The 251,934-nt window shown below is 42.1% G+C and overlaps 1 protein-coding gene across 1 annotated transcript; it reads left to right on the plus strand.

The window, feature by feature from the left end:
- Positions 1 to 56,483: 56,483 nt before the first annotated feature.
- CDH20 (cadherin 20) lies at positions 56,484 to 178,720 on the plus strand. Its single transcript, XM_075744856.1, has 12 exons — positions 56,484 to 56,860; positions 139,528 to 139,894; positions 146,581 to 146,875; positions 148,566 to 148,685; positions 152,253 to 152,420; positions 154,282 to 154,469; positions 159,149 to 159,402; positions 164,309 to 164,445; positions 166,997 to 167,118; positions 168,979 to 169,096; positions 175,491 to 175,742; positions 177,232 to 178,720. Exons 2-12 carry the CDS (start codon positions 139,652 to 139,654, stop codon positions 177,729 to 177,731), a joined length of 2,397 nt encoding a protein of 798 aa, XP_075600971.1. The 5' UTR covers positions 56,484 to 56,860; positions 139,528 to 139,651; the 3' UTR covers positions 177,732 to 178,720.
- The last annotated feature ends 73,214 nt before the right edge of the window (positions 178,721 to 251,934 follow it).

Genomic DNA, 251,934 nt, shown 5'->3' on the forward strand with positions numbered 1-251,934 from the left:
CGCCAGGACTAGATCAGGTCAGCTGCTGCTTTGTCTAGCTAACCCTTGCAAACCTCCAGGGGCAGGGACGTGGCAGCCTCTCCTGCTACATTGTTCCTCTCCTGCACTACTCTCCTAGCAAAGAAGGGTTTGGTTTTTTTCTTAAATTGTCCTAATCCAACCATCCCAGCCACAATCTGTGACTGCCATCACTTGTTATACCATCTGCTGACAACAAGAAGTTTGAATCAGATATCTTTGCACCTTCTTTTCAAGTACACGTAGGCTCCTGCCATATTGCTTCTTACCCTCTTCTTCACCAGACTTTGTACAAGCTCCCTCCACCTCTCCTTGTAGGGCACATGCCCATGGCCCCTGCCCATCATGGTAGCTCTCTGCAGGACCCTCTCCAGTTTCTCCATATCCCTTTCAAACTAGGAGGCTCAGGACTTGGTGCAGCACGCCAGGGCAACCTCACTAATGCTGAGCAGAGAGGGATGAGAGCTTTCCTCAGCCTGCTGGCCACTCTCCTCCAAAAGCAGCCCAGTGCCTGGTTTTCAGTGACAGTACTTCATTGGCTCATCCTCCACTTGACGTCCACTGTAACCCCCAAGTCGTCATCTTTGCCCCACCTCTCTGCTACTAATTTGTTGGCTCTTTCTTGAGTCATTAGTTCTATTTGCACATGCTACTCATCCCTGCTGCTTCAGGGTCCCTGTCAATTTGAAATGAGAGCTCTGTGTAATCTCCAGGAGACTGTCTCACACTACATGTTTGCACAGCACTCAGTACAGTGGGGTCCCATAAGCTTGCTTATATTTATCCTTATAAAATGGAAAAAAATTACTTTCTATTGCTATTTTAATATATACATTAAATAAATTATAAGTCATCTCCTTATTTTAGGACACCAACAATAAGAACCATACTGTGAAGGATGAGCATGATAAAAGTGCAAGGAATATAACAGATTCCTGTCCTGTTTTGAGTAGACTTAAATCTGTATAAATGTCCAAAGATTCAGTAATGGTGGAGCCTGCTTCATTGACCTGGAAGACGACTAATCACAGTCTAAGTTGACATTAGTAAAATACTGCCCAGGGATTTTTCTGAGCACTGGAAAGCAGTGATTGGTACTCTTGAATTGTTAGGACACTGGTTTTGCCCCATATCCAGTCCTCCCAAACAACTCCCAGCCAAGTTTGGGGAGCTGGAACTGACCAGAAGCTACTCCTAGCAGGTAATTTGTGATCACAACATCTTAGAGACTAAAAGAATTTAGTAGCATAAATTTGTGACATGTCATGTAGCTTAGGTACATTCAGTGCCTAGGCACAATCTTGGGCACATTTAATTTACTAGTAGACACAGCCATACATGCCTGCCCTGTGCGATTATGTGAAACTCAAGTTCTGTATTCATACAAAAGTAATTGAGAAATAAATAATTTTTCTTCTATGACTATGTTCCCATGTTACTTGGAATGAAGCACCAATCAATAAAGTTATGTCAAACAAAATAAAACCCTGTTAAGACATAGCAGAAATCATATCACTTGCCATAATAGGCTTTATTCCCATCTCCGTAATAGCAAAAAAGGAGTCCTGTGATTTAGAAATAAGGGAAATTTGCTGCTCTTTGCAAAACATATTTTTATGTCAGCTCATCTCTTCCATCAGCCTTTCCTCCTAAAACAAAACAAACAAAACCAAAACCAAACAAAAAAACAAAAAAAAAAAAAAGGAAGAAAAACAGCTATTCATGGCCTTGGAGCTCCGGACATCTCTCCATCTCACTCCCTGGTTCCCTGCATCCTGCTCCCTCCTTCAGCACACGTAGTGCATACCTCTGCTGTCCAGGGCAGAGAGGTTCCAAGTTCTCCCTTCTCTTTCCTTCTCTGCACTGACCATGGCTCCCTCACTGCTTCTGCAACAGCACAGATTCAGTGGCTGCGAAGAAGGTTGCTCCATCATCTCCGAAGTCTGATCATCCAAATTAGGAAGGGACCAACTGTGCATCAAGTGTCACTGTAGCGGTGCTGGGGTTGCACAGCTCAGCTCCTGCTGCTGCAGTGACAACAACGAGCTTTTTAGGTTTCATTATAGTTTTCCATGAGCATATACAGCCAGCTCCCAATCTAATTCACCTCACTGGATTTTCACCTCTCTTTCCTTCTTCTACTTTTTTTTCCCCTCCTTTCTTTCTTTCAAAGCATTTTTACAAAAATACATCATAATGTGGATGACATGTTGACATTTTTTAAGGGTTTATGGCTCAGACAAAACATCCACAGTCGATATTTCTTCACTTGACATGGCCATAAGAAATAGCTCATCTCCTGAAAGGCACCGTATTAGCATCCACATGCAGATGGGGGGATGTGTGCTGGTGTGGACGCGGGGAATTGAGCACATAGAGCAGGAGAAGGGAAGTGAAAAAACCGCAGTAGGACACCATCACAGAGGCAGGTATGCAAACAGAGGAAAACACCACCCTGAACATAGTCTAGTGACAGAAGTAAAAAAAAATAATAATAATAATCTACAGAATTTGTTTTGGCTGTGGTGTGACCTGAGAGGAGCTCAGAAGCATGAACTGTCTCCTACTGGTGAACAGGGCTGTCAGCAGTTTTTGTAAATCAAAGAGATTGAATCGCAGTTACCCAATTCTTCCATATGCTTAAGCCAAATTAATACATTCAGTGGAAATTCAGTTAATCTCCGCACTGAACAGCTACAGTTCCCTCTGCTCTATTCCATTTCCTCGCTATAATGAGTCAGTGTAACCCCTGACTAAAATGTAGCGCAGGAGATGTAGTCAAGCCAGAGAGACCAACACATCCAAGAGAATAGGACTCTGTGATTTAGAATTACAATTTGCGCAAACCTCTGTGACAACTCAGAGGAGCGGAGTTAAGTTGCCACTCCATGCAAAAGCCGAGTTCCTTGACATATTTAAATGAAAGAAAACTTGCAGAGTTCCTCACTTCTGCTTTTAGTCTCTGTTTTCTCTTTTCATTGCAATTCAGGATGGAAACGGTATCCAAGCATTAGAATGGCCTGCGGGAAGGGCTCATATTCCAGCCTCCCTAATGCCTGGTGTTATCCTGCACGGCGCTAGAGCAACTGCAGCTTGGGCAATGAGTAGCCCAGAGTGCTAATAACCAAGTCCTTTCCCACTTAACTGAATGTCTAAAAGTGATAATTCCGTGGTTCCAGTTGAATACTTTATGTTACTTTATATTTGCTCTCAAAGAGGCTTTAAAAGAAGATTAACGATGTATCCTGCATATGCATTATCTTTAGCAAAGGCACGTGGCATGTGTTAGCAGAACCGTCCAGGACTGTTGTCACATTCCAACTTGCTTCAGCAGGTGTTGTCCCAGCTGTGTGTCACCAGACAGGTTGTCGAGCCAAGAATTTACTTCAAGACCTTATTATTTTTCTTTTCATTTGTGGTCTATCAGTTTTTGAAAGAGCAGTATTTGCTTCTTCCATCAAAGTTGTCCCTTTTTTTTTTTAGTTTCGGGAAGTTTCTTTATTGGATTTTGATGAGATCAAACTTTCTTCAGAGCCCTTAAATTGGTTGTCAAGGTAGTGTCTTATTCAGTAATATGCAAATGCACAAGTTCAGTCTAGCTTTCAGTGCGTGTGTGTATAAAATTTCTTTTTTCAAGCACCTCTCTAATAATCTAGAAACACTGGCCAGCATAGTTTATCAGAAAAATTGATTAAGTAACCCATCGAGTGCACTTCAAGTATTAAAAACTAAGTCGCACTCAATCAAACCCTCTTAGAGGAAGTTACTTCACTCATTTGAGTGCAAAGAAAACCAATCCCATCCATGTCAAGGAATAAAATGTTTACTATTGTGTTTCAAAATCAGAATAAAAGTGATTTTTTTTTTTTTTTTTCAATAGAGCCCTGTAAACAGTGTCGTAGCTTACCAGTTCACAGTACAGGACCCAGAATGATGTTGATAAACTTCATGGGTTTTCAACAGACCCTCAGAAATTGCCATGTGAAGTTCACTAGGTGAATTACTAAAATTGTATGACTGTCAACACTTTTGAGCTGAAAATGCAGCATATTTAGATGCAGTGCAATATTTTTAAATGTATATTATGTATCAAAACAGTAGTAAAATGGAAACAGGAGGAAAAAACCACTAGTGATAACATCCCGTAGGATACACTTTTACATTTTGATCTGAGAGGTATCAACTTTGGCTTTTTGAAAACACTGTAATATATTTATGAAGGTTCTGTTTGATAGCAGCAGCTAATCTGCATCAGGGCATAGATGCGGCTGACAGTGTCACGGTTTGCATGAAGTCATGGTGATGAGTCAACATAAAGTTTGGTGGTGTTTTGTCCTCTGGGAATTATCTCTGGAGGTTCCTAAGAAAGATACCGATGGGAAAGCCTTAAGTATAAAAAGGAAATATCGAAAAGATGGTGTAAGTGGTGTGATGTAGTAGACGAGAGATAAAGTGCAGTGTTGCATCCAGCATTGTTAGCAGTTACAGGAACTGAAGGCACAAATTAATTAGGTATTGAGTTCTTCCAATTTCCGTTAAGAAAAACAATTGATTTTTGCTCTGTTCCTTACTGACAGTAACTTTGTAGAGAAGATAACAAAGGGCTACCGCATTTGCCTTCTTTCTGCTCCTGCTCTCGCAAGCTGGTTTAGCCAAATAAATCTGGGATATATTTGCCTACCATCATAGCCAAGGCTGTTCTGATTGAACGCCGTGGGGTGCCGTGGGGTGAGAACCTCGCGCCCCAAGTCTGGGCAAGTAGAGAAGGGAAGAGGCAGACGCCGTAGCACAGCTGAGCGTCAGCGACAGAGCTTGCCGGAGGGGAAAATTAAGCACTGGTCTGGGAACACGCTATAATTTTAAGAGCCTGTTCTACCGAGTCTAACTTACTACCTCTAGCATAGATCTGCACACAGCAAGCACAACACTCTTTCTGTACTTTTTCTAGGATGGATGTGCAGTTTCGAAATTAAGATGTTAAAATCTTGCATTGTGTCTTCAGTGACTAGGGGAAGCGTGCTTTTGCACTGAACTAGCTGTCCCACATAAAATCCTACAAAGGACAATGCAAAAGAGTGGAGATACAAGTTCGTATTTCATCACTGCTATCTACACTCTGAGCAGGAAAACATTAAGTGTTAGGCTGCAGCTTCAAGAATGATAGGGGGAATTCTTAACATTATAACCCTGGTAAAAGGTGGGAGAAATTACACAAAAAGGAGGTGAAAAGATGTAGAGGAATTCATATAGTAGGTGTTATTCTTGAGATTAAATTAAATCTGAACTTTCTGATATTTTCAAAAGCAAAGTTGACTGTAAATTTCTAAAAACATGCACATATGAGGTTTGTAAAGATTTTGTTTTCACCCCTCAAAATCTGCCATTCCACTCTTATACAGCATATATAGTTGCATCATTTTTTGTTTATTTATCCTGAGATCTAAATTCTCCTAGGGAAACTATCTTAGCATCACATAAAATGTGTCTCATTCTGAGCTCTGCTTCATGCCAATTAAGAGTTCACATGCACTTAGTTCACCATGAAACACAAAGAAACCCTCATAAAATAATAAGATATTAGAATCTAGCTCAAGGTGAGCCCCTCATCTCTCCTTGCATAAAAGCCACCAACTCTTGCAGTATGTTCCAGCAAAACTCATATGAAAAATTATTCTCAAGTCCAGTTCGTTAGCTAGATAATTAAGAGACTGAAAACACAGTTTCTATAGATCTGAGGACACCAGGGACAGCTCAGTTCCCAATATTTTTCTCAACCGGTTTGGATATGTGGGCTTTAATGACTGAATCAATGTGTTGCAGGAAGGACATCAAGATTTTAAAATATTGCTGTATCATACTTAATTTGCAATGCTTTTCCTTTTCTGTCAGCACAGTTAAGATTACATCGTGTGGTGATTTAGTCAAGAACAAAATGTTTTCAGGCCTTTCCCAATGGGTTTTTTTTATGTAAGGAATAATAAACATTCACTCATAATTTTTTATATATAAATGCAGCTACTTCATATTGCGTAGAAAGATCTGTAATGGGCTTTGGTACTCGCATTTCTTCTGTTTTTACAAAAGAAAACATATCTATAATTAAGCTTATGCCATAAAGGATTTTCTTATTGAATTTTCCTTTTGACATGATTGATTTCTGTATTGACTCTAGGAAATGGAAACCAGTAAGTAGAATCTGACATAAAAGAAATATTTGGGCTTTACAGTAATGTCATTTACTACAATAAGAGCTAAAATAGAATACAAATTGCCATCAGCTGCTTCTGTATATGCAAATGCATTTTTTTCCTCAGGGTCATAGTTGCATCCTGTTTGAGGAGGGCAAATAATCACAGCCAGTGATTCACCTGTGACTGCAACGGGGGTGGATGGGAGGGAATTTGTACATAATTAGGATACCTGGCACAGAATTTTGGCGTGGAAAACATTAGCGTATAATGTGTCAGAAAACCTACAGCCTCCCTCTGCTCTTTCACATGGAATAAGCATGAGAATAACCTGCAGGTGAATGGATTTCTGTGCCAACCTGAAACAAGCATTGGCTCTGCTCCTGTCGCTATTATTCACTGCTCCAGATGACCAGTGATACTGATGTTGTTGTTCATCTGTGTTGAGCAGCAGTACTACTGTGTGTCAGATGCGCTGTAGGTCATAAAATTGCAAAGTGATGGTGGTGATGTTCCAAGTGAATCTTTACCTACTGTATAATTTCATAAAACAATAAACACAAATCTCCTGCATTCATCCTGTAGCATAGTTAATTTGCAGAGCATCAGGTGAAAAATCACTGCAAGTTGCTCACCTAATAATAATAACGGTCAGCCAGAATGGCTAATAAATCAGGCTTAGACGCTCTAAGACATTCTATCTAGATTATTTATTTTTTCATTACAGGGCTTGATTTTGCAATTTATTATTCCTTTTATTATTTACATTCTACGGATACCCATGTTTTGCTCTGTTACGGCCCAAACTCAGCAGAAGACGCACACTCCTGCCCCACACCGGCTGTCACGACCCAGTTCACGCTTTGTTCAGTGGTAAATCCTGCGCAGGGATCCATCTCTGGGCATCTTCCCCCAGCCTGTTCCCGCAAGTGCCTGGCACAGGGACCACACGCAGGTGTGGAGGTCTGGAGGAGCAGGTCCAAACGCCGGGCAGCGTCTGGGGCCAGCGAGGCTGCCGCTGGTGGGACAGGAGTTTGACTCCAAAGGGCATTTCTCTAATAGACATCTCTTGGCGGAGTGGTGGTGGCTGGGTTCGAATAGGCATTTTTCAGCTGAGACAAATACGGCAAAACGTGGAGCGAAATGCCAGTCATTTCTGTATCTCTGAATTCATAATGTGAGGAATAAAACGTTAACATGTAACATTTGACTGTTGGAAAAGATGAAAAGAGGCTATTTTCAAATTCCCCAAATGACATGAGTTCTGCAATTAGAAGTAAAGGAACTTCAAAGTCTCCCAAAAATGCTACAATAAGTGTCGTAATGCCTCCAGGGGAGAAAAGCAATAAAGCTGTCATGAGACACGGATCTTTCTTTGCCTTCCATTTTGTTTCTGGGCTGAGCAGTCGTCCGTACAGCAAATAAGTGCATACGCAGTTATGGCTTGCCTGAGTCTTGGATGTCGCAGAGACCTTCCCTTTCTCTTCCTCTGCCTACCGCTATTGGAAATAAAATCGGCAGAGCTGCTTTAACTAACAGCCTGAGGTTTAGAAAGAAAGCTGGGACAGACTGTGGAGGGCATAATCTACGAAATGTCTTTGGAGATTCACTCCCCCAACCCTGATCTGACAGTACTCAAAATCACTGATTTTTCCAAACGTGCTTAAGCTCATGTATTTTTCTGGGCTTTCTGTGAAGATGGAGTGAATGGAAATAATTGAGTTGCAAGGAAAGGCTTTCGTTTTGGTGCACCAAGAGGCTTGTAATAAGAACATTAGCACACTTATTAAAATGTCTTGTTTGTTCATGCCCCGAGTTTCAGACAGGGGTATTGCATTTTCATTTTTTTAAAAAAGAAATCTAAATAAAAAGCTAATAGCCAATTTCTGAGCACGGCTGACCAGATGGAAATTTGCTAACATTAATATATTCTCATTAGAGAAATTTTATCATGCTCCGGTCAACAGAGAAGACATTTGGCCACAGATAACAGTCAGTTTAAAAGCAGGACCAGCTCCAGCGCCTGAGGTGGCTGTTTCCCAGTGCACTGCCAGCAGTTTCTGCCGAGAAACCTGCCTTCGCCAACCCTGGGCGAACCACCAGAGCCAAGAGGCAGCATATGAGCTGCCGCGTTGTACCTGCTTTCCTGTTGGTGTTGGGGATGTGACCAGCGGTCCCCCGGCTGTCATTTATGCACCCCGAGGTTGTTGTGGTCGTCACTGGACCCATCTGGAGCCTTCCCCAGACCTGTTTCCAGGGAAAGGGAAGACTGAAGGACTCTTCTCACGGTTTCCTTCTCATCCTCCCACCGCACCGCTGTGTGCAATGGGGTCCTGCCGTACGATGCCACCCATGTGCAGATCTACCCATGAACAACAGATTTCAGTGTTCTCGTTTGGAGCTTGCAGCCCAACTGCTTTTTACAGCCTTTCTCTTTGTATATTAATTGTGTGACTGGAATGTCTCCACAGCCACCGCATGAGAAAAAACAAGTTAAGACTCAGTGCCAGCCTGGGTTGTAGCTAAGCGGAGGGACCTACTGCTTATTGATGGGTTTCCACAAGGACTTGACGTGTAATGCTGAGCTCCAAGGGACCACGCCACTGCGACCCAGATGATACATTGCAGCCTTGCAACACGCGGGAGCTAGTAATGGGGTACACCCTCCCCGTGAAGGAAACACCTGCAAAGATCCAAACCCTGAAGTCATAGCAGCTTTTCCACAGTTAGCAGAGATTATGTAAACCCTGAGCCAAAGCCCCTAACATCTATTTTACTTTGAACAGAAGGCTAAAATTTGAATGCTGAAACGTTCCAGATTCAGCAACCATAAATACAGGGATGACAGGAACAATAAAATTAATAGCAGGACCTCATACAAGTGCTGCTACCTTGTAAAATAACAACAACAACAACAAATCTTCTCCATATCCACACACATTTCTAATTAAACCATCCAGAAAAGAAAGAAGAAAGGCAGTCTGGGTTGGTTGCCCGAGCCATAGAAAGATATTTTGGCACTTTGAACCTCCTCCTTCTAGCTAGGCTGCTGCCGGGGGGCATTGAGATGCTTTCCTTGGCAGAGGGAGGAGGGCAGCCGCCCTCAGTGCTTGGGGTATGCGTGCCCCATTTGGGGTCCCCCTTCCCCAACTGTCCCATAGAGCGATCCATGCAGCAATCCCATTACCCACCTCTGCCGTGGCCTGGCTCGAGGGGAAGGGCCCCGCCATCTCTAGGGCGTTACTTAAATATCTGTTCAAAGAGGAGTTTGCAAGTAGTTTCTGCATAGGCTAGAAACTCTGACAGTTTTGTGTACAAGTAATTACACAATAGCTTTATGGTTTGCATGGCCTCTAAGCACTTCCATAATTAAAATAAATATGTAGATATTTTTACTGTAAATGTTGAAAATCTGCAAAGTCAAAATATATCAACAGTGAACCTAATGTACTGCATAAATTTGGAAATATATCCCTTCATGTCAAAGTATAAATAAAAGCATCTATGCAAAGTGCAAAGACTATGGGAAATTCTGAGTAATGACATTCAGATATAGCAGAACAGCAGTTTAAATTATATTATTTACAGGAAGTTTTTCCCCTAGCATCAAGAAAAGAAATGTAAACCCATCAAGGAAACTATAAATATTTTGGGTTTGCATCTAGTAAATCATGACAGAACTGAAATATTATAACAGTTTCTCACATCAGATGATTTACTTTGTTGGGGACAAAATAATATTTCCTGAGTTTTTTAATACTAGGCAGCTGTTTTGGAAAGTCACTGAGAGAGCAAAGGTTATGTTATCTTTCACTTGTTTTACAGTTTGATGAGGAATTGATTCAAAATGGCCCTCCTTCTGTCTAGTGGCTATATTCAGTATTGGAGTATAAAAACAAAAAAGAAAGAAGGAAAACTTAGAGAAGTTCTGCAAACTGCAGGGTGAAGAATTTCCCCAACATAATCACAGATATCTGCAGAAAACCCTTTCAGATGTTTATTAGCCTTTTGTACGGGGATTGCAATGCTTCTGTGCTCTGTGCATTTCTGTGTAACACTTCATTTGTTATGTCTTAAGTGCCTCAGCTGCCATTATTCAGCAGGCTTCATTTACCTCAGCGGAGCAAAGCCAGTTTACATCAAACAAGGATCTGGCACACAATTCTCTGAGTAGTTTAAGAAATGCATAGCCCTTTTCTGTGGGGTTAGAAGAAGCAGAAAACTTCCCTACGGATGTAACGTCATGTACTTTTGTTGGCAAACCACTGCATAAGTATTTAAGTAACTGTTGGCATAAAACACTAATTAAAAGAAAACACAACAACAACAACAAATAACCAAACAGATATGCAGGCACAGATAAACACACAGATTCAAAAAAACTGAAATATAAAATATCTAAAACCTGGACCTACAGAAACATGGGTGAAACACCCCTTCTCCAAACTGACAGATAAGAGTGACTTTATCCTATGATACTAAGAGTATGATGGACACTGGGCTGTAAACAGAAAATGTTCCAGGTGTAGGGAATCTGTGCCCTTCCCTCTCCCAACTTTTGCTATCAGGGAACTAGCCTCTATCATTTCATAGTTTTATGGTAGCTCTTTTTCTTCTTTCTATTGCTGGGTTCTAAAAGCTAGCAAGGAAAAAAAAATGCTGATGTTGGTGATGGTAACTTTTTAAAAAAAAAGGAAGCATATTAACATTTCAAACGCATTAAACGAAGGGAAAACAAAGCCACAAAGATCTCTGGGTAAATCTGCAGCTGGCGTTAAGCAGCAGAGTGTCACTGAGGTGCGTGACGTCTTCTTCTAGTTCAAAGAGAAATTAATTCAGTGAGGCTCTGCAGTTTTATGTCATGTAGGTCAGACTGGATGAACACTGTGGTACCCTGTGGTTTTATATATAGACTGTAGAAAGTGGCCAAGCTTGTGTCCTTTCTTTAAGTAGCATCATGTATTCCCACCACTGAAAGAGAATCCTGGGCTAAAGGGACCATTGATCTGACCCAGTAAGATATTCCTTATGTTTTTATGATCTTATCCATAAATCTCCACTGGCTGATAGTAGCAGAAGTTCCAGCCTATGCTTATGTTATGAAATATTTATCAGTCTGTCTACCTAGACTGTATCCTTCCTCTTGTATTCCACTTCTTCCTTTGCCTATATTTATTTGTTCTGTTCTTCAGTTAAATTATAAGTTCCCCAAGGAAGGGCATATCTTCCACGTGGTTCCTGCAGTGTGACTAACATACTTTTGAGCCATACAAAAAAGAGAGTAATAAAGATATTGTATTCTCCAGAGCCATCTATTTTATTTCCCATATTGCAGAATTCCTTAAATCTGAGTCAAGGAAACTGCTGGTAAAATGCACGTGTCAGAAGAAGTAACCACAGACAGCATAACCCTCACGATTGTGCTAAGGGATGGTTTGGCAGATTGATGCCTGTAGTTCCAACAGGACAGGGCCTCCAAATTTGCTTTCCTCTCTAGGAGGCAAATTCAGAAGGTGCCGGCCTCTAGTTGATGGAAAACACGACAGTCAACAGGTTTTGTCTATATTAAAGTCAATATGGCTTTCAAGCTATCCAAGCCTACTTGGCAGACAGTCTATGTGCAATAGCCAGCTGGAGAAAACTCCAGACTAGACCACTGACAGAAAACACTCAAAACACTGCAAGTGAATCTCTGTCAATGGAATTACCAGTACTCATATGTCATTAACAGAGGCTAAAGATGTGTAAAATAGAGAAGGAATGGAGCAGTTAATTAACAAAGGTGAAGTTATATTTAGTGACCCATGTAAGCCCTAGATTTTATGGACTAGAAAAAAAATTGACAATCATTATTTAAATAATTGGAACACTCTTATAAAGCTTTTCCTGCAAATATCTCAAAACCTGTCTTGCTTATGGGGGCAGCGCTCTGTCAGCGGCGTGCTGCCGTTTTGACCTGCAGCCAGCGTTGCCTCCGAGAACCACCCCAGCAGGGCACTGTGCAACCACAGAGCAACAAGGGGCAGCAGCTCGCGTGTGCGGGAGATACAAGTGTGCCAGGCAATGAGGGGCCCGAAAACTGGGCTGTAAAAATGGAGCTGGTGGAGGGAGCACTGGCTGTTGGGTGAGCAGGGGACAACATTTCACTGCTGTTCCTATTCCAGTCTTGCTATATCTGGGACATAACACATCCATAAGCACAGTCGTTCCCTGCATCTGTGTCATCCAGGCAATACAATAGCCACAATTTGCCAGCTTTTTGCTCAGACGTGACTTGCAAACTCTAACAATTATCTCAAATTAGGGTTTTGGGTTGGGATTGGTTAAGCGTGTTGAGTTACAGAAGCTGAATAGTTCCTACAGGCAAACCCCAGGGGGGTAGCGTGAGATGTTACCCTCCTGTTTCCCACCCTCATCCCACGACACCTCACAAGCCTGGCAGAGGACTCAGCAGACGGCTTCACGTCACAGTCTAGCGTAACAGCTCAGAAGAGCAAGGGTTTGTTAATGAAGTTTGGGCTGAGAAAGCAGTTAGTGAAGGGGTGCAGCTGGCACACCAGTCCACATCCGATGCAGCAGGAGGGCAGGAGCCTCTGGCAGAGAGTCTGGGTAATAACCCTATGAACCACCCCAGCTCAGTCTGCCGGAGCTCATATGTCAGAGTCCCACACACCGTTTGCTTTCTGCGGTGCCTAATATTTGCTGAACCAAGTCAACTATTTGCAGTAGAGTTCTGCGAGCCAGAATTTCCCCTGAGGTTTTAAGAACTGATAATGCAATATTAGATAGGATAACATTAAATTAGGGAAATACAATCTCATGCTTCAGGGCATGTGCCAACTTAAAGCCAAAACAGGAAGTGAGCTGAGCTGTGAGCGTTTTAAGCCATAAATATTGCACACCTTCTCCTGAACCACCTACTACTGGGTGTTGTCTGAGACAGGAGGCTGGATCAGAGAGACCAAGTCTGGTCTGATAGCTACTTTTCTCATCATTTTTAGACTAGTCTTATGATGTTAGACTAGATCTTTTTGCTGTTTCTTGACTTTTTATAGGTTATGTAGAATCGTGTAAACAATTGCACTATACTCTGACAAAAGTGCAACGTAAGAAATAATCATGTAAGCAGTTTCAAGAAAGAGCCATGTGGTGATGTGCTGACAAACAACTGTCTATTTCAGTGCTCCCACAGTAAATACAGCATTTGGCACTTACAGCTATTACAATGCTGATCTGTGTCCCTATGTAATTAGAATATGCCCAAAAAGGTGCTGTACAAAATCATTCTGATCTTCATTTATCATGAATTCCCAAATAGCTTTGTGCATGAAAGTAGCATGAGGAAAGATAAACAAAGGACTTCCAAATAAGTACAAATTTCGATCTTTTTATGTCCAGCTTTCTAGTTATTTTGAAGGGCCTTACCGTACAATACAGCACTGGATTTCTCCTACAGTTTCTGCTGTAATAATGTACATGAGCTGTGTACATCTACATATGTATATCATTCAGGCAATATTCCTTGAAAGTAATGTGTTTTTTGCCCCTTGGTAATAAGAAAGAGCTCTACAATTCAAAACCAGCCAAAAGGCTATTTAGCACACATTATCTGTCTTGATTTCTATGGAACACTCATTTCAGACAAAATTAGAGGAATCCATTTCTTTTTCCCTGGAGTAGCTTCTAAAATTATAGGATTTTTTTCACAATCTGTATTTTCTCCCTCCACCTCTACTTCTGTTCATCTGTTGAGGTGAACGGATAAGTAAAAATTAAAATGGGTCTGGGCTGTACTGGTTTTCTGCAACCATGACAGTAAAGTACTAGTCACCTCAGCAAGCGTCCAAAAACTGTGACATTATCCATGTACTGTAGAAACATATCTCTTCAAAAACCTATAAGAACCTACATCATATTTTAACAGACACCTAAGAGCTGAAAGAAATACCCAGCTCTACTCCAAGTCGGTTCAGGAGTCCTGTAACTATGTTAATAAGACACTGGACCTAAATTTGGTCGCTAGGGTTGAACTCAACACCACATTTAGATAGATACGTGACTTCCAGATGGAAATAGCTCACTTCCACCATGCCTGGAGCAAACACACAGTTGATCTGCACCTGTGTAAATCTACCCTCTGTCTGAACACTGATGAAATGAATGCTCTAAGATTACTTGTGATGACAGGAGTACAGGTTTTAATTTTGCCTTGCAAGTACAACCAGTCACTGATTTGGAAAGAAAGAAAAAAAAAAGTTAATAAGGTCATAATTCCCAACCAGCCCGTGCAGGAAATTGTTGCCCACTTAGAGCTTCTCTGTGCACCAACAGCCAATCTGGCATTTGCCCCATAAGGAGGTGGAGATCTTCCCTGGCAGAAACTGCAGTGGGTGCAAAAGGGCAGCTGGAAGTGTCACCAGTGGAGGAAGGGAAGGAACTGCCGATAGTCAAGCTGTAACAAAGGAGGGAGGTTCTACACCAGCATCAACACAGGTGCTTTAGGAAGGTCCTGCCATCTCCCTTCTTCTTACACCTTTCGCTTCTGTTGTGCTAAACATCTAATAACTGTTTATGTGGTCATTCTCTGAAGGACAGAGTAATATGTACAGGGACTGAGAGAAGGAACACCAAGCCTTTAATAAAAAGCTGTAGTGAACCAGTTACCAGGTCCTAAATTCAAGTTAAGTTTGTACTGGGTACTGGAAATAAAAAAGTAGTCAAGTGTTAGCCAACTAAGGAAAAAAGAGAAGGGAAAAAAAAACCAAACCAGACAACACCAAAATAAGTTCCCCAGACTCCATTTTTCTCATATAAGAGGAAATAAGCCTATCCAAAAGAGAGTTAGCCTGATTTCTGCTGAATTTCATAACTTTAATAAGCAATCTTCCTTTAAAATCAATATAAAACCAATAGAGTGATATGAGGAGTTTAGTATTACAGTATAATATAATAGCTGAAATACTACCATCCTTGACACCAAAGGTCACGTTTATGAAAGATTTTACTCCCACTATCCTTTTACCTGATCCACATTTCTCAATTCTGCTTTGAGACACTTGGCAAAAATGTATTACAAGGAATGCCTAACATCTAGGTTCAGATTAGATTATTTTTGTCTCCAACTAAAAAGTGTTACCTAATAAAATCTGTTCTCACACCCCTCAAGAACTGTGTTCCATTATTCATTTGGAAAAGAAAAAATATTGAATGACTTCAAGTCCACATGAAGTAGAAATCTGCTTTGTCCAGTGGCAGAATGACTGTCTCCTGAAGACTGAATTCAGTGAAGCAGTTTTTCTATGCTGAGGGAATGTTTCCTTTCCTGAATTTCTACAAAAGTTCAAAAAGTGACAACATCCATAACTAAAAAGTCCAATAAAATTTTTAAATTAATGAAAAATCATTTGGTTTAATGTTGTGAAATGTTTAGGTTGGTTTTCACCTTTTTGAAGTACTTTCTATGTTTGGCTGCACTTTTAAAATTTCAAATTGAGGATATTTTGAGCTAAAAAGTAGAATGCATCATTAAAACAATGTTGAAACAGATATTACATTAAATGGCCAATTCACTCATTCACTTATTTGCTTTGGCTCTGAAAAATTGGAAATGAGTAGACAAACTTTCATTGAAAAGCCCCTGTATTAAAAGGCTCTAGATGAGGTAATTAATGTATAAATTAGTTTGAAGTTCCAATTCAGATACTGATTGACCTGTTCATAGTTGTTGAAGAAGTCTGAAATGCAAAACTGAAGTTTCATGTACCTGGCTACATAAAAATCCTAATGCTGGGACATCACCCCAGTATTGAAAGAAAAATTACAACACATCATAGAAATTTTCTAATTCCTCTGTCTTATGTGTCCCACTATTAATTGGTCATTTTGATCCAACTACAAAAAAATAAAGTTAAAAAATTGTAGACATTTACTTCGTTCATTTCACTAAAACCCATTGAAACGTCTGTCTTCACATTACTATTATTTCATCTTCTTCCATTGTTCCCATAACCAAGTGGACTCTAAAATCTCTTCAAATACTATCTCATGCTTCTTTAGACATCAGTCCTTTGGCCAGTGGGTCTATTCATTTGGCAGAAATACTTTATAAATACTTTATAAATCCTTTGCAAGATAAAGTCCTCGGCCTATAAAAGAGCAGTGGCTACCTAGTATAAGTAGTGTCCTGGGTTAGTGTAAGTAGTGTCCTAGGTTGTACAGTACTCAGTAAAATGAAGTTGTCCTTTTGGAAGCATCTGAGACTTCAACATATCAATTCATAAAATAAAAAGAACACTAAGAAAGTGATCTCAAAGAGCACAGAGTAAAATCCAGTATTTTAGAAAAGTAGGATTAGTTTCTTTAGTGAAGCTAACTTCTTTTCCTGTGTGAGTCTCATTCAAATACTCAAGATGGAGCTTACCTAATTTCAGCCTGGGTTTGTTTCTATCAAAGTTCATACTCCTTCTGATGGACAGTCCAGGAATACTTGAGAACAGTGTTTATTTTCATATGCATATTTTTAGCAGTCTTCAGGATGTATGATCATATTCTTGTAGTAATCCTTTCCCCATTTAACCACACAACATTTCCCTTGTTTCTTTTGCTCCTTCCACATCTTTAAATTAGATTTTAGGGCCTGGCTCACAAAAAGCATTTTGGTAGCTGATTCCCATCAGAGTAATATTTAACCTGTTGATTTCAGTTGAGGAATCTGGCCTTTATTGCTACAGATAGGGAAGATAATTAATTACATGCATCAGCATTTTCTACGGTTTGGACTGGCTACTGTTCAACACAGAAAGCTTTTTTGTTGTTGTTCTCCCACATACTAGGGCATTTATGAACACTTTGAAACATGTTATTCCTTGTACTTCCGACAGCCAACAATTTGAAGTGTATGTATGTGTGTAATTAATAGTGTCAGAAACAGGGACAGACATATGGTTAATTTTTTTCTTCCGATGGAAATCAAAGCTTTAATATTTCATTTCAGAAAGAAGATGCCAGACCAAAGGAATGCCCTCTGCTTCTTGCCTTGATAGTCAGGAGACATGAATAATATTATTGATGTGCAAACACAAAGAGCTGGAGGCTTATAACTCTGTTTCTATGTGATTAAAAACCTGCAGGAGGTACTTTGTGCCAATAGGCACAGTATGTTGATGATATAAGGGAGCAGAAATGACAACTGACCTTTCCTGGAGTCATAAATGAGCCCGCAACAACTTTGGGGCTCAATTTCCCTGCCAGTGCTTCTTTCTTCTTCCCACCCCACAGGATTCCATCCTTTTGAATTCTTAGCTTCATATTACCGTGCCATAGTCAAAGAGTACATTTTAGTCACTAAAATTTTTAGCTTCCCATGAGAAACCTTACCTTGTCTTTCTACCAACAATCCTTCTGATGATGTTCTTCCTCTACTCCTGTCTTTCCTTTCCCTCAGATATCAGTGAGCATGCTCAGTCCTACCATCCCTCCCCCTGCTCCCAGTCTTCGTAAACTTCCAAAGAGTCAAGAAGTGACAAACTTAGAAGCCTTGGATATTTGCATTTCACTTGAGTGATTTTTTCCTTCACTTCTCAGCACAGCCACCAAAGTAACCCTGCTGGCACCTAGCAAAGCACCACGTGTGAATCACTGAGGTGGCTCCTGAGCTGGCAGCAGCACCCTGTTGTAGCCTGAGAGCATCCCAGATACCACTGAGTCTTCAGTCACACGTAATCACTAAAAGTTGCCGCCACAAGGCCAGAATGAGAGAAACCCAAAATGAATTATTTGGCTGCAATGTACAATGTATGAATATACCTGTCCACTTTCTGAGCTTAAGGAAAGTAGGCTAGCACTCATGTTCTCTGCAGAAAACAGTCAGCAACTAATAATTTGATTAGATAGAGGTGCTGTGATAAAGATGTGATGATAGGATACAAAACCACAGTCTCTTTATTTTTCCCTTTGACACAGTTTTTATTTGTCCTTGCTCCTTTTACTCTTCACAAATTGCACAAAATGGTAATAGTCATGCTCATTGGTAAAGTATTTCCAGGATTAACGGTGCTGAGTATTGCCCTCATTTATTAAGAGGATAGGCCAGGATATGTCAGCTATGATACAGCACATTAATTGTGCCACAGACACCTTTAAATTCCCCTGGCTTTGGTCTGCATTATGCTCCTAACCTTAGAAATGTAGTGCAATGACTTTGGAGTCATCCAGTCTCTAGTTCACATAATTCCATTGCTCAATGCATAAACAACTGTATCAAATCAGAAATCCTGGTATAGTTGCCCTACTGGAGTAATTTAACCTTTCTCTTAAACAAATATATTAAAACGTCAGTAAAACTACCGTCATCCCTATGCCCTCAAGCATCTCTCTTTTTTTCCTCTTTTGATTTTCTTGCTGTGGTAAGGTTGACATCAAAAACCTTCCACTTATGAAGTGCTCCATAGGTCATCTTGATAAAGCTGCTGGGTCACTGTTTTGGTCGTTTCACTTGTTCCAAGAAGCGAAAGCCTCATAAATCTTTGGTGACATAATCACCGTCTTGTAGCATGTGATGGCCACGGGTTGGACTCCACTTAATTGCCTTTGCGCTTCACCACTGGTAATTGTGGTGGAAGATAATGGATTTATTTTTAAAAATAAAGTAAAAATTCCCAAATTAAAACTTTTAAATTCTGTTCCTGCTAGACTGCAAAGGCAGCAGCATTCCCTGAGATGAATAGCAGAAGACAGTGTAACAAATTAATACAAATGAAGTCATTCCTGAGTGACTCCATCTGCTTTGGAAATGAGGCTCGGACTTTCCAAAATGTGGCCATGATCCAGATAATTAGGCCTGACTCCAAATGAAGCCACACAGGTAACTTATAGCTTCATTAACTCTCCTCGGGAAGGCAGGCATCCAAAAACTAACCTTAATAGAGCAGCATATGATCCATTGACAATCTGTTTGATATTAAAAAATTAACTTTGCTTTTACTATGTTACATGAGTATTAGGCCAATAACATATGCAGAGCAAAATGTTAGGGATTGGATGTGTTCTTGCATCTTGCGTTACATGCCAGTCACTATATCCAGAGAACTGGGATCATAATTTTTTGTTTACAAAGTTTAATCAAAATACATTAATAATCTACAAAACCTAAGCAAGGCACATAAGGTTTCTGCAAGTGTCTTTCCTCTGTAATCAACAGGAGGATTATTAGGTAATAACAAATGTTATTCATCTTCATAATGGCTAAATGACAGCCTGCTTAAAAATAACAAATGACTACTCTTCATCGACTATTACAGGGTGAATACGACCTTCACGTACTTTAAGCAAACAAGTCCTCTTTTCAAAGACTTCCCTAGTTCTTTAATTGATAATGATGAGATGCTTTATCTTTGCTGAGGAAAAAAAAGCTCTAGTTACACCATTTATTTTAGGCTTGGAGTCATTTGATATAGCCCTCTCTGTCAGAAAAGATGCTCAGATATAATACCAATTTTTTCATCAACAATAAATTAATGTATAATTAAAGTGGTTAGTGAGGTGCATAATGAACTCCTGTGAGATGTTTCCCCTTAATGTTTGTCAGTCTTCTGATTTTTTCTGTTGGCATAGTGCTGCTTTAATGCAATGGAACTGGAGAAAAAACTGGAGAGAAGTTCTCTCGTACATCTGTCCATCCCCAGACAAGAACAGTGATGCCTCAGCCATCCCTGGCAGAAATCTCTCTTACTGTTTCTTGAAAACCTCCAGCGTTGACAATTCCTCCCACAGGAAAATCAGTTCAAATCCCTGCTGCTAGAAATATTTTTATAACATTGAACTTGAACCTCCCTTGTTGCTGTTTAAGCCCAAGCGGAGTAGACCCTGGACTTTCCAGACTGAAGCTCTTCTATATATTTGATCTTACCTTCTAACCAGGTTTCTTTGAGCCTGAAAAGAGTAAAGCATGTGCAACAGCTTACATACATCAGTAGTCAGACTGATGAGGCAGCCTAAACAAGTGCTGCTTAATACAGTAAAACCAGCCATTCTTCCTAGCAGAATTTTAATTCAAAGACTTTCTTTGGTGTTTGGGTAGTTTTGTCAATTTAGGCTGCTCCAATCCTTGCAAATGATGGTTTACAGAAGTTCTGGCCTTTTACAAATATTGACAGCCAGAAAGGTATCTGTGCCTCTTGCTAAAGTAGTGCACAGTAGTTAGACCTTCTAGTAAGGTAAACTGGGGCACCCTTTTGTGAACACTGTCTATACATAAAGCAAAATGCTTGCTTCTGCAGTTTGAAAGATGTTGCTGCGTTTGCCAAGTCACAGCCATATTTGACTCATTTGCCATACAATTTACACCCACAGGATTTGAGATAAGGTGGAATTAACAGCTTTCTCCTACCTCTTGTTTCTCTCCCAGTACGATGGGTGTTGCAAACAAAATGTCATTTGCCAGATATACTCAAAGCAGAGAAAAAGTGATACTAACATTGATGGAGATCATTTTACTGATCTTAGACAATCAATTGGAGTGAAGAGTGCTGTGCATTAGAAGGAACCTTTTAATCATGCTCCATAAAAAGTAATCCAATATTGAAACAAGTGCAATATTGGCTTTGCTTAGTCTTATATTAAATATAGCAGAGCCTAATGCTCTGTGTTGAAATTTTTGTTTTTCATTTTAAGGGAAAACAGTGATCCTGATAATTCCAACTCAGTCTGGTTTGCTCTAGTATCTGGCTTTTCCTGCAAATCAGTGTGTAATTATTTATCTCTGACTTTTCTTTATACAGGCACATAATGCAGGCATTGATTTTTATTTTTTTTAACATGCTTATTGAATTATCTCCATAAATCAGCTATTAATTGAATAAATACTGTCACAAACAAAAGTAAATTGTATCTTTTTCACTTTCTCAGGCTACAAATATGCCAAAATGCAAACCTGTGTTAGAGATGTGCGCACATACACTCATACACACAGGCATAGAATTTTTTCTTATAAATATATAAATTATAAATTTATTCTGATCATCTTCCCTTTTGACAGATATGACAAAAAAGATCTCAAGACCATTCATTAGATGTTATTAGTAACTTTCTGATTATCCAGTTCAAGCTAACTAGGCATGGCAAAGGCAGACAGATGGTTTGATGTTCTCAGACAACACATGGTCAAAAGTTAACTAATATTTGCTGTAAAAGGAACATACCAGTTGTGCCTTCAGCCTTAAAGAGATGATTTATTAAAGTTATCAGCATCGCCTCCTATAATAACAGAACTTGCCTGTTTGTGCCAAATTTGAGAAAGTCAGGAGACAGAAAGAACAAGGTGAAAGGGAGTATTATCTGAAAAGGTTTTCCTTCTGGGTTTTTTTTCTTCCGACTCGCCCTCCTTCTCAGGAATATTTGCCATCAAACTACTTGTGTTTTCTATATTTCTTGCTTGAGTCATGATTTTATGCCTATCTGTCTTCTTGTGAAATTACTGAATTATCAATGTGTTTTTAATGTGTAAGCTTTCTGCCTTTCTTGTTAGAATGGTGAATTACAGAGTGGCAGGTAATATTGAGCAGGAGTCTGTTTTACTAACCTTTCTCCAAGGCAGAATTTCAGTCATTTGTTAAATACACTGATAACAGTATAAAATTAATGCTGATCACCTCTCCACATATTATTTATTGCATGCAAGATGACTACAGGACAACGACTGCAGCAATGTTAGTAACAACAGGGTCACAAGCTGAGGACTATCACACCAGACTTCATTTACTGGTTTGTGCAGAGGGTACCATATTTTGAAGAGCTGTAGTAGAGCCAGGGCTTTGCATTCCTGGTGACCAGCCAGGGTCTGGCGTGTGTCCCCTTGTATTTGCTTCTTCTAAGCCCACCAAAACCAGGCTCTGTCTCAGGTAAGACATTATTCAGTGAAAGTTACTGGCAGAGTAACCTGATATAGTGTTGATTAGCAACAGGAAACTATTATTAAGGTTAGAAAAGGTAAATAAAAGACCGTAATGCCATGGATGGCCAAAATGTGGGGAGTTCCTAGTCTGTGTATGTGGGCATGGGCGAGGCATTTTCCCTGGGGCTCTTTGCAGCAGGACGCAGAGAGGTATGGGATGCCTGCGAGACCTTGCCATGGCTGCAGGCTGAGCAGTGATGCACCTGATGCTCCGGGGCAGGGAAGTGAAGGAGCAAGACAGCTTCGGGAAGTGAGGGAGTCTCGGCTTCACCCGCCAGCTCTCCAGGGAGGAGATGTGCAGCGCTGAGAGAGGAGTGAGTGGTGCACATTAATGCCGAAACACAGCGGGTGGGAGTCAGGAAGAATGAACAGCCTCTGTTTCTCCGCGACTCAGGTTTACTCCAATTAATTTCTGCTTTGCACAGGGCTGGTGACAGTCGCACTTGAGCTCTCAACAGACAAATAATTCTGCTCACTGATATTCCCCTTCAGTTTCCTGACCCAACATTTTTTTTCTGGTGTTCTGCAGCCAGCTAGGGAGGGACCAGTTTTCTCTCCAGAAAGGGCTGCATTTTTGGTAAAGGATGCAGTGCGTGTTGTAATTGGAAATCAATGATGCACTAGGAAATGAGGAAATGGCACTACATAAATCAATCAGCTATCGATATTATGCTTGTTGCTTAATAGCATAATTTTAAAAGAAAGTTGTCTGCAGACATTTACCTTTAGTGTCTAGGTAATTGTTTAAAACAGAAGGTTGTACGAGGGCTTGAGCTTTTCCAAGTTCAGCTGACTACTCTTCAGCATTTTTTGTAAGGCTTATAGAGGTAGGCAAGGAAGTATTTGTTCCTTTATTTTAGGAGCCAGGATTCATCCAATGTTTTGTATTAGAGAACAGTGTCTTTCCATATTGTAAGGAAGAAGGATTCAAGTGATTTCTGTGGCTAGATGGCAAATTATATTTGGACCTGGTGAGAAAGAAAACATAGGTACAAATACAACAAAGTCACAAAAATTTGAGTGAAGTCTGATGAGTACCTCAATACGAAAAGCCATATGTATACTATGATAATGCAAATACCATCATGAATTGCAGTTCTTAACAGAAGTACTTAAATGAGCATAGAAAGCTGATGAAAAGATTCCTAGTGTCATTGCATCAAATCTGGTTGATTACAGGTATTCTTGATTCAGTCCTTTGGGAGCATTTCTGAAATGAGCCCTACAGAAACATGTCTGTGTATAGCTTATCTTCAGTCAATATTTACAAAAGCCATAGATTTTATCCCTAGAGATACCTGGCATTTTAAAAAAAGGAAGAATGCACAAGTCCTTACCAATACCACTGCACATGATACAAATCACAAGAGTAAAGATTTTGTTTATTAGCAGCCTTCCTAGAGCTAATCAGCCCAAGAGAACTATATTACATAGAACACATTTAAAGACAGATCTACTGAAAAATATTTTTAAATGAGCAAAAAAGTGTTACCATATATTTCCAATATACCTTCTTTATTAATGTACACCCTGAAGCAGATTTTTAAATGGACCTTAATTATGCAGGCACAGTAAGTTGTGGGAGCAAATGTCTGATTTAAAAGTCTGATTTGTCAACACAGTTCTTGTTTGCATCCAAAAATCAGATAGATATCTAATATCCTTATTTATGCCTACCATTTAAAGGCCATTTGGAAAATGAGACCCATCTGCAAGTTTTCTCTACGTTTACATATGCCTTACAGTCTTTCCTATGTCTTTCCATAGACCTGGGGCTAGTCCAAGAAGGTAAAATCTAATGATCTATGATAGAATCAGCCTCAAGAGGTAAGATAAAAGGTAGAGATTATTGTTATATTTGCCCATGCTGACTGGCAGTACAAAATGCCCCACAGATCTTTTAAAAGCTTCCAGACAGGTTGATTTGGGTTTTTGGGTTTTTTGGGGGGTTTTTGGGGGGTGGGGTGGGTTTTTTTGTTGTTGGGGTTTTTTGGGGTTTGTTTGGTTTTTTTTTTAAAGTCATTTGATCTGTCCATTACCTGTGAATTGTCTATGGAGGGGTTATTCACATTGCAGATAGTCTATGCTCCAAGTTCTATGATCCCTAGCTGTCTCTACCCAGCAAGCTAGGTCTGGAAGCAGTATTAGGCAGACTAAGAGGACTAACCTGCACAAGTCATTGCTAGCCTGAAGATCTTTATCCTCCATGGCAGCAACATCACTATCCTTTCTTGTTTCTCTTGTTACTTCCCTGTATACCGCTGAAACCTCACTTACTTACACTAGAATTGTCTGGGTTTTGCTTTATCCAAGTTAACACACTACCATTTTCCCTCCTACATTAGCCTGGATAGTAAAGACTTACCTCAGATGCCTTCAGATACCACAGAAAAAATACCAGATGCTGGACATTATTTGGGCAAACCAAAGAATGTTTCCTCCAGGGCAAAGATGAAACACTGCACTGTAACATCTGTATGAAACAACTTGCATTTTTATTCTGGAAAATAAACCCCATGATACAGAAAAAACAGTTACCCTTGTTTACTTTGATCTCGCAGCAGAACAGTAACTTCGTAAGTCCATGCTCAAGACCAAGTAGTACACAAAAGCAACATCATCTCCTCAATTCGCTTTGCGCTTCTCTTCCAAGGAAACAGTACCATCAATGTCCTTCTCCCCTCCTTCCCCCACCATTGCAAACAGTATTTTCTGCTTTTTGACCAGACTGTGGTCTGGTCTCTCATGTCGTCCTCCATCAAGTCTGGGATCTCTGCCCAACACATGAGAAATGTATCACTAGAAATACTGTACTGGTTCTGGCCGTACCCAGCTTGTTCAGCTAAGTGCAGAGAAGAGTAACTATGGAAGAGCTCTCAGATCTTTCTTAGGGGCACTAGGAAGAATTGTGAGGACAAATCTCTCTGTATGTACATCGTATATCTGGACCGTCCCTCACCTTTCAAAATGGGGCTTGGGCAAATGGCTTCATCTGTTTTTTTCCCTCCTAATTGTATCTTAAAAACAGCCTTGATGAACATAGAGCTATGCATGATTTAGAACTAGACCTATTTAACCTACCTGTAAAATGTCATTTTTTTCTGCAGAGTGGCCCAGAAGACCGTAATTAGGATGTTCTAGTCAGATACATAGTGGAAGTTGTCCTCAGCTCAAGTGGGGCAATGACCTTTGATTCCTGGAGGTGAAGGTCAGTTTGTCCTGATGGCTGTGTAGACCTTTCTATCCAGGAATGTAAAGACTCCTGGTAGGATAGGACAGGTGGCCAAAGATGTGAGGAGGAAGCCCGTGACTACGTCAAATTGCAGGGAAGCCAACGAGACAGCAAGCAGAGGCAAAGGTTTGTGCATACGGAGCTAATGCATGTAACACTTTGCTCATCCCTGCTAATGTGGATCTGCACAGAGTTCCACAATGGACCCAAGAGGCAGTTAGCATTGTTTTCTGGTATCTTTTACAAGTTACATAGTAAGGAGAAAAACTTTGGGCAATATCTGATCTATTACCTTGTCATGTGTCACAAAGTTTTGCCTCCTGTCTAGACAGTGGTCTTATTACACAAGCTCAAGCCAAAACTTAACTAACTCATTTGCATAAGAAAAAGTCATCCCAGGGAACCCTTCATGAGATTTCGGAACATATCACTTGGTGCTGTTGTATTTCTCATTAAAAAATTAAGAAGTTGGGCATTCAGGTACTTTTAAAAATTACTTTTAAATACAACATTGTGAAAGTCAGTAATGGGCTGGGAAAAAAGGCAGAGCTAATTAAATTAAATTGCAGCACTTTTTTTTCTTAAAGTACTTGTTTAATATTAAATGAGTTATTTAAAAATAACTACGGACAACAAATGGATAAAAAAAGATAGCTCAGGTGGACTGAAAGTTAAAAGTGAAACTTAAATATTCATAGAGATTTTCCTCTCGGTGCTAGAGCTGGTCAGAAACTTTTTACTGCAACATTTCCTGTCAGAAAATGGTATTTTATCAGAACAAAACAATCTCTGCGGGAATATGTCAATTATGACAAAATGGAGGGAGGGCCAGTAAATGATTCCTTTTAGTGGTATCAAAACATTCTGTTTTGAAGTGTTTCTGAACATTATCAGCATGGTGTTTCTTTTAATTATAATAATTTTATAGTCTGGTTTAAAAGTGAAGATTGGAATAAAATATTCAAGCACTATAAAATGGGTCTTTCCAGCCATTCTAAAGACATTTTTAAAATTTTATTTTATTTCACTTGCTTTGTCTTCAAAATTACATTTTGGAAAATTATATTATAATTTAGGACAAAAATGTCTCCGCTCAGAATTCTTAGAGGAGTGAAGTTTCAAATTTCATGGGGCTTTACTTAACATCTGTTCATATCTTTTCCCCCGTTATTTATTTTAGGTAGGTTCACACTTGTCTCAGGAGATGACATAGAGGACACCAAAGATGTTGTGTATTTTTTTTTTCTTTGAAAAGTTCATTTTTCAAACCGAAACTTCTTCATTTAAGAGATTTCCTCACCTTCTTTTGTCACTGATCCTCCATTCCTGTACCATCCCCACCCCACCTGCCTCTTGTAATCTAAATCAGAGCACAAAAGTAATTTGGGGGTTTAATGAGAACACAAAAGTTTTTTGTTTGTTTGGGTTTTTTAATCTATTTCTTTAAAGTAGTGGGGTTTAATGCAGACCATTTTGATGAATATGCCTGCAAAGTAACTGTAAAAAAGGTATTGGTGCAAGCTGCCAGTCCCTGCAGGACAGGCAGAGACCAGCAGTGGTTGGTAGGTGGGAGCAAAAGCAATGAGGAAGGAGAAGAGAAACAGACAACTCTTCTGCCAGCCTCAGAAAACTACTACAGAAAACATGTTGTAGACTTCTGCAAAGGTTCAGATCTATCCACAAGGATGAGCCATGGAGTTTCCTGGTCTTTACTTCTTTTGACCAACTTGTTTAAAGCGAGATAATCCCATTTGGTACACACAGGCATGTGAAATGGAGTAATTTCATCTGCTGTAGTGATTTATCTTTGCACTTAATGTAATAGTGAAGTTGCTTAAACTCTGAATACTCATGACTTTAGACTAAGCTTCCAAGTATTTACAAGATGTCTGTATACACTATTTACACATTAAATACACCTCTATACTACACATGACATCAATATCATGGTTAAAAATAGTCACGTTGTCTCATTTTTCAGATGATTGAATAGACACCTAAGTGGGCTGGGATTTGGTATGAGGACTCTCATCTCTGAGGTCAAGGGATCAAATGTATTCCAAATCAATACTAACTGAAAGTTATTACCTTTGGGTGGCCTGTGTAAAATGAATGGTGTTTCTAGCCTAATTTCTAGTTGACAGATGTCTGTGCCATAAAAAAAACTCCCATCATTACATTTGGCATTCTTCACATAAGCCTCAACATAGAAGCCAAAGACAGACTGGGCACAGAGGTGGAATTAATCTCTTATGAAAGGACTATAGTTGGTCCTTCCAAAACAGAGATAAAACAGATTATTCAGGCAGTTAGAGGAATGCTGAAGTGTTAGTGCCTGCAGTTTGCTCCTTCCCATGAATAAAGAGAGGGCAGAATTTTCATATGTTTTTGATCCAGCATCTTTTCACAAGCCCCAAATTCACTTTTGTGGGGGAAAAGATATAAGCGGCTTATTTGTGCTACCAAGTTAAGATTGTATCAGCGTCTCCCTTATAAAAACCCACCAAGCCGTAAAAATTTAATATAGGCTAGAAGTTGTCAGAGATGTTTTCAGCTCTGAAGTATATTTTAAACCACATTAAATAATATGTTAGGCCACTTATAAGTTAACTTACAGTTAAATAACAATAATAAAAAAGTCCTTTCATCTAAGTGTGGAATATAAAGAGGAAATCAACTGTCAAATATTATATGGTTTAAAAAATATTCCCATGTCTGTGCATCAAATGAGGAAGCTTTGACAAGTCTTTCTGATTAAGTCTGAGGATACTTGAGAGTTTCTTCCTGCTTGAACTGTTGGGAACATGCTATCAGCAGGTCCTGGAGACATACCACAGAGATCTTTAAAAAATGTGAGTGATAACATTTTGAAATGACTGCAGAACTTTACTGCCACGAAGGAAAAATATGTAGATTTGGCTTACTCCCAATGGAAAGATGAGCTGCATAGTTTTGTGCAGCTTGAAGGTGTTAAATTTGCCTAGTGGGAAGACCAGTTAAAAGAGAATTACAGCAGTTTAAGCATGAAAAATAAGAGTACGTTGCACATCAGCACTCTCAGTTCTCAAGCAGATATTGTGAACCTTAATTCTTGCCACATTTCTCAACTGAAAAAGAAAGATAACTGATGATTTTAAGAAAAACAGCAACAACAAAATGTCTTCTTATTCGTGCATAATAAAAGTACAATATTTTTCTATATGTGGGTTCCCCCTTCATCCTTCAAGATATCATGAGCCTGAAAAAGGGTAGATCTTGGCACCAAAAAGCTTATGAGATAAATGCTTTTAAATTGGATGTAAAGGGCTGGATCCTAGGGCCATCAGGGCTAACTCTGAGCTCCGGACCCTGTGATGCTTCTCATTTTCTGTGGCACTTTGCTGCTGTGCCTTGATGCCAGAAGAATGCGACCTGATGTGAACCACGCCGGGAAGGAAACTCAGGTATGCAGAGAGCTGCTGTCTTCTCTAAACTGGTCCCAGCATAGGCAATGGGAAAGCAGGAACCCAGAGCTTGATGTGGACAGCATCTTGCCCGCAATTTCAATGTTACCCAGATGAAATGGACATCAGGCACAGCACAGTTTTGAGCCAGGTGCCCCAGGAAAAAAAAAAAATCTCACCAAAAGCATTAAATAGTCCGAAATCTCCTCAATTGTCTCGATTAAAAATTCTTGTGTTTCATGTGTGTTTAAAGAGAAAAAAAAGCCTTTACGAGGCACTTCATGGAGAAATGACACATTTATAGGAAATGTACTGGATTAGCCAGTATATTTTTTCCATCCCTAAATTGTACGGAGCTAAACTTTAGATAAAAATAACAAACTCAGAATATGGGGTGTTGATAGGAGAGTTAGTACGGAAATACCAGTATTCCACTCACAGTTTCCAGAGATCATACAGTCTTAAATAATTCCCAAAATAAAAGATTTAAGTGAATGTCTGTAGTGGATGAAATAATCCTTAGATGAGCTATCTAAGTAGTCAGGCAAAAGAAGAAGGGTACTTCATCTTGATTTGGTTCCTAGCTCAAGCACTACTTGTAGAGGCCTCTTTTGTGGTGATTGTGCAGGGAAATGCACCGTTTTGTTGGTGCCCGGTGCGTGAGAGCTGGGGGTCCAGCCGACTGCTTGAAGAAGGGCTGGTGTGGCAGAGAGAAATGATGTCTCTTAGCTCCCAAAGCAAACAAAAGGTTTGCAGAGATGAACAGCTTTTTTTCTATCACATAATTAAGCCATATGTATGTATTTACATCTGTATTTGAATTACATGTATGTAATATATATTTAGTGCATAGGGGGAACCATCTGGAGATCTCCATACCAGGTGTGGGTGCCCAGGTGCGGCCCCTGTGTGGAGCGGCCGGGGCTGCCCGGTGCCAGACACAGCCGGTTCCAGCCGGCTCCAAGGGCCCCACCGCAGGGCACAGCTGAGCCCCTCAGCCACGGGCGGGCGCCTCGGGGAAAGCCTGGGTAAGAAAGGGCAAAGCGCTGCCCGGCAGCCAGGGCTGAGGGAAACGGGGTGACAAAGAGCCCTGCGAGCCCTGAGGGGAGAGCGGGAGGAGGGCAGGAGGGGCTCCAGGCGCCCCAGCTGAGGTGCCCCTGCGGCCCCGGGAGTGACCCCAGTGGGGCAGGTGGACGTGCCCAAAAGGAAGCTGCAGCCCATGGAGAGCCCACGCTGGATCAAGCCTACCCCAAAGAACTGCAGCCCATGGGACGGCCCCAGGCTGGATCAGGGGAACAGTGTGAGGAGGAAGGAGCGGCAGAGAGGAGCTGATAAGGGCTGACCGCAGCCCCCCATTCCCCGTCTTCCTGCGCCGCTTGGGCAGGGAGGAGGTAGAGGAGTCAGAAGTGAAGGAGTGACATTCAGCCTGGGAAAAGAGGGAGGGTGTTTTTGGTTTTGCCTTTGTTTCTCAACCCAACTTTATTTTAATTGGCAACAAATTACATTTTCCCAGGTTGAGTCTGTTTTACCCATGACGGTAATTGGTGAGGGAATTTCCTATCTTTACCTCGCCCAGGAACTTTTCCATCTTATTTTCTCCCTGTTGGGGAGGGGGAGTGAACAAGCAGCCGGGCGGGTGTCTGGCAGCCAGCCAAGGTCAATGCACCATGATCTCACAGCAGCAAATGAATTCAGGGCCCCAGTGTGTACAGTGTTGACTGTAGTATTTAACCATAGAAGGGAAAGCTGTTTATTGTCTCAAATTACCTATGAGAATTTGATTATGGTACAACATTCAGCATTTATGACCCAGAGAGGCATCAGTTGCAGAACATCTGCTAAAAAGGGAGCTCTTCTGAAACCTGTCGAATAACATGGGAGAAAATAGGAAGGCTCTTTCCCAACATTGTCACAGAAGCACTGCTCTGAGGAGGCAGTTTTCACAACCTAGAGTGAGATATGTCAGCTGAAGACTTGCTCTTGTCCCTGTGTGAGTGTCCACAAGATGACAGCTACAACAATGCAGTGCTTTTTGCCTGGCAGGCTGCAGAGTCCAGTGTACATCCGTTGGGCAAGAAGAATATGCTTCTCTGACAAGGTGGAGACTCTACCAGGAAGTATTTGTTACATTTGTTATTTTATTTTTAGAAAATACAAGGATTTACCAGCATCCACATTCTGGTTTTGCAGTGTCCTGATGTGCACACAACTAGTGGGATGTATCTCTCTCCTCTCCAGATGTTCTTCAATACTGTGAAGGTGCGAAGAGGTTCTATATGACAGATTCCTGCTCTCTTAAGACATCAGGGGTGAAAGCAGAATTACACTGTGATTGAGTCTTAGTCCTCTCTGCTACAGGGAATGCATAGCTCTTTGAGTTTATCTCCACTCAAGGGAATTTTTTGTTTATTTTTTTCCCCCTCCAAAAAACTAGGTCTGATATGTTGCTTAGTCTAACTGTAGGGTGGCAATATGCTTGCTAAGATAACAGACCCTGTTTACCTTCTGCTCACTGTGATTTATAACTTTTTTCATTAGGAAAGATTTGACTGCTCCTGAGAAACTAAAAAAAACCACCTCTTATCCCTCAACTCAAAGTAATATAATTGCCTAATGAAGGGGTTTTTTTTTATAAAGAGTTGATGTAGCAAGGTGTTTAACTGTGTCAGTCAGGGTTAACTTTTTTCCAGTTACACGTGCTCAATTGACGATATATGCTACCAAAAAAACCCCACTCCAAAATCTGGATTGCTCACAGGCCCAGCTCCATCTCACTTCTTTGAGAAACCTCCAGGAGGAACCCTGTCTCCTGCAGCTAATGATGCGCGGTGGCGGGGCGGGTCTCTCTGTTCCAGAGAACAGCTTCCATCCTCCTCTCCTTCCCCATTAGGTATAAGAAATGAGAAGAAGCACAGTTCCTGCTGGTGGTGTTTCAGCTAAGCAGGATGAATCCAGTAAGCTTGAGTCAGGAACTCATAAACTCTTACTGATGTAATGCGCAACCTAAATAGCAAAGGCTGGAGCCAGTCATCCTGAAGCAGCCTGAGTACTAAGCGAGCTCTGAGAGCTCCATGGCTCCAGAAGTAAAAAGCAATCAAAATATATATTGTGCTGAGTGGTAGAAGCAAAAATGAGAGTCTTGAGATTGCCTGGAATTGTAGAAAACAAGGAGAAGAAAGTGAGATGGCTTTTGACTCTATCTACAAACAGCATCCACAAGTGCATTACGAATGGAGACATTCAGAAGGTAACTGGTTTTGACATAGGCTAGTCCATAGGCGTAACATTTTGTTCTGCCGAAAACAAGAATGCCTGGCTGTTAGGAACAGATGCCAGAGTCTCTGGGGAATTACATACATGCAAAGTGACAGTTAAGGCAAAATAACCTCTCGACTGATGTGAGTCAGGGGCCTCAGGGCCACCACTACATTGCACAAAGGACCTGTACCTACCCATGTCAGTAAATGCTGGCTGTGAATTGCCACAGTATCACCAGAGGTAGTGGTTATCTGCATTTGCCTGAAATTGTCAACTCAGACAGGAGTGTCACCTTCTCAGAGTCTCAGAGAGGAGAGAGGCTGGGGCTGCCTGAGGTCAGCCAGCAACCTCTGAGGGGTCCTCAGCCAGGTGGTGAGCCTGGCAGGCTGACACAAAAGGGACTTCCAGGACACAGATGTCAGAGACATACTGTGAGGTTTACTGCCTCCCTAGGCAAGCAACATTGAGGTTGGAGGGGAAGTCTGTGAGCTTGAGCAACAGTGCAGCACGCTGTCTGAGCCCCTGGCGTAGGTGTTAGTCTGCAATTGTGTAGAGCTGGGTGTTAAAAGTATTATAGGTGGGCATTTTAAAGGTAAGGCCTTTCGTTGTAAAGGCGGGGGGGCGGAAAGCTGGGGTGTGTGCTCAGCTCCCAAGACGGAGCTTGTGCAGAGTACTGAGGATCTGATGAAGTTATGCAGAGCTGTTTGGTTCCAGCCACGGACCCAGGAGTTAGCTCTCTCAGGAGCCTTAAACCCTGAATGTCTAATGAACATCAGGCCCTGCTGGCAGGTGCCAGGACAGAGCGTCCCTTCCACCTCTGCAGAGCAGGGAGCAAGCGTGCTAGGCAGCACTCAGATGTTGGGGGCCCTGATGAGTGCAGGGATGGAGAGGAGAAAGGAAGAGGAGCATATAAATACATACATAAGGAGATTCCAGACTGTTGTTTGGGGACTAAAATGAAAAAAATGTGCAAATATACCCGACCAAATTTTAAAGATACTGAACGTGAATCGGGAACCAAAGGGAGATGAGTTACCTCAACTAAGAAGAAACCAAGGGATCTGCAAATAGCAAAGACCAAGCAAGAGGACTGTAAAGCAGATGCTGTATAACAAGACATATAATTTTAGACACTGTCACTTATTTTCTTCAAACTTGCCCTTAAGTCACTGGATGTTGCAGAAAAAGAGAAGGCTGTTATGGGTTCTCAAAGGTAACTACCAGCAGTTTTGCCTATTTGATTCTGGTTTAGTTTAGTTTAGTTAAAATAACTCACCAGCTGATTTTATAAATAAGGTAGCAACCCTGAGGTTCAGTGATGAAAAGGTCAAGATTAAGACCACCATGTCTGTGAAGTGAGTTAATAATGGGGAAGAGATGTTACAAAGGTGCAAAATCAGTGAAACAGAAGATTGAGAATATGACATTTTCAATGAGTAGAAAATCATCGTAACACTGTGAGATTCAGAAGGAGTAATTGAAAGTTTTGCCATTTAGATTAAAAAGTAAGGGTTTGAGCTGCCAGCAACACTGGCAGCATGGCAGTCTGTTAGAAAACTCTCCTTTTCAGTATATCCAGGTAACTGCAATTACTACAGCTGCATTCCTTTTAACATAAAGTACTGGTCAGATATTGTTCTCAGCAAAGCTGATATACATCTGAAGTAACTATATTGACAGGCAAGAGCTAATCTGGAGTTAGGCCCAGCACAGCTGATAGCAGCGTGTCGCACTTGGTTGTGTTTTCCCCTCCTGGTGGGAATGGCAGGAGCATCTGCAATGGGCAGCCTTCTGGCTGTGCAACGTCCCAAATGTGGATGTTGAGACAATCAGTTCTAGATTGCCTTTTGCTCAGCTGCAGCTTTAGATATAAGAACAAGGTGCTAAATGTCATTAGCACTGCTGGAAGGAAGAATGCTCTGATTCTGGTGTTGTGGGAGTTATTATGCAGGTTTTCTCTCTCATCCTCTTCAAGGCTACGTTCAGCCTCACAATAGCTCACTTCTGAAATATGATAGTGTCCAGCAGTGGTTTCTGTGATGCAGCCAGTAACTGATTTTTATAGCTTGCTCTTTCTTTCTACCATTGGAGCATGAGGAAACCTGTATTCAGCTGTTTTATTTTCTGTCTGTTTGGCTATGTCTTTATATTACGTGGGTCAAAGAAGTCTGCCCCTCCAGAAAGGACCTGGGGTGCAGTTTGGTGTGTGTACATCAAGCTTACATGATGTGTTTGACACAGCTTAGATGATGCAGGAATTTATTGCTTGGTTTAGGATCTGAAGGCTTTTGAAGTCAGTATAAAGAGCCCCACGGTCTCTGAATCAAGACCTTACATTGTCCTTTACACTCGTGCCACAACAGAGTCCTTCGGGATAACTGGACATAAGAATCCAGAAGGGAAGGGTTTTTGTGGACATCTCAATACAAATTTGAATAAACCAATCCAAGCCAGAGGTAAACATTTGAGTAATAATGTGTTGTCTGATGAAAACAGGTGGAAAGGATGTAAGTCATACAACAAATACTTTCTGCCTGACTCTAGATAGGTTTTCTGGGATTCATCGATGTGTCATAGCTCAGTGAAAATATCTGCTGAGTGAAAAACCTCAGCCAAAATGGAAGCACACAAGATTTTCTTTTTTTTTTTTTTAAAAAAAAAAAAAAGGCATAAACCCAAAACTGACTGCATTAAGAAGTGTCAGGAGAATAAACCTGAAAATATTTTACCGATATTGTAGATATTGGTAGCACACTTTCATCCTCAGTATTGTCCTGGATCTGGTGGTCTCCACCTCAGAAATGATGTGACCAAGTATGTCAGTTCATGTTGCTCTCACGTGATACGTTTTATTACACCTATTACAGTTTGTTTGTGGCAGAGACTCCAGAAGCCTCAGTTACCCTCTGCTGATGAGATTTTATGCCAGTCAACAGCAAGGGTCTAGCAACAGAAATAGATGGAAATGGGAATTTCTCCTTGATTTTTACAATGTCTGTCCCATGCACTAAGCTTTAAATATCATCTTTACTGAGAATATTGTTTGAACGGCTGTTTGTGCTCCAGGGAATGACTAAAAGCATTTTTATTTTGTCTTCTTTTTGTGCTAGATTTTTAAAAAGTTTTATTTCCTGCAGTCTATCAGCCAAATTCCAAATGTTTCACAAGCTGGAATATTACAGGCAGCTCTCACCTATTCAGAAGTGTATGTTAGTATATCTCATTTAGACAGAGGGTCACAGTCTGCCCTTACTTACAGCCTATGAAGCTGACGTGATCAGTGTCAAGTCCCAATTTATCTTCCTCATTAATACCTTGGCCTTGACCAGATCTGCCCTCTCTGAGATAAGCTGTGAGGTGCAGGTGTGCTCTGCCTTGCACCACATGGGCCCCATCTCCCCACCGTCCACACTATCTGACCACATCCACTTTCCTTCCAGAAGGTGCACATCTGGATGCCAGAACTGAGTGTATACACAGCCACTTGAGACCTATACTAAAATTCATATGGAACCCTGTTTTCAGCACTAAAATTAATCAACTAAGGCCTCATAGTATGGATTTCTTTTGATTCCTTATGTAGAAAAACAATTGGTCTCTAAGGTGTTTCAAATAAGTGTTTCACTTCAGATAAGGAATGAGTTTAAGCAAATTTCTCAGTTGTCACCCTTACTCTGCTCTGTTTTGTATTTGTATTGAAGACATGCTAACTTCTGGATGAAAACAAATCTAAAGATACATTCTGGCTGCACAGTGATATGCTCCAAACACTAACAGGCATTCAGTTCACAGGATCAGACTAGACCTAGACCAAAGTAAGCCCTTCCAAAATGTACACAGTGTTCATATCAGGTCATCCGTATCAGCTGTTTCACTCTACAGATCTTTTCCTATCATGCAGCACTATTTGCTAATGTAGACCTAACCTAAGAGGATATTAATGCAAAAGTATTCCAGGTCACATTAAACTGTGTCAGACAAGTGGCATGTATTTGGCAATTGAAGGGTGTAATAATGTAGTATGATAAATGCTCCAGAGTTATGTAAATTCCAGCATTTAATTTTCTGGTACTTTATTTCATAACAATCCAGATGTGGACAGTATCAACACAGTTGTAGCAATGTTTGTGAATACTACTAATAATATGAAAACCTTGCATCTTGAAACACAGTAAACACTCTGATTTAGATCTCCTGTTTCATATTTTTATATAACCTTTAAAGGAGTCTCCCCAAAAAATATTAACATGAAGCACTTTCCAGAGGGCTTTATCCTGCACTCAGAACTGTGCAACGAGACATCTCTGTGTCATCCCATATGAGCCCATGGCCTCCATGAGAGTAGAGGTGCCCATCACCTACTGCTTGCTGCAGGAGTATAGATAGGGGCTTCACTCCTCAGAAACAGGCAGCTAAATCTCAACAACTTTGATAAGAATCAACTGTAACATCTTCTGGTGTCCTCAGCTCAGTTCTCCCATGTTTTCAGTCCTCTCAGTACCCAAAGTCATGGGGAATTTCCATGAGAGGAAACACAATGTTCTTCCACAGGTCCCTGAGAACACTCTACCAGTGAAGTGCCTCAGTCCTTCATACACCCATATTATCTACTAAACCACATTCTGACCCAACAGACCTTGGTGTTCGCTACACACTGTGCTAAGAATGGAAGTTCTTGTGTTCTTCTGTAACTGGTCAAAATATAGAGAAGCCTTCCTTTCAGTTGGCTTTTGAGTCTGTAATGTTTGGGATGAAATAAATTAAAACCATAATAAGCAGGAAAGTGGGGGAGAGGCAACAGTAACCTCATACTGTGGAAGTGATAGTGTTCATGACAAGATAACCAGAAGAGGCAGGGGGGGGAAACACAGTAAAACCATGGAGATGGGCACTGCATCTTAAGTCAAACATGTTAATCCATGAGGAACTGTTAGACCCATAAGACCTTCAAAACTGAAAGTGGCCTTAATAGGTGACTTGGTCCTAGCCCTGTGATCCTCAGTATGTCAGGTATAAATGTGATGTGGAGGACAGCAACCTCTCTGCTCCTATGTCTTGTTGAGCAGGTGAAAGAACATGAGGAGGGCCAGTTCCTCAGCTTATTTACCCAGAACTTGAAATGAGAAGAAAATTCAGAAATGAAGGAATTCTTTGCTTACTCCTATTCAGAGATTAGAGAACTCAGTAGAAAAGTGTCTCCTTTATATCAGCTTCATAGAATGGTTTGGGTTGGAAGGGACCTTAAAGATCACCTAGTTCCAACCCCCCTGCCATGCGCAGGGACACCCTCCACTAGACCAGGATGCTCAAAGCCTCATCCAACCTGGCCTTGAACACTTTCAGGGAGGGGGCAGCCACAACCTCTCTGGGCAACCTGTTCCAGTGCCTCACCACCCTTATCATAAAAATTTTCTTCCTTATATCTAATCTAAATCTACCCTCTTTCAGTTTAAAACCATTACCCCTTGTCCTATCACTACATGCCCTTGTAACCAGTCCCTCTCCAGTTTTCCTGTAGGCCCCTTCAGGTACTGGAAGGTTGCTATAAGGTCTCCTCAGAACCTTCTCTTCTGCAGGCTGAACAACCCCAACTCTCTCAGCCTGTCTTCATAGGAGAGGTGCTCCAGCCCTCTGATCAGCTTCGTGGCGTTCCTCTGGACTTGCTCCAACAGCTCCATGTCCTTCTTATCTCAGCCCCAAAGCTGAACACAGTACTCCAGGGTGGGTCTCCCAAGAGTGGAATAGAGGGGCAGAATCACCTTGGCTAAGGTTGGCTTTCTGGGCTGCAAGCGTACTCTGCTGGCTCATGTTGAGCTTCTCATCAACCAACACCCCCAAGTCCTTCTCCTCGGGGCTGCTTTCAATCCATTCTCCGCCCAGCCTGTAGTTGTGCTTGGGATTGCCCTGACCCACGTGCAGGACCTTGCACTTGGCCTTGTTGAACTTCATGCAGTTCGCAAGGGCCCACCTCTCCAGCCTGTCAAGGTCCCTCTGGAAGGCATCACTTCCCTCCAGTGTGTCGACCACACCACACAGCTTGGTGTCATCAGCAAACTTGCTGAGGATGCACTTGATCCCACTGTCCATGTCACCAACAAAGATGTTACACAGTGCCAGTCTTAATACTGACCCCTGAGGAACACCACTTGTCACTGATCTCCACTTGGACATCAAGCCATTAACTGCAACTCTTCGAGTGCAACCATCCAAACAATTCCTAATCCACCAAGTGGTCCATCCATCAAATCCATGTCTCTCCAATTTAGAGACAAGGAAGTCATGCAGAACAGTGTCAAATGCTTTGCACAAGTCCAGGTAGATGATGTCAGTTGTTCTTCCCTTATCCACCGATGCTGTAACCCCATCATAGAAGGCCACCAAATTTGTCAGGCATGATTTGCCCTTAGTCTGTCACCAATCACCTCCTTATTTTCCATGTGCCTAAGCATAATCTCCAGGAGGATCTCCTCCATGATCTTGCCAGGCACAGAGGTGAGACTGACCGGCCTGTAGTTCCCTGGGTCTTCCTTTCTTCCATTTTTAAAAATGGGGGTTATGCTTCCCCTTTTCCAGTCAGTGGGAACTCTACCGGACTGCCACAGCTTCTCAAATAGGATGGATAGTGGCTTAGCAACTTCCTCTGCCAGTTTCCTCAGGACCTGTGGATGCATCTCATCAGGTCCTATGGATTTGTGCATCTTCAGGTTCCTTAGATGGTCTCAAACCTGTTCTTCTGCTACAGTGGGTGGTTCTTCATTCTCCCAGTCCCTGCCTTTGCCTTCTGTGACCTGGGCAGTGTGGCTTCACTTGCTGGTGAAGACTGAGGCAAAAAAGTTGTTGAGTACCTCAGCCTTCTCCATATGCCAGGTAACCGGCTCTCCTGTTACCTTCTGGAGAGGGCCCACATTTTTCCTCGTTCTCCTTTTATCACTGACGTACCCATAGAAGCTTTTCTTGTTGCCCTTGACGTCCCTGGCCAGATTTAATTCTACCAGGGCTTTAGCTTTCCTAACCTTCTCCCTAGCTTGGACAGTTTTTTCTCTGTATTCCTCCCGGGCTACCTGCCCTTGCTTCCAGCCTCTGTAGGCTTCCTTTTTGTGTTTGAGTTTGTCCAGGAGCTCTTTGTTAATCAATGCAGGCCTCTGGGTGTTTTTGCCTGACTTCCTTTTTCTTGGGATGCATCTCTCCGGAGCTTGGAGGAGGTCATCCCTGAATACTAACCATCTATCTTGGGCTCCTCTTCCTTCCAGGGCTTTGTCCCATGGTACTCTACCAAGTAGATCCCTGAAGAGGCCAAAGTCTTCTCTCCTGAAGTCCAGGCTAATGACCTTGCTGTGCACCCTCCTCACTGCCCTAAGGATCTTGAGCCCCACCATTTTATGGTCACTGCAGACAACGCTGCCCTTGAGCTTCACATTCTTCATCAGCATCTCCTTGTTGGTGAGAGCAAGGTCCTTCTGAACTTACTTCTGAGTTTCCACTGGTGATATTGTGGCAGCCACCATATCTACAAACAGAAGCAGAATTGTCTGGGGAATCAAGCTACACTGAGAACAAGAGAAAGACTGTTATTCTCCAATGTTCCTGGCAGGGTGGCCGTTTCCCATGGAAAGACTGAACAGCTGGTAGCACTGTTCAGTGTAAGATGATCACGGACAATTCTTTGGTCAAGAGTGACTGAAATTGTCCTCCTAGTGAGACACATTGCAAACTGCAGAGGATAAGAGCAGACCTTAGTGTATTTTTATGATGGTCCTCCTGCCTCTTCTTGTAACAAAACAGAAATCATCAGAGATGTGTTAACTACAGGAGCCTCAAAGCAAAACTAGATAGTATTTCCCAGTGGAGTAGGGTGCCACCAAACCATGAATAAAGTTTACTGCATGGGAATTGGGATATAATAAATTACCCTTGCCTTTTGCATGTTCATACCAGCACACGAAAAAAAAAGGTAATGGACTATAGGTAAAGTTACTGTATGAGTGAGATTCACTGGTCATTAAGGAAGGTATAATAATACCCAATCTTTCTGCCTTTTGTGTGTCCCTAGTTCCTTATGGTTTCCTCACTCCTGTGAGCCCATTTGTTATTTGTGAATAGGTAAATATTCCCTGGTAAGAGCACTTGGGAAACATTGAGTGATGCCTGTTAGATTTAAGAAGGAGAAAAGGAGAGGAAAAAAAAAAAAAGAAAAAAAAAAAAGAAAAAACCCCACCCCAATACCAAATAAAATTATTTTGATAAGCTTTTGAAAACTGCATTTTTATTAGCTGTGCAAAAGGGAAAAGGGTATTTTGCAATGCCTACTGAGGATCAGATCCAACAAACTGGCATCTATCTGCAAACTGATCTCCACAGAAGAATGCTACAGTATGCTGCTTACTCTTTCAAATGAGAGAGCAACACATCCTAGAAGCTCTAATTTGCAAAAATTTCTGAAGTGCAGAAGGAAAAAAGCTGATGTATATACTGGTGTGATTTATTTTTGTTTGTCATGAGCAAGGGAACGAAGCTTTTCCAATTCCTAAGTCAAAGAAGCTTCATTAGAGTGTGTGTGTAGCAAATCAGATTAAGAAGAAATTCCGTGTTGCAGCTATGAAAAAAGCTGGATATTTCAGTTAAATTTTTATGGAAGGCAAGATCATAAATGGTACAAGCCATTTGGCCCAGCTGGCTGCTTAGTAAGGCAGGGAAGAAGGCAGGCATTCAGGTAGGACTGAAGACAGGCAGGAAGGTAGGCAGGACAGAAGGTAGGCAGAAAGAAAGGAAGGGAGGAAGGAAGAAAGGAAGGAGGGCAGAAAACCAAAATCTTACATTCACTTTGCTGTGTCAAGTCAATTGTTTAAATTTGCTTCGCATTCGTATGTCTTCACATACTATATTTACCTGTCTAGCTGGATTTCATTTGCTGGTTTCAGTACCCTTAATAAACTTTATTATTGCAACGAAAACAACTGCCAATGTCATAGACTCCTGATGGCTATGAATTGACATCTCAGCTCAGTGAAATGCTGTTCAGGAAATCAGTTAAACCTGTAGTTAGGTTATGTTAAGTCCTGAGTAATGTGAGGCATGAAAGAACATGAGGAGTGAATGAGCACTCCTACTCCTACAGAGTGGTTCTTGTGCATTTGAATGGAAACATGGTTTTGATGTCTGTACCAGATCTGTTTGCAACTGCAGGAGTGTAAGTGCATGAAGGACATTTTTATCTAGTACATTCAGTCTGACACCTTTTGTCAAAACAGAACTCAAACACTCATGTGTCAGCCAAAACAGGTGTTTGGCTGCTAATAGAGCTGAAGCAAAAGTTTAAACATTGTGTAGGATGAAAGATGAGCTTGAGGAAAGTCTAGAGAATACCTTTAAGTGTATAAATACTCCAGGCCCCTGTAAGCTTCTCAATGTTGCCCAAGTCAAGGAAAAATACAAAGACAAAGCCAAGCCTCTGGCAACCTCCATCGCCACATCTTCCTATCTGCTTACCTCCAGCAGGGCTAAACCTAGGCAAATAGAGAAGGCCAATATGCGGAAGAGAGTAGGCATGTCCACTACTAGCCAGTGTGCTGTCAGGTCTCAGTTGGAGCTCAGGCAAAAATGTACAGTGCAATTTGCTGAATTTTCTTTTTTGCTTCTGAGGACTGCTTGTCCATAGTCCCCTTCCTTTCCCTTCTCCATCAGCAATGCCTATCCAGCAGGCTGGCAGGCAAATGTGGTGCCAGGAAAGAAACACTCAATTTCCTGGCAGCTGTCTAGCAGCCAGCTCGTCAGAAATGGCTTTATTTTAGACAAGTTTCAGGTAACAGATCTGGCAGAAAACAAGTGAAAGCTAAATAATTTATTCTGATTTGGCAAAATGTAAAGTATTTCTTGGATGAATTTAAGATAAAATAAAAATCTGTGGTCTACTCATTTCATGTAACAGCCCCAACACTCAGAATAAATGATAACATATCAGCTAGTGCATCCATTTGACAGTCTGCAGTCCTTAATCTTCAGCCCTTCTGGTTCTCTGATTGCCCCTTCTCTGATTCTTAATACCTCCTCCTGAGTCCTAGTACCAGGAATTATCTGCAGTGATTCTGTTTCAATTACAGCCAATTGTCCATAATCTGAGTTTCTGATATGCTTCATATAAAATTATTGTCAGACTGGTACGTTAAGTCTGTGTTTGTGTACCTTTCCTTTAAAAAAACAGAAAGAAGACTTTTATTTGCAAATTCACAAATTATCCAAGTTTGTTCATGATCGTGAAGGCAAATCAAAAGAAAAAAAACCAGCATAATGTATACGACCAGTCTGTGAAGGACACTGCTGAATCTGTCAAAATGGGATAAAACTTTGGGGTGCTATCTGAATCGTCAGCTAAGCTTGGATGATCAGCTAGTACCAATGATTACTAAATGAAACACCTCCCTCCATACCCAGCTTCAGAGTTCAAGGTAATGCTGATCCTTTCTGCTGTGTGTGTCTCTGGTTCCTGTGATCTAGATCAAGTATTTATCAGCTCTTGACTGGGTTAACAAAATTCCCTGTACCTAAAACAATGCATCAGCTCCAGCAGCTGCAAAAGTCATCTTTCTGCTGTCTCCAAGGCTTGATCACTGTCTGGAAATATTCCAGAATCTGTTTGCTAAGTAAAGTTATTCTATTATAGTGACCATGGCAAGGATTGTACAACATGAAATGGGACCTTCCTTATTGTAGATTAATTTACAGGAGTTGTATTGAAAGACTCCTGGTTATCAAAACAGCAGGCCTAAACCCTAAAACCAATAGTGAGTATCTACAGGCTTGAGTAAAGATACATGGATCTGAGAAGATATTTGACTGTCCCAAATTTGACTCATCAGCATACCACAGCATCCAGCTGTGTCTCCCTTTCTCCTGTTACAAAGCTTATTAGGACATGAATGAGCTCACATCCCTTCCCATGCTATCAAAGGGAAACTGTTGAATCCACACAGCCTTGGCTTGGAAATACCATCAACTGGAAAACTGTTTTCTAGAGACTTCAGAACAAGACTTCTAGACATGTGATTGGGCTACAGCATAAAAAGATAGTGACTCCCTGCTAGATACTTCTGACCTGCAGCAGACATCCAAATCCCACCTGCATTAGCCAGACGTGCGCCCTGCTTCCTGCAGAAGGCTGTTGCGTTTGTAGCAGGGAAGGCAGGGAGCACAACATGCACAGTGCCTCAGCCATCACAGGTCACACTTGTGCATTATTAGCAGAAGTCAAAGAGGAAAGCAGATTTGTATTAACATGCCAGAGTGTGACATGGTACAGCTGAGATACGGGCATATTTTTGCTGGCCCCTGCAGTCTGCTGTCCGAGGCAGCTGCCTGCACTCTCTTGGGTGGCAATAGCCCTGACACACAAGGAGTGCAGAAAAAAGGCGCAGGATAAGAAACTATTCCAGTTATGGAATATAAGCCTGGTTGAGGTTTTTCTGTGGAGGAGGCAAGATTAGGAACAAATCCTAACAATTGGGAATTTATAAATAGTATTATTTCTTAGAAATATATATGTTATAGGATAAAAGGAATTACATTTTGCATTGCAGTCTTTGTATACATGTGTTGGGTTTGTGTGGCAAGGTTTTGGTAGCGGGGAGGCTACAGGGGTGGCTTCTGTGAGAAGCTGCTAGAAGCTTCCCCCATGTCTGACAGAGCCAATGCCAGCCGGCTCCAAGAGAGACCCAACGCTGGCCAAGGCCAAGCCAATCAGCACCTCTGTGATAACGTATTTAAGAAGGAAAAAACAGCTAGAGAGAGCTTTTGCAGCCAGAGAAAGGAGTGAGAAGATGTAAGAAACTCTGCAGACACCCAGGTCAGTGCAGAAGGAGGGGCAGGAGGTGCTTCAGGCGCCAGAGCAGAGATCCCCCTGCAGCCCCTGGAGAAGACCATGGTGAAGCAGGCTGTCCCCTGCAGCCCATGGAGGAAGGATGAGGGGGTGTAGAGATTCCACCTGCAGCCCACGAAGGACCCCACGCCAGAGCAGGTGGAGGCACCTGAAGGAGGCTGTGGCCCGTGGGAAGCCCACGCTGGAGCAAGCTCCTGGCAGGACCTGTGGACCCGTGGGGGATCCACGCTGGAGCAGTTTGGTCCTGAAGGTCTGCACCCCGTGGGAGAGGCCCACACTGGAGCAGTTTGTGAAGGGCTGTAGCCCGTGGGAAGGACTCACGTTGGAGAAGTTCGTGAAGGACTGCCTCCCGTGAGAGGGACTCCATGCTGGAGCAGGGGAACGATGAGAGGAGTCCTCCCCCTGAGGATGAAGAAGTGGCAGAAACACCACATGATCAACTGACTGTAACCCCCATTCCCCGTCCCCCTGTGCCGCTGAGAGGGGAAGGAGGTTGAAGCCGGGAGTGAAGTTGAGCCCAGGAAGATGGGAGGGGTGGGGGGAGGTGTTTTAAGATTTGAATTTATTTCTCATTCCTCTGCTCTGTTTTGCTTAGTAATAAATTAGATGAAATTCCTAAGTTCAGTCTGTTTTGCTCATGACGATAATTAGTGAGTGATCTCTCCCTGTCCTTATCTCAACCCATAAGTTTTTTGTTGTACATTTTCTCCCCTGTCTAATGAAGGAGGGGAGTGATAGAGCGGCTCTGGTGGGCACGTGGCCCTCAGCCAGGGTCAACCCACCACAATACATATGTCTACTGTCTCTACTGCCTACTTTTCCTGGTTTTCTTCTATACCACGGCTCTTATTGATAGCATGTAACCTTGCCATTTTGGTAGCGTGTTCAAGACAACCTTACTTCTGCAGGTGTAATATGGAGCCACTCTAGGTATGTCTAAGAAGTCTAGTGAATCTGGGCAATTGCAGAGCTGTTGCACATGTGAAGATCAATTCTGCACTGCTGGAGCAATGCAGTTCCCCCCTCAGCCCCCCACCGTGCTACTGTTTCTAGAGCTACACATACTGACAGGGAAATATGAACATAAACGCCGTGAAAGCAAAAATGAAGAGGCTGTGGGACTTGTGCTGTCTGAACAAATATAAGAGCCCCCAAGTTTCAAATGAAATGGAGTGACACAGTCTTGTAAAAAATTACCATCAGGGAGAGAGAGAAATATATTAGATTGCTTGTAGGTCATTGTTAATTAAAAAAGCATCTGATTATCATTAACATAAATTGTCACTGAAGGAAATGGGCCCTTCATTGCAGGAGACAAACTGGCTGAGTTAGCTTAAATTGTCTGGAGTACATGTACCATGTGGTGGAACCAGTGAAGAAATTGAAAGCAAATTATAAATTTGCATGTAGGTAACTAATTCAGAAAACCGTTATGCTGATGTTGAACTTCAGGTTTTTGTTAAATTGCAGTAGAACCAGTATAGGTAAGAGTTGAGCTAAAGCTATATGAGCAGCAAATTTACTATAGCTGAAAACAACATCCCTACATTTCCAAAAACTAACAAATGAAAAAGAGCAATGTAAAAATTCAGAAACTCTTGATATTTAAAGGTATACCTCAAGCAAATAAAGTCCTAGCACCTAGATTAACTTGTATCTCTCCACTTGCCAGACAGTTCTGTGCCAAACACTATAATACTTTGATTTAGTAATTCTTTCCTACAGATAATTCCACCTAGTTAGAATTTGTCTTGGAGGTATTTGGTCATCATCTTGCTCCAGAATTCATTCTGCTTTGCTCTTGAATTGCCAGTGGCTATACCAAGAGGAGCCCTGTGACTGACATAGCCTCCAAAGCACTCAGAAAAATATATCATCTGTTTGAAACTCCACACTTTGGAGAACTTCAGAAATGAAAATGTCTTTTGTTTTGTTTCCCTGGAAGAAAGAAACTTGAAAAATCATCTGAGAGAAGGAAAAATACTATATCAAGGAAGAAAACTGTAAGCACTACTCAAATCTCTCATTTAGTTCCTGTGAAACTCTCAGTGTTTACAGTACTGTACAATTGGAGCAGATCTGTCTTGATATGAACCTTTTGCATAACTTGGAATTTCCTCTTACTATGTCTACAGGGAATTTAGCGGTTGGAGGTTTTGGGTTACTTTAGTAAGTTACCTTATTAAGTAATGCTATCGAGTACTGTGAATTTTATTATAGTCTCTTCCTTTTATCTGGCGTACATGTTGCTACATAACTTAGCAGCAAGTAGACTGGTGACATTTGCCATCAGAGTACATAGCATTACAGCGTAGCACTGCAAAAATTGTAGTTTACAAGTATGTGTCTCAGGCAATGTAATTCAGCAATTCCACAAAGTCAGTTTGTGTGACCAGAAAACAAAAAGAGCTACCATGACATATACACGCACAAATGTAGGAGACAAGCGCTAAGATAATATATGTTATATGTAATATCATCCACAGGTAGTAAACTTGTGGAAATCAACATCATTCTGTTGACTTTGTTGGAGCTAAAATCATTTACATGAACCATGCATTTGTCCCATCTCACCTAAATGTATTTCTCAGGGTACCATATCCCTTTTCTAAAGCAGTGTATTTGGAGAGCAGTTCCTGTGGAAAGTGCTGTATCATTAAACATTAATTAAACCATTTACATTATGATAAATTAATAGCTGGTAGAGTTTAGTAAAGAGTGATGTCTCTTCTACAGATATTTTTAAAATAGATGTCTTCTTTCATTTAGAAGTCATTGGGCATTTCTTAATCTTTTATCTTTTCATTTTCTTTCTTAATAGTCTTTCATTTTCAAACACACACAAATCTTACCTTCAAATGCGCAGTGCTGTTTTGGACTGGGGACTATTTCAGCATTTCTGAAACCATTTGAAAATGTCCAGACCTGTCTCTTCTTTATTGTTGCTAAAAATGTCTGCTGAATTTGAAAGTAGGTTGCGCGCTCTGGAAACTCTTTTTTATGATTTTTCAGCTAGACTCTGACTATGACAACCAGTAAGGTGCTTCCTGAAAATGTTCTTTTTGCTCCTCTTTTAGATTTATCTCTAGCAGGCACCCTTCCTCCACAGAAGGTGACTTGGGTCTTCTCTCTTCCCTCCAGCTCTTGGACCCAAAGGTGCTATCAAGGGTGAAACCCTCTGTGCCATGACAGTTTATCACAGTTTGTTTACCTTAAAACTCTAAAGTTGGAGTCTATGGTAGGGAGGTGGTCAGACCTGGAAGGTGAAGAGCTGAAGTGTATGTCACTTCCAGCAAACAGACTCCAGCGGGAATTTTGGCCTAAGGACACACTGTCTTTGACAGAATGGGCTCTGGTCTGGGTACAGTCCTAAGTAACACTAAAGAAAACACCCAGGATGCAGGTTTGTTGACTAACAGGTACTGGTTTGAACCCTTTGGACATTGAGTGCAGGCTTCTCATATTAAAATTATTGCTTTGCAAAAAAAACCAAACAACCACAAACAAAAAACCCACCAGATTCTGAGTGGTTAATACTCATGTATCTGACCATTGTGACTTGTCTATAAAGGAACTTGCTCTTCAAACAATTCTCTATACCCACCTAAAAAACCCAAACCATTCCAAGATATGCTAAAATTATAAAAGTAGTCCCTATCAGGATTTAAAGGAGGACATTTTTTATTTTTCATTCCCCAATGCCTTGATCCCTGAGTTAAGGAAGAAAACGTATTTTGTTTGTGTTGCAGATATTACATGATACTAGAATATGAATGTATAAAAAAGGCTCAATTGTGTACAGATTCTTTGGGGAAAATGTTTGTTGACATCAACAAGATTTTTTGCTTGAGTAAGGTCCACAGGATTTGGTCTGATAGGTGTCTTGAGGTTTTCTGCCTGAATTGTGCTGTGATGACACCTACAGTGACAGCAGTAGCAGATCGGACTTTTTCTTTTTTTTTTAAAGCCTGTAAACCCAGCTCACACATGGGCATACTGGAAAGCCCACTTCTTACGCTGGGCAGGTACATTTACATATGCAAAACAAAGTTTCAGTTGCCTTTAAGCATGTAAATTAGCCTCTTATGCGTCTGCTTGTGAACACATGCCTCAGAATTAGCCAACGTGCCCTGAACACAGATTTTTACTATATTCCAGAGAAAGTAATGTCTTCAAAGGAAAATAAAGAAGAGACTTTTTGTTGACTTTGCTCTTATTCTATCTATTCTAGGAAAACTGAGGACATATTTCATTTATGAAAAGCTACTTCAACCAGCTTAGCAATCAAGTTAGAGGCACCTCAACAGTAACATACTGCCTTTGTCATTTTTCATACATTTCTATATTTTATGTACTGCACTGATATGGAGCTTTTCTTGGAGAGTTTTCTTTTGAATCACTAAATAGTTGAACAGACTGTCACTAGAAAATGCTTTGGAACTTTTACGAGCATACTTTTATTGTAAATATTCATTTACAGTGGAGCTATTTCAGTACCAGAGCTTAAGAAACAGTGCCACGAAGATTCTTAGCTACAATAATCTATAATTTGTGGGGTTTATTTAGTAAAGTGCTCAGTCACAGATGGCAAATTTTAGTCAGAATTAATAAACATATAAGTATGTTGATTTGCAGTATTATTTTAATTTGTTTGCCTCTTCTGAGTATCCATAAAATCTTTGAAAACCTTAAGCTTTATCACTGTCTTTTAGAAAAAACATAATTATGGTATAAAATTAGTTTTCTCTCGCTCTGTCTGTTGGGATCTCAGTGCATTTCCAGCTAATATGCAAATAACTGTTTTCCCACTTAACTTGTCCCCCTCCTTGAAGACAGGAATAGCATGCCAGAAGACCAGAAAAGGTACTGTGGTTAAATACATTGTCCCAGACCTGCATGCACGGCTCTGGTCCGTCTTTGGGCTCTATGTATGCCAACTAAGACTGTGGTCTGGCATGGCACGTTTCAAACTCTTGCCTAAATTTTGCTTTAGGTGGGACACACAGTTCTGTTCCTGGGGGTTCCCCGACTCTGCAGCAGTGCTTACTGCAACGGGACTCAACAGCTCTGCCTCTCTCTGCGCCATACCCACCTCTGAGCTAGCGGGGCTGAATGAGCCCCTCCATTTCCCCGTTCAGAGGGGTGAGCTTGAGGCCCAAGGCAGTAACTGGGGCCTTTGGCTTTCTTCACTGTGAGCTTCCCCTTTTCATTAGGCTTGAGGTGGTGACTGAAATTTATTAGCCTAAACCGGGCTGGGACTGATGAGATTTACAGTGATATATAGAAGAAACGCCACGTTGGAGAAAAGAGATGAAAAATTGAAATGATAAAGTTGTATTGGTAGCTTGTTGAGGTAATTGAAATGCCTTGTTATGTTGTACTGTGATGGGTTCAAATAAAATATAGGTGCAATTTGTCTAGATCATGCCTGTAGCATGCTACAAAATAGATTCCTCTCTTCTAGTGTTAAGGACATGTTCAATTTTTGCCTGTCAGTGGGAATTGTGAAGGGGTAAGATGAGACTAAAACTTCTCCTTATTGATGTAGTTGACGGTTCGGCATTGTTCACACTGCACTGCTTCCAGCAGGTCAGTAAGCATTCTTCAAACCACCCAGGGGGATTTCTGCAGAGAAGTCCAACGCATCCATTTTTGTCCCCAGCCATCTCCCATGCTCTGTTCCCTGCTCAGAGAAGATTGACCAGCTCTGGTGCAGAGCTTCGCCCTCAGAGCCACCGCTGAGGCTCCAGGGGCACCGAGGGATGGCTGCACTCTTCACCCAAGTGGTTCCCCACTGTGAGACAGTTTGTCCTTGGCTGGACATGACTTGCAGGTGACTCTGTTCTGAAGCTCCCTAAGCTGTTTGGCTCAGGCCCTCAGCAGAACCAAAGTCCAGAAGCAACACATCTGAAAAACAGGGAAGGAGCACAGTCAATGAGATCCCTCTAAACTGCAATGAAATGACTTACGCGTTATGATGTAGATTTCAAGAGGAAAAAGATGCTATGTTGCTCAAAAAATGATGTGGATTTATGAAGCTCAAGCCAAGCACACATTAAAAATCCTAAATCTTACCTGAGTCAGGACAAGAGACTGAGGACCCTGTCTGGCTTATCTTTCATTTATTCCCTTTTTAGTCGTAAACTCCACTTAGAAAACATGGACTCAAAGCTGTTCCCTGCAACAGCAGTGATCTCAAGGAAGAGGCAAATATAAGGCTAGTAGATCACCTGCTAACTCTTTTTGTTACCTGTGGAAGTAAGACACAGGAGTGACAGGGTATACCTACTGCCAGTCCAAGGGATGTAACTGCTTTCTAGCAAACTACTTCTAGCACAGCTTAATACCCCGTGGCTGAAAATTGCTTTCCATAAACTTCCTCAACACTTATAGGCTGCAATTTGATTACTCCAGGTGGTCAGGAGATTTTGTCTAAGTGTATTCCCAATACAGTAGTGAAAACATGTCAGACACTATTAATAATGCAGAGGAGTAACCAGGTTCCCAGATAGGTATTTTATAATTACATAAGTAGCAGCATTGTAACAGTCACAGTGATCTAAGGCTGTAACAGAAGCTAAGTTTGTGAGGAGAAATAACATCTTTTATGGAGCCAGCTTGAGTACCCAAGGAAAAAAACAGACCAGTTTTCGCTCTGGGAAGGGCTTGTGTGCCTGATCCATCTTTCCATTCTAATCAGTTGGTCTAATAAAAAATATTACCTGTGTCTACAAACCTTGCCTTGCAAATATATGTGACTTGAATCAATAAATAGATCTTCTTTGCACAATAGATAATCATATGATAATTCACTGCCAGAGAGTTTATGTCAGTAGTGACATGTAGACTGCACACAAGATCTTTTTAAATATAACCATATTACATGTATTTTGAAAAATACTTTGTGTTTGAAAAAAAAAGTAATTTTATTTCTATGAATGGAACCTGTAATGTGCTTGTGCAATGGAATTCATCTTTCTCTGTCACTGTAGTATCTTTCTCTCTTTCTCCATAATGCCTTTCATTCTTTGCTTTGTGCTAAGGATATGTATTGACTTTGCAGAATCACTGTAGCAAGCTGTAAATGATGTATTCAAAGAAAAATCACTGCCCAGTTCCCATAGAGAGAATATGAACAGTGCTGGGCAATCAGAGTTATGCTTCATTTTGTATTGTGACATTCAGTGCAATCAGGAAAAGCAACCCAAGCACAGACGTCACTGACTTAAATTCTGACAATAGAAGCCTGTTCCTTTTAATATTCATATAGAGTGATCTGAGGTGTTTTTCCTTCTTTACCTTATTCCTTTCCCATTAGTCCCTATCACCATGCATGGGGAGAAGACAATCCTTCATTACCCACAGTTCTCTCACTGCAGACAAGGGTGCAGCTAGCACCCTGACAATTGCTTGTATACCAGCCAGCATACTACCTGTGGTTTGTCCATAGTACACACATCATATCCTGTGGTAGATACACCACAGCAAACGATTCACTCCTTTTGCCTAACTGGTGCAGTTAGAGATATTGAGAAGCATTTTACTAAATGCCTGGAAGAGCAGAAGAGCTGCTCATCAGCATTCCATAAGAAATGTCGTCAGAGAAAAATTGTTAAAAGTAAATAAAATTGCAGTAATACACTTGCGTGTATTTTGCATTTGGAAATTCCAAAACGGAATTCCATAAGAGGAAGCAATCTGAAATGGTGGGGTCAGGGAGGGGCCAGGACAAGGCCAAGGTGCCATGGGTATTCCTCGGCAGCTGCCTCTGAGACTTTCAGCCATGCAAGGCTCACGGTGCCCTCTGCCTGGGGTGAAATTTTCAGAGGTGGGTAGGACTCTCTGAACTTTTTTGCTGCTCTCTTGAAACTAAATCAGGTTTCAAACTAAACTAATAAAGTCCAGAGCTTTAATGTTGACTCCTGTTGGGATTCCCTGGCATTGCTGTGGAGTTTCAAAACCTCAATGTGAAAGAAAAGCTAATGCATCTGTCAGCAAGAGAAAAGGCAGTGTTTTCCTCAGTGGCTCCAGACAAATGAGGGTAGCAAATTACTCTCCTGAAGATACTGATGGAGACGGCCATGGTGATGGTCTTTTTGCAAAAGGCAGAAATAGAAGTCCATTTTCTATTCAGTGCTTTCCCTAAGGACAGATGTTGAGAAAGAAGATGCTGAATCCTACATCCCTTCAAAGAGACAATAGATAAAGAAAAGATTAAAATGATAAACTGAGAATTAGGTTTAATAAGAGGTGTAAGAGACAAACAAAGGCTTTATTTTAAAGAGCAGTAGATAGTCCAAAACAAGTCTGTGCTGCCAAATGGCCAGTAGCTTTGAATATGTGTTTGAATAAGGTTTTCTTTAACTCAGGTAGAAGAAAAGGCAACTAAGAGGAAAGCCTTTTTGGATTGGTCTTCCCCTACCCTACATAAGCAACGTAGAAGATAAGAGACTGAGTAATGCAAAACAAGGAAAGAAGCAGAGCAAAGACACACAGTTCTTTGGAGAGAAGACCTTTAAAAAGAAGACCTTTGGAGGAGGAGACCTTGAAAAAGTTTGCCTGACATTGGTAAGCTCAGGTAGCCCCCCTGAAAAGGCTGAAAACTCAGACTCTAGTACTGAGCTAGGCCTGGGGACTCATCACTGGTTACTTGGAAGAAAGGGAGAGCGGAGACAAAAAGAAAGGCGCGTGACTGAGAAGATAGTGTCTTGGAGCCTGTGGAAGGACGGGTTCCAAGGTACATCCATATACGGGTGGTCGTGCTGCTGCTGTGCTGTTGTCATATTAAGTTTTCCACCAGATTTCATGTGCACGCAGACTTTGTAAACAGACTGCGCAGCTATCAGGAGTTTCACCATTGTGGCATGTGCCATCTTGGGTTTTCTTGGATACAAGTAGGACTGGTATTCTTGCCTGTGGACATGACAACTTGAAAGCTATTCCTATTACTGGTTTAGTAACATTTTACAGAGGTGGATGTGATTTTATGACCATACATAGTCCTTTCACCATTCTTGTTGTTATATATGCATTGTCTTTATATGTCACTTTTTCAGTAATGTGCAGTTTTGTTTTATTGCTTTGGAAACTTCTTGCTTTTGGGTGATGGCCTCATTTTATCATTTGGGATATGGAATTCTTTTTAGTTAATATTCACCTTTTCCCTTTCTCAAAAAGAGACTCTGTAGAACCTTTAAAAATTGTTGTATTTTGAAAAGCCATGATTTATTGCACAATAAAAACCAATGCAGTTTAGGTCATGATTTACGGCAAAAGCAAATCAATGGTTTAAGGAGCACCCAGTATTTGAAAAAGCCATGAAGGTGCTACAAAATCTACATGGTATCAATTCCTCCAACAAATACCTGGTTCTAGTATTTGTAAAGAATGAGTGTTTTGTTTTAGCCACCTGTAAAGTGATACCACGACACAGCCCACATCTGCAAAATCCAGAAACTTGTTGTTGTTGTTGGAAGAATCATGAACAGAGCTGGATAAAATGAGGCAGAGGTATTAGACAGAAACATAAAAGCTGCTGTATGACATGAAATGACAACACAAAAGTGGAAAATAGTTGTTTTTCAGCTTCCTCCTCTCTTTTCTTTCACCTTTGTCATTTAGGTAATGTATAACTCATTCCTCATTTCAGTCCTGCAAGACAGAAAACTATATGAACACATAAGCAATATCCATATATAATGCTGCTTCTCCCAAGTTTTCCTTGTAGGAGAACAGCGTAAATAGCTTGCAGCATACAAAATTCTCTTGTTCAAACCGTGATAGCAAAATGTTTATTTCATCTCTCAGAAAGCCTCTAAATTTTAAAACTACTCAGCATGCTGCATCCTTTAGTATTTTTTACTCTGTTTTGCATGGTTTTAGCATTATGTATAATATGGTGGCAGGGAGAACACCAGGTATTGGAGAGAAAAGATTCAGTCCTTTCATGTAAGGGCATTTAATCACAACTGTGCTTAATAAAATGCTCTATATTCAAGAATTGATTTTTATGGTTCATGTCAGGTTTGTGAGTTAGGGTCAGTTTCTTTAATTTAAAATTGTAATTTTATTTTTTGTTTTTGAGGAAGGAGGTGAGATGATAGATTTTCACCCACCTGTTCTGTACATAATGTGTGTGTTCTGCATGCGAATGTTTGAAACCTTCTCTCACTTTTTCCTGAAAAAGCCTGGTGGTTGAAACCATGTAATGTTGAGGCAGGTGAGTTGATGGACACATTCTTTGCAATGTACTCTCAACCCTGATTTCAGAGGCACACGACAGCACTCTTCAGATTGCATGATTCAGCCCTGCACTAGGGGAGGACCATGAAACACTTAGTGAAAATGTAAGTTCCTCCTATTTTACTGTACATCACGTAACAGCTCTTACAAAAGATGTCACAGGCACATTACTGAACCGTGCCCCTGTGAAGGAAGACAACACATGATGCAGAAATTAGAGTGTGCAGCCACATCTGCTTTAGTAAACACAATGTTTGGATAACCCACTTGGCTGTATATGTGAAACAGAGGAGCTCGTGTATTAAATGTGTGGATATTTTCCAGTGCTCACTCTGTATATCGTAGAATTCTCTTGGGTTTTCTGTGTCATATATGAGTGCTGCATTATGTACTATATATTAATCCTAAAATATAACCTTAAAAAAATAGACAGTATCTGCATTTTATTTTCATGGTGCTGTGGTATATGCAATAATCAAAGAGCATCCACTGCAGCCACCATTCCATTAAAGCTGTCATATGTATTTTATTCCAATTTTTTTCCCCTACTGGAGTCCAACTTGGGGGAAAAAAACAAACGCACAGACTACACTCAAACTGAGTTGCCCACTTTTCAAGTGACATTTGTTTAGCCTTTTAAATTATAATCCCACATATTCTGAGTATACTGTATTGAAGCAGAGAAATGGAGATGTGTGTATATGCCACAAGAAGTAAGTTTTGTGATTAAAATCCTAGTCTGGAAAAAATTACACATTGACTCAATAACCAGGTCAATTCTAGCAAGAGATCATTGCTCTTGTAATCAGAATCCCAGTAGTAATGGCGTACTGGTAACTTCCCAGGATGTTATTACAAGTATTCTGTCCTAATATTGGGGAAAAGTACTGAGGGGCATATTTTGCCTTCTCATTATCAGAAGTGCACAGAGTCTCTGACGCTGACCAGCGATGCTGAGAAGAGCCATTTCTGCCTCCTTGCACTGTTAGGCTAAAAATGTACAATTAGCCCGAGGAGCCCAAAGATGAACATGCAATAGAGGAAACTGGGAGAACAACATATTCCTTCCCAACACATCAGAGTATTCATTTATCATAGCTGTAATCCATCATTTGTTTTGGGCACTTTGCCAGCATACAAACTTCCAACAACTTCTCTCCAGAGATTTGACTGCCCTTTTTCTTTTGTAATGCTGGAATGACTATGTTATGATCAATATGAAAAATGCGGGGCCAGAAAACTAGCCAGTGTGACCTTAGTTCTGCAAATAATCATTAGTGCAAATCTGGAGAGAAAGAAAAAAAAAAAAAAAAAAAAACAAACCAAAACAAATCTTGACTGTATAATCCGAATCTTCATCTCAAGATCTAATTGTTAAGGGACTGGCAGCATCCCAAGGAATTGATAATGAGATTTAGAGTCTCCTACTGCCAGTGACTGGCTTGGCCACAGACTGCCGGGGCACTGCTCTGCTCCGAGCTTAGTGGAGCTGCTTGAGATTTACCAATTTAACTGAGACGGGGAACGGGCTCTGCGCTGGCAGAGAAAAGAAGTTATTACTACAGGGAGCTATTACAGAGGTAATAACCTTCTCGTACCCAAGTGGACAAGTTTCCCTATCTCTTTCACACGTACGTCATCAAAGTTGGTACAAGTTTGCTACCTTCCCACACTGTGCAGAAAGATGAAGGCTTGCACAGGGACGGTGTAAGAAATATCTGCCCTCCTAGTTAACTTCAGGTCGAGATGGAGGCAAATTGGTAGGCAGGGAGGATGCCTTGTCCTGCTGCTGCCTTTGCTGCTGTCGTTCTGTGGGTAGGGAGTATTTCAGCAAGTCTGGCAGCTTTTATGAACACTAAAATGATCTTTAAAAGTGGATGTAAAACCCCTTTATTATTTGGTTGTTTTTCCAAAGTCTTACACAAACCCTCCAAGCAACTGTACTGTTTACCCTCATAAAAGTAGCTCTGACATTAGTCTCGGGATGTTTATTGACTAAAATTGAGCCTTCTAAAGAAATCCAGCTTTTGTCTCCGTACCCTCTTTGTTAAATAAAGCAATGCTTCGTCTCCCCAGCGTTACTTTTGGTCTACCTCAGCAGCCCATTTTCTCACAGCCCGTGTGGTGCGTTTTGGAATCCTCCCCAGATGTAAAAAGCCTTGCAGAGGGGAGACACGGGGCTGCTTCTCCCGCTGCCGGGGAGCTGCGTGGGGCCCGGGGGCAGCAGCTGGGGGGGTTTCCCCGGGAAGGGAGGCGGGGGGGGGGGGGGGAAGGCGGGGGAGGGCGCAGCTCCCCGGCACCAATCGCCTCCCGCAGGTCCCCGCGGTAGCGTTAGACCCGCCGCGATATTCACGGGCAGCGGAGCCAGGGGCAGCGGCGGCCACTTCCAGCGGGGACAGCTCCGGGGAGCGGGGCGGCCGCGGGGGTCCCTCCTCCTCCTCCGCCGCCCACCGCGCAGCCCCCGTGTCCCCCGTCCCCCCCCCCCCAGCCTCCCTCCGCAGCCAGAGCCAGGAGCGAGCGGCAGCGCTACGCGGAGGCGCCCGGCGCGGCCCCTGCGGAAGGAGCGAGCGGCGGGGGGCGCGGTGAGGTGAGCGGCGCACCCGGCGGAGGAGGGAAGTCCCATCGCCAGGAAGGCAGCCGGGAGCTCCTCCACGCTGCAAGGTAACCCGTCCTATCCTTCGGGGACTTTTTCGTCTCCTTTTTCCATCTCTCTCCCCCCCCTCCCCGTTTTTATTTTCTCGTCTTTTTATTTTTCTTTTATTTTTTTTTATTTTTCCCCGTTCCTTTTTTCTTTCTAATTTTTCTTTTTTCTTTCTTCTCCTTTTCTTTTTTCTTCTTTTATTTTCCTTTCTTTTTTCCTTTCTTTTTTCAATTTTTTTCCTATATTCTTCTTTCCCCGGCCCGCTAGCTGCTCAGCCGCAATCAGAGGGGAGAGGAGGAGGCGGTGGCGGACGGAGCGAACCCAACACTGGGTCGCTCTGGAGTTTGCTTGGGACGATCTTCTCCCCCCGCCTCGCAGGTGCACTGCCGCGGCGGGCACGGCAGGGCAGGACGGAGGGGTGTCCCGGCTCGCTGTCGGGACCCGGCAGCAATTCGGAGAGACGGAGCGGGGGCAAGAAGGACCCGCCCGGGGGGCACGGAGCGGCTCCCTCCAACTTTCCCGGGGCGGCGACGGCCGGGAGCCGCCGCGGGGGGCTTTCTGCAGGAAGCGGAAAACCTATAGAGACAAAAAAGCGGGGGGGGAAGGGGGGGTGATGCACAGCAGGAGCTGGAAACTAACCCCCCCCCTCCCGCTCCCGCGCCTCTCGACTCGCCGGGGCTCCCGAGGAAGAAGACCCCCCACCCCCCGGGAGGTCCGGGAGCTCCGGGGCTCGGCGGGCGCCGCGGGAGCGGCGCGGAGGGTGTGCGGGGGCGGGGGGGGACACACACACACACACACAAATGGTAAAAGATACGGAAGGAAGAGACCCAGTGGCTGGGACATAAATCAGGCAGAATATATGGGGAGTTGATGAGAATAGGTCTTTTCACCCTTAAAAAAAAAATAGCCACTTTGGAAGAGAAAAAGGAGGCTGATTATTGGCATCCAGCTCTGAAACCCAGGCAGCTGATGCTGAGGGGAGCCAAAGGGAGCAGTTCTTCTTGGTTTAAAAACAGCAAGACAGTCTCTGCCAAAGATTGCTGTAAACACTGAATAAAGATTTCATTGTGGCTTGGTGTGACTGGAATAATTAGGCAGTTAATTGTTCATTCTGATCTTAAAGTGCAGTAATCAGTAGTGCACAGTAGGAAAATACGGGGGAAAGGGAGGAAAAATAGCAATAGGAAAAATGATAGGAAAATGTATCACTTTTTCCTCTTCCGCAGGTTTGTTTTTTGGTTTGGGGTTGGGTTTTTTTGTGGGTTTTTTTTTTTTGTGAGACTGGGAGCACGTGGATCCGCGTCTATTTAGATCGAAAACACCTTTGTAAAGCTGGGGTGTAATTGTGCTTTTGCTGCCACTGTGTCAACATCATCTCGGGCTGGACAAAATCAAATTATGAGACTTAAAGAAATCCTATTTTATGGAAATGATATCTGAAGATGCCTGGAGAATGAACATCTTAACTAGATTGACTAATACCAATTAATGCATTTTACTTATGTGTGCACTTTATTGCCAACTCAGCAGGGATGAAAGCTAATGGTGCCAGCTTTTGTGCTGCTCTAAGACATTTTTCAAGCAGGCACGCAAGGTTTTAATGGTAAACTGTTTTGAGTTTTTAACACTGTGATTGTGTCCCTGTTCAACTCAAATTCCTTGCAGCGGTGACTCTTTCATGGTAATCTAATGAAATGATCTCTTGTTACACTGTGTTAGCTATTCCTTGTGACACAGCAGGAAAATACAACCTGTATGTATTTGTACTGGAGGTGGTTATAAGTTGTCGAGCAAGATGCAGTTACAAGCAATAGAATATGACTTGCTGATACTAACTGGAAGATGGCACCATAGGCAAAAAATGTTTTTCTTTCCTATATAGCATGTTTTTTCCATATATATATATGTATGTTCATGATAAAGAAGCATAATAGTGGATTAATTATCAGAAATGATGGAAGGATGTTATGTTTAAAACAAAGAAAAATTACAAAGCAGTCCATAGTCATTTGAGCAAAGTAAAAGAATTGCTCAAAGTCTAGTTGTAAAGGAAACAGACTCATCCTTCATGTAACTTCCTTGACTTTAGAGCAGTTATATGAAAGATTCATTTGGCTTGGAGATATCCATGTAGCCTGCCCATCGATCATAAATAAATAAATAAATAAATAAATGGTGGAATTGGGCAAGGTTGAAAAAGAAATTCAATTAAGTAAAATTTTCTGTCACTGCACATGCAGAAAGCTAAGAGCTACCCATTACAGGGAAAACTAAAAAAAAAAAAAAAAAAAAAAGGAGCTTTCATTCAATTCTGAAAAGTAAATCAATTTGTTATATTTTGTTGAAGCTGTGTTTGTTGAAGGTTTTGACCTGCACTTTGTGAGATTTATGTGGAAAGACAAGTGGAGAAAACATGAGGCATATTGTCTATCTAACAGTATAAAACACTGCAGTCTCCGCTCAGGTCACAGAGTTTAGAAGAGCAAGGACAGAATGGTGACTCCAGAGTCTCGTTCAAAGTGATGGTAAAAAAACCTCATAACTGGGTATGTAAGGCCAATGTTAAGATCCACTTTACAAGCATTTTTATTAAGCTGTTGAATGTGCTCTGTCCTACCACAGTGATACTCAGTATTCCTGATTTAATTGCAAGCTGTACTGAAAGGATGTCTTCAAGGCATTTTACTTACTAGTACAGCGTAGAGGGGGATGTTGCTAACTTTATTTGCACCTGTTTAGTCCGAGAAAACTAAAGATGTTCTACTCTTCTTACAGAAATCCAAAAAGTGTAGTGATCAAGTGATCGCGTAAGAGAGACTGCTCAAGTTTCTGCTTGCAATGTTCTGACAGAGAATGTTTCTAAAAATCTGCAGAGTGTACCCCTTACACAAATACCACGATAAACTCTAGAATAATTTGAAGACCAGTAACAAGATTTTGAGAGAAGTTTAAAGTGTTTTTTCCTCCATTTTTAAATACAAAATTTACCAAGTGGCTCCTCATTTCTATAATAAAATGCATCAAAAGCACACTTTGGTCATCACAGTAAGTTTGGGAAGAGGTCTTCCTTGCATTGTTATAACATGTTTAGCAAAATATACAGAGGATTATACAATTTTATTTAAGGAAAACATTTGACATCAAATTGTAGTTAAATCCTGAATACTATCTTACACCTAAAAGTTGTTTGAAATGCACAGTACATCTTCATAATAAAATTGCATTGTCACAGACATAATTGTTATTCATAACAAGTAGTCTCACAAACAGATTCCATCCTTGTAAGTATTGAGTCTCAGTCAGGCCAATTATGACTAAATTACTGCATGTTCTCTGCTGTATCAACTAATTAAAGGGTAATTAATAAAATTATAATTTCATTCCATGGCAATGTCTACATCTGGTTGTCATAGCAGAGATTGTTTGACATATGGTTAAATGGTCAGATACTACATCGTATGAATGCAACATTTGCACAGAACACCTGGCAAGCCAGAGGAATTTTAACCCTTAAGACATGAATTTCAAGAATCTGTGTCAATGTGCTAATAGACTGGTTTGCTCATTCTCTCCACCTAGTCTTTTCACACGTTTAAGAAAATTTAGTTCTCCAAGTTAATGTAAGTAACTCTCTTGGGGTGTGGGAAGAAGACTTGGGATATTAGGTTGTAAGTGAAAGATAAGATAGTATTGACTTGTCATTATGGGAAATAAAATAGGTGGGTCTAAATTAATTTCTGAGAGGAGTCTCTCCATTGGTTCTCGTACTACTGGGAGCTTCCCCTTTAAGGAAAATCAGGCTGGAATTAGCATGGAGCAAAATTATCTTTTTTTCCTAGATACAGTTGTGTGCCAGGATTAAGGCTGAGGTTGTGGTCCCAACAGCATGGAAAAATCTGCATTGCAGCCTTCCCACACTGTACCTGTCCTATGTAGATAAAACAAAACTTAGCTCCTCAAGGGCAGTAACCATAAAATTCACACATGCTAAAGAAATGAAACAGTCTTTTATCAAGTCAACAGATGATATGAATAAACAATTCTACTATAGATACCTGATGTACAGCATAATGTATGTACATACTCTGAAATATTAGTGGCTGAAATTTTCAGGGCAGCTCATACATATGATTTTATACATAGCTTAAGGGAATGTATCGTAAGCCCCAACATTGCTTTGAAAAATTTCAACCACTGCTGTTTCAAAGTATGCGAAAGACTGTATTCCTGTCCTTTAAAAGCATAAACTGTAAGTAGTGATACTGTAACATGGGTTAAATGACAGTTTCTTATCTGTACTGGGTCAAGCTGAGTCCCTCATAAAACTAAGAACAAGAAATGAAGTAACAGGCATAACGTTTTCCTTCTCTTTAGGGGGAAAAAAGAAAGGCATAAAAAGGAGAAAATAGCTAGTGCTTTTTCACAAATAGAGCAAAGTAAAAAGGATGCAGTAAACTGCAGGAAGACATGAAAGTCTGTCTTTTCCCATGCAAACGATCCTCAATGAACAGTTCCCCCAGTGAACAGTCAGGGTCCCTCATCACCTCGCGTGTGGTCAGGTGCAGAGCGTGGCCAGTGATGGTAATAAAGCGCTGTTTGTCTGTCTCTCTGAGAGCCTGAGTCCTGCTTCTTGAGAATTTCCAAGCGCACGGATCCATCTCATTTTCATTCTACTCATGTAACTCATTAACACCTGGAAAATCTTTTATAGCATTTAACTGCATCAGATGCACTGTCCGGCACATGTTTTCTTAATAGGGCTTTCACTGTGGTATTGTCAAAGAGCCCTTATGTCACAGCTGGGAACATGAATCTGTCATGTCAGTACTGTACCTTGTTTTAGGCAGTAATAGTGTATGAGTGTGTTTTATGGAGGAGCCGAACATGCCCATATACTGCGTTAGCAGGGAAGAATGTGAAGCTTGTTCTCCTAAATAAAGATTCAGGCTGGTGGTAGTAGAGTACTTTGTACCATTTAAACACTGCTGCCTCTAAGGCATTGCACTTAAGGGAAGGGAAGTTTGAGGCAAGCAAGACGCATCTTAGTGCTTTAGTGGTGTAACGCTGCTAGTTAATGATATGTCATCATTTACATTTCATTGGGAAAAAATTGCCAGAGGTTTCTAATTCAGCAGAAACAACTTAACTAGAAGTTGATATGAAAGTCCTTACCCTGGGAATATTTGTTTTTGAAACAAGTTTGATTTAAATATATTTGGCAATATAAGAAGAAGGGGAAGAGAAGTAAATGTTTCCTAATTCTATATGCTTTTTGTGCCCATTAGTTCACTGTAAAACCTAGTTTTAATAGATTACTTTGTAGCTCTGTAATCAGAATGTCTTGGGTAATTAAAAAAAGAATAGTACTGTGAAAACAGACTGCAACTCATGTATAAGACCTACTTTTTTTCCCCAGGAATTTTTAACAGTTACATTTCATCTGAAAGTTAAACACTTAACATTCACCAGCGACAACACGCCAAGCATGTTATGATGATATTCCAAAAGATAGAGCCCACCTTTGAAAAGTGTTTGCAGATTTGAGAAACCGTAGCTGTTGTGAAGGAGTTGACTCAGGTCCTCATGTAGGGAATGAACGGATGAAAGGAGCATTTCATGCAGTCACAGGAGGTTCCAATTTTTAAACTACTTGTTTCGGTTTGAAAAGCATACATATAGTTCATATGCCAAGAAGTAAGTTAAAGGGATTTCAGACACTCAGGGTAAAGGTATGCTGTCATGGCTGAGCATGCACAGTTTGATACCCCAAACCGTAACCAGCCCAAGCTTGAGCCGGAATCAGTGAAACACCGAGGTGTTTGGGTTACAGGACCGCCTTCTGAATTTCTCTCTTGATTTTCTCCTTTTTACCGTTTGTATTTGGGGCTCCTGGTTTTCCTAATGGTGGCAGCATTGAGGTGTTCTGGTGGGCCCATGCTCTTACCTCATGCCCGTGTCCTCACCAAAGAGGGCAGGAATAGGGCTAGTTAGGGCGTCTGTGCCGCCCCTGGGGAGCACACATGGATTTGTTTCTGAGTTGGGCCTTTCTGTAAATCATTTCTCTTTTTTCAGAAGGACTGAAGCCCTTCGTGCTTCTGAGTTTCTGTGTAGGTACCCAGTGGAGCAAGCCCAGTACGCGCTCACTGGCTGTGTAAGGTTTGCCCTGCTGAACTATGCAGCACCTGACAACGTAGCCCAAGAGGTGCTAACAGTTTTCAAGCTGAGAGCACACTGGGGCTGAATTGTTCTACGTGATTGCTTTTAGCCTACTACAGAAGCAAATAAAAGGTAAAAAAAATGAGTCTATGTAATTAACCTTTCTACACACCTAGGTATTGTGGCACACAGTTAAGAGCCCTTGCAATATGTAACTTAGCTACAGCGAACCAAGTTAAGGATTGAATGAAGGGCTTAACTATAAATTTCCTTGCTTGTATGAGTTTAATTTAGAATTGCAATCATGATGTAACATAAATTAAAATAGCAGTAGTAAATCACTACTTGGCAAATGTCTTAAGAATAATATAGGTACCTCATTAGGTTATTATAGAGAAAGTGCCTTCTGTGTGCTTAGCTGAAATTAGTCCATTTTTTAATTTTAAGATACTTTTGAAGATGAGGGAAGTACTTTAACAGGTTCTGCTGACTATCAGTGAGAATTAGGAGACTGACTTTTGGAAAGCAGAGCTTCCTAAATGTTTTAGAAGTATTTCCCTGAAAAAAAAATAAATTCCATTTTGCTCCAAGTGTCCTCCAATCCACGCATAATCTGGAGGACATTAACCATTCAAGTACATATTAGGTATAATATATTAAGGCTTCACAGCAAAGATACATTTTTAAGGAACAGAATAAAGAAATAAGAAATCAGCATGCCTCATAAAGGTCGTGTGACAGGCAGACAAATACCTCTTCAGAAAGGGGAGTTTGGGAAGAGTGTGTATCAGTGGTGCATGTCTGTTTTAGGTGAACACTCAGTTTCTTTCAGTGTCAGAGAAGGGCTACATACATCAACCACTACCGTAACTCTTGAGAGGACCCATGGCACCTGCCTGTTTGGTTCATACTTCCCATATGGATTTGCTGTACTCTTGTGTCTCCTTCAGAAAGTGATATGGAGATGAGCAGGCACCATGCAAACAATTAGAGGTGCCTGCTCTCCATGAGCATCACTCTCTAAGGCAAGTGGGAGTGAGCACAGGCTGGAAAATTTTTTCTGATGGCAAGCCTAAACATCTTCTTTCCTGGGCACCCCATGGACACTCAGGGGAGATCCTGTCAAATGACTAGTGCACATCCTTGATAATGACAAGGGGAAGAGCTACCAGGCCTGTTGGAAAGGCAGCAGTGAACTATTGACATTATCAGACTAGCTCCTGCGGCCCACAGCCCGGCACACCTCACATCCCCTCAACCCTCCTCGAGAGGAAGGGCCACGAGGAACAGCATTGCCGTGGTAGAGCAAGCTCCATGCTAAGCACTTGTAAGCGGAGGAGGCGCATGGTGCTGTAAGGAAGAACTGAAATCAGCCTTCAAGCTGATGACAAGAGAGGATCTGTCAAACCAGCCTTCAAGAAGGCAGAGAGCATGTTGAGAGAAAACGATGATAATAGCAACAAAACCTTGCAGAGACTGAATAGAGGAAGAAGCTGCAGGAGGGCAAGAAAACAGAGGATTTGTATAGCGAGGCAGAGAGAAAGAAATTACAAATGTCTTCATAAAATAACAGAGACACAAAAGGACAGATCTGATCAGTGGCAGGTATAGAATTTGACTCTGGCTTGGAGAGGGACTAATACAAAAAGAAGACAAATAACTGTTTCACAGGCTTGTGCATGAGCATGGCAGAAAGCAGAGCAGTTTGTGGTAACAGAGAGAGATTGGAATAACAGCATCTGGATCCCGCAAGAGGTCTCCAGGGTGAGTACAGGATATTGGAGGACTTCTGTAAGAAAATCAGGTTCCTGGATTTGCATGTGGAGTTTCAGGTTATAAGTCATCCATATGCCAAGAGAAAGGCATCTGTCAGCAATGTGTCATAGATATTAGGGTTATATACATAATGCAATGTGTCATAGATATTAGGGTTATATACATAATGGAACCATTATATAGAAATGCTGGACTGAATCATGGCTAAACCTTGCTTGTGTAGTCTGGACTTGGGAAAGGGTAATCCTCGTTAGGGTGAGTTCAGGGGCATTGCTAAGGGCATGGTGGAACCCTGCTGTGTTAAATACACTGTGGTTGAGGATCCAGTTTTAGGTGGGCTAGTTGTACTGACTCTGTGCATAGTACATCTCAACATGAAGTCAAGGACTAAGGAACTGGATGTTCGATTCAAATGTGTAGAAGAGATAATGGGGAGGGGAAGAAAAAGAAAAAGAGCAGCTCAACGCTGAGCTGTCAGTCTTTGCCTGTCTGTTTTCCTTGCCTGTTGGCCCCAGGTAGCTCTTCAAGTGTGCTCTTGCTTGCTGTCATGCTGCTCTAGGGCAATGCAAGGAGCTCCCATTAAGAGTCATTTGTGTTATGATGACTGTTGAGTACCTGACTATTAGTGAGGCACTGAATGAACCAAGCTAACAGAAGTGATGCCCAGTAAAGCTATTAATTGTTCCATATTAACTATTTGCTATCTCCATCCCATTCATTTGTTTCGCACCTTTGGGAGAAGGCCCTCCATTGCATTACCTCTGTAATCCCTTCCTGGGTTGTATAGGTGTTTATGCAGAATAAACATATATAATGATGTGCGGTAGGTAGGTGTTTACTTTTTAATACAAATTCCCAGCTTTGAAAAATGCATTTTGATTAAAATCTGTGGCCACTTTAATCCTGTTGCCAATCCACCCTTTGATTAGGAGGTCCGGGTTTGGTTGAAACATCAATAATTGTAATACCAAAAATAACTTATAGGGTGCTCTATTTGTTTTCTTCTTCATGTGTCAATTCAATAAAACATTAGTAAAATGGTTGTAGATAACCATTTGAAATATTTTTTGTGCAATTTGTTCTCTTTCTTTTCTAAGATATGAGTGCTTCAGTGTTAATATCTTTGCAGTGGGCAAAAAGTGAATGTCCCAGGAGTGCATGTCTAAGAATTTTGAAGCTACTGTAGGATGTGGACACTTAAATTCCCATTATTTTTAATGATCGTTGAGCATCCAAATTCCCCACGTAGTTACAGTCACCTACCAAATTGTCCTCAAAGAGTTGGTGGACCAAAACTGGTTTTATTCTGAGATAAATTACCTTGTTTTCTCCAGGAACTTATCAAGTTATTTATTGAAGAAACAATTACCAAATGTCATAACGTATTTGACTTACTAGCTGTAAATATCCAATCTATCAGCCATTATGTGCATTTAAAAGTGTTTTTAAGTCCATTGGTTTTTCTTTAGCCTCTTTAGGAACTCTCAAGAGGGGACTGAACCACTTCTGATTTAAAATATCATCCTATGCTTGTTGGATGATTGTTTTATTGGAAGACCCTCTGCATTGCAGGGCTCCAGGAGAGTTAGAAGAAAGTCTCTTTTCTCATATGTTAATGATTGGTGTCATCTCTGGCTAAAGAGATATCTTTGGTTCTGTATGCTCACAGGCTATTCAGACACATGTCTGAAATCATTGCTTTGATGAACTTCTTTCTATGATAATTTACTCATCAGGGTACCATTTCACAATGTCAGTCTGTTACTTCAAGAACATTTACATGACGTAGTGAAGCAGAATACAAATTAGAGCAATATTTTATACAGAGATTTTTCTTTTCTGATTTCTTTACAGCATAGATAGAGACCACTCAAAGAGCATCCCCCGCTGCATAACTCCACTGTCGATAGTAACTTCAGTGGCAATCATACGGTTCTCCTTTAATGCTAGCAATCTCCATAAGGGTAAGAAACACAGGGTAATGTAACGCTGCATAATCTGAATGTTCAGCATTAGAAGAATCATCAATGAAAAAAAGGTAGAAAGTATTGAGAACAGAGATAATATCAGCAAACTGCAAAGGAGGATACGTTTGAAAGTTCTGGCCATATTGACCGATAAACAATTTATGGAAAGAACGCAAACAAACCGTTAGAATATTTTAAGACCGTAGCTTCTGACAAGTATACTTTATTTATGACTTTGCAGTACAATCTTCTCCAGTAATGTTTACAGGAAGTAAAAAAGAGGGAAAGGGGGAAGAGGCAGCAATCCCAGGGTTTTATCCTCTTGTACTCTGCCATGTGTGGGTTATTGTCAACATCAATAACATAACCTCAATATTCCTGTCTCAAAAACCCCAGAACCTAGAAAAATCACAGATGTGACCTGCTAAATGTTTAAGGAAAAGGAGAGGAAAGAAAGGTGCTGCTTTATCTGAAACTTGTATGATACTGGTGTCGATAAATGAGCCGCCGGCAGAGCCAAGGGAGGCCGGGTGAAAAAGGAGGCAGGGATGGGGTGGGAGAAGGGTCCAGCCTTAGCACAGCTTCTGCCACTGTTAGCACCCTACTGGCAAAGCCAAAGGTTCACTCTCTGATGGGATTGTACATCCAGATAAGGGCAATGTTTGAGTTTGGCTCCAAATCTCCTGATACAACAGGGGTTTTGTTGCTTTTGTGCACACAGTTGATCTGCGTGCTTGAGGAAACACATGGGGTTTAGGTTTCTGAGACCAAAGCACCAGGCAAAGGTAAAACTTCTATTAGAAGTTCTAATTTGTGTTTTAGAGGTGCCTGCAGATGCTAGGTATGATGCAGACCCCTGGGCTGTACAAACACATAGGATGTAGTGCTGCATCGAAGTGCTTGCAATCCAAATACCAGGGCTGGGAGATAACAGTTTTGTTTTGCCAAAGCCTTGATTTCAAAATCATCATGTTTTAGAAGGAAACCAAAACCTTTAGAAAATGCTCAGACAAAAGAGCTGTCAGAGCATTCACATTTAGGAATGAATAGGTCAAGATTTTGATTTGTGTCTCTCGGAGAGTCACAAGAAAGAGCTCTGATCTGAGAAAATTTTCCCTGGAAAATGTTGAAGTTCATATGTTTCTGGTAAAAAAAACAAAAACAAAAAAACCTGCTTTTTTTTTACTTGAAGGAGAATGTATCTAGAAAATCGAAATGTTGCTGAATGTGTTCTGACCAGCAGCCTGAAAACACAAGGCAGAGTGAAGGTAGGACAAGCCCAGAACAGCGTGAGCCTTCAGGGAGCAAAGTGGGGAGGAGGCCAAACACTGGAGTCAGGTCCCTGCTTCCCAGTCCTGTACCACCAAGTTCCCATCCCAAGTCACCAGACATCTTCCTCTTTTCAACCTTAGGCCAGAGTTTCTGAGCCACGGGTTGTAAGCCCTGGGGTCAGGAGGACAGCAGTGCAAGAGCTGGACAGAAATAAACACTTCAGGAGGGCCTTAACGATATCTTTCTGCTTTAAAAGATACTCTGACAGTTTTAGTTAACTGGACAAGTGTGCCTCTAACAAACCTATCGAGCTTGATAAATGGTTCTCTATTAATATCCTAATTTTGCTGGATCTGATGAGCAGCCTTCAGAGTTCAGAGGCAGAAAAAGACTGCTTGAAAGATGGCTCTTACAAGAAACTAATTGCATGCAGGGTTTTCAGAAATATTAGGTCAGTTCCTGTTCAAAAGTTGGGTGTCTGTTCTTCTTTAGTGGCAACAAAATTAATTTTTCTGGGCTTGGGGAAAAAAAGAAGTACTTTGATTTTTAACAGTTAATGTACTGTCAAATCTTACCTCAAATAACATTTTTAAGTTTTAAAACATTCCACAAAGGAAGAGGTATCATTTCAAGGATGAAGGCTGGTGTAAAATAATTCCAAGAAAATTGATTGTGTTATAGGCACTATGTTTATATGACTTTTGTAAAATACTGCTTTTTTAATGTTAATATTTCAGCAGTAGAAAAGAAATATTGCAGTTGAGTTCTCTTCTGGACACATACATAAAAATACCATTTACACCAGTACAGCAATGAAAACAATGTGATTTAAGTGGGGGCAGATCTTTCCCCATAGGCCATATTCTAGTTTTAATTACACCCTATCTATCTTAAAGATCCAGGATTTACTATCTCAGGACAGACTGGTGTCTGGGAAAATGACCCGTGTCGGTATTTCAAAGAAAGATCTAAAAAATCTTTACAACATGGCATGTCTCTATGTTACTCTGCTCTTTAATGCAGTAGTGCAAGCTCACTGGTTTCCCTGGGGTTATGCTGGTGAAATTAGAACGAGGTTTCATTCACAGAGTTTCTGAGTTTAGTTCATAGTAAGCAACTGATTTTTGATTGATTGATGGTCTCTGGTGGTTTGGTTTTGGGGTTTTTTTAATTAGTTTTTTGTTATAGTTGTGTTACCGTGATGACCCCCCTTTTGGTTTGGTCATTTTGTCCATGGTAGACCTTGTACAGATTCCTATTAAGAGTTTAATAGGAAAAGTGCTTATGTGTGTTCAAGTGTGCTTCTTGATTCCCAGGTGTAAAATAATTTTTAAAACCATCATTATTCTGAAAAGAATGATGAAAAAGGTTGCTTATAAACAGTACTTTTAAAACTTGCGCTTGTGAAGAAAGATTAATCTAAAATGCTTTTCAAAGTCCTTCTTTATCTACACGTCACACTGAGACTCTAGCTTGGTACTAGTGTTCTTACCTGGTATTCTGCCTTGATAGTCCCACTCAAAGGATTCAAAAGGCAAGCTGTAATAAAACAACTAGGTTTGATCACAAAAGTGTCAAATTAAGTATTTTCCTGTTGGAAAAGGGAGTTCATTAAATTTGAAGATATTCATAGGGAAAATAGACCTTTTGGCAAAATGTTCCACAGAGAAAAATCTGGCTGACACATATTTTGTATTTGGGATGAGATTTTTGCAGTGGTGTGAAGTATCTTGAGAACAGCAGCACTGCGAGACTGTCATGCCTGGTGGGGCTCTAAGCCTGACTGTGGAGAAGGATCCATGGGGTACATAAGAGACAAGTGGGCCAAGAATATCAGCTCTCAACTGGGGCCATTTAGGTGGAACCAAGGAGCAATGTTGCCACATCCCTCCTGCCCCCCAACAAAAACATTTTATTTCAGAAACTTCAAAATGGCTCATTTCATAACATAAAGTCAACATTTTTGTCTTTTTAAACGGATTTTTAAAAACTTTATAAGGAGATAAATTGCATTATTTTGGCTTTTTAGCTTGACTTGGGAAAAATGCCAAATACTATAACCTCTTGCAATATGGAAATTTTGTTTTTCAATCTGATATAAAAATTGTATGGTCATAGTAAATATTCTATCTTAAATCTCTTGTAAAAGGAAAAATAAAAGTTACTGCTACATTTCTCTTCAAATGATCCTTAGCTAATCTAGACTTTATAGTTGGAGTGAGGTTACAGCCATCACTCTGCGTGTGTGTGTGCGCAAGACTGGAGAAATCCTGGTCATCTGAACCTATGCTCTGAAGTTTCCTTCGTGCAGAAGAATAGCTTCAATATTAAAGCCCTCCAATATCAGCATCCTATAAAAAATGAACTCTGGAAAATTCATCAATTAAAAATATAATGGAAGAGAGAATGAGTAACCTCCAAGAGAACCTCCTTTGTGAATGCACAAAGTTTTGAGGGTTTAGGAATCAACCCTTCCCAGTGAGATGAGCCCTTCCAGTGGGATGAAGAGCAGGAAATTGCAAACATTTCTTGGCTTCAGAAAAGCAAAAGTGACAGTCTCTTATGCAGGGTGAGAGGTCCTGCCCTGTACTTTTTATCCACTAAAGACTCATCGGACTAATGTGTTACTGCTGTTTTTTTCTGTGGGTGATATAAATTAGATCCTTACACTGCAGTTCTGCCATATATCCATCTTCTTTTCAGAGCCTTCTGTTTCCCTGTCTTACTTGATAAGGACCCAGAATTGGGCTTGCTGTTACGCATGCTTTTAGCCTGAGCTCGTCCGTAGTATTGACCTGTAGAAGTACTGTTTTGTGCAACCTGTACAAAGACAAAGACACAAGGCTAGAAAAGTGGCATCTGTCTTCCTTTGTGTACTTCTTTCCTGATCTATACTGAAGGCATGCAATATGCTTTAAATGTTTCCTGAGCATCCTTGCATCTCTAATAGCACATTTGCCCACTTACATGGTTGAAAACTTAAATTGATATCCTCTTTTCTATGCTTCTCTAGTGACTGTTTGGAGATAACCTCTAGATGACATGACATTAATCAGAAAAGAAAAGGAAAAAAGCCAGTAATCGATAGAGTAGGTTTTACTGTGTATTGTCCCAGTGCGTAATGCACCAAAGCAACAGGCTCTTTAGAAATGTTGTGGTAGGTAGACACGTGCTCAAAGCTGGACTTGAACCACTTTCACACGTGAAGGAGATGAGACTCTAGTGCATGATCATCTCCAGCTCCCTGTGGCAGTCTGTGAAGTTTGCACCTTTCTAGCAGCCAGCGGGAAGCTGCGCCTTCTGGGAAGCCAGGCGGAGACCTTGGCACTAGCTCCCTCAGAAACTGATGACCATTGCAAATGCCACCACCTTCTCCTTCACAAGCAAGGCGCTTCTGTTTTTTTTTCTCCCTAACATATGGCAGCATGTAGGTTTAAAACAACAAAAACAAAGCCCTGCCAAAACAAAACACTACACTGCGTACCCAGTTCTCCCTTGGGAGTAGGATGAGAGGGAGAATGAACCACATATGACAGATGTTGGTTGTTTAATGCTCTACAGGAAAGCACTCGGATGCTACCGTGACGTATGACCCCATGGGGAGCAGAGCAAAACAACTTCCGTGTGCCCCCTTCTCAGCAGCGTGAGAAACGGGGCTGATGTATGTGTGGAAAGCAGTCTACCTAAAAAGATGACCAGGAACAAATGCCAACACTAAGCAGCCTTAGTGTTTCCACTAGGTAAAATCCTTGTGCTGGGTTTCCTTCTGGGCTTGGGTTCCACTCCTGCGTGCGTGTGCGTGAACATCACCCAGTCCAACCCAGGCAAAAGTTCAAAGATCTTGAATTCCTCTTCATTGCTTTTTTTAGGGGTTGCCTCTGATCTTTGCTTTTCATCCCTGGATTTATTTGGAAGCATTTCTCCCGCATTTCTTCATGTGGTGGGTTGCATGCAGATTAGTTTTTCCGGTATTCAGTGACCATCCACATTGCTTCGTACGTAGTTTACATCTTCACAGGCCGTAATGAAACCGAGACTTGAAGGAATAACTGGATAAGCAGGCCTCTCTCCAGCTGTCATGTCTAGTTGTGGCAGCAAACTGGTGTTTCATTGTAAAAGATGTTAATTTCAATCCGAGCTGTGGCTGTGTTGAGAGGAGCATAAAAGGAATTCTTGATTATCTATATCAGTACCGTTGTCCCCAGGGACAGCCTCTGAATCTTCAGATCACATATGGCAAGAGTGCTGTGATAAAATATGCATCAATAAAACTTTGCAATTTATGATAATAAAGGAGTGGAAAGTTTTATACACTGTGATAATTATTCCTGACTAGTATTTTTTCCTTCCTTTCGTTCTTCTGTATGCCTTATTTTTAAGCCTTTTCTGCGTGCTGTAGTAACAATAGCATCATTGAAACTGCAGGTTCACAAACTGGGGGGCTCACCTTGTTTCTAGGTCCCCTGACCTTCTGTAGGCATCAGTCAGCTTGTGAAGCAGCAGAACTTTGCCCTCTTTGAGAAGGCTCTGCAATACTATAACTCCGCTCTTCTTCCTCTTCTGTGCATGCAGACACATTACATCCAGCCTGAATTTCGTAGTAGCTTCCAAAAAGGATCAAATTATATTCCTCTGATCTTTCTTTGCATATCTCATTACTATAATCGATGAGAGATGCATATTTTTGCATGAAGTAAAATCCCATATTGCATGTCACCTGCATTGTTTAAAATATATTTCATTTCAATAGAGGTTTTATTCTTTTGAAGTGGGAAAAATAATGATATGTTTACGGTCCTGGGAAGTAAACAGTGGACTATTAAATACAACCAATATATTATCTGTGACCTTATTTTTTTCCTCAGCTCATTATATCTTTGGTGGCCATAGTATGAGAGACCCTGTCTTCTGCTTCAGCACACTTGATAGCAATTAATCATATAGCTTGAAACGTATGGCCTGACAATACAAACTGCTTGCGTGCTTGGGTTCTGGCTGACTTCAAAGGGACTTCCACATGTCGTGTTTACAGGCAGCTCTCCTTTACTGAACACCCTCACTGACATGTTTGCACAGTGTCTAGCGCAGTGGGATCTCGGGCTTTACTGGGACATCTAAGCCCTGCTGTAACACAAATAGTCATTAGTACCGTCTGTCTCATGTTTTCCTTTTTTTTGTTGGGTTTTTTTTTTGTTTTGTTTTGTTTTGTTTTTTGTTTTGTTTTCTCAGTATTTTACTTCAGTTGGCCTAACAGAAATAAACCAGCCGCTTTTATCCTTTTCCAGGCTTATTTCTCCACAATTAAGCATTAGCTGGGAAACTACTTACAGGAAACAGTTTAGCCATCTCAAGCTATCTGAAGAACGTTTTCCTTATGCTCACTTGACTAAATTGTGTGCTCCTGTGCAATGGGAGCGAAGTACTTGAAGCGCATGCTTGTTTCCTATCGACTTCAATAGTACTTAATCACCTGCCTGAGGTTCAGCATGTGCTGAAGGGCTTTGCATGTTTGGGGTCCAAGGCCCCCCTTCAAGAAATCCATACCTATTCAGTCCCGTGCATTCAGCCTTTCCCCAGGTTCCTGTAGGTGCTTGAATTTCATCAAAGGCAATGAGATTTAGATCATTTGCGTAAGTGCATAAGTGGACTTAGATATCTTTAAAAGTTCTACCGAATGTGGGCCTACCTGACTGAAAAGGACCCAAACGTTTAGCAAAAAGAACACATCGATTTATAATAGGAAGGCTATTTGCAAGTACATTCCTCTTTTGTACAGCTGCAGTTGAAAAGACAAAATGTAATGCTATTAGTTCCACTTTAAGGAGTGATGAGAGATTTAGGTTACAAAAATAATAATTTCTAATTATACAGATGTAAGAAGGAGTGGATGATAAGGCCAGCAGTGGAAAAAAAGGATCTTGTGTGGGTTTTTTTCTACTTCTGCATTTGTGTGAATTAATAGGAAATTACAGACTATTAGAAAGTTGATTGAATTTTGTTTCTTAACTTCGCTGTTTTTCATTAGGGTGATCCTAAAAGCAGGTGGCTTTCAATTAGTTTTGTTGACAGTGCTGGCTAATGTTGTAATGATCCTTGGGAGAGGGAAAGAAAAGAGATTTATTGCAGTAGGGATAAGCTAGGCCAGGCAAAGAGACAGAGTACATAACCACTAATTAACTCATGTAGTCATTAAAAAAAAAAAAAAAGAAGACGAAGAGGAGGAAGGAAAAACAACATGCAACCTGAAAGAGGATTGTAAAGCATTTCTGCACTGCAGATCAGACCCTTGAGCTTTCGTTACACTGTGCATATCATATTAGATGGTATATATGAGCCAACTGCATATAAATCACATTCTCCCAATCTTGCAAGTCCTTGTCACAGAGCATATTTAATTTAACATTGTAATATTTATTTTCTAAAGTAGTAAGTAGGCCAAAACATACCCAGTAGAATGAGCATTCTGCCACAGCACAGCGCCTGACCTACGCTCCAGTAGAAAATTAACCCTAATTCATCTTCATGGTGACCCTATGCCAAATAGCTATTTCAGATGCTCCATTCCTGCCCTTCGCTGACTTTGTAAAGTGGAGCTGTAGCAATTTTCCCTAATTCAGTTTGGATTTTTAATTACATCTATTCCATTCATTTGTTTCCACTTAAAACCATCGTGTTGCGCTTGGGTGACTTGTAAGCAAGCTTTGCTTGGTCTTAGTATCCTTTAGGGACACGCTTAAGGCAGAATGCGCGTATGTCTGTTGAAACCATGTCAAATGGGAACTGCTATCTCAGATTCAAACTAGAAGGCTTTGTTTTCTGACACAAAGGGTCAAAGTCTGCCTAGTTATTTCCATGTGTCCCTTCCCTCCCCTTCCCTCACTCCCATCAGGATTATTTTAAATTCACATTATGGATAAGCATTTCTGTGCGTACACACAATTCACTGGAAAACAGAGGCCCTTTATTATTCAAAGCTCTTCTGGAAGTGATTTGTTTCAGGCGTTCCTCTCACAACCGTTTGCACATCTCTAAGACCAGCAAGATTTCAGTCAATCTGCTAACAAAGTCTGTTTTCAGACACCATGTAGAGAAACCTGAGAAGCTTCAAGTGTTTTGTCTGATTTTTTTTTCACTCTTGATAAGAATTAGTAGCAATTGATTAAGAACATGTGTGCTTATTTTGCCTATTATTTAGCGATTAATACTTTTTTTTGCATTGCATCACAATACAGCTGGTTCTTCTGCTCCTCCCAAGATTAACAGAGACTGTGTCTGATTTCTGTAATGTTTTCTACATTTGTAGAACTGGGAATATTTGGACTGCAACAAGGATGCAAAGTGAGAAGGCTGCAGAAAGGACGCTGAGATAAGGCAATCTGAGTCGTCTGACTGAACTCCTGCCAGGCACAAATGAAAATGTTTTGTGACAAAGTCTATCAAATTGCATTTATCTTGTGAATGCAAATTATTCTTAAGAAGTTACGGTATGGGAGGAAAAGGTGAAATTTATTTAAATTAAAATTATTTTTAAAAAAAAAAACCCTGGATTTATCAAAGTCAGGTGACTTCAGGTTTTGACATTACAGGCACGAAAGTAAAGCTTTAGCTGTCATTTTCTAGCTCTAGTACAGCTCTGCTTATGAAGAAAAATTGGACCATATGGGAGCATATGGAAAAACCAGAAGGTTAATATTTGCAGGAAAGTACCTCCTACAGGTGGCATTATAATTAACCTTGTGGGTCCTGAGCACACACGTCAGTCAAGCGTGCACGCGTGCTACGTCCCAGCGTGGGACAGGAGCACGGTTCCCCTGCCAGGACCACCGGGAGCTGCCCGGCCGCCCCAGGGGCTCGGGGCTGGTCCCAGGCAGGGGGGGGAGGCTGCTCTGGTGCCCCTGGGCCACCCTTCCCCGCCACAGAGCCACCGCCGACAGCGTTCCCCCGTGTCCCCCACGCACCCGGTGGCCAAGGTGGAGGGTGGCTGCTCAGGGCAGGGCGTGGGGCCCCCCAGGGCCGAGGCCGTGCTGTCAGGTATCTCCGCTGTCCTGCAAACCCTGTTGAAATAGCGGTTGGGAAGCTGCTTTCTCGCACCCTGCGACTTCCCGCTCCTCCGTGCCCTGGCACAATCCCAGTGCCCGGGGTCTCGCCAGCTGGGAGAGGAGGGGGAAGCTGTGCCGCAGTCTGCTCGGTCTCGCTTCTCCTTGTTGCTATTATTACAGGACTGGTAGGACCCAGCTTGTTATGAGGTTTTTGCACCCTCCTTCCCACATTTGGGGCCACAACCCTGTGGCCACTTCTCCAGCCCCATGGGCAGCTGAAACCACACTGACTTGTGCCCCAGACAGGCAAACAAAAATGAGGAGTAGCCATATACACGGAGGGTCATGCCTCTGGGACATTGGCATATCTGTTGGGGGAATAAATGGTGCAAATGCACGTGGGGCCCTGAGCTGAAGAGGGAAGATAGGGAAAAGCGAGGTCAAGACTGGGCAAACAGCTGGACCTGTGTTTTTCCATGCAGCAATTTGTGCCAAACTAAGAATTACTGGGGAGGGTGCGGAAATATGAGTAACAGAGTAAATACATCTTAAATAACAAGAACCAGCACAATCAAAATGTACTCACCTTTGAAAAGACTTGAAGTTTTTGCATAGCTATTATAAATGCAATTTGCAGAAACAGTGCAGTGTTTTAAAATAAATGAACCTCACAGAGTCACAAGCTATGATTTACCTTTAAGCATCCTCACGCAGTGTGGTTTATTAAATTTCAACCTGGGTTCTCAACTGTTCAGTTAATGTAGATAACTAATTTGATTATCATTCAATCAGGCTGTTTTGTGACTGACTGAAACATCCCCTATTGTTGCTACAAATATTTCAGTTAGCTTGTATGAAGAAATCATTAAATTCCTTTTTTTTTTTTTTGCTTGCTTGTTTGTTTTATTTTATTTTTGTCCTCACTATCTTTCTTTCTGGCAGTGAGTTGTTCTAAAGTACATACTGTGGGATTACTAATGCCTGCCCTAATGCTTTAATACTCTTTTTTGAGCACACAGTCTGTATTCGTTCCATGCTATGCATGCATCTTCTAGTCACATTAGGTGATCTTTTTTTCTTTCCTTTTTATTCATGCAGAAGATAAAGGAGGAGGAGAAGTGTAGACATCCTATGTATTACATTGTAGTTCTTAATGACTATACATGTATTATTACTTTAAAAAAAAAAGTAGTACTAATTGTAAAAAGCTGTCTGGCTACAGTATAAAGGATAAAAAGTGTTATGCATTAGTACATTAGATTCTATTAGACTTCTTGGTTGCAAAATTATATACTAAGTACATTAGTTTAGAATTAAAGCAGAATGTAAGTACCTAAATATAGTAGGAGACTTTCTCATCCTATTTACTTCTTGTGACAAAATAAGTGGTTTGTTTTTACTCGCATCCATTAGATGTACTCTGCTGTAAAACTTCTACTGAGTCCTTGAGATGGAGGTAATTTTATGTGGTGGTATCTCACCAAGCACTGTAGGCAGTCTGCACACCGTGCATTGCAGACGACACCTAGTCCAGCCTCTTACTGGAAGGTGCTTACTGCACCTCTGGCTAGCAAAGGGACCTTTGTAAGAAGAGGTAGTAACCGTTGTTGGGCCAAATGATAAACTTGGGCAAGCTTTTGGACCCATAATTTTGATTCAGCTATATCAGCCTATCTAATGAAGGATATTAATTCTGCTCACAAGACTTGTTGCATGACACCAGTACTATTCTCTCTTACTATACACTGCACTCTTCTGACGAGTTCCTGCAACAACACTGAAATCCCTCTTTGGGGAGCGGTACAGACATGTCAGGGCTAGGAAGGCAGAGCACCAAAAAATTAAAATAGGGCTTTTTAAAGTGATGTGGTCCTTTTTCCCTTCCAAGACAAATTGCACACTTTGAATCTAGGGTGTTCGAAATAATTTTTTTCCCGGATAGAAATTCCACCTTGAACTTGTAATAATAGCGTAGCATGGATTGTTGATTTCACTTATGAAAAAGGTCTCTAAAATTGTGTTCAGTCTTGCTTCAAGCCTGCACAAGTATTTCTTCCCAATTTATGGAGTGCATTGCAGCGCATGCTAGTAAAACCAATTATTTCATGAAAGTGACTGGTAGACTGCAAGGAAAAGAAAGTCCTTTCTCATCTGGCTAAATGAGATCATTAGATCCCCTAACTTGTTCATTGTACCAGCACAGGTAACCTATTGCAGTTCAGACCAATGGGCAATGTTTCCTGCAGAAGGAGAACAGTGGGAGCCTGTAGCAATTGTGTTTCTTCTCAGCGCCCTTTGCCTCTCCCCAGCTCCAGACTGGGAATGTCTTGGAAAGGTTACAGGGAAAGACTGTGATAGTGGAAGTGCAGAGATGTCTCTTCTGACAGCAGACTTCAGTCATTGCTGGTGCCGGTCTTCACACATGAAATATTTGCTTATAAAGGTCAAATTGAAAATTATCAAAAGTATCTTAAACATCAGGTCTGAATCCAACTCCGCTGAGTTTAATGAGAATTTTAGCACTGAATTCCATTGAAATATTAGGCTCACTAATACTATAGGAAAGAGTAGACAATATCAGTAGACTCTGGAGGAAAATGAGCTACCCTACATCCTACACTATTATTCTTTATTATTAAGGGCCATCTCCCAAGGAGTGCTGGGTACTGGGATGATACACTCCACAGAAACGTGTAGGAAGACTCAACCCCTGTAGCAGAGAGCTTCACACTCTAGAGGACCAGGTCTAGGTCCCTGTGGAAAGCTAGGAGGGGTTTGGGTTTTTTCATTATATTTGACCTGGCCAACAAATAGTCACAGATCCTCTTGTCAGGTTCTGTATGTCATGGGGTGGACAAGTTGCATTCTTTTTTCCAAAAGCTCTGTATCCCACATATAGAGTAGACAAAATGTATTTTTTCTCTACTTTTTTTTACACTATTGACAGTAAATTTTATTTAAAGCACCATTAAAGTATTGTGCATTATATTATTTTGTTTTTAATAAAGATATAGGAAATATTCTCAATTAGTACTATGGATCAATTTAAAATAACACTGCTTTTGAATTGCTGCAGAGGGCACAATCTTATTCTTGTATTTTCACGTAGTTTTCCGTTGCAGTCCTGTATTACTGTTGTTATTAAATTCAGATAGCATTCAGGCTGTTGTGGGTGCTGGAGGAACAAATGAAAAAAGCAAGGTTGATGTTCCTGTGACTAGAGAACCTGAGTAGATGCTGTGTTCAGACAAGCTATACTGGAAAGAGAAGAGTTAAGGCAGCAATAGGTCATGGTAGCAGTATTGTAATATTGGTAATGTAGTTCTTGATAACATAATGGCTTTTCTCTTGAAGGTAGGCACCTGAGAATTAATAGATTACAGTTATTTGCCCATTAGCCTCAGTGTTATTAGGTGCCAATGAGCAATTGGAATTGAGCCTTCAGGAGTTATCTGACTGTAAACTAGAAGATACCATAGGACGGCATTTCTTGTACACACCACGGAGACAGCTTTGGGGGACCAGAGAATGTCCTGGCAGAGAACTAGGAGCAATGCAGATGAAAAAAATGGGAAGTTATATAGGAAAGCAGAACAGTTTAGGATCTTTAAAGCAAAAGATGACGCTTCATCCCAGCATACCTTGAGTGTTGGTACTTTAGCCTAGTGAAACATGGTATTAACTGAGACCAAAATGTTTGATTTGGGAGCTGAACCAAACCCCCTACATTACAGGCAGATTTTCAAGAAAAATAGATGTGGCTACTTGTCCTGATAGCTAAAATCAGCCTTTATACACTCTGCTTATTACTACAGAATTAATGGGCATGCACATATCTTGCTAGGCTACTTTGAACTATATTGAAAGACAGATGTTTTATTAATCTAATTCTGGTTAGACTACTTTGAACAAGGTTGTAAAGGAAATACTAAAATATTTTTGCTGAGATTATAATAATTTACCTAAGTAACATTAGGAAAGCAATAGATAATGGTGAGAAATTACCACGGAATATTTTAGGCAGTAGAGATCAGGCTTACAAGAGTACTGAATAAAGTCACTAGGGACTGCAAAGGTAAAGTAAATTCCTGAGGTCTATCCCATAGTGAGATGTGAGAGCTCATCAGGGATTTGTTTCACATAACTTCTAAGTAAGTGAGAAGTAAGCAGAGAAACAGTTGTTATGAGATTTAACAAGTTGCTCCAGGAGCAGTGCAATTAAAAAAGCCCAGAGTCCTATAGATTTGGTTTGTGTACCCATAGGTGCCTGTCCCTCCTCTGGAGTAGCCTTATGGCCCCTGTTCTGGCTCCCATAGTCTGAGCCACCCTGACAACATCTCAAGTTTGCCTCCCGGTATCCCATCAGTGTCTGCACAAAACTCCAGACTCTTTCAAGGCCCCAGGGATCTGCTCCGTGACAAGGTCCAAGCCAACAATGTGCTAGATGGCCAGCCACATGCACAGGCTGCCCAGCATGGGCCAAGCCCAAAACCACAATTAACTGGGTAGAACTTGCTATAGGTTTTCTCTCCGTGGGACATTCATTTGGGTCTTTCTTCTCTCTGTTGCAATTTTGTATAATATTTGTAGGGCCCTAATGATTTCTGGTGCTGTTAGCTCAGAATTAAACCAGCTGAAACTGGCTGAAATAACTGAAAAAATAAGCCAACAGGTTTCAAACTAATTACGGACAGCCTGGATGGACAGGCATAGATGGAGAGCCCTGTCTTAAGGAGCGGGCTGTGAGCGTGTGAGCTCCCAGGGCCCCAACTTTGGAAAGGCCCTGGAGACCCATCAGTCAGTGCTGGGATTGTGCTTGATAACAGAGATGATCCTGTATTATGCAGTCCTGTAGAGATGATCCAATCCCAGATCTCAGATGGGAAAACCTTTTGAGGGGACAGGTATTTTCTCTATTTTTGTGGCAACAAGATGCTCAGTACGCCAGGCTGCTGCACATCCAGAAACTGACTGCTGTTTGCTTGCAGATAAGTCGGACATGGGCTGTAAATCTGATGTACTGGACGGCATCTGCAGGGAGGCTATACCTCTCATGGGCAGCGTGCCTGCCCAGATCCTGCTCCACATGCACGGGAAAGTCATTTTCCTCACGTAACACACATTTATCCAGAACCACTGAGGCCCCTGGTCCGCACTGTCCTTCAACATTTGTACGGTGACTCTGCCACAGACAGAGGGATGGCAAAATTGTATCATTTCTTTAAGAGACCATGCCTGAAATGGTGCAGTCACTGAGAGGGATTATATTCCCAGAAGGACAAGAGAGCAGAGAGACATTGGCAAGGCAGGAAACCCCCTGCCTAAACTGCAGATTGATTTTCCTCTTTTTTGTTGTAAAATGGAGTGAATTCTGGACTGACCAGTTTAAAAATTAAGGTGATGCAACTGTCTCGTATGCAGTAAAACTGAGACATAAGCCTGACCCTGTTTTTCAGTAGCACCCCATCCTCTGCCACTGTCTATTCGGTTAAGGACATGCTTAAGAAAAGATGCACGTTTCTGCCTTGGTGAATTTAATGGTGCTGAAGTCCATCCCACTGCAGGACAGCAGTTAAGTACCTGCTTAACTTTCAGAAAGTCCCTAAGTACCTGCTGTAATCCGCTCCTGAAGCAGATGATCATCTCAAGTACAAAGACATCTGCCTAGAAATGAACGTCATTGAACTGTTCATTTCATTTACCTCATTTAGGAGGTTTAATTTTATGCACTTAACATGGTAATACACTATTATTTTAAAATTTATTAATAGGTATTAGATAACAATATAACTAACGCTTACCTGCAATTAAAATCTGTGTTGATTAGGGTTGCACTATACATTGGTGCTGTTGGAAAAGCTTTTGTAATGAAATGTGTGCATTGCCAAAATTGAGCAATCCTATAGTCTGTTATCCGTCTTCCAAAAACTGGCAAAATAGTAAATAGGAAAGTAAAACCTCTCTAATGGGCTCATTCAATTATGAAATAATGTGGAGGAAGTGCAGGAGGAAGAGAAGAAATTCTTTCTAACCCTTGCGGTAATTAGTTGTTTGGCCCGGAGATGAAACCCAAAGTCCCTGACTTGGATTTAATCCTTGTTTAAATAGCAATTGCTCTTGTGTCCTAGAAAGGATGCAACCCACATAATGCCTGTAATCCAAAACCAACAGAAAATTTTTCAGATTTCTCACCTTAGCCTGTCCCTTTTAGTGACCATTGCTTTCCTTCTTTTTAGTAACTTGCCTTACCCCTCAAATGAACAGCCAAGTTCTGTCTCCAGAAAACATAGGGCTGAGTCATTAACTTCTTGGAGTCAATGACTGAATGTGCCCTTGCTTCAGTGGGACGAGGCTCACAATGAGCTGGCGAACAAAGCTTTTCCATTTATGCACTCAAGTCAAAGAATAGGTTATTCAGCTGGTCTAATTACCTGTCCAAACAGGACAAACCAAGCAGAAAAAGAAGACCATGGGTCAGATTTGGATCTGTGTTACACTGCTGAAAGCTTCAGGGTAATCAGTAATGATACTTCATATTTAAATCTGGCTCTATGTCCACTTAGCACATTAGTCCCAGTCTCAGAATCTGTAATCAGCAACCTGCAATTAACTCGCTGTGTTCATACCCTTCTGATTAATCATAACACTCCATATTATTACTAATGCAAACAGTTACCATAAAATATTTCTTCATTAGTTCTGGCTGGTCGACTTTCTGTTTTTTCTCTTTCCTATTTGAAAAAATAATTAGCCAGGAATAATACAATTAAGAATGTTTTAAATCAGTTCTATTAACTTGCTTTGTCTAATCAGTCGTGTGTTCCTCAATCTCCTTTAAGTTTTATCAGAGGAGTTTCTTCTGCACCAGTGCTTCTTCAAGGACTGTCGTGTGAGCTGACTGTCCTCCCCTGGTGACTGTGCGACGTACGTATCAGTGGGGGCAGTGCCATGTAAGGCCTTGACCTTTAATTGGGATGAGTGAGTTAGCTGGACAGTGCTTGCATTTGAATTGCAGCCAACACTATTAGGCAACCCCAACCTGAGCTACATCCTCCCCCTTGTAATGCTTCCATCTGGCATCATCAGGCAATACCGCTTTGCAAAATGCCACGGTATTACAAACCCAGTGTGCAATGGGCAGGAGCAGCCAGTTGGAAAGACAAAGGATTGTCCTTCTCCTTCCCCTTCCTTATGGATGGGCTGCCAGGGCAGAGAGATGGATTTCGCTGGAGACGGGTGCAGTTCTGGTACTGCAATGGGCACTAAGCACTGAGCTAAGGCTTTTCTAGAACAGTACTGTAAATTCACGCTAAGATGATAGCATGAAATCATCGTATTGCAGCATCTATATTTGCAGAGTGCAGACTCCATCCAGCAGACTTAAATTTGGTTAGTTTGATTGAATTGCTTCCCTTCCCTTCCCTTCCCTTCCCTTCCCTTCCCTTCCCTTCCCTTCCCTTCCCTTCCCTTCCCTTCCCTTCCCTTCTCCTTTTACCTTTTCCTCTCCCCTCCCCTTATCTTATATTTTCCTTTTTTTCCACTATAAGACAAAACCAAGTCTTCAGTACCTCTATATGGGTAGCTAAATTATTTTAGTACTAGAAAACAGAAAGCCTTTTACCTAATGGCCAGGGGTTCAAATGCAGACTACACAAAGGTCAGAAAAAGTGGTAGCCCTTGTGTGATGTGTTTTGTCATCAGTCTTTTCATTAGTGAAGAGTTAACTAGTGAAATCTACTGGCCAGACTACCTTCTCAGTCACTGTGAGGATGAAGGGTGCCGGCAGAACCACGTAGATGAGCACAACCATCTTCTCTGGAGTCATGGAAAACATCAGTCTCTAGGACAGAACCCAAGACCCACCTGGCCAAGTCTGGCTCCTCATCAGTCCAGAAGGAAAAGGTCAAAAGGAAAGGCATGGTTTGTTCTGTGTGACTGGGAGTGTGCTGTACAAGAGGACAAAAGCAGGAATGAGATTTGCTTGATGCCTCCTTAAGCCACCATTTGGGAAGATTCGCTCTGGAGAACATTCAGTAATTCTTCAGACCAATTCTGGGGCAGTAGGCATGGACTAGGAAGTATTGTCTTCATATGCAGGCAAAGTCATTTTGTTGTTGCTCTTCTGGGCTCCTAGGATTTAAATAAGACATTGCCTTTGGGTATTACTTGAATATGAACAAAACCAGCATTTGATTTCCAGGAATTGAAGCTCTATTACTGCTCAAGCAGCCTCCTGTCTCTTGCCTCCACAATTTCTAAGTAGGGCAAAATCCTAGCTCCATTAATGTCTGGAAAAACCTAGGGAAGAGTTGTGTTTTGAGCCTATACAATACTTTGAAAGCTTAGGGGCAAGTTTTGTTCTCATTAAACTGAGCTGAAGCCAGGTTGCTTTACATTCATGGTTGTTACTGGTTTATTTCCTTGTACTTTGGTTCCTTCAGTCCTCTCATTAGTTAAGTCAGACCTCTCTTCCTGGGAAAATGGGGAGCTAAAAGGTCAGCCCTGGCTTTCTTAAATCTCCCCAAAACAACATATCAGTTTGGTAGAAGGCATCAGAGGAGGGAGATTTAAGAATCAATTGTGTGACTGAAATGAAATGGGTTAAGGCTTTATTTCGGGGGGGAAAAAAAAAAAAAGCCCAAAAGTATAATCTTTCCTCATCACAGCAGTGGATAGAGACATTATTAATGCCAATGACATATTAGGATGAGAAGTTTGTAACTGGAGGATTGCTGCAGCCAAGCTAAAAACGTAGTTACTTAAGCAATTGCCAGTGGAGAGAGAACCAGACGTAAGCAGTAACATTTTCAGCTGAGGCAAATTAGCCTTTGTGGTACCTGAACATGATAACACCTGCTCTACCTCGGTGCTGCTGGGGTCTGGTGCAGAGAGGCAGAGACAGATGCCACAGAGGTAGATCCTTGATTAGGAATAACACGGGAGATGGCCAAAACCTCTGGGTATAGTGAGACAACCAGCATTAATGCTTTTCTCTCAGAACACCTTTACTTTTTTAATTCCAGAAAGAGTTCTTAACACTGAAGTGTCCTGCTGGGCCTCATGGTAAACTTTATTGCAGAAGACCACTTAAGCTGAACAGAAATTAGCCTGCTTCCATGGTCATTTGGCTCTTCTGTGTTTTACTGTTTCCTGCCTTAATTTTTTTCTTCAGTAGCTTTAAGCTTATTCGTTTCTGGATTTAGGCTTGATCTTTTCTATCTCCTTCTTCTTGGCTCGGACTTTTTTCTTTTGTCTTTCCTTCAGGCCTGACTAGTTTGTTCTTTTAACGTTTTCTTTAACACTTCGCTCCCAAAGGCAGGTTTTCCAGATGCTGGGGTGCAGTGCAGGTTGGGGATGGTGATTTCACAGTGTTTGCCACTGTCTGCTTCCCATCCCCAAGTCCTCCATCACTGCTGCTCCCCATTCCTCACCTCCCCAGGCTGTGCTTAGTGTCCTACCATTTTCTTTTGCCATCCTATAGCAGCTGGTCCCAGCTTCCCTGGTGGAAGGGCTTGTAGGCAATGCCATCCTGCTGCCTGCCACAGTGGAGGAGACTGGCTTTGCTCCAGGAAGTCTTGGAACTGCAGAAAGCTCCCTGAGAGCAGCCTCTCCATCCCAGCCATGCTCATTTATCAGCAGTGGCAAAGCTTCCTTGTTTGGGGCAGGGGAGAGGGGGAAAGGGATTATGAAGCCCATTAACTCCAATGCCTATGAAAAATAACTTCTGCACCTTTAATTCTTCACTTTATTTTGGTCTTTTCCGTAGCAATGTTCATGGTGTGTTTTTCTTCTCCCCACTCCTGCAGAAACAGTCCCCTCTCCCATTTTTGTCTCTGTGGGATCTGCTCTTACTTGCTGTTGCAGCTTTTTCATTTTGACTTTCAGCCCAGTTTCTCCACAGAAGACATCTGTAAAAGGAGATACTACTTTTTTACTATTACTTTAACTTTCTTTGACCTGCTTGGTTTTTCTCTTGTTCCCTCTCTGATTTAGAGCTTTTCTTTTTGCAACCATTCTCTTAGCACGTTTTCACTCTTTTCTTATCTTTTACACTTGCAGCAGCCAGGAAGGAGCCTGCAGCTTAGGATGAGGTGCAACTCCTCTTCTTCCAGACATTACATTTTGGTAGTTTGGAGACCACCTCAGCCATGCTGCGTACGGAAGATAGGAGCTTGGAGAAACAGTGCAGCTTTGCTAGTTGTGAGGGCTCTGTTAATAATAGCCTGAACATGACACAGAAAAGCAGCAGATTTTCGAGCAAGACCCTCCACTGCTATGCACTTCTGTACAGTACATGATATCAGAAATAAAGCCAGGTTTGAGTACTTTCTCTTTACAGTAGCTCTGTAGTAATTTAAACAGCTGCCCAAAGACCGGAAAGACAGGCGAGAACCCTTTTAGTACCTCTCTGAGAGGGTCTCCTGGCTACAGCTCTTCTCCTTACCCTCTGCACTTTCACAGATTTCTCCCCTGAACCTCCAGGCATCTCCAATGGCCCATCTTTGTCAGTCCCTGTGAATGTGCTACCACTGCCTTTGGTATTTGCCACATCCTTCCCTAAATTCTCCAGTCAGGTGAGCATAGATGGTCTCATTAATTTCCATGCTGCAGTGAGCACGAGAAGGGAAAATCTTCTATTCTTAATGCAAAAAGAGTTAGCTTCTTAATTGCACTCCTGATTCAGGGGAAAAGGCTGCCTACTCCTGCTTTTTTTCTACCCTTCCCCCTTTCTCTTTTCCCCCTTTTAGGAGTGCCCTTTATTATAAGAGTGACTTGTATCAGCAATGTAATTTCCCCAGCAAACTCACCCTGCTAATTTCAAGAGTCTGTTGGTGCTGTTTTATTCTTGTCATGTCAGATGCAGTAATCCAGTTTGCATTCACGATTAGATTAGGAAAGACGTGAAATACCTGCATTTGCAAAATTAGTGTGGATATTTACCAGTTGGCAGCTTGTTCTCTTACTTCCTCCCCACCTCACTGCTGGAAGCCCTTAATCCACTACTCAGATGTATAAGTTGATGCCTTGCTGTGAATCAAGAAAATGTCTTTCTGCATTGTTAATTTCTGTGGCATGATCTCACCTCATGTTGTCTTCATAGACACGTGCCATAGCATAGCCTGATGAGATGTAACCTGTAGTCTAATAGGCAGCGGGGAGTCAGTACGCTGACGATGCCTCCCAGCAGCCTGTCTTCAGAGAGCCTTGCAAAAGGGAAAAAAAAAAAAGACAGATTGGCTCACCTAGCTCCTATGGAAAGGCGCACAAAACCAACACTACCTCCGGTGAGATGTGTGTCATTAAGAGGCTGATGCTCTCTATGGAAAATAATTGTCAGAGACCACTTTTGCTTTAGGATCTGCAGGACAGTGAACAGATAGAAAGCACAGGGCAACATCTGAGCCTGCAGCCCACCCAAGGCAATGAGTGTTAACTGGGTGCTGGAGACAATCAATGATTTGAAGGCTCAGAAGCTCCCTAAAGCCAGCCTCAAACTCCATCTGGATTTAAATTGACTCTTTTCCTTTTTTTACATAAACAGGGTTCCCTGAACCTTGTTAACTGTGTGTCATCCCTCTGCGGAAACCTTAAAGATAAAAATTCTTCTGAGTGTGCAAATTGTCTGTTTTCATTATTAAACTGCAGATACCTTTTTACTTTCCAGCACTTCTGTATGAACATTCACAATAGAAATAAGCATGCTAAGCCATGAAACTCCACTTTATACTGGAAGCTAATTCCTGCAGTTTAATTTCTTGCTCCCATTTCACCCTCACGTGATCTCTCCTTCCTCCAGCCCCCAAAACTCTCCTAACTCAAATTCTGATCTCTTTCAGCATGTTCCTCCCTGGCTAGACAAGAATCCAAAAGCAAGAGCAAGAAATAAAGGCATGTCTCACATCCAGACGTCAGTTTTGCTTGCAGTCAGCAAGGGATAAATAGATGGGCCACGCAGCATTAGCCAAGGGCTGTTGAGGTGTTTGTTCTTCAGCACCAGCCAGGGACATGTATTTCTAAGGCAGTAAGTCCCTTGTGAGAAAACACTTCTAGTAACTCTTTTATGTTTAATCTGCTGGGATGCTAGTCTCAGCGCCGTGACGTATTATGACAATATCATCCCAGAGTTACAAACCTGTGTGCTGTTCTGCCAAGGAAATGTTTTTTCCAAATATGCTGAAAGCTGCCAACTAGCTGTTTGTGCAGCTTAGTAAATTCTAGGTAATTTTCTTCTTAGAAAAGTGGAAAGAGAGTAGGGAAAAACAATAAAGAAAAATAATGTGCAATTCCCCAGAAATTACCCAGAATCATCCCTTAGGAAGAGCATCAGGGGATGCTTTTTCCTCTCCTGCCTGCAAAGTTGTTCACATGCCACTGCTGCCCCGTGGTGTTTTCACCCTTCGCCCCAACCTCCGCAGCCTCCCTCTCTGCTCACTTTCTCCCTTCATCCTTCATAGAATCGTTTTGGTTGGAAAAGACCTTTAAGATCATCTAGTCCAACCATTAACCTAGCACTACCAAGTCCACCACTAAACCATGTCCCTAAGCACATATCTAGGCATATTTTAAATACTTCCATGGAGGGTTACTGGGCAGCCTGTTCCAGCACTTGACAACCCTTTTGGTGAAGAAATTTTTCCTAATTTCCAATCTAAACCTCCTCTGGCACAACTTGAAGCCATTTCCTCTTGTGCTGTCGCTTATTACTTGGGAGAAGAGACCAACTCCCACCTGGCTACAGCCTCCTCTCAGGGAGTTGTACAGAGTGATAAGGTCTCCCCTCAGCCTCCTTTTCTCCAGGTTAAACAACCCCAGTTCCCTCAGCCACCCCTCATAGGATCTGTGCTCTAGACCTTTCGCCAACTTCGTTGCCCTTCTCTGGACACGCTCCAGCACCTCAGTGTCCATCTTGTAGTGAGGGGCCCAAAACTGAACACAGCACTTGAGGTGTGGCCTCACCAGTGCTGAGTACAGGGGGACCATCACTTCCCTAGTCCTGCTGGCCACACTATTTCTGATACAAGCCAGGACGCTGTTGGCCGCCTTGGCCACCTGGGCACACTGCTGGCTCATATTCAGCTGGCTGTTGACCAACACCCCCAGCTCCTTTTCCGCCAGGCAGCTTTCCAGCCACTCTTCCCCAAGCCTGTAGCCTTGCATGGGCTTGTTGTGAGCCAGGTGCAGGACCCACCACTCAGCCTTGTTGAACCTCATACACTTGGCCTCGGCCCATCGATCCAGCCTGTCCAGATCCCTCTGTAGAGCCTTCCTACCCTCAAGCAGATCAACACTCCTGCACAACTTGGTGTCATCTGCAAACTTACTGAGGGTGCACTCGATCCCCTTGTTCAGATCATTGATAATGGTATTAAAGAGAACTGGCCCCAAAACTGAGCCCTGGGGAACACCACTTGTGACCGGCCACCAGCTGGACCTAACTCCATTCACCACAACTCTTTAGCCTGGCCATTCAGTCAGTTTTTTACCCAGCAAAGCATATGCCCACCTAAGCCATAAGCAGCCAGTTTCTCCAGTAGAATGCTGATGGCCTATGCCCAAGATGGCCTCCAACCATCACATCACCCACAAGTCCTTCTCTTTCACGAGCAACAGGTCCAGCGGGGCGCCTTCCCTAGCTGGCTCACTCACCAGCTGTGTCAGGAACTTATATTCTACACACTCCAGGAACCTCCTAGACTATTTTCTCTCTGCTGTATTGTATTTTCAGCAGACATATGGCAAGTTGAAGTCCCCCACAAGAGCAAGGGCTAGCAATTGTGAGACTTCTCCCAGCTGCTTGTAGAATATTTTGTCTGCACCTTCATCCTGGTTAGATGGTCTATAACAGTGTCCCACCGTGATATCTGCCTTGTTGACCTTCCCTCTGATTCTTACCCACAAACACTCAACCCTATCATCACCATCGTCAAGCTCTAGACAATCAGTCTAGAGTCATATAGAGCTCTCACCAAATGCAGACTGCGCTTTCCCAAGGAGTGGCCTGCTCCTCTCTGATTGCCAGAAGCTGCCTCTCCTATGTCTTGCCCCTGCTTCCACCCCCAGACTAGCTGCCTGCAGAGATGTGCTTCCAGCCTGCCGGTGGCTGGACAGGCACAGAAGCAGGCAGGCAGCCTGCAGCACCATTTCAGGGGGCGGCATCAGGAAAGGAGAGCAGCCTTTCCTGGGGACAGGCTTTTCCCAGCCAAGGATTCATCCGGCCAGATCAGGGCAGTTGGTTGGTATTTCCCAGGGCAAAAGCCTCGGTGCCTCGAGCAGCCAGGAGTTTAGACACTAAAATGTCAGCAGCTGTGTCGCCTCCCTGGCGCACACCACACAGAGGAGAAAAAAGCTGTTTTCCTTCCTGTGGTGGCCTTGCCAGGGGACAAGAGCTGGGTGGGAGCCTGTGTAAGGTGCGTAGACAAGGGCTGCAGTGCTCAGGCCCCCGTGAGTAACCTCTGTCTCAAAGGGTGTGGGATTAGCCCCAGTTTGGGTGGGGCAGGGTGCTGATGGGGTGAGCCAGGGCACTTGGGGCTGTCCCTTGCTCGCAAGGAGCGAAGCAGCCTGTCTGTGGCTGCCGTTGGTACGGGTGGTGTGTATGTCATCTCCCGAATACTTCTCCCCCACTGGGAGACACCGCTTGCCTCCGAGTTTCCAGAAGTGCTCTGGGTTCCCCCCGGGGGGGCATCATCCTCATGCAAGGTGCCACCCCACTACTGCCAGGTTACCTGGAACAGAAAGATTTGGAGATGGAGGAGTCTGGCCGAGACGTGGCTGAGCAGAGAGGGTGAGGGAGTCATGAAAAAGCAAAAACAAAAATAAAAGCCTCTCTCAATTTTCATATAACTGTGTTGACATACGAAAGCTTAGTGACAGTTTATTTAAAGCGACTCTGTTACCTATTAAATTGCAAAAGACTCAGTCCTTTCGTATTCACGAAGAATAATTCATGAATTACATAACGGTTAACTTTAAAAACGCAGCAATATGCTGAATGCTGATTACTGAGCTGTGTAAAAAAAGGGGGAAAAAAAAATCAGAGCAGTATTTTATTCTGTTATTTTCATTCCAAGTTGATTTCATTACTTTGGTGAGCACAGTGCTAACAAACAGCTGTAACCCTATACTGCTCTCAGGAGCTGCATTTCTCCTGCTCCAAAGCCCCCTTCTCTCCCTGCCGTTTGCCCACAACACCACAAAAGAGCACGCTTGGTTGCCAAGAAAGGCTTGCAAGAGCTAAGGATAAGAAAAGAGCAAGGTGGGAGGGGGACTGCCAGGCACAAAGTCAAGAGTTAAAGTGTGCGTTTGTAACGTATCGGTGGTGCGCTGGATTATTCATGCTCCTGCTCCACAACTTGAAATTGAGGGTGGTGAAAACAAGATGTTCAAAACTCATCTAGATGATTTCTCAGGGGGTACTGTATAAATGCGATAACCATCACCAGTGAGAATAAAGCAAACAGCAGGAAAAAAAAGTAAGCAGCCTGGTCTTTGGTGAATTCACTCCGAGTCTTGCGTGTCAGAAACCATTGTACTTATCATCTGAAATGCGACTCCCAGCCTTATCCCAGCTCTCTATCAGCCCTTGGACTGCAGTGAGCAAACTTCTTCTGAAGGATTGTCGGTTTGTAGCCAGCGCAGGCAACGCGTCTCTGTCAGGAACAGTAATGCATGTCGACAAGTGCACATTAATTTTAGATTATTCATCCTGACAAGGCTGTTGATTTGGAGGTTTGCTGCAACTGTTGGTTTAAACAGGCACAGAAGGAAGCTGGAGGCATGAACAAAACCCAAAAGGGGACTTCTGGGAGGGGAGCTAATATCCTGATGAAAAGTCTTCCTAAATTTGTCTAGAGCTCAGCTTTGAGCTTGGAAAGCTGAAGTGAAATAGAGATGTATTTCAAGGTCTAGCAGCACAGGAGAGGTAACCATGGCAATTTAACCTACTCAGGCTGAGATAGGAAGAAGCAGGATCGAGTTCCTTCAGTCCTTTTATACAGAAAATGCTTCATATACAATAAAGGATGAAGGAAAGGTTGTCAGTGAATGAATAAAGGAAATTAAATAAAATCCATGTGGCGGGAGGCTGTCCTGTTCTCCAGAGCTGCTGGGGAGCTATCCTACTCAGCCAGTCCTCACAGCTAGGACTGACAAAAGTGCAGCATTAGATTTTACCCCCAATAAAGTTAATGATAAAAATCCCCCTGATTGGAAAGAAAGGATTTTGCTTTACATCACCAAGAGCTCTATGAGGGACTTCTCTCACAGAAGCATATGGAGAGGTACAGCTCACCGGCATGTGGTTCAGAAGGGCCTTCATCTCAGAAGGAAACAATAGAGTGCACTGGAGGAGTTTTCTTCAGCTTGTGCAAAGCATCCACATCTGCCGTCTGCTGTGCAAAACAGGTGTAACTGTCTCGCTGCCCACTGGACTCCGCATACTCCTGTGCACCCAGGGCCATGGAGCACTTCAACGAGCTGCTATCATGTCAAGTGATGCAAATGCATTCAGAAGACTTTCAGAACAACTTCATGGATCAACCATTTTCATGGATCACAGGTCATTTTAAAAAAAATACTAACAAGCAGTTGATAAAATTATTGAGCTCCTATTCACACTCCTAAATATTTATCTCTCTGAGTTGTTACCCTGAAATCAATAAAACTTAGTGAGTAAACTCTGGTCAGCGTGTTCAAGGGACATGCAACATGTCACAGAGTAAAATTGTCTGCCATCCTCATGGGCAAGAGGAGAATCTATATAAGAAAAGGAGGAGTGGGAGATACCGTGCATTCAGGTTCTATTATTATTTTTTAAAAGATGCAGGCAAATATCAAAAATACAGGTGGGTGTGATAGCATCAGTGTGCCTTGCTCTTACAGTGGTGAGGAATTTCACAGTTGTGGAGCAGGAGGCTGATTCTGTTCCTCCTACCATCGAGCATCACTGTTTGCTTTTCCCGGAAGACTACATTTTTAATGTGCATTGCACAACTACAGGCAAACCTTCTTTCACATTGTCTTTTGATAACCACAGCTTAAGGGTCTTCAAAGTCACATAGTCAGACAATAGTTCTTGTCCTGCATAAACTTTCTATCATTAAAATAAAATTCTGGTAAAAAATAAAACTTTTTTGAGGTTTCAACACAGAGAGTACAAAGAACTAAAACTGCCATCCTCTTTGAAACTTCAACAGCAAGCAGACTCCATTCCAGAGGTCTAAGTATTTGATGTTCTCCTTAAGGAACAATTTAGCCCATGGACTGTTAGTATTTGCAATAGTGGTTATTTTGGTGAATATGGACCGGACCTTTCCAGATGTTCAAGGCTTTGGACCCAGGTTTCATTCATTCCTACAAAAGGGCCACCTTCTTGTACTGGGGGTGGCAGGGAGGGATGTTGAGGTGGTGCACGGGCTTTACTACCGAGGTTAGTAAGTGTCAGCGCTGTGAAGTCTAGCAAAAATACCAACCAGGTCTCAAGAGACTGATCCTTCTGTAATTTTGGTTGTGAGTACCAAAACTCGCAACAGTGACGGTTTAGCGCTATTGGCTAATGATTACGGGGTGTTTTTCCCAGAGACTGTGTCACTGCCTATTTAGTGTACTCCTCACCTGGAGCACCCATGCTATTTAAGCTCTGCTCTCCTCTGCAGCAGGAACAGTGCTGGGTAGTGAGGTGGAGAAAGGGACAATTTCACAGTTAAAATGGGTAAAAAATAGTGATCTCCCTCTGTGTGTGGAATTAACATTAGACACAGAAAGTAAACCAGTTGATGAACGTTGATGTAGAGCCAGCTTGTTGGAAGGGTCGTGAAGGAAGGCTTAGGCTTCAGGTGCTTTTACGTTTGTGGTGGGTTGACCCTGGCTGGGGGTCAGGTGTCCACCAGAGCTGCTCTGTCACTCCCCTCCTTCACTAGACAGGGGAGAAAAAGTATAACGAAAAGCTTGTGAGTCGAGATAAGGACAGGGAGAGATCACTCATTATTGTCACAAGCAAAACAGACTGAACTTAGAGAGGAATTTCATCTAATTTATTACTAAGCAAAACAGAGTAGAGGAATGAGAAATAAATTCGAATCTTAAAACACCTCCCCCCACCCCTCCCATCTTCCTGGGCTCAACTTCACTCCCAGATTCAACCTCCTTCCCCTCTCAGCGGCACAGGGGGATGGGGAATGGGGGTTACGGTCAGTTCATCACGCGGTGTTTCTGCCACTTCTTCATCCTCAGGGGGAGGACTCCTCTCATCGTTCCCCTGCTCCAGCATGGAGTCCCTCTCATGGGAGGCAGTCCTTCACGAACTTCTCCAACGTGAGTCTCTCCCACAGGGTGCAGACCTTCAGGAGCAAACTGCTCCAGCGTGGGTCCCCCATGGGGTCACAAGTCCTGCCAGCAATCCTGCTCTGGCGTGGGCTCCTCTCTCCATGGGTCCACAGGTCCTGCCAGGAGCTTGCTCCAGCCTGGGCTTCCCACAGGCCACAGCCTCCTTCAGGTGCTTCCACCTGCTCCGGCGTGGGGTCCTCCACGGGCTGCAGGTGGAATCTCTACACCCCCTCATCCTTCCTCCATGGGCTGCAGGGGGACAGCCTGCTTCACCATGGTCTTCTCCAGGGGCTGCAGGGGGATCTCTGCTCTGGCACCTGGAGCACCTCCTGCCCCTCCTTCTGCACTGACCTGGGTGTCTGCAGAGTTTCTTACTTCTTCTCACTCCTCTCTCCGGCTGCAAAAGCTCTCTCTAACTGTTTTTTTTTCCTTCTTAAATATGTTGTATCACAGAGGCACTAATGGGCTCAGCCTTGGCCAGCGGTGGGTCTGTCTTGGAGCCGGCTGGCATTGGCTCTGTCAAACACCAGGGAAGGTTCTGGCAGCTTCTCACAGAAGCCACCCCTGTAGCCCCTCCTTCTACCAAAACCTTGCCACACAAACCCAACACAAGGCTGGTGTTGGGAAACACCAGTGGCTCACAGTCACAGGCAGCTGAATGCTCTGCGAGGGCAAGGAGTGTCTCCAGCCATGTGGACTTTCAGAACAAGACACAGAGCAAGGTGGGTGCAGCTTTCCCAGCAGAGGATGAGCAGCTCAAGTGAGTAATTGGCTAAAGAGCATGAAATCTGGCAATACTCAGTCATCTGAATTCAGGTGAAAAATCTAGGCTGAGTTACTGAACCTGCTGCTGCTCCCAGCAGCAGCACTAAGCTGAGAAGCCGTTAACGCGCTTTCCCTCATGCCAGGCTTACCAGCCACTTGCAGCTGGATGGGTCCAAGGCAGAGGCCCCTAATCTAGCCTGACTTCTTAACCTTAGGAAATTGCTTATGGCGGCATGTGATTTTTAAAATTTTTTTATTTTTTATTATTTTTTAATCCCTGAGCACATTTGCCCCGCTGCCTGAACTTTATTTTCCTTTTACATGCAGAACTCTGTACCCTGCTGTTGCTTCCCTTTCCTTCCCATCCTGTCTGCCCTGGCGTGCATCCTGCACCTGCGGGCATAGGGAAGGGGTGACCAAGACCGTGCTACGCCCTGCAGTTTATTCTCTACTTGGAAAGGGGGGGAAGGGGCAGGCAATTCCCCATCAGACTGCAGCAGACTGTGGAGAGGGTCATGTGGCGTGTCTGAATATATATGCAAAAACCTTGTTTTGAGTCCCAATCAATTACAGCTAACTCATTTTGAAAGATTATGGCTTGTGAGTGCAGTGGCATTGCAGGGAAGGAAAGGGGCAGAAAGGTACCAGAGAGTATGTGTGGGGTGGAAGGGTGAGGTTTGTGGGCCCTTCCTTCACTGCCAAGGAAAGCTAAAGGGAAAAAAACAGACTAGAGCTGCGAGTGGAAGAGGATTTTGTAGGATGGCCCTTGAAATGAGATAAACACTGAGTAAAATCTGAGTAAGAAACTCTTCACTCACCCGTCTCCATTCTGTGCTTTCTAATGCCTTACTAACTCTTTTACATACCGATGCTTACAGGATTTTTCTTTTTCCTTTAGCCATAGCTGTTTCACTAAGATTAAATAACAAACTCCAGGATTTTCTAATATTTTAGTGTGTTGTAATTTTAGTGGTCATCCTTAATCTTTTTTCCCTAGCACAGCTCTTTCTCTCATCAGCTTAATATTTAAACTGGATTCATTTTTAATGCCTTAATATGCAAACACATTTAGGTCAAAATTGATTCAATATTTAAACTTGTTCAGTTTCAAACACATTTTATGCTTCAGCTGCTTCAACTTGTAGATTATTTCAAACGTGGAATTGATTCCAAAATTAAGCAGGTTTAAATGTTCAGTCAATTTATTTTAAACTATGTGTGTGTTTTAGAGACTTGTATTGAGAAATGATAATTTTTTTTTTACTGGTGCTTTTGCAGTTCACAGTGTGTCAGCAGTTTGAAAGTAAGTCTCTGTGCATATATATGGCTATTCATAGCTTGCCTAAAGTTTAACCAAGTTTAACATGACTTAGAAAATGGCAAATGGTTACCCCATGCTGAATATGGTATATAGACCAGCTACCTTCAGAAACATATTTTTTTCTGTCTTCAAAGATGTTTGTTGAAAATTAGGATGGAAACCTATCTGTTTGCCTGTTTATATTTAAATACATAAAATAATGCCCTCATTTCCAAAACATGCCATTTCCAAATGTAACTGTGCATCTAGGTTGTATTTGTGGAACAGCTTGGACAGACAGAAATGGCACATGGCGGTGTGTTAGCTAAAAGGGAAGGGGGTCTGCAGTCACCACTGGTGTCCAGTGAGAGGATCCCCTCAATCTCAGTCAATTCTCTCTTCCGTGTGAGAACTTGCATACTCTGAACCCTGAAAAAGGGTACTGGGTATTTCAGGAAGCAGCGTCTTTGCTCTGTAGCTTAGCACTGTTACTCCACTGTGTAGAATAGACAATTATTATTTGGAGTGGAGTTTATAAGCAGGTTTCCAGACTCTCAGGTGAGTATCCTAACCACAGAGCTATAAAGTCCCTCTCTTTTCTCTTTTGTACTCACGGTTGCTTAATTATTTATGCAAAGTGGCATAAAATAAACATGAGAGATTAAAGGCGATGCATAACCAAACATTTTACGACCCTCTGGCTTTGGAAGTCCAATCTTTCCTTCTTTCAAAGCTGAGATTTGAAGCCTGTTTTCCCACTTCTTCAAGTACACATAGAATGCTCCAAAGTGTATTATTAGAGCTTTAATTTTTATTGATTGCTTCTTTTTTTTTTTTTTTCCCCAAAAAGCTCAACCAGCACTGAAATCTCTCTTCAGTGAAAGTGAAGAGAAAGGGAAGAGGAAGAGTGAAGTGGGATGTTTTGATTGATTTTTGTCCATTTCAGTGGTGAAGAGCAGAAAAATAAATGTGGCTTGACATAGTTCTCTTTTTGTTTTGGTTTGACTGTTGAGAAAAACCCTCTTAGGAAGACTTAATGTTTTGTAGCTGTTTTTTTATATAAAAATAGAAGAACAAAATCTCTAGTTTTTCAGCTGGCATGACTGTCTTGTAAGAGAGAAAAAGTAATGAATGGTTGCAATTTGATGCACAGGTGATGCGTTTTTATAGTAGATGGGGAAAGACTTTTTTTTTTGGGTTGTCTAGTTTGTATAAATGACTAGAGGTGCTCTGCTTCTGCTGTTATTGATCTGGTATTTTTAATGAGTATTAAAAGAAAAAAGGTTATGTTATTGTCAGATGACTGCTTGCAATGTTGTTGATACTTTTTAGTAAGACCTCTCCTTGCAGCAGTTCTTTCCTGTCCTTCAGAGAGTGCTAATTTTGCACATACTGTTTATACATTGCAATCCAAAGGAAAAAAAAAAAAAAAACTCAGGTGAATTACTTCTCTGGTTGGTTATAATGTGTGAAAGTAGAAATTAGTTAGAGTTTTGGCTATTTTTCAAGACTCCTATAATTTAAAAATAGTTTTGTTCTTCAAAATGAAATGTTGTGTAACTGTTAACGATGTAGATGAGCTTTTTTTTTTTTTGTTCAAATTAAAATTTCTAAGTTGTTAACATCTGAATGTTGGCTAGAGCACACATATTAGCTGCTTTTATTTCAGGACCATTGAATACACACTGGAGGATTAGCACCACAATGCCTTCACATTAAGAACTGATAGGTTAGATATACCTGCCAACATCATCTGTAAAAACAAGAAGTAGGTTTCATATTTGCATAACTTTCTAGATTTGCATAAACTCAGATTTACAATATCGGACACATTTTATTTAAAGCTATACTTTAACAAAACCATAGGTAGATCCCACAGGTTTATGAAGAGTTTAGGGGGTTTCAGAAGACTCCACACACAGACACACACACACACACATACACACACACTCTCCTACTGAATGAGTAAGCTATTATGCCATATGCACATATTTCTTTCTATCAGTTTGTAATTTATGACATTGCTGAGTATTTTTTTCATGTGAGAGACAGCAGCAGTAAGCCAATGAAAACATTCAGGTGCTCAGCAGTAGCAGAATCTGGGAGGAGAGTGAGAAATGCAGCCAGTCAGGATCTGGGCAGATGATAAAAGCAACCTGAGGCTACATCTATCCTAGTTAATTAAACATGCCCAGGGCTGCTCTCTGGCACTAAGGCCAGTATGCACGAAACAGCCCATGAGACTGGAGACTATTCTGACAATCTTGAAAGACAGACAACCACCTTCCACTGCCCAGGCATCATTATTTATTTTGCTAAGGTAAAGATAGCCTCACAGTTCACATCCAGAGCTAACTTTCTCAGGGCATACCCAAAACTCCAACGGTAGCACATGGTGCTATGCAGACTTACCTGCCTGTTTCCAGAAACAATATAAAGGCTCTTAGATTAAAAGCTGCCATTCCCCTGCAGCTCCCTTCCCAGTGGATGCCACAGTGCAGCCCTTGGTTGCAGCTGGACTGCGCCCAGAGTCCCTGCACTGCACCATCCTGCATCCCAGCTCTCCTGGGCATCACCTCAGCTCATCCAGGGTGCAGCATGGCCTTATTATTGAGTTTCAGTTCCCTGTGTTGGAGGCTGATGGGGAGCCAGCTCTACAGTATCAAAGGCGGCTTCCCAGGTGGAGCCAGGAAAAGGAGGAGCAGAGCATGGTCCAGGAATGAGTGGGTGGGCTGGACTTCTAAACATGGAACCTCTGTCCATCTGGCAGAACAGGCAGCCATTGGAAGCTCTGCCTGGGACCTAGTGAGGAGGAGCAGCCTTAGTGTCATGCGCAAAGTCTGCTCTGCTGGAGAGAAGGATGGCAATACTCAGTCTACCGGTGGGAAAACATAATTAAGATGCAATCTGAAGGGAGATGGGGAAAGTTATCTGGGTGTGAGCACTGTGAAAAATTAGGAAATGGGAAATTTGGTAACAAATCAGTGTCTGATTCTATGTAAAATGCCCTCTGTGCCTCCTGGGACACAGCCTGGCATGAAGGAAAAAAATAACTGAATTCTGTGTTGGTTTCAGGGGGTTAACGGGTCTAGAGGCTCAATGGTGTTAACATGACCTTGTCACTGCAGAACATTAGACAATTAAATACATTCATGGTTTTGACAGAGAAATCTCAGTCTGCTTAATACCATGGTAAACAACTAGCTTAAAAATCTATCATCCTTTATTAAAGATGCAGAATAAGAAAAGAAAAAGATTAATGCATCTGACATATAAACAGCAAAGTAACTTCTTTTTTAGCAATATACCACATTTCCTTAGACTGTAGCTGTAGGGAGACCATTTGGCAACCATTTGGCTGATATTAGAGGTGATAGTAATTGTTCTTGTTAAAGAAAAGACAAAATGTCATCAGAGCTGGGTTGGAGCCATTTTGTCACATCTTGGTTTCCTGGAGACAAGAAAAAAAAAGGACAAAATGTGCACCAAAGAAGGAGCAAAGAGCATCAAGGACAGAAGAAAATTGGCTTTGGTCTCTGAGACTGGTTCTTACTTGCAAGAGTGCTTCTAGAGAATGGCAGGCACCGCACACACTCTTCTCGGGCCTTTCAAGAGCTGGTGTCTTTGCACTGGCTTTGGGCTGACTTGTTGGTAGCTCCCTTTTTGACAGCACGCTGTAGCAACAGCAGCCGCCATCTTAGCCAAGCACATCAGATTAATACAAAAAGACACAGGCACATCAAAAAGCACCCAAATGTACGTAAGAACATCCAAAAGAAAAAAAAATATGGAAAAAGGACAAATAGGGATGGAAAAGAGCATAAAAAGTAGAGAGACAACTAGGAATTCATTCATTACACAATAGATCTTAACCAGAAGTTGTCCTGAGGCAAAAGAGCTGTTGATATCCTCTAGAACCCTCTGATGCTTCCTTGGTTCAATCTCATAATTTACCAGGATCAGGGAAAGCAAGGTCCTACAGTGTTAGAGTGCATCCTGTGATCAGAAGAGGTGTCCCCATCACACACTCTACTATCTGCTTACTTATATTATACTAATTATACGTCCTTCCAACCAGCTTTCCAAATAGAGCCCTCCCAAAGGAAATGGTAGGTGGAGCAGCATGTCCACTCTTTATTTTGTTAGCGTATTTCCCAGCACACTGTTTTTATACCATTGATTTGTGTCTTATTTTCTTGTGCCTGTTGCTGACTTCAGCAGAGTTCCTGGGCTTATCAGTCAGACACTTCACTGTTCTCCATGACTTTTGCTGACCCTTATGGTCAATGTTGTGCAACAGGCTGAATTGGATTCATGTGACTTTAGAAAAGGTAGTTTCTTACTCACAGCCTCTCAATTACTGTATAAAAGACCATAAAGTGAAGAAAAACAGCCCTACCAGATCTGCATATTCACAAGTTGCAATCCAACATGCACACAGTCATAATGGGTCTATAGAGGTTTAGAAGGAGCAGTCAGTGACACGTGAATCTGTTCTAAACTGTAGTTTGATACATGAATTTCAAATAAATAAAATGTATACTTTTATCCTTCCAGTACTCAAAGGTTGGGAGTTCTGAGTGCATGCACTCTCTTCATGGGTGTCGTGGTTTAACCCCAGCTGGCAACTAGGCACCGTGCAGCCGCTCACCCACCCCTCTCCTTGCCAAGGGGATGGGGAGGAGAATGGAAAAAACCTTGTGGGTTGATTAATAGGATAACAAAGGAAGAGAATAAGTAGAATTTTTTATCTCTAACACAAGTGATGCACAAATCCAATTACTTACCACATGCAGAATAAAAAACCAACACCAAACCAAAACTGATACCCAGTCTGTTTCCAGCACTATACCAGCTACTAGAAAGAAAATTAACTCTGTCTCATCCGAAACCAGGACAATGGGTTATTTGCATTGTTGTAATATCCAAAAGGCAGATCAGCTGCAACGCTATGTCCCTATTACTCAAAGAAAGCTACCGTGACCCAGAACATCTCAAAGAATTAGATTGAGATGAGCACGGGAAATGTTAAAAGCCATCTGTCCTAACTTGCAATATAAATTTATGAAATGCACGATGCATTAGGTGATATGGGCTGCTATTTCATTAACTACACATTTCGAAAAGAGATTTTTCTTTGTCTTTTAAATAGCTCTGGTAAGAATAAAGAATATCATTACATCAAAGGAAATATTCATATAACCCAAAAGATCTGACATAAGCCCTCAAATGCCAGGCAACCCGTAGATGATATTAGAATTCTGTATCTACCTCTAGCCATAATGCAAATCAGTAAAAAGTTCCAACAAAATGTCATCTTTTATGCTATAATTCTATGACAAAAGGACCTGAAGGCAGACAAAGTGAGTATGCCCAGCTGATCACTTTTCACAACGGTAACGTTGTCATTGAAATATTTTTTAAATGCCATGATTTGTTACCTCATAAGGCAGGGTTTGATACCTCTCGAAGACATAACCATGCATTAAGAAAGCTTGAGATTCACTTTCCCTCTGAAGAGGCCTTGGGATGTTCTGCCCTGTGGGAACCTTCCTCACTTCCCAAACATTATGGAACCCTCCTGCTACTATTACTTTTGCTGATGGGGGCAGTTTTGTACTTCTTATATTGCCAGTCAGCTCCTCTAGCAAGGGTATGGAAGCGGCATTGAGTTTGGGATGCAGTCATGTCTTCTCAGCCTCTGTCTGGCTGTGTTAGGAGTCAGGACTGTACAAATGCCAGCAATTTGCTTTGGAGAAGAAGTGCAGCATTGAAGCAAATGTGCAAATTATCACCATGCACCATGTACTGGTTGAAAAATCTGCATAGTTCTTAAAAAGATAGACCAAGGACAAGAAATACAAGGCTCCTATTCATATATAGCAGACAAGCAGAGAAGAGCATGCAGTACTTTGGATGCTGTTCCTTATTTCTTTATGTTTATTTAGATTAACTTTTAATTCTGTGAGAGAAAAGAATAATCTTCAATTCAGTTTTTTGCTATTCATTTAAAATGGAAGAACACATACCACGTGTAATAGAAATTCTAATAAGCTAATTAAAAGTTATCAGGATTATCTCTAACTATCAGATTTTATGGGCTTGAGAGTCAAGTAATGAAGAAGGATCAATATAGACAAAGCACTGTTTCCTAAGTTCAGAACAAACTCTCAGAATTGTCTATAATTCCTCCACTGTAGCCATATATTTTGAAAGGTGTGGAAATTCAGCCATGCAAAAAATGTTCTAAAACCAAACATGAACATAAAATTCTCCAAATTCACACACACAAAAAAAAAAAAACAAACAAACCACACCCCACCCATGCATTTGCTTTCCTTGCTTCAGTCAGATAAAAAGAGATTTGCATATGCTGGTTAGTCCAGCAGAGATGATTTAGGGACCAGTGATGAAAATTACTACAGACACAAAAAGATTTCCCTACGAAGAGAGTGAAAATCTTGAAGCTGCTTAGTCTGGAGATTAAACAAATAACATGGAGCATGATAGAGGTATACCGAGTAACAAATAATATAGAGGAGGCAACTTGGGAACTCCTGATTACCTTTTCTTTGTAACATGTAACTAACTGCTAAGACGAAAACTATTTTTACCCAAAAGCACAGTTAAATGTGAAATTCATTGCCACTAGCTATCACTGAGGCCAATAGTCTAGTAAAAAATGTTAAAAGATTAGAAATGTGTACATTGAGAATGTCTTTTGTTACCCTATGTCAGCTTAAAAATACAACATATTATAAAGACATATACTTCCAAGAGGAAGCCAAATGGTAACATGTTTTTGACATCCTGTTTGTTCCACTATTGTGTGTTTTTGCACGTCCTCTGAAACCTCCGTTACCAGCCACTGGCAGAGGCGGGAGCCTGGGAGAGTGGTGTCAGTGCTCTGGGCTGGCTTAGCAGCATCTGTACATCTCTATAATGGAAATAAAGCAGGGCTGCAGGGTCAAGAGGCCACCCCTGCCCAGACACAGGATCAATTATACCTCCAGTTTAGCCTGGTTTTAAAGATGTCTGGGAATGGAGGTACAAGAGCCTCCCCATGCAGCCTGCCGCAATGCTTGACAAGCGTTGTCCTTGCAAGGTCTCTCACGTCTGACCCGATCCTTCCTCGCTGGCACGGACGCCTTCTGCGTCGGCTGGCCACCGTGAGCACGGACGGTGGGTTGTGTCTTTCTTCTTCCCAACACACTTTTATGTGTTTGATGACTGTTACGATGCTGCCTCCTTAGTTCTTTCTTCTTCAGGCTAATTAACTGCAGACTTTCCTCTGAAGTCATGTTTTCCAGACATCTCATCTGCCTCAGTGCTTGCCTCTGCCCTCTCTCCAGTTGAGCCACACGCTGGTTGAAGTGTAGTGCCCAAACCTGGACGTAACCCCACGTGAAGCCTTCTCAGTGCCAACTGTAATGAGATGGGCTGTTTCAGACGTCTTGCTTTTTCCCTGTTTGTATATCCCACTACGGCATTTCCTTTTCTTGTACCTCCAGGACATTTTTGAGCCTTGTTGGGTGTGTGATCCATTACAACCCCTGAGCTTTTTCTCTAGATGTGCAAGTTGCAAATTATTTCCCCCTGCATGTGCACAGCTGATTAACCCAAAGAAAGTATATACCTTACTTTTCCCCTCTCACATTATGTCCAGTGTAAAATAAGAAATACCCATTTTGAATGACTGAATGTTGTAATACACCACGTCAACAAGATAATGTAAGGAGGATAACGAGTCACTTAAAGAGCTCTTGTTCATTCATTTGCTAAGTGTAATTTAGCTTTCATTATTTATTACAATAGCAAATCATCTACTTGTAACATCCCATGCTGACGTCTGAATTCTCTGTGACTGAGAATCTCATGACAACATTTAGCAGTATTGAAAAATTTGGTTGTCTGTGGATTTGCAAAACAGAAACTCTTTTGCAGTTTTCACAGAAGTCAGCAACAGTCTTATGGAAATATGTGATCTGACTAGTTAACTTCCCTCAGGAGTTGATGGTTATTGATCTTCTAGGAAAGATAAACTACAGAAACGTATCAAATCATTAAGTGAGGGTTTTGACCTAAATGTGAGCAAAGGTTTTGTCACTGATAATACAGTGATACAATAAATGGAAATTCTCAGGTATGTTAAATTCGTGATAGATGCTGAGATTAAAAAACAAATATTCAAAATGTAATGAAGGGACTATTGAAAGAATAATTTGTTAATTATTAGTTTAATGTCTTGAACTAATTTTTTTCAGAAGTTGCACCATTCATTTATTTTTTTGTGATTTCCGAATTTGATTCTTTTTGCTAATTCTATAGAGAGAAGTTTTCGAATATCTGTAAAGAAGAGATGCCTAAATTGCATCTTTGCTTTCCAAATGACACAATTGTGTAAGCCATAAAGAGTGTGGGACTTTCTCGGGTAGATACGTTGGCAAAATTTCTGGTATAGCCACCGCTGTATTCACATTAAAATGCCTACCTAAGTAACTTTTGTTTTCCTTTTTATGTAGAAGCTTTTATACGGACATGCTAGCAGAAGGACGGGGTTTATGCAGCTTTTCTGAGGGTTAAAGCTCTCCAACCCCAATGAAGAGACAAGCCCAAAGATAACCCACACACTCAGTGACTTGACAGTTGGACTTGATGATCTTAGAGGTCTTTTCCAACCTTAAAGATTCTATGATTCTATGACTTTCAGTGCTTATCAGCCTCCTAATTAGCTCCCAGGACCCCTTCAAAACTCCCAGCTCACGTCTTGCCTCTGCACCTTTGCTTCTCGGTTGCCTCTGATCATTTTCTGGCTCCAGTCTGGGAGGAAGAGCAGGAACTCCTGCCTCCCACCTCCTGCATCCCGCCATGGGTACGGGCGAAACAGCTGGAGTTGGGCAGTTATTACCTGGCCAAGAAAAGACAGAAAGCCAACCTCTCTCAGGTTGGGTTATTTTATTCTTCCCAGAAGAAAAGTAGAGAGTCAAAGAGGAGCCGTACCCCTTTCTGAGTCATTCACTTGTTCATCTGCTCTTACATCAGCACAGATAACATGCCCATCCTCAGCGTAGGCAGACGGCTACATTTCTGTTTAGGTTTTAAATATGGGGAAATTTTTTTATCGGGTCTTAAAATTTGAGCCCATGCTTGGCAGGGTATGTTGCTGCTGCTGTTCATAGCTAGGGATTGTGCTCAGCAGTGGGGGAGAGGGGGTGTGACTAGACAGAGGTGGTGTTCTCTTTCTCTGCTTTATTCTCAGTTTCTGCTAATCTAGTGGCATTGATCTGCTGCTATTAATAAAAGCAATTGTTTACCTTGCTCATCTGCAGACTCCTAATATCCTTGCAAACACAACAGTGCTGTTTGCTTTCTTTTCTATGAAAGCGTGTTCCCTCTCAGTACTCCCACTCACGTAGAGATGAAGGCTATTAACATACTGCAGCTATCTGATCACAATCAGGACCTTGCAACTTGATTTTACTTAATGGATCTTTAAGCACAGGAAAGTGTTATTATTTATTCAAACTGAGTCAAGTCTCTTGTTTTGAACATAAAGGTTCTAATTCTGCAATTCCTTCTTTCTTTATTTAAAGTTCAAAAGAAAAATAAAACAAAACTAACCTTTACTTTCCTTTGTATTTAAAACAATACAACTTGCAAAGCAGAAATCCCTTGAAAACCAGTCCTGGCGTATTACTTAGTCAGACGTTAGACCTCCACTTAAAGAAAATATCTGCGATTTGCTGGGCTAGACAGGCCGTGGGAAGTAATACATCCTGGCTGTTAAAAAGTCAAATGCCCTTCTACGCAGAAAAAGACTGGCATGTGCCAGCACTGAAATATCAACTCTGGGTAAACAGCACAGAGGTCTGTGGTCTCCACCTCTCTGGTCTCCTTTTGTCCAAGCTGTTGACAAGCTTTAGGTGTATTTATCCTCACAGCCTCCTTAGAATATGGATGATGCCGTTACCCATGTTTTCTGCCTTCATGAAAGGAAAGTAGCAAATGTTAGCCATAAGCAACTTGATGAGAAGGCGTGTTATTTTCCAAAGGTCTCCATCGCCATGTTTTGTTCTTATCTTCAGGCTATGTATGATCCTCTGAATGAACGGGAATGGAAGGGAATGGATGCAAATTGCTCACAAAGCGCTTTCCCTTGGTTTCTCCCAAAAGCTATCATGGGAAGAACTGGGAAATGCATTTTAATTCACAGTTCCCTTAAAATCCTTCCTGGCCTTGCGGTTGAGAAAAGGGCTTGTGAATGCTTGGAGTGAAGATCCTGAATTATCATTCCAAGAGGCTGACAATCCTCTGTCAGGGATTCCTCTTACACTGGGAGAAAAGCATCTATCTAATAAGGCATTCAGTAGCCCAAAGGCAGGGGAGGAGGGGGATTTTTTTCTATTTGTATGTACCTTTACTCTGAAAAATTACCACATAAAAGGAGCATCTTCTTGCTGAGGGGGTCTAACAAAACTCTAAGTTTCTTCTGCTGCTTTTCCTTTTATTTTGCCCTGCAGACTCGATGCAGGTAGGCAGACAGAAGCTGAGGTTTCTATTCTATCAATCATATGCATCATCCTCAGAAGTGTTTACAGAGAGCTAATTAGTCGCAACCTGCCTAATTGCAGTGAGGCCAATAGAACTGCATGAGGCTCAACAGCGGCGCAGTTTGGCCAATTAGCCATTCGTGCTTGGTAGCTATGTAAAAGACATTGCCAGACCAGATTACATAAGGTTTGCAAGGTCTGCAGTCAGGAAACAAATAAGCATTTCATTCTCAAGCTGAATGTATTTTATGCAGAAAATAAACATGAAATAATAAATATAAACACCCATGATGTGGTTTTTGCTGTAGCAGAACTTCCTAGGATAACACTGCATTTTAACGCTCTCGATTATGCTGTGGGACATAGAGGTCTTGGAGGTCTTCACATGTAGATGCCTTTTTACTTTTTTTTTTCTGATTTTAATCATGGAATTATATCTACCATAGTATACATAGGCTTAATGTTTAATTCATTAGGTCCCCAAGGAAATCTGCAGGTTCTACACAAAGCCGTGAAAATCTTCCTTTTCCATGCAGACACCCTATTGTCAGGCCGACCTCACACCTCTCCACAGCTAACATCTCTTGAGGAAAACAGTATTAGACCTCAGCAGTGATGCGGCCATTGGGCTGTTTAAAGCTCCTCACTTCGGCAATTCAGAGTAATATTAAAAAGTACAATCCTTAGTAATTGAGACCAGAATTAAGGACAGACCTGTAAAGCAAAGTCAACTTGGTAATGGCAATAATAATTTTGAGTTCCCCTGCTTCCCCTAAACATGAACTGCTGAATGTCCAGCGGTGGCACAGGCACTGCAGGATGCAGAAGAGGGAGGGAAAAGAGAGCATTTGGGCAAAAGCAAACTAAATCTATTTCAATCAGAGAGAGCAGGCACTTCAGGCCAAAGCTGAGGAGCAGAAATAGCATTTGACACCCCTTGTCCTCGCAGCAGGATGCGTGCCAGAATGGTCCCTGGCACCTGCCCATTTTACCTGCACTTCAGGGCTCAGTTCAGCCTGGTAGGGACGGGGCAGTGCCTGCACCTCCACCCCCCTCTGGGTGTTCAGCTGGGTTCTGGAGGGGTTACGGAGCACCTCAGGTGCCTGGAGGGCTCTATGCCGCTGAACTTGCACAAACACGGCCCCCTGGGACCTCACCAGGATGCTGGGGGAAAGGAGAGGCTGTTAAAAAGACCCAGACCAACAGAGAGGCAGACAGCGAGGAGAAGGAGGAACCACAGACAAAACAGACTGGGAAAAGAGGAGAAATAAAGACAAAGGAGCTGGCCACGGGTGGCTACCCCAGACCTGCTTCTCATTTTGCCAGTGCTTCCTCGCATCTGCAGTCTACTGAAATTCATTTGCAGCTCTGTCCCTTCCCAGATACACCATAGCTAAACCTCTTTAAGGCTGAACCACTCTGTAAGACTTCAGAAAAAAATGAATGAGTAGAGTGTTCCCCATCGCTACTTTGCTTAAAACATACACCTACAATGACTTCAGTCTTGTGACAGTCATTCCTTCCTCAGCTGGGTCCTTTGAGTTCTTTTCTCACCCACTTCTGTTCCCCTTTCTGCTTCTTTTATGTGATATTTTTGGTAGAGAGGCCATGAAAAGGAAAGGCAATAAATACAGTGTGTTCAACCGCTGCCAAAAGCTGGAGTCACTTCACAGAGACAGCGGGATCTAGGGTTTACTGTGTCATCCCGAACATGTGAAAACTGAAACAGGTCATTGTGGGGCTCAGATCACAAGATGCATTGGTACAGCCTGTTTGGTTTTCTGTCCTGTCAGTCAATGCTAGTCTTAATTTAAAAAAAAAAACAAACACCCAAACATTTCATGCCTTAATAATCTGGTGTGCTGGATTGGAAGCAAATTAATTTCATTCATTACTCAGAACCAATTTATAGTCTTAAACTTTCTTTAACAGGTGTTGCTGCTGTAAATCATATACCTCAGTTTACTTGCTAAAGAGTACAAGTAAGCCAACACAAAGCTGGTTGTGACTCACATGTAATGAAATGAAAACAGTATCATCATCATCATCATTAAACAGCAAATAAAGCTATTGATTCCTTACATTATGCTGTCAGGTTTAATTCAATTGCATTTTTTTCTCCTTTCAGTCCTTAATTACGCAGTTCATGCTGAATCCTCATTTTAATGCACAGAACGGAGCGATGCCTTACCTTCTTACCTTAGCATCTAAAACACAAACCTACTGAAGCCCAATGTATCTTTGTTGGACTTAATTAAAGCCAAACATTCACAGCTTCTGATAAAGGCAGGTATTTCAGTCCTGACACTGTTGAGGGGTGGCAAGACCGCAGACCAACTTCATGTGCAACGTCGGCGCTGTTAGGCTGCGTCTGGCTCCTTCTGCCCATGCCCAGCTGAATGCACCAACAGCGCCTTCCGTTGAGCTTGCAAAGGTAAACCAGGCTGCTAACAAATGGCCTGTAGAGCTGGAGCAAAGGGGAGGAGGGCAGAAAAAGTGCTGCAGTAGTCAGAACGTGAAAGAAAAATACCGAACAACTTTGCAATCTGGTCAAAGGGGCAGCGGGGAGCAGGGCATGAAGGATGGAGAGGTGGGTGAGGGAGAGGGGCATCTCCTCGGAGGCCTTTGTACGAACAGCAGGCACAGAGAGCATTGAAAGGGAGCGCGCGGACACTGGAAGCCCTTCATTGTAGGACGTGCTGTGCCTCAGATGTACTGTCGGCATGGGTTGGGCTGCTGGTTGCTTACAATGACAGGGACATATTGTACCATTTCTGGTGAGCAGAGCAAGCTGAATAGTGGGAAGAGGGGGAGTTTTTGTTGATTTTTTTTTAAATAACAACCATACAGATCAGCTGAATAGTATACTCACTGGATATTATTCAAGCGGCACTTTTCCCTGCTTGTGGCCAGTTTGCAATACATGTATTCATGCTGAGGGCTACCTTACTCTGTGAGCTATTCATAAACTACTTTCTTAATATGCATCAATGGCAAATTTGGTCCTGGTTGAGTAGCTGTGTTAGGAACAGTCTAGACTGATGCTTTTTTTCCACTCCTGACTTTCTGATGAATATGGCCCATGACTTATAGATGGTTCTGCTCTCTTGCCTCAGACCTTCCAAAGTGATCTCCCTTGGCTCCAGCTATCGCAACACAGACTTCCAAGGGGCTGCTCATTGACTTCACTCCTGCTCGCTGCAAGCCAGGGAGTCAGAGCACGTGGCAGACAGTGAACAGTGATTATCTTAGAGGTGACATGTCTGAGTGATGTTTCTCTTCTGCCCAGATTCACAGGGATTTCCAACACAATTACGGGAGTATGTGAGGCCTCTTCACAAGAACTGGTGAATCATTTTTTTCTGCTCCTCCAGATGAGCATATCATAAAAGGAGGAGATTAGAATAAATCCTCTGGCATAAATTCAAGCAAACCATACCTGCCAAGATCTTAGTTACTAAGACAGAAGGTATCAGATCAAGTGAATTTGTGAAAATATTGACTGTGGGGAAAAAAAATGCAGGAAAGAACCTCAAGGTGTTAATTTCCTTACGAGGTCCTGGGCTCTGTGGTCCTCGTATTCTCTGCAACAGCTTCTTAGACCATGGAAAAAAAATCTGCCTTCCCTTCTTCTAACCCCTCCTCTTTGTTTCTCACAAGAATGAGCTGATTGAAATATTAGGAAAGTTGATGTTGAAGTACTGTTTTCAGTTGGGGTGTTTTTTAAGAGTATTTCAACTCTTGGGAAAGCTGTGATCATCTGATGCTACTTAGGTTTATTTTTTTGGTATCCTACACCACTTTATGTAAGGACTTTCAAAGCAGTGGAACCATCTCCACCTGCAGCAGAGCTTAGAGACTTGTCTGACAATATGTAGCCATGAACAAACTGCAGAGAAAAATTAAGGTTGGTTGAGTCTCCTTCAGTCTTCTGAGGATGCCACCTCTGAATCTCACAAAACTAAGTTTCAGCAACAATTTCATAATGATCTGAGGTTACTTTCCCTTAAAAGATGAATATTGATTTTTGTTATCAGTTGTCATCACCGCTGTTTTAAGCTTCACCAACAGGCTAAAAGAACATGGCATAAAATGCTTCTGAATTCCATTTCATATCCTGTACAGGTCTGTGTGGGCATTGTGGAGCCTGCTTCCATTCTCTAAACATATTTATTATTCTGCCTATCATGCTGAAAATGCAAAACAGAAAAGAAATACTGATTTGGGATCTGTCTTTTGAATGAAGGAGGCTTAGATCTATGTAGGCTTAACTTTCCTGCAGGATGATAATAATGCAGAAGAGTTTGATGAAATTAATACAAGTGGGTCCATCACCTCAGTGATTTCCTGCAAGAGCACAGAGATATAATTAAGCTCATATTCCTCTCCTATATAGGCAGGATATTTCTTGCTCTGTAGATATTTCCTTGAACATCTGTGAGAAAAAAGAAAACAGCTGTAACAAAAAAAGCCCCTAATGTTTCAAACTGCTTTATAGTTTTAAGGTCTCTCCTTTAGATTGCTGCACAATTTTCATCTCCTCCCTCCTCCCCCATTTTGTTTTTCTGTTGCAGTATGCTATATCCTGAATTAAATAACAGCAGTTATTTGCAAACTTATAGATGCAAGTGATAAAGCCAGAAACACCACATGGGAATTTCCCTAAGTAGGTTTGTTTGCAGCTTGTTTACTGCTGTTTGCAGCTGTTTCCGATGATCTTTCCCCATCATCTGCCTGCGAATGGTTGCAGTGGAATGAGACAGTCCTGTGAGAAGTGGATCTTCCCAAATTCCCTGCTCCATCAGAGAAGCCCTCACCCACCACGGCTGCAGAGGGTGCTTGGCTGACTGTGAGACAGAGCCTCCAGGCAATAGCACTGGAAGCAGCAAATTGTTTTGGGGGTTTTTTTCCCCATCTGATTCTCCAACTCAGTGAATCATTAATATGGTTTAGAATGGAAATGAAAATGCCACAAAAGAGCATCTCATTGCAGGATGTCTGTAAAGATATATAAAAGGATCTTTTAATGGGTAATTATTCAAACCACTTCATATAACTGTCACCATTAAAAGGTCACCAAGTTTTACCACACAGGGATTGCTGAAGACGCAGTGTTGGCGCCATCTTCTAAAACAAGGAGAAGTACTCTAGTGTCTCTCATGGTCATCTCTGATATTGCCTGGTTTTAAGGTAAAAACTCAAATCCACTCCACTCCACTCAACTCAACTTGTCTTTATTATGTTAGTAGAGAGGATCAAGGTGACCGCTGTGACTGGCATTGTACAACCTCATAACAAATAGCAGTTCTTTCCCTGAAGAACTTTCACTCACAAAATGATAGACCATATCTCAGGCACGTCATCCTTTTACTGGTAATAATTGCAATTACAACCTACAATGTTCTCGCTATATTTCATTTCAGATTTTAATTGCATACTATCATTCTATTTCCAAATTAAGGTCCCAGTGAATGTTTTAAACTGTCTGTAAATACACATTAAAAAGATGACATCCATTACACAACCATGCAAGCAGCATATATGTGGCACATTAAAGAAGCAGATATACTTGAAGAGCTTGCTCTCAACCCAAATGCATGCATATACAAAGTTTCTCTGAAAAATAAGTCCTTTGGGTATGTAACACATAATCCTCTTCCTTATACACTATAACAACTTCTCTGTCAAATAGGGTTGAAATTGGCTAAATGGATTCCAGTTTTATTAGATGAGGACTGACAGGCAGAAAGAAGCTACTGTACACCCATTTCTTTGGGAAATCCAGTTAAAAATCCTTTATGCTCAAGGTTGATGATACAAGTGGTATTACTCCCAGCAATGTGATATACAGCTGTATTTTGAGGCTGCAAAAAAATGGCAGGCTGCACAGATGCTGTCTATCAGAGACTGCTCTCCTGCCGGCTAAGTCCTGGGCATCCCTGAGCCCTTTGAACATCTGCAGAGCCTAGGGAGGTTGTCTATGGACACAATGGGTGCCAGCAAACATTTACAGTCAGACATCAGTGCCCCCATTGCACTGTAAGTCAAGTGAACTCTGAGACTCACAAAAGGCAAAAGACAGGAACATTTATGTCTGTGCTGAAGAGGTGCTGAAGGTTTGGGAGTTCAGAGGAAGCTGCAAAAAAACTGCAAAAAACCCTCATCTTGCTTTAGTGAGAATTCAAGGGAGATTTGGAGAACCCAAGGACAAGAGGCAAAAGTCCACCTTAGTGAGATGATAGGCAGGGCAGAAGTGGCCCAGAGGATGGAAAATTAGCACAGAGTTTCCTTCCTCAGAGAGAGAAATTTTCCGTAAGGTTAGCTCTTCAGAAGAGTGACTGTGTGTTTGCACAGACCAGAGTAGGCTGTGTCTAGTGTTTACAAGACAGCCTGAGAAACCTGCTGTCGTTCAGCCTTTCCTTATTCTTGCCCTCTGTTTATCCTTCCCACCTACCCAATAACCAACAGTAAAGGAAAAATAAAAGACACACAAAAAGAAAGGGGGGGGAAAAATGCTTGAATTTATAATAGGAAGCCTGGAGGAAGGTGTTTCAAATGAAAATTATTCCTGCAACTATGTTATACTATGGGAAAATTATGTTTTCCAATCACATTAACTGGAGATTAAATTGTCCTAAAATGCATGCTAACTTTTTCACAGCCAAGTTGTCTGCTAGCACACCATACTGAGACATGGTCAGTGAATGTGTCTCTGGATGCTTCATTTGGGAGCTGCCAGTACTGAGGGTCCTTAAATAAGTGCACAATTATTAATCCAAATATCTAATTATAAACAGCTTTTGGTATGTTGTTCTAGCACTTGTGCTCAAGTTTAAGTAGCATTGGAGATTATTTTTGGTACTATAGCCTATGTTTCAATAGATAATGTAGAAATTAGTGTAGTGTTCATTATTAGTGGAATTACTGGGAATGCTTGTTGAACGGGCCTTTCTCCTGCACCAGTAATGGGTGGCTGATTAGTGCTGATTTAATGATGTATAGTGTCTTATCTCCTGATGAGACTGGAGCTCACAAAAAGTGCCAGGGATGCGCCTTTGAGAACCTACCATGGGCTGCATATTTCATGTACTGCTGGAGAGTGCAGGCAGGCATGTGTAGTGATCAAACCCCAGAAGATGTACATATCTACAGTTTTCCTGTGTAACAAAAATCCTGTCATCTGTTGACATAAAAGACGTGAGATAACAGCTCTGTGACCCTGCATAGTTCTTCAGTCTGGACAGATGAGACAAATCTAAATAATTGAGCATGAGCTTCTCTGATTTTCTTCGTGTTAATGTAGTGCCACATCCGAAACATAAAATGATTTTGAACTTACCACACTCATTTCCCGCTTGCAGGGATCATTGTATTTTCCAGTCACCATCAATGAAAAGGCCAGCAAGGTAAATGTTGGATTTATGCAGGGCGCTGTCGGTAAGGCTTCCCCTCCGGCCAGCAGCAGCTTCCTGCTCTGCCTTTCCTGCCACGCGTGTTTGTGAAACTGCCGTTTCCTCTTGGATTCAGAGATGTTAGGGTAGCTAAAAATATATACCCAGGTACATCTAGGTACACAAGCATGCTCATGCATATACATACGCACATTTTCATCTAGCAACAGGATCACATCCAACACTCTTTCTCACCTCACTGCTCACTTCATTTCACTTCAACCTTGGGCTTTGTCAGGCTTGTGAGGAAAGAAAATTCCAGCTTTGATACCCCTTTATTGAATGGAAAGCTCCTGGCTGCCTCCCATTTGAAACTGGGAACAGGCAGTTGTTTCGTCTGTTGTGTTTACCACTGCAGAAGATTCCTTTTTACAGCTTAATCTTATTTCCTTTTAATAGCATCTGTTGGTAGAATTTAGAAAAAGTGAAACAACAGCAGAACGTTTACCCACACATTCATAGCAACCTAATGCCAATGCTTTTTTATTGCTATCCCGATTTAAAATGACTGCAGTTTGTATTGAATTTACCTGAGATTCACAATATCGTTTCCAACTTACTATCTGATTTTGAGTACTCTTTTTTTTTAAAGCTTTATTTGTTAATGCATTTTTCTATAATTATACCATGATCACTCCTAAGTGCACAGTTTACATTGAACAGAGCCATTAAGTGTTACTGCTGGTAGTTGATTGTTTCACACAGTTGTGCAGAGATCTTTGTATTTAGACCCAAAACAGCTTTATAGGGCAAAAATATATTTAGCTTAAGGAATTTCCAGTTGTGGTGGGTTGACCCTGGCTGAGGGCCAGGTGCCCACCAGAGCCGCTCTATCACTCCCCTCTTTCATTAGACAGGGGAGAAAAGGTACAATGAAAAAAAAACTTACGGGTCGAGATAAGGACAGGGAGAGATCATTCTCTAATTATCATCATGAGCAAAACAGACCGAACTTAGAGAGGGAATTCATCTTATTTATTACTAAGCAAAACAGAGCAGAGGAATGAGAAATAAAACCAAAATCTTAAAACACCTCCCCCCACCCCTCCCATCTTCCCGGGCTCAACTTCACTCCCGGCTTCAACCTCCGCCCCCCCCAGCGGCACAGGGGGACGGGAAGTGGGGGTTACGGTCAGTTCCTCACGCGGTGTTTCTGCCGCTTCTTCATCCTCAGGGGGAGGACTCATTGTTCCCCTGCTCCAGCGTGGGGTCCCTCTCACGGGAGACAGTCCTTCACGGCCTTCTCCAACGTGAGTCTCCTCCACGGGGTGCAGACCTTCAGGAGCAAACTGCTCCAGCGTGGGTCCCCCACGGGGTCACAAGTCCTGTCAGCAAACCTGCTCTGGCGTGGGCTCCTCTCTCCACGGATCCACAGGTCCTGCCAGGAGCTTGCTCCAGCGCGGGCTTCCCACGGGGCCACAGCCTCCTTCAGGTGTCTCCACCTGCTCCGGCGTGGGGTCCTCCACGGGCTGCAGGTGGAATCTCTACACCCCCTCATCCTTCCTCCATGGGCTGCAGGGGGACAGCCTGCTTCACCATGGTCTTCACCACGGGCTGCAGGGGAATCTTGCTCCGGCGCCTGGAGCACCTCCTCCCCCTCCTTCTTCACTGACCTTGGTGTCTGCAGATGTTCTTACATCTTCTCCCTCCTCTCTCTGGCTGCAAAAGCTCTCTCTAACTGTTTTTGTCTTTCTTAAATATGTTATCACAGAGGCGCTGATTGGCTTGGCCTTGGCCAGCGGCGGGTCCGTCTTGGAGCCGGCTGGCATTGGCTCTGTCAGATACAGGGGAAGCTTCTAGCAGCTTCTCACAGAAGCCACCCCTGTAGCCCCCCCCGCTACCAAAACCTTGCCACGCAAAACCAACACACCAGTCCCTATTTTTGTTGACGTCAGAAGTTAATCAGGCTGGACAGCCTGCAGGGTAATTGTGAAACTGGTGTTAAGCAGTTCTGTGCTCAGCAGAGATCTCAGTATCCTTGCTGTGCATATGGTGATGTGCTTTAGTGGCTGGCTTTGAACTGTGCTCTATCCGATGCTAAGACTTCACCGTGCACTAGAAGCTATCAACAATGAATATTTTTGAAATCTGTTGCGTCTTTCTCTAAACTCATCCGTAGGTGGAGAAGGGATTTTATATTCACAAAATCTGATCTTGATCCTACCTCTTTGGTGAAATTCATTTGAGTTCTGTGCCAAATTTAAATGAAAAACTACAGCTCTTTAACATGTTTACAGCTCAGTGGGGTATGCTATAGTTTGAGGAAAACATTAGTATGTATAATACTACTAGTGATGAATAATTAACATACATTTATAACACCTTTCATCTTTATGGGTTTTATATGTGCAAGAATCTCATCATTTTTCCCCAGATCATATCTGGAATAAAACAGAGCAGCAGTTAAAGAGGATGTACACTCTCAAATAGTCCAGGGTAGGAACTGAAGGCAACTGCTACACAGATGAAACAACAGAGGGAATTTAGTCAGGCACAAAGTATTAGCAGGAATCAGGCACCTAGTGATGAAGCTTTGCACAGGGCCTTACACGTGTAATTAACTGAATTGGAATTTGGAAAGGACACAGAAGACTTCACCACTGCCCTTGCTGAAAGGACTACTGCATCTTTTAATAGTCTCACGTAAGCAAGAGCTTATTTTAATGTCCTGTTCAGAAGAAAGAACATGCCATCTGCAGAATTAGCAAGAAGTATCTGTGGCAAGTGGGCATTCCTTAGGGATTTCCCACTCGCAACTTGTTCCAGCCCTTCCCTAGCTTTTAAAAGCCCCAGGAATCATAATGCAGAGTGACATGAGTGCTTAAAAGCTACTGCAGGATGCATCTAGGAAGGGGTCTATTTCTATCTGGGCACTGTAGGTTTGCTGAATCAGGAGAAAAATTGTTGTAAGTGTATGAAGAGAAAACCTGAGCAGCCGCAGTGGCCTTCGGAGAACTCGGTGCTCTGAGCATGAGGTTAGCAGACACAGAGGCTGTCAAGATGAACGAGGTGTCATTTCTGCCTCAGTACATCAAACAGCAAAACAGGCGGTCCTCAACAGACAGGAGAGGGGATTAGGCTGTGCTGTCAAGGGAAAGCCAAGCCTCTTTGGCCTGATGTTCAAAAATAGTTAATTTAGAGTTGCAGAGGGGAAGGAGATTTTGGATTCATTTGCAACCAAGGTCAGCCCAAAGTGCTGATAAATTAAGTGGTTGCATGGAGCAGTTGACGGAGACAAGCGGCACAGTCATGGGAGCAGGAGAGCTCCACCTAAGGCTCAGCACTGAAGGCTGGGGCTCTCCATCCACTCATGATCCCCTGCTCCAATCTACATGGAGGACCCTTCACCTGTGCATTCACTGTTGCTTCCAGTTTTTGAAGGGAGAGACTGTGTGAGAAATGATCTGGGCCACCAGTAATGAGGGCAAGGGGGAAAGAGGTGACCCAGGCACTGGCTCCTCTCCCCCTCATCTCCTCTGACGTGGCTGGTGATGCACCCTGCACCTCCTCCCAAGACTGCCAGGATGGAGAAAAGCCCCTGATAAAGGACTAATAATCAATTCTGCCGTGACTGCTTTGGGAAAGTTTTGTTCTCTGCCCAGCCAAGTGGCAGGTTCGCAAGGCACCCCACGTCTTTCAAAGCAGTTGGGTTTGTTCCTGTTTCAGGTAGCAGGCCACACAGATTTAGTGCCACAACGAGCAAAGTCAGTCCTCTCTTCCCGCGGCTCTGGAGAGAGGTCACCAGTGGGCAGGCAGATGGGTGCTAATTCCTCCCGTGAGCGCTGCCTCTTCTTTGCTTTGTGTTGGCAGTCACTTCAGAGGTCATCCATAACTTCATCCTGACATGCAATTACTCTTCTATCTTTATCTTTCGGCAAAAGTTTTATTTACTATTTTTGCATTTGTCTGTTTATAAAATGAAAGGACAACTTTATTCCATATTCAGATTTCTCTCATGTGGCACTAATTAAGGCCAATGACAACCTAGCCCATTTTATAGACATGGAATCCCCTATGCTGACTCCTCCTAAGTAAGGAAGGTTTCTAGACTATAAATAATGACTGAAATTGATTGTATTTTCTTTGCAGGAATGTAGGTTTTATTGACTTTGCTGTGTTTTCAAGTCAGAAACAGAGAAGTTGAGTTCTGTCTGGGCTCTAAAAATACCCGTTTCAAATGTGAGCATTTGTCCATTGGATGGGGACTAGCCCATGTCTGCCACAATCAAAAAGAATAGCTAGCAATGAGAATGTATGGAACTAAAATATGGCAGAGTCTCTGAAGTGCATGCTTCTGAAAATGTTGAATTCACAGGCTTATGACTATAAAAAAGTCAATTCAAAATGGATTTGCCATTCCAGTTTTGCTGACTGTTCACAATTTTTAGAACTGAAGATCACACTGTAAAACTTGCACTTTGCTAATTTTTTTCTTGAGTACCTAATGGAAAATGAACCTATTATGAATTTTGGATAGCTTCCTCCAGAGACATTTAAAAATGATCTAAATTTATACCATCTCTTTAGGTAATTAGTTTAGTTACGGGCTGTTTAAGAAACACAATTGCTTATTTAAGATTCAGAACTTACAGAAGTTATTAAGGTCAAAGGGGCGCTCTCAGGATTGACAATACAAATTGAAAATGTGACTTTGCATTTTACTTTTTTTCACTCTGTTTTTTCCCCAATGTTTTCACCTCTTTTACTATTTTTTTGCTTTTTTGTGTGTGATGTTAAAATGAACTCATCTCTATAAAAGACAAAAGCATGATCCTAGTACTTTATTGTAGTAGGCGAACATTTGCCCCAAGTTCTACACAAATATTCTACACCTCGACATTGGCGTGGCCTCACCTCCAGTGCAGTGTGCAGTTTTGGGCTCCACAATATAAGGATATGAAAATATCAGATTGTGTCCAAAGGAGGAAAACAAAGATGATGAAAGGTCTAGAGGGCATGACTTTTGAGGAGCAGCTGAGGATACTAGGTTTGTTCAGCTTAAAGAGAAGACTGAGGGGCATGACCTCATTGTCTACAACTCCCTCACGAGGGGGAGCAGAGAGGGAGGTGGTGATCTCTTCTCTCTGGTGATAGGATGCGAGGGTGACCTTACTGATAGATACTGCATCCAGTTCCAGTAACCTGAAGTTACATCCTCTGGTCTTCCTTAATGACTGTATCACAACTTCCTTCTCGGTTTTCTGACATGGAGCAGAAACATAAAAGCTTGAGAGAAAAAGAGAAGGAAAGCCGACAGCACTAAGTACTGCTGGACTGTTTTTCATTGTTGGTTTCTCACTGACTGTGAGGCTGGAAGAACCTGACTGAGGCAGAATGGTAGTTGAGAAGATAGTTTACAGTGAATGATGGCTTTTTAGAGCTTGACTGACAACAGTATGTTGAAAGGTGTTTGACATATTCTCATTTGATACCAGTAATCATGTTGGTCAAGAGAAGATCCTAATATTTCTCATTGGCATTCAGCTGCCCCAAGAATTAAGGATCCCTTTCAAATCTGATGGTTCACATTTCTGTCTGTCAGGCACTGTCAAAGAATTCATTTCTTTTGCGTGGTTTCAAGTCTGTCTTTGCCTGGAGAAAGCACTTTGAACTCACTTTATCTCATCTGCAAAGGAAGATGACAGCTCTTTGCTATAGAAAATATGTCTGATAACTATATTATCTCTTAATACACTCTTTTCAGTCCCAGACTGCCAAATACTCACTGCAGAGACAGGACAGAACTCTCCCCATTGCTCTGTCAAGGATTAAGACTGTACTTCGTGATGCTTCGTGATGCCCACGAAGCACAAGACTAAGGCACAAGGTGTATGTGGTGGGGCACAAGGAGACAGAAGAAGCTGTGTATGTGTGTGGGGAATATCCAAAATTCATTGTACACTTCATTTCTATTTTTCAAAATATGCCGTGTCTGTCCTTTTACACACTGCAGTCCACTCTGCTTTTCTGGGCTGCACAGTCCAGTCCTTTATTCATCTCCACCTGTGACAATGGTGACTAGATGGACTGCTCTTAACCTCCAAATCATTTTTTATTCTTTGTTACATCAGAATGACCAGCCGAGTCCATGTAGCACAACACCACCTCGCTCCTCAAAGCGGTGTCCTGCCGCCGCTGTCTACAACATGACTTCACACTAGCTGTATCCAATCTATTTCTACACCGCATTGTCACCAGTTAAAATTGGTCTTGTTCCTCCATTTTCAAGCTGAAAAGAGAGAGGAACAGATAAGCCCCAGTTTAATTTGTTCTGGCAATTATTGGAAATCTCCCACAGAGAGAGGAGCCCTTGCCTATCGGTGTGGAATGACATACAGCCATACGGGCCCAGACAAAAGCAGACCCTGCTTTTCTGCAAGTCTATTCAGGCATGTATAGACATATTGGCTGAGGTACCAGCCCATTCGCATCTTAATGGGGAAAAAAGAGAGACGAGGACCTTAAAAAAAAAAAAGAAAAAGAAAAGAATAAAAAATACCAAGTGAGAACTGGCATTGAAGCCTTGAGAACAAACTGTGCACTGGTGAAGAGAGGGGGAGGAAACTCTTTTGACTATCTAGTCCAGTAGATAGCTACACTGCTGCTGTATGTGTTTTAGAAGTATCAGAATAATTCTGTTATTACAGATAAAGGTTGCTGTAAGATTGATTTGGAAATGCAAATTGAAGATAAGTGTGTTTTGGAGCTGGGGCACAAGCGAAGCTTCTTTTTTTCCCCTCTTTCTATCCCTCTCTTCCTCTCCCTCTATTTCTACAAATCAGGATTCAACATTAATTCAATCCAAATGAAACTGTTAGAATAGAACACCTCTGAGAAGCATTTTAAAACATAATTTCCTGCAAAACGAGTGTGTAAGTTTATTAAAAAAAATACCAAAGTGCTAGTCAAAAGGTGAAAGAAATATATTACATGATTATGGAGGAAGAAAGAGGTTATTTAAGAAATAGCTGAAATGGCAGTTCTTTTTAAATTGTCATGTGGGTGCTTTTAAAATGCAATGACGATGGCAGCTATTCTTTAAGGCTTTTTCCTTATATTCTGCTCCTGAGCCGAGGGAAAAAGTGTTTGTGGAGCAAATCACTTCAAATTACAGGTAGAATTTTTTTCCCTGCCTCTGGATTAATTTTCTCAATTCATCCCTTTAACAATACTTAGTAATAATTCTTATGGCCACCTGACTCATCTACACTGAAAACCGCTGACAGGAATAAATGTCAAAGTTTGGTCATCGACATCCCAGAAATGATTTCTCATTACATTAATAACATGTTACAGAAGAAGAGCCGTAATGTAAACTTAGAAAACAACAGAACACCACCACCCCCGCCAGCCTTGTTTTTAAAGAAACTGTCGGGACTGATCCAAAGCTTATTGGATTGATTGAAAAAGCTTTTGCTAGCTTTGCTGGATTTGGAGCTGATGCATTGTTTATAGGGATTATAACCTCTGCTGTTGTTGTTGTCTGCATCAAAAATTTAATAATGTACAAAGCTAACAAAAATCAGCTTTCTTTTTGTTAATGGTGATTTCTGTGAGGGATGATTAGGGAATAGTTTTTCTGATGGACCAATGCTCTAGTTAGACAAGTTAAAAACTGAAGTTTAAAAACAAAAAATATGCCGCCAGATAGTTAGAAAATGCATGTGTAATTCTAGGGAAATTAGTTCTTATTGTAATGCCATTGTGTTTGAGCATTAATAGCCTGGGGCAAACATAATAAACCAGTTCCTAACTATTGGTAGTGACAGATTTCTCAGGGATTATTACTTAATTAACAATAATTTGAAAGGGTGGTTCAGCCGAGATGTAGCATTCATTTATGTGACATATCTAAACAATACCAGATCAAAAGAACACATAGTCTGCTAACATTTCTCTTAGTCCTTTGGTTTCATTTGTCTATGCCTGCCTGCCTGCATAAAATATTATTTTTGCATCTAAGCTTCTTTTTTGGGAGGGGGGAGGTCCATATAACGGTAACTGGTTCCCCCTTGGATATTTGCACATTGTTTTCTCATCATACAGTGTCTACTGAGTCTATGCAGACGATGATTTTAATTAGAAATGCTAACTTGATCAGGAAAGTACCTCCCACGCCCACTCTTTCCACCCCCTCCACACCAGAATGGGGCAACTGTTTCCCCAACACATGCATTGTTCATGCATCATTCACCTCAACATGAAATGTTTGCTATTGTTGCCACCATCCACCCATGTAGCTTATGTTCTCCTGGCATCCTTTCTAGTGAATGGCATCTGTATACCTCACCTCGTGGATTACCAGACCCATTCACATACTGGTGCATCAGTTGAGAAAGAAGCTAGATCGTCAGACAAAGAGTGTTCTGATTGGTTTGGGATGGTGTATTTTCCTTTTCCTGAAAGTTGCTGAAATGAAACTTTTTCTTTAGAGCGGTTTGTGTAAAAAGAGGACAGAGCTGCTGAAGTGCCTGTTGCACGTAGAAGCGCACAAGAGAAAGGCAGTATGTAAACTGAGCTGCTGTAGCAAATGACAGGAGAACAGAGAAGTGCAAATATAGTGAAAGGTATGTTCTAACGCTACTATTTATTTTTCTCCGTGACATAAAGTATATTTTCTCTATTCCTTCTCGCTGAATACAATGGATTGCTCAAAAACAGGAAAGATTTAGAAAGTGCCGTATTTTTGTGTTGGTAAGAAACATGAATATATTGTGTTCTCTAAGATATGGACAAGCTGTCTGAAACAGTGCTTCAGAAACATTAGGTAGCTGTCTGTTGCACTCATTGGTATCTATATAAAAGGCTCAGGAATAATTCCATTATTTGCTCCTCAAAGTCTGTTCAAGGAGGCTGTAAGTTTAAACCCATGCATTACTTGAGAGTGACAGTGACATGGATGTGTTGTTCTTAAACAAGTTGTAAAACTCTTCTAATTGAAAAGTTGATTTGTAAAATGGGCATTAGGCACATACATTTCTATGTACATTTATGCTTTCAGAAAATTCCTTTTCAAAGAGCTAATCCATGTGTCTTGACTGTCTAGTTTGGAAGCTTATATTTGGAAGTAGATTAGAATGGCACTTGTGCAGAGCCCAGACTTCTACAGTGGATCAAGATTGATTACAGTGACACAGAATTTCACTTCTATTTCAGTAGAAGTTAAAGATTTCTTTAGTTCGCACAACATCAAAGGTGTCCTTCTAAATAAATATCTGTGCAGTGCTCTATCTTAGGGTATATCTTATTATGTATGATATAATCAGATTGATATGGTATTGCATCAGAAACAGCACGTTGTTTTGAAATGTGTCTTGTGGGAAAACAAAATGGGGGATATATAACAATATATGTGTTTCTTTGAAGAGAAAGAATGCTTACAGTGAATGAAGCTCATGCTAATTAATAATGTTGGACAGACACTATAGCTTTTCTTGAAATATTGAATGAACATTAAACCAGAAATCAAAAGTTTCATTGTCCTTGACATGCTACTTTCCAACTCACTGTTCACATTTTTCTAGTTTATTCATTTCTTCTTCATAGCAAAGTGACTAGGAACTACTGCTCCAGAGTCCACCCTCTGAAACTCACGGGGTGTGTGTATTGTCATTAAAGAAAAAACTCCTGCATTTTTAAATGAAAGTTGCAGAGACAGGTGAATGCCTGTTAAAACCCTCTGCAAGCAGAGCAGTCCGGCTCCTGCACACAGGGAAATTTTCGTTTTCTTCTTCCCACCTCCTGCACAGCATGAGGAGCAGTGATTATTTTGCTGCTCCATCAGGGACATCCCTCCAGCTTCCCAGCCAGCTACGCTCCCCACGTGGTGGGGTGGCACTGTTGCAGGTGGGCTGTCAGACCTACCTGGGCCAGAACAGGTAGGGACCCTCAGCCCTTGGGGCAGCTCCTGGAAAGGAAGGCTTTAGATTAGATATTAGGAAAAAATTCTTCACTGAAAGAGTGGTCAGGCATTGGAACAGGCTGCCCAGAGAGGTGGAGTCACCATCCCTGGAGGTGTTCATGTAAACATGGCACTTCGGGACATGGTTTAGTAGACATGGTGGTGTTGGGTCGATAGTTGGACTCGATGATCTTAGAGGTCTTTTCCAACCTTAAAGATTCTATGATTGTATGCCCAGGACAGCCATGAGATGGTCTCTCATCTCCATTTCAAAATGGCTGGAGAAGAGGCTAACCCAGGCACCCACTGATTGCTCATGGCGCTTTGTAGGCACCTCTCAAAGCTCAGGGTGCCAGGTACTGTCTCTGCCAACTGGGGCAGGTGGGAGAAGCAGGCAGGCAGGGCAGGTCTAGCGGACAAACCCCAGGACAAGAGGAAGACCTCATTCCAGCCGTGGCCAGCAGTGCTTGAGGCTGTCTCTGTCCAGAACTGGGACAACCCTCTATATCTCCACATCACTTGAGCAACCTGCAATGCTCTCTATGAGTTTTGCAAGATACCGCTTTCCTGTTTAAACCCCCCTGAAAATGCAACTGTTCACTGGGGCTTCCTGAGTCAGTCACATTCACTGGTTTATTACTCTACCTTCGATATTTATCTAGAAATTAGCAGCAACTGTCTTTAATCAAATCCGATTGTTTCTTCACTGCATCTCAAACTGTGGACTTAAAGGTGGCTCATACCCCCCTTGCCTTAGAGCCATGCAAGTACTTATGGATGTGAGCTGCACGTGTGTTCGGTTTGCCCTTCCTGGTATTATGAAATGATGCATATTCATGAGCATGTCATATCTTCTAGGAAAAATGGACACCATGCTTTCCATATGTGTCATATTATATTGTGTTATATTATATCACTTTATAGTATATTATATTACATTATATTACACTATTTTATTTTAGGTGAGTGAAATATTGATTAAGAAACCCAGTCCCCTTCTATTACACAAGTGGAGATCATTTTGACATTAAAAAGTAGAAAATTTCATTTAAGCTGTATTTTGCTTATTATCACATGATTGGCAGGAAAAATATTTCTTGAAGGAAAGATATTTTGGTGGCTGGAGAAGAGGTGATAGATTTTTGACAGGTAATACTATGAATTTATATTGCACTTCCATCCAAAGGAATGTCACAGTAATATAAATAGTATCTGAATAAAATTTTAGTTTCTTCAGACATATTTTGTGCCTGCAGTTATTCATTGTTGCTAATGAGACAATTAATAGGCTAATGGGCACAAATGATATAATATAGGCATTTAACTCTGCCATCTGAATGCCAAAGCTACATTTGCACCTACAAAGTCTATAGTTAGGTGTTGTAATTCTTTTATGTGTCTTTTATGTGCCTCTGCAGAACTGCAGGTCATATCTTCATGGCTCTGTTCACGTGAATATACTTACTGAAGTCAACTGGAAGGTGCAAACGAGCAAAGCAAGTAAGATTTGCACTGTGCAAAATATGTACAAATCTAGAGACTAGGTCAGAAGTTTTTTTGGGATAATTTGGTCTTGTGCACATGGAAACACTTCACATCATTGAAATACGGCAAATCCAAGATTAAATGCAATAATGTAGAGCATTGCTGGAAGACTGAATTGGCCAACAGTGAGAGAATCAATGCCAGCTTTAAGTGGATTTAGATAAACAGAAAAGGGAGTTTACAGGACATGAAAAAGAACACTTCTACTCTTACAGTAAGTGTCGATCAATTTTTAAAAGGCAGAAATAGCTAGGATCTCTTTTATATCTTAACTGACTAATGCAAAGAGGGGTGTCTTACTGTGCCCCATGATGTACTGTGATGGAGTCACTAGGGCTCAAACTTTGTTTTATTGAAAATACGTTCTACTTAATAGGAAGGGTCGGTTAATTATTTCTGCTTGGATACATAGACTGTGAACCTATACTCTGAAGCAGGAATCAATGAGAAAAGTGGGTGGGTAGTCCTTATCTTCTCATATAGGGATTTGAAAGATAAAGGGGAATAATGGTCTTTTACAAAGCTGCAGGGAGTTCAGCCTAGTTAGCAATTTTGTATGCTAACTTAGACTTTAAAAAAGTATCAATTAGCACACGCAGAAACAGAAGCCCCTTCTGAATCAATAGAACATCATTTGATAGTCATTTTATGAAGTAAGGCAACAGTTCAGTGTGGTTAGGGAGATTACAAAGTAGTTTGCACCACCAAAGTCCTTATGCTGGGCAATCAAAGTGCAGCTGGAGTGAATGCTTTATTCCCAGTTAGCCCTACAGTAGGGCAATCACAGCCAAGCACCTTCTGATCATCTCTTTCCTGGAAAGACCAATTTAGTATGATGGTCAAGGAAAGCTGAGTTTTCTTCCTCATGTTTTTTCCCAATTATCATGAGAAGCACTGATCATCCTAGGGTTCATGTGGTATGTTCACATAGGCTTAAAATTATTATCCATGCCTGGTAAGGTTTCTCTCTACCACTTAGTAAAACTGACTGGTTTATTCCAGCATTTACACAGTAGAGGCAATTCAGCCTAACAGAGGAGGAGGGGAAGAGGTGAAAAGACTCAAAGAAATGATAGAGGAAGACTAGACATAATGAGCACTCAACCCTTTTGTTTTGCATTATAAGATGTGATTATATATGCCTTTCAGGGTCATAGAAATGTAGGACTTCTCTAAATTCTTTCTGGTTTGCTTCTGATACAAAATCAGAAGTCACCTAAACAACTTCCAATAGACTACTCTCTAGCTGTTCCTTAAAAGCTACAAAAATGCAGATTTCACGGTTTCTATCAGATCTGTTCCAACACTCCACCCATCTTATACATAGAGGTTCGATTTGCTTATAACCTGCATTTCTCTTCCTTCAAATTAGGTTTATTGCACCTTCAGCTGTCCCTGGAAACTAAGAAAAGTAGACCACCACTCTTCTTGTTATATCTGTTAGCATGTATTACACTTTTTTAAAGTCTGTTTTTATACCCTCCCCCAAATCTCATTTTTTTCCCAGACTCAACAAATACAATTTTATTAAGCCTTTTGTAAGTCCTGTTTTACCAGACTTCTGTTCAAATTCTTACTGTCTTCGTGACAGTAGTTTGGGAGTCCGCCCATATCTTCTTTAAGCTGTGATGTGCTGCCTTTCCGTGCTGAGGATGCCAGTAAAAGTGCTTCACACAGGCAACATGAGCAACTTGCCCAACATCCTGTTGATACAGCATAGAGTGGCATTTTGCTCCCTTGCAACAACCCGTGCATCAACGTGTAGGCTTCTATTCAGTTAGTGGTCAGCTCCTTTCCTCCATTGCTGACTCCCAAGCCGTTACTCACCTCTGTATGCCTAGGCATTTGATTTCATCGTTCCAAAGCTCGTGCTTTCCACTTGTCCTTATTGAATTTTCTGGTATTGATTTCCTACCACTTCTCCAATTTTTCAAGATCATTTTGAATTTTGTCTTGTCTTCCCAAGTGTTTACAACATCTCCCAGCCTATTGTCATCCTCACATTTTGTAACTGTACTGCATCATCCAAACTGATAGCATAAACATTGAATAGTACTGGTTATGAAGCAAAATCCTGCAGGACCACTTGATGTTAACTCCCCATTTGACACTGAGCTACTGATGTTGGTTCTCTGAGTTGTTTTCCAGTCTGTCTTACTCTCATTTCACCTGGGCCATATTACCCTATCTTGCCTTTGACAATGAGTTGCGGAGTTGTGTGAAACATTTTACGAAGGCCAAGATGTATTGCATTTTTCTCATCTCACCTCTGCTAGGCCAGTTGTCTTACCAAAGAGAGGAAAATCAGGCTGTTTTGTTGTCAACTTGTTCTTCAGAAATCCATGCTGGCTGTTCCTTAGCACCTCATTATCCCCTAGATGCTGAAAAATTGGTTGTTTGTTCCAGTAACTTTCCAAGTATTGAAGTTGGAATGAAGGCTCTATAATTCACTGGTTCCTCTTCCCCACTGCCTCCTCCCCTTTAAGTATTGGTATAATGGTTTTCCTCTGCCAGTCCTCTAGGAACTCCCTCATCGTCTATCACTGATGTTTTGGCTATTGCTTTAGATGGTTTCTAAAGTACCTGAGGGTAAATTCTGTGCAGACTGATTGATTTGGCAAGAAATTTTAAAAATGTAGGTTATACAGCTTGAGAGAAGGCAAAACATAATATCTAAATACCCTATCGGTTTTCACTGGGCACTAGATTAGGCTTTGGACTGAAATCAAGCTAAGTTGATGGAGTAAAAACGGACCCATCCTTTTGCTTCACGCTTCCTCCAAATTTAAAAAGAGAAGATGTAGTAAAAGACTGAAATTCTGAGATAAACTGAAGCTGATATTTATACTGCTAGATGTTTTTAAAGACGCAAAATTATTCTGCAGTCAAAAGGAAAAAATCAACACTCATGCTTCAGTGCATAAACTGATCACAAGGGTCAGCAAGGAATTCTTCTCACCATTTCCAGCATCTCACAACATTACAGTCTTCTTTTTTAGTATTAAGTAAAGATTATGTATCAAGCAGTATCACAGTATTGACCTCAACATTGAGCACTGATGCTTATTCCCATTGTTCTTTATTTTCCACTTCTACTTCCCCTCTCTGAAACTTCAAATACAAAAAATTTAATTAATTAAATTTGTCCTACAAAGAGAAAGAAACAAAATGACGTCAAGGCTGGATTTTTCAGCTTCACCTGGAAGAAAAGTTTCCTCAAGCAACCGTCTTTCAGGACATTATTTAAGTTTGCATGGTCATGTATTTCAAGTCTCATACATTTTCCTAGCAATCCATAGATCAATCTCTCAGAAAAATATCACTTTTCCTCCTTTCTTTACACCTTCTCTAGTTAGGATTTCACTTGTGTCAGACTAGAAGCCCACTCCATTTCCACTTGGGAAGCACTATCTTTCCAGCTTCTTGGTATAATCCTCTTTGCTGCTATTAATCACAGCTATTCTGATGTCAAGTTTCTTTTGCCAGAATTTCCTTCGTTTCTGAACTATCACCTCCAAAGCATACTGAGAGGGAGTTTAACTATTTGGAAGTAGCAGTTATTGGCAATTTCCAAAGGTAAAAATCTTAACATTAAAGCAGAGATCTGGTTTGGCAGGGCAATCCTGATATCTTGAAAAAGTACAGTGCAGAACTTGCTAATAAAAATGCAGATCCACAAGTAAGAAAGAATAGATTTAGCAGGTACATAAGAAAAATCTTTTTTGCTGCAATGCACACACAGATGGGCTAACAGCAAAGCTGCAATCTCATTTGAGAAGTTCTTCTGCAACGTATTTTAACTTGCTTTCCTTTAAGCCCTCCTGCATTTTCTTCATTTCTTTGCCCTCTTTTGATAGCATATTTGCAATTCTGTGTCTGAATTCTTGAGAATTAAGAAAGGATCTTCAAACTATTTGAGGGATTACATGAAGTGACAACCAACAGTGGGAGAAATGGGCCTTGATGTCCCACACAGTTCCTGTCAGTAGGGTCTTCCTGTGCTTATGTGCTGTGGTCAGGATCATTAATTCTTCGCACACTGGCTGATGTCTTCCTACCTAAAGGCAAGGTATGCTTAGATATTAAAGAGGCCCCATATGACCTGCTGGTGACCACCACTGAAGAACAGTGAATGGAAGCCACACATTACTCTCAGGCCCATACTCAGAGTTTGCACTGGCATGCACCACTGGGTCACTAAGAAGGCCTTCAGCAGTGGGGTGACCCACTTATATATGGATAAAATTTTCCTGCAAGGCTATTAACAAACAATCAAAGAGGAGCGGAACTACAAAGCCTGGTTTATTATGGTTATGTCTTTTCCCCGTAACTCTTCCTTCATGCACACAATAATTGCAAGTCCTTCCAGCTCCCTTAGCATACCAGCTAAAGCACCTCAGTTACTACTCTGGAACCACATGCAAGGTGACCACTTGGCCAAAGAGATTGTGTAACTGCCCATCCTTTCCTCAGTGGGGACATTAATCTGGGTCTCTCTTCCCTACTGTACCTGCTAATTCCCAGGGAGCAGACAGAAATACAGTCATCCTTGGGATCTCTCTCTTTCACAATATTAATGGAATATCAGTGCAGTTACATCACTGCATAAACTCATTTCCTTGGGAAATCAGACTCAAAACAGCTGCAAAAGATCCTCCCCTCTGAAGAAGGACAGCAACCAGATGGTTCACAGCAGATAATGGAAGGATGGGAATTTTGGCCAAGAGGTATTCAAGAATACCTCAGCTCTTCTTACAAAAACTGCTATTACATCACCATTACATATTGAATACTAAGACAGATGGAGCACTGGGTTCTGGAGTCCCCTCTGAAAGAGTCACCTGTAACAAATTGCCAAGCCAACACTTTGCCAACAAGATGAAGCCTAAGAAATCTTTTGTATTCTAGTAAATGCTAGCTCTTCTTACATTAAGTAATCCAGACAGAGGAACTGCTGCATCTAGAATACTCACCTTCTGAAATGAGATGGGGCTGGGAAAACTGGGAAAATGTCCCAGCAGTGGATTATGAAGATGGAAAACAGATAATGGAGTCCTCCTCATGAGGGGTATTGTTAGTGCATGTCACATTTATAGAGGACAATTAGGTAATACCTCACATACACTCCCTGCGGACACTGAAACACATCTGTTTGAAGACCAAAATCTAGAGCCTGACATGCAAAGAATCTGAGGTGTTTTTGCAGGCTTTATGAACCTTATTCTTGCTGTATTAGAACAGTTCTGGGACAAATGAGGTCAGCACATCTTTATTCCTTCTTACTTTATTCTTTCAGCTTGAAAGTGTCCTGTGAAGGCCAGGCACTCCTATTCTGTATTTCTAGAAATACTTTGAAGCTAGGTGATAAGAACAAGGTAGACTCTAACAGTTCAGATAAAGAAGCTGTAAGACTTCTGTTTCTTTTGCTGGTTTGATTTCATAGACAGCAGCTTGAAGTTGGCTTGAAAATGTTCATCTTGTTGGTTAGTGGCATGTCTTCATGCTCAGACAAGGCAATCAGTGAGGTCAAAACAAGGTACAAAAGCAAGTGTTGTACAGCTGAATCAGTGTCAAACTCAAGAAATAAGAATTAGAGGAAATATTTTCACCTCTTAGAGCACCTATAGCTATTTTGTAGCTTAAAGACAATCCTCTCTCTATGAATACAGACACAATTGAAAGAAAGAAAGAAAAGAAAGAAAGAAAGAAAGAAAGAGAAGAAGAAACCCACTATGTGCCATTGGGTGCATAGAATTATTACAAGAGATGGCCAAATATTGTTTTCTGGTTGGAAAAAGAAATTACCCATGCACTTCTTTGTCTTCAACAGCTGCTTTTGGAAGTGAGTTGGTTTGGGTCCATTTCTAATATGTCAAAACACTGTATGAAATGACAAGTTAACCAGGAACACAGTCATAATGAACCTAGGAAGTTGTCTTCACCAGTGGCAGCACATAGGCCCTTACCTATCATTATTATTGATCTTCATGCATGGGAAGAAATATTACCTCTATTACCAGGCAGACAGCTGCTTCTCATATCTGTCTCCAGAAAGGAGATAATACTTTTTCCATTTTTGGCATTTAGGGGGTATCAGAGAGCCTTATTGTCTATCCAGCAGCTGTGGGATAAGAAAGATTCCAGTTTTCACTGCTGCATGGAAATATGTCATATTCTGGACCCAAAATGCAATGTTTAGTAGCTAAAGGACATGATTTGCCACCATGCAGCACAGACAGGAACACCTCAGGTTCAAAATGCTTTCCAGGTGTGCAACAGGAACGGGTTTTATCCCATTGCAGGGGAACGCCAGATGAGGCAAGGCATCTGCTCAGGACCTGGAAGAGGAGAGGGACGTGGGCAGAAGGAAGCAAATGAAAAAGGGAGGAAAGGGATTAGTACATTTTTCTCAAAGAGGACTGTAACTGTTGCGTGTAGGTCCTGTTCAGGGCGTAAGTACTGCAGTGCCTGGGGCAGCAGGCTGCATCCCTGAGCTTTATCCCTGCTGGCTTCTCAGCTTGCAGAGTTTGGGTGGTCACAGCAGTATTCACCATCTCATCTTCTTGTTGCCTTCCCAGAAACCCTCGCTCTCTGACAGGCACCAGCTCTTCACTCCACACCTGATCCATCCTTCTCCTTTGTCCTTTTTCATAGCAGAGGAAATTCCACCCTTTCCACCCAGCCCTCTCATTCCTGGCAGGAAACTACGGATTTTGTCTATAATGCTTAGGAGCCTTGAGACGGGTCTGAGCAAAGGCTTCAGGTACAGCTGCAAAGCAAGCAAGAAAGGTCACACTTTCGGGGAGACGAGGGACTTTATGTTTTAAAAAAAAGATACGTGCTTGAGAGGGTTATCACAGTTTACATGAACATCAAGTCACAATTTAGAGTCACTTGTACAGCCTTTTTCTTGACAGCATGGGAAAAGCAGTCAGAAGACTGAGAACTAAAAGGAACTTTTCCTTAATAATGAAAGCTTAATTAGTATGATTTTCATATGTATTATATATTTTTGCACATTCTTGATTGAAGAGGGGTTGTTTTATCCGGCATTTTCCAATGTATTTGCAATGCCTCACTTAGTTCCTATGGAGGCTGATTTCAGTAGAGTTAGTTAGACCAGCATGGAGCTTTTGAAACCCTCGTGTACGTCTGTCCTGCTCTTTTGCAGTAGTATTTACAGTACCTCACACTGAGTAAAAGCTGGGGAACAGATCCTCCCCTGATGTAAGTTACCAGCATCATTTTATTTGGAAATGTTTACTTTGTGATTTTGTGTGTGTATTTCATTCTTTTTGATCTTTTTATGCGTCTGTAACCATAGGGCTGGGATTTATACGACGAGACTCCCTCTGTCGTTCTGTGGGATTTTTTGCTCAGCAGGCACTCTGCAGCTTTGAAGGACTTCAGATCTTGAGCAAAATGAGTTCACTGATGTGTCCCAGGAGAGATTGTTGACTGGTCTGTAGATGTAATTTTATGACAATGGATTGTATTCTGAGTTAATGTTTATGCACCATATGGTATGTTGTCAAGTTTCATTGTATTTATGAAGATCTCAATAAAATGAAGAAAAAATAAAAATACATGTTCAGGTCCAGTCTATTTTCAAGAAAAGTAACAAATGCCTCAAGATTTTTCCTTTTAATTTAGACTTGCCCAGTAAGTCTAGTGATAGGTAATAAGAGTAGGACTGGCCTGGGCCAGAGAGAAAACATAAGAAGTTCTGGAAGTAGTACAAAACCATTTAGGACTATAATCAGACAGCCTGTTTACAGGTACCTAAATTGGGTACTGCAAGCATTAGGAGTTCTAAAATGAGACAAGTACTACATAAATTGTAATTTAAGATATTTTAGATCCTGGCTCAGTGGAGTCTCCATCCCTGGGGGCTGGTGTTAGGCACCTATTGTGGGTGGTCTGCCTCATGGAGAATACAGCCTACACTGTCTTACTGACTGGCACTCCTGTGGGGTTATTGCAAAGGCATTTTAGGACAAAGCTGTGAGCAGCTGAGGGTATGGGAAACCTAAGAAGTAATCTCTGAAAACATAAAAGAATAATCCATTTAATGGGGGATGAAAAACTGCGCAATACTCACACCCCCACCTTGGGTTTAAAATACTGCAAGAAATTCAAGGAACAAAGTAAATAGCTCACTTGGAGAATTCTTTTCATTCAAATTTAATTTCTTCCTACTGTGGCCATTACCGATTTGTTTGGTTTCTTTTGGTGAAATAGTGGGGGAAAACTCTTTAAATGTGTCATTAAACACAGAAATAATTTGCCATTAACATATTCGTAGTGCAATGTATGTACTGCTGAGAAACATTTACATACATACATTAAAAATGTCACATGTATTTTTGTATTTCTATACAGGGAAAGTGGAGGAGGGGGCTTAAAAGTGATTGCCTCTTTCTTCCCCACTTTCGCAGTGTAATGTGTCTCCTGCAAATGAATTTCCTCGACTCAGGCAATGGCCCTGCATGGGATCTACTAAGGTCTGTAGCATTCTACAGGAGTGCTGGGTCCACACAGCAAAATCCATTGGAAGGATCAGGCATAAGAAAATATAAGCATGTAATTAATTTTATGAAAGCAAATAGTCCACTGACTTTCTGGGAGACCACTTGCTCAACATGATGAATACACTAAGCCTGTGTATAAACCTTTTCAAGTCTGAGATATTTTACTATCAAATCCTTGGCATTTATGTAAATATGTATTGAGCACAATACATTTCAATCCCAGTGGAACTCTCTGGATGCCCATACGGTCATCCAAACTATTAATATTTTTATCCTATCTTTGGAAGTACTGTTCTCTTCAGAATTAACAAGATAAGTGGGTCACTTGCAAGAAATGCTAGAAGTTGGCTCTGGCAGATATTTCTTTTTCCTTTTCATCTTTGCTCAGAATTAGCTATTCAATTAAGAACAATTTAATTACAGTACAAATATATGGGGGGGGGGTCTTTAAAATTGGAGCATGAAGAGTAGCTCACACTTGGAATATGCCTACTTTAAATCATAATATGGGCTAACTAAGAAATTTGTCATTGCATTGGTGGAAAGTGCATTATTGTGACTCTTTTGTGCAGAACAATTAGGTAGTTCCTTTGTACCATGTATAGACCAGCGGTTGCACAGAGTTCAGTCAGATCTTCATGGGTTTTATCAAGCCAAAAGCCGTATTTGTAACTGTCGAGTGACAAGAAAAAGGATTTTCAGCAATGTTTGCAAGGCAAGAACAGAGCTGATGGTCAAATATTCATCACAAAAGCAGGGCCAAGAAAAGCATTCCCTTTGGGTCAGGGATCTAAACTGCACAGACGGAGCTAAACCTGTTACAGTGGAGCACTCAAGTCTGGGTAACAAACTAGGTTCTGCAACATTTAAATTGTTTTTGAAAAATAAAATACCTTCTGCAGAAAATCCACAGGTTTTGGTCATGTGGTTTTCCTGGGCTCAATAATTTTTTTGTGTGAGCAAGGAAAACAAGATTTCCCTCCCTTTACTGCCTTCAAATCCTTTGCACATCCCCATGCTGAGCCGTAAAATGTGTTTCTGTAATCTATTTCATATGACAAGCAGAGGCTCATTGATTCCATCTTTGCAGATGTCCTTCAGAACCCATTTGAAAGGCTCCAAGAAACAACTTGCATTAAGAGAGTATTACAGGTTCAGTTCTGCCTCAGTCATGTCAACAATTGCCTTCCTGTATGACTGGTCCCCCTGATCTCCCTGCAAGTAACTGCCCATCCTGAGGCAGAAGAACAGACTCTGCCTCATAGCCTGTGTCATCCATCTGCGGCAAAAACCACTAAGGTCCACTTAAGGCTAGAGATCCCACCAAGCTATCACACTCAAAGCATATGGCTATCATCCCGACCAACTGTCATGTCTACAGTCTAAGTGACCTCATACTCATCCGTCACACTCAGCTGGTGAAGAAGCCATATGCATGAATCCTCTGAAAGACTCAGTCAACCATGACCTTAACTGTAGCTCAGCCATCACTTGTGCAACCACACGATTCAAACCCTAAATGTAAGTGAGTGACTTTTACACTGCTGAGAAATACTTTGCTTGACCAGTAGACCTTGCAGATCCAGAGGCCAATAATACACACCTGGGGTTGGTGAAGCTACGGGGAAAAAAAGCCCCAGAGATCAGCAGCACCTCAGGCTAGAAGTTAACAAAGATCTTTTTTGTTCTTTTAATACCAGCTGAGGACCTGAGACAGAAAAAAAAATCTCGTTCTCCTTCAGTCTCAGAGATAGAGGAACCATTCTTGATTAAATAGTGTTATTAATAGTAGTAATTTGCCTTTAAGCAAGAAGCAAAACGTGATGAGTTTGAGCCTGCTGCTTGCTCACAGTTTTGGAAAGGCATGAAACACCAGAAACTCTGGTATTAACAAAAAAAAAAATCTGTGCCACCTCAACACTAGAGCTTTCTTCCATTCCTATAAAAATATATGACCACGTCACTGTGGCATTAAATGGAGAAATTACTGGTACTCAGGGAAGGAATATCCTTTTACAAGACTTTATTTAATGGCAAGTTTTCTGATAGTTGCCATACCTCAGAATGAGATTGCTTTGGGAATAGCAAATGCTCTTAAGGATGTTGCACACTGTTTTCAACAAAGGTTCCTCATGGAACTGCACTGTCATGCCGAGTGACATTCAAATGACAAAAGCTGTTATCACAGAGATCCTGAAGCATTTATGTCCCTACTCTTGCCCTTTATTTCACTGCTTCTACTTACTTTGCTTTCTGCTGATATAATGCACGTGCAGAAAAAGCATCCTGATGATCAGATTTCTTTTGCTATTTCCTCATTACAGTATACCGGTAACTCTGCAAGTTTATTTAACCATGTCTTGATACTACCTTGCCAGAGTGCTGTTGATCCTTGTTGGCTGAATTTAATTGCAGGAGACATCTAGCACCATCAGTTTTGAATTTGTGGTTTGAGAGTTCACCTACAAACACAATTGTTGTTGCCACAGGAATTGGTCCATCATGTTGTATCACCTCTTTTGTCACATGACCAAAAATGTAACTGACTTGTACAGTAGATGGAATTTCTTAAAGTAAAAACTCCAGGCAGGACCTTAGCTGCTGGATGGGAGGGGTGGTGGGAGGCCTTTCCCCACATTTACTCACCAGTAAAACATGGGTAGTCAATAATGTCCCCCTGACTTTGCTAGAAAAAAAACTTGGTGTTGACAACATGCCAGAAGCAAGGTAGATGTACCTATTACGTGAAGATGACTTCAGCCTCCTTTCCCCAGTGCAAATGTACATTGGCTATTGGGAGCTAAGGACTCACCGTGCAGAGAGAGGCAAGCCCTGCACGCACAGCTCTGGGACTCCTCTAACCGCGGGTATCCAGCAAGCTGAGCCTCGTCCCTGCCTCTCACAAACAGCTGCCAGCTTCTTCATGAAGTGACAGACACACAGAGATTACTGTGGTCCTTCTGGGCTTGTACTGCTTAGATAAATCCCCATTCTTTGCCTTTGCAGACAATAAGCCCTAGCACATTACACAGCCCATGTCTAAACAACCAGCAGTTCTGTACATTGCTCTGCTTAGAAGAGATTTACCATGTTCTGTGTTTACAGTTTGTCCTTTCTTTGTTGTATCTATTGAGCCTTAGGTTGCAAACTTGTCAAGGTAAAGGGCCTGTTAGTTGTTTGCTACACTTCACAACTGTATAGACTAGCAGCACTATGTAGGCATATTCCTTCTGAGCTTTATACTTGGAAACATTATTTTGTGTAGAAATTAGTCAAAGATAGATAGTTATTTTGTCTTTACTGCCCCTGTGGACATCTATTCCAGACTTATGCTGCCTTTTTCAGATTTCAGCCAACTTTTGGATTAAATTTTGAATTTCTGTTTCAGTAGATTTCTAAGTGTACCCAGTCCTCCAGTTGTACCAGCTTGGTTCCTGGGGATTTTTCAAACACTCTCTTCTTCTCTGTTGAAAACATTGCATTGTAACAGTCTTCACTTCAAAATATTATCACGCAACTCTTTAAAATCTTTTTTATGATTTTGAAGTCTTGCAAGGATTTCAATTATAAGTATTTGGCTGACATCTCCTGCTACATTTTATTTCTACAGGATAAAACAATTAAGCCTAAAGACTTACGTATAGAACCGCAGTAAAATGAAGTGTGAACTACTTGCTTAAGCCTCGGAGCCCCATACACCTTTCCTCATGAGTCTGTTTGTCCTGCAAAGAGAAAGAAGAGTTATTAAAAAGAACATCAAAAATACTAGGCCTACAGAGGATGTACGGAGTATTTTGACAGAGTAACTTGAGTGCAGCGCCACATCATTAAAGTCAGCAAAATGGTGAAGGAAAGGTTTGCTACAATCCACAGCCTGGAGTGAGGTCACCAACTAAACTGACTTCATGACAACAAAAGATCCTAGACTGATGAGAAAGTGTCCTCTGATAGAGGTCAGCATTCCTCTGCCTAAACGAGTCTTTCAGGCTTGTGGAGGATAAAATGTGTTAGCTTGACTTGCTTGGGCATATCACACAATAGCATGTGACCATCAGCACTGTGAAACCTTTTGTGGGTTATAAAATGATTAACTGACCATTCAAATTCTAGAAATGCTGCATTTGTAGCAGCAATCAGCTCCTCAGAGAGGAGGCAGCAGAGTGTGAAACCTGAATTCAAGCAATGGGGAGGCTGAAAGAATAATTAAAATTAGAAATAACTTAGAGCTGCTAGAAATTATATTCAAGGTTTGCAGTATAGCAATATCTATATTTATTGATGTGGTTCAGCCCCAGCTGAGCCCCACGCACCGCTCGCTCACCCCTCCCCCGGCGGGATGGGGAGGAGAACGGGAAAGACAAAGGCAAAGCCCCGGGGTTGGGGTAAGGGCGGGTTACCGGGATGGCAAAGCAGAGGGAAACAACAACAGTACTGATCACAGAATATACAAAACGGGTGATAACAGAAAGCCACTCACTGACCCGATGACTGACTGGACGCCCAGCCCACACTCAGCTTGTCCCAGAGCCACGCCAAACCCGCCCTTCCCCGACTGCCCCCCTTTTATGGTGAGCATGACGTCACATAGTATGCAATAGCCTCCTGGCCAGCTTGGCTCACCTATCCTGGCTCCTGGTGAAAACTCTATCCTAGCCAGGACATTTATGTAGATGTGTGTGCGTGCACGTGTGTGCAATGACAATGACATAGTTTCCAAACAGAAAGAGAAAGATAATTGCCAAAAAATGTTCACCAGCTATTACAATTTTCCAGAGTGAACTGTTTTTAAATATTCTCTGAGGACTTCTGGTCATAAATATTTCTAGAGAGTATGCACTTAACTCATGCCAATCAATACCATAAAGCAACACTACAGCTAAGTTAGCGAAGTAGAGAACTCTTACTTATTGACTAAAACCTGATGATTCTTGTATCTAAGGCTCCAGTTCTGCAGCTTATATGGTAATAGTATTCCTAGTTTCAGAAGGTGTGCATGCTGATATTATATTTTTATATATAAGACTAAATATTTTATAGCCTATTTGCCTATTGAGGAAACTTTTCTACCTTGGGGAAAAAAGCATCCTTTTATGAATTTTCTTTAACTTTACAGGAGACTGCCTTTCTCAGAACCAGGATCTCTCTTGGACATTTCTAAGGACTACACACAGGACCTACTTTCTTCTCAAGGGACCTAAGATACTGTGTTTGACTTTTAAGTCAGCCCTAGTATACGGATGTGGACTTCAGGTAGAATGAGCAATGCAAAGAACTTGCTTGGACTTGGCGTCTCCTTGTATTTTTGGGGACTGATGGACCTTACTACAACTGTGCTGTCAGGAAGTGCCAGACCCGTCACTGAAGGACAAGAAGACAACCTGTCAGACAAGCTGCATCAGCGTATGAAGCGGAGCTGGGTGTGGAACCAGTTCTTCGTTCTGGAAGAGTACACTGGAACTGACCCTCTCTACGTTGGGAAGGTAAGACCCGCACCAGGAGGATATCTGGCAGAGTGTCTGTGTATCTGCAGGCCATGGTGAAACACAGGAAGTTTCCCTAAGTGCCTTTACCTTCTTTCTGGCAGTAAATTTATCCGCATTAATTTCACTTCTGCTTCCAAGAGCTTTTGACCAGTGTCACCTTCGTTTGGGAAGAATTTCTGTTTCAAGGGGTTGTCAATATTTTTGCCTATTTCAAAGAGATCTGCTGCATCAGTCATCATCTGTAATTGAGGTAGTGTTAAGATCTGCAGTGATCTTTCCAGGGACTCCTACAATGTCAAGGCAAAGCAAGGTTATATTGACATATGGGGATTAGGAAAGAAAGGGAGAGTTTGTGATCATCTTTCTGTCTGTGATCAAGTCAGCTGGAAGCTAAAACTCACAATCAAATTAAATAGCCAGTTTCTCTTGAAAACTGACATTTCAGGTTTTGTTTCCTGCAAATCTCTAGGGTCAGAGTATCTTCTTGCTTACCACAGCTTGACTGCAAGTTAATTCTGTGGAGTACAGAGAAGTTGCTCCAGATCTAGAAGGGTAGAAGGACAGCTCATTAAATCCAGCCATGCAGGGTCTTATTTTTGCCTTATACCTCAAGAACCTACATATCAGTACAGATATGTGTAAAATGGATCCCTAAGCTCACCCCATCTACTTGGTAGTATTCTGCATTCACTTTTCTGTAGCTCCTTGAGGAACAAGCTGATGGAAATCAGACCAGTGATGTCTGCCATCACAATCTGCCTCACTATAACCATCCTCCTTTTTCTGTTTTCTGTTTTTAAAAACACTGAATTCTTTAAAGTATTGACCCTTTTATTCAAAGAGTTATGGTCAGCACCAACTTTTCTAGTCCACACCAAGGTGAAAAATCTGGAAAAAGTGGAGAGGGGGAGACTTAGTGTGCTTAAGTGTTTGAACAATACAATTAAGATTTTACATGACTAGAATATCAGATACCACTATGATGAGTGCAGACTACATATAGGTAGATGTGAAAAATTAAGAATGAAGAAAGAATGTCAGAAAACAATTCCTTCAGATTTCATTGCTTATGTTTACATGATCAAGTCTCCTTCTTTCCTTCCAAGCTATTCATGTGCAGAAAAAAAAAAAAAGAAAAAAAAAACATATCCAAAGGCCCATTTTGGACTTGTGTTTATCATTCTACAACCACACAGAGCTAAACTGTGTCCTCAGTCTCACCAGTATAAATCAAAATGAATGCACAGGCTTCAAAAGACCTCCTCCTGATTTGTCCCTGCGTGACTGACAGCAAGATGTGCTCTCCTTCCTCCAACAGCAATGGCATTACTAGCGATTGCCACCAGATGAGACCTCATTAGTCTTCATTCATCTCTGCACCTAGCTTTTCAGCTCTTGATATCTCTATTGACTAAAGAAATTAATATTTGTTTTTATGCAATTCCCAGCTTTGGAACAAGGGCCAGACATATTATTTCACATACTCAACTTCATCTGAAATGACTCCAGACGTGCACTGTGAGCTGAATTTTAGCTAAAACAAGTACTGGAAGAAACTGACTCATCTTTGTTTTAGACTTGATTGAGTCATTAGGAGCACAAAAACTTGGCGCGGTCAGCAGTACTCTTGAGCTCGCTACCGCTCAGCTCTGCTGAACCAGGGGAAACAGAGGTGACTCTTCAATGGTCTGTGTCCACCACACAAAGGCCCAAGCTGCCGTGAGTGAGCTCTCTCCAGGACCGCCTACGCCAAGGCTGTCTTAGCATAGAGGTGTGTAAGGGCTAATTAGTTCCCATGGTTAACAGGGCCAATTAGCCCCATGCACTGCTGAGCTCACATGGCTGATGTCTCTGAAGGCTTCCTAACTCTGCATTGCTCTGCGTACACCAGACACCAGGGAACCCTGCTGCCAAAATGGGCCTCGAGGGGTTAAACATTTCATCTTCTCCCATCCCTGAACTGGGTGCAGAGCACCCAGCCAAGCAGTGGGATGAAAGCAGTGGGGGCTGCTGTCAGGGAAAGACTTCCCCTCTTCTCGTACAGCCAAAGGCGCAGGCCCTCGGCAGAAGCTGCAGCCCACCATGATTCGTCACCCCACCTGCGTTCATGCTGCCTGTGTCTTAGGGATCCTTAGGAAAGGGGTCAGCAGGGAATAGACTGTGGGCTGAATTAATTGTTCTGGCAGGCCAGAAATTTTTCAGCCCAAGTCACCCCAGGCTGACTCAGAAATAGCTCTGGAAGGGCTTGCAGAGAGCAGGGCGGAGGTGCAGAAGGACTCCCAGCCTACTGCTCATGGCCAGCACCAGCCCTCCAAACAGCCCTGGGTCCCATGCCTGGCCAGGCAGAGCCTCTTCTAACCGATACCACCCACGACACCCTGAAACATCCAGCTAGTCAGGCCTTGCTTTTATCTACCTGCTTTCTCCAAGCCTGTATCAGAAAGACTGCACAGCATAGATCCAGTTGTATTTACTTTATAGTCTAAAGGCTTCCCATAACAGAGGGGCTCTTCTGATGCTATTGTACAGCTGTTTCTGGCTGGCTAGGTATGACTGAAGCAACCCAAAAAGCACTTCGACTTGAACCATAGGTCTGGGCTTGCCAAATATTATTTTCAAGGCTGCTATGAAAAATGTATTTTGCTACATAACTGTAAGGCAAGTTGCAAAATATCTTCTGGACAGGGAAATGAAAAGAAACTTCTTGAGGTGAAGTCAGTACAATTTTTGCTTTTCTCCAGTGCTCATGATCCTAATTTAAAGTATTTTAGCTTCAGAGGGTCCCTGGTCCTGTCACAGATAAATACAAGGCTCCAACTTACCTAGAGGTTGCCATTATTGCCTAATAAGATGAACGAGGGGAACCAAAGCCCCCACGTTTGCTACAGCAGGTATTTTCCACATTCATCCAGCAGCCTAAACTGCGTCAGTAATTGAACTGGGGACAGACTTCACCACTTTGCTGTGTTGGAGACTCCCTAACTCTGTTTCAAAGGAAAGAGGCATTTGAACCACAGCAGCTGAATGAGTGAATAAAATGCATCCTTTTTACAGACTATCACTGCAAATCAACCAAACTCATTCGCGCATCCTCATAAAAATCCCCTGCAGGTGCTACCTCCCTGGAGGCAGAGAAGGGGGAGCACGTCAAGGATGGTGTCACAGCTAGACACCGCTAGGTTAGTGGAGCTGCACGAGTCCTCCCCTGAGCTGCCCTCGGCAGCACCACTCTCTTCCACATGCCCTTTGCCGGGAAACGTGTCGTTCAGATGCAGATGTAGCCTCCTTAATCTTTTGTACTATCGTCATGAAAAGCAGCAACCCAGGTTGACATAGTTAACAATTTCTCAGGAGTTATCGGCTTTATTCCTCCCATAGTCCATTCTTTAATATGGAGGAGAAAGTACAAATGAATTCCTCCTACTTCTGTGTCAGCCGCATAGCAGCACAATTTATTGCACCACCCATAAACCAGAGGCAACTTAAAACTTGATCACCTTTTCACCACAGTGACCTCTGCATACACCCCAAACTGATATTGGGTTTGGTGTGAGCAATGGTGTGAGCTTCGGTCCCTTCAGACACCAAATTCTTTCAGATTTATTGCAGTCTGGAAGTATTAGGTCTTTTATGCTCTTTTTTGCTTTGTCTAGAAAGAGCAGGTTATTCGAGAAGCTGCAGAAGTGCTGCTAGCATTTCTTACTGCCTAGCCTTGGTTGAGACCCAATGTTTTTAACAAATCACAGTTAGACAGAGATCCTCTTGTACTCCCAATTTCTTATTAGCGTGCCATGTTCATTCCTTGTTTGCTCCCTACACAACTGCATTCATTCCAAATAGGGCTCTGGACAGAAGGTGTAATTTAACCCATGAGTTTGATTCAGTATCTTCCTCTAAGTCTTTTAAACTTTCCCAAACACCTTCTGCTATTTTAAAAGATGCTTTTTTTTTTTTTTTTTTTTTTTTTTCTTTTTTTTTCTTTTTTCTTTTTCTTTTTTCTTCTTTCTCTTTCCCTTTTTCTTCTTTCTCTTTCTCTTTCTTTTCCTTTCCTTTTCCCTTTCTCTTACCCTTTCCTCTTCCTCTTCCTCTTCCTTTTCTCCTCTTTTTTTCTATTTCTTTTCCATTTTTCTTTGCCTTTGCCCTTTCTTTGACTTTGAATTCGACTTTGACTTCTTCTTTCTTTTTCTTTCCTTTTTCTTATTTAACAAGGACTTGTTGATGTTCCAAAGCACATTTTCTTCCATCAGGCACAGCTCTAATTCCCCAATCACGTCTAACATCTGTATCTGTCTCAGCAGCTGCATTCTCTCACTGACGCACTGATGCACTAAAACAAATGCCCAAGATGTAGCTTAGTGGTTCTGAATCAATTTGAAAAACTATAATAGTGTCCTCCTTCTGGAAGCATCCTGTTTACTAGCTCCTACAGTGATAATCTCTGAGTTATGGGTGTTTAGGGTAAATAATGACAACCACTGTCTTTTTTTTAAATTAATCACAAGATGGTGTTTGCTGAAGATACGCTACTTTGCAGTCCTGGCACCTGCATGTGAATTAGTACACATGGCAGTCATCTAAATTTGTCTGTTTGCCACTGCCAAATTTTTCTGGGCTTGTTCTTCCTCCATTTAGCTGACACATCACCTGAGAGCTGCCAGCATTCCTCCGAAGGACCGATGTCTCTCAGATGCAGTAGCCCCTGCAGAGACCAGTGGCAAAGCGATGCAATGAAATACCAATGACCTGGCATGGCAGTTGTCACAATCTGTGCCTTCAGCTCTTGCAGCCCCTTTGCAGTGCTGCTGCCCTTAACGCTCGGTGCCCCAGCAGTCATTAAGAGCCGATGGGCCGCCTACCTACAGACCTGTCTGCAGGGTGGGGTGTGCCATACAAAACCATATAGATCCCACCTCAGCTGAAATCAGTCTTACCCTAAAAAAAGGAGTAGGCCCAAGTTTTGCGTAGGTCATGTGCTGCACTCTGAAGGGCTAGTAAGGAAAACAACCTCCGGAGAATGAGTATCTTCCAACCAGACCCTTCACTGGGGGAAATGGTCTTTCAGTTCCCAATTCAATGGCTCCATGTGTCCTAAAACAGCTGAAGAGCTGGTCCACTGGCATTAGAAAAGCTTAGGTCAGATAACCCAATTTGTCCACATCCCTATAATGGTTCTTCCTATGTGAAATGTTATTGTACGGTTTTCAGCATGCTTTTAAATAGCTCAGAGATGAGATTTCTTCTTTCCTTCTCTCTTCAGAGAATAGCCTGTAATCGAATGTATCAAGTTTGACTTCTGCTTTTCCACACGAATTATCCATTTATATTTGGATACTTTCTTCAAATCCTACCAATCCTGTGTTCATATATTCAGGTTATTATTCCAAGATTTTTCTCTCCAGTACAAGTAGTTTCCTATGTTTGGCCCCATCCTCCACAATTATTCCCGTATGTCCTTTGAGCTCACCAAAGCATTAAATGCACACTTAATTCTGACCATATTTCTTGAGATAATTAGCTCATATATGCATTTTTAAATGTGCTTAACTGAATCCAGCCCACTTCAAACACTTTTTTTTTATTATTTATCTGGTTTTTATTCATCTCTCAAAATGATAATCACACCGGAAAACAGTATTCACACCTGAACCATTCTCAAAAATCCCATTTTGCTTATTGCACCTCAAGTCTATTGCCTTCCTGTCTTTTGGGACTGAACCAATACCATCTCTGGGCATTGGTCTTTATGCTCTATTCCTCAAAAGCAGGGAAGTTTGAGCATACTGTTAAGCATCTTCATAGCGTGAGTGAAATTAAGTGATTTGTTTGTCTTTTGATAGTCATTCCCATATTTCATGGGAGCCAGGTGTTTAACAGAATGGTAGTCCCCAGGATGATTTGTTTCTCTGTTTTAGGTGATAATTAGCACTGCATTTACTTTTCTTCTGTTCTGTTGCATTCACAGCTATCTGTGGCTGCTCAGAACTAATTAGCAGTCATGCAATAAATCCATTTCCTAATTCCCTAGAAAATCTGGGATGCCTCTCATCTCTACAGCCTTCCATGGCTTACCTTACGTACTGTTCAACAATAATTCGTTCCTGAAAATGTAAGGACCCAGCCTAATTTTTTTTTTTTTTTTTTTTTTTGGTGGGGGGGCAGGGGGGGATATTTCTGAATCATGACAGTTACTGAGTAGCTCTCCCATCCCGCTTTCCCCTTGATCCCAGATTTGCCTTATCTGCCCCAGCATTATACTGCCTCTGGAATATATGCCTCCTTTTAAGCCATGTGAGCAAGCACAGTCTGCAGCTTTGCTGACCTCACCTTATCCCAAGCCTGGCAGTGAGTCTTTCTCAATGGTCATTGCAACCAGGCAAAAGATAATTATTGTGTTGAGTGAGATTTCAAAAAGGCACAGAGACTGTTCCTGTTTGGGTGTCTCTGCCTTTTCTTCTGGCACAGCTGTGGGTGAAGAAATGGGAAGACAGGAGAGGGGTTTTAATTGCAACTCTGTGATACAGACTTTACTGAGTATCTGCCTTTTTCAGCAAAACAAGTTCATTAAAACCAGCTTGTGAGTCCCAACAGTGAGACCAAATTGCTCAGGATGCTCACATGCTTAGTGTCTCTCAGCAGCTGCTTGCCCAGCTCATGGTCTAATTGAATCCTCTTCCTTTCCGCAGCTCCACTCTGACATGGACAGGGGCGATGGTTCAATCAAATACATCCTCTCGGGAGAGGGAGCTGGCATTGTGTTTACAATTGATGATACCACAGGGGACATTCATGCCATTCAGCGACTGGACCGGGAAGAAAGGTCGCAGTACACCCTGAGGGCACAAGCTTTGGACAGGCGAACGGGTCGGCCGATGGAACCGGAGTCAGAGTTCATCATCAAAATCCAAGACATCAATGACAATGAACCCAAGTTCCTGGATGGACCTTACGTAGCCTCTGTTCCAGAAATGTCACCTGTGGGTAAGGCAGATTTTGTGGAGTCCCTTCCCCCTGTACGCAAATTGGAGACGGTCATTAAAACGTAAATTCCCTGACTTCTTGGACTCAGCTTTTGCCTCTTGCGCAGGAGCTGCAGGGCAGGAGAGCTTCCCGCAGGGTGCCTGACTGCCGCAGAACAGGGATAGCAGGCTTTACACCACCGTCAGCTGGGCCCCTCTGAAAGAAAACATGCCAAGGGAAGCAGGAGAGCTGAAAAAAGGTGTAATTCGAACATGCCACCCTAAGACAACTTGCAGTAATGTAGTGCCCCTTCTCTCCTGCCGTCAGATGTAGCAACAGTGATGCCCATGAGACATCCATTATCATCCAGAATATAACACAAGTCTAGGAACCTATTCTAGTTCATACTGAGAGCTAAAATACTGTCCAGGAGACCTTGAAATCATGGAGACATGACAACAATTATTATCATCAGCTTTGTTCCTTCTAATCTGTTTAAATCTGCAAGGAACACAATTCAGTGGATCCCATTTGCTCTCCACCTTGAGAGAGTGGGATCATGTCAAAGACAGTTCCGTTATTGCAATGGAGCCAGAAGACATACAGCAGCTTTCCTATATACAGAAGTCAGGAGAAATGATTTCCATATAACTAATCCAACAGTCACATAAAATACTGTTTTCCTGTACTTTTGTCTGTCTTTGGAGATCCTTATTGCTTTTAGGTCTGTGACATCACTACAAAGATAATACCATATAAATCACATGTCCTGAAGTTATAGATATGCTTCAAATTCTCATTCTTCAGTATTATGTCAACATAAAGCTAGAGACAAGCATCAAATACAAAAGTTCTGTTCAGAAATAATATTTCTTAATGGCAATGGCTAGCTTGAATTCGGATTTATTTTCCAGCTAGTATCTAGTAACACTAGATTTGTTTCTAACATAAGACATTATGTAGAAGGCTAGATGCATTCATAAAGGCATTGTCTGACATTTTAAGGAGTCAAAACTCACATATATTTCAAACAGTTATGCCTTACCTTCTCCTTGTTCTTGATAAATTACATCACCTGCAAGCCATTATTAGCTTCAGAGGAAGCAGACCTTGAAAACCAATTGAAGAAAAGAAATACATACGCATCTGTGCAGGTTCCAAAAGGCACTTGAGCAGGATATAATCTCTGGGCCATGCAATGTAAATTGCAATCCCACAGAGAGATTATCTCAGACATACAACCCTTCATGCTCGCTATTTGTGTACAGTTTTCATCCCTTAGTCAACATGCAGTGTCCATGGGCCCGCTGCAGCAATTCGTGATTTATGTCAGCAGAGCTATAGATCTTATTTGAGGTGCCTTTAAATAACATTTAATATCAAGAAAAGGGGAAAAGAAGCAAGCAGTATATAACTGCCAGCTCTCTGCAAACCATAACGAAGTACTGTTAGATCAGCAATTCTGTAACTGTGGTCCATCGAGTACTTGCTCTTTTTTATCTTCTTATAGATGCATGATGAATTTATGCCTATTAATTCTTTTAGCACTAATGAGATACAAGTATGAGCAGTAAGTACAAGTACTATGAGCATCAAATGAAGAAGTTCAGTGTGAGAAAGCTCATTAGGCATTTCTATTTATTTTGAACTGTGTACTTTTCATGCCAGCTTTTTATCCCACAAGGTCTTACCTGATGGGTTTTTTTGTCAGGCACCTCTGTTATCCAGGTGACAGCAACAGATGCTGATGACCCAACCTATGGGAACAGCGCAAGAGTAGTGTACAGTATTCTCCAAGGACAACCATATTTCTCTGTGGACTCTCGGACAGGTATGTTATATCATCAGGGAATGAGGCATTGTGAAAACTGAAAGAAAAAGTTTCAAGCAGAAAGAAAAGGCAGTGTATCATGACTGTGGTCAGAGAAACGTATTTCTATGGTTTGGAGCCAAGATAGAGCAGCACTGTGCGAGGGTTGAAGCAAGGCTGTGGTAATGAGCTCCAGAAGAAGGACATGCTTTCTGCAGTGATACATTCATCTGAATGACCATATTCTGCAGCTTGGGAGCTCGGTGAGTTTGGTGCTGTAAATACTCTTGTTGGCTTCTATCATTGCAACAATGTCTTCAGCAGATCTAGCTGGTAACAAGGAGGGGGGAAGCAATCTATGAACCAACAAGGATTGGAAAGTGCAGGCTAAAGGATGAAGTTATCTGGAGTAGTTTTACCTAAGGGTGTTCTTGTTAAGAACCTTAAATTTATCTATAGGACACTCTCTCTGTTTTGCTTGCTTGCTCTCCCCCTTTTCTGTGTATATCCAAGGTTTATATCCAAAAGAGGAATCTGACAGGTTTTGACAGTTTCTACAGGGCATTTGTAGTGCTAAGGTCAGAAACTCATGAGACAATAGTCACTGCTGAGCCCTAGGCGACAAAATAGAAAAAACACTGCATAATCTACTTTTGAAAGTTAGCATTTTATTGAGTAGGTGCTTTAGCCAAAGACAAACTTGTATGTGGCATGTTATGTCCTCTGCTCTTTACAATGTAAATAAAACAGTAATGTTCATTTTGTAATCAGGTTATCAACCACAGACAAATAAGGGCATAATTATAGATTTGCTAAGTACTGAATGATTTCTAAGAAAGCAAAGCAGCAATATTCAAGGTCAGATCCAGTACAGATTTAATTGCTAGATTGCAACTTAGAAGATAGGCCCTTAAGTTCAAAATCATGTCCTTGATTGGTATTTAATCCAGAAAGGATCTTTTTCTCTACTTACTAATTTCCCAGTCACTTAGACCTGCATATCTGGACATGTCCAGAGCAATCTCAGCCTTCACAAGGGCACCCATTTAGGCTAAGCACAGTTGTGAGCCAGAAACTGTTTCCCCATCCCAGGCACAGGACTCTATGCAATTGCAGCGCTCACATTCTTCTAAAACAGAGCTAGAGCGTGAACGATCACCAGGTCCTTTATATTGATGGGTAGTGATTAAAGCATCTAATAGTGGGCAACCCATTTCAATACACTCCTCTGCTGGAAGCACTTGGGGTCCTTATCCTTCACCTTCCGACACAACCTCCTGGTTCCTGAAGCGTGCTCCTGTTCCTGTTCTGTCACTGGCCTCACAGATGTGGAACGAATGTATATGTGAAGGCACAATTTCAAAGGAAAGCTGACAGCCTCCTCCTTCTTTTTTCCAGAATACTTTTACAGCCTGTCCATGATCATATTCCCCTAGAAGGTAAAAAAAATGTGGATTTAAATCCCCTCAGGCAGGGTAGGAAAAGGCCCCTGAGTCTCCCACTTCCCAAGAAACCATCTGGCTGTTACAGAAAAGAAAGGACATCACCTCTGCTCTTTAATACTTTTTTTAAGAGAGTGAACTTCAGTCAGTTTGGTGAAAGAAATGGTATCGGCACCTTTACTTTGGAAGTTCTGAGGGTCTGAGCCTTTCCCATAGCCCTAAGGAACGTTTTAAGGTTCATCACCATCCTCAGCGTTTCCTTGCTGACCTGTTGTGTGCAGCAGCATCAGAGGCTCCCTGCTCAGCACGGCTGCTCCTCTGGGTCGCATTTGGAGGAGCATGAGCCCCAACCTGGATCTGAGTCCTGGTGTCCTGGACTGGCCCTCCTCTAGGGACCAGAGGCTGCAAAAACCAGGCATGGCAGAGCCTGGCTTTTAGGGACTGATGTGGTTTTTTTAGATCCAGCCTGTTCTGTATTAAGGACAAGCCAAGAGTGGAAATTACCTACAAAGTATTCATATATGGAGAAAATGCTCCCCCAAATGCTAAGCATTTTCATGTCTTATTTATATCTGTGGGAGTTGAGAACTACAGCACTTCATGGGAGTCACTCAACTTTGCAGTATGAGACTCTTAAGGATTCCACAAAGCAAGATTAAAATAGTGCACTGTGAATTGTTCAGTACTGGTCACTATTTCTTTTCTTCTACATACAGTGATAATTGCCAATGCAATATCTTTTTACTGCTTTTTTATTAAACCCATACATTGTCTTTTTGCTAAAAATAAAGACTAAATGCAGATCACTCAAGCTAATAGTGTCCCGATGTGCAAGTATTGCACGTTGAGCCCTGCGACTGGGATGGTGCCTGGAGCTGAAACATAATTGCCCCCACAGAGGAGGGCACCCCAAATGTGTCACGGCCCATGTCTAGAAAGGGCCATTAGTGCCCTAGAAAGTGTCCCCTGGCAGTAGATCCCCTGGGCTGCATCACCAGCCGCTGCTTCTCTCCTGCTAAGGGACCCTCCTGGAGCCGAGCAGCCTGTTGAGGAGTCATGTCGGGCAGGCGTGTTGCGAAGGAGCTAGCTGCCGGCACGCTGTGGGCAAGGAGATGCTGAGGGCGTGAGGAATGGTTCGCACTGGGAGGACTGGAGGTTTGACAGCTCTGAAACGTAGGCTTCTGCACCTTCATCCTGGCAGAGAGACGTGGGGAAGGGCAGGAGTCAGTGGGGGCAGCCGGGTGAAAAGGACGGGAGCGCATTCACCGACAGACGTGAAGCCCACGGGAAAAGAAAGAGGAGCACTCAAACCCCGAGGCAGACACCCGACAAGCTCGGGTGAGGCGAGGCCAGTACCGCAGGCAGAGGCCGGGCACGGCGGATGCGGGCAGCGGGAGCGGGCAGGAGCGCCCGGCGGCGCGGCAGCCCCCGCGGCAGGAGCCGCTTCCCCAGGCGGCGGCGGCAGCGCTGCCCGGGCCGGGTGCTGGCAGGCTCCGTTAGAGAAGTGTTGCTGCCACCTCATGTCCTCTCGCAGTAGTGTTACCCCGAAGGAAAGGGACCTTCTGCAGGGTGAGGGGAGCAGGGTGACCAGCCCCCGCCTCCAGCCGCCCCTTCCCAAACCAGCGGTAGCTCCCCAAATTCTGCTCTCATAGCCCCCAGCGTGGGTCCCGAAGGGCCCTGGCAAAGCCCGCGGGCTTATGTCAGGCTGCCGCCAGGACTGCGTGTGTAGGGACACTCTGGAAAACTCGTCTGGATGTATCTTTTAAGTAATCACATCACTCCCACCTTTTGTGGGGACATATTTATCCTGAGCAGGGCCTTAATTCAGCACAGCACACTCTGTTCCAGAAATATTTTTCCAGCTCCCTTGGAAGGCAACATTTTAATTTTGAACAGACAGCCTGCCCCACAGCTGATGCATTTTCACTGGGCTTCTTTAAAATTCACACCTTCTGTTAACCTAGATTTAATTTGGGTGAGTTTTACTCTGCCAGGAAAGGTGAAACCGAATACGGAGTCTGGTCTCATTCTTGACATAGGGAGTACAATGCAGGAGGAAGACCACCCCACCTTGTTTGCGTATTCTTTAACTGCCATTTCTTTTGTTCCCTAACCCCTTCCCCCCACACACCCCCCAATCTCACAGGCTTAATTAGGACAGCTCTAATGAACATGGACAGAGAAGCAAAAGAATATTACGAAGTGATTATCCAGGCCAAGGATATGGGTGGACAGCTGGGAGGATTAGCTGGAACAACCACAGTCAACATTACCCTTTCTGATGTCAATGACAATCCACCCAGATTTCCACAGAGTGAGTACCCGCTGTGTCAGGATGGGCAAAAAGGGGTGACTGAGTTGTACAGCTGCTGTTTGCTCTCATTTCAGCCATTTTTCAAACTCGGGATAGTGACAATTAGAGACGGGCAGAATTTCAGATCAATGAAGGAACTTTTCATTCAGAAAAATGTCAAAAGGGAACATTCATCAGCTTGTCTTTCAGAAGAGGTTTCTGACCTCCAAAATCATCAAAAAACAACACTTTTTTTTAAAGGATGGGAAATTAATTTACAGAAAAAGGAAAGGAGTTCTTTTGTGTTCCTAGACTGCTCACAGCCATTGCCATTGGCTGCTAATTGCTGCCCTGCTTCTGTTTTCATCCTATCTCCGAAAGGATGTCTGTCAAATCAGGGACATGTGGCAGTGCTGGAAGTTGAAAGGTAATTCATTCAACACTCCAGCCAGGCCGCTGCAGGGGAGCGTCTGGTAGCTGTGCCACCAGTGTGGAGTGCGTTGTCATACAGGCAGCCCTCCAGTGAAGGTTCATCTAAACCTTGGCAATACACAGTTAAACCCTAAGATATGTAAAAGTCACAGTTAATGGAATGCAAAAATAATAAGCAACTCCATTCTTATCAGTAATGTTACTTACAAAAGTGAATCTCAAAGCAAGATTTGCAATATTTTGCTCTTTCTTTTAAAATTTTTTTTAGATCAAATTTACCTACATAATTCTGTATTACTGTTAAAAGTTTGACAGCAACTTTTTGGGTTCGATTGAACTAAATCTCTCAAGGGATATACTTTTTTTTTTAAAGAAAGCTGATTCTTTTGGTGGTGTAAATCAGTCTCAAGCCATCTTGGTTTTGCTGTTTTTCTCATCTAGCTGAGAAATGAAAACTCCTGCAGTTCTTTTTGTTGCTGTTTTTCACCATCTGTTTTTGCATGTTGCACTCCTAAATCAAAGCATTCCACTAAGATCAGCAAGAAGCCTCAACTTCCAATTGTCTTCTTCTGTCAGAGCAACTTGTTGAATGCACCATTGCCAATCCTGTTTTGAAAGTGACATGAATTGTAACTGTTTGATATCAAACTCTTGATTAAGAAAAATGAGAACAGATCAAACCTAATCCTTGGTGTTATTCTGCCTTATAAAGCTCAATAATTGGTGTAGGCAACAGAATGCAGCAAGAAAGATTTGAACATAATGTATGATGGCACAGAAGTATTTTAGATCCAACATTTATATTTTTAAACACATTTTTAAAATAGCAGCTCTCTTTTTCCCCAGGCTTGCTGCTAAGCAAATTAGTGATGCACCAAATGTGCTCAAGACAGGGTTTGTAGGGAGAGGTAGTATATTTTAATAGAGCACCTGGTAACTTTGGAAGAAACAGGCAGGCGTCTGAGCTCCCAAAGCCTTATTCAAGGCTGAAAAGAAGTTTGTACAGACTTGAGAAAGGATTTGTGGTGCTCGAAACCTGTGTGTTTATTCCGGCTGTACAAGCCGATCTAATAAAAGATGCCTGGCCTATTAAATCTGTTTCATATCCTGCTTTCTATCATGGCTGCAGCAGCACTGGTGTTAATTGCCCTATTTTTCTAGTTGAAGTTCCCATTTTCAGGTATATTGCTGTTTTGAAAAGAACCCGTTGAACAAACCTGTTGATATGAAAAACACCTAAATAAAACTTTCCCAGGCAATTCAGTCGGGCTGTGGCTTTTTAAAGGAAGTCACAACGCTGTTGGAGCTTTGGGAAAGGTACTAGAGGCTCCCTGCAGGCTATGCAGTATTGTGGCCCGCCCTGATCTACCTTTTGCATCGCTGTGCAGTTTTCCGTTCCTTTTCACAGCCTGGTTTTTGCTCCCCTCTCCCTCTCTGCTGCTTTTGCCAGAGCACTATCAGATGAGTGTGCTGGAGTCCGCTCCCGTCAGCTCCACTGTGGGCCGCGTGGTTGCTAAAGACCTGGACGAAGGCATTAATGCGGAGATGAAATACAGCCTTGTGGATGGAGATGGTCTGGATGTATTTGATATTAACACTGATCCTAATTACCAAGTCGGCATCATAACTGTGAGAAAGGTAGTAAAGTTTCCTTTTTATAGTAATTTATATGCCTAACAGTCCTGGTTATATTTTATGTGTGCAATATTCCCTTATGCTTGTAGTAACTTGCTTCCCATTACATGACAGTAGCCCCTTTCCTGCTATAAAACACAATTTTTTTTTAACATTCATTGCTAAAATATGAAAGCAGACTGCGTTCCTAGGAGCAACCTTTAAAAAGTGGGGACAGCATTAGCATAAACATGTCTTTTCCCACCAAAGGAATGTTCTGATTCACTATTTATCTATTTAAATATTCTCTGTAGCTTAATTATCCTACAATGCAAGAAATTAGATCAATATTTGCATTTGAACTGTACACATTTTTCACTCCGGTGTCCCACAAACAATAATAAAGCATGCCTTAGAATTATTTATAAACCAATAAAACTCAGGCAGTTTTTTTTTTTAATTGCTGCTTGAAGATCCATAAATGCTAATGAGGCCAGAAGAAGCTGTCTTTAAAATGGCAGCTGTGAAACTGCTAGTACTCTGTACCTCAGGCTATGCAGAAAGGAATAGAGTATTTTGCTTAGACTCCCCGCTATAGGATATTTATTCTACAATCTTACATAAATGCTAGAAGTTCAGCTCTGTTTCTAGGTTATGAAATTGTAACCATATTTCTGCCTAAGCATAGCTAGCGTACTAATAAGGAAGTATAGTCTCCATTTAAATAGCCTGGGACTAAATTGTGCACTAAAAAAGAACAACACATGAGAGAGGTTTGACCCTGCAAGCCTCAATGCCCTACAGCAAAGCATTTAAGCATGTATTTATGGTCACCTTTCTCCAACTCTTGTTCACACACACACTAGTCTCTAAAGTAAGTGCGTGCTTAAGTGCTCTGCTGGGATGAAATAGATGTTGAATGCAAACTTTAATGTAATTTTTCACTCATTTATTGATGAAAGAAAATTGTTTGGAATAAGTGTGTCGATAAGCTTGACTTTTGTTATTATGAATACAGTTTTACTAGATGTTCATTGTGTGTCAGGAGGAGGAGTTATAATTTATGGCATCAATTTATGGCAGATATGTACTGGCATCAGATACATACTGCTCAATCCACCTACTGTACATAAATGTTTGTAAAATTCTATATATGCCTGTAGCTTTTTGTAATGTTATGATTATGAATAGCCAAACATTGGGAAAGTTGTCCTTTGGATCCACTCAAGAAAAAAAAAATAATCAACTGGTGCTGATAGAAAAGGATATCAAAATGGGGGAGTGAGGGGAGAGAGAGAGAAAATTTCTAAACCCAGTATGAAATCTTCTTTGAAAGAAAGCAAAACTTTCCCTTTCATTTTTCTAGACAGATTTGCCAAACAAAATAACTAACACTTCTATCATGGGCATCAAAAAGTCAGAATTTACAGTTACAGATCAGACCACTGCTTGTGGTCTTGTGACCACTTATCTCAGCCAACTAATCCCACAAAATGTTGAGTGCTTCCTGAAGAGTTACAGCTCCTCCAGAGCTCCCCGCCCGTGAGGCTGATACTCACTCCAGTGACAGCCTTTCCCTTCTCCCTGCCTCCGCTTTCACGCTGCTCGGAGCAGGCAGGGGGGTGGGTTACCCAGCCAGCACGGAGCCCAGCGCCCGGGGACCCCCGCTCTGCCCTCCTGCCCGGCCGCTGCCCCCGGTCAATCACTGTCTCACGGCCGTTCCTGCTAAATCCTGGCCGCGCGGTGCAGCTCTCGGTGTCTGTCTCAGCACCGGGGGAAGGAGGACAAGGACAAGGTGGGGTGTCCGTGGGATGCCTCTCCTCTCGGCTGTATTTTGCGGCACGCTTGGTTCGCAGGAGAAGGCAATCTTCCTGCTCTCGCCACAGGACCAGTGTTGGAAAGAGGTTTGAACACACCCATGGAAGACAAATCTGATGAGGGGGGCGGCCATGTTGAGGCATTGGCATGTGAGAGGATCAGGAGGGAAAGCCAGAGCAAACTGTCTGAATTCAGGAGCATCAAAAATGTGATGACCTTGCACACTTGTTTGATTTTCTCACTTTTTCAAACTAGGTAATTAAGATTTTTCCTAATGCCGTTGGGTTTTATAGTTATTACGTGCTTGTGTGATTTAACTGCTCTTTTTATTACTTCGATTTTTAGTGTACATGCAGTGTTTCTTACACAGTTTTCTTCACATGAGAAACCATGAGATACAATGGCCTCTTTCTTAGTATATGTTTAGGCAGCTTTGCATTGCACATTCCTTGCCAGATGGACAGTAAGTGTTGCTTGGTCACGTGAATATATTTTATTGCTATTTTTACAATGCATAAATATGGTAGACCGTAATGACTCTGCAGTAATGGGTAATATGTTTGTAGATCTAGCTAAATCCTTGCTGACAAGTGCTATGCCTACAGTAGTCACTGATCTACCAGGTGGAACTAAGAGGAGTAGGAGTAAGTTTCAGATCATCTGTTTGTACCTCCTGCCACAGGTTGCACAGTTCATACTGTATTGCTGCACAGCATCTCCAGTTATACTGGACTATCATCTCCCCCAGCACAAGAAAACCAGTTCCCATTCCAGTCTTCATTCCTCCCTCCCATGTACTAAATGCTGAGTGAGTTTTAGTTTTATAATTTCAAGAACTCCACTCTTTCATCAGACATTCCTATGCAGGACATCAGTACTGGTAATTTTACTGTGAAAGCTTGATCTTTTGTATGTCACTGCAATGTTTCCACTTCTGAAGAAAGAAGCTGTTGTGGCAGTAGACAAGTATGGAAGCCTCCACTGAATTCAGAGGGTGTTTTGAGGCCCATAGTATATACTCCTGCCATGCCCGAGCATGTGAAACTTCTGCAAATGCTGCTTAAGCTAATACATGTCTCATGGCCGCAGAATTGGCTGGCTGCACTATTGAGCAAGGCAGAAAAGAGATGGGTTATGACTGGACATGGAGGATTGCACTGTTACAGTAATGATCTTCGCACCTTTGACTTCCAGTTGCTTTGGCATTCTCCTCCTTCTCTATTTCCCTGCCCATCTCCTTGCCCCAGTCTGGTGGTAGGTCTTCAAAAAGAAAGAGCTGAATAGGGAGGGCAAAGCTGTTGGCTGGGAACAGCAGTGATCTTGCTGGAGTCTGAATGAACAAAGGCTGTGTGTGATAGTTCCACACACAATGCTGAAATCCCTATGTACGAATAAAGCCACACATTTTGAAAGACATTCGTGTAACAAAAAGGAGTATGTCCCATTGGGTGACCCTGAGAATTGAGCCATTTCTTTCCTGGTACAAAATTTGTCTTGCTCAGGATCTGTGCCCGCTAAGGGAATCCAGTTGTGCTGGTTTTCAGCTTTAAAACTCCCCAGATGATACCAATGAAGGGTTGTGACCATTTAACCGCAGCAGGATTGCTTGGAACTTCTAAAAGTGCAACTTAGGAAGTATGATTGTGTCCTCTCTAAGGTGTACTTCATCCAGTGAAAAATTTTTGTTTGTTTTGGAATGATCCTTCCATACTGTCATTCTGGTTGTCAGATGTTTTTAGTTGTCTTTTATCAAGACTGGTAAATTGCACGTTAAATACAGAACTCTCCATTTAGGTCTAAGCAGGTTTTGGAGAGGCCCTATTTTCTTCAGAGATCTGCGAAAAGAAGGGGAAAGGTAGAAGAAAAAATATTATTGAAAAGTTCAGTGCCAGCGTCAATTATTTCTATATCCATGTTCACCAAATAAGTAGTTTTATCTAGAAAGGAAATCAAATTCATGAAACTACTAACAGAGGAAGCTGCCTGCCCTTTATGCATTATCCCAGGAAAGAGAATTAAGCCATTCCCACTCCCTGTTTCAAATGATACTTGAGTATTTAATACAAAGTGGAAGGGCTCTCGCAGGAAGAAGTCAGGGTAGCTCATAGTGCTCCGAAATTCAACTATTCTCTAGGCAGGGAGGAGATTCAAATCCTAACACTCAGCACACCTGGACTATGAATCTGTGCTTAAGTCACTTATGGCAGAGGTGAAAAACCCCACTTCTAGAAAGGATGGATTACTGATACAAACTGGAGCAGGATCCCTGAAGAGAGGCTGACGGTGTTCCCTGCTCCCACTGGAGCCCTTTAGCAGCATGGCAGACAGGAGACAAGACTCCGATCTCCTCAGGGAGAAAAGAGGATGCTAACTGGGACCTTCACCTCATGTGTGAGCATCCTTATCCCTGCCACCAGGACCCATTTTTGAGTAACTGACTCTCTGTGTCTTTACCTTATTTTCAAGTACTCCCATACTATCTGTTTCTGCCTGTATTTTGCTGAGAGCAGCATGAATCACACTGCATGAATCACAATGCAATGGTAGTGTGGCCACTTTTATTTTCATTTCAGCAAGAAGAATGAAAGAATATGTATCCTGAAGTGATCTGCAAATATTTCTCCCGGTTTTTTCAGTTCAACTGTCAAATTAAAAAAAAAAAAAGTAGACAGCCATTTGTAGTACTACTGTCACTCAATGCTTTGTCTCCATCTGCAAATATTTATCTTTGTTACCCTTATGATTAAAAATCATAGTAAAGACTTATTTTAAAAAAGAAGCATCAGTTTGTATTAGAGGGCATCTTTTACTTCTGTAAATTAAAATTATATGTCCTAAATCATATGGCTCAGTGTGCCTAATGCCAGATATATTTTTCTCCTCAGCCTTTAAGTTTTGAGAGCAAGAAAAGCTACACCTTGAAAGTAGAGGGTTCCAACCCCCACCTGGAAATGCGGTTCCTGAACCTGGGTCCCTTCCGGGACACGACCACAGTCCACATCAGTGTGGAGGATGTGGACGAACCTCCTGTGTTTGAGCCCAGCTTCTACTTTGTGGAAGTGCCTGAGGATGTGGAGATTGGAACGACTATACAGATCATTTCTGCCAAGGACCCGGATGTGACCAACAACTCCGTCAGGTCTGACCTCTCTTTGCATGTTCCCCCAGGAGCACTCCCTGGTACTTTTGGTTGGTGGGGCAGTGATGGGGCTGAAACAGGAGGAACTCTCTCTTTTTAGCCAGTAGGTTTTGTCAAACCAGATCTCACACGCTGAGGGGCTCTGCTATGACTGCCAAAGCAATGCAGGAGTTCACCCTTGCCTTTTCTGTGGTATGGAGAACGTCTGCATCTAGAATTGCAATGAACTGGTCAGGCATGTCCTGATAGCGTACATTAAAAACAAACCCCAGACTCTCGTGCCTTTCCTGGCAAAAAAACTGACTGCATTGCTGAGAATCTGCTGCCATACCAAGGGGAAGGTAATCAACTGACTTCTCCTCTTTCCCCCTTCTATTTCAAAGCCTGCCTTGGTCAACAGCTCAAATACACAGCTACTTTTGGAGTAGATTGAATGCATACTAATAAATATTCATGAGCCATTAAATTATATCAGCAGTCCTGGCTAACTGGGGAGGTCCCAATTGACTGCAGGTTAGCAAATGTGACACCCATCCACAAGAAGGGCAAGAGAGAGGATCCCGGGAACTGTAGGCCTGTCAGTCTGATCTCGGTGCCAGGGAAAGTTATGGACCAGATCATCTTCAGTCACATCACGTGGCACGTACAGGACAATCAGGTGATCAGACCCAGTCAGCATGGGTTTATGAAAGGCAGGTCCTGCCTGACTAACCTGATCTCCTTCTATGACAAGGTGACCCATTTAGTGGATGAGGGAGAGGCTGTGGATGTTGTCTACCTAGACTTTAGTAAAACCTTTGACACTATTTCCCGCAGCATTCTCCTGGAGAAACTGGCTGCTCATGGCTTGGACAGACATACACTTCACTGGGTAAAAAACTGGCTGGATGGCCAGACCCAAAGAGTTGTGGTGAATGGAGTTACATCCAGTGGGTGGCCAGTCACAAGTGGTGTTCCCCAGGGCTCAGTTTTGGGGCCAGTTCTCTTTAATACCATTATCAATGATCTGAACAAGGGGATCGAGTGCACCCTCAGTAAGTTTGCAGATGACACCAAGTTGTGCAGGAGTGTTGATCTGCTTGAGGGTAGGAAGGCTCTACAGAGGGATCTGGACAGGCTGGATCAAGGGGCCGAGGCCAAGTGTATGAGGTTCAACAAGGCTGAGTGGTGGGTCCTGCACCTGGCTCACAACAAGCCCATGCAAGGTTACAGGCTTGGGGAAGAGTGGCTGGAAGGCTGCCTGGCAGAAAAGGAGCTGGGGGGTGTTGGTCAACAGCCAGCTGAATATGAGCCAGCAGTGTGCCCAGGTGGCCAAAGCGGCCAACAGCGTCCTGGCTTGTGTTAGAAATAGTGTGGCCAGCAGGACTAGGGAAGTGATCGTCCCCCTGTACTCGGCACTGGTGAGGCCACACCTCAAGTGCTGTGTTCAGTTTGGGCCCCTCACTACCAGAAAGACATTGAGGTGCTGGAGTGTGTCCAAAGAAGAGCAATGAAGCTGGTGAAAGGTCTAGAGCACAAGTCTTCTGAGGAGTGGCTGAGGGAACTGGGGTTGTTTAGCCTGGAGAAAAGGAGGCTGAGGGGAGAGCTTATTGCTCTCTACAGCTACCTGAGAGGAGGCTGTAGCCAGGTGGGTGTTGGTCTCTTCTCCCAAGTAACAAGCAACAGCACAGGAGGAAATGACCTCAAGTTGTGCCAGGAGAGTTTTAGATTGGATATTAGGAAAAATTTCTTCACCAAAAGGGTTATCAAGCATTGGAACAGGCTGCCCAGGGAAGTGGTAGAGTCACCATGTCTGGAGATATTTAAAAGATGCGTAGATGTGGTGCTTAGAAACATGGTTTTGCAGTGGACTTGGCAGTGCTAGGTTGGACTTGATGATCTTAAAGGTCTTTTCCAACCAAAAAGATTCTGTGATTCTATATAGTGTCTCATCAAAGCTCCAGAGCTAGATATTCCCATAAGGAGTTAAGAAAGGGAAAGGTGTATTTACAGCCATGGGAGCTTCATAGCTGCAACTCAGCAAGGAGCCAAAGGAGCAGATTTGCATGATCACAACTCTCTTTTCCATAGTGGGTGCCAAGTCAGCCCAGTTTATCAGAGAAGAGTGTTTTCCTCTGAGGCTAGCCCACATACTGATTTTCACAACCTGCAGAAGTTCCAGGTGACTGCAAGTTAATAATCCCAGCAGGTTGGCTGCTTCTGTCATCTGATAAATGCTTTGGGTGTTGAGCTGCTGTTTGCCTAATCTTGCATCAGTCCAGCTTCTGAATTCTCTGCATTCAGCAACAGTCCTGGGAAATACAGGAGGGAGTCAAAATGCCAAGTATTTGGAGGTTTAGTTAAATCCATATGAGCAACACTGTGGGCTTCAGCTAGGAGATCTGAGCAGACACAAAACCTGTTCTTCTTAACGATATTGCTTTCTGTGTTGCTGCTTTAATTATTTTTTTCATCTCTGCTACTTTAATATACCTATTTTTCTACCTACATTATAAGGTTATCATATTTCTCATGACATTGTCTCAAATTCTTCAATAAAACTGTTATACTGTCTGCGTCACAATTTCATTACCCTAAACTTTTTTCCACCCACATCCTATTTTGCTGATTACTGTCTAGCATTATCCAAACACTGCAGTGCAAACAGCTTTGTGCTAATCTGCTTAAAATAGTGTAAGAATAATTCTGCGGACTATCAGAGGGTAGAAGTGTTCATTGTTATTTTTAATGAGGTTTTTCTTAGTTTTCTTCAGAGCTTTCCAGTGACTACCCTTGATGAAACAGCAATCTATAAGACACGGAATGCATCACCAAAGATGTATTAAAAAAAAAAAAAAAAACAAACAACCCAGTTGCAAATATGCAGACTCCTTTGTAACTCTGCTCCTTCCCAACTTCCTTCCTCCTTTTCTTCCCATCTTCCTCCCTTCCCACTTTCCTTCTTTTCTTCCCTCCTTCCTTCCTTGTATGTACAAGCATAAATGATTGGGGTAGACGAAACAGGAAAAAAAAAATAATGTAATGTAATGCTATCTAAAATGCAAATGTTAGGAACTGGTTCTCCTTGCCTCTTATGTGGTCTCCTCCTTCCATGCCAAGTCTGTGCAGTATCAGTCTGGCAATGTTTCAGGCTTCCTCTGCATTCACTTTGCACAGGGCAAGGCACGATAAGAAAAACAAAATCCCAGATACATATTTGGTTACACAAGATTAAATCCATCTGAAATTAAAACTGTGATCTGACCACTCCTTTTGCCATTTTTTCAAGTATGGAAGAGACAGGACACATTTCTGCAAGGTTTACTATACACGGGGAACTCTCAAATCCTCATTTTTCCAGCGTCCAGTATCTGGACTCTCACAACATGAAATTCTGACTGTTGGAAATATGCCATGATTGTTGTTAAGTGATTCCGGAAGATTACCTAAAGAGTACAGCAGAAACGATTGCGAAGGAGCAGGTATTCTTAACGGGAGAACTTACATGGAGAATCCAGACAGACTCCACCTGTGCTTCTTGACACCGGTGATTAACACCGCACTGCTAATCACAAGGCCATATTCAATTTCAGATACTTGCTGGCCTTAAACTGTCATAGAGAAATCCTTTTTATAGCCCTCATACAAGAATAATTATTATAGCAAAATATAGCAACACTCGTACTTATTTCCTAAATAAATCAAATGCCTCAGAAATCTCTTTATTTAAGAAGAGATGGGAAGGAAAAGGAAGAAAACCTGCCATCCCACCCTCTTTGATTTTTCTGGGGAAAAAAACGTGTAAAAGAATTTCCCATCAACATAGCTCAATAGCATTTTATATCCCAGTTTATTAAGTGCCTATATAAAGATCAGGCTGGCGTGCCTGTATCAGCGAATGCATTTGTGCTGAAAGAAGAAAATTCAGAAGAACAAGCCCTGTTCAGCATCTGTTATGACTAATGCTTTCAATTCCCATCAACTTTGAAGAAAGAACCAACAGAAATGAGAATAAGTCCGGGCTCTGTTCTGGGCTGTGGCATTTACATAGGCACATGCGTGGGTTTTGCCAAAAGATCTCTCACCACGCTGACACAGCGGGCTAGGAAGGCAACTCCTACAAACTGCTGTTAAGAGCAAGGTGGTGCATATGAAGGGTATTGAGTATTTTACACACCCTGCGAAACGGTCCCTCTGACCGCATACAGCAGCGACAGCTGTTAATCAGCTGCCTCCCTGCCCAAGGTACCACCACACTCCCCTGCTCACAGGTGCGAGAAGCTTGTTCCCAGCATTAAACTGACATGATGTTGGCCAGGCGGGTTCAGTGATTATGATGAATCACCCTCACAGAGGGAGCTGGTTTTCTGGCTGGATGACATGAGAAAGCCAGTTGTCATCCCCCTTGTGTTGACATGGCTCAATAAGTAGGATGGTCCAGGATGCAGGTGGAGTTTATTCCCCTCAAGGAGGAGAGAATACAAAAGCATGAGGGAGGGAGTGGTTCTTCCTTGTCAGCCTAGATTGAGCTGATGTAGTCATTTTCCTCCTGTCTGAATTGTGCCCAAGGAAAGGGCATAATTATTTTGCTTAGAAAAAGAAATCACACTCCTCACTGACAGATTTTCTCTGTAAAGCAGATGTTCCTGTGCTGAGCTGTGCCTTGCTTTGAGGCTTCTTCCTCTAAATCTTCCTGTCTTCCAGCTCCATCAAAGTACTACTCACTGTTAAATGCCGTTAGCCACGTGAACTCCTAGTTTTTCGAGCATCTCACTCTGTACCTATACAAGTCAATGAAGCACACAACTAGGTTGTGGAAGGATGTGGATCTGCTATGTATGACATTATTCCTGCTGGGGTACTTCGTTGGCTATAGCACACATTTTTCACAAGGGTTGCATAATATTTTTAATATGTACTCTTGCAGATACTCGATTGACAGGAGCAGTGATCCGGGGCGGTTCTTTTATGTCGACGTTACATCAGGAGCACTGATGACTGCAAGACCTCTCGACCGGGAGGACGTTTCTTGGCACAACATCACTGTGCTGGCTGTGGAGCTGAGTAAGGAGAATGCAGACTGTACATAGATTAAAGAGATACAATAGAGAAAGCAGGCTGAGAGACCTGAATTCAGCAATTCGCATGTTCTTGTGCACTGACTGGGAAGCTGTATTAACTGAATTACCCTTCTGACATCAACAAGGGAATACTGCATTTTATTTATTTTTTTATGCTCCTTTTCACAGGGTGGTGGGAGGACTAGAGGCTGGCAGTTAAATGCAGAATGCTACTTTTTCAATTCATTAGTATTCAAGGGATTTATTTAAAACTCTTCCTGATGTGTTTCTGCAAGAGCTCTATCTCTCCAGAAGCGCTGGGCGGCTAAAGCAGGTGCTGCAAAGGCTGCACAGCTGCCGGAGCTGCCAGTCCTACCTGGAAGGATTGAGTGGTGCAAGTACTGGTAGGCAGCAATGATCCCGCACTGCTAGGTCGCTAGTTGAAAGCTGCTCTGGATCAGCAGCAAGTAAATGTCATCACCATCTGCTTATTGCATAAATAATTTGGTCCAGAGTGCTTTGGGATCTTCTAGTATGCTGAATTCGTTACGCTTTTGGGTTTTACAATGAGCTAAAGTTCAGCTCAGGATTCATCCATGCCAGGTATTTACCGAGGCTATCAGAACAAGGAGATGCTGATCATTTCATAGCGTCAGTATGAAAAATTTAGCTGAGTTTGAAATACTAACAGATGTGAGCTTCATAAAGGAGTTTGGCATTTATAAGCAAATAAAATAAAAGGTTCTCCCAGTCTTCACCTGAAATCTCTTTTGTCCACATAGCTTTTGCTCAGGATCTCAGTTCATCTTATATGGGGCAGCAGCTTTTCAGAAGTTTGCTGCCAATAGCTGAGTCATTCCTCATGTCTGAGAGAGCTCTCTGCATATCCAGGCTGTATCACAGATATGGGGCAGTTTGAAAGGAAAAAAGTTCCAAGAAGCTTGCCCAAAATGCTATCAGCGTACTTGAAGTTAGCAGAGGGAATATTTCACAAGAGTCAGGGGTGACTCTGCCATGTATTTGTAGGCACAAAGTACTTCCAGCACACAATGCCTTTCTGTCCCCTTTTTAGTAGTGAGAGGGGTTGGTGACATGATAGGATCTCACCCTCCTCTATTCCGATGCTAGTTTTATTTTCAGCCACCCATGGCCATTGCAATTCCATGTAAATCCACATACACACACGAGTCTGTAAAAGCTGCCCCTGTAGCAGCCCTCGAGGGTGAGAGCAATATGAAGATATGTCTTCCTTTGACTCATCCTCCCATCAATCCTGGCGGTTTTGCTCTGTACATGTGCAGCACAATATTGTAATTTAGTGAATAGTTTCAAAAATGTCATAGTTGTGCACTCCTGAGTAAAGCTCCTAGTTTTAAAAGTTAGATCAATATTACTAAGAGTGTAAATGCAGACATTCATTTGCTGCAATGACAAGTGTGTTAGCAAGATATGTATGGGTGTGTGGGAAGCTGAAGGATTAAATTATAAATTAGGGAGAAACAATATTGTTTAAGAGTATTATCTCAATGATACAATGTGACACGTATTATGGATACAGTACATTGAACATTTAAGAAAATTTCGGAGTGTAAGAAAATTCTCTATTGTTTATATGAACATATCATTTCTTGCTATAAAGGGAGATATATTTGGAGATAAATCCACAAAGTGGTATGGCTAAAAAGAAGACGAGAATACTGATTTTTAAGAATTTTCTGGATTTTTGCACCTTTTCTGACCTCTTAATAATAAATATCTTTTTTTTTCTTTCTGCTTAGAATTTCATTTTATCATTAAATAAGGGAAAAAAAGATGTTTCAGGGCAGAAAAACACAGTAAGAAAAAAAAATATTATGTGGCCACTTAGTTTGGAAATCGTGAAGGTATGTGAAATGATGTATGGATTTACTGGCAAAGAAAGCTAATGAACCAGTGGGACAGAAATATCACAAATGATGTCATGCAGAATGTAAAATTTTCATTGCAATTTTAAGCTTCAGTGAAAGCTTTTCTGTACAATTTCATGTGTTATTAAATTTTAAAACCCCCTGTACAAAGTATCAAAGACTTGACACTATTTTTGAGTTCAAGGAACATAAATTCTGAGCAAAAACATATCTGAACTGCAGAATTACCACTTACAACAAGCTCTAAATAACAAGCCTATCCTTAAAAAGAGTCCCTTCCTAATTCATGCCACCAGTACCACAGCTCAACAAACAGTACTGCACAGTGAAATGGCAATAAGAAAATATAGGGCATTGTCTAAAACTTTTTTTATACAAACAGTCCCATTGGACTGAAACAGATTGAAGTCCTTCACAGAATTTGTTTGAAAAAGATGTAATTAGATGAGAAGCCAGGACAGACAGAGCAGCATTTCCAACTTCACTCCAAGTCACACAACCCGCCAGCCACCGCAGTTCCCGATGGGAAAATGTCATTTAACGTGAGTCAGTAGTGGAAAAGCTGCTTTACCTCTTGAGCAGAGTGAGGAGCAGCCCCTTCCCCTTCCTGTACATTGCCTTTCTTTACGTTGTGCCTCCTCTTTCCAGACAACCCCTCGCAGGTGGGCAGCGTCTCTGTGACGGTCAAAGTCCTGGACGTGAACGACAACGCGCCGGAGTTCGCAAGGTTTTATGAAGCTTTTGTTTGTGAAAACGCCAAAGCGGGTCAGGTGAGGAACGCTGGTAACGCCAGGGGTTCGGGAGGGGATGCTGTCCTACATGGAGACAGGGTGCCGGAAAGGGTGAGTGTTGGAAAGAGAGCTCAGCTAACCACACGTTTCATCTGAACTCTCATCAGTCCGTGCCGCTTTCCAAAGGCAAGCATGTTACACCGAGATTAGCACCGTATATAGCACATCTTTTTCTTCCCGCAGTAGCTTCCAGGCTCACTGCACAATACACTTCATGGCTGAAATAAAGCCTTCCCTTGGGCAGGCGCCAGCAGGCAAACACCCAGTGTGTCCTGTAGCAGCAACAACGAGAGAAGTGTTACGAGAAGTGCCACAGCGTCAGCCCGGCCTACGTGTGACAGACAAGGCTTGCTGTTAAAAGACCCCGTTTATAAGAGCCTTAAGCACCCCTGGACTTAGGGGAGCTGGACATAACACACTACATCAGCTTCAAAGGAGCATCAAACTGAATCTGTTCTGCTGTGAACTGGAGATGACAGAGAGTCATAGACAACACGGGACTTCCCGCTCTGCAGAGCATAAACCAGCACCTCCAAATAAGCAGCGAAGCCTCTTTGCTCCTTTCCTTTCCAGCACCCCATCAGAGCCCTTGAACAAGGTCTGCCTGTGTCGCAGATGGACGTGAACTCTCCCTTGCTTGAGCCGGTGCAGGCTCTACTGCTGATTGCTTGCGGGGAGGTGACCTGGTGGAGACTTGTCTCTCCTAATGCAAAGCTGACTAGCATAGTTTAAACACATAGATGCACCACTTATGATTTGTGAAGGAAAAATTACGCTAGTAATATCACTTTGTGTTCCTTGACACTTCTCCCAGCTTGCTGTGAAGCAGAATGAAATAGCTACTCACTGCTGGGACAACTGTCCTCACAACTACTTTATATATGGGATAATTTCATCTCACTAGTTTACAGATGTCCTTAATAACACAGGGAATAGAAATCGTTGCCTAGCCTTTTTCCTGGTTTTGAAGGGTGTCCTAAATAATAAGCTTTCTGAGAAATGCACGCTAATTTGGACTGCTTCCTTCAGTGGAGAAAGCTAAATTCTGTTGCTGCATTTTGAAAAGTTTTGAAATCAGTTTTAAGATGGTGCATAAGACTGTGGGTCTGTCATTTTCCTTTGAATCCAAAAATAACTTCTGAATGCAAAAATCCAGGTGAAGATTTATTCCTTGTCTAAAAAGATGTCAGAATGTTTATTCAGACAGAGCTATAGCTCACTGTGCTTCAAGCTGTTAGACCTACTTTACTAAGTCTCTATAGGTGAGGTGATAAATCTCTTTCTGGATTTAGCATTGTTTTAGTTTCTTTCCATGGTGTTATTTATTGCATATGCAGAGTGTCTGCATGGTTGCCTTTTCTTTCTTTCTTTTCCACTGACATCTTGGGAAGAATTTAATTGATTTAAAATTAAGAGAGTGATAAAATAATCAACCTGAAGTCCTTTCCTACCTGCAAAATGAAGCTGAAAATAAGTATGGCCTTTCTTACAAGCTCTCTAATGCACAATGAATCTTCTGAACACCCTGGGCCCTCAAAAGAAAAAAGAAACATGCAACAAGCTAGGGATGCATGAGAGAAAAGTGTCTGTCACTCGAAGCAAACTGACTATCATCTCCTCCTTTGTTTAAAAGTGATTTGCATGATCATAGCTAAATAAATGAAGCCTGCAAGGTTTTGAGTCTCTTCTTGATTTATCTATTGTACCTCTGCAAGACAGTTTTATTAAAATGCTCCTGTTGCTTATATATATTAAAACTATACATGTTATCTGTTTGTTTGTTTATATTATATATATTTTGCCTCTTACCTGTTTCTCCTTTGTTCTCATATTCTGTAGCTGATCCAGACAGTGAGTGCCATCGACAGGGATGACCCACAGGAGGGTCAGCACTTCTACTACAGCCTGGCTCCGGAGGCAGCCAACAACCCCAACTTTACTCTAAGGGACAATCAAGGTAATCAGAGTGGACACAGACGGTTAGCTACTCTAATTTCTAATGCCTGAGTTGGACTTGAGAGGCTGTGACTTACAGTGTGTGATAAGACTGCCATTTCAAATAATACCAAGTGACACCTGGTCCTTAAAGGCAGTGATAAAATGACATATTACTTAATACACTTGAAGGTTATATGATATTTTCTTCTCTATAAATATTCTCTAGCAATAGGCCCCTTTTTCTTCTTCGAGGAAATGTGCCAGTGTTTTGTGCAAATTCAGGTCTTGTGGTCAGGCTGCAGGCATCTTGGATTACCGGAGTGGAAATTGCATTCGTTCAAAAGGAGATGCTTAAAGGTAGGATAGCAACTGGAACTAGGAGACAAATCTGAAGGGAATTACATTGCTCTTTTTTTGTACTCTTCATGTTTTCTCCCAGGCACAGAAAGGGAAGGTTCTTGTACTGTTCCAGTCTTTTCCCCCAAGCACTTTTTTTTCTTCCTCTTTGCACATCCTCATTTCCCTTGGAAAGGGAGGGAGGTAGGGAGGAGATGCAGAGCCTTAGGGGGGTAACTTGGCATACAGCTAAAAGTCTGTGTAAGATGCACTGAGTAGAAACTGAAACACCAGTGGGAAGACTCATGGCGAAGAGCTGGCATTTGAGTATCCTAACCAGTGGAATTTGCTTCTTCTGGGGAAGCTTTGGTGGGTTTGGAGCCTGCAGGAAAAGCCCTGCCATGGCAGGCCTTCACATGACTGCTGCTGATAGAGGATCTCCATGGGCAGACAATGGTGCTGAGGTCAGGTCCAACCAGCCTTCATCAGGAAAGAAGGACAACCTTGAGTGACCTGGTGCGGAGCTTTGAAACTCAATATGAAGGGGCTGGATTTCGGTAGAAGTTTGGTGTGTAAAGTACCACAAATCAGCAAGGAATTCCCGAATAAATGGGGAGAAAGACTGGCCACCTGCAGCATCCGTGGCCAGTATCCAAGCAGAGTGTCTGCCCCTGCTCCCTTGTGACACCCGCTTGTCACACTCATTTCCATAAGCCCCTATCTGTGTCTCTGCAGGCATATGAAAGAGCAACATAGAGGCTAATAAAGAAGCCCCCAGCTTCACTAACCAAACATGTCTTAAAACATGCTACTTGCAGAGTCGGGAGCCCTCCTTCACAGCATGCTAATGCTTTTTCATCCCCAAAACAATTTTTTTCTATAGCATCCCTGAAGCCTGCCCACAGAATTTCTTGCATTCTTATCCCTTTCTTTCTCCCATTGTCTCCCTCTTTTTTATTTTTGAATACATATTGCCAAAATAAGTGAACAAATAAAACACAACTATTGCTAAAACATTTGGCAAACTAGGCTCATTTCATCCTCAAGGCATTGTTCTAAAAAAAGAAACTCACAAAATTCCCAGCATCAGATGCACTTTTTGTGTCTAAGGCCATACTTGCGATAATTTATAGTGACAGCAGTGACTGAATGGCTGTGCCTCCCGCTCTCTGTAAAAGACCGGTTTTCCAGAGATATATATCACAAGAAGCTTAGAGTACTATTGGTTACGAATTTGAAATAAAAATGTTAAGTATCAAACCACTGACTATTTGAAATATACACATTAAGGATTAATTTAGTGCCTCAGCAATTTGGAGTGCAGTAGTCATTTCAGTAACAATAATTTATATTTATATTTTCATCTAGGGACCACTAAGGACTAGATAAATTATATTACTTAGTCACAGAGGGGGTAGCTATACTGTATGTCACAGGGTGGCAAGACAAGAAACAGAACCCACCTTGCTAGTCACAGCCTGTGCACGTAAACACGAGACAGCAACGCTTCCCAGGCTGTGGGAAGGCGCTATTAAGATTAGCAATTGCACTGATTACTTGGTTGTCCAATATAGCAGTAAGAGAAACTGCAAGACATGCAGCCTTCCTGGCAACAATTGAAACCTTGATTTATATTGAGCAACAGATAGATCACAGTTTGCATTCTGATGAGCTGTTTTACATATTTCTTTGGCCCTTGTCATTTTAGTCTCTGAGAACTTCTTCAGTCTATTCATTCTCCACATATCTCTGGCAGACAGAGAAATCCTATTGTTCTCCACTTTAGAGACAAGGATTTGGGGCAAGAAGAAATTAAGCTACTTACATGCCTGGTTTCCTTTGAGTTCAGTAAAGTCAGTGGGAGATAGACATGTAAGTATCTGCAAAGATCTAGGCCTAAATGACTTCCCATATGATGAAGCAGGGAATTGAGCTGGGGTCTCCCATCTCTTTGGTTACTGACGTAGGGCACTGGCAAATCATCTTCTCCTGCTTCTAAATCCAGGTGAGATTATGCTGGGGAAAAATTGGCAAAAGAGGCTTGCTGTAAGAATGGGATGAGCCATGAAATAAACTTACTGCATTTCCAGATTAAACCCTGAGCTGATCTTCTGTTGACCCTTAACTGCTGCCCTCTGTCTTTGGGTACCAGGAACTGATGAAGAGAGCAGCCATTTTAATGGGTGCAGGCATCAGCGTCATACCACCACCAGGCCTGTCATTGAAAGCCTCTGGCAGTCCCCTCCATTGCATTTAAATTTGTCCTAGGAAAATTTTTAGCTATTTCTTCCTTCCCTAAAACTGTGGTCTACCTCACATTTTGGCAGAGTGCAAAAGCAGTGAGCTGAAAATCCCCAAGAATAAATGTGACTCCTTCCTCAAGCTGTTGGTGTCTGTAATACCAATTTCCTTGTGCTCTTTCTCCCACTCCTAGTGAAATATTTCTTTATGTTATTCCTAACTATTCATAATTATTACAATTAGTTTTTAAAACCTAACAGTTCTGGTCTAATTATCCCCAGTTCTTGTACAAATGCATGCAGAAAGAAACCAAGCCTTTCTTGTGAGAAGAGCGGTGGTTAGCTCTGATGTCAGGGTTTGAACCTACACAGTGGTTAATTCATCACTTCCAGTGGTGCAGAAAACTGCAGGAAGGAGACACTCCATGGCTTGCTGTCACAACCACATGAAGACACCACCCTGTATGCCCGCAGGAAGTACAGCTTTCACCTCCTGCTGATCACACAGGCGCGGGACCCACCATGCTGCAATTTTCAGTATCTCTGCTCAGTGTTGTAGCTAAGCGCTGCCATCCAACCCTCTGCAAGCCAAAGACACTGTTGGAAGTTGTGTTGCAAAAATATTGTGCATTCTGATCATGTTTTCTTTTTTTTTTTTTTTTTTAATATAAGGGGGCTTTCATGTCCTCACAAGCCCTCTTCTCTTAATGGCTGGGGCTTAGCAGATAGCAAATTTGGAAGAAAATCATGTAGTCCAGTTCCTGCCATGCTGCATCACATTCCAGCATATCCTTTGCACTGCAGTAGCACGTCAAATCACATTGGCTTTTGATGAGTCACACAAGAAGCTTTGGCACCAACATATTGCAGTTGCAGAGTAACAGGTAGAATGATTCTTTAGGGATGATTTGGATGCCTGCCTAGTACAAAGCAAAACAAAACAAAAGGGCCAAAACATAATGCCGAGAGTCACCAAGATAATTTTATCACCAAGAACATTTAAGACATGGGTGATATGGCCAACACATCACAGCTAAAAAAATATGTATAGCCATATATATTTTTCAATATTTGATTATAGAAACTTGAGTCTGGCCTGAACAACATTATGGTTAAAAACACTTGAGATCTCTGCACAGCTTCAGACAGGTTCACTGCCTGTGACTTCTTCTATTGGCAAAGTATGACCAGCTCAGAATAATGAAGTCTTTTTCCCTCACAAAGAGCAATTTTACATAGAATGAAAATTTTCTGTCACCTGAATAGAATTTGTGACTTCTATTGAAAGTCAGTTTAAAGAGAGTGAGTTTCACCCATGAAAGAGAAATGCAGTCAAATTACCACACTGTTAAGATGACTCAGCCATTTCCATTGACACAGCATAAATCCAGGCACTTTGCCATTTTCTGCCCTTTGGGCTGCTTTTTCTCATGCTAAAACAGGCCCAGTGATGAAAAGATGTGGTATTAATAGCTGGGGAGCACATCCTAGAGGGCACATAAACAGCCCGAGGGAGAGAAAGCACTTGCATGTACCCCAGGAGAGAGGACGGGGAGGTTTGCAGGAGGCGAGGGCTCCTGCCTGCAGTGCGCCCCTTGCCCAGGACCCGTGGTGGGAGCTGCAGGGTGTTGCTCTCTGCTGGGCTTTGGGACACATTCCTGAAAATCAGCTATGTCTGTCCACACCCGCTGCACATCCTCAGAGCTGCATGGCATATCAAAGGGTGGTGAAATCAGTAAACACTGACACATTATCAGTTTTAAGCAACTTTGGGGATTTCATCTTGCACCTGGTGGTCTCTCCTTAAAGCTCCAGCTCTTGGGATCACATGATTTAATGACACACTAATGAGTTTCACTATACATTCACATACGGACATTCGTGTACACATCAGAATTTTACGCCTTCAGAGTAAAAGCTTGAAATATCATTGACATGCAAGAAATAAAAGACCCTGAGATTCCTTTTAAAAACATGTCACAAATTCAAACTAATCTCATGAACTGTGGAGCCTGATGTCTCAATAGTTATGTGTGCCAGTACTGTCTGATGCCATAAGATTTGCAGCACAAAGTATAGAACTTGGAGCATAATTTAAGTCTAGCAGGCAAGTGTAGCGAGTCTAGCTTGAGTTTGCATATATTCCATAGCTGGCTGTATGTAACACTCCTGATTTCACTCCTAAAAGCCATCAAATCATTTCTGATGTTCAGGCTACAGCAGATAATACAGCTGATTTACCTGCATGCAACCTGAGTCTCTGCACTGAAGAAAATCACCCAAGATTTAAATTTTAGCAGTGAATTGACACAGAAATAATAAAGAAATGAACAATTCCTTGTTGATCTTTTGGGGGTTTTCACAGTCTACTTGTGATCAGAAGGTTTTTTGCCATTCCCAGGCAGCAATTCCTGGAAATTTCCATTGTGCCAATCCACCTGGGAACAGCTGATTGGCATCTTGCATTTCCAAGTATACCAAATGTACATTGGTAACAACCTGGAGATGCAGACGGCCAGACTGTGACCTCTCTTGAACCAAGGGAACAGGAAACAAAACGAAGTACTAAAAGAAACTGCATGAAGCTCAGCTCCCAAAAATCCCACAGCACCGCTGCACGAGGTCAGGGCTTGTAGGTCTGCCAAAGAGAAGTACCTGTGTTCCCCATTTATCTTAGCTGGCCCAAGATTTGTGTTTGTAAGAAGGGACGATTTTCCTGCAGGTTCCTTTAGATTCACTGGTGGCCCAGATCACACTGGAGACATACAGCCTTGTGCTTTCCAAAAGTATCTGAGGGCAAAAATCTTGAAAGTCAGCACTGACAAAATCATCACTGATCTCCAAAGATTTTTCCTTGGCATTTCTGAGATGAGAACTGAGAAGAACAAATTCCTGAATCCAATTTCTTTCTGATTAGGAAACTTGGTGCACAGTCTGAGGAATGTGAGGGAGGGGCTAGACAGGAATTCAAATGCCACTGGGAAATTCTGACATTTTAAAAAACATGCTGAATATGGATGAAAAAGCCCCAAAGGTAGGAATTTCCCTTGAAATGACCAACAGCAACTGGCTGTTAGGTCACTCTCTTACTATTTTGTTTCAGCAGCATCGTTTTGATTCCTTTTGATTCAAGTTCTTATAAAAAACAGGCAGTCACACTAAATGAAGCAGAATGGTCAAATCAAAGCAGAATAATTCTGACAATGATGACATGAAGAATTCTGACTTTTTTCAATGGCAAAAGTGCCAATGAAATTGCATGTATTTCACTGAAAAATGTTTAGTTGCAAATTTTCAAGTCGCAGCTGCATTAGGATTGCAAGGTGCTTTTCTCCTTTGTCTTCTTGTTGCCTCAAGCAAATGCCATGCCATGTATCAAAAACATAAAGAGAACCTTAACATGTCCATAATGGTTATACACTCGCATCTCCAAAATGGTGGCAGCACTTAGAAGTGAGGTCTAGAAAAGCTGCTGAGCATCAACAAACAGGGACAACAAGTTGCCTTCAACTGCTCATTTCTGTCTCGCCTTCTGAAAGCTGTTTTAGCTAAATCTGAAGGCTATGAGTTTGCTCTGGGCACTTTATGTCAGAAAGGGTAAAGGCAACTCATAAGGTGTGTATGCCTTGCAGGTTTGGAGCTATGGCCTGAGAAGATACTAGAATAGGGGAGGCAAAGGCAAAATGCTGATTAGTGACAAACTGATAAAAAACAAAGGAAAAAAGGAGAAAAGACAAATGGATGTGGGTCTAGGGCTGATTTTTTTAATCTTCCTTCTCTGCTGAATATATTTGCTCTGCACATAAGCTCTTCTCTCCATTTATTTTCTACCCCTAGACAATACGGCATGGATTTTGACAAGGCGTTCTGGCTTCAGACAACACGAGCAGAACATTTTTTACCTCCCCATCTTGATCAGCGACAATGGCCGCCCCATGCTGAGCAGTACAGGCACGCTGACTGTGCACGTGTGCAGCTGCGATGATGACGGCATGGTGATGTCCTGCAACGCGGAGGCCTACGTCCTCCCCGTCAGCCTGAGCAGAGGGGCACTCATTGCGATCCTTGCCTGCATCTTTGTCCTGCTAGGTAAACCCTTGGCTTCTTCTTGGGAGAGGACAAACTCTTCGGTTCTGGACAGGGGGTTGCTGATCCACCAAAGGTGAAGGACACAAACACACACACATCTGTGTATATGTATATATTATATGTAGACACACACATACTTAAAGGGCCAAATCAAAGACCAGATGTTGTAGTCAGCTGCATATGGCTTAAGCCCCTAGGGTGTAGGAATGGGGTGAAAAATATGGCCTGCAAATATTTCTGCCAGATCCCCAAAGTGCTAGGGTGTCTGGTATGGCCTTGCTTTCCAGGAAGGCATATGCCAGAAGGAAGTAATGAGAGCTGTGGCTGGAGACAGGTTACTTTCTCATCCTCAGCAGTTTCGGATTATATGCTCCCACAGGAAACAGGAGTGGTAAGTCCAGTTCCACCTCTTGTCTTTTGGCAGGAGATATCCCCACCTCCATCCTTTTTCCTCGAGATGCTACATTTAAATGGTGCCTGTGCTGCTATAAAGGGGATGAGCATCTTGTGTGTGTTTTGCCTCCACAAATAAATCTCATCCTTCCCTTGCCCAGGCCTTCTATGTCCCCTGTTAGCTGTTGGTATCAAAAGAACTTCAGTTCCCTCATTCACTGTCTTCAGTCATGAGATACTAGTTCAAAACACACTTTCCCTGAAATTTCAGAGGATCCAGTTTGAGGAGCAGTGAAGTAGGACATAGGAAAAATTCTCATCCTCTGCAAAGGACCCTAGATACCTCAGTCCAAAATTTCAGAATTCAAAACCTTTGCTGAGTTCTAGCCCAGGAAATACAGTCATGAGGTGACATATTTTTACAGACAACCAGGTAAAGACCTCTCATGCCCGTATGACCACTTCTCCCCATGCTAAGAAGCACCTGCATCTCATTAGAGCCAAGCAACTGACAGTAGGTCTACCCAGCCCAAGGCAGTACCTTGCACATAAACAAAAAAAAGCTTTGGAGTAGACTAAGGAGCTAGCTCTGCATTTTGCCGTGTAGGCAGACATATCACCATGGTTCTTCAGTACCATCCATCTATGTCACGTGCACTGCCCAGCCCAAGAGGTATCCCCAAAGCAGGCTGCAAAACCCAGCTATATATCAGGAGAAAATTATCTCTGTGGAGCTCTGTGCCTTGCAGACAGATCATTACTGATACCTCATCTGGTTAGCTTAAAATTAGCTCAAGTATTGCTGCAGTACAATGGCAAACACCACTGGATAGACACGTGTCTAAGTGACTAAGTGTCACTGAGAGTTAAGAATTAAGGTGAGAAAAGGGATAGATTAGCAGAACCTCAAGCTACTAATTTTGACAGGGGAGGGAGGGGTGGATTTCCACACCCCTCCACCTGCAAACACCACAGCCCTTTAAATCCAAGCGGCTGGCTGGGCTCAGTGAAGGGAAAACTGGGCAGCAGAGAGTCTGAAGCCCTTGCAAGATCTACCTCCTTGCTGACTGCTCCGTGTCTCGGTTGCCTCCCACAGTGCTGGTTCTCCTCATCCTCTCCATGCGGCGCCAGCGGAAGCAGCCGTACATCATCGATGAGGAGGAGAACATCCACGAGAACATCGTCAGGTATGACGACGAGGGCGGCGGGGAGGAGGACACAGAGGCCTTTGATATCGCTGCCATGTGGAACCCACGGGAGGCCCAGCTGGTGGTGAAAAACCGTCAGGACATGCTCCCTGAAATAGAGAGCCTCTCCCGATACGTGCCTCAGGCGTGCATCATGGACAACAACGTCCACAACTACGTGCTTGCCAAGCTGTACGAAGCTGACATGGACCTGTGGGCGCCTCCCTTTGACTCCCTCCAGACGTACATGTTTGAAGGGAATGGCTCGGTGGCGGAGTCGCTCAGCTCCCTACAGTCGGTGACGACAGACTCAGACCAGAGCTACGACTACCTGACAGACTGGGGGCCGCGCTTCAAAAAACTGGCTGAGATGTACGGTGCCACGGACAGCAGCGGAGCTCTGTGGTAACGCACAAGGAACGTCAGAGAGGTTTCCATGCGAAACAGTGTCCGGTTAAGTCCATTCTCATCAGATGCTTCCATGGACGTGGGCGAGGCCTCCTAAAAAAAATAGCAATACGGTGCTTGGATGAGAATGGGAAGAAGGGTGCGAATGAAGGTCTCTCTGGATCAGCTTTACTCAGTTAAATTAAGTCACGTTTTTGAAACAGCGAGAAGCAGAAGGAAGAAATGTTTTTCCTGGGTTTTACAGCAAAATTGGAAAGCTCCATGACTGGAATATAATGACATTACTCTCTCTCTGTTTCCCTCTCTCCCTCTTTCTCCCTTGTACACGGCAGCTTACTGAGCTCTATACGTCTGGGTTCGAAGATCTGTGAACTCCAACTGTAATCTCTAACTCACTGAGAAATTGCCAGCATAGAAAAGTGGTTCCCCACCAGTTATTTTTCCCCCATTAAAAAGGAAAAAAAAAATTGCTTGCTAACAAGAGGGAAAAAAAAAATCCCACAAAGCAGAAAATTGAAACTGGAATCTCAGAGGGCTCTTTGTAAACTAAACCTCCTCTCTCTGTTGCTAACAGAGTCCTTTTTTAATCCTTTAGAAACAAGGCTGAGTTGTTGGGTTTTTTCCACCTGGCTGAGTGGGCTGGGGAAGAGGCTTTGAATTTCTGCTCTAGTTTAATGGCTGATCTATGAGCGTTAACACTAATCCATCTCCTATCAAGTTTGTGTAAATTTATTCTCGGCTCTTTACAACCATGACTCCGCTAAACTGCTCAGAACAAAACCAGAAAATCTGCCTCTTTTGCACTGTAGATGTCTCTTCCATGTGCCAAATGTGAAGATTAGATTCTACCAATGAAAGCCAAATAAATTTTAAAAAAAGAAAAAGCTATATTTGGTAACTACATGGGTTAGATGGGCTTTCCTAATCTGTGTGAGGTCAATCCAAGGGATGTTTACATACTGTAGATAACCTACTTGAACAAATGCAGTATTATAGACCAATAAATGGATGTAAGAAAATTACATGTATAAGTTTTGTATATTTGTTAATTTTGGTAATAAATATGATGTACTGCATACAGTACAATACCTTAGCACCTCTTTTAATAAAAGTTAAACAGAAGGGAAAGTCTGATGGCAATTTATTGACTACTTTGCATGCAGAAGTTATTGCTTATCTGTGGCTTTACATGCCTCAAGCATCACGAAAAAAATGGCTCATCAGCATTGTGTCAAGGAGACAAGCCTTCAGTTTGCAGGTTCAAGCAGATTGTCTGCCTCTTTTATCGGTGTTCACTTGGACATTGTCCTTAGCAGTGAATCAGCCCAAGTGCAGCCCACCAGACTAGTTACTCTTCTATTCCAACCATGCTGAAGTCAAAAGAAAGCCTTGGCTGATTTTTTTGAAACATTATGGCTGGGCCATCGAGAAGCTTGGAAACCAGTTACACAGCCCTGACAGAATCTCACGCCTTCAGAGACATGACAGATTGTAACATGCAATATCCACTTACGGTCATTCTTACTCTGCAGTCAAAGTTTTGAGCCTGGATCTTATCTTGTTTGCATATGTAAATGGAAAGGGCCAGTGAAATTACATCAACACAAGTTTCATGGAAGGTGGTGAAAGGCTTCTCAAAGCAGAACAATCTGCAAGGACAGTTGCAGGTTTCTTTCTAGCTAAGGACTCTCTCCATCTCAAATTGCCCAGAAAATAGATGTGCAGATATAACCACGCAGTTACCACACTTTCACCATGTGCATACTGTGCTTAGTTTCTGTTGTAGATGTGCACAAAACACTGCTACCTCTGCCTAATCTTAACCTGTACCAACTTAAGACAGGAGCTTTGTTTCCACAGACTTGTACACAGTCATGCACCCCTGGAAAACCAGGCAGCCAGAAAGGAAAAAAAAAGTTCTAGTGACTTCTCAAACATTTACTTATCTGACATGATGAAAATCTGTGCCTTCACAAACGTAATGTGCCATGGGTTCTGCTTATCACCTGAACCTGCCTTACACCATTGCAGAAAGAGCACTGAAAATTATGTGATAATGATTTTTTTACTTATCCTGCAGCACTTATCCTCGCATATCATATTGATTTTATAACACTAGACAAAGAACTGCAACCACCATGATCAAGAAATTGGCATACAGCACACAAAACTGGTGTGAAGACTTCTGAGAGCTTCCTCACCTCCTGACGCAACAGGAATCACAGAACATAGGGCAGGAATGAAGATAGAGAGGACATCTATTCCATCACTTCTCTGTCTGAATTAATCATCAGTTTTATGTATTTTAAGCAGATGCCTCTTTATTTTTAAAACCCCCCAACTGTTAAGGCTCTGTAACCTTTCTAGGCAATCTTCCACTGCATCAATATATTCGGTCTTGAAAGCCTTCCCTGGGAAGTATATGGCAAGTATCCCTTGCTGCCATACAAGCCTGCAATGCACACAGATGACTTTGTCCCTCTGTGAAGCTATGGTTTGGTATTTTCAGACCATTACTCTCTCTCCCTTTAGTCACAGTCTACAGTAACAAAAAGTTCATGTCCTGATACCACAACAATGGTTTACTTCTCCCATTGTAGGCAGAGTGGGAGGAAAGGGGGTAGAATGCAGTCCAGCATCATACTGCCTTCAACTTGAAGATACCTACTGCATTTACTGAGGGTTTTCCCAGGACAAGCTGCTCCAAGACCTGGTTTTACTCCACAGAAGCCCCCAGCAGTGGCCGCTGCAAGACAGGCTATGCAGCGGCTGAGACTCTAGCTTCCAGGGCTGCGTTACCACCCGGTGGGGAAGGACCAACAGCACTCGCGTTAGGTGCGTGCATTCACACCACAGGGGAGCCTGCAGGGACAGCAGGCTCTGAACCCACCTTCCCGAGCTGCATGTCACCGTTAGGCTATCTGATTATCCTCAGGTTTGCCTCAGCTTGCAAGCACAGTCAATAGCTGGACAGCTTGATGCTGTGACACTTACCAGCTGGTGTTTAGTAGGCACTTGGCAGCCTGGCTTTTTTTTTTTCCCCATTTTATGGAACAGGTGACAGTGTTTCTGCAGTCTGTGAAATCTCTGTGCAAACAACCAACACTTGTATCTATCACCCTCCCACAAACAAAACTGAAGAACGCTCTGGTTTTACTGATGAGATATAAAAAGGATCCATTCACGCACACATCAGAGCTCAGCAGGCCTAGCCCAAAATAGAAGAGGGGAGAAGACTCTAAGCCCAAAGGAAACGTATGATGCTGCGGGCTGGCAGTAAAACAAACGTGCTGATCACGCTGGTCCTCAGTCTCCTGCCCTGGGGCTCCTCAAGGCCAGGCCTGGCACTGTGCATGAACGTTCACAGCACTACATAAAACCTGCTAGTGGTTTACAGCCAGGGAGCTCAGCCTGCCATGGTGGAGGGACCGGGCTTTGCCACACCAGCAGGCATCTCCAAGTGGCAGCCCCAGTCCTGCATGGGACTCGCAGTCTACCCGCTGCCCTGGTATAAGGCAGAAATGTCAGAGGGCCAGGACAAGATCCCATATGCCCTCACCAGTGTTCCCATGCTCCAAGCCCGGTCTGAGTGCATAGAGCTTTTATCATTATTCATTTCATTTGGTTCCTCTGATGACCTTTTTTTTTTAATTTTTCCACAGCTGCCAGTGCTCAGGAAAAAACAAAAGGACTTACCAGCCAGGAACAATCCCCTAGTCTCAGCTGTGGCTGAAAATAAATGGTTCTGAGAAGAAAATAACAGAGGGTGCAAGTCATTTTACTAATTCCAGCCATTTAAAAATTGAGCACATGGCCTAAGCAATCCATCTAAATTCTCTAACTAACAGAGCTAGACAAAGGGTGATTCGTTGCCTCTGTCTGGGCAATCTGTACGATGCTATGGCCCTCTGGAGCTGCTTCTCTCTCAGTTAATGGCCTGGCCTTTGGGGATTTATCCATCCGGTTCAGAGAGTGGCCCTAGGTATGACGTTCTTAAGCCCTCTGCTCTACATTTGGTTTTATGAGTGACCACGGGCAAACACTACAGTCTCTGATGTTTCCCTTTTTCCCTTCCTATCACCCATCTCTGTCTTGTCTAAGTAGATTGCATGACCTGCCATCTCTTATATTGCATTGGTCATCACGTCTAGGCTCTGAGTAGCAGCTCTCTAAGTTGTGTGTCAAGAGCCCAGATCCCTTCAGAGCAGAATGCAGAACTCAAGAAAGCATAAAAAGAGTTAACATCATTCTTTCTGGCATAAATTTTCTTGCAACACTGCATTTCATTTGCTGCTGCATTGCCCATTTATTCAGCTTTATTAGCTCCCTCTTGATTTTGTCATTTCTCCTCCAGCTTTTATTGTCCTTAATCATTTTACACCACCATCACATTTGCTGCTTATGATCCCCTTTTAGACCATTCATTAAAACCAATAGTGACACAGATCCGTGGGGGACCCAAAAGTTATATTTTGGTCACCTTGAAATATGATTTATTAGCCCATGCCTGGATTTTGCTTGGTGCAACTGTCATACAGCACAAAGTAGAACCTGCTTCATTGCCTTGCTGCCTGACCACAGCTCCCAGGAACCATCAAACTGGAGGGACAGATGGGTCCCAGAGGTCTGCCCTGCATATGCACCACATCTCACCTGTCCTGGCCATGAGTATGAGAAATAAGGCATGTAAAAGAAGCACAAATGATGCCTGACATCATTTGATGACAGAAAAGTTCTGACCTGGACAAATTCAAAGTTGAGGAGATTCAGCTGGTTTTGCCTCCATGCTGCCAGGGTGTTATTACTAAGATGCTGTGAGATGCGATCACTTTGGTTTACGCTAGCTAACCCAGGAGAGGCTGCTGCTCCCCAGGAGAAAAGGTGGGTTCTGTAACAAGCGAGGATGGCACGTGAGGAAATCCATAGTGTTGTAAGCTAAATATGTTGCTGCTCTGCTGCCTCCTGTCTGTCAGGGTGTGAGGCAGCCCATGGCATCCTGCTCCATAAATAGCCCTTCATGTATTCTCCTCACATGCTGCTGGTGTAAACAAGGAGTGGGTCGGTCGGACACATCCTAATTTGTGCCTGCTGAGATCTGTAGCGCTCAGAAGAGGAGGACCTGCCTTTCACTCGTAGTGCCCTGTCTCTCTCAGGGCAATGCATATGCCATCAGAGTGCTTCAAGATAGCCACTGCTACGAAACAGCTGTATCACCTAAGGGATTCGTTCTCATGCATACAGGTCAGTGATTTGCCTCTCATTTGGACTGTAATGCAATAATAATCTGTATCAGTGCATCCTCTTTAAACAGACAGAGGAAAATTTACAGGGACAGCAGTGAACCTGAGGTGGAGTCGGAGCTATGATCCAAGGAAAGCAATAAGGGCTGGAGAGTCTCCCTGCCAAACCAAAGCTTTAGGGACAGATTTTCAGTTTTGCTTTCCTATATCAACATTCTAAAGATCTTGCCCCCACTGAAATGCAAGATATTTTACTGTTGGCCTCAGAGGTGGCAAATCAGGACACCTGCATTACTGACTCTGAGCAGAAGCAGCAGTGCAAATGCTGGTACTGTATTTCCCAAGAAATATTAGAGCAACATGATGGAGGAGGAGGAAGAAAGTCACTTTACAATGACTTTAAAGAATTATGTGGAGGATTTTTTAAGAGCTGATGTAGAAGACAGTACGCTGTCAGAACACCATTTTCAGATCTCATTTGTTATTAAGCCCTCCATTAAGGAATAGGGTTAATAACAAATGGGGAATATGAATTTTCAAACTAGCATCTTAATATCTATAGGCCAGTCCTATGATGACTGATTCTATAATTTTTTCTGACAGGTGCATGAGCTACAACATTTAATACTAGAGGCAGAAGTGCTTGCCATGCTATATAACAAAAATTAATGACAACATCTATCACAACGGGGGGTCAGATTTTCTTTCTGTTTTGTGGGAAGGGTGAAAGACTCACCATGGGACTCAGGAAGTTAAACACTTGTTATTTCAAGGTGTTCATCCTGCCAAGAAGACATGGGTAAGTCAGAGTACAACATGATCCTCCTTGGCACCAGAGTACCATGATGAGTGTAGAAAAGGAGATTTTGCTTTTTCCACCGAGACTAGTAAAGAAAAATCTGGAAAATGGACTCTCCTGACACCAGTCCTTCAGCACAAGGGCCACTCATCCCAGGTGGGAAGGACAAAAAAAGGGAAAGAGAGATCCTCTTGAAACCAGTAGTGAAGATAGCCCATGGCCAAGGGAACCTGTCCTCCCTCTTGCTCCCACACTCCTTGCTGCCACTCTTACAGGTACAGCGAAACCTCTCTGCACCTCTTCTTTCCCCCTTACAATGGGAAGAGGGTTTACTGCCATGATTACTGCAGAGCATCAAAGCAACTGCTGGTCCCCAGAGGATCTCTGAGTGCCCTAGATTGCCTTAACCTGGCCCTCATTCAAATCAGTTACGATCAAGAAATCAGGGAACACAAGAATCCCCTTTTTCCATCAGGTGTGGAGCTATTTGCTCCTGGATCACCTGGATGTAGTTCAAAACAGGAGAATTTTTACAGCCTCATTACCTTCATGTTGCCTTCCTGAGATATAACATGTATCACCATGAACTTACAGGAAAAGTGTTTCCAAGCTCCGAGGAGAAAAGCTACTCTTCTCCCAAGCAGTAATGCTAACACAGGATGGGTTGTTTGGGTTTATTTCTTTTTCATTTTGCATGCATTCTTCTTGGAGCAGTCAAAGAAAGACAGCTTGTCCAGAAAGCCCACTTCTTTTTGAAGGACCTCAACCAACTACTCTGTAAGGTCATAAGTATCACGGATGGAAAAGGTAGAAAAAAAGAGGTACAAAGCAATCAAGTAACTTTTGGTAATGGAAACAGGACCCCAGCCTGCATACGACCTCTTCCAACCTTGGAGCATCCTTTCAGTTTAGAAAACTCTTGTTTACTTTCAGCATGGAGCCACATTCTCAGAAAGAAAACTAACTAGTTGAGGTACGTACAGCCTCAATCTTGTGCCTACTGTCCATGGAGAAGTGTCTTGCATTTAAGATGTCTGCTAGAAGTAAGGAAAAACATGCATATTCTACCTTCAGACTGTATGCTCTTGTCCTGAGACTGCAAAGTGTTTTGCAAACTTCAGTAAGGTCCTCATATCCGGTACAGAATAATCATGGGGGTTTTTTACAGACAAATAAATGGAAGCACACAGAAGTTCAAAAAACGACTAAGATTTCAGAGGAAATCATTGTAGAAATGGTAACCCATCCCAACAGTCTGTTGATCTAAGCAGACCTCCTCTTATAATTTTGTAAATTATGCCTTACAGTATGTGTGGCAGGTGGGCAACAGAATTTTGAGCTTTAGCTCAGATGTAAAGTTATTTTTTAATTGATAATATAAACATGTCTATGGGTTAAATGAGAAATATGGTCCTGCAACAGAACATTATTTCTGCTACTAATCCAAAGAAGCTTCATTTCATGATTCCTGTACATTTGAAACTCTCAACTACTACTCAGCCAGCTGTCCAACCACTAAAGAATTCAAAAGTCAATGTTGCATTTATAACCCAGAACAGATGAGTAGGATAAAAATGTGTGAAAGCTCTTATTAAATCTTATCATCCAGAGTTAATTGCAAAGTGTTTTCCTAAACTGTTAGAGTAGTGAACAACCACAACATAAATTATGTGTAATTTTGAGAAATTAGAGATGATGTTAGCATTTTAGAAGCGTCACTCACAGTGAGAACTCCAAACTGACCGATTTATGAGACACTGAGCCTCCTTCATCTTCCGTGAGAAATTTCAGCCATCTCATGGATCTGCTTGCTGGATGAACAGCACATTCAAAGATGTGGTAAACTATTGGCTCTGCTTAGAACAAGACCAAATAAAACAAGCATTTTCTGTCAGCGTTTTCTGATGGGGGCTAGGCTCAGCACCTTGCCAGCCCTGACTTCATTTGCAGGTTGGTGCAAGAGAAACTAATGTCAGGAAGGAAAATGGCTCCATCCCACACATAGAGTTAGACTGTATAAACCAGTGCAGCAGCCACCCCCATAACACGTCTGGTGGAGGAGAAGGGAAGGCTGGAAACCTTCCCCAATGGTCTCAGTATCATGCTTTTATATCTGGGCTCACAGAAAACAAGGCACCTCTCACCAACGCTTTGGTGAACAGCCATAACCCTGTATAAGCCACATATTGCTCAATGAGCTGCTTTCCCAGCTCATCCCTAACAAGCAACACCAAGGCACTACGAGACTTGGGGTCTGGTTTTGACTCTGATGTTGATACTACGTGCGAGTATGACAAATTTTCAAGGTCTCTCTGTGCTGTGGCTTTCCACTTGGTATACCACGGGGATAAGCATCTTTGCTACGCACTCTAAAGTAGCATAACAATTTGGAGAGTTTTAGTATTTATTTAAGCAGACTGCTAAGCATTTTAGGGCCCCAGGCAAATGCTATATAGGATATAAAAGCTGCGTATTTCTTTTCAAAAAGGACATACTCTTCTAGGTCTGGGAAATGAGGAAAATAAGGATGACTCACAAGCAGCAGATGTCAGTAGCATCTCTCAACACACTACTGGAAGGCACTCAGAGATTGTAGTGATGCAGGCTCCCTTAAAGCCTACCTGGAATAGATTTGAGCAAAATGCTGTAGCAAGCCAGATCCTAATCCATTCCTTTTGTCTCACTTTATCAGCTGTAGTCACAATAATTTGCTTCTTTGTCAGACCTTCTCTCCAGAAACATCAAAGCACACAGCAAATATGAATTACTGGAGCAGCACAGCACCCTTGATGTGTGTGGTGACTCTGCTATTAGTAGCCCTTGGAGAGCACTTCATGTTAATACTATTGCTGAAAAAATCAACCAAGTGTCTTGGTGCAGCCCAACAGGATTTGGGACCAGTAATACAGCAGATCTCATTTCTCCAGAAAAATGTAGAACAGATCTAAAAATTAAATGTGAAAGCTCTTTCTATAGACAATAGAGAAGAGGTGGATTTCCCAGCAAGAAAACCATAGTACTTCAGACACCCTTCTCAGGAGTGGAAGAGTTGGCCCCTGGAAGAATGTTTATCTCTCCCCAGGTGATCAGCTGCTGGCCACACAGGAGGTGTCCACATGGGCTGGAGATGCCCAGGGGACTGCTGAGGGCATCCTGACTTCTGTCTGCTCATCTTTAACAGGGACAAAGAGGGCGTTTCACTGAGACATTAGTGCAAGAGATGCTAGTGAATAGTAAAGTTTCAGGGGAAGCCAAATCGCCAGGTTGGGTACCTGTAGTGCTGCACACGCTGCTTCACAAGGATGTACAGCCCAGAAAGGAGGTGAGTGAGACCTGCCACTGCCAGTGAATATACCTGCTGTCAGCACCAATTACCACCACCTCTGCTGCTCAAACTGACACACGGTGATAACAAGTTGGCCAACCTCTCTTTTAAATAAAAGACATTTGTACTGAAGACAAGATGGAAGAACATGGCACTGGTCTTGTACATAGTTGTGGTAAAGATTTTCTTTAGAACTGTAAGAAGTAATTTATTCTATTAGTATCAGATCCCTCTCCACAAAAAAGAGATAATGGTCTCCTCTACCTTAGCTACTCTGCCTGTAAGGCCAGGGGAGCCTCTCTCATTTTGTGTGTGAATAATGGCTACTGCAATGTATCAGAATTATAACAAGAAAAATTACACTATTTAGCTACTTTTGCTGTAGCATCCTCCCTACCAGCCTCCGCCTGCAACTCATTGTCCTGTCTCTGCAAGTAAATACTGTGATAGCGTCTAAAAGCAAAACACAGCTGTAGTGAAACATCTGATCAGCTTGCAGCCATTAAACAAACAGAATGCCAGCTCTTTCCTTTTGTTTAAAATATCATTACTGGGAACAAGTCATCTCTCTCGCTGCCTTTGCACTTCAGTGCACACATTAGGCTTTTAAACCTGACCTAGTTTTGGCTGGAAAATTGTGCACAGAGAGCCCACAGACAGCATTGCCACGCACGTTATTTTCCCTGCTAATCAATACATTATAAAAGCTAGAGTGTCTCCCTTTTTGCTGAAAATGAGGTAAGGGATCAGGAGCCGCAGTATGGTCAGGCTCTAATGCAACTTCTTGCAAGCCAACTGCACCATTGCACCTCCTGGCCTCCTGCCTCCCCTCATCCCTTTTGACTTCCCTGATGCTCCACATAGCTAACGAAGTCCACTCCAATCCTACAACAGCTCCAACAGCATCACTCTGAAAATGGGAAAAGCTTTGCTTTCCCTGCAACAAGCAATCAGGGTTGACACACTGCAGTAGTATGTGTGGAGCCTGGTGACATTTTTTAAGGTGTTTGGACAAGCTGAGTTTATAACCGAAGTCTTCTGTGACTGGAAGCTATTGCCTTCAGGGCTCATTTGAATTAGGCAGAGGAGAGAAGCTGGAGGACAGGCAAGGCAGAGTTCACAGTGGATAATAACTACTTTGCATCCATGATAGCCCTGGCAAAGGGTAATTAATTCCTGAGGCTTGTGCTGGAGTGGGTGGGGTCCATCTAGAAACACCAACATCAAAGAGGATCAAAGTGCATCTGATGATCATGAACTGAGACCCCATGGAGGCTGCACAAATCCCAAAATGCCATCGGGTGCAACCAGCCTCTCCCTGTTGCTTCATGTCGGTCCATGGGACCCACACAATGGGTCAGCCAAGGCAGAGGAGCACACGACTGAAATGTGTGAGTGGACTCATATTAAGGGGCAGTGCAGCTCCCACGAAAAGGGAGGACATAGCGTCTCAGGGCTGGGGAGCATGCAGATCCAAGAGCAGCAGGAAGCAGGAGGGAAGCTGCTGTGTGATCATGAGATTTGGGGCACATCAGACAGAAAGCACTACTTAAAAGGGCTGGGAATCAGGCAGAGGAGAGAAGCTGGATGTTCAGTTTATCCCTGCAAAAAGCACATTCAGAACGTGAGGACAGGACAACAATAATAGGAAAGCATTGATCCCACTTCACATCCTTTTAGCTGAAGAGGGAAAGGAGCTGACAGTGAAGTAATGACCATGACAGAAATGCCTGAACAAAGATCTGAGGGTGAACAGAAAGTGATGGCTGCAGCAGTTACTTCATGCTGGAATTTCTGATGCAGGTGAGGAGGTTACACAGTCATGCAAAGCCATGGACTGAGAGAAAAAGGGCCCCCTATCCTTAAACCTCCGCTTCCTAATTTGAACATTTCCAGAAGCCCTTGTCTGGTAATTGTTCAATAATGAAGCTAAAAGGTGCACAATAACAAAAAAAAACCCCCATCAATTTCTATTTTTAGTATCATTAATACCAAGTATCCAGATGAAGGGTAAATCATACTGGAATTAGAAGGAGATGTGTAGGACAGTTAATCCTTATGTACCTCTGTGGTTGCTGTTGTAGGAGGGAACAGTTATACCAGTTACAAGCATTCAAAAAACAACAAGTCAGCCATCCCCAAATTATTAAAACTTTCTTTGTTTCATCGTAATACACATTTCTCTTAAGAAAAAAATGTATTTTGTTTTTAACAATTTGCCACTAACACTGGCAACTTTGGAGCTCACGTCCCAGAGCTCCCACTCATGAAAACCTTGCCTCTCTAATTGAAAATCTGAGCTTCTTTTTTAGGAGGCTGGTTTTTTTTAATGAAAACACACAAATTGCTAGAATTTTGTGACGAAATCCCCAAAGCCAGCAACACTGACTAGGACTCCTGGAGTCAGGTTTTAATTATAAAAGAAGGGACTGATTTTCTCAGTATCTCATACCTAAAGTTAATCCCTTGACAGGAGGGAAGGGCACGTGGAAAGAGAAATAAGACAAGCACAGGCTCATCACCCACTTCGTGGTGCTGATGCATCCTGAGAGGCAACGGGTTTCACAGGCACAGTGCCAGGAAGCCCAGGCTGAGTCAGCATCACCTCCAGACAGCTGCGTGACATCACAACACCCCACTGCACTAATAGAACATGGAGGGAAATTGGCATCGTTTGTTGGACCAATGTTCTGATGTCCGGCCTTCATGACATGTCCTGAGGCATAATGTAGTATATGCCATAATGAGATGTGTTTCATTTGGGACTCAGTTGTTCTGCAAGCGAGTGAGGTCACCAGGACATAGGACAGACCTACGTGAATAATCTCCTGAAAGATGCATCAGACATGAGGCACTCCAGCAGCTATAAACATCTTCATCACACAGCATAGATACTTGCATGGAATTACATGGAGTCTATAGACTTCATTGTCTGGCACCAGCTGTTTATTGGCAACCCACATCTGTGCTAGAGTGGCACAAAGGTATTTACGGGATGCAGTCCACGCTAATATTACCTACAGTGTCCTTGCTTTCCTGCCTGTGTCTGAAGACTGCAAAGCCTTTCTGCAAAATATATTAACATCCTCCCCATCTCAATATAGTACAGTTTGTTTCTTTGCTTGTTTCATTTCATGAACTTACAGGCTGCCTTTAAAAAGCAGTCATCAAATGCTCAAGCAATATAAGGGAGAAAAGAGAAGAAAAAAAAAAAAAGAAAGAAAGAAGAAAAAGAAAACCCGAGGGAGGAAACAGATTTAAATTTCAATTTCCAAGAGGCTAATATAAAAAGTAAAGGGGTGGGAGGGAAGCGTTTGAAATTTTCATTTTTAAAAATGCCCTGGCAGCCTCTTCCCAGCAGCATCAGTGGGGCTGGATGGCACATTTGTAGGTGAATCGAAGAACAAAAGAAAAAAAAAAAAAAAGAGTTCTCGGCGAGGTGCCCATCGCTCCCACCGCAGAGCCCTCCACACCCCCAGCTGAGCGGCTGCCGGGCGGTCCTGCCGAGGCACAGCGGAACCTAGCGCCGGCACCCGCGGTGGTCTCCCCGTTAGAGACTGCAGGTCCCAGCACATGAACGAAGTACGAAATTGGTCGTAAAAACAGCCAGAGAGTCACGCTGCCAACCTAACCACCAAGTCGGGCAAAAGGGTCTGCAAGTCCTCCATCCACGGGGTCTCGGCAAAAGCGGGGAAATGACGGGATGGCCCGAAGCTGGCAGAGCCCTCGCCCCTTCAGACAGAGAGGGTTTTACTGGGAAAAAGAGGGTTTGGGAACATGTTTTGCTCCCAGGTTTCCACAGTTCCTGGAACCATTCCTCAGCACTAGAAATAGGCATAAGTGAGCACAACCCCAGAAATGCCCCTGGTACCACCAGGTTAGACCAGGTACCCATAACTTGGTTGGACCAAGACAATGTTGGCCAAGAGCTTATGTTGTTCTTCATAAGCCACCGAGAACCCCCCTGGCTTCCACTGGAAGGGACCAGCCAGCATTTGGCAGACACACTTTGGTTCTCACGGTGGTGTAACAGCCCAGATCTGAGCAAATGGCTGTATTCCAGTCAGCTGCAATACAGGGTTTTGCAACAGACCTTGTAGACCCTCTGTAGGCCGTGTGATAACTTTCACAAGACAAGCACCAACACTGGATGGGAAAATAAGCTGCCACTGTGAAATACATGGCATTTTTTCTATTCAGTTGCCCAGTATGGTAGACATGCTCACATGAGGTGCTGTCATCATATGTGCAATTTAAAAATACAGGTCATGAAGATGAAGATCAATTCTGCTTTACTCTAAAGAATAGGTTCATAAATTAATTATAAGGTTTCTTAAATTATTTATAGCTGTTATAACCATTTTACAGATGAGTAATACATTTTATAAGTCCATCAACAGAAGATTTAATAGATAGGCAATCAATCAGCCTGCATGATAACTAATTAACCTTATATTAAAACATCTCTCAGTGCCCTATTAACCCCTAATGCTCTGGCCATGAACATACCCTTAGCACAACCCCAAGTACAAGCAAGAAAAGCCAGCTGACCTACCCAGTCCCCGGAAGCCATTAATCTCTGGCTCTTAACCTGCAGCTCAAGGGCGAAGGAGCATAGCTAACCTGACAGCCTGCCCCTGAAGGTCTACAGGCTCCTGCTCTTCTGGAGCAGTGGGAAACACAGCATCTCCCTTCTCATTACCTGGATTTCCATGACTCTGGGACACTGATATTCATCCTTTGCTCTTCAGTATTAATACTTTGCCTCTGCCAAAGGCCAGCAAGGAGGCATAAGAGCACGCTGCTGCTCATTTAACAATGAGGAACTGCACTTTTCAGCTCTTGCTAGACAACTTTCTACTCTATTTCCCACACACCGTAAGCAAAACTCTTTATCCTCATCCAATAAAATATATAGCAGAGAAAAGATGACACTCAGCACCCACTGGCTCAGGAACATGTCCTTTAAGAAAATAATCTACCCTCTGCTCCAAGTCCTATATAATTCTGTATATGGTTAGGCCACTTATTCTATCTGCCAAGGGAAGAGACTGGTGCCGACATTTCTATGAGAAAAGCAAATGTAATCAAACCCTTAGGCCTGTTTAGATCCACATCAAATGTCTGCATTAAGCGCAGCCACTGCAGCCCTCAGCTGGTTAAGGTTGCACTGAGCTCACCTGCTGAAGGGTCACAGGCTGTGTGAAGGAATGTGCTTCCTAATCAGAAAATACTTGCAAACATTTGAAAAGACACACATATGCAATTTTAAACACACACACGCACAAAAAGTTACAGTCCTTCCCTTGCACAAGCTTTCAGAGGCCCCATGGGTTACTGGATACTCCTGTCCCATAGAAAAAAGTTCACATGCTAATTAGCTGCAATCTGGCTGCACTAAAATTTCTTTTTTCTCAAAATAGTAACCCCTTCTTCATAGCAGTGCTAGGGCAGAACACCACAATACCTAACTGTACTGCCCCCAGTACGTGAGCTAGGTAATGAGCTGTCCTATGCACGTTACATGGCATTACGGGGTATAAATATCTTGGCACTTGTATATTCAAACAGCAACAGCAGACTGGCCATTTGCCGCTGCAGAATCGACTTCCTCTAGGGTCTTATCATTGGATGTATCTGTCACTCAGCACAAAAAAAAAATCACATTCACCATCATCTGCCTTTTCTGATGATCTGTACACACACACAGGGGCTGGGAGGGGGAACCAACCTCTGTCACTGTAATATACCCATGCTTAAAAGAAATCACCATCTAGTCATTGCCGCAGACTGGGGTGATGCCTGTATTATTTTTTACTGCACTAGATGTGCAACTCAGCTTCCCTATCCAACTGTGTATTGCTGCCAGTCTGATTACTCAGATTCACATCACAGAGGCTGTACAGAAGTTTTCAAAAAACTAAGAAGGAAGGGTAAGACAGAGCCACAAAAAGGTGAGCCTAAGGCACCCACTTTTAAGAGTGGCTGGATTCCCTTCATGCAGGACATCTTATCTTCCTGGCCAGCAGCCCGTAGGAAAGGCAAGCAGTTATATACTGCCCCAATGAGCGAGAAAGCTGACAAACCTGGAAGACAAACACACAGTGTGAGGAGGAGCAGACCGCAGCCAAGGGGCTGTTTCCTCTCAGAGTGGAAGCAGAGGACAAGCCAGAGAAGCCTCTTCAGTGGAAAAGGAGGTCTGCAGTTTTGGGGGGTTATGATTATTTTGTTTTTTACACTGTGGTCTTACACTTCCAATGAAGAATAAAATTACAGACAGCCCTTCCAATCCCATGCAGTGATCCATTCAGTTCTTTAATTTTCAGTTCGGTACTTTTTGAGGCAAGTAGTTAACAATAATGTGAATTAGTACAGCTATAAATTGCTGGAGGTAGCAGAAGAATAGCTGAACTTAAAGGGAAAAACAGTTTTCCTAGTGAGAGACAGAGCTTATAAGCAAAACTCTGACACTTTTGGGCCTTTCTGCTTGTAGTGGACAGGGATGATCTTGAATATCTGGTGCTTTTTTTTTTTTTTTTTGCTTTCACAACCAAAATTAAACTAGCCACACAGCAAACCCTCCAAAACCAAGGCATTTGCATCCATTGATTTTGTAAAATCAGAGCCAAGATTTTGTGCCCTGCTCTAACAAGATCCTTTAATTCCTCTGTGTGAAGCTGCTCTCACACAAACTCCCTCTTGCATTCAGGCTTTATACACATCCTTTCTAATCCTTCGTTCTTTTATTGGGCTTCTATCTTGAGCAGGTTCCTTAGCACTAAGGCAGGCATATAATGCTGTTACTGCCATATCCTTAATTATTCCTTTTTTCTTTTTTATTCATAAGCACTAATTGAGTCATGATCTCTTTGCAAATGTGACTTAACCTGCTGTTCTCCTGCTTGTTCAGGCACCGCAAATAAAAAAATAATGGCACTGGTAATTAACTGAGGCCTGGCAATATAACTTGCCTCTCAGCCTATGACGGGTAAAAGTTCAATTGAAAACAAAGGTGTATAAATGCATGTTAAGTGAACCAGAACTAAGCACCAATCTGTCATACAAGAAAAGCACAGGCAGAAAAGAAACTAACTTCAAATATCAAGTTGAGGAAATTGGCAAAACATAGATGAGCTTTAATTTAAAAAAAAAAAAAAAGGAGAATTATTAGTAGCTAGATGGGCAGACAGACAACACACACACATACATTTCAGTTGCATGTGTCATGTAGCATCAGCCTATAGAGGAATGCTTTTTACCCAGGAGAAAATTTTTGAAAACTTATAATCAGGTATTCATAGGACACCTTAGCATTGCCTGGCAGGAAAGAAACCAAAAGAAATCAAGAGATACAAGGTACAAAGCTGCGGTTCAGTCTGAAGCAAGCCCAACTGAAAAAGGTGCTGCTTCTATATCCACTCTCAGTGGTGTGAAGCCTTTGCAGTCAGAGGGGAGCATCAGGTTGCACAGAGGCTGCTCCTTATGGGGCAGGAGAGAGAAAACGCACACATGCTCAGAGCAGAAGAATACTTCTAACTGGGGAACACATGCAGGCAAGGATGCAAGAGGTGAGAAAAACTCTTCCAGCTTTCTTACTGGGGAAACCAAACCCCCAGGTAGTGCAGATGATGAACACTGTAACTCACCATGGACTGGAGAACAGGCGTAGTATAAGTTCAATATTTTTTTGCCCTCACTCTTGATTTTCTTTGCTATTCCCCTGTAACTATCTCCCTCCTTTCCCCTTACTCTTATGCTATTCATGGGCCAGTTAGAAAGCCTTCATGCAGCCAATTTCATACCTCTGAATCCCCATCAGTTATAATCACAGCTGTAGAGTCTAGTGGATGAAGAGGCTGCCTCATATTTCAAAGTTTAATGAGTTCCATTCCTGTTAATATTACACTTCTATTAAAATTCATGGTCATTTTTTCCATTAATTTAATTTATAAATTAATTCCTTCTAATTTTCTAAAGCATTAACATGACCACTGATTTATGTAGGTCATCCCAAATGAGTGTCAGTAAAACCTTTATAATGCAACATCTTGTATTCTGTATATCTTGATCGTGACCCTCCCACAATTTATAATTGGGATTCACAAGGCAGGGAGAAAGAAAAGGGACAGGTTTTGTAGTTTATGTTCAAAGAATGGTGAAAAATTAACACGATCCAAGTGACAAAAAGAGCTCTTGTACAGAGGGAATGCTATGCCTATGAACTAAGAGAGTTCTGCTTCACTTAGTAACAGAGAATAATATATGGGCAGAAGGAGTAAAAAGCCTGGATGTTACACTCTCTTCTCTTCTCTTTCTGCTTGAAGACTGATCAGCATGCCAGAAGGCAATCATGTCCTGCAGATAAGTGGAATAAGAAATGAAGAATACTGAAAAGCATCTATCTAAGGCTGCTCCCAGTGCAAGAACACCCGAAGCAAAACTGCTGAAAGTTTACCAGGATGTTTTTGAAGAACTAGGGTATCGTAGAAGATACATCACATATATAAAAATTATTCAGCCGGTACGGTGCATGCCTACTAAATTCTGTGAGAAAACACAGAAGCAATAAAGTAAACAAAATAAAGACACAGAGTCCACAAGTGCCAAGAGACAACATGGCAGTCATTGGAAGGCTGGGCTTCTGTAGAACCTCAGCAACTATGAGCTTTAAAGAGTCATTATTGCCCAAAGCTTAACTGGAAAAGAAAGACTGCAAATGTATCTCAATATTTGATAAGACACATTTGCAGTGAAGCATTTCTGAGAAGTGTCATGTTCCAGTCTTGGCAGTTGTGACCTACAGCTTTCACCAGGACGTGCAGTGTCCTGCGAGCACTGAAACAGCAGGGGCAGCTAGCATCCCACCAGCAGGTACATCGGGCTGCAGCTGGCCAGACCATGAACTGCAGTCAAAGTACAAGACCTGCTTCATTGAAGCTTTTTCACAAGGAGGCCCAGTAAAACTGGGTAATTTGCTACCCGAGCACAGTAACTTGTTAGTCATCAGTCTCTGAAGTGCCTTCCTGCCCTGGTAATGTGCCTGCACCATACTATCAGTATGACAACTTACTGGTGCGAGCAATCACTGCAGAACCTCTTTGTTCTCCCCAAATAGTCAATAACCCATGACAAGTCTCAAAGGCTTACCTTACACAAAGCACAGCAAAGTGTAACGCACGGGGCTGTGTTTCCTTCACACTCACACTGATTCGTCATCCCATTGCTGCAGTTTAACACAGTACAGGGACTTTTCAAGAATTCAAAGTTAGTCTTGGACATCATTTCTGATGCTGCACATGAGTTAGTTGAAACAAATAAAACAGTGTGAAAAACATTGTTTTCCTGCTCCAAAGCATTTGCACTGTGGTATCAATGCATTCACTGTTGCTATGCACACCCTACTCTACATATGTTTAAAAGATTGCCATGGAGCTGCTCACAATTTACAGGGAGGAATTAATCTTTAGCTGCACAAGTGAAAGCTGTAGACACTAGCTGGCAGCTCTCGGAGCTTATTATACGTTGCTTCCTCAGCAAAAAATAGTTCTGTCCATAAACCTGCAAATTTTGGATCACCAACAAACTCTAAGTACGTAGTTATTATCAGACTAACTCATCTAGCTGGAAGCAGCAGTACTTAAAACACCCAAAGATATCATTATTTTGTTCCAGGGAAAGCTAAATTACATTAAAATCTCAGACAATGTCCAAATCATTTGCAAAACTGGGATTGTCTGAGCTCCAAGGAAACACACAGTATTGTAAAGCCACTGTAAAGAAGGTTTTATAATTCTGATGTTTCCAGGGTCAGGTGGAAGTATCAAATACAAAGTGTGTTCACTGCTCCCTAGTGTAGCTGGAAAAACTAAGGAAATGTAATCTCTGCCTCTGCTTTTGGTCTAGAGGAATTCAGGGACCACAAAACGTTATTCACACTGCTTACTGCAGTGCCAGAAGGAACTCAAGACGCTAGAATGATGTATGGCCCTGTACAGAATAGAATAACAGTGCTTTGTGGACATACAAATAAGACAAGAATCCTCTCTCAATCTAATTATTTGAAAACTTTGGATTCTCCAAACACAAATGCATTGCCCTCCACTGCACACACAACTGCTTTAAAAAGCAATTATTATTCACACACAGGAACCTGAACAGTTTGGGAAGAAAACAATCAGAACAGTTGTTGAAGAACTGAATTTATTATCTTGTTAGGAAAAGAAAAAGAGCGAAAAAGAAAAAGAGAGAATGAGACCATATAAATATGGCACATATACATTTCAGTATTGAAATTCAAGTCTAAGAACTATCAGCATTTATGGTAATACTAACCATTGTCTTAAGCAGCCACTGATGAGTACACAGCTAGTTAGTGTAGCTCTTCTTTTAACTGTCTGGACAAGATTTTAATGATTGAAAATACTACATTCAGTTTCATATGATCTGCAACATTCACTTTTAGGATCTTTTTGAAACCTAATTTAGCAAAAGAAATTATGTTACCCTTTGACTCAATCAAAAGTTCTAATGTGTGGTTCAAGCAGAAATTAAAAACACCCACTCCTAATGTGGCAGCTATGCACTTTTCAAACCTCGGTTAGAAGTTACTGCTTCTACTGCACAATACCCTATGATAAAGGCTGCTCTTAGTTCATTTTCAGTCTCAACAGCAATGCTGTATTGGGTTTGCGTGGCAAGGTTTCGGTAGCAGGGGGGCTACAGAGGTGGCTTCTGCAAGAAGTTGCTAGATATCCACGTCCAACAGAGCCAATGCCAGCTGGCTGCAAGACGGACCCGCTGCTGGCCAAAGCCAAGCCCACCAGCAACGGTGGTAGCACCTCTGGGATAACAGAGTTAAGAAGGGCATGGGAGGGGGTGGGAAATACCAGGAACAACTACTCCTTAATACAGAGCAAAAAGCAGGATCAGGCCCCACAGCTCCACACAAGCACTTTTTGGAATAGTCTTTCTGAGGGGTTTTGGCTGCCTGAACATAGGCATGAAGTGCCATTTTAGATGCCCTTAAGTATGTGAGACATCCACGTGGGGCTGACACACATGACATGAGACTGCAAATCCACAATCTTCTGGAGAAGCAGCTGAAGTGTAGGAGATGGAGGGCATCTGAAAGGGCATTATGACACCTCTGTTTTGGAAACTGGGTCCCATTCCCTGTCTTTTAAGCCTCCTTTCAAATGCAATTTATTTGGACTACATTTGCTTGCTGCTTGTATGTGTGATTCACATCATGCACTCTGTCTACATTACTTTAATTATAACAGTTCTATCTGCCCTGATTTTGTCCTACAGCAACTTCTAGTTCAGATGAAACAGTCCTGGGAAAAGATCTTTTGATTCTATTATGAAAAAATTAACAACTTCATCCACTGCATTTCCAAGGAGAAAAATTAAGACGACTCTTTCCCACAGGTGCATAGAGAGGTTGAAGCCACATGACACTGCCAATAACCTGTATGGGTTTTTTCTCTTTTAAGTCATCAGCTTGAATCCCATTCAGCTTGAGAGGATAGCATGGCTCAGTCATGAATGAATTTCTCACAGTCAGGGCTACGTACTGGAATAGACTGGAAAAAAATATAATCCGGAACAAGTTTTTCCTTAAGCAAATTGACACTATCACTACCAACACCAGGAGAACCAGGCATAGAAGTAGCCAGGTGAGCCTGTGCTTCTCCATGCCACCTGCCAGCCAGGTATTAGCAAGGACAAGAAAGCACAGGCTTTCTGATGTAAGAATTCATCATAAGTGGATGCTCTGGATGCTTCAGAAAGTCACTGTGTCTGTACATGCCTGACCCATAGGCATGACAACCCTCAAACCGTTTCCCCTTCTCACCCTTCCCCGGTAAACTGCATTTGGTGGAAGAGCAACTTAGCGACTCAGTTACACTCTGTGTTCTCTAGTTCATCTTATCCTCTGTGTATTCCACCATTTCCAGCACACTGCTGCTCTCAATAATTAATAAGAAATAACACTGGAATGCTTAGCTGAGCAAACTCTTTGCAAGTTGACCACCAGCCCTGTTTACTTTCATTTAGTGTCATCATTACACCAGAAATACTTTTGCTCCAAAGAGACGAGAAAGGGGGAAAAAGGGAACACTCCGGCTTCCTTGTCCTGATTTTGCCTTGGGGCAAGGCACAGCTCCTGCTATGTGTTACGGGCTGTACCACAGGTTAAGAGTTCTGCTCTGCCTGCGCTCAAGGGAAGCGGCAAAGCCACAAACACAAGATCAGCGTTTTTTAAACATAACTTGGATCATCATTTCTGGTTTTATTTCCAAGGGAAATGGCTACAATGCGTTAAACAGCACACTCAGACAGGGAACATGGGTAGTACAGTAACCTGAAAAATTCATGTTCAGTAACAGTTAAAGTGACCTTGCTGGATGTACTGATGCAGTCAGTTCTGTATTCCACCAGCTCAGCTGACTGCAGGTGAAAGGAAAAGAGGGTATTGATACTCTAAAATGACTTCTTTACTCATCAGAAAGCATAAGATGTCTGGGTTGTGTGCAGTGAGAAGAGGCAACATCTGAAATGAGAGAGGAGTAGGAAGAGTTCTGTGATTCTTTTTAATTTTCATTTTTCCAAATTTTAATTGCTGTGGCAGTGCTATTTGGTGGCACAGGTCCTGGGAACCTGAACACACAGAGCTACCCATCAGTTTTGCTTTGACTCCTGTTCCAGCCTCCTTTCCATCAACAGTTTCCATGGAACCTGTTGCATTATTATTGTTGTTGTTGTTGTTAAAATGTTACCATTACAGAAAGTGCATTCTTTCCTTGAATACTACTCTGTCTTCATAGGAAAAAACAAAGAATTCACTTTTTCAATGAAAAACTGAGATCATCTGCTGAACATTTTGACAAATTATTAAAAATTATTTAAATTCTACATGAGAAAAACTTCACCCAGTTTCCAGCTGGTTCTTCCTAATGTTTCATCTACACTACAGTTTCTTCAAGGTAGGGAATCAGTTTTTAAACAAAAGTTTAATTTGGTTGATGGGTTCTTACAGTATGTGCAAATAGCACTGCTCTAAATATCCATTTTTCTAATCAAAAATGAAGGGACAGATTCACAGGGGAGAATCCCCTGCACAGAAGCAATTAATAAAAGGCAAACACTATCGTTGCTTTTATTGACTTCAATAGCAGCTGGTAGGTGCTGTCTTTCTGATAACCAGGCAACTTACTGAAAAATAAGATGGAAAGAATGAACTTGGGGAATTCACTTGTTAAGCTTTAACCGAGGGCGTATATATCAAGAGAACATAAAAGTCTTCTTCCGTTCCCAAAACAATGTCGTCTTTGAAGTTATAATTCAACCCCGCTCCACCCTGTGAAAAATTGTATTTACCTATTCCAGCTTCATCTTTTACTCATGCAGAGGGCAAAGGATTCTTTCTTATTTCTTGCATTACTACTCGTACCACTGCTGTGTGTGGCAAACTCCAGCTCTTGGATTCGCTTTGCAGCATGGAAGCGACCTTGACAGGAGGTTCCCTAAGTTTCAGTTTAGCTCTAATGAGGGCTAAGATATTACCACCTACTTCAATTTCAAATCTTCAGAACCAGAATGGTCATGCAACTGAGCATACTGAATGCTGACAATCAATTGCATTCCGGTGATTAAGAAGCCCTCAGAGTAGTAAAGACTCACTTAAGAGTTATTAAAAAAAAAAAAAAAAAAACCAAAACCAAAAACCAAAAAACCATACCACCAAACACACAACTCCTCCTGCAGCTTGTTTGTTTCCTAACAGCACAGTCTTGTCTTAGGCTGCTTTCTTTAAGGAAGAGAGGACACGTCTGTTCAACTGTAATTCACAGGAGGCTTTTCACAGCTGATACAGGGAGCTGTAAAGTGCCTTCTGCTTCACTTTCTTACCTCTTCAGACGATACCTCGTTGCAAACAGTTGCATGAGAATATGAAATGTAGGAAAGGGCATATCTTCCTGCACAAAAGGGGAAGAAAGCATCCAAAGAGACAAGCATTCAGTAATGAGGAGTGGCTCCAGGAGTTATTCAGTGGGAGCTTACCCAGTTGCTTACTGTCTCTTCTAGTTTGCTTTGGTTGTAGGAAGTTAATTCCTTCCTACCATGCAAGAGGAGTTTAACTCTCCAAATGAGACTGGAAAATTATTTCAGATGAGTAAGAAAAGAGAGGTACTCAGTGAAGCCAACAGTCATTTAGTGTGACTTGTTATATCCCCACAGTACTATGAGGAAGTTTAGGCTCCAGTTCCCAAACTAGCAATGCGACGTAGACGCTGTGAAGCCATTTCTCAAGGGCTACGCGTCAAACCAGCGCCTCAGCTCTGAAGTGCAGAAGGGTCCGAACTCACGCCTATCTTCTCACTCTGCTGGGAAGGATCTGCACCCCTCCCTAATTGCAGCTCACCTCAGTGGGAGACAATGATGCCAGAGCTAGTGTGAAGGTCAATTCGTAAATGATTGTTACAGGTGTATCCAACCACATACACGACTGGTGGAATAAAAGAAATGCTGTGAGACGCCTCCCCCTGCTCTGAAAGTGAGGAAAATGTTGTTCTTTAACTCCCTGTACTAAGACAGCATGGGTCTATTCATCAGCCGCAGGGAGCCTAGTCTGTATTTAGGAAATGGTATTTATAATGCAGTACTATACTCGATGTCAGTTCCCAGAGGACAGTCTGTGCCGTCTCTGTTGCTCTAGTGGAAGCGAACAGCTGCTTTCTAGATTTCCCAAAGCCCCGGTGCAAAATAAATCTTTCTCTCTCTACTTAATTTTAAAGAGCAACGATGGCTGGGCAGGGATTATATGTGGGAGAGAAGCAAAAGCAAGGAATGAATTGGTTTGTATCATTTTGCTTTTGTATTATCTGTAAAGTTATCATTTAAACTACAAAACTGACAAAACTAGAAGTACCACCACGGGTGCAAAAGAGTAACTGCCACAAGGTATAAACATTACCTCCCTCTTCCCCTCCCCAAGCTACATTCACCCTTCCCTATTCCACAAAGTCTTTACTAAAATGAAGGGAAAGAAAAATGAATTTGTAAAATTAAACATATTTCATCCAAGAGAAAGAAAGAAATTGAGAGCAAACAATATATAGATTTGCTTCAGTTCCTGCAAGCTAGTCTTCACAGGGCTAAGGTCAAGACTGACTTCTTGTTTCCATTTCACCCTTATTTTTAACAGGTTTATACACCTCTGTTGACTTAACATACTGCAGGCTGAAATCCAGTTTACAAAGCAGGAGAGCCAACTGTTTAATCTGAAGTGGGCACAAAACTAGTCTCAGGGTTACCTTATGCTATTTTCATTTCTGGCCACGTGGGACTTTAAAATTCAGTCTTTTAAAAGCTGAGGCAAGTCTTTACATTCTTCTGTTTAAGAAAGCTGGAGGGGCCAGCTCCCTGATCTTTTTGTTCCCTTACTATGTGTCCTACATGTTTTTAAGCTTTCCTTATTTTTACTAATGAATAGAACGTCTGATAGAAATTTCCCTGGTGCCTGAACTTCACCTGAAGTTTAGTAGCATCCTGCTGTATCTCCAAATACAATTATGGTTTAATGGAGTAATGTCTCATCTCTCATTTCCTAACTAGAAGACAAAGTAAATAAATAGTAACATGTACACTTCTTTTACACACACTCTGCTCTCTCATATATGTGTCTGCATTTACTTACATGCACAGAGACACACAGAACTCACATGCACGAACTGCATATTATATATATTCACACATATCATTTTAATGTCCTCTCTTTAATCAATTATCCATGATAATCCATTGTATTCCCCCAGGTATTTAGTCATCAAAGCCACTTTAAACCTCTTCTTGAAGATCAAATGGCTCTTTAATCCATTTATTTACAGTTTACTGAGTTATAGAAAATTAATCAGGATCATAAGTTAGCTACTCCAGCAAGCCTCTTCTGAAGCCTGCTATCATTACAAACAGCAATTCTCAGGGAGCCAACGGGATGGGGGAAGAAAGGAACAAATCTCCTGACGTCTGTTCCTCCCATCAGCCGCCGTCAATGACTGCCTCTCTCTGATCCTTATTTGATCAAACCCTACTCCATCAAATCCATTTAAATGAATTAGCACTACTAAGGTAACAGAAGAGCTAAGTATTCTTAAACTTCATAGTTAAGTTGTTCATTTAGTGTCTTCTGGTGTCTAGCAGGCTGAGCTAGAGGTTTTCCTTCTGAAGTTCACTGGGCCCAATAACACGTCTGTGAGAAAGTGTGTGAATTACACAAGAGAGACCACGTTTCTTTGAACTCTGCTAAAGTTTCTCTTTATTGTTCCATGTCTTCATCCAAATATCCCCTTCCTCTCACACAGTTCTGTATAGTCGGCAGCCTGACAATGAATATTTAATGGCCATCTTTCCGGATGTTACCAATACGGAATCACTATAATCATTCATTGACTAGACTGGGTTCCACAAATTTGGGGCCCAACAGTAATTATTACACATTCACATGTGAGCCATGCATATTCACACCAATTCTCTACCACGGCAGAGAAACTCAACCAGCAAAAGTGATACACTGTGAGCACCTGAATTAATTTCTTACCAATTCTGCAAAACCTTATAATATTATTAGCAGTTATATTCACAAACACAGATACAGCAACCCCTGAAATGCTGTCACTGCTTTTATAATTGCAGGAGCAGAGACAAGTAACAAAACACAGCTGTTAAGATGAGGAAGTGAACAAAAGTGCCATTGCCAACTGGTTCTGCTAGAGGTGTTGATGTAGACCCAATGCTATTTCACAAAAAAAAAAAAAGAATTGACTGGACTGGGAGGACAACTATCTTCCTGTTCTTCCTTTCCACATCAATTCAGCGGCACAAATTACCAAGACTTCAGTTTTGCTTCTTCTCCAAAGAAGATGTTACAATCATGACCTACATTTTCCAAATGTATATAGTGCAATAAAATAGACATACTAAAGCTTTTCAGATATTGCAATAAATCCACATGAGGAGATACCACATAAACCTTTTCTTCATCACAGACGATTTAGATATGATGTCACCCTACTTAGAAACTCAATTTTTTTTTTTACATGGTGACTCCAAACAAGTTCACAAATGACCTCTCCATTTCCAATTATTTCTATGGGTAAGCGATAATCTCATCAGACTAGAACACTGCCATAGGATAACAGTCCCCTTCTATATAATGTCTATTTACTTCATTTCTATTACATCAAATAATCAAGACCAGATAATAATCAGGTCCTGTCCGAAAGACAATGTGTGTCTGGTAGTACTATTGCTGAAAAGCTGCAGTCTGGCTGCTCCTGAGAACAGAGCGTTTCCATGCTACAGCTAATTCCCAGCCAGACTATGTGCTAAAATACACATTGTGTTGTGGGGTTTTTTTAATTACACGCTTTCGTAAATAAGCTGGGTCCTGACAGCTTCTGTATCTTAAAAACTGTATTGATAAATAAATGCTATTTAGGCAACTAGACTGCTTGGTATTCATCTAGTAGCATTATTGAATAAAGGCACTTGGACGAGGATGTCAGAAGGAGAAAATTAAAACAGATCCTCCTAATTTAATGTGACAATTTCTTCTGGCTCTCTGCCAGGAAAAAATTGTACCAATTTGTATTCTTTTACAATCATGTATCAATAAGCATCTATTAGTAAGTCTGGGTGCTATCAAAGCATGTGGCATCTGCATCAGAGCACCTAACTCTGCCTTTCCTTGCACTGATGTAAACCTTCAGAAGTACGGTTAAGTCCACATAAAAAGCTGCATAGGGGAAAAGAAAGTCAAGCCTAGTCAATCTAACCTTCAGCACCTTACTCCTTTTTTCCTGATTACAGTCCTACTATATAATTACCTTAATCATCTCCCAAAACACCTACAGTTATCAGGTAAGGCAGTCGGGTAAAGACACAACAGAGCCTTTGTGAAGGATTCAGGCCACTGTCACAGTTTCCTTGATCGTATTCACCTTCAGCATGGAGAGAACAGCCTGTGAAAACCGCACCTGGTCTCAGCATGCCAGGGACTTGCCCCGGAGTACACCTGTAGTTTCTCCCTCTGTTCTCCCTATTTCCAGGTTTCATTCCTAAACTGCCCAGTCTAGAGCCATAGCAGCACTGAAAAAAACCTCTTCATAAACATACAATAAATAGAAGCAGGATGGAAATCTTATCGGAAGATATGGGCCACTTCAAAGAGAGAATTGGATTCACATTTCCCAAAAATGTACAATATCAAGTACGATATTCAGAGCACGCTTATTAACCTCATATCCTAAAGGATCTCAATACAGGGTCTCATAAAACCACCCTCAATGGACTGCGTAAGCATTTTTCAGCAGAGCATCAAACAACTCTGGCTATGCGTAGTTCATTCTTCCTTTTGCCTAAGGAGAGAGCTGTGTGTGTATTTCCTGGACAGGGGCAGGAAGGAAAATAATGCAGCACTTTCCAAGCACCGAAACTCCCACCAAAATATGGAGATGTGATTCTCCGTGCTCCTCAATGTAATACATTGCTGCATAGGATAAAATCATTAGGGTCTATAAATACCTCTCTCTCCTCCCAGACACCTGTGAGGAATTCAAAACAAATCATACAATACATTTTCCAGTGACCAAAAGATGGCAGTGTTTCAGAGCATTACACGTATCTGCGTATGGTTTGGGCTAGTTTTACGTGTTGTCCTCATAATGGTAAAGAATCAGCTGAACTGTGATTCTGTAATCCAATCATAGGGAAATGAACAAAATGGGTTTATGCCATTTCATTACAAGGCTACCTACAAAACCACAGTAACCAACTGCAAAAGCTACTAATGTGCTCTGGATATTCTTCAAGACTAGGAAGCCAAACCCATGTCCAAAGTTATATATATGCTTGTAAGATAGATACATGTGTGTGTGTGACAGTAAAGAATAGACTTCAGATTAAAGGCTATATTTAAAAAAAAAAAAAAATTGCTTCAACAAGGTCTAGGCAAGTAGTTGAGCTGAGCTAAACTTCGCATCAGAAAGGCTGTAAGGGCTCACCTTGTTGCATGGTAACCAAACACACAAAGGGAAATTAAGCTGTGTCTGTCAAAGTGCTGCAATTTGCTTTCAGTTGTGCAAATCACCTGAAAATGTAGCAGCTGCATCTTTTTAGTCTATATCAGCATCACTGTAATGTGGAGATGAGACATCATTACCAAAGCGGTCTGCCATTGTCCATCCCTTGATAAGGAAAACTCTTGTTTCTACCTTCAGCATCTGCACTCCTACAACATTTATGGAAAAGTCTACATCCCTCAAATGACTGCAGAGAACTGCAAGCTCATTAACCCTATTTTAATTGTCCTGTCACAGGTAGATTTCAAAGAACTCACATGTTTTTCAGCAAGCTGTGCTACACCCAATCTCCTATAGATGTACTATCACATTAGGTAGATGTTGAGTAATGCAGATCTAGGCAAAGGGGCTACAGAAATCTTGTAGAGGCATTCCTCATCTTCCTGTGCAATTGCCTAACTCTATCTCCAGCTTCAGGAGGAAGCAGAGCATCTGCTTTCTGTCTGTACTCATTTCACAGCTTTGTATGTTTCTAAGCTTCTCTGTTCCATACCAGTTTTCACTGATGCATCATTAAGATTTCCTTTGCTTTTACATGGGTGCATACTGTAGACATCTTTCCTGGGTCCATTCCTGATGCACAGCTAAGCCTTCTTAGCAGTCCCTCTTAAATTTCCCACCACAGCCTTGTACTAGCCATTTAGCTTTCAGGGCTTTTCCTGTATTTTCTGAAGTTTCAAAACTCTCACTATTCCATTTAATCATCTAATTTCTGCAGATTTTATCTTGTCTGCATTGACTTTCTTCATTCTACAGCCACCAGCTCATGCAAGGTCAGTACACACCATTCCTTTCAAACTGGCCAACTGCTGTGTTTCCTGAAATGCCTGCAGTCTCCCACACCCCACAAGGTTTCCACGCACAGCAGTCCCTAGTTGGAATCTTCCTTGGGTGTAACCTTCCCAATTCACTTTTTTCTCTTCATTTTACTGAATAAATCTGTTCTGTGTTTTTGTGGTGGAAAGAACATTTGCCTGTAAGATCCAAGGTTATCTGTTACAGACATAGGAACAATTAACAGTAAGGAGGCAGGAAACTGGAGGAGGAGCAAAAAGATTTCTTAGCTAAAGAAACTGGAAATCAACTGGAAGAACAGTATCTGCTGCTGGATATCCTTTTGATGCTACTGACTTTAATCTTCAGGTCTCAGTCTGCAGTCAATAAAAAGTGGATGATATTATCCCCTCTACTTGAAAGATGTCTTTGTGCTCACAGAAAATGGTCTCCAGTGACTTCAATGCAGAATATAGGGTGTTGTCAAAATAAAAATAGGTTAAAATGAAATAATTTTTTTTTTCCTTCTGCAGAGAAACCACAGCCAGAGCTCTTAGATATTAAAGAGTGGTTGGAGCAAACAGCCAAAACATTGAACAAGTTCAGCAGAGGTTAAAATTCTGTTGGAGGACAAGAAAGTTATAAAGAAAGTTATCACCTGCCTCAAAGTAGCTTTATATTCCTGGGATAGCTGTGCTGTGCTCATTAGTTCTGCAGTAGTACAATGTTACAAGAGAGCTTTCTCTTCAATTCAGCTGCCTTGCTCTTACAGAGAAATACAAGAGGTCTGGATGTGCCCACTCCCTCTCTTGATGGAAAATGGCAAATCATCTTTGAAAGCCTGAGAACAAGCAGATAAATATATGAAATTAGCTCTTTGCATCTGCCTAAGAGGTAAAATCTCCGTGAAAAGATTAGGTGAACTGGAAGGGCTCCCTTCTAACTACCCACGAACGCCACCCAGAAAAGGATGGAAGAAGCTATTGCTGGCCTCTCAGGCTCATCTTTGCTGGACCTTAGTACCCTAAAAGAAACATTTTCATTTCATTGATCAGCTTGAAAGAGCATCGGGAAGGGGAAAAGCGCTAATAACTTGGCATCACAGAATGATAAAAGCCTGAAATGAAATTACTAATAACAGCACAGGCACTGGGAACAGATGCTGTCCCACCAGACCCAGCTTCTTTTCAGAGCAGTCCACCTTGTATTGCTTCCTTCAGCCAGTTAGCTGGGGACAGTGACTCTCCACTGGTTTCTCTAGAGGTCAGCCAGCTTCTTCGCAGAGACCTGTTACTCATCTTCTCACACTGGTAGAAGATCAGTAACAACTCACAGCATCCAGAGATTAAATGCAAAAATGATGTTAGGAAAAAAATATTTACTCACATAAAATTATGGTCCATCTATTGTTTCCCATTCTGTCTTTCGTTTAGCATTTTTCAGCATCAGCAAGGTTTCCAGTAATCCAGGTTGTCATTAGTCCGTATGCTACTGCCACTGTAACCATCATCCTTTTCTCAACACCAAATACTTCTAATACATGTTTTTGAGGTAATCTCATTGAAAAAAAAAAAAAAAAAAAAAGTATGGCAGTCCAAACAAAGCACAAATCTCAGAAAATCAAAAGTGAGCCTTTGTATCTAACTGCCTCTATATCAAGAATTTTGGATTAAATGTGAAGTGCTCACATCCCAATTCTTCTTTTACTCCTTGGATGATATTTTAATCTATAGTACCACATAAGAACATGCAAAACAAAAAGACAGGAAAATCCATTTTTATGGGAGGAACAGCAGCTAGTGATTGTGTTTTCATTCCTTCCTGGGGACCAATACCTAACTTTGCTATAATAAATTCTCCCATTTTACATCTCCTCTATCAGTGTTTACATGACATTTCTCATGTATCTGCCATGCCACAATACCTATAATCATATTCAACACACTATTTATTGCATGCAGTGCTTTACGTAGTGTATACATCACCTTTCAAAATATTGGAAGATAGAATAAAACAACGCTGAATTGTTTAGCATTTCTTTGCTGCAACACCTCCCACGTAAAACATGGAGAGAGGCCATGGTGGAAGTGAAATTGATCATCGCTTCCTTCACTTTTTCCTAGCAGGAAAAGACAAGGAAAAAAAAGAAAATATTTTTCTGCTTACCCTACCCTCTCCTTCACCTCACAAACTGCAGCTCCAGTGATCTGTTATAATCTTACTTCCACACTACCACCAAGCAACATGATCCCCTGCATTTCTCTTGTCACCAGGTCCCAGTATGGTAGCCCCTTGCTGAGAATATTTACCCTTCTGGAAACCCCTGAATTAGCTGGGTTAACTTCTGAGCCATCCCCTCAATGGATGGTGGAAACTAGTGATCTCTCCTCTCTCCTACTCATCCTTATGCCCCCAGCCCCTCCCATTTTTGAGCCATGAACCTACACCATGAATATCCAAAGTTATAGGGGGAATCCTGAGAACAGACAATGCGGAGCTACGGCCGGATGCCGTGACAGCGTCCATCAGGGCTGGCACTGCAGAGGGTCATTCAGGTCTTCAACCAGGTCCTGCCTCCATGAACTTTCAGAGTCTGTCCACTTCATCCAAAAATTGTTTCAGCTTTTGCTCGCCCTCAGAAGTGCGGAGTTTTCATCTATAGGCACCCTCATTTCTGATTCCAAATCACCACCAGTGTTTTTCAGGGCTACACACATGGCAAGTCAAACACTACAGAGCATTTCTTTCCCTTTCTGACAAAAGTTATTAAAACATTCTCTCATTCTTACCTTCATTGTGACCTTTTTCTTTGTTTCTCATCTTCCACCTCTATACAACCTCTTTAACGCTCTTTTCCATCCCCCCAAGCCATGACACAACATTGCACAGCAACACAAAGACGCTGCCAGTCTCTCCAAGCAGCTGTTTTACAGGACCACATGTCTGTTCTCCTGCCAGGCATGTGATTCCTATTAGCATCAGTGCAAGCCCTGCTGCAAAGCAACGGCAGTCCATGGCTCAGAAGCTCTCCACTAGCCTGCAGAGGTTCTGATGGGTTTACACTGCAATTTTCTTCAGTTTGTTGGGAGTGCAGATTTATTTCACTTGTTTGTCTTTTAATAAGAATGAACCCTTTTTTCCAGTATTTTTACTATTATTCTACAGTCTCTGATAAGTCTGACGTAAGATATCTCAGATATACTAGTAACTACAAGACTACAAGAGTCAGAAGACTCCACTGAGCCATTGTAACTGCTAGGCCGTAGAAAAGGAGGAATATGTAATTTCTCAACTGAGTACGTAACATTTGATTGAGTTATAGCATCTGTCTAGGAAAAACATCTGTGACAGACTGGAGAATATATATCAGATTATGTTATGAATAAAGTACATAAATAGTAACCAGGATGTTTTCTTTCAGGGTGTTCTTTTAAAATTAGCTATTTATAACTGTGGTAAGTGCACCACTTACTAATAGTCCATGGGTATGTAAATTCTTGGAATACAGTTCTTATTCAAGTGAATACAGTAATATTCTCATTTCAAACTTTAGTAGCACTTAGACTTTCATCAACTTAAAAACAAGAATAAACCCAGTCCAGAAAGCTAAATGGGGTCCTCTTGGGGTCATCAAACTGGAACAGTATTATCCTAGCAGACAGCCAGCTGTTGAGACAAAATCATTGACTTTCAATGACTTTTTGCCGTAGTAATCCCACAGTGATTAGAGGCATAAAAAATATCCAGAAAATGCTAAGAAAGAGGAAAGGTAGCACTAACTGTTAAGTAAACATTAAAGAAAGTGAACTCTCAGACAAAGAACTGAAGGTCGCTGACTTAATCCATTGAATGTCAGGAAGAATTGTTTCAGGAGGATGAAGACAGCGCTGCATTCAGATAGGTATTGATTTCCATGGACCTGTAGTTCTCCTGCACTGTTTAAAGTCATGTATCTGTGCTTGGGAAGTTCCTTTGCAAATCCTGTGTTCCTTATTTCAACTGCCACAAAGCTCCCAAAGGGGTTAAACTGTAAGCTAGAATGTATATACTTTAGGATGTTTCAACACAGTCTTTGAGACGCAGGAAAGGGACTAGAAAAAAAGATGACCCCCTACGAGAGCATTTAAGGAGCTCCACATCATGAAGAGAGGAGTGAATTCAGCTTGAAGACAACAGCTCTACTACAGAATTTAAACACTAGGTGCAAATAACACAATCTGGTCACCATCCACTAGGGAGGCTCAGCCAGACCATGACAAAATTCACAGGCAGCAGATCACAGAAAAATAGTGTCTTTCATGACAGATGATGAAAGGACATGCAGAAATTTCTAGCTGAATTATGCCTGAAGTAGAAAATAGAGATAAGAAAGATAAGGCAATGGATCCTGAGATGAGGAATCAAAGGGTCTGTGGTTCTCAAGGCTTTGGCACTGTGTCACATTAAGAATATTTTCAAGTCACTCTATATTCATTTGACTCACTTTCCTCTAAATATTAAACAGAAAACAGAAATCAAAGCTAGATGTATTTTCTCTTTTTTAAAAGACAAAGCAATGGAATGTAGTGATACAGTAATCGTTTACAATGCAAATTTGAAATAAATTTGTGAGGGTTTATAGGTAGTTTACAGCCCCAGACTAACGAGCTCCCAGGCGTGCACACCTTTTGAGTTGCAGACTCAAGGGAGAGCAAGCCTTTCCCACTCTGCAGAGAAGATCACATTTACAGTATTTGTGGTCTGAGTGTGCCTTTAACAATAATCTCTCCTTAGAAATACTTTTATCAATTATTCAGAAATAAATATAAAATAGTCACCACATATAAAATTTGAAAAGTGGCACAATAAAATACAGAGTGCCATGCCCTCCTGTCAGAACAATCTATGCCTTACACAACTGAAGGATGGGGGGGTGTGGAACCAAACATCTCCTGGCCACAGCAAACAAACAATTCCATGCAGACTCCTATGCCGTAATAAAAGCAGTTGGTAAGATGCCTTGATCCATAAAGAATAGAGTCATTAGGAAGAAAAGGAGGTGACATTGCGTCTGTATTTCATGCACTTTATACTAATCCCAGACAAACATATGCAGTTCCTTTGGCTGGTTTTCTTGAAGGATGTTGAAAAATGGGTGCGAAAAATAAAACCTATTAAAAAAATTTGAGAGCTGTACAGGGACAAAGGCAATGAGTACAATGCCTTTAACAACAAATCAAGGAGCAATTGTGATGGTGAGGAAGAGGCATCCTAAACAGAAAATATTGGCCATCTCTTAAAAGAGAAGAGAAAGGTAGAATACCAGTAGCTGAAGATAAACAAGAAATTAGGTACGAGATGTGTTAGTGGTTTTCTTTTTATATTGATGGCAAAAAAACATTTCATTTTTCTTACAAAGTTAGGAGGGCTGGATGACTGTTAGGACTATGCATGTTAGGTATCTTCTAAGATCATCAAAGGAACAGCCAGGGCCAGGACAATTCTTTTCCAGAGGATAGGTGAGTGTAGTAATGAGTTTCTGCAGAGCTTCACTCCATCTGGCAGATGCGGTTGGTACTTGGTGGCCTCATAGACACTCCCAGATGATACATGCAGGTCAGGAGCACACAGCAGGAGGAAACCCCAGAGGTGATTGTGGCCTTTCGCACACCTCCCTTTCATGATCTTTCCTTAGCAGATTTACAGCCCCTCTGAACTCACCCAGCAGAGAAGCCGCCTCCCAGACATCTAGCTGTTTACAGGGTAGCAATCAGACTTCCACCACATAGAAGATAAGAGCTTCAGTGGCAGTTTGGAAACTGTTGATTGTTGATTGTATTCATCTTCCACCAGCTGGTCTTTGGGAAAAAAACATCAGGTGAAACTGGGTGAGCCATCTCCTGCTGGCCTTTTCCTCTTAATCTCACCAGTCCCTTTTGGAGCCCTCCTTTTCTTTCTCCTCTTAAAGAATTTCAAAGTACTGTGTTACTTGTCTATACAAATAGACAAATTTCTATTTGTCTTCATTACACTTTATTCTTTTACATCAGTAGAAATGTTACATGACATGACACGTTGTAAGCTGTCAGTAAATTGATGTGTTGTGATAGGACATTATAATCTGAAAATATCTATCCATTTGTGTAATCTTTCAAGATGGTTGACAGGGGAAAGTTTAGAGCAGACATCTAGGAGAAACAAAGAAGAAATAAGAACAATCTTTTATCACAGAGTGTCTAATGCATCTCTCTACTTTCACAAAACACCCAAAGCCAAGAAAGTGTGTAGAAACACAACAGAACTTGAAGTGTGTGATGCTGTCTGCAAGCATATATCTTTACTGTTTGGGCAAATTCCTCAGATAACAATAATTTTAAATTCTTGTTATCTTTTTGAATGAAGCATCAGAAAGAGCCAAGGAAACACAGTGACAGCAGTCACACAAGGAAACAAATCAGTCTGCAGTGGTCTATGATTTGAGGATCCAGAAAGCCCTTCTCCAGACACCAAAGTTTCCCCACAGGATACCTAGAGACTGTCTCTCAAATTCATAAATCCTTCCCAGAGCTCAGTCACTTGTTTCACCATATTGTACCAAGCATTCATCAGCCCCCTTTGAGGCAGATTTGAGGAGGAGGAAGACAGAAAAAGAGGGAATGAAAGAATCTGTGATCACTGAAGCATTTATGCCTACACTTGAGAGCAAGTTTTTTGAGCCCTGTTATCAGCAAACATCTCTGAAACCCTCTGGCAAAGGGTATTTTCCCCATCTTCCCCTAATGCTGTTCAAAGCAGAGTTTTGCAGAGCTCAAGGCAGGAGACGACCACTATGTTCTCTCATGTAGTGAAGCAGCACCTGTACCAAAGATAAATATCTTAGCTTAAAGGATGTTTTTCAGACCACAGTGTTACTGTGAAAGCACAGGTGAAGTGCTACTTGTGCTTGAGATTTCTACAAGATACCCCTGTCAGACTAAGCATATGGGGGAAAGATCAAAACTCCCAAGTTCTCAGCCAATCTGACACAGAGAAGTTATGTCTTCCCCAAACACAATGATCAGTATGACCCCAAGTAGACGAGCAAGACACATCAGCCAGATGGCTTAGGAAAAGCATGCTCTGTGTCAATCCATCCAATCTTCCAACTGCTTCAGGAGGAAAGGAAAAAAAGTAGGATAGAGTTGGTTGGCTGTACACTGAGAAAACAGAAATCCTTCCTGACCAATGCAAACAAACAGCTGCTCTCCTGAACCATAAACAAGGATTTGAATTAGTCTCAAAGGAGAGCTGCACATTTTAGCATTATGTTGAAGATAATGCAGGCAACACATTGTCCTCAAGACCCAAGAAGAAAAGGATAAATATGGAAGATCTGCAAACTGCTAAACCAGCCAGAACTCCTGCATCCAGCCACTCTTCCCCAATATGTGGACTAGCTTGATACTTTTTTCCTCAGAAATTACTTTAACTCTTGTTAAAAAAAACAAACAACCAAAAAAAAACCTACAAAGCACAGCCTCACTTTGAAAAGTCGCAAAGAATAGTGAACCCACCACTTTCATGGTAGCTTTTATAATAATTTCTAAGGCTCACTGCTAAGTAATTGCCTTTTACTTCAAGATAAAACTTATCTGATTTCATCTTTGGATCTTTTTGCACCTTTGTTAGCAAAGTTGTAACGCTTTCCTACCCTGAGATGAGCTATTTCCCATCAATAAGTACCTATGCCCAGCGATAAGATCACTTTGCAATTTCATTTTGATTAATGGAGAAGCTACTACTGCTATAAGTTACTCTCACATTTTACTGCAAAAATAATTGATTTTTAATACACCAGCTAAAACAAGGAATCCAACAAAAAAAAGCTGTTTCAGATCCAATCAAAACATATTTTCCAAACAGAAGCATCAACACATCTTACTTAAGGTAAACTCAAACCATTTTGTTCAATCTGAGACAACTGCCTCGTGCAATTTTGTGTGTTATTTAACAATTTCAATATTTTTCAGAAAGTTTGTTTGCTTTTAAGATATGCTGCTCTCAAACCAAAGAGTCACAGGCTTGTGTTGAACCGTTAAGCCAATCTGTTTCAGTATTTCCAGAATGTTGAATATTTGGCAGGGGGAGTTGATTTGGGGTTTTTTTGGTGCCGGTTGGGGGTGGGTTTTTTACATTTCTAAATTTCCCCTTGCTCTACATTGTTCAAAACAATGGGGATGTAGAAATATCACTATAGTGAATTTGCCAACTTTCTGAATTTCCTCTTTCTCCCTTAAATGTCTTTTTTCTGAAAGTGGTCTGGTGATAAGTGTCCTCACTCTCTTTGTAGATAATCGAAATTTTAACACATCTACAGTGTCTGACTGGAATATCATAAATAGTCCTGGCACCACCCACTAAGAAAGTATGAGTGCAAAATATCAATTAGCTGGCTTATAAAGACAGCACTGGCCATCCTGGCACTGAATGTGGGAAAAACAGTATGTGATCGTGTAATCAAAGGCTGCATCACAAAGCTCATGCACAAGGAGATTGAGTTAAGCCTGCATAGGCGAGTACCTTAATTGTCATTTATAAACTCAACTGGCATTTCCTGAACACTTGACTTTGCAATCTGAATAGCAGTAATTAATCTAGGGGTTGTGTGTAACTAATGATGACTAATATGACAGACCTATAATCATCTACCTATCACAACGGTAAGAGATGCATAGATAGCCAAGTTTTTCACATAATTTCATCTGAATAACAAAAAAGGCAGAGCCTGAGTCTGTTTTGAAGTTCACAGGGCTTTGAGTTAATAGCAGAGTTGGATAGCAGTCTGCATGTTCTTGTAATTTACACAATAGCACATACCTACCCACCATATTGCCAAACACAAAAAGGAGCATAGATTTCACCCCTTGGTGATACCTTATACTCCCCGTGAATTCTTATCTTGAACACAGTGATTGCTGCCTCAGAAAGAACACTGCACTTTTTCACTGCTGTATTACCCTGTACAGGGTGCAGTGATTCTTTGTCATCATCCACTAGTGTGGATCCACCAAATAAGAGGTTAACACTAGTGGGAAAACAATTTTCTTTTGGTGTGAACGCTTTTATTTTTCAGTGTTTTCATTTTTTCCAGTTTTTTCTCTCTCTTTTTTTTTTTTTTTTTTTTTATTCAAATCCCTGTTTAGAAGCACCTGAGTGTTGCTTTTGTGCTGACTTGGTCATTACTTTGCCCGAGACATTTTTGAAGCTGGCAGCAGTTCCATCTGTTCACAATGGCAGGAGAGAAAGGTAAGTCAGAAATAATGGTGCGCCAATCACTGCTGCTCAAGAAAGATTCTGGGCCCCAAACAGAGCCTAAAGTAGTAACAGGAAATTGGCCTTAATAGCCGCCTTCTTGGACTGCAAAGTAAAAGCCGGTGTGGCTAGAGGGATTTTCTTAAAGAAGATTATCTTCCAACACTTCATGTTAACATCCTCAGATAGTCAAAAACAGGGGAAATGAGATGACAGTAATCTTTGGAACATCCTAAGAGGTATGTTAACAAGTACTAAAGACATGCATAAAATGTAACCTGGTATATTTCAAACATTAAGAGTCTGGAATTACCATAAAGAACCATGGCAACAACAGGCAATTAATTCACACTTATTCAGATTACCATAGAAACTGGACCAACATACCAGAAATTATCTATAATTTCTCACTCCAAACATTCAAGCACAGTCTATAATTTCCATAGTAATTGACTGCTTGTAATAACCACAGAAATATTATAAAATCTCTATGAAACACTATGAAATCTTGACATAATGAAGGCCAAATATAATTTAAAAAACCTGCACAGCTTTTGCCTGTATTATAATATACAGAACGGGAGCAAACAAACTTTTCATCTTCCAACGTGGTACTGCAGGAGAAGTTAACACTATTCTGTCAGATGAAAAGAAAAATGCACTTACGTCACGACAAATCACAACACAAAAAGCTGCCAAAGCAGAGCAGAGCTGCAGCGTGCAGAGCACAGGCTCCGTGAAGCATCGCCTTGCTCTTTATTTCAAGAAGTCTCCCTTAGCTCAGAGTTTAGCAGCCATTTTGTTGTTGAAGCTTGCTGTAGAAAAAAGACATTTTCTTTCCAAATCTATTGCTCTTGCAGGTACCTCAGTAACAAGACTCTATATGAAGCCTCCTTGTCCTCAGTAGGATCGTCATTGACTCCTTCTGTACATTCATAGCTTTTTCAAATCCATTAATACTGAAAATTCTACTGAAAATACTGTTGACCCTACTATATGAAATGGGTACCTCTTTATATCCAGTATAACTAATCCTATATAAAACATACTTGGGTACTATTTACAAGAGATATTCAGCAGTTTCAATTAAAGTATTGCCAGCAAAACCATTAAAACATAACTCAAACTAATTGACACTACTAACAAGGGTGGAGAATTACTGATTCAGCGGAGTTTTGAAGGCATCAGACAGGCAGAACTAGAACAGAAGTGAATGCAAATTACTGACTCAAAGGGCTGTGACAAGGAAGAACAGCCCAGAAGAGAAACCGCCTTTTCCCTTTTGACTCTACAGGAAAACTAAGGATAACTGCTTTCCCCATGCTAAAATTAATCTCTGAACATTTCTCCTCACCACCACCATCAGCCCACAAGTCCATTACTTATTTTGCATTACACATGACATACTTCAAAACACATGGAAGTCAATGGGAACATTCCCACTAACTCCAATTGCCCTTGAATCAGTTCTTCAAAGCGGTTTCACACTAGTTGAACTTCATGGCTTTTTGACTCAGTTACTCCTTATTTACACTGGCAGTAGAGATTTCTGTCAGTGAATGTGAGAAGTCTTATACATATCTTTTCACACAACAGATGATGAAAAGACAATTAAACGTTTATTGTCTGCAGGAAAATCAGAAGGGCAATTACCTTGCGCTGAACATTTCCAAAACATATTGTGAGAAAGTCTTCTTTCAAAAATGTGGCAAACTTGAAAGGAAAAGATCAGAGTATACCAATGTCAAAGTCTTGCTGGACAAAGAGTTAGTGATAATTAGTGAAAGTGACTGAAATATTCAGAACTTGGAGCCCTGGCTTGGATAAATATCCACTTTCAACCTTTTGCATAATTCTTCAGAATTCCCAAGTGTTACCAATCAGCAAGTAAAACTTACAAAGAAAGTCTTGTATGCAATGTTTTCCTATGCCAGTGGCATAATATTTAAAAGATCAATTAGCCCACTTTTTGCTCCCCTCCCTCCTTGGAGGGCCTAACTTTGGGAAGTTCATGGAAAGAAAGGCTGCAAGACATCTGTTTCAAACACTATTGAACATCAACAATGTTTAGTTCTTATTTGTTTAGCAATCCTGGTAGATGATCATACCAAAACAACCACATTGTCTGACACAATTAGACATCAGGTATCGTGAATTATAAATTAGATACTGAACGACTTGGTGTAAGTCACTTAGTGTGGCTCTGTCATTATAACATTAGATGTTGCAAGGATATTGTAAATCATTTGTCATTGATTCTTGAAAAGCACTAATTCTTGGCTGAAACTGCTAGAGAGTGATATAGCACTGTACTTTTCATTGTACTTGAATTAGTTTTGGTCTGGGGTTTCCCTTTTCATCTCCCACATCATATTTTTCAGGAAACTCAATACTGTCAGGAAGGTACAAGTTTCTTCGGGCTGCAAATGCATCACACAAAATATTTGAAGTGAAATCCGGGCTTGCTGACAGTCATAAAGTTAATCTAGCTCTGCTTCTCAGCCTTTACAACCACTGGAGGACATCACAACCCATAAGACAAAGGCTGTGCAATTTGATAGGTAACTTAAAATTCAGGGCCTTCACAAGCACTGCCTACACGAAGTAGCGGCTGTGACTTCAGCTGTGCAAGTTGTGGTGCTTTCTGCCCGCTGTCAGATCCACATGCACATCCCAGGCTCACCCAGCCCGTCACGGGCACAGCCGAGAGGCCAGGACACTGCAGCGCCTTACAGCATGCGTCCCTTTTGTGGACGGGACCCCACCAGGAAGAATTAAGTCTTGTGAAACATTTACAAACGCTAGATTAGGGGCGGTGTGCTTGCAAGGCAGCTGAAGAGCAGATGCTCAGCATGAGCAAATTATCAGAGTAGTAAAATGTTTGACCCTCTGGCAAGGGTCGAATAAGGACCTCCTCCCAAAATTTAAGATTCAGAGACACTGTTCAGGGTGGTATAAATACATGTGATTTAATACACAAGTGTTTCCACTGAAGCTATTATGTCAGAGTATTAACAGTTTCAGTTTGATGTGCTGATGTCCTTAAGTACCTAAGCAGAAGAACTACTTACATGCTTTACATTACATATACAAGTGGAATAAGTATTTTGCTGACTCAGTGCCAGGTCCTGGATGAAGTTGATACTTGAGAAAGACCATCACTCCTACTGAAGAGGCCTGCTGTCATCTCCAGAAGAGGGCAGTGCTGGCTTAAACTAGCAGGACACAGGCCCTCAAAGTCTTGCCTTGCAAAGGGCAGTAAATTTCTTAAAGCAAAAAGTCCCAGTCAGAATATTGCATAGATGTGTAAAAACTACCACGCTACACAGGAACAACCAGTAGAGCAGTCCTGAGCAAGAGACCAAGTTTTGAAACATTTATCAACAACGTTCATATTTTGTCTTGAGATTTGGGCAGAAGGTGGCTCTATTTCTCACAACCTTTCTGTCTTTAGAAAGCCCTAGACAGGTTAGATGAATTACTATTTCTACGAAAAGGAAAGTGATTGATTTATCTCTCGTTTGATCTTATAGAGCTCAATCTGCCTGTTCCTTTTATCAGAGGCATAAGGAAAAGGTTTCATGCTCAGAGTCACCCAGATATTACTCCCCCAGAGGCACAGAGAAACTTGGAGGAAGGAGCTCTTGGTTCAGATCCTCCTCTTACCTGCACAACTCACATGTAATACCAGAAAAGAAAGTGACGTTGCTTAGAGAACTGTGGCTCGGGGACTAAGAACTGTGAAAGGACTGTTCACTTTCAAGCAACAGAAAGAGAAATGAGTTGCAGGAATCGTACAGAGGTAACCTCCATACAAGGGTAAAAAACACACTTAGAGGTCAGCCTGCTTTAGGCAGATCCTCTGGCTTTCCTGACAACTACTTGCCCTCATTAAGCAGAAGCAATGCGATTGTGAGGAACCACACATGCTCTGGGAAGAGGCAGCCAGAGGAAGGCGGTGTTCAGCCATGCACGAGACTGGGATGATGGGTTCGCACCCTGGGTGATCCAGACTGTCTTTGGTCTCCTTGGCCGCGAGCGATTCCTGAGTAATGCATAGTCCTGTGGGTAAAGCAAACTCAGAAAACACCTGAAGAGAATGGAGCAATTCAAACCCCAGCCAGAGCTGAATCTCATGGGAAATTGAAATAAAGATAGGAGGCTACTGCCAAGGATTTAAACAGAGCTTCGTTATGTATCAGCAAGCAATGGGTGCCAGCAAAGCTGAGGGCAATCAGAAGATAGCTTTGTCTCTGACAAGCTCCATTCCTGACAGGCTTTGACTCTGATCATTTGACATTTTAAAGAGCTTTTAGTTATTTCAGGTACAGAAGGTTATGAAATGCAATTATAGGAGCTGGAGGAGGCCTGCACACCAGATAAAAAGCTGGCAGAGATGCTTTCAAGCAAGAGGCTGGGAAATCAAAAGCTTTGTGCACATTTTAACGCAAAGATCGGGAGCACTTTTTGGGTCGTGCTTGTGCCTCGGGACCAAGCACAAGGAAGCAAACTTCTGGAGAAGTTGTGAAAACACAGGAACTCAACCCAGAGCAAGGTTGATCTTAGGAAACATGGACAATGGCTTCACACTGTGAACATGATAGAGATAACAATTCAAAATAAAGCTGCAAAACAAAGACCACAGAAAGGTCAACGTCAGGGCACTGCAGGGGCCGGCGGCTCCCTGGGACTGGGTGCCGGGAACATTGAGGGCTGCCCTGGGTGAGTCACGGCAGGGCCTGGCAGCCAGGGCCCAGCAGCCAGGGCCCGTCCCACCACCCCAGCCAGGAGCAGGGCAGCCAGGGGAACCAGGTCAGCCTGTGCACCTCCCCGGGGGATGGGGGATCAGGGTCAGGCCCTGTGATGGGAACCAAGGTGAGAGCGAGCAAGGCCTGATAGCACCCTCAGGGCCCTAACACTCAGCGAAAACATGCAAAATTCAAGAAAATGAGAAGCCCTACAACACATGAAGCTACTACTTTCAGAGTTAACAGAAAGCACAACCTAAGACAAGGACCAGAACTTGGCAGGGGGGGGAATTAACTACAACAGATCATAAACATATTGGAAGAGGCAGTGATATGTGTCCAGCATGGATAAGAGGGCTACTGCTACCCAGTAAAATGCTGTCCACAAAGCAATTGCAGAGTAACAAGAGATTAAACAGCAGTAACAGAAGCTGTCCGTTTAGAAGGAAAAGGCATACTTACTTACTTCAAATTTTGGCACACATACAAGGAAATGGAATGTCAGAAAAACAGCCTGATCTGCTGTGTTGAAACTTTAAAGGGGGTGAATTAGTTAACAGAAAACAGTAGCCTGCCATTAAGATGATGATAGTGAGGGGAATAGATGTTCTCTTCTAGCTCTAACATCAATGGGAAAACAAGAGCAGTCTTGGGTCACTATTACTATATTTTCCATTTCAAGCTTTGAGAAATAAGCAGGACTAGCAGAAAGTGAGCCCTCATCCAGCATCACTGCTCATTTCTTACATCTGTGTTTTCATAGTGAAAGTCGGTGCTACCAGGTACTGTGGACTTCCATGCGGTACTCCGCTCCAGTAGTCTATCACTAAAGGATTGAGCCGCAAGCCAATAACCAAAACTTTGATTATTCCCCCCCCCCCCCCCCCCAGCTGTACTCCTGGGAGGTTTGTCCCTTATATATATATAAACCACTAGGTATCTAAAAGGCTTTTCTGTGTCCAACATCATTGCCTTCGAAAAGCTTTACAATATCCAGTACTTCAGCACAACTCCCCGAAAGAGGATTTAGGTATTCCTCCACTCCCTCAAGTTGATGGTGTTCAGAAGCAGGCCTGTGACTAGCACTTGCAGAGCATTTTCCTTTGAAGGAAAATGGAACTTTCCCTTCCACAGAGTATATGTCAGTCTCATATACAGGAAAATATAGGTAAAGGAAAGGGAGAGGAAATAAGAGGGATTTATGAAGGGATGGTAAATAGACTTACTGTTTTCAGTCTGTCAACAAGACGATAATAGCACTGCCCCCATCCCAGATTCCCCTGGCAACACTTACTGCTTTTGTAATTACACTTGCCTTTAAAATTATTTTTCCTCCTTCATTGTTGTGGGAGAAATCCACATAAGCAACAAGGGAACCATCTGACAGCACATCAGGGAAAGAGTGAAATTATTCCATGCAAAAGTGCTTTCAAATACACAAAAGGAATATAATAAAAGACTTGCAATCTCTTGGATAATCTGTAACATTAATAGGCACAGTCATGCAGACAGAAGTGTGATTTTTTTTAATCTGGCACCATGACTCAGGGTCCTGAGAGCCTAAATTATCTCCTTAATCCACATACAAAACACTATTATCATTAAAATTACCTATTATCTAACTTTTTTTCTTTACCTTATCATATTCCTTCTTTTCTTAGAGGTTAGGCATTCCACTTGTTCTTTATAGAGACAAACTAATTGAGCTAATGACTGAAATCTCTGCACACGCAACACAGCTGGTGTGTTATTTCTCTGGTTTAATTCAATAAATTCAGAACAGTTTCTTAAAAAAAAAACCATATCTGGGATTCTTTAATGAGAATATTACAGTACTGACATCATATTGTAAGGGTGAACTTCATCTGGACCCTGAGTGATTCTGAGGGTAGGACACTGCTACAAAGCTACAACCAAAAGCAGGCTTTTCTAAACTAGCTCTTGGAAAACATTGTCTATGCTTCATCTGGACTTCCAACTTTCAAGAACTGAAGAGAGGCGAATATATGTGCTGTGATTTTACAAATGAAGCAGTCTAAATCCATTTATTCTGCTACTAAAGCCAGTAAGAAGGCAACCAGTGATAATGCAGTAGTCACAAGCAAGCAGGCTTTATCATTTCAAATTGGAGGCTGACTGACAGAGGAAATATGTTGCTGGATAATTCACAAGGGCATGATTAATGCAAGACTTTCAGTAGATTTATCATGTGACAGACCCTGATGGAAAAAAGCAGTGGGTGGGAAGGGGTATATTGAATACAGTGAAGAAAAAGAGGAAATGCAGCACAGCATTAGCCAGGAACACTCTCTTTGATTTCATTTTAGCAACAGTTGGACATAAAAATCCCACATAGCGCACAGCTTTCTGTAGCAAGCAGTCAGCTATTGGGTGCTAGTCTGTGATGATCTGACTCACTTATGTAACGACAATTAAGTTGCTGTGCTAAATGACTGCTGCTGATTAAATGCCACAGTGCAGGTGCTATTCTGATTTACATCCATCATGTGAAGAGTGTGGCTTAATGCAGATGCTGACAGTATTTACAAATTAGAAGCTGTGGGTGGTGGAAAGGCAACAGAACCTCAGAAGTCAATAGCTGGACTGCTTTTGTCACAGAGGATACACTCAGACCAGATGACCCTTTTAAAGTACCTCCTTTTACTTCCTCATACCAGTGAAGATAAATGGCTGGCACGGGGTCAAGCAATCTGTGGTTACTTCTTCCATCTTTTATCTCCCTTGCACCGGTACCATCAGCACCCAGCACTACAAGGGACATGGCAACTGAAGTTATAAAGAGAAGAGGCACCTAAGGGAACCTCAAAGCTGCAGAAAAAGGTTTCCACTAATCTTTGCTGCGGGCTTTCATTCTCCCCAGTGAATCCCTCTTCCCAAAACCCCTTCAGGAAAGCATCTGACATGTGGTTAGTGTTGCAAACTTGTCAGCATAGCTTGCATGTCAGGCACAATCAGTACTTTTGCCTGCTAGAGAGAAGCCAGATCTTGAGACTGGGGGAACCCCTACAGACAGTGCACGTAACTGCTGCAGAGCAGAAGCAAGAGACAGGACAGAGAAAGCAGGAGGCTCTGGTTTAAACCTCTTCTATAATTTGCTAGCAGAATCCTTGACAGGTCTTGCTGTGTTTGAAATTAGGCTATCATCTCAATCACTTTTAAAACATAAAAGAAGCCAATATAAGCTCTGATGTGAGAAGTTCCTACAGCTGGCAGCAGGAAGATTTCTCAAGGAGGTATGCCTCTGGGCTTGCCCTGCTCCTTACAATCTTTTCCTGAGAGTCTGCCACTGGCCATTGTCAGAGCTGGGGACACTGACCCACATGGACTTTTCTTCTGATCCAGCACAGTCCCTTCTGATGTTCCAGCAAAACAGTGGCTGTCTCCTCTGCCCTCCCCACAGCACCGTCTGAGGAGGTATGCTCCTTCTCAGAAGAGAGACTTTGCATTTCACCCAGCTGACAATAAGCTTCACGAAACTGGGACAACAACTGTGACAACACTATACCCTGCCTGACAGACTACATCTTTTTAATTTTTTTTTTTCATCCTGGCTGCTGCAGTATGCCAGGAAGAGTAAAATAGGTTAAAAGCCAAGGTAAATGACACAAAACCAGTCAAAAGTCAAGCCTTCCCCTGTAGTCAGATGCTCTATAGTTAAACACGTGGGAGTACAGCAACTCACCTCACAGCACTGGTTGACAATCACCCATACAAATAGGCAGAGAAGTACCCTCGTACCTCTGCTACTAGCTCATAGTTGATAAAAAAACCTAAATGCCAAGATGTTAGGAGAGAAGACTTGATCTGACACTGCAGATGAGAGAGAATCTTAAATTCCACACAAAGCATAGCTAGCAACGTGCAGAGGTAACAGTTATGCCCAACACATCAGCATCATCCATAATAACTACCCCAAGGGTGGAAACCACTAGAGCAGAAAACACATCACAGGGGGCCTGAAATTCTCTTTCTGGAGGATATCTATAATGCCATGGTCAGTATTCCTGGGCTGACAAGAACAATAAAGGCTAGTAGGCTACCCAATTCTTTTCAATGATAAAAAAAAAACCTAAGAACAGCATGAGCTACATGGGTAGACTTATGTCCCCAGCCAAGAGGTGGCTGTAGGAAGGCTGCTTGGACAGCTGGCCCAGCAACGAGAAAACGACTGACCTTCAGAAGTAACACTCCAATTATCATTCAGTACCTTTTCCTCCATCCTGAACAAGAGTCATCTGTATTTTCTCAAGTAGCTGTGTTTATTCTATGGTTATAGTCATATTTTTCTTGTTAATTCCATCTCCCAGCTCATTTTAAATGATTTCTAGTGGGTAGGAAGAGCAAATATATACAGGTAAGCATTTTCAGAGTCTAAATAGCTGCTTCACCTGCAACTCTCAGCTAGAGCTTGTGCAGAATAAAAGGTCTGCATCAGTCAACCCCAACATCCAACCTTAATCTTCATATATTATTGACTTTAACTTTGTGTATTGCTGTGACAGAAACTACTCATATATGAGGAAGAAAATGAGCAGAATCCTGTTATATTATTTACAAGGTGTCAAAAAGACGCACAAAGCTTTGCACATAAAGAAGAAAGTCCCTACCTTTGAGATTTTAATCTAATCGTGAAGAGACACTGCCAGTGGTCCCAGTTTCACGTGGGCAGCATCACCACGTGTACAGACTGGTGGTATACATGTGTGGAGAGCCCAGAGGTTATTTTACTGACTATTATACAAGGCCTAATGTTTTCAAATTAGCATTTCCACATGCGCATTTTCAGATATTAGCCTACACACTGTACCTGATAACCGACATAAATCTTACCATGAAAAGATAGAATGACTTTTTGAATTCACAGGGATTAGCCTGTGGTAGTCAACACACAGCCAGCTTTCTATACAGCCTTAAACTGTTCTTAAGCAGTCTCTGAATGTCACTGGATTAACGTGATCAGGAACAGGATCTGAGGCTGGGGAATTCTGAGGTAAGTATAGCACAGGTTAAGAAACCAAGCATCAGTGATATACAAGAAAGATGTTCAGATATCAGGTACCAAAATTGTCAGAGAAAGTGGAAGCCCTGTGTTATAAGAGGACACCAAGATTGCCTTCTTTAGCCTAGAACAGAAGGAAGGGGGGGAATAAGGTTGGCAATTATCAGAGCTGTTTTTCATGAACACGTGAAACATTGTGAACATGAGATAGGGAAAAGAACTATTCAAGCCAACGAGCCAGAGGATAAAGACAAGTAATGAATAAACTTAGCCTGCAAATTAGGCCCAGCAATGCAATTTGATTCACGACCAGCCTTCTAATGGGAGACAGAAGAAAGAGAGCAGGAAGTTCTAACTACTTTTAAATGGAGATTGATTAGTCTGTGGAAGAGACTGTATGATGTGATTGCACCCCAAAAGAAGGGCTTGGTGATCTGGGGCAGGAAAGAGTCTCCTATGACCCTACAGAGTTTAAGCCACAAGGACTGGGGTAGAATTTGAGTGCTGTGTTATGACACAGAGCAGTAAACCAAGAACCATGCCTGACACAGCAATGATGGCTTGTGATCCAACAGGCGCTTGGCCATGAACAAGGGGTTAAATCCTGCTCTGCCCTCCCTTCCACTTGTAACCTGTTCAGAAGAGCTAGTGGAGTAGCCAGGAGGTAGGAGAATGCCCCTGGGATGGTCAAGTTCCAGAGGCAGGCTCATGGGACTGGGCTGACCCTTATGCCAGGGGATTTTCTACTGTAATTTCTATTTCTTGTCAGAAACAGTTGAGCAGACAGAACAGTTGAACAGACCTTGCAGACAGGCTCTATATTTTCCTGCTAAATCACTCCTCCTCATACCATTGTGAATGGATTCAGAAACTCAGATGTACACCTCAGCAGTTTCTCTCTTCAATTAAAACTTATCAGAGAGAGCAGAGAGCTGTACAGATAAGTGTCAACAATCCATCAACTTCTACAGAAAGATGTACAACAACACAGACCCATTCTCTGAAACTCAGTGGGGCCAGGAACAGGTAAGCTTAGAAAAAGTTGCTCTCATTTTCACACAGAAAGATAAAAGCCTAGATTTGTGCTATTGTTTTTTAACCACCCCCAAGATAAGTAGCTTGCCACTGTGTACAAGTGGGGGCCAGAGAGATTCCACAAGAGATGGAAAAGCGTGTGTCTATTTATAATGTTCAATGAAACAAGATTGTTTTACTCAGAGCAAAGCAAGACTAAACTGCTGGGTTCACTGGGGCAAAGTCAATCTCCTTTCATCAACAAAGGCTGAACAAATGGGAAAGGTGACTTCTAGCTTTCACACTTAGAGGGTGATCTGTTACACTTCCCCCATCGCTATTTCTGTTTAAAGGTGAAACCTACGGGTTATACATGTTGTGACCCTTAGCTGTTGTATAATGCATCTCAAACTCAAAACAACAGGTGTCTATATTATCTGGCTTCACAAAATTAGCCAATGAAGTTGTTGCTGCTTTTTCTGGCTCTTTGGGATACAAGATCATCTATTAACAAGGATCATCTCACTAGCTGAAGCTGATATTGTCCCTACAGGTATTCCAGTCAGATGTTGCTGTGGCACCCTTGTCTTGGTATGAGCAACCAGCATACCTGGGGTGTGATGGGTGATTTCCCACCAAGCAGACTTGCCTCACAATCCTTGAACAGCAATTTATACACTGAGCCACTGGATCATAACCCATAGTGTTATTTTACCCTCATTCTTCACTGCACATCTGCTCAGGTTTCCTCCCAAACAATCTGCCCTGACCCGTTAATCAGTTACAAAGCTCTGCCCCCATACGGTGATGGTCAGTGGTAGAGACACATAGGAAATTTTATCCAAGATGTTAGTGGGCAGCTACCTATTACAGCTCAGCCCTGCTGAGAATGGGAGATCAGTGTAGGCTGTCAGTAAGCACAGCAAACACCAATGCTTCAGACTGCACCCTCAGCCATTAGAACTGAAGGGAAACAGGAGACTAAGACAAAATTTTACAGTGAAAAAAAAAAAAAAAAATCACTCTTCCGTGTAGTACCTGCACCACCACAATAGAGACCAGATCCAAAGTAGCGCTTGCGATCCACAGCAAGATAATTGTGTTGTGTAAGCAATGGAGTCCAGAAAGAGAAAGGGAGACTACAACTCAACTACTTTGCTAGGGGATGGTTAAAATGCACCAGTACCTTTGAGGTAACAGAAGAGGGACACAGGACCCTTGTGACTTGTGGTCCCCAGGGGAAACAGCTACAGGCAGCAGGACAGGGGACAATCCAGTGGAAGATTCACAGTTCTTCAAGGAGATGGGGTCATATCACAGTCAGAGTGAGGTCCTGGGCTGAACTGTGAAGAAGATCCAGGAATCAGTGTTTTTTGGATCAGCAGAACTAGTAATAGTGAAGGGCTACTTATACTTACTCTCTACATTAAGCAATGCAGCCACGGTGATGGGCACATCATCTGGCTCTCATCTGAAGGAGAAAAGACAATACATAGACAACAGCACCCTCCACTGGGCCAGTGATGCTTAGCAGATCTGTTAGTATGAGTTCACAGCACATGAAGTGGGAGAGAAGCAAGGCAGACACTCTCCACTTCTTTTGGCCAGTTACTTGGTCTTTGGGCTTGCCCCTCCACAGGCACTGCTCTGGCTTATGAAGGAAGCTGGAATGTAGCTCACTGGAAAAGCCAAGATTAGTACTTCCTGTGACACATGGGAATTGGGGCAGACTTCCTCCTACCTCTTCTTCACTTCTTGGTTTCACTTCAACATGAAAGGTTTGGTGAAGCCACTCCTACCTTAGCATTATGACCATCCACAGACTGTTGTGAATAGAAGCAAACTTCTGCTCAGCAAATATCTATAACTCTTGAGAGGCTGCTGGGTAGGCTCCTACTAGATAGTTACAATGAGAAGGGAGGAAACAGGCTTTCCTCCCCTTCATTACAAAATTATATACACCCACTGCAGTTGTAGTGAGGCTGGGGACATTAGGCAGAAATAGCTGCCCAGCAGAAAGAAATGTCTTCAAAGGCCCACCTAATAAGAAATAGTCACTTGTCTAGATTTAAAGAGTATGAACAGCTTTTAGGTGGTTAAACATAGAGATACATATATATCCAAAGAGAGGCGACAAACAAAAATGTCATATCCCTACAGTACTCTGACAAGGCCTTGAGAGGAGCTATCTGGATGCAGGCAAGATGCCAAAGAAAGCGATCTCCTGACATGAAACAAGTTCTGATGAGTCAGGAAAGCTATAAGGTCACACGAAAGCAGTGATGAAAGCACTCAGAGATGGCTCTAGTGGAGGCAGAACTCAGCAAAAGCCCTGCAGGGAACACAGCACGCTGCTAACTGTTTTACTGTGAGAAGCAGATAGCAGATCATGGCCTTGAACATCTTTCCAAGCAAGCCCAAAGCGCCCTCAACCCACCAACTGAACACAAGAATGGAAATCTTATTTTTTTTACTGATATTCCTTAGATGTCTCTGAGTTTCCCTGATGGGAGAGCGACCCTCCTTTCAAAACAAATTACAGTAAATTTCACTTGTATGAAAACAAAAGTATCAGCAAGACTCCTGCTGTGTTTTTGGACTTCCCATATTCAGTGTATGAAAACATGTAAGAAAACAATAATAGCTGTATTTTCTTAAATACTTTTAGGCAGACCGTTGTTTTGGGGAGAGTTGGAAGAACACCATGATTCAGTACTGGTAGTGTCACGGCATATAAATACAATTCTCACCGAGAGGATAACAATCACTTTGTTTTGATGTGCACAGCTGAGCAAGAAGTCATCACCAAAATAAACCTGATTCAAACACACTAGAAATGTTTTTGTTTCTTTTCTTTTTGCTCTTGGGCCATATTCACTGCTGGTATGAGAAAGTATAATTGCAGTGAATTCTATGGCATGCAATCTGCATAGACCAGAGATTAATATAACTATAAATATCTATTTTCAAAATATCTGTGGGTTTACCTTTTTAGCCTTTTTTAACTCTGCCTAAATATTTTTCAGTGTTCATTGTTTATAGTCATGTGATGAAAACCATGAGAAGTAGATGAGCACAATTCTACCTCTTTGTGGGAGAGAATGTGAGCTTTTATTTAAATGTTTGAATAAAAGCTCTGCTTGGAAAGACAGTGACTGAAACTTCTCATCAGAGGGGTCAATGTATTTTTGAGGTGTAAAGTCAAGTGTATATAATTAGTAGGGAGCAACAGGGCATTTGGGTAGAAACGTCCTATTGTCAACAGGACCCTAGATGCTTGCAAAGCCCCGCTTTCTATCCCTTCTCCCAAAAACTGCATAATCCCCACTGAAGTAACGATAGCTTGTCAGTTCATGGGCACGCCTCTAGCTTTGTTTATTTTTAAATCCTCTTCACATGGAAGGGAAGATATTCCCTGTCAGGCAATGCTTCCTCATAATTCTTTTTCTAGTCTCATTAAACAAATACTGCAAATCACCGCTTCTGCTGTGAATTCCCTCCCATTGCTTACTCCTCTTCCCTACTTTCACACACTAGCAGTGATGCAACATCTTCAGAAATTTCCTATACAGACATTAACTCTCCTGGTTTCCTCCTCTCCTACATTGTAGGAGGTAGGATCTTAGGATATGCATTGGTGGTAGTGGCATAGGAGTGATGACTTGCCACAGAACTGCTCAGGGCAGTGTGTGGCCACCACAGTGGAAAAGGACACTCAGAGTATTTAGGTGGTACTCAGAGACTGGTATTTTCTTCACTACTGAAGAAGATACACTTTAAAAGCTGCCATTTGCTATCCTCAATAAAATGTTACAGAAGACAAAGCCTCTGTAGTTTTCACTCCTAGGCAAGTCAGGAGTTTACCCCACAGGTACGGCATAAAATGCGGAGCTCATCTTGCTACCACAGGTTAAGAAATACAGATGTCTTGTTTCAACTAGGCTCTTACAGCCTAAGTATCCCATGTTAGCTCTCCTTTGGGAAAAGTCCACCTTTTTAGCTACAAAACTAATAGTAAAGTTTGCACTCTCAGTATCCAGACAGTCTACTTGCATTGCGACATCAAACAAAATACAGTAACAGAGAGGATACTCTAAGTTATGGTCAATCGTACTGAACAAAGGTTGTTATGTCTTCCCACCAAATTAAATAAAAGTCAAATTCAATATGGTATGACCTATGCCCACACACAAGCCCACCCATGATTTATGAGTGTGGTTTTGGACACAAATGGCACATATTCAGCTGCCAATTCTGCTGCAAATCTGCATGCCTATGTGGATCACCGCCAGCAGTGGCCAATGGGTTATCCACATCGTAAATACTCTTCAGGTCCCTTCACACAAAGGGACTTCATCCTAATCACAGTCAGCTCAGGTGGCATTTTCAAGTCCTCCTCTAGACTGCAGAAAGCTCCTCCTTTTTAAAATGAGAGTTTAATTCTTATGCAATCAAACGCCAAGACCAAACTTTAAAGAACAATGCTGCTAATCTAAAGGCATAATATAAACCACCAGAGACAGCAAATCTATCACTACAGAATCAAAGCTTAGCTAACTTTGGATTATCTTCTGACAAGTGATTTCTTTATTGTTCTCATAAAAGTGACTTCTAAATTAATGAGAAATACCCTGAGTGTTTATCCTATTGAGCTCCTTCTGCTGCCTGGAAAAAAAAAAAATTAATCATTGTTTAATCAATTATTTAGTCCTGTCCCTTTTGCAAAGAAATATCTTCCTGCAAGCAGCTCTCACCACCACAGACTTAAACAAAAACAGCACTCCCATCTCATTTGATTTAATAGGATATTACAAGCTAAATACCACTTTAATATTACATACTAAGCAAACACAGAAAGAAAAGCTCATCTAGGGGAAAATGGCAAGTCAGGATGATCTGGTCTTATTTGCTTCCTACTGTCATCAAGGAGAACACTTGATACTTAGAATGGCAGGGCTGTCGGCACCATGGGATGTAGTTCTCATTAAGAGGAAATACTATTTTTAAAGTGTTACACAGATGCCTTAGCAGAATTCTAAAACAGATCTACGATAACATGCAGTCAATCCACACATAAATAGAAATGGCCACAGGCAGAACGACTGATGAAATAATGCGATTAGGCAAAAAGTGAGGCTTTTCTGTTTTGATTCTTTCTGTAGATAACAATTAACTAATATAACACAAGAGTATTGCAACCTCATCCCCAGTAAAGGTGAGTGACTGAAATTGATGTAACAACTTTTCTCATTGTTATATTTCTTGGCTCAGGTGCACTTGAGAAAAGTCCTTCCCGAGTGTACTTAGAAGCTGTTCTGAAGCCACCAAATTGATGAGTAACAGCAGTGCCAAGTCTTGACTACGAACAAAGAGGATATGACAAGAGATTTCTGTTATTGCAGTGGTGCTTAGGTGACAAGCCTTGTGGAACAAGTACATTTGAGGGACATTTGGGGCAGGCAAAATGATTCAACCAAGCAGTGAACTTGGATGACAATAATTCACGTTAAAACCTGTCAGCATCCAAAAATGCAATACTGTCTGAGAAATGAAGCTATCGGCCTCATTCTCATGTTCCTCCTGTTTAAAAACATGAACTCTGCCTCTCTTCTGAAAGGCGGCAGAGCAGCTCCTGGAAGAGCAGAGCACACAGTGGGACAGAAACCATCTCCTCACTCACTGCAATTTTCAGTTACTTTTGTAGTTGTTTTCTTTCCCCAATCTCACATAAAAGAGGAGCAAGTCCTTTCCCCTCCCCACAGCTGCCCTACCACTCACACCCTACATGAAGCGGGGAGTCTCTGCAGAAGAGACCACCCAGCACATGGGGCGAAGTAGAAACTGCCCCATCCCAGGCAACCACTTACCTTATAAGGTCTAGCCCTGGTTTTTTTTCCTGCCTCTTCACATCTCCTCCCACTGCTCATCCATGACTCCAGGTTACTCCTGTGTGACTCACCAGCTCTGCAGCACAGGAGCTTTCTGACCAGGCTCCACCTCAGCACCAGGCTGTCAGGAGTTCATAATACTGCTAAGAAATGTCCCAGGACCTTCCACATCACTACTCCCTGCTTGGAGAAGGACATGTGAGCACTAGGCCATCCTAATCTTTATTACCTCTTCCCACCAGCAATGCTGCAAGGCCACGATGCCTTCAGTTCTGAGGATGAAAATCTGGATTTTGAGACTCTCCCCATTGCAACAGCCTGCTCATGCTGCCCCAAGGCCTGACCCTTCATGCCTCCACTCCACCCTCAGTCAGAAAGCCCTGAGCATTTCTCCCCTTTCCGAGAGCTCAAGGCTGGAGAGCCAGGGCTGTAATTTTCCTCAAGCTCAGAGGAAGCACTGACCATGCTGGTGGATGGTGAACAGTGGATACCAAAGGTGGGTGAACAGAGCTGAAAGTTTTAACACCCCCACAGTTCTGAAAAGCCAGGCAACACCATTCATAAGAAGCCAGGAGGTCCGGAGACAAAGCTGTGTTTTGACCAGACACCTCTGATCCTCCCATTCCCAGATTTGGGTACCACATCATTATTACTCCCACTTTTTTCCACACAGAAACCCATATTCACCACATCCCACAGGGAACAGAATAATAATCCCTACCTGTCAACTTCAGAGACTCAAGATGTAATCTGCCCCCCATCTCCTAAGGCTCTCCACCTCTTCCCTTACCTCTGCCCCTAATTTACTCACCATGAGCATCAGCTGCTTGATGCAACCCATGGAGGAAGTCTCAGCAGCAGCAACTCTCACCTGAAGGAGAGCTGAAGACTGGGGTGGGGAGGGGGAAGAGGACTCAGGTTGTTCAGAAAAATCTTTCTCCTTTGTTTTCTGAAATCTAGTATGAAAAAAAATAAAAATCAATATTGAGTTTCAATTGAAAATAAAAGGCTTTTTATTTGAAACACTTCATTTCAGATTGACTGGAGAAACAATATTTTCTACAACGAATAAGGCCTATATACTGTATATACACTTTAAAGGGAATATATAACTAATAAGTTTATTTTAAAAACTTATTTTATAAAAGACTTTTTAATATTAGCAAATTATAATTTCAAAGGTAGCAGTTAATTGTTAAACCTAAGCATATATCCAAGGTTATTTCTGTTCCGCAACATGACACTGTGTTAGTCCATTAAGACAAAATATGCTGGTTTCTTTTTGAAAGTTTTTTCCCCTAGAAATGTGTATTTCTTTTATCCTTTCATTATGGCTGTATACCATTACTGATCCTTAAGATTATGTAGACTCTTGTTTACAGAATGAAAACATGATATTAATTCTAATTCCAATATTTTGTTTTTCTGCTTATTTTAGAGCTATATTAGGAGAGAGAAAAAATGTACCTTAGTATGCAGATCAGCTTCATCTGCAGCCCAACATACTAACTTACTTTGTATGTATTAATTTTATTTGTTGTTTTGAACACTGTTATTTCATAAATATATATAAATGTAGAATCCATGTGCTAACAATTACAGAGAATATCTTTCTCATCCTTAAAAAAAAAAAAAAATCTAGGGTCCCAGGGAGAGAGGAAGGAAAGGGGATGGGAGGGACGGGGTGAGGGGGGGCGCCAATTGCTTTTCTGGGAAAATGGAGGAGCAAAGACATCTCAGGAGGTTGGACAGAAGTGGAGGAAGAATGGAGAAATGGGGCTGCATGGAGGGTCAAACTGCTATTGATGCTTCTAGAAGTTGGAAGGAGGGAGGGAAAAGAGTAAATACAGCTGCTTCCCCATGATGCCACCACACCACATGCCCTTGCTCAGAAAGGGTGTCAGCAGCAAGCCAAGCACCACACCAGGCTGTCCAGTGGCAAGCAGCCAGGGACTGCCCAAGGACCACGCACTGCCCTGAGAGGTAGCCTTCATGTCCTCCGGGGCAGGACATGAGCAGAGCAGTCTTACTGGGCCATCCTGCCCCACACAGCCATCAGCATGAGCATCACAAACTGCTCTCCAACTTCATCTCCCCATAGCCATGGGAAAGAATCAGCCTCCAGGGCTCCTTTCTGGTGACTGACTAACACTGAGGTCGAGGAGCCCCAGAGGGCTGGCTGTCCGAGCAGTTTTGGCCTAAGGTGCTGTAACGGGGCTAGCACTAAGTTAGGACCTACTGTGTCCAATTCTGGGCTCCTCAGTCCAAGAGGAATATGGACATACCAGAGTCCAGTGAAGGGCCACCGAGGTGATGAAGGGACTGGAGCACCTCTCCTGCAAGGAAATTCAGAGCTGGGCTGTTCAGTCTGGAGAAAAGCAGGGTCAGGGCAGGTCTCGTCGATGTGTACAAATACCTGAAGGGAACGTGAAAAGAGGAGTGAGACGGGCTCTTTTTGGTAGTGCCCAGAGGCAATGGGCACACACTGAAACACAGCAGGTTCCCTCTGAACATCAGGAAACACTTTTTCACTGTGAGGGTGACCAAACACTGGCACAGGTTGCCCAAAGAGGTTGCGGAGTCTCCATCCTTGGAGATACTCAAAAGCCATCTGGACATGGTCCTGGACAACTGGGTCTAGGTGGCCCAGCTTGAGCAGGGGATGTTGGCCAAGATGACTCCAGAGGTCCCTTCCAACCTCAGCCATGCTGTGATTCTGTGATACTGACCCTGCCTGTCTGTAATACAGACAAAACAGGTTGCATCTGCATTGTACATTACACAGAGGCCACGCCTCAGCCGGGGCACATGGGACCTTGGCTCCAGCGACACCTCACCTTCATACCCAAGCAAGTGTTGGGCACAGAGGAGCTTCTCTGTGTCTGCATTTGTCCTGGAAGGAAACCCTAGAGGACTTGCAACATGCTTGGCCAACCTTCAGCAAGGGTCAGTGGAGGAGAAGGCAAAATTCATTGATGAGTGTCATCGTAGCTGGTGGTCCCACTTCACTTATGGTTTCTGAATGCTACGCCAGCATTGAAAGAACTGGCAAACATGGGTGCTTTATGTCAGCCATGGTTAAGCCACCTAATAAATTAGCTCCTTCTGCTGAGAAAACAAGCCCCCACAGCTGGCACACCCAATCTTCAAGCCAATATTTCATCATTACTTTTAAAATATACCTTCCAGTTCATAATAATAAATGGAACAGGCTTTCAAAATGGATCTAGCTGAGGAAAAGAAATGCTCATATGTAAAAGGCACACAAGTATTTTGTCTCCTCTAAGACAGAAGTAATACTACAGGCACCATAGAAAAACCTTTGGATGTTTTTGTATCTTAGTATACTGGAGAGCTTGGTCCAAAAAAGTGCAGTGCTTTTCCCAGAAAATTTATCATTGTAGGTAGTTTTAAATTTAATTTTTAATCCATACAAAATTTAATTAGACATAGGTTGGAGTTTTTTACATTAACACAGTCTAAAATGTACCAAAAATATTAAAGGGAATATGGCATTGTAAAAAACCTTTTTCGGGGGGGGGAGAAAAAAAAACAAACCAAAACATGGGAAGTTAGTACCCACCCAGTAAAAGGTTAAAGGCTTGCCATATGAGGAATTTTCATTGTTTATACACACATGTATTCCTTTGGCTAGGGTGGTACACCTAAATGGCATTCTTGCTTCCTCTCTCTGTGCTCAAGACCTAATAATACAAATAGAAGTAGAGGTGAATATTACTTTTATGCTTGTTTCTCATCTCTGGCAAGTCCATAAAATGATCTCTAGATAAAGTTTCAAGGCTAAAATAGTTTCACATACTTTGCAATAAGTCAACATGGGCTGCAGAAGTAGTTATATTCAAATGTCATTTAATTACAGAAACTACACGCTTCCTATTCAGGCCCCATACCAATAGCCTGTGGCCGATCTTTTTACCTTAAAATGAAAATCCCAGAGTTCAGACATTAGATGTTCTCAGACCATCTTGGGGCTTGGAAGGCAGCTGCAGACCACACATCAGTATTTCTAGTGGCTGCCTTGAGCTGAGGGAGAGGGGGGTTACCCACCACCCCTGCAAAGGATGGGTCACTTTGGGCTTTTTCCACTTTGCTCTTTGCATTTACATAGGACTCACCACACTTCCAGATGGGAATAAATTGGCTGCTGGTGCATCATTGTTTTTTTAAAAAGGGAACGACACCTGCTGCAGTCTCCCAGGCCACTGACAAGCACGGCTGACACCAGCATCTCATTACCGCTGACAGAATTACAGTGAGTGACAGCCAGAAAATCGTTAAGTATTTCAGCAGGATTGCAGTAGACCTCTGATTAATATTTAAGCACCTATGTTTGCAGAAGCAACGTTTTTATTTGCTTTAAAAATACTTCTGATTACAATGTAGTCCAGCGTTCATAAGGCAAAATATAGCCATGTGGCATTTATGAATAATCCTAGGCTTTGTTTTGTTGTTTGAGAGATTTTTCATAACTGTATGAAAGTATCTCAGCAATTCAAACTGTAATTGAACTGGAACTGCTGGATTAAGACAATTTTCCATTTTCAATGCCTACCTCCTGAACCAATTTACTTCAGGACTTATCTCTTAATGGAATACTATGGAAATTGAAAATTTTCTGATTGCAACTATTGGCTGCAGGTGCTGGAATAGCAGGAGACCACACTCAGTGCATGAGTTCCTTTCTGTTTCTGGCTCTTATTGTAACAAAACACACCAACCATGGGGGAAAAAACAAATTGCTCCTACAATCTTGAATTATATCTTTGCCTGCAACGAAAAAAAAGTCTGATGTGCAGGTAGGGAAAGGTATTGAAAGCAGAATTATTTCCTTGGTTTGGGTATGAGTTCCTGGAATTCAAACAAGCTGAAGTGAACCTTCTCAAAATGGTAAATGGTCTGAGCCTAAATGTAGAAAATTGTAGACCTGAAATAATTGGTCTGGAAAAAAAATACATGAGCTGCTGAGGGGAGACTGGAGCACAGCTTAGAATGAGCAGGGCTCTTCCTCACCGGTACCTGTGCAGTAAATCTCTTATGCTGTCGACTGTTTCAGAAACCTTGGGAGCCTTTCCTGGCGAGCCGTAGGAGTTGCAGAAAGTGACCTTAAAGAAAAATCACAATGACAAATGTTCACCATCAGTGCCAAAATGGTTGCACTTCTAGTCACTGTCAAAACACAAAAAGCAAGGAAATTACTTCTTCAAATCAGTGCTGATATCAGCTACGTTATGGATAAAATCCTGGAAATTAAAATGCAGTGAAATCTAACAGACATCCCAGTGCCAAGTCAGGTCAATGTCAGGTGAGATTTGTGTGCATCTAAGAAAGAATCATTTTAGTGTTGCAAGCTCATATATTTATTTTGTAATTGGAAAGGACTCAGAGTTCAGTGACCCTAGATGAACTGGAAAGAGGTAAAACACATTAAACTCCATTTACTTCTGACAAGCAGTATTTTTAAACCAAAACTTGGAGATGTCATTTCTGATGTGGGGCTACAAGCATCTCCCTCCAAAATTAATGGAATTACATATGCATGCTCAGAAGAAAGATTGTGCAACAGATACATGGGGATAGACGTGGTATAAAACCACATATCTTCTTGTGTATCAAAAGGAAGGTGTTCATTTACACCAGCTGAATTTTGGGCTGCAGGTCTGCAAAGTAATTTCACAAAAGGATTTGAAAGATGAACCTCCTTAATAAAAGGGTGGATTTACTTATGATGGTTTTTATCTGCTTTACTTCCTTGCTACTAGTAAATCTGTCAGATGAGTATTCAAACTACTTTCTAAATTCATCTCTCCAATAACCTAAAGATGATTTCATGTATCTTAAAGCACTGTGCATTACTACTAAAGTGGTAGATGAAGCTATAAACAAAATTCAAACAATTTTGAAAATACCGTTCTATATCTTAAAGCTATCACTATAGCACAAGAGAGAATGTTTCTACTGAACCATACATGGCATCATGCAAAGTTTTTATAATAAAAAGAGTTAAATGGCTACCAGTGAGCATAAACCAGAATACTATAGATCAGCTCTTTATGGAAATATAAAGCAGAGTGAGTTTTGTGCTGGGAAACATTCCATGAATGAGTCCAACATAGTCAGTCATTTCATTTGATAAAGGAGATGTCAGTCTGTAATTCATAAGACACTTCAGTTCTGTGAGCATTAAAACCAGAGCCAGCTTAAAAGATTGCATATATTAAGATCCTGGTCCCGTAGTCAGGCAAAATAAAATATTTTGCCTTTGTCAAGGAAAAGCTTTGCCTTGAAGCCTTCAAGATCGGATTGTAAGGGGGAAATATTGCCCTCTGCTCAGGCAGTAAAAGGCTGGCATTCAGTGAGCCAGTACACTTCTGAGGGATGAATATCACAGGATTTCTGAGCAAGGAGTAAGCAAAGCCATTTTGGAGATGCATCTGCACACTGACTGGAATCTGAGGAGGGGACTCTCCTCAGTCATAGTGCAAATTCTACTTTAAGTGTAAGATTCTGCCTAAGTAGCCTTTTCAAACTTGATTTTGAAAGGTAATTCACAAGGAGTGTTCACACATGACTACCAGCATGGGGTTGCTGCCTTCATGGACCCTTGAAATGTAATCACTCGAAACTATAAAATAGGTTCTGCTGAGGAGAATGGATTTGCCTGAGGGGAGACGACTTGCCCACCAGGGTCACCTTTTAACACCCCAAGCCAGCACAGGCTTAAACCTTTCAGAAGTAGCTGTGATGTCCCCTTGTTGGCCACCTATTGAGTGGCCAAAAGATATCTACCAAATCTGGTCAGAGCGCGTGAGCACAAATGCTTTTGCCTTTATCCTCAGAGAAGTTAGGAAGCAGACACTCAAAGAAAAGCAAAGGTGCTGTTCCACCTGATCTCTTCCCTGTCATATAAGCCTGTACAAAAGGAAGACTTACAGACTACGTGTGGATGTGTATAACAGTGAAACTATCTTTAACAAACCTACAAAAGGTTAGCTATGAGTGCTAGCTTTCTTGAAAAAGCTAGGTCTTTCTGACCTCAGAGAAAGGTTTTGCATCATGGAAAGAGCTTCTTGCTCCACTACCTGCATCGACTTGCAGGGACTGACAGAGCTGGTACAGAGCTGATACAGCCGCTGCTGAACTGGGAGGCACCTTCTGTGTGTTCAATTCAGAAAACAATTCAGTGAGAAGGATCATTCCACAGAAAAATAAATTTCTGCTCCACCTCAAAAATAAATATCTATCCAGAGCATGCTTTAAACTCTATATTGAAGGAGGCTGAGCGGCAAATAATGAAGATACAAATCCTCATTTAGTCAACAGGGAGATAAAGGGCAGTCCACTTACCCGGGACTTTCTGGGCTGACTTCCACGCAGTATCCCAACCTCCGTGAGTGAGAGCAGGGAACTTCCAAGTCAGGATAAAACAGATCTCTTGATGGGAAAAAAATATGAGGTGCTTAGCTAGTGTAGCATGAGGCCCATACAGGGAGGTTAGCTTCAGTAATCTCAGTGTTTCTGACACCTGTGTGTTTTAAACAATACTGTTTGAAAAAGAAACTCATCAAGCAGTCATCTACTCCCAAGTTGTCCTGCAAGGCTGAGGATACATGGCCAAGCCCTTATTGTAGGATGACTCTACTGTTCCGAAATACACAGGTGAGTTTCTTTTTGTAACTGTACTGAGCACTAACTGTAAGACAGCAAATGTTTTTATGATTAATAGTATTTCAGATAATAGCGTATACTAAAAATAGAACATATTGAGAGAGACACAAGGAATTCTGCTATGTGATTTGTTCCTGTATTTCTTCATTCAAACGTTAGAGGCAGTTTTAGGCAGTTAAGATGACAATGAGGAACAAGACTGCAGAGTACCAGCCTCAAGTATGTCATAGTCTTACTGGAGAAGGTAAAATCTGGACTTGAAGAAAAAACAAGCTTCAGTCTTAGCTAAAGTGCAGCTAACTTTCCTTCCTTCACCAATTTTGAAAACACTAAAGGATTTCCTCCTCTGCTCCCCAGAGTGGCCTACTCCAGGTAAGTCCATTCATATTCAAATTGAGTTCTAGCAGGAAAAACCCTACAAGCTACAAAAAGGCTCTGACATCACTGTATTATTTTTAAAACTTTTTCTTCATGATTTAGCTATGAAATACCAAGTCTACAGTGATCTGGTTTTCTTCACAACTTTTCCGTAAATCACTCCCATTCCACAATAGCTACTTAGCAGGGTATAAACTGAGTCAATCATCTCGTACATAAACCCTTTCTTCTAGTGTTGTTTCAAAGCCATTGAGTGCAGTATTTTCTTTATCGCTAGAACCAAATGCATTGCTATCCCCAAAAGGTTGGGATATGGAAAGGGTAATAAATAAGAATAATTCCCTTGATTTTATATAACAGTGATCACTTAGAGAATCACAACATGATTTGTTGTTTAGCAGGTATTACAGACCAGGTATAAACTGTGTTATAATCAATAGAAATCTTTCCTTTGGGCTTAAATTGGCTCCATATCAAGACACACACACAGAGATTCCCCTCTCCTCCCCAGTACATCAGAAATCACTCAGGTGAAACATATGAGCCCTGTTACATCAGTTGCTATAGCTTCCCAGTTTAAAGAGAGATGGAAGCGGCACGACTCAAGCAGTACGGTGCTGCAAAGTCACAGATGCCTACCCTCTGAGAAAAGGGCACACAAAAATGGAGAATAATAATCCCAAATACACAAACTGTTTTAAAAGAGCTGCTGTCAGGCTGTAAAACCGAGCAGCCAAAACAGCCCGTGACAGAACTGCAAGTGCTTGTGTATCCTCAAAGTTGGCTTCACCAGCTCGGTGCCACCGTGTTCGCGGCACTGCTCTGCACCCTGAGCAGGGCCGGCTCCGTCCGGAGGTCTCTGCCTGCTCCTCCCGGCGCTTCCAGCTCCAGGCTCCGACCCAGGCTCACGGCTGCCTGTGCCTCCTGGCGCGCACGGTTACTGCGAGGGCAACGGCCACGCAGCCGGGCTACCTTCATAAGGCTCCTTCTTCGTGCAGGCACCGCTTGAACTGACTTGGCAGCTCTTTCACTTTGGTGCGTGGCCAGTGCTATGTTCAGCCTAGCAGGCAAGAAAAAGCGGTTATATGAAATGCCCTGACCCCCCAAATCAGCTGTCCTCTGTTCTGACTTCATTCCTCCCATCTTTCTCTTCATGCTTGTATTTTCTTCCCACTTACCTCCCACTGCCAAAATGCCTGTTTGCTCTATCCCCCTCTGGCCAAGACTTCTACTACAGCATCCTGATCAGAAAACCCTGGTACACTAATTCCTCCACATCTTCTTCTGCAAGGATGAAATTACTGGATTTCACTTTGGGGTAGAACACATGATAAACGGCCAAGCCTGAGACCAGGACACCTTTGTTTTGATGTTTAACTTCCTGTGTAGCAGGGAAAGAGCGGCTCCATCCCACACCCATGCGGGAGGAAAGCCTCCCGGACTCCACTCTAAATTCCAAAGCCAAACAACAGCTAAGTAAGTGTGATACCCATTTTGTGTTCCCCTTATACTTTTAGCCACTGTTTGCATCTTTTTATCTTATATCTAAAATTTCAAATGCTTTTTCCCAGTATTTACTGTATCACACTCCTCATAAACAAGTAAATAATAGCAAGGGGGAATACAGTTCTGAAATGAGATACGAGATATTAGTTTTTTCCCCTCTAAGAGAAACTGTAATATAGAAATGCATTTGTATTGTACAGAATGTGACTGGTCATTTCATGCCAGAAATGATCACATTATATTCATTAACCACAGGACAATGATGCCTCAAGGTTAGCGCACAAGGTCTAGGAGTTTAGAATTTAGGTGACAGCAAATGTGTGAGCCGTGAAAAAGTCCACACTCAGTTAAGCACTGTTTAACATGCTGCCTAAGTCTGCATGGCAGGAATGATGGCGTTGTGTCGAAATCCTGTGATAACATCCACATCTGAAACTGAAATCCTACATTTAAATGATAAGACGGTGATGAAAGTTATAAACTGCATGACAAAGCAGTATCTGCAATCTCAGTCCTAAACTCTGAGCTGATGGGAGAGGGACTTGAATGCTAAAGGAACGAGGAGAGTATCTATCACTTTTATATCCTACATTCATGACACAGAGGGAAGATACTACATCTGAACAAATAATAGAGAATGATCCTAATCTCTGAATAGTTTGTGATTGAAAGGAGTGAGCGTAATACATTCACAGAGCTGAAGGCCACAAAAAGCAGTCATTAATCGATCCAGTATGGCTCTCCATATTTTAAAAGTGATTAATGCTCACTCACCTAGTCTTGTACTGGAACCAGTATCTTATACTTGAAGTACACTTTCCAAAGAGGTGACATGGACGTCAGGAAGATGGGGAGAAAAATCTGTGGGGATTTTGTTATGTTGTTATGCAGAGCTCCTAGTTCAAAATCTGTGCTGTATTTGCTGTCTCCACTAGTGTAATTTTAGCTTCCAGCTACAAGATCATGTCACACGCTTGTCTAGACCTCATTATTCTCTCTCCTTGAAGGAACTTCTGCACTGTAAACCTGTCACCTCTTGATTCTCATTGCTGATAAAATAAACTGAGGTACTTAAGTCTTGCTTCAACACCAGATTCCCAAGCCCTCAAAAACATTCACTCTCATTTCCTTTATGTTTCCCCTTTAGTTTTCCAAAATCCTTTTGAAACAGCAGACAGAAGACTCTGTAACAATCTCACTGTGGCCAGACATGGCATAGGGCACAAACTATTACCTAATCAGTAAATTAGACACAAGCATTACCTACATTTCACCACTCCTAAAGGAAAAACAACTCCTGCTTCCTTTGTATCCTCCTCTCTCCTTCCTCACCTGCTTTAAAAGAGGTACTAATTTCTGAATTCCAGCGGTTTTTCAAGACTAGTACTCCACCAAAGCCTGTTTATACCTTTAACTATAACTTACTAAAACCAAAAATGTCCCAATTTTCAACAGGGTTAAGACACCACAAGTTTGACACCTGTTTCACCTATGTTCATTAGCTACTTCCACTGCCATCTTTCACTTTTTTCTATAACAGAACAAACTTTCCTCTTTTTCAGCCAATTGTATTACTCTGGGCTTACATTCATATCAGTGAACTCTACCAGGTGCTAGGAAAGCTCATGAGCTTTTATGATCACCCTTCTGAGGACAGTTTTCTTCCAGATCTCAAATTTAAACTCCTTTTCCTGAATATTACATTGGGGGAAAAAAATAAAAAAGCACCATTTTTATGTCATGAGCTGGGATGTTCTGCGTGACAATGATAACTACTGTATGTAATAAAGCACTTGATAATCTCTATTACGATATCTACTGAGGCTCATTATGTCTCAGAGTCTTAGCCCTCACAGTAATATTTTGCAGCTCTATAAATCTCAGTGTTGACATCCACAGTAGTCAGTGGGCTTGACTGAGGCCTTAATTGCATGGATACAGAATATAGTTGAAATTAAAAGAAATCTGAGTAAATCTGGAAAAACAGACAGCACATCGGGGCAATATTTTCACATTGATATGTGGAAGACAAAAATCAGACTGATCTTTGGTTATTCCCTTTTGGTGATGTGCATCAAAAATAGTCATGTATCTGGATTTGGAATATTAGTCTGAATGAACAACAAGGAATTTAGATAATGTGAAGTTTACTCCTCAATTCTACCACTGAGGAGTAAATTTTCTCTTTAATTTTAATGATCTGAATAATGCACAGTCCAGAATCTCTTGAATCCACAAAAATAGAGTGGTAGCATTCTCATGGTTTACAACACTTCTGGTGTCCAGCTCATCCTCTTCTCTTCATACTTGAATACCACCACCATTTTGTTGTTTGTTTTGTTTGGGGTTTTTTTTTGTGTGAAAGTTGTCTATAGCAAACTGTCCTTTTCAAAAATCTCCCTTATGAGCCTAAAAACTGAAACTGGTACACCCCATGCAACAGAAGGGAGCAAAGACATAAGATCAATGAGAAGAGAGACTTTGGAGAAGCAGCTGACACCCCTCAAGACCAAAAGCTCCTTGCCATTTTCTACTGACTTTGCTAAGCAGGACAAAGCAATTCAGATATAAGAGCTCATTTATAATGTCATCCTCCAGGTCAGTCTCAGACAAACAGTGCAAAGCAAAAGCACTTTTCTGTTCAATGAATCACATTGTGGGTTTTGAATATGGAATGCGAATGAGCTTGTTGCTGAGGGAGAGCAATGGGCAGGAGCCTGAAGTGTCAACGAACGGAGAAGTAGGTATGAAAAATGAGGTGGTTTGCAAGCCTGGTGAATGGAGGATGAATGGTCAGCAGGATGAGAATGAACAAAAGTGAGAGATCACTTGGCAAAACGTCATTATTTTCTACAAAAAGCTAAGATGGATATCTGGAGAGCAATCGACTATCCCTTCTCCCCGACAATCAGAAACTAGGTGGGCTTAAATTATTAAGTTGCAGAAAGCTACATCTAAGGCCAATATTGCTATGGGGAGGGGGTGCAAGTGCCACCATTTTTGGGCTAGCCAAGGTGAAATACTCTAAGGGGCAGGCATCTCAAGGGCTTGGAGGCTCAGCAGTTTCTGAAAATAGGATCCATTTAACACATCCCAGTCAGAGCACCAAAACAATGAGGCTTTGTTTCTGTCTGTCAGCAGCAACAATCAGTCAGGGATAAAGGAACAAACATGAACAAACCAAACCTCTCATTTCTGCAAAGAAAGCTATTTTTAGGTGCAGAATTCAACATAAGTGGCATACAGCCAAATTTCAGTAGATGAGTGCACGAACAAACACGTGCACACAGGTAGCCACTCAATCCTGGAGGAATTCCCCCCTAACTTCGCTAAGAGCAGAAATGGACTCTAAAGGCTTTTTCTGTGGCCTGAATTCTTCCGATTCTCTGAGCCGCTGCATTGATTTGGCCTGTGAAGTACAGTGCCGCTGGAGGTGAGAAATGGTATCATCATCCACCCCTGAGGATTTTGTGAACCCATCTGACTCTGAAAGAACCAAAGATACAAACATTTTCTGAGCTCTGACCATACAACTGATCCTCGTAAAGCTGCCAGTGCAGAAGACTGACAGACAGCAGTTGAAAGGTCATAAAATCAATACACAGACAGTCAGCTCACAGAAAAAGCTAATAGGAGAATAACTGCCCTTTGGGTCAAAACAGGAGAGAAAGATACACATCCCTGATGGTTTCTAGGTGGCAGCTTCTCTGCTGATTCGAAAGGCCAAAGGGGTGTCTTTGCTTCTCTACATCCAGCTTATTTTTGCAATCGGTCCGATCTGCAGACACCGTAATAAGAACGGTTCTTAAATCTGGAGGTAAACACTATGTCTCCTGGATGATTTACGAGTAAGGAATGAGAGAGGTGTTATCTGATCCTTGAGCTTTCTGGATGGGCAATAAGCATAGCTCCTCTGTGCAGGCTACAAAAGGAGCAGAGTTCGGGTGCCTGTGGCTGAAAACAAGCTGTGCAGCTCCAGCTCGCAGGGGAGAAAAACATACAGGCTGCAAGCACAGCCCGAATAAGCCCTGTAGCACAGCAGCGCTGTAGAGAAGCCCAGTGTTCATTCACTCCCACCCCATGGCCATGGATGCTTTCAGGACTCTGCCCAAACCCTTCCAAGGAGCAAACACAGCTGCATAGCACCTTTCCAATTGACAGTCTCTGTTCTGGGAAACATCAGTGGAAGGAAGCCCACCCTGTAGCTTACAGGTGTTTTCCAGTCTGGACCTGGACTGGTTTGCATGGCGGCCGAAACTCCATGCGTAGGATTACCCGGGAAATGATGGATTTTCTTCTCCTTCATGAGGTGGCAACCATAAGCATAGAAAAATGAACTGTCACAATGCAGGTGAGGGGGAAAAAAGTGAAAGACCCACAGAGAGGATTACGAAAGATATGACACATAACTTGCTATACTGTACGAAATCCCAGCAATTCAGTCTAGGTTACACACACATGTGCGAAATGCAAGGGGCATTTACTCCGGTGCCCTTTTCCCAGCAACCTCCCTGCCTCCAAGCCCCACAGCCTAATTTCTTTTACCTGTTAAGACCCCAACATAAAGTCTCCCGTTTTGCACGTTTTCAGGATCCAGCTCCAAGTTATGCAACTTACCTGGGCATACAAATTATTCCTCTGCAGTGTTGCCAGTGCTCTTTAGGGGTTATGGACTGTAAGTGTGAAAATGTGGTGCTCTAGCAGCAGCTGTACTTTAGAGACGCTTGAGGTGAAAAAAGTCCAAGAAATGTTGCAGCAAAAAAGGAAGGTCCCATTAATCAACAGAATAACCAGAAGTGGGCAAGAATTTCACTTGCAAATATTCAGCTGGCAGCAAAAACACACTGGGAACTACCCCAGTTGCTCTGTTAAGTGGGTAATGAGTTCAGGAGTGTCCACTTGTGTTCGCTTCCCTCAAATACTTAGTCAAAGGAATAGCTGCAAAAGCAACCATCTTAAGAGTGCGGTGGCATTTTTTATTTTTAATTTAAAAAAAAAAAAAATATCAGCAAAAAGAAAACAGATTGATATGTTCTCCATTGATCCATAGTTCACCATACTTTTGGCTTTCACATACTTCTGAATAATTTCCTGATGACTGCTAAGCAAAGAAGTATGGTTGAGAATACGCTGGGGTACTCACAGACGATATGTGGTCTACTATGATGTCCACCCAGCTCTGTTGTGAAGCGTTCCTCCAGTCTTTCAAATGCATGTTACATCAGTATATAATATAGGACATTTGCATTAAATTATTTGCAAGATGAAAGAGATAAAAAGATGGTCTTTTAACATGAGAGCATGAGTACCTAGTAATCTGAAGTCACATCATATGAGAAAGTATATCCATACGTGTGCATGGAAGAGTGAAGGAGCAGAGAGCGAACGTTCCTTGCAAAACTGAAAAGCTCCATGTTGAGGTGAGTTGCGTTTAAGAGTAAAATCTCCAATCTTATTATTATTTTAGATGAAAGGTTTTTGCAAGCTTTTCCCTACGAGTGTTTTTATAACCTTACAAAACTGTATTCTATGATCCCAAGGCTTCTCAGGGAATGCCATGTGAAATTTTACAACATATATATCATTAAAGGTGAACACACACATATATGCATACGTGTGTAAATATACATGTGTACATTTATAAATCTGCTGCAGCTTGCACTATTTCTGAATTTACACATAGAGTTAGGATAAATGTGAAAGAACACCTGACTGTGTTTTGGTTTTTTTTTAATTTCACACAGACACTTTGAAGGAATAATTTTTATTAACAAACTTATCCAGTTCTGACATGATACCTCCATCATACTTGCTGTCTGACTAAAACCATGCAGGCACACAAGAGGAACAGTTCAGTAACACCGATATCTACATTACCAAAGTAAAGGACAAAACTATATTTGTCTGAAATTTTTACTTTTGTATGCCTTTGAACTTATCAACCATTAAATAATTTCCAAAGCAATGAAAGGCTTGTTTTAGTTACGTTAATATACAGTTTTGATACATTAATATACAATTCAATTTTGTAGCACTCTTCAGATAAACTGTATTCTGAAATGCCTTTCTGCATTAAATAATGCATGGCAATATTTTAAACAAGTTTTAAGCAGTTCATTTTTAATTCAGCCATGTATTCTCAAGTGATCAAGGTCAGAACCTTCATTTAAAAACAAGAGCTGAACATATTTTTAAAAAGGCATTTTAAGATAGTTGCTGCACAAGGTCTGCAGGAGGCGTAATCTGGAGGGTTGGTAGGTTTTTTTCTTTTAGGCTTGCAGAAGTGGCCTGTACTGTATCTCAAAAAATACAGCATGATAGAACTTAAAGGTATTGGGGATCATTAGAGCATCTAGCCTGATCTCATTTAATTTCCCAGTTTCATCCCCAATATCCTGATGTTTACAGGTATGCATCACACCTCCATAAGCCAAATTATGGGGCACCTGCAGGGAGGAGGAAGGAGGTATCATGTCCACATGACAGATCTCCAGTGTCCAGGCCTGTTTGGCAGATGCGTGCAGGTGACCCCAGCAGCTGAACCTCCCTGCCTATAAAGAGATGAACCATCAACATCCATCTGACCCCGGAGAGAAATTTTCTTGATTACCGTGGCCCAAAGCGTGTGGGCAGGGCATGGTCATCAGGCATCTCAGAGGGTGCTCGGTGCCAGCATCAAGCACAACGCTGCTCCATTCAATATTCCGCCTACGAGCATGGAAAAATGCCATGTGTTTATCGGCAAGGTCGAAAAGCAGTGCTACTATCAGCTTCCCTGTGGTGTCCAGGTGCCTGCGTATGCTAATGAAGTCACGTCCTGACCTCCAAATAGGCCAGCTGAGGAAGTCGAAATCTTCACCCTCCCCTCAGAACTGGCTCTCAACTTATGCAAAGTAATAATATTTTTAGGGCAGCAGATTGTCAACCACAGGAAAACACCTACAGCTTGATTTCCTACTTTGCTTCTACCAGATTCCTGGTAAACCAAGCCAGCTGCTGGGGAAGAACAGGACGAGGGCAGGACCCTGACATAAGGGCTACTGCACCGGCAGCTGTCTCCCCGTTCCTTTGCTTCGGCTGTAGCATGCCCAACGCTCCAGCCCAGCTCCTTTTGCCCAAACACACTGCTGGCAGACGCAGGACTTCCCGGTCCTGGGAGGAAAGATCAGCAAGAGCCTCCCTCACGTGCCGTGGCAGGAGACCAGTGCGGAGCTGCTCAGGGCAGGAGGCCAGGCAGAGGCACAGGGACCCGCAACCGAAGGAAAGTTGGGCATCGGGAAGGGAGGTTGTTCTCGGGCCCAACACAGAAATGGCCCCGGGGAAGAACACATCAAGGAGAGTAGCCAAAGCAGGGCTGGCAGGCAGGACAAAGCTGATGGGGACCGACCAAGGGGTAGGTGTGGTTTCACCTACGGAGAGGGGCAAAGCTGGAGCAGCCACATCGGTAGCTGCTGCCCCGGCAAAAGGAGCCGGGACAGGAGGGGATTTTGTCCCACTGGGGTGCTACCAACTCTGCTGCAACCTCTGCAATGCAGCCTCAGGACTGGGAGTCTACCTGCAGGCTGCCTTCAGCAACCCCATGCCAACAGGGATCTGCGTTAATTTAATAGCACGCAAATGTTTGTTTTCAACAAGGTCCCTTTCGATATGTCCCGGGGGAATATGGCCTTGTTTCAGGCTACATTTTGCTTATTCTAGCTCTTCCTGGAGAGGGAACTCCTAACTAAGCCATTGTAAATTTGTTTTCTTGCCTAGGTACATTAGTACTTCAAACCCAGCCGAAGACAATAATAAGTATAGCCTTAAGATTTAACAGCTGAACTCCACCCAAGTGCTTTTATTTTACTGTGCTACTCAGACCTTATCCATCCCTTGCTCTCTGTGTGGACTTCTCTCTTATCAATATTTGAATACATACAGAAAAAAAGAAAAAGCAAACAAAACGTAATTGGAGACAGGAATCTCAGGGTGTAAGTAGAGGAAAACACTTAACTTTAGATAAGTGCTTGGCTCAGTGCTCTAATCTGCTGTTCAGTAATACTTACTCATACTGAGAGTATTTTACTCACCATTAGTCCCAGCGCTTCAGACACCCCTCCTTACAAGGCATCTTGCTCCGTGAGAACAGAGGTGGCAGAACTGGGCCTTCATGATTTATCCACCCTCCTTGCAGAGCCGCCATAGAAGGCTGCACAAGGTGCATGGCGGCCCTTACGTAGGCGTGACTGGGGCTGGTCAGAAGTGATACATTGGTGCAATTAATGTGCCCATCTGCAACTGTGACCAATTCATTAGGCTGGGGACAGGGCTGAGCTGAACAGTAGCTGGGGAGCTGTTTGCACGCCACAGGCAATTGTCCTAGCTTTCTAACCAGGACAGCAAGGGAGAAAAACATTGGTTGGTTTGTTTATTTGTGTCATTTGATTCCCCTGAATATGTCCTGAATTACAGATGCTTTTTTTTTTTGCCTTTTTTTTTTCTTTTTTAAGTTTATTCCTAAATACAGGTAGGATGTGGAGCTGGCCCACTGACTCTGAAGGAGATGTCTCATTTGTTGAAGTCTGGGGATTCTGGTCTGTACTGGACACATCAGACTTGACAACACCAAGTATTCAGATGCTTCAGTAGCAAAAGCCATATATAAGCCTGATTAAAGGCTCAAATTCATTCATATGAGTTAGGAGACTTGATATTCTGTGGTAAGAGATAGTGTCAGAGTGAAAACCACTGCATATTCATTGTCAGCCATGCCACTGTATTCATTCTACTAATACATTTCTCAGACGTGCCAGGGAACACAACCAACACCCTTCTACTCAGTAAGGTTTCCTGAAAGATTAGTTTAACCCATTGCATTTTGCAATCAGCCCCTGCCCTGGCAGCCTTCCAAGAGAAAAAAACGTGATAACCTCAGATCAGGATAGCAGTGGCAATAATCTATGTTGACTAAACCCAGCTGAGGATGTGTATTCGCCTACCACTGACAGCAAACCGAATCAGCTAGTCAGTAATACCTTCCAGTTAGGACTTCACAAGCTTGTTTGTAGCCACTCCTCTCACCTGTTTGCATCATTCCCCCTTCCATGGTGCCATAGAGAGCTTTACACTACATCTTCAAACACAGACCACATGGCCTAAAATACCAACGAAACATCACAGCCTTATTGCTCCTACAGCAAGGTCAACTTGCAAGCACATCCGTTTGAAGGAGCAGAGGGAACTGACTCTCACATAGCCACAAGGGACAAGACTAACAGGCTTTTAGCTGGCTAAATCATTACAATATCATCATCAAGCCCAGTAAAAGAAGAAAGCAAAGCAATGAACAGCATAAAGGTTAGGAGAGCTGTGTTCAGACATTAAACACACAAAGCAATATACTCACCTGGATGAAGCTTAAAAACGCCACAG

The sequence above is a fragment of the Balearica regulorum genome, chromosome 2 (assembly GCF_011004875.1).
Source record: "Balearica regulorum gibbericeps isolate bBalReg1 chromosome 2, bBalReg1.pri, whole genome shotgun sequence".
Lineage (NCBI taxonomy): Eukaryota > Metazoa > Chordata > Aves > Gruiformes > Gruidae > Balearica > Balearica regulorum.

Bases quoted from the DNA above. Each gene is read 5' to 3' on its own strand.
- CDH20 (XM_075744856.1), top strand. From the start codon at position 139,652: ATGTGGACTTCAGGTAGAATGAGCAATGCAAAGAACTTGCTTGGACTT. The intron at 148,686-152,252 runs GTATGTTATATC...CCAATCTCACAG, and splicing joins CTCTGTGGACTCTCGGACAG to GCTTAATTAGGACAGCTCTA. The intron at 175,743-177,231 runs GTAAACCCTTGG...TGCCTCCCACAG, and splicing joins CTGCATCTTTGTCCTGCTAG to TGCTGGTTCTCCTCATCCTC.